Source organism: Drosophila willistoni, assembly GCF_018902025.1.
Source record: "Drosophila willistoni isolate 14030-0811.24 chromosome 2L unlocalized genomic scaffold, UCI_dwil_1.1 Seg168, whole genome shotgun sequence".
NCBI classification, from domain to species: Eukaryota; Metazoa; Arthropoda; class Insecta; order Diptera; family Drosophilidae; genus Drosophila; species Drosophila willistoni.
The window spans coordinates 19208195-19496552 of NW_025814047.1; the positions used below are offsets into that span (position 1 = coordinate 19208195).

Consider the following 288358-nt stretch of genomic DNA (forward strand, 5'->3'; position numbering starts at 1 on the left):
GCTTTATTCCACAGTCGTTGATTGTGTATCCAAGAAAGTTGACCTCTCGTTTTTCAAAATGGCATTTACTAAGGTTGATACTTAGACCATGGTTTTGAAGAATTTGAAAAACCGAGCGAAGATGTTCTTTTTGCTATTCCAAAGAGTTCAAAATGACGTGAATGTCGTCGATATAGCAGAATACAAAGTTAATGCCACGAAAAATGTTGTCCATGAATCTTTGAAAGGTTTGGGTTGCATTTTTTAACCCAAAGGTCATGTACAAAAATTCTAAGAGTCCAAAATGTGTGCAGACAGCTGTATTTGGGACGTCGCAAACTTGGGCTTCTGTTCGGATAGCGTTGCAAAAATACGTTTTTTCATGATCGCGATTTCAACAATCGATCTTGAATTTTTATCTAAAAAGTATTAATAGCATGTTTCAAAAATTTTAATAATTACTTAAATAGTTATTGAACTAGAAGCGTTTAAAAAATTTACTAAATATTGACATTTTTTGAACTTTGATGGAATAAAACTAGCAAGACTCAACGAGTATCAATACCGAACTACATACACTAGGTAGGTCAAATATGTATATAGTCCCAATATGCGGAGACCTGCGACAGCGATGCGTAAGCCATAAAACTAAGGCAACCTCGCCTAAAAAATGCGCTGCAGGTATAAGGAAGAAAAAGAGCGCATGCGTATTGGCCTGTAGCTTCTTCGTATTTAAATGATAACATTGCGTAATGCTGTTTTGAAAATACTACCTGTTTACATATATGCCTTTCTACAATGTAAGATAGCTAATTACCTGCTTTGGAAAAACTGACAAGGCTGATAAATGTTATTTAAGTTGATGAAAAGTTTGTCCTAGTTGCAGGTAGGCCTTTTTTATTTTCGTTTACCTAATTGGATGTAAATATTAAGGTTTTTACCTAATTAATACAAGAAGGGTACTACCGATTTTGCGTTCTACCTAGTTTATTCAAAAATATAAAGTGTTAAATGTTAAATATATATATTAAACTTCATAAGTGGAAACACCTTTAGTCCGGACTGAATAGTATTTGTCAATATATAACAAGACAGTTTTATTTATTAGTGCAAAAATATTGTTAAAGAATGAAAGGATTTTGAAAGTTTTCTACGACTGTGAACACCTAAATTATTTTGAAATGGAATTGCTGAAGGAGATGGGCGTTTGAATTCGAAAACGCTAGTACGGAGCTTAAGGTAAATACCAAATATAATTATATATCTGGTCTTTCCAGATAGGAAAAAAAGATATTGTTTTTGTTGAGTTGAAAGACGGGATTCAATGAATGAATACTTAAAACTAAATTACAAAGGTGTCTTAGAGTAATATTTATAGGCTAAACTTGTGAGCCCTTTAGCGGCGTTATCGATATTGGTGCGATTTGATTGGCCTGAATTTTAATGCTGAATTTTGGCTTTTAGGGGGACAATTATTAGAGAGAGAGCATGCGGCAGTCTAAGAGAAACGGTTGAACAAAGCGGTCGTGTAATTAAACCTAAGATTAACCAAACATTATAAGAATAAACATCGTGTTTATCTGAAGCGGCTTCACCAAATCAAATGCAGCAAACAAAATATAATACAACTGTACTTTGTCACACACAACTATCCTAGCATAGCACTAGAAATACAATCAGCCACACATGTTGTGGAAAAGTTTTGTAATTCTAAACTTAGCCATGGGCGCCGCCGCACCCATAATAGTCATAATTTTCAAACCGCCTAATACGTGGGTTTGTGTCGTACTAGAATAGGATCTTCTAAGATCAATTGTTACCCGTACTCTTGTAAATAAAATCAGTTCATATTTTGAATTTAACGAATGAACATTGGGTTTATTAGGTGTGGTTCTAAACTCCCTATTTAAGCACAAATAGTCGCACAATCTAAATCAATTTCCAATGGACGACATTGACGATACTATGCGCAGTTGAAGTGGCCGCTAAACCTGTTACGCACGAGACCAAGCAGAAAGCTAGCCACCTTCAACCCGACCGACCGATAGGTGCAGCCGTATAGCTCATGGCAAAAAGGTTCATGCAAGACATAGTCTGTAGAACAGCGGGTAAGAGTTAAAAATATAATGATTAAAATATAAGCAACGATGCATCTCTCTAAACCCAAACTGTCACCGACAATATGGTCCCTAACACCTAAGTGAAATTGTATGGCGTCATACAAATATGAATGGAATAACCTAAACTTTGATTATTTTTGGATCGATTTAATTTATTATTTATAGTTTTTATTTAAAGTTTTTTTTTTTTTTAAAGTTAATGTTACTTTATTCGTTTATTTTTAGGTTTCTGTACCACAGACTGGTCAATTAGCTTTGGATCTCATGTGTGGAGTGTATCCTGCATCACGGTGCAGCCCTACGAAATGGTTTAATTATATGGGAGACGCAAATAATCCGTATGTTCCGTTTCAAATAACATATGTTCAGCATAAAACAAATTCTTCCGAAAATGGATTTATTCCTTTGAATTCAAAAACTACACCCTGTAATGAAGCAGTTGCGGTAAGTTAATTTTTTTTCGTACTTTAATTTAACAGGTATGTTACATAAATTCAACACAACTTTCACAAGACCCTAGGTATTCATACGGACGGACGAACATACGGACGGACATTGAATAAAATACATGGCTTACATATAACACTTATTGCTACAACACCACGCCATCGTAAGTGTACGACCACTGTATCTTCGAATTATTTTTTAAGAAAAATTTCCATCACCTATTGAATAGAAATTGCAGTGCTGTGGAGAAGAAAAATAACCCACCCTTCATCCAATATATGAATATATAAATGAACTCTTAGACTCTAGGCGACAATTGTTCTTAAAAATACTTATTCTAATAATGTTGGTTTGTGAAAAGTGTAGAGCTACAACGTTTGGTTGCTTAGATGAGAGTGAGCTCAATTTTATTATACATAAGCTTAACTAGGGTTGCCACATGTACCGGGCTGACAGATACAGCACAGAATTGCCTTATCAACAAATAATCCACGTTTTCGGGGGTTGAAAATTGTTCATATTTCATGCTCAGCGTTGCCTACTTGATACCACTTTTAATCTTAAGTGTTTTCCATAGAGTGTGGATGCATGTTTTATTTGGTTTTAACCAATAATTGTCATATGAATCTTTATGACTTATTTTTGTGTTACGTTTTTGTTTCGTTTTGTATATTTCTTGGTGCATCTGATTTGGTGAAGCCATTTCGGATGAACACGATGTTTAATCTTAAACACCTATAGTTTTATGACATCCAGTGAGTTAAACGCATTCGTTAACATTGAAGCTTACGACAAAGAAGTTAAATAAAGATTACAATGTGCACGAAAAAGAGCTCAGATATTAGAACAAAAATTCATGGTATTTAACCCTACTGCCTTGTTTGAAAACCCCCCTTATTTCCTTGTTACGGTCATAAATGATTTCTTTTTAATTTAATTAATAAAAATTGGTATAGCCTCAGTTTTTAGTTGTGTTTTTATTATGTTTTAGTTATTGCCTTCACAATCAGTGCACAAATTGTAGCGTTTGTGATGATTAGAATAACAAGCCTTCTGGCAAGAACAGCAGAAGTTCCCATACTTATTTCCGTCTGTGTTGTAGGGACGCATCAAGGACTTATTTTCGGGTTGGTCACATTAGGCTCCATTCCTGATCATTTTTGGCTTAATGATGGCAGTTGATTTGGAGTATTCTTGACGAGAACAATAGCATTTCCTTCGTGAGGCGTTTTTGCTCGTCGAAAAAAAAGCGATTTGACCAGCCAAATACTCTTGTCGACACATTACAACTGCGGATGCATACTTTATGTTGATATATGTACATAAATGATAAATGCGCTAATACCGGATACGCCAAGCACACCTATATGAAACCAAACCAATTATCCTCTGATGTTTTCAACTTATTTGTGTCTATTTACTTATCGATTTAAATTGATAGATTCCTATAATTCAGTTGTTTGGAGGTCGGTTCTGTATGCTAATAAACTTTTCCATCTTTGGAGACCAAGTCTGGATTATCCTTACATTCGTGCTCTCGATGTGACTCTTCACAGTCTAAATTGAAGACAACAATGAGCTCCCAATTAGAACCTATGTCTTAAATTGTATTAAAATCGTAAGGTACAAGTTCATTCAAACATAAAGTCTTCAATGTGGACTTATTTCTTACATCTGAATTCCATGAGTCTAATAAGAGATATTAATGATTATCTGCTTTCGCACACAAACACGAATTATTTAAAGACATGTTATCGTGTTATAAAACATCAAACCTTTTTATGTGAACATTTATCATAGGACATGTATCTTTCGTAGCGTATCCGATTGGATTTTCATGTGGGGTCAAATTTGACCCTAACAAGGAACATGTAACTTTTCATTTTTACCCTTCAAGAAAACCTGATATCCAATATAGGTTTATGAAAAGATAAAAAAACAAGATATCTCGAACTAAAACAATATTTATTTGAATCAAGTAATTAATAAAAAAAATATTTAAAAAAAACAAAAAAAAGGGTCAAAAATGATACTGTAAGGAAGTAGGGTTAATAAATATATCTACGATAAGAAAATCTAGTACTTGTAAGGACATAAGCTAGATAGTAGATATAAATGGCCCTATAAAATAGTTAGTAGGAAAACACAAGGCAGTTAATAAAAATGTCTACAAAAGAAAATCTACTACTTGCAAAGACATAAGCTAGATAGTAGATACAAATGGCCCTATAAGATAGCTAGTATATTATATGTATACTATGGCTCTTTTGTCCGCTTTGGATCAAATTTGTTTTTTTCCGGATATGAATATTCAATTAAAGAATGACAAATTTCATTGCATAAAAAAGAGAATTACGGGAGATAATCGAGTTTTTTAAAGTACGGTGTCGGAAACAGGGGTGGCATGTGCACATTAATTACTAAGCAAATATACATCCCAAGTTGTGTCTCTAGTTAGTGTAGTGTTTGAGAAAATCGGTTTTATTTGCAGTAGGTGGCGTGGAAAAAATTAGAAACAAACTCGATAACTGTACATACTACACGATACTACATACCAAATTTGGTGGCTCTAGCTCTTATACACTCCGAGATCTACTGGTTCATACGGACAAGCGGACGGACATGGCTAGATCGTCTGGGCTATTAATGCTGATCCAGAATATATATACTTTATGGGGTCTGTTTTGTAGGGGGGTTGAACTTCCTTCTTAGAGGGGGCAGCTAAATGAATTATCCTCTTTTACTTCTTCCTTCAAGCTCGTTTATTCACTGGTATAATTGAACTAAATCTAGCCTATCTAAGAGCGGGGAATAAGCCACTTGAAACGAAGTGTGGGGAGTTCTTATCGTGGGGAGAGCGGTGGGCATCATCGGTAGAGCGGCGCGAGATGAAAGCTCCCGCCTCCCTTTAAATGTCGGAATTCGGATCATGAAGAACCCACCGCGGAATTCGAATCTGGTCAAGAAAGGAGTAGCTTTTTGTAAAATCCTGCCACCTGTGATGCAGTTCACTGGGCAATTGATCATCCTACCCTAGCTCTTGCAGCCAAAGCTCTTGCATAAACACTTTGGCTTGAATTACAAAGGGAGCCAGCCAGCCAGCGGAATCGAATAACTTGGCAATCTGCCCGAGGACTTCTCGCTTAGTATAAGCTGACTTGATATCTTGGTGTGGGATGGCAAAATAAAACTCATCCGTGGTCGCTTCCATCGGATTCCAAGTGTTTTTGTTGTGCTAGCCTCTTCGATATCGAGGAAATCGGTAATCGGCAAATGACACTTTGGGACTTTGAGGATATCATCGACATACATATAGGACTTGATAATATCGCTAGCCAAAGGAAATTTGGATTGTACATCATTTGCGAGTTGTTGAAGTACTCGGAAGGCTAAGAACGGCGCACAGTTAATGCCAAACGTTACAATATTAAGCTCGTAATCACCAAGTTGCTCTCTTTGTTTTGGAACAGAATCCTCTGAAATGGCGTATGGATTTCATCGACCATAATTTGGCGGAACATATTTGTGATGTCGGCATTGAAAACTACTCGGAGAAAACGCCACTTGAGGACCAGGGTAAAGTATGTCATTGAGACTTACTCCGTTTGTGGACTTGCTAGAGGCGTTAAAGACTACCCGTACCTTTGTCGTGGTACTGTCGGGCTTGAAAACCGCATGGTGTGGCAAATAAAAGTTGTTATTACTGTCGTCAAATGGCACCTGACGCATATGGCCCAATTCCAAATACTCTTGAATGACTGCGTCATACTCAGTATTTGCCGGAATATTATTCAAGAGACGGTTTTTTTTATAAACTGAGCCATTGCCCCTGGTCTGGAGTGACCGAGGTTGATGTTGGTTGGGACTCGAAACGGAAGTGAGACCATGTATCTCCCCGAAACATCTCTTCTTGTGGTCTTCTGGAAATTGAGCTCGCAATAGGAATCAGAACTTTTACCGGTTTGACCGGTAGATTCTCCACCTCCCAAAACCTTGTGAGAAATGTTTCAAGTGCTTCCTCTCTGCTTACAGCGACTCTCGTGATGAACGCGGCACACGAACTAACGGGGACTCCTTGCAACGGGCCTGAAATGACCCAACCGAATCTCGTCTCTTGAGCCATTAAGGATCCGTACACTTCGGTCTGGATGCCGGAAAGGGTCACCGCTGGTATGACATTAATACCCAGAAGCAGATTGATATTCTCCGGTCGGCCATTCTTGTGCAAGACCGTATTGTGACGCCCCTTGCTTGGTAAGCAATTCTGTTGACTCGGGCAATCTCTTACTTGATGCCCTATTGCGAAACAGTTCAGACAAAGGGACTTTTTCTTCATGTATGTCACCCTCTATGGCACCGGCATCTGAAGGAAGCGGTGAAATCGACGCACCAGGTGATTCTCTTTCGGGTGACTGGAAGTGGGTTTCGCGGAGGTTTGGATATGGGAATCGAAATAGCCATTGCAGTTGTAGTAGTTTCTACCGCTTCGAGCGTACGAAACCGCTCGTCTATCGTTTGACACTCTGGAATGGCAGTCTTATCTCCCAGAGATTGTTCCCACAGTGAAAGGGTGTTTTTCGGCAAATTTGATGGAACAGAAAAATACGAACATGCCACCCCACGTGGTGACTGGCAGGCCACAGTGCCCAAAAGCACGAATGGATGCCTGCAGAGCATTCTGGTGTTCTTGTAATGCCTTTCCGGACTCAAGGGAAATTTGAGGCAGGTCAAGAAGTGCTCGGAATTTGGTGTTCACGATAAGTCGTTTATTTTCGAAACGCTGTTTGAGTGCGTTCCATGCCGTTTCAAACCCATCATTTGTAAGCGGAAATTTTGCTACATTGAGGTTAGTTTCAACCCTCGTTTTCGCTAGGAGATGGTACAGCTTTTCAACGGGGGAAATTCGAGAATCGCTTAGGCAGATGTAAACAAGTCGCGGAACGTAGGCCATTTTAGGTAAACTCCCGTAAAGACCTCTGTGACAATGGGTGGAAGTCGTCAGCCTCGTTCTGCTGGTGCAGAGGTAGACCCATGACGGTTCGGAGGAGTAGGAGCAGACGCTTCATGGATCAGCTCGCTTAATCGAGCCGTGCATCGTAAACTTGGTAGCATTTGTCAAATTTAGCTTGGACGGCTAAATCTTCAGAGCTATCGTCTTTGGGAGTGCCTCACATTTCTCATATTCCTGCTCGACTCTCTCCAACAACGCTCGAACTCGATCACGACGGACGTGGAGCGTAATTACGTTGACCTCGGACAATGAAGCGACGTGGGTGTCGACTTCAAACTGAATTAGTTTATCGCCGATCGAGACAAACTTTTGCCAAGGTGGAAGCAACTAAAGCCCTTTTGGATTTGGACCAAGTGACTCTTGGGGCGGTTACCAAAATCTGTGGAGGTGGTACCAGTGGCTTGAACTTTTTCTGGCTTGCTCGTCGTGGCTCTGACGTGGCTTGCTGAGAAGTCGTGCTCAATGGTGCGGACGTGAGAGCTAATGGACTAGAAAGGGTCTGAAGCGCTCGGGAAGGAGGAGTAGTAAGGCTGGTACTCCACTGACGCGGACTTGAAGCAACAATTAAAGATTTGCTCCTGTCCGCAGTGGTCTTTGTCTCTTTCTCCTCTTTTGAAGGGCTCGGGCTCATAACCCCACAGGATGGCGGTTATAATAGTACTGAGCTGGTTTGGCACGGCTTGGAAAAACACAAACTGGAACGTTTGGGAAAACTTGGAACACTACCAAACCAAGGAACAAAGGAACGGCTGTGAAACTTCTTGGAATTGATAAAAAAAAAACCACAAACACGAGTTGGAACGTTTGCAAAAACCCTAGGAACGGCTTTGGGACGACTTGAAATTGCAATATAAAACCCAAAGATACGACTTGGGACGCTTGGATTTCTTTGGAATTCAAATATATAACCAAAGTTACGATTTGGAACGCCTGGAACACCTTGGAATTCAAAAATAAAACTAAAGATAGACTTGGATCACTTTGGAATTTAAAAATACAACCAAATATACGAGTTGGAACGCTTGGAACACTTTGGAATTCAAAAATAAAACCAAAAATACAAACTAAGAACGATTAGAATATTTGGAATTCAAATATAAAAAACCAAAGATACGACCTGGAACGCTTTGGAATCGGAATAAAATCCCCAGTCACGACTTGGAAACGATTGGAACAAGAATTCAGCAAAATTATGAAAAATTAGTTTTCCCGACGCATAGAAATAACCTTTGTCCCTTGAACCGAAACGGAATTTTAACGGAATCGCTAATGTTCAGAATAAAAAAAACCGACCTATCCCTCAAAGTGACCCTTCAGCATATATACACGTATATAGGCTGCAAGGTGTAGCGGGATTTTGTTCGCGGTGATGGAAAATATATATTTATGTGCGAAAATAAAAATTTTGTGGAATATGTATATGGATATGAATATAAATATGTAAAATTTTATAAATATATGGAAATAATGTATATATATATATGTGTGTATGGATATGTAAAATGTTATATGGAATATATGAGTTGAGTGGGCTTACTCAACTAAGTTTATTGATTCATTTAATTTAAAGTAGTTTGAAAAGGTTACAATTATTCTAGTCTTAATCTGCTGCTTCGGTTCTCTGCAACTTCCACACTGCAACTTCCACTGTCTCTCTCTCGTGCTCTTCTCTTCTGCTGTCTGCTGTACTCTCTGTTGTTCTGCTGTTAAGCTCTGCTGTTCATGATCATCTGTCCGCTTGCTGCTGTTATACCTCTTTAACTCTCCATCGTACCTTACATTCGGCCATTCCTGATCATTCATCTGTCCCAGATGATAAATCGTCTTCGTTGTCCTTAATATAGCGCCACATTTTCATATAGTCGCAACTGGTAGAAGTATTTGTAGGACCTTCGACATCCGCTGCTTTCCTTACGTCGTATCTACCATTCCTCTTTACTTGCGTCACCTTATAAGGACCTAAATATTCGCTAGACAGTTTTTTTTCTGCGACGAACTGCGTCTTGCGTATGGCGACTAAGTCTCCAACCTGATATCCGGCCTCTGGCTTTCTTTTACTGTCAAAGTGCTTCTTATAAGACTTCTGCGCTTGTATAATTTCAGCTTTCGCGTTCTTCCTCATTAGTTGGCGTTCTTCATCAGAGCGTTGGTACTGTAGAAATTGGAAAAGATTTGCTTCTTGCATTCGGTGTTGACGGATTCAGAATGAATCGTCTCTCTTTATTTAATAATGGACTTAGCCTAAAGTACATAATGAGGTTTGGAGTTCTGTCGCCCAGTGGCGGCAGTACGGGAGTATATAGCATGCCATATGTATTTGTATATATGCATATATATGTACGGATGGTACATACTTAAGAAGTGCTTACGGTAGCGTTCTCACGCTGCGGCCAGTCCGCATAAGTGGCGGATCCTATTGCTGCACTTATGTATATTTGTTATTGTATAAACATAGCAACAAAGTGTCGTTATGTTATGAGGTGTTACTCTTACTTTATAGTTGGGCATATGACCACTTGTTATGTTGTATACTCTACAATACAGTGGGCATATGCTCATTTGGCATACAACATTCTACACCTCCCTTTTTTTAAAAAAATAACGTAATATATTGAAGTTATTTAATATAAAAATTATTATTATTATTTTTATATATTTTATCTATTATCTATTATGCTGTGTAAGGAAAAAGAAATTATTATTTATTCTGTTTTTTCAATTTTGACAGATATCTATATATTTATATTCTTATTAATTTTTTTTCTATTTCTATTTTAAAATCTAATACTTTCCTATCATTTATTTCTTTTTGCTTAATTTTATTTTTTTCTAAAAGTATTCGAGCTCTCTTACACGCGTATTCTAATCTAAACTTAACTTCTTTAGAATAGTCTTCTATATTATATATTGGATCTATAGTATTAACGCTATTAAATTGTATTGGTAGGTTACTTTGTCTACCAAATACTAGTTTATATGTAGACAAAGTAATTATGTGTTACTGATGGTGTTGTGTCAAAACAATACACGAAATGCTGTAAGTATATGTCCCAATCAGTTTTATCTACTGAAATATATGAACGAATGTACTCATTGAACGTCCTATGACTTCTTTCAACGGTACCTAATGTCTGGTGGTGGTGTGCTGTAGATGTATGTACATATGTTGTCTATTTTTAAATACTTGCACAAATCATTTATAATGGAATTTTTATATTCTGTTCGGTATTTCAAAGATATGTTGACAACATCGAAACCAAAGCATTTGTATCATATTTTAGCTATCATAAGCCACTCGTATTATTTGTTGAAATTGAAAACATTGACGATGAATAATAATAAAATGAAGAAAATAAAACATGACCTTTATAGCAATATTATAATGAACCTATAATTATCCCGCTCCTAATGCTGCTTTCGTCTCATTCTCTCTCAGTTTGTTTTACGGAAGGTTTCACTTCTATCGTGTCTAACCGTTAGACGCCCTCTTTTTTTCACAACTCGTTGGTTTTTTGTTCTTGATTTTTTTTGTTTTTGTTTGTTTGTTGCTGATTTTTTGTATTAGTTATTTTTTACAACTTGTTGATTGTTTTGTTTTTTCCCTGCAAACTCAAATGCCGTAACGACGATGTTGATTTCTTACTCAAGGTGTTTGAGTACTTTTTTTCACAACTAGTTGGACGCCAGTTAATATTGTTCTTTACTTGTGCGATGTCACTAAGTATAGGATAATTATTTTGGATCGACCGATTCTGTTTATTTTTCCTAAAAGACTAAAAACTAAAAGTACAAAATGTTCTTATGCTAAGCTAGGCCTGACCTATAATCGCTGTGTCAGCAATTATGCTGGATGGATAAAGTTCAGACGTCACGACGTCCCCGCGTGGAGCGTTGTCAGCGGAGAAGCGATTGCATGTCACATTCACACACTCTGCTTGCGTATACATATTTTGTAGATCACTTTGAATTTCGTAGATTTGTTTTAATACATACATGTGTTAATATTTTGGAAATTGCGAAAAATATATATTGGAAATAGGCAAATAAATATGGCGCTTTATATACTTGGCATATATATATGCCAAATTGTGAGAAAAAATCTTGAAGTGGGCGAACAAATATGACGCCTTATGCACTGGACACATATATATGTATGAAAAAAATTCGGGACCAAAAATTTCTCTCCTTTGAGGAGGAAAAACGAATTATAATCAGGAAATTTGCGCGAAAGTAATTTTAGTTTGATTTGGAAAATCAAGGGAAACAATTACAGGCATGTACAGTTGCGAACTTAAAAATAGCACCACATGCTGAGGTTATGTGTTCAAAGGATTCTTGGCTTCAATTTAAGGCTCAAGGAACATGTGAATACGTTTTTGAATGTTCCAATATTTACTACTAATGGAAGCAAAAAAAAATTTTAATAATATCCAAAGTATTCAAAGTTTTTCAGGGATTTTATTCAAATAGTCAAAAAATACCCGAAACTAAAAATAGCACCATTTGCAGTATTTACCAAAATACCGTCATATTTCGCAGAATTACATTGTAAAAAACACATGAATAACAGTCCGTGGATCGAAGTCAATTTTAAAAGCAGTAGCACTAAAAAAAATCCAAAACTTTTAAATACAATTATAATAGGTCAGGGAAAACACTGCTCTGTGGAAAATCGAAAACTCATCCAAAACCAGATTTTTGAGAGATAATCGTATCGCTAGGTTTGAAAATTTAATGGCTAATCATAACATATTAATGAATTTTGTTTTTTTCTTTTTATACCATACACCCATAGGGTGAAATGGTATATTAAAGTCGCCAAAATGTATGTAACAGGCAGAAGGAAGCATCTCCGACCCCACAAAGTATATATATTCTTTATCAGGATCAACAACCGAGTCGATCTAGCCATGTCCGTATGTCCGTCCGTCCGTCTGTCCGCCTGTCCGTATGAACACCTAGATCTCAGAGACTGTTAGAGCTAGAGCCACCAAATTTGGTATGTAGACTCGTGTAGTATGTAGAGTGATCAAGTTTATTTCAAATTTTTGCCACGCCCCTTTCCGCCCCCGCAATTTAAAAAAAGCGTTTATCTCAAGAACTATTCCAGCTAGAGACACCATATTTGGTATGTATTTTCGCTTAGTAAATGCACACATTTTGTATGTATTAAAATTTTGCCACGCCATTTTCCGCCCCCGTAATTTGAAAAACTTGATTATCACCCGTATTTTTTTACCTTATGCAATCAAATTTGGCACACTTAAATTTGATACTAATATCTAGCAAAATACCAAATTTGATCAAAATCGGACAAAAAACAGTCGAATTATGCATATACACGTTTTTCCATAAGGCCGGAGTTGGCCGTTGGCTGGTGGGGGCGCTAGGGTTCTCGTATGATTGAGTGAGCGAGATACTAAGATATGCTTGTAAGAAGCATGTGAAAATGAATTTGTTTAATAAAGTTGAAATATTTGCTTTACTGGTGTATGGTATACCTAAGTCGGCGAGACGACTTACTTACTTCATTTTTTTTTTTTTTCATTTTAACATAATTATTTAAAAAGTGGTGCTATTTTTAGTTTCGGGTATTTTTTGAGTATTTGAAGAAAATCCCTGAAAAACTTTGAATACTTTGGATATTATTAACATTTTTTTTTGCTTCCGTTAGTAGTAAATATTGAAACATTCAAAAACGTATTCACATGTTCTTTGAGCCTTAAATTGAAGCCAAGAATCCTTTGAACACATAACCTCAGCAAGTGGTGCTATTTTTAAGTTCGCAGCTGTACATGTACTCATATATACATATATAATTTGGAAAAAATTACTTAGCTTGAAATGTGAAACTCCACCGATGCAAAAAGGTTCGAGAGGATCTTGGTATCCGGCTCGAAGGACCAATGTTTGTGTAGGGGGGTTGAACTTCCTTCTTAGAGGCAGCTAAATGAATTTCTGATTCTCACTTCAAAAAGAATGGGGACACGCAGAAATTTCTCTTCACTTGTTCGTTTATTCACTGGTATAATTAAAATAAATCTAGCTTATCTAAAAGCGGGTAATAAGCCCCGCTTGGAGCGAAGTGTGGGGAGTTCTAATCGTGAGGAGAGCGGTGGGTATCTTTGAGAGAGCGGCGCGAGGTAAAAGCTCCCGCCTCCCTTAACCCTTGTGTTGCCCGTTGGGAATAAACAGGGTCAGAAAAGCTTCCTTCTGCCGGTTACATACATTTTGGCGACTTTAATATACAATTTCACCCTGTGGATGTATGGTATAATAATAACCTAAAAAAAAACAATTTTTATGCCCTTGCAAAGAGGGTATATTAATTTTGGTCAGAAGGGTGCAACGCATAGAAGGAAGCACGATCAGCACGACGAGACGAGTTCAAATAGCAATGTCCCTCCGTCTGTCCGTCCGTCCGTCTGGATCAGCGCAAAGTTGTGTATCTCGGATTCAGCCGGATCGGACCACTATATGATACAGCTCCCATACAAATGCAAAGTCACGAACATTGACTTTTCTTAAAAAATCCATATTTTTTAAGCTATTGTCGTGAAATTTAATATTAATGAGTTTATTAGTGTGTCTATAAAAGACTATGTCAAATTTGATCAAGATCAGGTGACTATATCATATAGCTCGCATAGGAACGATCGGTCGAAAACAGTGACGCGATTGCTTTCAAATTAAACATTTGTTAGTTTAATATATCTGTTAATGACTGTGGCGAATTTGATAAAAATTGGGTGACTATATCATATAGCTCCCATAGGAACAATCGGTGAAAAACAGATCAATATCTTCGTTATTTCCTATGGTAAGATTGCAGGCCGTACTTTCGCAAACATTATCCTTTTTAGCTAAAACGTTTTTCCACTTTGATGGCTATAGGTAAGGAAAGAGTTACCAAAAAAGTTGCAAGGGTATACAAACTTTGACGCGGTCGAAGTTAGCCCCGGCCCACTGGTCCGTTACTGTGGTTGGCTGTAGAAGGGGCCTTTTGGGATATCTGTCGTATTTATATGCTTTGCAGATCTGTTATTCTGACTAAAGTCTGACAAGTTGCCGTAAACGCTTTTATTTTTTTTTTGTCAGTTTTGGGAAATAACATCATTCTAACAGCTGATTTCTGATCTTTTCGGGATTTCTATGGGCTCTGCGATGTTCTTTATCGATTGCTTCGAGAATCTCGTCTTCGCCTACCAAATCAGTTACCAGTCTTTGTGGAATCCTAAGTTTGTAGAACTTAAAGAATCCTAGGTTTGTAAAAGCTGTAAATGGCTTTCGGGTGCTTTTATACCATTGCAGAAAGTATTATAAAATTGGTCAGATGTTTGTAACGCACAGAAGGAGACTTTTCCGACCCACTAAAGTATATATATACTTAATCAGCATGAGAAGCTGAGTCGATATAGCCATGTCCGTCCGTCTGTGCAAATCAACTTCACGCCGCCGATTTAAGAGCTATCGGGATAAAATTTGATTTTTGAGCTACTTATAGCCTAGAATAGATAGAGTATGGAAATTGTCAGGATTGGACCACTATATTAAATAGGTATAGAAGAAACATAGATAAAGAAATTGGAGTATCTCTATAAAATTTACTAATATGATAATTTTGGCTATAAAACCTCAGATCCCGAAATTTCACTCAGATCCGATAATAGAACACAAGTTACAGTCAATATAAATCGACAGCGCTGCAGCCAGCCTAATACGTCATTGCTTGAAATCCACAGTGCAGCTGAGTACGTTTTTTTTTTTTTTTTAACGTTTAATATATATTTGTTGAATCTACTCTTAAATTAGAGCCTAACAACAAGTTTGAGATATTTTTCTTAGTACTTAAGATAAATCCTGGGGAATACTTTAGTTGTTGAGTACGTATTTCAGATTTTACGCTAGGTATATTTAGATCATTTTGAATGTTGTCGTTTCGGGCCCCCGTGATTGATTTTAAAATCTTCGACTGCGCTCTTTGTATAATATCGACATTGCTGGTACTTGCATTTCCCCATAGTACGGCTCCGTAAGTCCAGATGGGTTTCAGTACGGAGTTGTATAGGAGGACTTTATACTCCAGACGTAGAGGGGACCGAGCATTGATGATCCAATGTAGACTACTCGCTTTCAGTTTAAGCTGTGACTTTTTTGCTTCGATGTGCTTGCGCCATGTTAGTCTTCTGTCTGGGTGGATGCCAAGGTAAGTGACATCCACGGCTTGAGGAACTGGTACGTTGTTTAGCATTAGAGCTGGACAGTTTCTTCTGTTAAGCGTAAATGTAACATGTTTGCATTTCTGCTCTTTGACCCGGATACGCCAGGTTGCTAGCCATTCCTCTACCACCTTGAGTCGATTTCACTTGATTCTAGGAATAGTTGCAGATCATTTTTGTGCTTGGAGATGCCGTTAGCATTCCAAAGACATAGACGTAGGGAAGCCATTATTTATTCTGGATAAGCTTCTGGATAAGCAGGTTTTGATTCCGCATCAGTTCGTGCATACAGTTTTGCATGAACGTCATAAAAGTGGTCATGTTTTGATTGAGTGAGATCAATAGGGCCTCTAAACCACTTGGAGTTTGCTGGCCAAGCTCTGGTGCGATAGGTTGCGGATTCTGTAGATGGTGGAGTGACGGGGTCTCTTTCGCGGGCTCAGTATGTCCAGTTCGGAGCACACCAGCGAAAGATACACTAGGACTGGTTGTAGCAGTCATGTTGGATGATCTAACAGCCTTGGCGAAGAATACCTCCGGTGTAGTTTTGGAGGCGTTGAATGTGATTTTTGGTCCAGCTGGGGGTTTACGCCCGTTTAGGTGTGATTTAAGATCCATGAAGACAGGACATCCTCTGTAGTTGGCCGTGTGGTTCCCTCCACAGTTGCTGCATAGTCTTAGTGCGACGTTGTTTCTGTCCTTGGTGCAAATGCCATCTTTATGATGTTCGCCGCAGCCAACACACACTGACCTAAGATTGCAATTGTTAGAGGTGTGGTTGTATTCCTGGCATTTTTTACACTGCGGTGGTTGGTATCTCTTATGGGGCTCCTCTACGGTGATTCTTCTGTGCAATAGGAGCTGTAGGTTGTGGATTGGGTGCACTTCATTTGGCTTCGACCGCTTTGCATGTGGTTGGAGCTCGATTTTAAAGAGCGGCTGTGCGACTTTGTTCCTGTTGATGATGTTGAAAACGTACTTGAGCGCAAACCCCTTTTCGACCAATGCATCTATTTCTTGAGTAGGGAACGATGGCTCAATCCCCTTTAACACAACCTAGAGCCCTTTACTGCTTTTTAGTTGGTAGGTATGGAAGTTGATGTTAGCATTACGGAGGTACTTTTCGATGATGCGGAAATTGTCCTCAGTTTGGGTTTGACATTTAATTTCTTTAATGTTACCCCTATTGAGAGAGGTTACAACAAAGTTATTTGCCCCTACTGTTTCTACTAGCTTCGAAATCAGGGCAGGTCAATACTTCGGCAGACGTTGCAGTAGTTGCTGTCAACGAGCTGACGGTGCTGGTCGGTGCAATCGGTGACCCAGTTATCGATATTGAGGGAGAAGCACACTGCTCTCTCCACGGTAAGTTGCTGTTGATTGCTGAGTGGCTGGCACTTTCGGTGTTATTGCTTACGTTAGCATTCGGTGGGGTCGGCGACACCACCGAAAAGTACGCCTTGTTGCGTTGGACCGAGAGTCGACGCTCACGTTGTTGTACAACTAGTTTTTGTAGCTGTTGCTGGTGGGGATCGAGAGAGCTTGGGCCCGAATTGGTGGACATGGCTTTTGTAAAAATTACCCACTTTGTTGTTGCAACTTAGTATTTATTGCTATTTGATTGTGAATAGGCGTCTCTGAGGCGGCTGAGAGCCCTACACAAATTTTTGCAAACGCAGTCTTTTTTTTTTTACACTCAATTTTTGCGGAGTGCATTAAAAAACACGTCTGTACACGGCGGCAGTTTAATTGACTATCGAGCTGAGTACATGAAAGAAGAACACAAAATAGGAACGATATTTGGAACGTTTTGTCTGTTCATTCATGAATTTGAATGAATTGAATCAGAGAATTTTCCTTGTCTAAACTTGATAACTGCATTTAATTACCATACGAAATTGTTGTTCCCCCTTTGGTTTTGGTTTCTTAGCGACAACCCACACTCGAAGAAAGGTCCATTGAGGAATTGTGAAATTTTGATGGGTCCATTTGCTGATTGTACTTAAAGAGCTTTTGTAGTTGTTTAGCACCCTTCGAAAGATCTAGACTATTGAAGTTTTTGTTTCGATTAAAAACTGTCGCACTTTTTTATCTGCATCGATGTGATGTGCTATGTGCTTCTAATTTTATGGCATGTGTTAAAGGCTCTGGCCTGGAAGGTAACGCATAACGATACGGTATTGGGTTTTGTTGATGAAGATAAAACATGGCATATGTTGCTCTTGGGGGAGGCCGATCCATGGGTCGTGGTCGGTGGTAAGGGGTTTTTTTTTTTTAATTCCTTTATTTATAACATAAAAACAATAACAATACAATAACGCCGCCTTGGTATGTACGTGATTCAGATGTTCCCGAAAGCATAGACGAGTGTCTATCCATACGCCCAGGTAACGTATAGCCCGCTTTGAGACAATCGCAGATCCCTCTACTAGTATCCTCGCAACTTCCACTGTCTTCCTACTACTAATAAGCACCGCCTCCGTTTTGTGCACTGCCAGTGAGAGACCGACTGAGTGAAGCCAGTTCGTAATTTTTTCAATCGCGCAGGATGCAAACGCTTCAGTCGTCGCAAGATCCTTGGCTACGATCACTAACGCCACGTCATCTGCGTATCCGATGGTTTCGCATCCTTGTGGTAGAGGGATCCTCAGAACGCCGTCGTACATTATGTTCCACAGTAGCGCGCCCAATACGGACCCTTGTGGAACCCCGGCAGAAATGTGGCGACTGTCGCAGCCCTCATCTGTGTTGAATCGCAGCACTCTCCCATCAAAATAACTCCGTATGATGGCTTGCAGGTATACCGGGGGTTCCAGCCTACACACCGAGCCCAGGATGCAGCCCCAGTCCGCTGTGTTGAAGGCGTTCTTAACGTCTATTGTGACGACCAGGCAGTATTTTTTAGAGCCGCCCTTCCACCGGGAGCCCTCGATTGCATTTGCAGCAATATTAACTACTTTGCTGATTGCATCTATCGTCGACCTTGCCTTCCGAAAGCCGAATTGGTTTTCCGAGAGGCCATTGCTCCTGCTGATTAGATCGTTTAACCTAGTGTTGATTAGTCCTTCCAGGACTTTGCCGACTGTGTCTATTAGACAAATCGGCCTGTAGGAGGATGCTACGTCAGGTGGCTGCCCCGGCTTTGGCAGCAATTCCAGTTTTTGAACTTTCCACTGCGATGGAAAAACTCCCTCCAATAAGCATTTATTAAAGGTTTCAACAAATGCTTCTGGGCGTAGCGTCATAGCCAGTTTGACTGCACGATTCGGGAATAAATCCGGGCCTGGGACCTTACCGGGCTTAAGGGATTTGGCTGCGACTAAAATTTCTTCTGTGGAGACTGCATCGATGGTAGAAAGCCTTGCAGGTGCGATGGGCGATGCGCTAAAAAGGTTCGATCGGCTTGGAAAGAGAGCGTCGACTATTTTTTTGAGGTCTGCGGCACCTGTTGGCGCGGATTGCCGGTTTGCATGGATACGATTGCCGGTTTGCAGGGGTCGTGCTCAGCTGAGTCACACAGATTGAGGAAAACCTCTTTTTTGGCTGCAAGGATGGCCTTCTTCAGGGATTTTCTCGCTTGGCTAAAAGTGGAGTGCATCTGTGGCCAGTTTACGTCCAGCCGCTTCCTTGCCCTTTGGTAACGCCTTCTTGCGGTTAGGCAAGCCCTTCGTAGCTCTCCAATTTCATCATTCGACCAGAAGACTGGTTGGTGATGTTTATTGAATGGTCTGGAGCGGGCCATACTCGCATCGCAGGCTGATGCCATACTCGCATCGTAAATTGCAGCTGTAAATGCCTGGGTGTTAAGCGTGTCAGCTTTATATGGTAATTCCACTGCCTGGGTACGCGTCTGTTGTGGTCGAGCTGCCTGTCCAAGGGAAAAAATGATGGCCTCATGGTCGCTGGCTGTGTAGTTGTCATCCAGCCGCCATGCAGCAAATCTCGTCAAACTGTTGCTGACGAAGGTAAGGTCGATTATTGATCCTCTGTCGTAGTTTAGAAGTGCGACGTCTAATGAGGCTAGCGACTCTAGAACGGCGCGCCCGCGAGCATTTGTTATGCTGCTGCCCCATTCTTGGTCCCACGCATTGAAGTCTCCAGCTATTACGAACGGGCTGTGCGCTCTCGCGTCCGCCGCTAGTTCGTCCAGCGATTCGCAGAAGTCCAGATAGTCTAGACTAGGCGGGAAATAGCAGCTGTAGATCCACTTGCCGTTTATTAAGGCTCTGACAAAATGCCCGCCTGCTAGCCTCGAACGCAGTTGTACATTGGGATTGCCACATGCCCAAAGCACGGCCTTGCCGGAATTACTGCATATCCTATTCTCAGCAGACATCCTACGAAAAGGCTCACTTATAATTGCCACGTCAGGCTTCGTTTCGCGCACCCGCTGCTTCAGCAGCTCGTGAGCCGCTTCGCAGTGATTCAAGTTTAATTGGATAAAATTAAACATTGCGTTTTCGTGGGGCCGGCTTCTCTTGCCCGCTTGGTGGTAAGGGGTGTTAGTGCGTGTGTGCCAAGGTTCGTTAGTGGCGTATGCTAGGGAGGGCTTCCCAGCTGAAATAACGATTTCCAGTTCTAGGGCTGTAGAATAAGCTTCTTCTAAACTGTTACCAAAGCCGATAATTGTGGTGACAATCCCCTTACAAATGCGCGCAAGGCCCTTTCGCGGTACAAATGAATTAATGACTCATTAGCTTCTCTAGTGTAATTCTCGTTCTTAAGATTCTCTATCATAAGGGAAAGATGTTTTTAGATCTGGGAGTAAAATGCTTCTAGGGTCGAGTTATTATCGCGCTCATTTGGTATTGCAAGGTTCCTAGGTCTCGTTTGTCCTAATAATGGTAGGTTAATGCCGCGCTTATTTCCTCCCAACTATCATTGGGCACGTTGCATATGAAAAGCATCTCATCTGCTTCGTCCCGTATTTCGGAGAACTACTGCCCTATATTTAGGCTTGTCCATGACTACCTGATAATCCTGGATGATTATATCTGCTCTTCGTATCCACGCAGAAAACTGTAAATATTTCGCCTGAAAATATTTTTATCTCCCTTACACAATCGGGGAGGTTTGCTATCTGCATAAGGTCATATTCGTTTATTGTCATAGTGGGTGGCTAACCACTTCGACCACAGTTTCCCTACGCCTGTCTTTTAAGATTGTTCCTTTCTACCTTTTTTATACCATACACCCATAGGGTGAAATGGTATATTAAAGTCGCCAAAATGTAAGTAACAGGCAGAAGGAAGCATCTCCGACCCCACAAAGTATATATATTCTTGATCAGGATCAACAACCGAGTCGATCTAGCCATGTCCGTCTGTCCGTCCGTCTGTCCGTCCGTCCGTCTGTCCGTATGAACACCTAGATCTCGGAGACTGTTAGAGCTAGAGCCACCAAATTTGGTATGTAGACTCGTGTAGTATGTAGAGTGATCAAGTTTATTTCAAATTTTTGCCACGCCCCTTTCCGCCCCCGCAAATAAAAAAAAACGTTTATCTCAAAAACTATTCCAGCTAGAGACACCATATTTGGTATGTATATTCGCTTAGTAAATGCACACATTTTTTATGTATACAAATTTTGCCACGCCCTTTTCCGCCCCCGTAATTTGAAAAACTTGATTATCTCCCGTATGTTTTTACCTTATGCAATCAAATTTGGCAAACTTAAATTTGATACTAATATCTAGCAAAATACCAAATTTGATCAAAATCGGACAAAAAACAGTCGAGTTATGCATATAAACGTTTATCCATAAGGCCGGAGTTGGCCGTTGGCCGGTGGGGTCGCTAGGGTGCTGATATGATTGAGTGAGCGAAATACTAACAAAGGGAACTTCAGGTATGCGAATCACCGATTTGGATGAATTTTGGATATGTTGTAGAATTCCCCGTCATTTGAAGCTGTTGAAATATTTCGGCGCACTATTCTATATTTTCCTAATAAATCGGCTTTAAAGTTATAGCTTTGGTGACTTATAAGTAAAACGCCGAGTAGCCTACAAGCAGCTCGACGGTGTAAGGGGTAGAGGTCCTGCCTAAAATCGACGGAACTCTGGTTCAACCCCCGCCCAAAACTAGTTAGTTTTGGGTTTTCATTTTTTTTTTTTTGCTTTTTCAATAATTATTTTTGTCTAATAGCGAAATAGGTCTTTTGATGATTTTTGATTGGATTCATTTTTTATGCCTTTACAAAAACATATATATAATATAGACGCAAAATAGACTAATTAACTACTGCCTTCACATTTTTTGTTGTGATATAAATCATAAAAACATGATATCCGTATGTATATTTTCTCAAGACTATGAACATGTTTAAATAATGCTTTTGTGCAAAAACATACCAACTTTAAACCAATTTTAAGGAAACAAACGAAATAAAAATTTTGGAAAACCACTTTCTAATCTGAAGCGAACCATGCATACTTGAGCATTCCCTTCAATATCAGAGATGACAAGTGGAATTGCCCCGTCTTTGACGGGGATTTTACTTTAGTGCAGTCTTCTTTTGATGAAATTTCTCGATTTTCTTCTATAAGCGTTAAGGAGTTTTGCATTCTCTTTATCATATTTTAAACTTACCTAAAAAATACAGTACATAATGGCGTGCGTATAGCTGGTATTACCTTAAGCGTACAAGTTAATAATAATAATTTGCATCTACAATAATTGAAATTACATATTACATAAAAAATGTTTCCAATTACAAATCATCAAAAGACCTATTTCGCTATTAGACAAAAATAATTATTGAAAAAGCAAAAAAAAAAAAATGAAAACCCAAAACTAACTAGTTTCGGGCGGGGGTTGAACCAGAGTTCCGTCGATTTTAGGCAGGACCTCTACCTCTTACACCGTAGAACTGCTTGTAGGCCACTCGGCGTTTTACTTATAAGTCACCAAAGCTATAACTTTAAAGCCGATTTATTAGGAAAATATAGAAAAGTGCGCCGAAATATTTCACACAGCTTCAAATGACGGGGAATTCTACAACATATCCAAAATTCATCCAAATCGGTGATTCGCATACCTGAAGTTCCCCTTGTAAGATATGCTTGTAAGAAGCATATGAAAATGCATTTGTTTAACAAAGTTGAAATATTTGCTTTACTGGTGTATGGTATAACTAAGTCGGCGAGACGACTTACTTACTTCATTCATGTTGTACTTATTTCTGCTCCCCAACTTGTTTTTTGGTTTTAAGATTAAAAAAAAAAAATTTTTATTTCAGTTTATTTGAAAACTGTAATTTACTTTTTCTTAGAATAAAATTGGGTATGATTTGTTGTCTTTATCTTTAAAATTTGTTTTCGAGCTTTCTTTATTGCTGGATCAAAACTATTTTTAATTTGGTATGTTTGGGTTTAATTCGCCCTAAAATAAATTCGAATTACAATTTCTTAAAGGCAACTTCCTTACTCACCCGTTATTTAATTATCGCATGCTAATGGTGTAAGTATTTCTTCTTTTTCCAAGTATAATAGTGTAGTTTATAGTCCTTCCTCTTCCAAAGTTTATAAATTTTCAAAGAACTATGAGAAAAGATGAAAAATGGAATAATTGCTTACATGTTTAAATTTTCAAGACGGATTATTTGATTAGTCATGGGACCTATTAGGGAGATCCGTTGGGTGGTATCGCTTTAGTCTTCTCTTCCTTGGTCTGGCAGTGAGACGTCTGGCTAGACTATTTGGGTGACCACGGAGGCGTTGCAGATAGTTTTCTGCATATTGCTTCATAGCATCACCCACCTTAGGGACGCCCAGGTCCCTTTCAATATCCTTGTTTCGTTTATACCAAGGTACATTGGATATACGCCTTAGAATCTTTTATTGCGTAACACTTATTTTCTTCAAATTGGATGCATCTGCAATTCCGTATATTTGTACTCCGTATTTCCATATGGGGCTTAGTATGGCTTTGTAGATTGTAACTTTGTTGTGTAATGACAGTTTATTTGTAGGTGCGAGCAACCAAGCCATTTTCCTTGACCATGGTAATGTGGGATTTGAACTTTAATTTCCTGTCCAAAATGACACCCAGATATGTATAAGAGTTCTTGTGCTGGATTGTAGAACCCATCATTGTGATGCCTCTGCAGGACAAGGGTCTTGTTGTAAAAGTAACGGTTGCACACTTGCTGCTGTTTACGCCTATGTTCCACTTTGAAGCCCAGTCTTCAAAACTGGACACATATTGTTGTAAGGCTTCAGTTGCACAGGTGATGCTTGGGCTTCTGGTCAGAACTGCAGTGTCGTCTGCATACGTAGCTATCAGCACATTATTTTCCCCCAACCTAGTTATTTCTGTACTAGTGTGCATATCAGCTGTATATAACATATATAGCGTAGGGCCAAGAACGCTGCCTTGCGGTACGCCCGCTGAAATTTCAAACTTCTAGGAAACTGCGAACTAGTTGGAAAAGCTGCGGCGTTAATATGCATTTCAGTTTAGATTGGAGGCTATCATGCCACACCCTATCAAAAGCTTGCTGAATATCCTTTAAAATGGCAACTGTATACATTTTATGCTCCATAGCATCCAGGGCGAAATTTACAACACGATGAAGTTGTTCAGGGGTTCCGTGACCTTGCGTAAATCCAAACTGCCACTTTGAAATGGTTTCAGTTACAGGCTTTAAATTCATAATTCGGTTAAGGATCACCCTTTCCGTCATTTTGCCCAACGCTGAGAGCAGACTAATTGGTCTGTATCCATTGACTTCAGAGTGCGACTTTTCATGAAACGGTATTTCCTGACTCATCTGTACAGCCGCTCGCGTCTCTGCAGATGTAAAGTTAAAAGGCTTGAATCTTTCCTCTAAACTGTCTGCAAATACTTCAGCTTTCTGCTGACTGGAGTAACACCATCCTCCTGCTGGATCTTTAATTGGAATTTTCGGGATAACAACTCGCTTAAAACGGCTCGTAAGCTTCCATAGAGTATAGTTTTGCTTCGGATTTTGCTTTCGGGCCTTAGCTTGAGGTTTGTGATGTAATGTTGCTATGATCGTTAGGTGATCCGAAGAGGGCTCATACTTGGTTTCAATCCCGAGCGTATTTAGCGAAACTCCGTTAACTATAAAGAAATCCAGAGCGGATGGTGTAAGCCTTGTATTGTATGAGAAAAAAGTAGGTTCGCCAGTGGCTAAAATTTGGCATGCGGAACTAGCAATGGCTTCTTGCAATCGCTTTCCTCGGCTGCATGTTCTTGTGTTACCCCACCAGGGGTGTTTTGCATTAAAATCACCACCTGCGATAAACTTGTCGCCTAGGCCAAGAAATACTTGCTCAAAGTCAGCTTTATTCCAAGGTTGATTGGGAGGCAGATAAATGGAGGAGATTTTAATGCATCCACCATTGGTCGGCACACTTACGCTTGCAGCTTGAATAGTGGGACTCAACGTAGGTTCATTTTGGAAATGAGAAATATATGCTCGTATGAAAACAGCAGATCCACTTTTGGAATTTCCAGTGGGATGATTAGCATAATATTGGTCAAAACCTGGTAAGTATACTCGTAGTCCTGGGCGCATATGTGTTTCAGTAATCAGCATTACATCTATGTTATTTGCACTTAGAAAAAGTCGAAGTTCTTCGATGTTTCTGACTAGTCCTCGTGCGTTCCACAATCCGATTTGTCTTGGCAACGGCCAGCCCTCGTAGGCTAATGGCCAGCCAACCGGAGGTCAACACTCAGCGGAGAGTAGAAACCAAGCAGCAAGGAACCCCTTGAGGAACTTCTCCGAGTACACTGTACATTTGTGCACAGACCAACGACGTTCTACAGGTGAGCCCCAAGCACGCTGAGCGAAGAAGCGTTATTCACCATGATGAGCCAAACATTAAGGAACAGCAGCACGGACGCGGACACCCAGACCAACCATATGGGCGACATTCTTCATACGCAAACGCTATGGAAACAACAAATGTAACCCAGTACATTGGTGGAATACCAGGATAGCAAATGCCAGGCGGCAATGTCACTTGGCCAGTAACGACAGCGCATGCTTTTCAGATTACAAGCGCAAAAAGGGCCAACATGAGCATGGAAATTAAGCGAAGCAAAACGGACTGTTAGAGGACTGAGGGAGGGAGCGACTGCGTATTAACTGTTTATGGACAAACACAAAGGAGATAAATTAATTTACCCCTGTGTATGCTGGATGTCACTGGATAACTCTTTGAGTTTATGATTTGCAACAGACTGGAGAAGAAACAGGAACAAAGTCATGGATTGTCGGACTGGCAATTCGGATTCAGGAAAAAGCTCGTCTCTATCAACGTCATCTCTATCAAAGCCATCGAGGGACAACGCTGAAAAGGCGGGAGTAAAATAAGGCACATTTCATAATTAAAACGCCATATATTTCAATTATTGGTCTAACGGTACAATTCTCAGTGTCACAATGTTTTTCCAAAGTACTTGTTTGGGGCACAACTACATATTCGAACTTCGGGATTAATGGGAAAAACGGTACTTTTCTATTTACGCAATTTATCAGTTGGTTTTTTTCCTACAAACATCTCATTAAGATGGAAAAACTAAAGCCAACACGTAGCAAGTTAAAGTCTAGCCTCACGCGGCTGCTTACACTTTCGGAGAATCCGCCTGAAAACTGCACAGCCGATGTGGTGGATACTATGATGACCAGACTCGACACCGTGTGGAAGGAGTTTGATCAATCCACTGATGATATGTTTGATTTTCAAGAATCGCAAGGGTGACTACGGAGACTATGAAATGAAGTACTTAAATGCACAACTGCATTTAAAGGAACTAGGAAGATTGGTTAACCTAGTAAACGCAACTAAGGTCCTGGACTCCAATGAGGGAGTCAACGAAGTAGTATCGCAGATACTACACAAGCAGATAGAACTTCAACGGGAGTTTTATTAAAGCATGACAGTAAGTGAAGCTGCCTGTTCGGCGTTAGGGGGTCAGGTACAGCTGCCCAAAGTACACATCAAGCCTTTTGGTGGTGACCGTGTGGAGTGGCCAGCCTTTAAGGATTTATTCGAGAGTACCATTTACAAGAGGGTGAATCTGGATAAAGCTCAGAAGTTTGAGTATCTCAAGTCTTTTCTCTGTGACGAGGCTGCAAGTTTAATTAATCATTTTCCGATAACAGGAGCGGCGTACGAGACGGCTTGGGCAAGCCTAATGGAACGCTTTTGGATACCTTTAGACCTCTGCCATTAACAAGGGTGACAGATGTATCCGTTCTACGAAAGATTGCCGATAGGGCAAGTGAAGTTGTACGTGGCCTGATGCACTGCACTGGCCAAACTGATAGCGAATGCTGGGTGATCTATTTTCCAGCTCATACAATTGGTGCAGAGTTGCAATGCAAATGGGTGTCCATAGCCGTGAGGGGACATCTCCAACCATTAAGGATTTTCTTAGATTTCTCGGAGAACCTTGTGAAGAGTTCGAATTAAGCCGCTGTGAACAAGTTGCACAATCAAACGTTAAGAAATCTACTCGGATATTGATTTCCACAGACTCAAGAGGGTGCCTAAATGTAAGTCTAAGGAGCATACTGTTTACAACTGTGACCAGTTCTTGGCCCTCTGCGTGGAGAGGCGCGTCTTATTTGATAATGAGAAACGTGGAAAAGTATAGATGCAAACATTGTCAGGGCAAGCACTACACGCTGCTACATCGCCAAGCAGAAAAGAAGAGCATTAATCCCACAGTAGCTATGATTGGTGAAACTAAGCAAGTTAAGGAAGTCCAATCTATTGAGTCACAGAGTTATTTAGCACGTTTTGCAGTACATCTAAAGCCTCAACGGAAAATCAAGGAGTGTATTGCCCACAGCTCTAGTTTTTGCATTAAATTCAAAGAGATCATACACCAATTGTCGTGTTCTTTTTGATAGTGGATCAGAACTATAATTTATATCGGAGCATTGCGTACGATCACTGGGCCTCTCACGCTCATGGTGAGTACTCGAATATTTGTCTCAGAAGTTTCAGCAATCAGGGCCGATATTACAAAATGGGTCAGCGCAGTAGAATTGAAATCAAGGTTCTCGAAGCATACACTAAATACTACAGCTCATGTTTTAGGTAAGATAACCACTCTATTGCCAAAGGCTGAAGTCGACCCGGCCATTTTCGATGGGCTAGAACTGGCTAATTCACCGAAAACCAGCGCTATGCATGTGGACATTTTGTTGGGTAGCGACTACGTGTGGTCTGCATTCACAGGAGAGAAAGTATTAGATAAACATGAAACATAATTGCAATATCCACATTATTCGGGTGGGTGGTCACCTCAATTGCAGCTAAACAAGGATCAAATACATCATCTCTGTTATCAACGATCGAAATAAATACATCGCTCCAACGCTTTTGAGAATTGCAGGAATTAAGTGGCAGTTTACCGCCCACTGCTAATGATCTGAAGGTGGAGAATCATTTTGGAAAGGAATGGAAGGTATAGTGTTGAGCTTTCATTTAAGAACTCGGATATTAAATTTGCAGATCATTTTCAGGGAGCAGCATCACGATTTTCTTCAGTAGAACGTCTACTTCAGAAAGATAAAAGGTTAAAGGAAGAATATACCAAGTTCAAGCGCGAATACATCGCTCTGGAATATATGCGCATTCTTGATGAGACAGAGAAGACGAGTGCACCTAAATCATTGTCGACAAGTGTGACTGGAGATGCGTCCTCCGTCAAGGTATTAGATTGGGATTCACCGCTTCCAACTAAACTGGCAGACCGGTGGCATAAGTATCGCGAAGACATTAACAAAATGAAGCAGTGAAGAAGTTAAAACGGATAGAGTTACACGCCTTCTCAGACGCCTCAATAAAAGCATACGCAGCATTCATATACTCTCGGATAGTGAGCCAGGATGGCATCATAGAGGTTTCACTGATTGCGGCGAAAACACGTGTCGTTCTACTTTAGCAGCAATCGCTCCCTCGTTTAAAATTATAGCTTGAAAGGATCAATTTGTGTTGGCATGGCACAATTGTGTTGGCATAGCTGCACCATTTGCCAGCTAGTTTGAAGACGTTCATTGGCAATCGTACTGCCGAAATATTGAAAATAATGGCGCCATGTTAATACCAAGCAGAACCCCGTAGATTGCACTTCCCGAGGAATGCTGTCTGAGGACTAACTCCAGTTTACTCTCTGGTGGAAGGGTCCCAACTGTCTGGCAGAGACACATCTTAACCTATGTAAAAAAAATGATACACAAATCTCTAACTTTATTTCAGATGACGAGTACCAAAAGGAGTCGAAAGCTATAGTATTATTTAATCTCGCGAAAACCATGAAAGAGTCATTTCCACTAGAAGAACTTATTGGTTGTGTTTCTTCCTGGCCAAGACTTGTGCGCATTAAGGAATATTCTTACGATTCATTCGACTCATCATCAAGACGCTTCCTGGTCCAGATGGTTCGAACCCTTAAGTTAAAGACATCTACATGAGAGATGACCCGTCCCATAACCAAGGTGGCTCCCCTGCCTGTTTTAGATACCTTCGGTTGGTGAATTTCCAATTGCTTAATTTAAATTTGAATGTAAACGATCTTTTGTCTTTCATTATTCTTGTCTTTAAGTTGCATGGTCACACCTTTTTTTGGCTGATGCAATATCAAGCGTCTGGTGAAATAAGAATGTATGTTGAGTATAGTTTATTACTTATTGGCCAACAGAAAACATCACATGGAGTAAAATAAATATTATCATCATTGTATTAGTATTAAGTATATCTTACTCTTTCCCCCAGTGTAATATGTTTAGCCTTAAGTATATTTTACTCTTTTCTTTGTTACAAATTAGTTTTAAGTTTTATGCAGTGGTACAGTACGAGAAGTGTGCTGTCTTACTTGTTTGAAAAGAACAAGAACATTCTTAAATAAAAAGAATAAGAGCGGTTCAGTTTTTATGGAGAGCTCACCGAAATTCGACGTGTTTTACTCGCTATAATTTCAGAAGTGGTCATAGTTAACCAAGTGAAAATACAGTGGAAAAGCTATAATTTAGCTAAGAAAAAAAATATTAAAAAACAATAATGGATTCAATAAATCCTGATGATTTTTCAAAGTCCCAGTTACAAATCCAGTGCAAAAATCTAGGTTTATCAGATACTGGCACTAAAAATGTGCTAGCCAAACGTTTAAACCAACTAAACCCTGAACCGGGAGGACAACATCCAAAAGACGGAGCTGCTCCTAACGGAGGACCAGGTAAACGCGCAGATCCCCCTGGAAAAGATTGCTTGGAGTACCTGAAGAGCATTCTGTATACGACAGACGATGGCGCCGATCAGACGCAAAATTTCGAGGCAGACTTGTTCCAAGGTCAACAGCAGCAAGAAGTAATGGCAAACGAACAGAACGAATAAGAAAATGAACAAAACGATGCAGAAAGCGAGACGCAGACAGAAAGAGAAACAGAAAACGAGAGCATTCCGAGTGAACAGCAAGTAATATACAAAGCAACAAATGAGAAGTCAAATGAAAAAAGTAATAACGGAGAGCGCAACGCAACAAATGAGAAGTCAAATGAAAAGAGTAACAACGGAGAGCGCAACGCCACAAATGAGAAGTCGAATGAAGAGCTTAAAAACGGTGAGGATAAAGCAACAACAATGAGAAGCCAAATGAAGAGAACCAAAAAGAAGAAAACATAGTAAAGTACACGTTGGAAAAAAACTGGAACTACTTTGCAAAGAAATCGAACTGGTTCATAGAGTGAACGAGTTTTTGCGCCTTGCTGGCAACCCTAAGTCTGGCAACTCAAGCAGCTGGTTGGCGACGAAGACAGCTGACCAGATCTTGGCCAAAGATGTGAAAGATTTTTTACCCGATTTTGACGGTAATGGAAATGTTTATAGTTGGATATCTTCCGTGCTCCATTTGGAAAGATCATTCAACTTCAACGAAAATAATTTACGTTTGCTTGTCTTCGGCAAACTAACGGGCAAAACCTTGGAATGGATACACTCAAACCCTGAGTGCTTGAGTCAGCCTGTGAAAACCATATTCGATGCCATGGGAAAAGTCTTCGGATCAAAGTAGACCAATGTAATAATACGTCGAGAGTTTGAAGCACGCCAGTGGTGCGTCGGGGAACCGTTTCTGAATTGTTTTAACGACAAAGTTGGCCTGACTTGCGGCTTACGTTTGCCGGAGGACGAGATAGTCGAGTACATTGTTGACGGGATACCAGACCGTCAATTGCGAGAGATGGCTTGTATGCAACGTTTTGGGTCTAAACGTGTTGGCAGCATTTGTCAACATAGTACTGCAGATGGAAAAACCTGTATCTCTGCCAAATGTTTCCGCAAAGAAGAAGCCCACATTCAGGTGCTTCAACTGTAACTGTGTGGGTTACCTAGTAGCCAACTGTAACTAGCCAATAAGAGCAACTTGTGCTTGCTTTGGATGTGGTGAAATGGGTCACCGAGTGGCATATTGCAGTCAAAATAAGAAGCCCGCGGCAATATCAGTAAGTTCGGATTAAATTGGAACACGGTCCAGAACATGCATATTTTGGTTTAAAAGATAATTTCTTTACAAAAAACCCACCTAACTAACTTGCGTCCAGTTTCAACTCCAATTAATTTTTCAATGCACCACACTACCTGCTCCACAGCAAAGGTCGGCGTGGCTATATTCGTGCATAAGTCAGTTCAACACAAACTGATTTCCGTGGGCCAATCATTTGATGCCATCACAGTCGAAATACACTCAGCAAAAAAGTTGTATATTGTTGCCGCCTATATACCCCCTTTCAGCAAAAAGACACATATCACTTGTCTTGTTAGATTTTGCTAAAGCTTTTGATAAAGCTGGCCAATAGGCAAATCAGAGTGTGCGTCAATAAAAATTATTCAAATTGCAAGCCTCTTCAGAACGGTATTCCACAAGGATCACCACTATCGGTCATACTGTTTCTAACAGCGTTTAATAGTCTCTCTGAGTTAATAGCAAGGCACTAAAATATTAACTTTACTGCATACGCAGACGAATACAATATATTAGTTGATCTCAATAAAGAAAAACAAAGCACAATAAAACTAGACAATCTATTTGAAAACATTGACAATTGGTGCAAAACTTCGGGCGCATCGCTGTCTCTCACAAAATGTCACCCTTAAGTGTCGTCCCAATCAGCCACCATAGAAAACGTCAAGGAAATAAAATTGCTGGGACTCTCCTTTAGCGCCAAGTACAAATGGCACTCCCATATAAAAAATTTGCCAAATTCGTTAAATAAATCCCTTAATATTGTAGAATGTCACTCGAGCCCAAAATTTAACTGCCACACTGCCACAGCTATTGACCAAAGTGATTAACCCAATCCTTAATTCGTACGACCCTCCACTTAAAGAAGTAATAAATAAAATAAATAACCAGAGGGCCGGGGCTAACTTCGACCTTTTTTGGTAAGTTTTTCCTTACCTATAGCCATCAAAGTGGAGAAACGTTTAAGCTAAAAGGGCTAAATTTCAGCTCTGTAGCTCTTACGGTCTAGGGGGAGTTTGCGTTGATCCAGATGGACGGACGGACGGACATGGCTATTTGAACTCTCTCGTGCTGATCAAGAATATATATACTTTATATGGTCGGAGATGCTTCCTTCTATGCGTTGCACACTTTTGACCAAAATTAATATACCCTTTTTGCAAGGGTATAAAAATAATAGGAAGCCCTACAGAGATTTGACCTTACAAAAATGTATAAATTCTTGCTTCAATTTGGGTATTACACCAAGCCCAATAGGATAAAACTCCCAAGTCAGACCCACCATGGTTCATTAACATGATTACAATCGACCTACATTTGAATGTTTTTAAGAAAGGGCATACGAACAATAAAATTTACACTAAACAATTTGCAGAAATTATGCTTAAACTTAACGATCACACATTTATATACACCGACGGTTCTCTGAAAAATGGTATAACACGGTATTCAACAACGACAGAAAAAGAGACACTTAAATTGGGGATCGGTATTTTCGGCAGAAATGCCAAGATAAAAGGCAAAGTATGAATTTGTTCTGACTCGTTGTCAGCAATTTAAGCTATTCAAAATATTAACAACAACACATATTACCCAGACATAATTCGAAAAACACTAATAAAACAACAACCTTAAATCATGCTTGTTTAAGATTAAACATCGTGTTCATCTGAAATGGCTTCACCAAATCAGATGCACCAAGAAATATACAAAACGAAACAAAAACATAACACAAAAATAAGTCATAAAGAGTCATATGACAATTATTGCTTAAAACCAAACAAAACATGCATCCACACTCTGTGGAAAACACTTAAGATTGTAACATTGGCGCGGTATCAAGTAGCCAACGCTGAGCATGAAATATAAACAATTTTCAAACCCCGAAAGCGTGGGTCATTAGAATAAGTATTTTTAAGAACAATTGTTGCCTAGAGTCTAAGAATTCATTTATATACACAACAATTCTTTAAATAAAATCAGTTCATATTTTGAATTCAACGAATGAAGATTGGATTATTTTCCTTCTCTCCAGGAATCCCTATTCAATGCTCCAATGGGTCCCTAGCCATGTTGGTATAAAGGGCAACGAATTTGTTGACGATGCAGCAAAAACGGCGACTATATCACCCCTCTTTACGCATTCCAATTATAACAAAACAGACATAAACAGATACATTAAAACCCACTTCTCCACCCTAAATACACTACTAATTCAACAGACATCATGCTGGTATCAAGAGATAAACAGACATAACAAATACAATGTTGATGACTATCTTAAAAAACTAGAAATTTGCCAAATACCTAGAAAAACCCAAAACTTATAAGGCTACGACTAGGAATACGAGACTAACACACGAACACCGATTCCTTCAAAATAATCCCAACAACCACTGAAAATTCTGCAACACACAATCTATTATGAATATAGAACATATTATGAACACATGCACGGTATTTCAAAGCTTTCGAAACCATATCCCAAACCAAAACCTTATCCTACTAATATCCAACCCAACCCCTGAAAATCTAAGAGAAATTATAAAATACCTCAATCTAACCAATATTATGAAACTCTTATAAGATAAGCTAACATACAAAATAATATAATCTAGACTAAGCAAAAACTATATGAATTGTATTAAAAGAATGAATGACTTGGTCTTTATTTTGAAAATATTTCCCCGGAATAAAATTCTATACTTAAAAATTTTATGCTCTTCAAAATATGTGCTACTATTATTTTGCTCGCCTCAATTTGGCACTATTGACACAAAATCTTCATTATTTTCGGAAAATCAAAATGGAATATTTTTTTTTTTTTTTATAATAATATATTATATAATCAAAAAAAGCTTCTGCTCTCTGACGTGACGGTCGTGTTTTTGCATAGCTCCTAAGTTTTTATTAATATTTATCAGTTTTTAATTGTGCTTAGTTTGTTAACGCTTTCACTGGTGTTGTTTGCTTGACACCCTTGTGTTTTATTTCCATAATTCGCCAAATTAAATAGTTTAAACAGTTTTTCTGTTTCGTGATTAGTGTTTGGTGCATTTAATTTTTTTTTTCTTTTTATTTTTTCTCTCGTCATTGCTTCTGCAGTTGCTCCCCTCATCGCCCCCATCATACCATCAGTGCTAGTGGCTTTGTTGTTCTATCTGCTTTGTGCTTGTGCTCAGCTTCTCTCCCGCGTAATCACTTTTGTAAGGCCGCCTCTCAAAGCTCGGCTTATAACTGTTCTTGCACTCTCTCTTGTGCTGTGCACTCTTTGTGCTGTGTATTTAAATTTTTTATTTATTCTGTTAGATTGTGTACCATCGTTTAAAGACTTAGGCGTGGTGTTTGACCCAAAACTTTCATTTAATGTTCATATTTCTTCTATTGTCAATAGAGCATGCAGCCTTGTTGGCTTCATTAAACGTTGGACCAAAGAATTTGATGATCCCTATGTAACAAAGGTTTTATACACTTCGTTAGTTCGCCCTACTCTAGAATATTGCTCGCCAGTGTGGAATCCGCAATATGATGTTCACCAGCGTAGTATTGAATCGGTACAGAAGCAATTCCTTAAGTTTGCGTTACGCGGTCTTAATTGGGACCCGAGTCTTCGCCTACCTTCTTATTCTAGCAGACTTCTTCTTATTAATCTTCCTTCACTTTACAACCGTAGGCTCGTTTTTGGCATTCTCTTTCTCCATAAACTAGTCAACGGCGAAGTCATTTCTACTAATTTACTAGATACGCTATATTTTTGTGTTCCCTCACGTCGGACCAGAAACTTTTTTCCTATTCAACTTAGTATATGTCTGACTAACTACTCTCTTCATGAATATTTTCGTGTTCTTTGCCAATCTTTTAACAACCTTTCTCACCTAATTTCTCCTCATCTTTCTGTCACTTCTCTTCGCGCTATACTTTTTAATCATCTACAGCGAAATCAATAATAATATTCTGGACTTGGATTGGTTGCAACTCATCCCTGACCACATTGGCTGTGAATCGGGGCATAGCTGGCACCTTATGCAAATAAAACACCTCCACCGGGTCGGGGATGTTTGGTTGTTTATAAAGCTAAGCTACCTTCTTCAATTAATTAATATCTGTCTTTTAGCTTAATCTTTTTCGTCGACTGCTGTGTTTGTTGACGTATTATTTCGCCATCCCAACATGGGTTTGTGAAACGTAGATCTACAACCACTAACCTTTTAGAATTTACATCAATAATTATCAAGGGGTTCAAAAATGGTAAACAAACTGATGTCATATACACTGACTTCAGCAAAGCCTTTGATTCCGTTAATCATACCCTATTACTTTCTAAGCTGAGCGACATTGGGTTTCCACCCCTTTTCCTTTCTTGGGTTCGAGAATATTTAACAAATAGAAAACAGAAGGTACTTTTTAAGTCTTCTTTTTCCGTTTCCATTTCTGTGACTTCTGGTGTACCTCAAGGTAGTCATCTTGGCCCTCTGCTCTTCACACTATTTATTAACGATCTTCCATCAGTCATTGTTCATTCGCGTGTGCTTATGTATGCTGACGATGTCAAGCTTTGTCTTACTTATAAAGATACAGATTCATTTAGTCGGCTACAAGCTGATCTTAAAAACTTTCAATCCTGGTGCCAGTTTAATCTACTAAATCTTAACACTACCAAATGTAAGGTAATGACTTTTTTTCGTAACTCTCCTCAACTGGTCACTTATATTCTAAACAACAGCCCTTTAGAACGTCTAAATAATATGAATGATATGGGCGTACTTATGGACCATAAGTTAAATTTTAACACCCATATTTCCACCACGGTCGCAAAGGCCATGAGTGTCCTGGGTTTCATTAAAAGATGGTCAAAAGAATTTGATGACCCCTATACAACTAAAGTTCTTTTTACTTCGCTTGTCCGTCCTATTTTAGAGTATGGATCTTGCATTTGGTCACCTCAATATGAGTCGCACCAGATTAGACTAGAATCCGTTCAAAAGCAGTTCTTGCTATTTGCTCTTCGTGGCTTAAGCTGGGATCGCAATGTCAATTTGCCTTCGTATTCTAGTAGACTTCTCTTGATTAACCTTCCGTCCCTAACTAACCGTAGAATTATGCTTGGTGTCATTTTTATGCACAAGCTCCTAAGTGGTGATATCGACTCGCCTGAGTTATTAGCTCAGGTGAATCTGTCGGTACCATGTAGACGGAGTAGACATCCTTTAATACCTTTATCCCTTAGTCGTTGTTCTTCTAACTATGCTATGCATGAACCTTTTAGGGTCCTCTGCTCTGATCACAATCTCCTATCCCCTGTAATCGGCTCAGAGTTTTCTATTAATATGCTTAAAACATCTATCCTATCCCATTTAGTTAATAGATAGCTATAGTATTATGTGTTTGTCTGTCTTTTCTATTGTGAATTTTGTCCACGCGATTCGTGCCGTGCGTTATACGGCTGCACCCCTCGGTCGGTCGGGTGGGAGGTGGGCAGTTATCTGCTTGGGCTCGCGCGTAACAGGCTTTGTCCTGGTGTCGTAGGGGCCACTTGAACGTACTGCGCATAGTATCGTCAACGTCCGCTAAAATAAATAAAATAAATAAAATAAATAAAATAAATAAAATAAATAAAATAAATAAAATAAATAAAATAAATAAAATAAATAAAATAAATAAAATAAATAAAATAAATAAAATAAATAAAATAAATAAAATAAATAAAATAAATAAAATAAATAAAATAAATAAAATAAATAAAATAAATAAAATAAATAAAATAAATAAAATAAATAAAATAAATAAAATAAATAAAATAAATAAAATAAATAAAATAAATAAAATAAATAAAATAAATAAAATAAATAAAATAAATAAAATAAATAAAATAAATAAAATAAATAAAATAAATAAAATAAATAAAATAAATAAAATAAATAAAATAAATAAAATAAATAAAATAAATAAAATAAATAAAATAAATAAAATAAATAAAATAAATAAAATAAATAAAATAAATAAAATAAATAAAATAAATAAAATAAATAAAATAAATAAAATAAATAAAATAAATAAAATAAATAAAATAAATAAAATAAATAAAATAAATAAAAAAATAAATAAAATAAATAAAATAAATAAAATAAATAAAATAAATAAAATAAATAAAATAAATAAAATAAATAAAATAAATAAAATAAATAAAATAAATAAAATAAATAAAATAAATAAAATAAATAAAATAAATAAAATAAATAAAATAAATAAAATAAATAAAATAAATAAAATAAATAAAATAAATAAAATAAATAAAATAAATAAAATAAATAAAATAAATAAAATAAATAAAATAAATAAAATAAATAAAATAAATAAAATAAATAAAATAAATAAAATAAATAAAATAAATAAAATAAATAAAATAAATAAAATAAATAAAATAAATAAAATAAATAAAAGGTTTGGCTATCACAGAACAGTTTCGAGAGCTGGGTAAGAAGTCCTCTTACATTTTGATAATGAATGCAAAGACTATTTATAAATAAATAAAATAAATAAAAAAAATAAATAAATAAAATAAATAAATAAATAAAAGGTTTGGCTATCACAGAACAGTTTCGAGAGCTTGGTAAGAAGTCCTCTTACATTTTGATAATGAATGCAAAGACTAGACGTTATTAGTTTTTTGAAGCAGAAGATAAATTAAGAAGGTGGCCAGGCAACGGACGGGAGCGCTTATTGGGCGCAAACTCGTGTACAACTAGGCCCTCTGGCCAGAAATTAGTGTCAACCATAGCTGACAAATACTCATTTGGTACTGTAATGTTAAAAGAGGAGATTTCGCGAGCCCTAGAAAACTTAAACTTTTGAATTAAAACCTTAGCAGGGCATATAATGCCAATGTAAGCTGCCACAGACGACTCAGCAGTAAATAATTGTTTGCGATGAGGCACTACAGTTAGTGGAGGCGGAGGAGCCTTGGGATCCACAAGTGATTGAGAGCCAGCATGGTCCTGTAATTGATCAGAGTTCCCGTGAGGGATAGCTTGAGGTACACAAGGGCTTGTAATGGGTTGTTCAATCTGAAAAGAAGAGCATAAAGAGGAACAAGAAGATGGTGTAGGCGAAAGTAAAATGGGAGACGATGTAATAGAGAGTGCTGGCGACTGCTTACGAGGCAACTCAAGGGTACATTTCTTGGGCAACTTCTCAGAAGGTGGAACAAACTTGAATGCCGTCTTTCAACAGCGCAGAGATTTCGTTGTTAAAGAAGATGAGTCAAATCCTTTTTTTTGTCAACAACACACGCAGATCGATGGTTTTATAATGCCGTTAAAGATTTAGTTGTTAACGAAATCGGCTACACCCATAGGATATGGGTAAAGCTTGGAGTACACTTCTTGGTTGTCTATCGTGTGAATTGTGGCAATGACTGAAGTGTTATATGGCAATGCCTCGTTAGAGGTCGAAAATGCACCGATCCTGTGCAGTATTACCTTTTTAAATTCCTCTCTTACGCTGTCAAAAAGTGTTATGTCATTAATGCGTGTGGAATTAACACTATCGCAAGTATGGTGCTGTAATGCTTCTGTCGTATTGCAATAGGTAATACTACCGCTGTTTAGGGTTACCCCTTCCTGCGTTAGCAGATCGAAGCCTATTATGGCATCAAAAGTATCAAGGGTGTCTAAAATGAAAAACGTGGCATTCTTTTCAAAAATTCTCATGAAGCACTTTTCTTTAATTTTACTGGACCCATGTATGGAGTTCACAGTAAATGGGGTATCGACAAGTGGTATGTTTCTTAAATCCTTTACGGGTTTTACATAATTCTTTGCCGCCCCAGTGTCGATTAGGATTTTTAGTGTTCTACCAGCCAACTGTCGCTCGACGAACGGCAGTTGGGAGCGTTCCCTAAAAAATTAAACAAATCATGGTCCGTAATAGAGTCGTTCTCGTCGCTAGCATCTGCGACTGCGGACTCTGTTATACGCGCGTATTGTTGGTCTTTGGGCCGAGTCTTTTTTTAGAAATGTTGTTAACTTTCTGGCGACTCTGCCCGGTCATGCGCTCTGATGCATTCTGTCTTTTTTGAGAAAACTGGTGGATCAACCTCCATCGGTTGTACTTGGCCTAGGGCTCGACTTTATTTGTTATTTGAGGCTGGTCCCTGCTCACCTTGTTGGGGTCTATTTTGTACCTGTTTTCCTGTAAAGAGGGGGTTTTTCTCAAAATGTTTTCCCTGTCTGGGCATTGAGCGATTTTCCTGTCATTTTCCCCTGGGTGGCTAGTATCTTCAACTGCTTTAGCATACGTAGCAGCGAAATTTCTTCTTTCTATGCTATTCTCAGCCTCGCGAGCCAGTGCTAAAGCCGACAGCAAATCTTTGGGTTGTGCTGGTATGACCAGTGCCTTAATAGGCCTTGTCAGGCCTGCAATGAAGCCATGCATAGCACCGCTCCTAATTTCTGTATTAAATGGCCGCTGTAAGAATGGCCGCTGCTTGCTCCTCATGCGTTATGTCAATTTTATTCGTGATAAGAGTGAGTTTGTTCTTAACCTCATCATAGTACTAGTACACTGCATTAAATCCAGGTCTAAATTGAGAACGCGCAGAGACGTTTGTATAGTCTTCCAATCTTGATTGAATTCGGTTCAGTCAATAATAGTGATACGAATCTGACCAATATTCATTTTAGACTGCACGTACAAGCCCACATGCAAAATTTTAACTCTGTAACGGTCCAGACGGACGCGGTCGAACCTTCAAAATTCTGGTTTTGTATTTAGAAGAAAGATTAAGTTAAAAAAAGGATAACAGTTAAAAATAACAGTTAACAGCTGAAAAAATAAGCTTAAACCTTCTACGCAACGAAACTTTCCCGACCCGGAGGAGGTTTTTTTTGCAACAGGTACCACTTATGGCAAAGTAGAAAGCGAAGTGAAGTAACAGAAAGATGGGGAGAGATAAGGTGAGAAAGGCTGTTAAAAGAACACGAAAGGGTTCGTCTGAAGAGTAGTTAGTAAAACATTTACTAAGACTAATGGGAACTAACTTATGGTCCGACGTTAGCAACACAAAAATATACAGTATTTAGTAAATTAGTAGAAATGAATTGTTACGTAGGGGTCATGAAATTCTTTGGATCAACGTTTACATGCTCTATTGACAATTGAATAGTTAGAAAAGACATTTTAAGGTTGTTAAAAAGATTGAAATTTGATTTACGAAAACATCTTCCACGAGAAACTCAGATGTTATTCAATGAATTAGTAACGGAATTGTAGGAAATGATAACTCCAATGGTAGGATAAGGATTTTCAGGATTGATAGTGGGCTGTGTGTTAGAAACAGAAATAGCAGTTGGATCCGAGACAAATTCGTGTGTGCAAATTCGTGTACAACTAGGCCTTCAGGCCAAAAATTGGGGTCTACCGTAGCTGACAAATACTCATCTGGTACAGTAATGTTAAAATAGCATATTTCTCGATACCTAGAAAACATACTTTTGCATTGAGACCTTGGCAGGGCACATATTACCACAGACGTCTCAGAAGTATATGGAGCTGAGGCACTACACTTAGTGGACGCGGAGGACCATTGGTATACACGAGTGATCGGGAACCAGCATGATTCAGTGATTGATCGAAATTCCCGTGAAGGAAAGATTGATGCACACCTGGGGTTGTACAGGGTATTTCAATCTAAAAAGATGAGCATAAAGAGAGATAAGATAATGGTGTAAGGGTACACTTCTTGACAACTTTTAAGTAGGTAAGATGAACTTAATTTGCGCTAATAAATGTACGCGGGAGTCACACTTTTTAGACAGCTGTTTGGTCAGTTTGTTTAAATAAAGAAGCTTTAAACGACGATCCCTATACATACGGCTAAAATCAAGCTGCTGGCTGGCACAATATGGGCAAGTCAAGCATACTCAAGCATACGCTCACTCAAGCATACGAGCACTCTAACGCCCCTACCAGCCAATGGCCAACTCCGGCCTTATAGAAAAACTTTGGTATTTTTAGTCAGATTTTGACTAAATTTGTTATTTTGCTGTATATTAGTATCAAATTTTAGTGTGATAAATTTTATTGCACAAGGTAAAAAACTACGGGAGATAATCGAGTTTTTTCAAATTACGGGGCGGAAAGGGGCGTGGCAAAATTTTTACACTTACAAAATGTGGGCATTCACTAAGCAAATAAACATACCCTAGGTGTCTCTGGTTAGTATAGTGGTTGAGAAAATCGCCTTTATTTAATTTGCGGGGGCGGTAGAGGGCGCGTCGAAAATTTGAAATAAACTCGATAACTGTACATACTACACGAGACTACATACCAAATTTGGTGGCTCTAGCCCTTAAAGTCTCGGAGATCGAGATGTTCATACAGACGGACGGACGGTCATGGCCAGATCGTCTAGGCTGTTGATGCTGAACAAGAATATATATATACTTTATGGGGTCGGAAAAGCTACTTTATACACATACTGTGTATATAAAAAAATAGTTCGGGAGCGGAGAACAATCGTTTTTATACCATTGCAAAAAGGGTATATTAATTTTGGTCAGAAGTGTTCAATGCATAGAAGGAAGCATCTCCGACCATATAAAGTATATATATTCTTCATCAGCATGATGAGACGAGTTCATATTGCCATGCCCGTCCGTCCGTCTGGATCAACACAAACTCCTCCTAAACCGTTGGAGCTACAGAACTGAAATTTTACATGTAGGCTTGAATATACTGCAGGGGTTGTATATCTCGTATTCAGCCGGATCGGACCACTATATCATATAGCTCCCATAGAAATGACAAGCTCGCGAGCAGTGACTTTTCTCAATAACTTTGTTGTTTTATGAGCTATCGTAAAATTTAATATTGATAATTTAACTACACCTATAAACAACTGTGCAAAATTTGATCAAGATCGACTATATCATATAGCTACCATAGGAACAATCGGTGGAAAACAGTGATTTTTATCAATATTTTCGTTTTTTCCTACGCTAAGATTGTAGGCCGTACTTTCGCAAACATTAGACTTTTTAGCTAAAACGTTTTTCGACTTTGATGGCTATAGGTAAGGAAAGAGTTACCAAAAAAGTTGCAAGGGTATACAAACTTTGATGCGGTCGAAGTTAGCCCCGGCCCTCTGGTTGCATTTAACTCAAAAATAACTCTTGTTTTTGATTTTTTGAATAAAACTCAAGAATAACTATTATTTATGATTTTTAAATAAAAATAAAATAAAAATCATAGATAAATTATCAATAGTTTTTACCAAAAATACATGTCCAATCTAAAATTTTTTCTTCAAAATTCCAATTCCAACTCCAATTGCTTAATATATAAACTTAATATTCGTTCAGCAGAGAACAAGTGCTTTCACTTGATGGCTCGACAGAACCACTAGCACAGCTCGATTGAGTCGATAATTGGGAATTTGATCAAGACGGACTATTAGCGCTCAAGTTATCGTTACCCTAAATAGAAAAGTCAAAAATACTTGAATATTTCGAAAATTGTAAAATACCTTGCTGGTTAAAGAATGTAGTTGCTAGTATAATTTTTGGAAATCTGTACGAGCATACAATATTCTTATTGGGTTCGGCAACAGAACTCTCTGTATTCTCGGATCCAAAAAGATAGCTGAGATTATAATTTTGTTTTCCATCAAAGCACTTTCTCATCTTTCAAAATATTCTGCAGTGCTTTAGTGCTTAAATTCAATCCAGAATTTGCAAAAATCAGCCAAATAAAGTTGCTCCAACTGTAATTTTTTGGTTGCCAAGGTCCGAATAGTATTCCACTCTTCATGTGTAAGTGCATCTGCGTTTTGAAAGTGCACTTCAATAAAGACTGTTAGGCTCAAGAGTTTGCTCAACATTGAGTACGTAGAACTCCATCGCGTTGGCACATATAGTTCTAGTACAGCAAGATTCTCAGCTTTTATCAAATAACTACAGAAAAAACAAATAAAATTTGTTGCTATTTTCTCCATTTGTTTAACCTAAATGTTTTTACTGTGCGCGGGTAGGAGCGAAAAACGAAAAAATGCAAAATTTAGCATCGCAACAAGAAAACAAAATGTGAATTTCTTATTGTCTTGCCTTTATTTGAATAAATGTTGGCATTGATTAAATCTCTAAATTAAGCATCCCATTAAAACTTCGCGATGAGTGTAACCTTGACAATTATTTAATGCAACGATATTTGATATTGTTACCTTGTTAACACTATTGGTGTTATCTTAGAAAACGAAAAGACAAAAAAAAAAAAAACGTCGCTCAATTAATGCTCTTAATACTGATTTGAACTATTATTATGAATGGCCAAATTTTTTTCAAAAAGGTATTATTTTAACGAGCGCCTTTTAGCTTGAAACAATGACTGTTTTCAATTAATTTTTAGTTTAGATCCCGCCTTCTCTAAAAAAATTCTGTTCTTGCTGGAGTAAAAAATAGGAAATAAAACCCAATCTATATTTAGTTAATCGAACCGAATTTATTTCCAAGGATTGAGTTTAGTGAGATAGTGAAAATTGTTCTTAGAAACTCATATTCTAGTGAAACTCAAGACCCACGATTTCACGGTTCCTGTTGCTCAGTTTACAAAAAATGAAGTAAGAAAGTCGTCTTACCGACATAGGTATACCGTATACCATACACCAGTAAAACAAATATTTCAAATTTATAATAACAAATGCATTTACAAATTTTTTAAAAAATCTGTTCACATGCTTTTTACAAGCACATCTTAGTATCTCGCTCACTCAAGCATACAAGCACCCTAGCGGCTCCTATCAGCCAACGGCCAACTCCGGCGTTATGGAAAAACTTTTATATGCATAACTTGGCTATTTTTAGTCCGATTTTGATCTAATTTGGTTTTGATCTATTTTGCTGGTGTGACAAACTTGATTGAACAAGGTAGAAAATTGCGGGAGATAATCGAGTTTTTTCAAATTACGGGTGCTGCGGAAAGGGCCGAGGCAAAATCTTTACACATACAAAATGTGCGCATTTACTAAGCAAATATACATACCAAATTTGGTGTATTGGTAGGGGGCGTTGCAAAAATTTGACAAACCCTAGGACAAATCTAGGTGTTCATACGGACGGACATGGCTATATCGTCTCGGCTGTTGATGCTGATTGTATTAACCCGGTATTCCAGCGATTAGAAACAACAACAAGTTTACCATTAACCAATTAGCTATTAATTTATTCATGTGCTGCTTATGCATATATGCTGCGCTTGCCGTCAAGAATCAAAGTGAAGATCGATGGAGAAAGCGATACCCAAAGTTCGTACGTCAAAAGCTCATTCCGTGGCTTGTGCCGCGGGGCTTTCTGTCTGTTGATCGCCGGCCGCCGAAAGCTCCCTTGGCACGGGTCTCCACATCCCTCCAATATTTTTCAGCTTCAGCTTCAATCCTTCGTCCTGAGCGCAGGCTTCATTTTCCGGTGCTTGGGACGTTTGTCTGGGTGTGCTCGGGCCCTGAACACTATCGGTTGTCGTTGCAGCTTCATGGGTACCTGTAACTGGAATTTTTTTTAAATGACTCACATCCCTGGTTAGCGTTTTCCCTCCTCCTTGCACTTGGACTATATTCCCTTTTCTGTTGACTACCACGTACTCGGTTGTATCAAACGTGGGTGTCAGCTTATGTGGGCACAAGACATTCTTCAGCACAATTTTGTCTCCGGGTTGGATATCCGATGCTTTGGCGCCTCTTCCCTTGTCTGCTTTCTTTTTTCCCTTCTGTTTGTTCCAGCAATCCAAGTCTCTTTCCGAGGATTCACCGACATCACCCACAACGTCTCGAACATCCGGTATCTTGTCTCTAATGATCCGGTTAAACATCAATTCCGAAGGAGCTGCTTCTGTGGTTCCATGTGGTGTTACGTTGTACATCATGACAAAGTTTTGGATCTCTCTTTTATAATCTTTCACTTTCGACCACGCAATTTTAAGGCGTTTCACCAAAGACTTGTTCATATTTTCAACTTCGCCATTCGCCTGCGGCCAATATGGTGGTGTCGTTATTTCAGTAATACCGTTGGTCCGACAAAAATCTTGGAGTTCGAGAGAAAACAAACGAGAAAATATCTCATCCATTTGCTCGATCAGCACCTTCGACGAAATGGTTTCATGTATCTGGAAAAATAGTCGATCAACACCAGTACATAGTCGTTGCTCGGCAACGGTCCTAGTAAGTCAGATGCGACACATTGCCAAGGGCCTGCTGGAAACGCATGCCGATCCATATGCGCTGGTTTACTTGCTAGCGATACGGAGATGCAGTCTCTACAGGCCTTAGCAAATCCTTCTGCTTCCCGGTCGATCCTTGGCCACCACACCTTTGAACGTAATCTTCGTTTCATAGCCGATTCACCCGGATGGCCCTCGTGAGCCAGTTCGAGCACTTGCGATCGTAGTATTGTTGGTATAACTATTTTCGTTCCGCGTAAGAGTACATTTTCAACTGTCGATAACTCCCATCGGAACAGATAATATGGACTGGATGAGTTCGCCTCCCATGAGTTGGTGCTAAGATAGGTCATTGCATCAATTATTTCTTCGTCCTGCATACTTTTTTCCATGATTTCCGATATGGTTAGAGACTTTGAGACTCCTTTGGCTACAATTTGAAAGATAATCTGCTCATCCTGCCAGTCGAAAGCTACTGCTTCTGTAAGCTGACAAAGACGCGACACGGAATCTGCGATGTTTTCCTTTCCTGCTTTATAGATGACTCGGAATCGGTAGGACTGTAGGCGTAGTAACCAACGTTCGATACGTGCCGGTGGTTTCGAAGTTGGTTTGAAGATGGACTCCAATGGCTTATGATCCGTTATCAAATCGAATTGCAGTCCAGCTAGGTAGTAGTAAAACTTCTCCACTGCCCATACCAGTGCCAAGCTTTCTTTCTCCGTTTGCGAATATCTCTTCTCAACATCAGTTAGGCTTTTACTGGCGAACGATACTATATGATGGTCGTTGTGATCATCAACCTATACCAGAACAGCTCCCAGTGCCACTGGACTTGCATCGGCTATAAGACATGTACGGAGATTTTTATTGAAGTATGACAGCTTTGTCACCTCGACGACTTGTTTCTTTAACGTATCAAAGGCTTGCTGTTCTTTGTTGGTCCAATCAAATTTGGTATTCGCCTTTATTAATCTTCTCAGTAGCTCCGTCGTGTTGGCGAGATCGGGTATAAATTTCCCCACGTATGTTACGAGGCCCAGGAAACTCCTTGTCTCCTCCTTAGTTTTCGGATCACGAAAGTCTGTGATCACTTTAACTTTCTCCGGATCCGCTTCGATACCATGGTCCGATAGAATATGGCCAAGAAACTTGAGTTTTGTTGTTTTGTACACACCTTTTTGCTTATCCAAAACAACGTTGTGGGTATCAAAGATTTTCAGAACCGCAGTTAGCGCCTTGTCGTGTTCCTCCTCATTTTTGCCGAAGACGATGACATCGTCAATATAGTTCAGAGCATTGGGGCAGCCTGCTAACAATTCTTCCAGCCGCCTCTGGGCAATTTCTGAAGCCGAATTAACTCCGAAAAACAGTCTTTTATATCGAAATAGTCCCTTGTGTGTAATAAATGTGGTAATCTGTCGACTTGACTCATCGAGTTCCAATTGGTGATAAGCATTTTTCAAATCCAGTCTGGAAAAACATCTCGCCTCCCGTAGTTTGGTCATGAACATGTCGAATGTTGGCAGTGGGTAGTTTTCCCTCGAGAGGGCCAAATTCGCCCTTCGCATATCCAGACATAGCCTTATCTCGCCGCTTCCTTTATACGCAATTACAACTGGTGAAATCCATGAACTCGGTCCATGGACTGGCTCTATAATGTCTTGCTGCACAGCCTGGCTTATTCGTTCTGCAATTCGATCTTCTAACGCAGTCGGAAATCTCCGCATTGGCTTCTGCACTGGTCTCACATTGTGGTCTATGGCCAATCTCACAGGTGAAGCTTTCCATTTCGGAAAATGGGCGTACGAATCCACTTTATTTACGCCTAAACCAATTTTTAGGACATTGAGTTGTACGGCTGTGTCCCGTCCTAGTAACGATTGTCTACCATTTTCAATTACATAAAATGTAGCAATCATCTCTGGTCTTTCCTGAATTCTTATCGGAGCTTCAAAAGCGTTAGTCACCCTCAGCACGTCATCCGAAGCATAGGCTCCAAACTGGGTAGACGAGTTGTTACGAACATTGAACACTGTCGCATTTACACTGTTCAGTTGCAGCCAATCGCGAAGGCTTATCAGGTTGTACCGTGATCCGGAGTCAATTATTATTTGCAGCTGGGATCTCCCAACAAGACATGATACGGTTTCTTCTCCTTCTGGTTCACCAGTTATTTTAAAACAGTTCGACCAACTGTTGTCGCTGTGACACTTAGTCTCCTCCTCATCAATGGCGCGCACCTGGAACTGTGAGGTTCGTGGTCGCTTGCGTTGATTATCATATGGTGTTCCAAAACGTCTCTTCAATGCGATCTTACACATCCGAGCATAATGTCCGAACCGGGAACATTTATTACATTTTGAGTTTCTTGCCGGGCATGCCATACTGCGTTCATCATGGTCTGCTGCTCCACACCGGCCACACACATCATTCGTCCTGTCATTTCTTTTTGTTTGGACAGCAATTTTCTTCACAATATCGGCATCCGACGGAATCACCATTGCCTCTGATTGCTGATTCACTTGCTCTTCAACAGTGCAAGTATTTATTATCTCCTCCAGCTTGAGCTCCGCTAATAGCTTCTTTTTCAACGCAGTCTTAGCCCAGGCATCAATTATTTTATCAGCGACGCAGATTTCCTCTATTTCGGTCTTGGAGGCTCCAAAAGAGCATTTACTGGCTTGTTGTCTTAGCCGCAGCAAGAACTCGGCGAAGCAATCACCTTGGCGGGCACCATGCTGCGAAACATGTGCCTTTCGAATACGGCGTTACGTTGTGGTGAAAAATATTCATTTAATTTATCCACCAAAGGAGTAAATTCATCATTTTCCTTTGTCGCATCGTATGCCACTAACGCGCCTGGAAGACTGTACACCACCTCTTGTAGCTGTGGTCCGCCGAGATGCAATAATTTGTTCCGCTTTTTAATTACCGATGAAATTTCTTCTGTGTCCACATAGATATTGAATGACCGAAGCCATTTTTCCAACTCGTTGCGCCACAACGATTTTTCTATGTTGGCGCACAGAAATGGTTTAATTTCAGCCATCTTGCTGATTTGTTTTAGCTTACACTTTATTTCGTGCTCAGCCTCTGATTCTTTTCAGATGATTTTGCTTGGACAGCCATGCTGTGTACAAGTTCTGGCATTTTCCAGATATTTTTCAGCTTGCACGGGCGTTAGTTCTGCCTTGCTCAGCTGTTTGCTTTTTTTTTCTTCTTTTGGCTTGTCTTAGAGTCGCCTTTGCACTCTCTCGACGCGGCCTCTGTCAAATGCAGATAATTAATTTATATTCTGTTTCCATCACCATTGTATACTTACATGTACGCACTTATATGTATGTAAGTTAACAATTAACACTTAACATAGGATATTTTATAAGTTCATAATCTACCCTCGCTATCGCGTGCTCCATAAGTTAAGTAGCAGCCCTCGCAATTGCGACATTGCATATCAGCGCGCTATAGCTGCAATGGTCAGCGACGGTAACCGGACACTTTTGTTTTGCTGCAAGAGTTTCCGTTATCGCCGAAGATTTGCTGAGTCGGCTTGCCGACCATGACATTGTGGCGTGATGCGAATTTTGGCATAACTTAAGTGAAATATTCTATGTATTAAGAAATCAGTTTGAATACAGCGCTCTTCCAGTAAGTCGCTTAAATAAATATTCACTCCGGCACTTAGCCGTAAAATAATTTGTTTTATTGTCTGAGCCCAAGGCCAGCAATAAGAGGCTCAGTTTGCCTCTCAACCTAATCTTCACCCTTAACAGGACTGGAGCTTTGTAATTGGCGCCCAACTAGTGGTCGGACTCCACATCCACTAATAACCAAACAGCAGCACAGGAGCTGCAACAAGCAACAACAAATAAGACAGCAGCGAGGGAGCTGCCAGTGACCAACAAAAAATTAAGACAGCAGCGAGGGAGCTGCGAGTGACCAACATAATAAAGAAACATTTTTTTTTGTGTTAGTGGAATCATGTAAGTGGATACTCTAGCCAAAATTTTTTCTTATACAAAAGTCTTAATTTTTTGTAAAAATTAGTTTAGTACTTGTGAGTGTTTAATATTGCAACAGATCATAATTAATAACAGTATTCTGAACCAGGTTTCTGAAACTCGTGAGAGTGACTGCCTTGAGAATTCTAGTTAAAACAATTTATCATCCAGATCGTTAATGAAATTACTTTGTGTTACTTTCTGTGTCTAAAATTGTGCTATATCAATACATACAGTTCTCGTGGTTCAGAGCTACGACGTAATTCGACCCGTTTTGCTTTTCGCGGCCACTGGCCTGCGCATGTTCAGCCAATACAGAACACCTCGCAAGCACTTTAGCGACTCAGATTCCGACTGTGACATTCGTATCGAAGCCTCGGCTACAAGACCTCTCCCTGCAGTTTCTCCCCATTAGGTAAAATGGATCCAGATCAGCTTAGGGAAATAATAAGGTCAGCGATCAGCGATGCTTTAGCTGAACAGGCCGCTGCAAACGAGCAGAGGGATCGAGCATTGACTCAAAGAATTAATGAGTTGGCTCAACAAATAGCAGCAGCAAACGCTGCCGCCCCACAAATAGCAGCAGCTAACGTTGCCGCCCCACAAGTAGTAGCATATGCTACTATAGGAATTAGAAACGACATTCGCTGTGACGAGCCACTAGATGCCGTCAAATGTTTACCTAAGTTTCCACAGGAAAATATTAAGCAGGTACTCTCGGAGTACTACTTTCCAAAGATGGCAAGAATGGCCAATGAAATAGTACAAAATTGCAAAACATGTGCTAGGGCTAAATATGATAGACACCCCAAAAAACAAGAAAAGATCAGAAACGCTCAGACCATGCTCAGAGCTAGGGAGAACGCAAAGCGGCAGAATAGGGTCTTCGACGTTGGTGACAGAGTTTTGGTCAAGTCCAACCGACGGCTCGGAAACAAACTCACCCCCTTATGATGAGAAGGCAGTGGAAGCAGACCTGGGGACCGAGGTCCTCATTAGAGGGAGGGTGGTCCACAAGGACAACCTAAGGTGACTTGTTTTTCTTTTACACCTTTTTTTAAGCCACTAGGCAAACTCGTATAAGTTAGATATAGTTATTCAACTTACCTCTAGCCACTTGGCATAGTTTAGAGCACGCTAGGTTTACTGAAATGCAATTAATAAATGCCAATAATAAACAGTAGAAATAAACACTAGAGTTCAGGACCAGCTTAACCAATTATCAATCACTGTCAACAGAATTCTCAGGATAGCCAAAAACTCACGAGTTGACACTAGCCATTTATTTGAAACACTACTGTGTAGAAACAGGATGCTATTGATGGAGTTGCAAAATTTAATGCTTGCTATTACTCTGGCAAAGGCCAACATTGTTAGCCCAAACATTTTGGACCACACAGATTTGGAATCAATTTGGCTAGAGGAACCCACCAACACTCCCATAGGAGATCTTATGTCCGTTGCGTCCGTAAAAGTTCTTCAATCCATTAACACGATACACTTTATAATTAAATTCCCCAAGATTAAAAGAGCTTGCAGAAAGATCACGATTTATCCTGTTATCCACAAGAACTTCATAGTGCGATTGTTTGACAACGTCATAGCCGAATGCGATGGAGAAACCCACACACTGCAGAGTTGCGACGCTTCACCTGGAGCCACATTTTGTCGTCTGGCTTTGGAAAGTTCATGTGCCAAAGAGCTCCGTGCAGGTGTCACGGCACACTGCGAGATCCAGCCGAGCAACCTGGAAATAATCACCCAGGTAGATGACGGAATCACAATCCTCAACGACGGGTCCGCAAGGATTCAGGTGGACAACGGCACTGAGATCCAGGTACAAGGCATGCATCTCATCACGTTCGGAGACCGAGTCGCAATTATCGGGACTCTGTTTTATAATCACAACAACGTGCGCAATAGAGTCCCGGGTATTGCCAATTCTCCCTTGCTGAACATCACTGCCACCCAAGATGTCCTCAACCTCCCTTACCTTCATCGTTTGAATGAACGTAATCTGGAGGTTATACAGCAATCCCAAAAAAAAACGCCGGAACTGATCAGGCCTATCGTGTGGCATTCATCATCGGAGCCATATGCTGTGCTTTGATCTGCATTGGCCTCACTCTTTGTCGACTCATCGGTGCAAAGAAGTCTGCAATGCAGTTACGAGAAGTCGTCGCCGGCATTGGGTCGGCCGAGGACGGCCTTACACTTGAAGGGGGAGTAGTTAACAATTAACACTTAACATAGGATATTTTATAAGTTCATAATCTACCCTCGCTATCGCGTGCTCCATAAGTTAAGTAGCAGCCCTCGCAATTGCGACATTGCATATCAGCGCGCTATAGCTGCAATGGTCAGCGACGGTAACCGGACACTTTTGTTTTGCTGCAAGAGTTTCCGTTATCGCCGAAGATTTGCTGAGTCGGCTTGCCGACCATGACATTGTGGCGTGATGCGAATTTTGGCATAACTTAAGTGAAATATTCTATGTATTAAGAAATCAGTTTGAATACAGCGCTCTTCCAGTAAGTCGCTTAAATAAATATTCACTCCGGCACTTAGCCGTAAAATAATTTGTTTTATTGTCTGAGCCCAAGGCCAGCAATAAGAGGCTCAGTTTGCCTCTCAACCTAATCTTCACCCTTAACAGGACTGGAGCTTTGTAATTTGTATATATGTACATATATATATTTTTTCCAAATTTTTTTCCTATGGCCGCGTCTGGCACGCGTCCCTTCGTGTATAACCTCACTTCTCTTTTCTCTTTTTTTTTCTTTTTTTTGTTAGGCCGCATTTTCCTTCTTCTCCTTCGTCGCCAATGTATTAACCCGGTATTCCAGCGATTAGAAACAACAACAAGTTTACCATTAACCAATTAGCTATTAATTTATTCATGTGCTGCTTATACGTTTATATGCTGCGCTTGCCGTCAAGAATCAAAGTGAAGAGCGATGGAGAAAGCGATACCCAAAGTTCGTACGTCAAAAGCTCATTCCGTGGCTTGTGCCGCGGGGCTTTCTGTCTGTTGATCGCCGGCCGCCGAAAGCTCCCTTGGCACGGGTCTCCACACTGATCAAGAATATATATACTTCATGGGGTCGAAAAAGCTTCCTTCTGCCCGTTACATACATTTTGGCGACTTTAATATACCATTTCACCCTATGGGTGTATGGTAGAAAAATATGGAGCGAAAATCAGAGATGCATAAAATATTTAATATAGTGATAGAACCTAAGGGTTTGCTAATGCCATGTCTAACCAGCAACTAGTATAAATGCGAGAAGACTTTTAGCAATCTCACATATAACTCACAACTTTTGTTTGTATCATTACAGAGTGAACTCCCGGCATGCTCATGCAGCGACTGTGCATCTTCCTGCCCGTGGGCTCCAGCGGAGCCAAAGCTACCTCATCAATTAAAAATTTGTGGACTTGATGCTTTTACTGTAATAATGACAGTTGTCTTTTTTGTTGGAGCTGTTATATTTCTAATGGGATCTTTCTTATTTACAAAAAATTCATTAAAAAGTATGTATGAATGTTGTTTCTAGATAAAACAGTTCTTAATTTCGATGAGTATTTTGGATATCTTAGTATTTTTAACGATGCTAAACAAAATTTAAATTTTATGCTCTGATGAATTTAATTTTTACACAATTTTAAAAGTATCTTTAAAATTGATATTTCTTTTGCTCAACCTTAACTAGAGGGCCGGGACTAACTTCGACCGCGTCAAAGTTTTTATACCTTTATATGTAACTGTCAAAGTGAAAAAAAGCTATGTGGGATTTGATTGCAACAACGCACAATGGGGCCTTTTGGCATTCTACATTGCAAAAATCATAGCATCTAAACCAATTAAGCGATTTTAAAAATTTAAAAAGCATATGATATAGAATGCCTTAAGCTTCAAAATGAATGTTTGTCAAAGTGATGGGTGTTCGTGGTGCTGTAATATTCAAGGTCAAAAACAGAAAATGTTTCCAAGCAAATTTCCTTTAAAAATGAAGCGAAACCCGGTTTTTTTCATTCACAAATGGAATTTTTCATTGTTTTAAACGACTATGTAACATTTTTATACCCTTGCAGAGGGTATTATAAAATTGGTTGATAATTGATGTTTGTAAAGCACAGAAGGAGACGTTTCCGACCCCATAAAGTATATATATTCTTGATCAGCATGAGAAGCTGAGTCGATATAGCCATTTTCGTCTGTCCGTCCGTCCGTGCGTATGCGTTTTACTCAGCCATCTTAAGAGCTATCGGGATGAAATTTTTTTGGGGCCTTTGTATTACCCTGGAAAAATAAAGTATGAAAATTGTCAGGATCGGACCACTATATCATGTAGCTCTGGAAGAAACATTTTCAAATAAATTTGAGTATCCCCATGAAATTTACTAATATGATAGTATGGTATATAAAAACTTAGATCCCAAAATTTGAATCTGATCGGATAAATAGAACACAAGTTACAGTCAATATAAATCGGCTCAAGCGCTGCCTACTACGTCATCATCAAATCAACAGAGCTCACGCATACACACAGACGCAACGCTACATGAACTGTATGTGTATGCGTGCCGTGCTTTGCTTAGGGAATGAGGGAAGAAGAAGAAAAAATTGTAATAAAAAGAGAAATAATGTTTTGTTTGTGTATTGATGAATTGAGTTGCAGGGAAAGAAATTTCAAAAAGTAAAACTATTATTGTTAAGGACTGCAAGGGTATATAAACTTCGGCATATCCGAAGTTAGTTTCTTTGATTTTTTAATGCTTTAATTTGATTTTTTAACATAATTACAAAAAGAAAAATAGGAAAATTTTTTGAATTTTTATTTAGGTTAATTTTGATAATTCGCTATTGATGGCTGATTTTCTTCAAAATAATTTTTAATATTTACATCAATATCTAATAAACTCAACATTTCGGGACTATAGTTGCTATTTTCCAAATCCTTTCGTGATCGCACGTGTCTCAGTGATGCAATAAGTGGGTTCATTTTGTCTAACACGAGAAGTTTTTAATGTATTAGTATATCTGAACCTTTTGTAGTCCTTGTTTTTACATTCCTGTGCTTCTTCGGATAGCTCTCCAATTCGTAAACACTGATATTCTATTAAATCCTTTCCGTGAGCTAAAATCATATATACCGTTGGGGTAAGTTTTTTTTGCGGATACAATTCATTCAAAAGTAGTGCAGTCTTTGAAGTATATTCGGAAAATTTTTCGCCATTTACCATTTTCTTGCAATTTATAACATTCAAGATAACAGCCAACCTTTTAATGATCTCTTGACTAACACCTGTTATAAAAGATGTCATTTCATCATTTTCAAAAAATCTCCTTGAAGTATTTCCATCATTCGTGTTTCCGTATCCGTACTTTGGGCAGTCAACTTTCAGTCCCAGCTTCCGAGAGAATTCAGCTTGTATAATCTCCTTCCTGCTCTGAATATCCTCACGAGATGATTTATCCGTTTTTGTTTCTCCAGGCCGAGGAAGTGTGTAAGCTAGCTTCAGAATAAAATCCATACACTTTATTCTGCAATGCAACGGAGAGATTCCATATTCGTTGATGGTTCGTGCTCCGAATTGACGAATGTCGTATACTCCTCAAGCCAAACTTCAACATTTTTTTCACGAAATTTGCCAGATTTCTGCCGCTTGCGATCCATTTTCGCCTTAAGTTACATTGTGTATTTTTGATGTTTACCTTAAGCTCCGTACTAGCGTTTTCGAATGAAACGCCCATCTCCTTCAGCAATCCCATTTCAAAATCATTTAAGTTTTCACACCCGTGAAAAACTTTCAAAATTCTTTCATTCTTTAAAAACATTTTTGCACAAATAAATAAAACTGTCTTGAATTATATTGACAAATACTATCCGGACTTACGGTTATGTTATATTTTTTGAATTAACTACATAGGTAGAACGAAAAATCGGTATTACCCTTTTTGTATTAATTAGGTAAAAAACTTAATATTTACATCCAATTAGGTAAACTGAAATAAAAACGACCAACCTACAACTAGGACAAATTTTTCACTAATTTAAATAACATTTACCTGTCTTGTCAGTTTTTCCAAAGCACGTAATTAGCAATTTAACATTGTAGAAAGGCATATATGTAAACAGGTAGTATTTTCAAAACAGCATTACGCACTGTTATCATTTAAATACGAAGAAGCTACAGGCTAATACGCATGCGCTCTTCTTCCTTATACCTGCAGCACATTTTTTAGGTGAGGTTGCCTTAGTTGTATGGCTTACGCATCGGTGTCGCAGGTCTCCGCATATTGGGACCATATACATAATTTCACCTACCTAGTGTATGTAGTCCGGTAGTGATAATAGGTGATACTCCACCAAAGTTAAAAAAATGCCAATATTTAGTACATTTTTTAAACGCTTCTAGTTCAATAACGATTTAAGTAATTATTAAAATTTATAAAACATGCTATTAATAAAGAACATACTTTGCAAATCGCCCAATATTCAGTTTTAAAGTTGCGATATTTTGTAAAAATTATAATTTTTTCCTATTTACTAAAAATGTCTCAACTTTGCGCGCCTCTAGCACCCATGAATCTCAACCGATTTAAAACATTTTTTGGGTTCATAATCTCTGAAGTATTCCCTATCGATTCCATATATCAATTTTGCCAAACGCGATCATGAAAAAACTGATTTTTGCAACGCTATCCGAGCAGAGACCCAACTGCGCAACGTTTTATATAAAAGTAAACGTTTATGTGGAGAAGAATTTAACAAATAACTATTTAATGATTATTTGCAACGTTTTGGGTCTATCGCATGATAAGTCAAATTTAACTTCCCATCTATTTCGCAATTTGCAAGCTGGAAATCTGCTAGCTGACCTTGACACAGAGAATGATCAAAACGAATATGACGACGATGAGTGCGAAAGAGATGGCGATGTAGGCAATATGTAAGACGAAGACGAAACGTTGTCAATATTGAATTACGAAATGAATTTTAGAACAGCTGCAAAAAACGAAAATATGCGAAACAAAACAAATAGGGCAAACTCAACAATGTTGATACACAAAGTTCAGTAAATGTTAACATGCCACCACCGTGGTTCGCTTTGAATTTTTGGGACGTTGAGGACTCTTTACGACCTTTCCATGGCAATGAAACTTTATCAGTTGAAGTATGGATTGAGGATTTTGAAGACATGGCTGACTTGATGCAATGGGATAGTTTATACAAATTTATTTATGCTAAAAGAGCTATTAAAGGATTTGCTAAAATTATAAGTGAACGCGGAATTAAGAATTCGTCGACATTGAAAGAATAATTTTTAAATGAGTTGAAAACAGTAATAAATAGCGCTGAGTTATATGTATAAGCAATTGTCAGAACGAAAAATAAAGAAAGGTGAAAGTGTTCAAGAATATTTGTTGCAAAAAGAAAGAGATGGCATCACGGAGTAATTCCCATTACCGAACTTATTTCCGTTTCGACGATTTCTACGAAATTACGATTGATTTTTATTTGAGCCTGCCTGCTTACAAAAGCCTTTTCTACTACTAGAAAAACCATATCAAACTGTTCTTGGTGTGTGCACTAGACTTGCTCGATGGATTCTTGGATCCAAGAATTTGATTTTGAAGTTGAGCACCGTTCAGAAATTGTCATGCATGCACATAAGTCGCTACCCCGTTGTGATTATATCGGAAGATTATATACACAGTAAATTGAAGAATGCCCAAGTACAAGACGACCAATTTAAGGTCATATTCGATATCCTAGCTCAGAAAACTTCTCACAAAACTATTTTATGAAAGCTGGCATACTCTATAATTTGGTTAATGACAAAGAACTAATTGTAGTTCCCTCAACTCTGCAACGGGAAATTATAAAACATGCCCATGAAAGAGGTCACTTTTCTGTGAAAAAGACGAATGAAATAATTTTAAAGGAGTATAATACTCCTATTATTTATATTTTGAGACGCTTATAAACTTTATTTGGATTTTTTCTTAATAGTACCTATGTTTTACAATGTTCTTATTGTCGGCGTGGTCTTTTTTTGAGTGTGGCCGTATCTTGTTAAACTGAGAATACATTGAAATAATCGAAACTTAAAATACTAGATATTGATCGAGGCCTCTTACTACGATACAAATAAGCTACGACGTAGCGGCCCCTTGTGCGGAATCCCTTTTTTGAGCACGATCTTTTCATCGTAGCGCTTGACTCCTATTTTGCATAGACGGTTGACAGTGCGGAGATACGTGTTTTTAGCCGTTTTCAATTCGACTACGCGTAAACGTGAAACGTTTCCAGAAAGAGTCGATCTGATACTCCGATACTGGTCTGCCGTTGACCAGGGATTTGCGTTTACTGTTAAAACTGCTTTAATTGCCCGTTTAAAACTACTAGTCGCTCCCAGCAGCCTCTGAAATTTGGTGCGTTTGCTGGAATTAAATCCCAAATTATTTTAATACTTGCCATATATTCTTTCACGGCACACCCATCCAGTTTTGATGATCTCATTTAGTTTTCTCATCCATATGCCTTCTTAAAGTGATGTACTACTACCTGTGTTCCGACATGTTGTGCGTCGACATGAATTTTATTGATCAGCATCCGAGTAAAGGTATGTTTGCCATCGAGAACAACTGGGCTTTTGGTATATGTCGATACCTCTTTTGCACTTTCAATTCTGCTATCCAATCGCATTATGCCGTTGTCATCCAGGTATACACAATATTTGGACAACCTCAATTTTGAAGAAGTCTCCGGTTTTTAGGCTGATTAGAATGAGCGTGAATGAGCCAAGGCCAAAGGCAAATCGTTTATAAACAGTATAAATAACAGGGGGCCCAGATGACTGCCTTGGGGTATACCTGACGTAACTCGAACAGTTTTAGATATCGAGGAACGAAAAGACACCTTTTGGGTTCTGCCAATAAGGTACGACTTTAACCAAGCCAATAGTTTCGGGGAAAACCCCATGATGTTAAGTTTCGCGAGAAGCATAGAATGATCAACCGTATCGAAAGCCTTACTAAAGTCAGTATAAATAACATCAGTTTGACACTTTTTACGGAAGCCATGGTGTACAAGGGTAGTCAATTCTAAAAGGTTAGTAAGCGACGAACGACCTTTCATGAAGTCATGCTGACAAGTAGAAATAGTGGATCTGGATAGGTGTTGAAGGGAAGACGTATTAATTTTCTCAAACAGCTTTGGTATTGCCGAAAGTTTGGCAATGCCACGGTAGTTAGAAACACCCGATTTGCTACCCTTTTTAAAAAGCGGAATAATAAAAGACTCCTTCCCTATATCGGGAAAGCTACAAGTCTCACTCGATATAAAGAATAACCGAGATGAAGGCTTAGATAAGGATATCGAACACATTTTAAGGATGCAACTAGGTATATTATCAGGACCGGGAACGAAGGAAGACGTCATAGATGATAAGCTAGAGATAATACAGTCTTCAGTAATACTAGAAAAAAAATACAATTTAAATGTGGGATTGAAAAGGGATAGGATGTGGGATCCGAAACAGTAGTAGAATAAGTCGACTGAAAGAATTTAGCAAACAGATCTGCAATATCTGAATCATTATTAGCAGTCTGGTCATTAAGTCTGAAGGTGGAGGGTAGTACATTAGAGCGTCTTTTGGAATTAACAAAGTTATAAAATCTTTTGGGGTTCTTATAAAATTCAACCTTATAGCGAACGATATAATTATTGTAGCATTGAGTGTTTAAAAGACAAAACTGAGATTTGGCTATACAGTAATTTGCATAGTCAAGACGCGAACCAGTTTTTTTAAATCTTTTAAAATATCTCGATTTAATGTTACGGAGATTAGAGAGCCTACGTGTGAACCAGACTGGCGCGCTGGAGACGGTAAAGACATTCACATAAGGAACGCATTTATCAATTAGAGAATTAAGTAGAAAAACTTCACTGCACGATCTATATTGCAGCACTCAAATAGAAATGACCAATCAAAAGAGAAAATAAGGCTATTAAGAAGATTGAAATTTGTTTTACGAAAACATCTACGACGAGAATTTGCGATGTTATTAAATGAATTAGTAACGGAATTGTAAGAAATAGTAAGTTCAATGGTAGGGTGATAGGGATCTTCAGGTTTCACTAGGGGCTGTGTTCGGGATACAGCACTAACAGTGGGATCAGAAACAAAAACAAGATCAAGGATTCTTTTAAAAGAGTTAAGGAAAGAATTCAACTGATATAGCGGACATTCAAGTAGGCTATCAAGAAAAACATGTTGAGATGAAGGAATTAAGAAAGATAGATTATCATCAACAAGCCAAGAAATATTAGGCAAGTTGAAATCACCTAAAACTATAAGGAAACCGCAATCTTTAAGACGATTAAAAATAGTTTGCAAAGCATCAGCATGATGCATATAGGTCGTTATATCAGAAGCTGGAGGAATATATGAACAAGAAATATATAAGCTAAAGTTGGAACATGTAATTTCGACGCAAATAAACTCAACACCTAAGGGCAGATCAATCGGCACAACACTTGAACACAGATTCGAGTTGACAGCAATAAGTACTCCACCGCCACGACGACCAACACGATCAAGCCTATAAGAAATAAAGTTATTAAAAAGAATTTCATTATCCAAAACAGAGGAGTTAAGCCAAGTTTCAGAGAAAGCTAATATGTCAGCCGAAAAGGTTTGGCTATCACAGAACAGGTTCGAGAGCTTGGTAAGAAGTCCTCTTACATTTTGATAATGGATGCAAAGACTAGACGTTATTAGTTTTTTGAAGCAGAAGATAAGTTAGGAAGGTGGATAGGCAACGGACGGGAGCGCTTATTGGGCGCAAACTCGTGTACAACTAGGCCCTCTGGCCAGAAATTAGTGTCAACCATAGCTGAGAAATACTCATTAGGTACTGTAATTTTAAAAGAGGAGATTTCGCGAGGCCTAGAAAACTTAAACTTTTGAATTAAAACTTTAGCAGGGCATATATTACTAATGTAAGCTGCCACAGACGACTCAGAAGTATCAGGAGCAAGCCTAGAGATAAATAATTGTTTACGATGAGGCACTACAGTTAGTGGAGGCGGAGGAGCATTGGGATCCGCAAGTGATTGAGAGCTAGCATGATCCTGTGATTGATCAGAGTTCCCGTGAGGGATAGAATGAGGTACACCAGGGCTTGTAATGGGTACTTCAATCTGAAAAGAGGAGCATAAAGAGGGACAAGAAGATGGTGTAGGCGAAAGTAAAATGGGAGACGATGTAATAGAGAGTGCTGGCGACTGCTTACGAGGCAACTCAAGGGTACATTTCTTGGGCGACTTCTCAGAAGGTGGAACAAACTTGAATTGCGACAATAAATGTACGCTAGAGTCACACTCGTTAGGCAGCTGTTTGGCCAGTTTGTTTAAAGAAAGAAACTTTAAACGAATATCCCTATACATACGGCTAAAATCAAGCTGCTGGCTGGCACAAGATGGGCAAGTCCAGCGCATTAAGCCAAGCTCAGGCTTTGACACAGACAAACCAGAAAATTTGTCGTAGTCGCGGCCATTGAGGCCAGCACATTTTAAGTGAATAAGATTATCGCAAAGCCAACAAGATATTGCTCTATACTGATCATCAAAACGATCAGAATGCTTGCAAGTAGGTAGACAACAAGCCATTATAAAGCCAAAAGAAACACAAGGCAAAAAAAAAAAATAAATAAATAAATTATTTATTTATTTATTTATTTATACTGTGATTGGGCAGTGATTGTAAATTAAAGCCAATCTTCTTACTAGCTATAGCTACTAGGCCTTAAGCTAACAAATGGACTAATTGATTTTTGTTTAAATCTACTTAAATATTTATTTACAGTAGTTGTTCTTATATATTAATAATTTTATTACCTTTATTATTTACATATAATTCAAGTCATTTTTTATATCTTTCAAATTTATGGGGGGGTTTTATATTTTGTGGGATATGTTGGTTGCTAAAATAAATAAATAAATAAATTTATATATATAAGAATAAATAGAAAAATTTAAATACACAGCACAAAGATAAATTATCGATAAGAAATCAATAATTACAAATTATACATTTATAAGCCGAGCTTTGAGAGGCGGCCTTACAAAAGTGATTACGCGGGAGAGAAGCTGAGCACAAGCACAAAGCAGATAGAACAACAAAGCCACTAGCACTGATGGTACGATGGGGGCGATGAGGGGAGCAACTCCAGAAGCAATGACAATAGAGAAGAAAAAAAAAAAAAAAGAAAAAAAATTAAATGCACCAAACACTAATCACGAAACAGAAAAACTGTTTAAACTATTTATTTTGGCGAATTATGGAAATAAAACACAAGGGTGTCAAGCGAACAACACCAGTGAAAGCGTAAAAAAACTAAGCACAATTAAAAACTGAGAGAAAACAATAAATATTAATAAAAACTCAGGAGCTATGCAAAAACACGACCGTCACGTCAGAGAGCAGAAGCTTATTACTGTGCTCTGATATGTTGTCACGCGCTATGACATCCGTGATTTAATTTGTTGATAGGCCGCGCCACTCTGATCTTACCGATTTTTCACAAATCTCACCTATTCAATTTGCGACAAAAACGTCCATACGTTTATCGCTGTTAATTGAGGTACAAACAGTGTAACGATCCTTTTTTGTCCTTCGGGATATTTACGATATCTCTTGGGCTAGGCTCGGCACAACAAATTTATTTTGTGCCCCGGTGAAATTAAAACACGTTTGATTTCAGTTGTTAATGCTTAATTGTATGTTTATTCAAATCGTTGGTGGGCTCGGTTGGATATGACGGTTTCTCGATGGTAGTTCTGAGCTTGGGCAGCGTTGGTGAGTCACTTCGAATCCCTCGTCGACCCTTCTCGTCTTCCTCTTGCTCCTATAGCCGTTGCTGGTTACTGTCTCGATCCGTATAGTGTACTTGATTTGCGCTACACACCTCTGCACCCTTTTCGCTGAGTTCGTTGAGTATGCTTTTGCTTTAAAGCTCTGGGATGAATCCCGTAGCTGTTATCACGAAGCAGGATGTTCCTCAGAAATTGGTACTCGTCAGGATATATAGATCCTGGAATTCCGGCAGTAGGATATATCCTCGTGCCTTCCACTGACCTTGGGTACTCCTGGAGATTGCTTGGCTTCTCTCAAATTTACTCTAGCTTGGGTACGGTGTTTATTATCCTTATTTAAGGACTTGTTGCTATCAAGTGGAACTGTACAGGTTACTCGTAAGGCCTGTATAGTTCTTAGTTTTCTGCTGCTCCTTGTGTTTCCTTGCTAAGTTTCTTAAGGTTACTCGTAAGGCCTTAATTACTTGTTGCTTGATCACGTCTTGATGACTTGATGCCGCTGCTTGATGGGCGTTGCCTTTATATAGGCAATTCCCACGGCCTCAGGAATATCTTGGTGTAGTACCGCTATACAGCTGGTACATTTCCATCGGCCCTCTGCTTTCACCCACGCATCCACTTGTTGCTATGCGTGGTGAAAGTCCCGTAAATCCTTTGCGCATATGTCCACTTTCTTTGTGGCTGAGCGCCCATTTATTTCCTTGTCCTTGTCTAGCTCCCTTGTATCTACGTGCTTCCATCACTTTCACGCATTGGCGTCGCCTTTCTATTGGCCACCCTTCATATCCCGTTGACTGTCTCTGCTTTCTCTGCAAGCGCTGCCGTCGCCCGTCACTCCCTTTGATTCACTCGTCATACCCAATTTCACCCATATTTGCTCAATATTGATATTTACATACATATATACTAATTGTATTAACTAAAATTAACATTTGAACATAAATAGCCTGATTAATTTAATATATTGTATTATTTAAATCCCCATGCAAATACACTTTCATATGCATCTCGCATCCATCAGATAGAGGGCTTCCCCATGGCCTCATCCCTCCCCCTTCGGCTTGCATATTCCCCTCACACCTCTCCATAAACCATCATTGCTTATCGCATCTTTGCTTTCCCCCCTACTCCCCGATTCACAAGCATAGCCCTCACTTGGTTTCGTTTCGGTACCAAGCGCCCCCCGCACCCGTCTTTCGGGCTTGCTTGACCCTCACTTTTGTTTTCTCTCGCTCCCGAAATTCTTTTGGCGCTCGCATTCTAACTGCTTTCGCTCTCATGAGCGTGACGTAGGCATCGCGCGGCCCATTGGCCACCGGTATTCTCCCATGCCGTCACTCACGCATAGTGTACGTGTGACGTGCGTGTATGTACGCTAATGCATGCATTTACATTTGCCTCTCCATGCTCTTAATTTATCTAATGAGGCCAATGCCCTATTTTTGCATGCAATTATGCCCTCAAGACCGGTTTCATTTACTCTTATACAGCCACTAATACTCATTATGTTTCCCACGCATCTTCCCGCTTGTACGAAATCGCCAGCGGTTGCGTGGGGTTCGATTGGCCATGTTCGACCGGCCTCTTTCATTGGCTCTTATACGACCGTACTTATCGTATTATGTCTCCCACGCATCTTCCCGCTTGTACGAAAATCGCCAGCGGTTGCGTGGGGTCCGATCGGCCATGTTCGACCGGCCTCTTGCATCGGCTCTTATACGACCGAACTTATCGCATTATGTCTCCCACGCATCTTCCCGCTTGTACGAAAATCGCCAGCGGTTGCGTGGGGTTCGATCGGCAATGTTCGGCTGGCCTTGTTTCTTTGATCATTTACATCCGATTTCACTCTTATACTTTAGTTTGTGTCTTGGCTGCGTTTGTATCTGGCTGTTTGTTGTATCTTATGTATTGTGGTTTTGTATCTTGTTTGTTGTAGCTTGTTTGTTGTGTGGGACGTTATTCTTGTGTATATAATGTTCCTCACACTCCCCCCCTTCTTCGGGAGGGATTTGCCCTCCCCTGTCCCTTGTACCTTGTTTGTTTTCTGCATGTGTTTATTGTGTGTGTTTTCTGCGTGTGTATTTTTCATTTTCGTACTTGTGCATTTTTATGCTTTGCCTTTGTAGTTTTTTTTTTTTATTTTGCATGTGTTTTGCTTGTTTTTGGGGTTTTTTTTTTCTTTTGGACTCAGCTCGCATCTTTTATTGGCCATTTGGCATCTTCTAATGTTGGCGATTACTGAGTATCTTTTCGTTAGATGCTGGAGGATTAGGGCATCTTTTCATTGTTGTTTTTTTTTTCATTTTTGGCCCGTTCCGCATCTTTTCTTACGCCTACTTATTCTACTTATTATGTTCTCCTTTCTCTATATACTCGAACTACCCCCTGAGCTATCCTAATCCTATACCTATTTTGTCCCGCCCATACTATTCTAACTCTCCTCGGCCCTTCCTGTCGCACCATTTGGCCCACGATATCCGCCACCATCTCCGGCCAATCTCTCTCCTCCACCGCCTCATATCTCTCATGCCCGTATGGCACTGGGCATGAGTTTTGCCTGGCCAATATGGGCCGAGCACTGTCATTGTGCCCCGTGGGTGCAGACATTTGTCTACTCAATGCCGGTCTTGGCCACACCCACGGGCACTCTCGGTATTCGAGCTGCAGCTGCTGTTGCTGTTGCTGCCATTGTGGCTGCTGTTGTTGTTGCAGTTGCATTTGTTGCTGCTATTGCTGTTGCTGTTGCTGCAGTTGTTGCTGCTGTTGTTGCAATTGTTGCTGCTGTTGCTGTTGCTGCAATTGTTGCTGCTGTTGCTGCCATTGTTGCTGCTGTTGCTGTTGCTGTTGCATTCGTTGCTGCTGTTGCTGTTGCTGATGCTGCAAATGTTGCTGCTGTTGTTGTTGCAGCATTGCCATCGCCAGCCGTTCTCTTGCCCGTTTCAGCCGCTCCTCCTCCGGTTGGGCCCTTTCCCACCTCAGCAGCTCTCGCTCCGCCTCTTTCTGCTGCCTCATCTGCTCCGACCACCATTCCATCCACTGCTCGTTCTCCGACGTCGATCCTTCTACCTCCCAATCCGTCCCCTCTGGCTCGAGTTGAGGTGGGCTGGCTACTCCATCAGCCGCACCTTCATCAGCCACGGCCATCTTCGCCGTTTCGCTGGCCTCTGACATTGAGTCCACCATACGAAACGGCGTTGGTGGCCGCGCTGGCTCCCACAATCTTGCCGGAGGCTCATATATCTCATTTTGCTCCCACGGCGCATACTCTTCTGGGCTACTCCGGCCGCCGCTCGCCTCTCTCGCCTCTTCGTCGTCCATCATGCGTATCGCCTCGTCTAGTTCCCTCCATATTTCCTCATCACTCTCCTCCTCCTGGTGGCCCTGGTTTATCGCCGACTCGGCTTCGTTCTCCTCAGATCCGTAGCCGCTGTCCTCTACGTCCTCATCGTTCTACTCGTCCGATGAGGCGGCGATTGCCGGATCTATCATATCCGGCTCATCGTCGTCGGACTCCTCATCGGACCCGTGCCAGTCACCGCGTTCCATATTGGCCCGCGGTGCCGCACCTCGTCGAACTACGCCTTCATCCTGGCCAAAATTTACGTTAAACGCATTCATAATTGGGTTTTTTTTTTTTGCTTTACTCGCTGAGTGTTAAACTTTGAGTGACTCTTGCTTAGGATTTCTGCATGCAGGAAACCTCGCATCTTTGATATTTGTCAAATTTTTACCGTTATTCAAAACTTTGGATTCTCTATTTTAACTATCGATGCCGACTATTCTAATGCCCCTGCAATGCTCCACTAATACTAATGTATTAACGCGCGCATGTGTGTGTATGTCGCGATGCACGATTACATGCTCACTCTTTGTTCCCCTCTCTTTCCTTTTATTTTCTCTTTGTGCACTCATACTATTACATGTGTACTATCGTGCGCATGTGTAGGTTTTGGCTCTCTTTGATTGTGTGATCGTTTTTTTTTTTTGTTTATCCTTGTTTTTTTTTTTTTTGCTATTTTCTATTTGCTCATGCATATTTGCCTGACTGTATGTATATGATGTCCGCATATATTTATCTTGTTCCGGTATGCGGTTTGTGACTTTGCTGTTCTGCTTGTTCTTATTTATGCATTTTGTGATTCTTTTGTTTTACGTTGTTTTTTTTTTACGTGATTTTGTACGATTTTGATGCACTTTGAGATTTTTGGCTCTGTGTCATGTTTTTGAGATTTCTGCCCAGCCGGCCGGTCTGTGCAGATTTCTCGCTGCCATGTCATCAGATTCGTCCATACTCATTGTTCATCTATTTTATTGACATCTGTCTGTTCACTTATTTGCTCTTTCATCCGGCTGATATGTGCTTGCCTGGTTTTTCCTGTTTCTTTGTGCCGTAATTTACATATAACTGGAGACAAAAATCCTGTTACTTCATAAGGGCCTCCGAATCTTGGTGCCAATTTTGCTGCAAATCCTTCGGCCGCATTCGAAAGATGGTGTTCTTTTGCCCATACTGTGGTTCCAATTGTTGGTCTCCACTCTCTCCTCCTTAGGTTATAGTGACGTGCCTGATCCTGTGCCGCCGTCTCCAGATTACGTCTTATCAGCTCGAAAAGCTCTTGCACTTGTTTTGCCTTTGCCTCTGGTGGTACGCTTTGTTTTCCTGTGCCTGTCGTGACACTATCGTATATTGCGCCTGGCATTCTAGGTTCGCGTGCTTGTATCACATATGCTGGCGTAGATCCAGTTGACTCTGATTGACTGGTATTTACGGCCAGTGTTATTTCCGGCCAGCTCTCATCCCAATTCCGTTGATTTTCACCGGTAAACTGAGCAATCATCGTTTTCACTGTTCTGTTTGCCCTTTCGGTTGGGTTTTCTTGTGGTGTGTATGGTGCTGTAAATTGGTGTTGGCATCCCCATTCCTCTAGCATTTTCTTAAATGTTCTGCTAGTAAATTGTACCCCATTGTCAGTTATTACCACTTTAGGAACTCCAAATCTCGACAGAATTCTTTCCCTAAAGGCCTTAATTAGATTCTCCGCGGTTGCCTTTCGCATGGGTATTAGTTCTGTCCATTTAGAAAATCGGTCAATGATTACCAGTAACATTGAATTTCCATGTTTCGACCGTGGTAGTGGTCCGACGAAATCAGCACAAACAGTGGCCCATGGTTCATCAGGTATTTGCGTCAGCATTTTCCCTGCTGCTTGCTGTTGGTTGGGTTTGTATTGCTGACACGTTGTGCATTTTCCCACGAATTTCCGGATATCTCGTTGCATTCCTGGCCAATAATATCTTGCCGCAGTTCTGGAAATCGTTCGCCTGCTTCCTGTATGCCCTGCCGTTATGGAAGTGTGGTTTTCTTCCATCACTTGGTTTCGTAGCGTCTTGGGCACACACAATTTCCATGATATTACTTCTTCTTGACCTGCTCTATGTGGAATATTCCTGTACACCTGGCTGTTTTCTACTATGTAATCTGGATATTTCTGTGGTTGTTGTTGTACTTTATTTATTACTTCTTGAATCCACTCACATTCTTTGTTTGCTTGTCGTAATCGGGCGCCATTGTCTACTATTCTTCTGCACCCTTCCATCGGTTGTCTTGATAGTGCATCCGCGACAATGTTTAGTTTGCCCTTTCGATATGCTATTTCGAAATCATATTGTTGTAATTCCAACGCCCATCGAGCTATGCGGCCCGTGGGACTCTCTATGCTATTTAACCACTTCAACGCCATGTGGTCTGTCACCACCTTAAATCGGTATCCCTCGAGATATGGCCTCAGCTTGCGTACTGCCCACACTATTGCTAGGCATTCCTTTTCTGTTGCCGAATAGTTCTTCTCTGCATGATTTAATTCTCTTGACAGATATGAAACCACTCTTTTCCCCTCCTCGGTGTTTTGTATTAGTATGGACCCTAATCCTGTGTTGCTTGCATCTGTCTGGCGTACGAACGTTTTTGTGAAGTCTGGGCATGCCAATACTGGGTCACTCGTGAGTTTTCCTTTCACTGATTCGAATGCTGCTTGATGCTCTTCGCTCCAATGCCATTTGGTTTTTTTCTTGAGCAGCGCGTTTAACGGATGTGTTATCATAGCAAAATTTGGTACGAATCGTCTGTACCACGAGGCCACCCCTAGATATTGCCGTAATTCTTTTGTGCACGTGGGCGGCTTCAGTTGAGCTATTGCTGCCACCTTGTCTGGGTCCGTTGCAATACCGTTTTCTGTTACCAAGTGTCCTAGAAACTTTAGCTCTTTTCTGAAAAATTGGCATTTTTCGGCATTTATTCTGAGGTTTGCTTCTTTCAATCTACTGAACACTTCTTGCAAGTGGACCATGTGTTCTGAGATTGTTTTGCTTACTACCACTATGTCGTCTTGATAGGCGAACGCGTTTGGTATCATTTCTGGGCCGATGACTTGGTCCAGGGCCCGTTGGAACGTTGCTGATGCAGAGTGTAACCCGAATGGCATCACTTTCCATTGGAATAAACCTTTCCCTGGGACTGTGAATGCTGTCATTGGCCTGCTGTTTTCTTCGAGTGGAATTTGCCAATAGCCGTCCTTCAGGTCTAGGCTGCTTATAAATTTCGCTTCACGTAGTTGGTTTAAGATGTAATCGATGCGTGGCATTGGATATGCATCTTTTATAGATTTTGCGTTAATCTGTCTAAAATCTACGCATAATCTCCATTTGCCCGTCTGTTTCTTTCTCACCATCACTATGGGAGAGCTATACGGGCTTTGTGATGGTTCGATGCATCCCATTGTCAACAGTTCATCGACCTTTGTGTTGATTTCTCCCTGTATTTTTGGATTTTTCGGGTAGTACCTTTGTTTTATTGGGATATCATCCTTCATTGTTATGCGATGTATCCCCACCTTTGACAGTCCCTCAACTTTCCCTAATTCCTTCAACTCCTGATTTAGGAAATTTTGTATTTCTTGTTGATCACTATTCTGAGTGACCATGATGGATATTCTTTCTACCAGCCTGCCCTGTATTTGCTTGACTGTCGGTATTAGCACTTTGTGGCCTCCACACGATATCTCTGTGTTCATAATCCGAAGGAAATTCCACCCTAGTATCAGCGCATCTATTCCTTCTGGCATGACCAGGAATGGCATGTGGATTTCCTTATCCCCGGATCTCACGTATCCTGTCCATTGCTCTTCAATGTCTCGCACCTTTCCTTCTGCCATGTATACCTGTTTGTGTGTGTTCTCCCATTTTCCCTTATTCCTCACTGTTTCCAACATCTGCTTGCTGATGAAACTACTCGTGGCTCCGGAGTCAATTGTCGCTTTCATCTGGACTCCTGCTACTTCGATGATTGCCGACAATTGATCCTCTTCCTCTATTAGTTGGCCTATTAGTGGTGAGGAGCTTGTTGGCTGGGTCCCTGCTCGCCCCTGATAGGCTGGAACCGCCTTTCGTTTCCCGAACTCCAACAACATTCTTTTGTTCTCTTCCCAATCCTTCCACACTGCCAACAGAAAATGAGTCTCTGATTGTTGCACTCCCTTGCCCAGTGTCCGGCTGCTCCGCATCTGCGGCATGCCTGGTTTGGGTTCAATACTTTTCCATCTTGGATATTTTTATTTTCATGGCTTGGTCTTGAATTGTTCTCCATGCTGTTGTCTTGGCATCTTCGGCACTCTGTGACTGGTGGCCCGTAATTATTTTCTCCTCTATTGCTTGATTGGTTGTTGTGTGTTCTTTGAGCATTGTTTGGGCGATGGAAATCTGATCGTTCTTGTTCAAGCATCTCATGTTCTTCCGCCAATTGCATCAGCTCATCTAGGTTTCTGACTCTGTGCGGCCGAACGAATATCTTCAAATCTGGAGTGCAATTTTCTAATATAACCTCCAATTGTTCGTACTCTGGTATTTTGAGGGGTCTCATCATTGTTTGCATGTCGATCATATAGTCCTTAAAATACTCGTTTCTGTTTTGTTTGCGATTTTTCACTTGATCCGCCAATTTGTTGAAGAATCCTCTTGGCAGGAAGTATTTCTTGAAGCCCTCCACGAATTCCTTCCATGTTCGCCACTGCTTATTGTTTGCGACGTACCATTTGAGTGCTCTGTCTTTCAAGAGTTCTGGCATTGCTCTCGGGATCATGTCCAGCTCGATGCCATACATGTCTGCTGACCACTCGATCTGTTCTATAAACTCTAGCGGTCTGGAATTGCCATCGAATCTGAATGTCCACTCTCTCACTTGTTTTGCCACTTTGGCGTATTCGGTGGTCCTGTTTGTTGTATGTGTTGCCGTTTTCTTGGGGTCTATTGTTTGTCTCCTTATGTCCCTCTTTGTTTCTGCGCTGTCTAGGGCTCCTTCGCTTCCCCATCTTGGTGGTAAATATGGAGGAATTGCTAGTGTGGCGATGTTTATTTTCTGGAATTCATCGGCCTCCTTGTCTACGCCATTTTCGCATGTTTTTGATTGAACGCGTTTGGTATCATTTCTGGGCCGATGACTTGGTCCAGTGCCCGTTGGAACGTTGCTGATGCAGAGTGTAACCCGAATGGCATCACTTTCCATTGGAATAAACCTTTCCCTGGGACTGTGAATGCTGTCATTGGCCTGCTGTTTTTTTCGAGTGGAATTTGCCAATAGCCGTCCTTCAGGTCTAGGCTGCTTATAAATTTCGCTTCACGTAGTTGGTTTAAGATGTAATCGATGCGTGGCATTGGATATGCATCTTTTATAGATTTTGCGTTAATCTGTCTAAAATCTACGCATAATCTCCATTTGCCCGTCTGTTTCTTTCTCACCATCACTATGGGAGAGCTATACGGGCTTTGTGATGGTTCGATGCATCCCATTGTCAACAGTTCATCGACCTTTGTGTTGATTTCTCCCTGTATTTTTGGATTTTTCGGGTAGTACCTTTGTTTTATTGGGATATCATCCTTCATTGTTATGCGATGTATCCCCACCTTTGACAGTCCCTCAACTTTCCCTAATTCCTTCAACTCCTGATTTAGGAAATTTTGTATTTCTTGTTGATCACTATTCTGAGTGACCATGATGGATATTCTTTCTACCAGCCTGCCCTGTATTCGCTTGACTGTCGGTATTAGCACTTTGTGGCCTCCACACGATATCTCTGTGTTCATAATCCGGAGGAAATTCCACCCTAGTATCAGCGCATCTATTCCTTCTGGCATGACCAGGAATGGCATGTGGATTTCCTTATCCCCGGATCTCACGTATCCTGTCCATTGCTCTTCAATGTCTCGCACCTTTCCGTCTGCCATGTATACCTGTTTGTGTGTGTTCTCCCATTTTCCCTTATTCCTCACTGTTTCCAACATCTGCTTGCTGATGAAACTACTCGTGGCTCCGGAGTCAATTGTCGCTTTCATCTGGACTCCTGCTACTTCGATGATTGCCGACAATTGATCCTCTTCCTCTATTAGTTGGCCTATTAGTGGTGAGGAGCTTGTTGGCTGGGTCCCTGCTCGCCCCTGATAGGCTGGAACCGCCTTTCGTTTCCCGAACTCCAACAACATTCTTTTGTTCTCTTCCCAATCCTTCCACACTGCCAACAGAAAATGAGTCTCTGATTGTTGCACTCCCTTGCCCAGTGTCCGGCTGCTCCGCATCTGCGGCATGCCTGGTTTGGGTTCAATACTTTTTCATCTTGGATATTTTTATTTTCATGGCTTGGTCTTGAATTGTTCTCCATGCTGTTGTCTTGGCATCTTCGGCACTCTGTGACTGGTGGCCCGTAATTATTTTCTCCTCTATTGGTTGATTGGTTGTTGTGTGTTCTTTGAGCATTGTTTGGGCGATGGAAATCTGATCGTTCTTGTTCAAGCATCTCATGTTCTTCCGCCAATTGCATCAGCTCATCTAGGTTTCTGACTCTGTGCGGCCGAACGAATATCTTCAAATCTGGAGTGCAATTTTCTAATATAACCTCCAATTGTTCGTACTCTGGTATTTTGAGGGGTCTCATCATTGTTTGCATGTCGATCATATAGTCCTTAAAATACTCGTTTCTGTTTTGTTTGCGATTTTTCACTTGATCCGCCAATTTGTTGAAGAATCCTCTTGGCAGGAAGTATTTCTTGAAGCCCTCCACGAATTCCTTCCATGTTCGCCACTGCTTATTGTTTGCGACGTACCATTTGAGTGCTCTGTCTTTCAAGAGTTCTGGCATTGCTCTCGGGATCATGTCCAGCTCGATGCCATACATGTCTGCTGACCACTCGATCTGTTCTATAAACTCTAGCGGTCTGGAATTGCCATCGAATCTGAATGTCCACTCTCTCACTTGTTTTGCCACTTTGGCGTATTCGGTGGTCCTGTTTGTTGTATGTGTTGCCGTTTTCTTGGGGTCTATTGTTTGTCTCCTTATGTCCCTCTTTGTTTCTGCGCTGTCTAGGGCTCCTTCGCTTCCCCATCTTGGTGGTAAATATGGAGGAATTGCTAGTGTGGCGATGTTTATTTTCTGGAATTCATCGGCCTCCTTGTCTACGCCATTTTCGCATGTTTTTGATGTGCTTGCTATTGTTTTCATTTTCAGATTTTTCGAGTATTTTGTCTCCAATCTATTTATTTCCTCCTTCCAGTCTGGGTCAGTTTCATTCCTTTCTACCCACTCGCCTAGCTGTTTCCTCATTTCCTCCACTGTGCCGGTCATCTCGATCCCAATTCTTTGGCCTGTCTGTAACAAATCCTCCTTCTTCATGTGGTAAATCCATCCTTTCCCCATTTTGATGTTTTCTTTACAATTTTCAAACTTTTGTTTTGTTAAAATTTCACCAGTATAGCACGTTGGGCGCTAGTTGTAACGATCCTTTTTTGTCCTTCGGGATATTTACGATATCTCTTGGGCTAGGCCCGGCACAACAAATTTATTTTGTGCCCCGGTGAAATTAAAACACGTTTGATTTCAGTTGTTAATGCTTAATTGTATGTTTATTCAAATCGTTGGTGGGCTCGGTTGGATATGACGGTTTCTCGATGGTAGTTCTGAGCTTGGGCAGCGTTGGTGAGTCACTTCGAATCCCTCGTCGACCCTTCTCGTCTTCCTCTTGCTCCTATAGCCGTTGCTGGTTACTGTCTCGATCCGTATAGTGTACTTGATTTGCGCTACACACCTCTGCACCCTTTTCGCTGAGTTCGTTGAGTATGCTTTTGCTTTAAAGCTCTGGGATGAATCCCGTAGCTGTTATCACGAAGCAGGATGTTCCTCAGAAATTGGTACTCGTCAGGATATATAGATCCTGGAATTCCGGCAGTAGGATATATCCTCGTGCCTTCCACTGACCTTGGGTACTCCTGGAGATTGCTTGGCTTCTCTCAAATTTACTCTAGCTTGGGTACGGTGTTTATTATCCTTATTTAAGGACTTGTTGCTATCAAGTGGAACTGTACAGGCTACTCGTAAGGCCTGTATAGTTCTTAGTTTTCTGCTGCTCCTTGTGTTTCCTTGCTAAGTTTCTTAAGGTTACTCGTAAGGCCTTAATTACTTGTTGCTTGATCACGTCTTGATGACTTGATGCCGCTGCTTGATGGGCGTTGCCTTTATATAGGCAATTCCCACGGCCTCAGGAATATCTTGGTGTAGTACCGCTATACAGCTGGTACATTTCCATCGGCCCTCTGCTTTCACCCACGCATCCACTTGTTGCTATGCGTGGTGAAAGTCCCGTAAATCCTTTGCGCATATGTCCACTTTCTTTGTGGCTGAGCGCCCATTTATTTCCTTGTCCTTGTCTAGCTCCCTTGTATCTACGTGCTTCCATCACTTTCACGCATTGGCGTCGCCGTTCTATTGGCCACTTCATATCCCGTTGACTCTCTCTGCTTTCTCTGCCAGCGCTGCCGTCGCCCGTCACTCCCTTTGATTCACTCGTCATACCCAATTTCACCCATATTTGCTCAATATTGATATTTACATACATATATACTAATTGTATTAACTAAAATTATCATTTGAACATAAATAGCCTGATTAATTTAATATATTGTATTATTTAAATCCCCATGCAAATACACTTTCATATGCATCTCGCATCCATCAGATAGAGGGCTTCCCCATGGCCTCATCCCTCCCCCTTCGGCTTGCATATTCCACTCACACCTCCATAAACCATCATTGCTTATCGCATCTTTGCTTTCCCCCCTACTCCCCGATTCACAAGCATAGCCCTCACTTGGTTTCGTTTCGGTACCAAGCGCCACCCGCACCCGTCTTTCGGGCTTGCTTGACCCTCACTTTTGTTTTCTCTCGCTCCCGAAATTCTTTTGGCGCTCGCATTCTAACTGCTTTCGCTCTCATGAGCGTGACGTAGGCATCGCGCGGCCCATTGGCCACCGGTATTCTCCCATGACGTCACTCACGCATAGTGTACGTGTGACGTGCGTGTATGTACGCTAATGCATGCATTTACATTTGCCTCTCCATGCTCTTAATTTATCTAATGAGGCCAATGCCCTATTTTTGCATGCAATTATGCCCTCAAGACCGGTTTCATTTACTCTTATACAGCCACTAATACTCATTATGTTTCCCACGCATCTTCCCGCTTGTACGAAATCGCCAGCGGTTGCGTGGGGTTCGATCGGCCATGTTCGACCGGCCTCTTTCATTGGCTCTTATACGACCGAACTTATCGTATTATGTCTCCCACGCATCTTCCCGCTTGTACGAAAATCGCCAGCGGTTGCGTGGGGTCCGATCGGACATGTTCGACCGGCCTCTTGCATCGGCTCTTATTCGACCGAACTTATCGCATTATGTCTCCCACGCATCTTCCCGCTTGTACGAAAATCGCCAGCGGTTGCGTGGGGTTCGATCGGCAATGTTCGGCTGGCCTTGTTTCTTTGATCATTTACATCCGATTTCACTCTTATACTTTAGTTTGTGTCTTGGCTGCGTTTGTATCTGGCTGTTTGTTGTATCTTATGTATTGTGGTTTTGTATCTTGTTTGTTGTAGCTTGTTTGTTGTGTGGGACATTATTCTTGTGTATATAATGTTCCTCACAACAGTGCAAAAGTACCGTTGATCTATGTTGATTTGTAATTCGTGGCTTATCATTTCAGCCAAACGGCATCCTAATACGGCGGCCATCGTTTCCAGGTTAGGAATAGTGAGATGTTTGATTCGAGAAACCCTAGCTTTAGATGTAATCAGTGACACATTAAATTGACATTTATCCTCCTTAACGTAACTGCATCTGATATAGGCAACTGAAGAATATGCTTTTGCACTTTAGTCATTAAATATATGCGTTTCAACCCAGTCGGCGTTGTTCAGATTAGAGCTATAACACCTTGGAATTTTAGTGCCCTCAATTGATATTAATCCCTTTATCCAATTTCGCCATTTGTATTTTAGATCTCCCTTGATTTGGTCATCCCAGCCGATTCCGTACTTCCATACATCTCGCATAAGGTTTTGTCCTTTAATTGTGAGTGGTGTCATGAGTCCCAAATCATATAGCGAATCAACTACTGACAATACACTCCTTTTTGTTGGTGTAACTTTGTAAGAAAGCAGATCATCTGTAACTTTATGGAGTAGGTAAAGAAGTCGCCTTTGAGTGTATTTTCGTGATTGCTTTAATGATGTTCATGACTTCGTACGCACTAGGTGTGGAATCAAGATAATCATCTACGTAATGATTTTCCAATATAGCTTTTACTGCGTCGGGTTGTTCCTCTTTAAATTTACTGGCATGGTAATTTTTAACAAATTTAGCTAGAAATGGTGAGCAAGTAGTTTCAAAGAACATTGCTTTCATTTGAATAATTGATGGCTCTCTTTTTTGGTCAAATAAATCTAAATTGATTCAACTTTCTAATTTTCAGGAGATAAAAATCTAAATTGATTCAACTTTCTAATTTTCAGGAGATCTAGTTTGTTGGCGTTAAAGTAAATTTAAAATCTTTTAATGCTTTATTAATTACTTGATCTTATATTCCGCTATTGTCAGACATTGTGGTCTATTTCAATTTGTCTCCTCCTAGGTTTCCAGTCAAGACATGCTTGTATGTTTGAGAATTTTTTCAAAACAACTTATTCTTCAGCTGAATATCGAGGAAATAAACTAGTAAAACCTCCGTAGTATCCATCCCAACTGGATGTGTACTTATGTTCTGTGCAAATGCTTGGAAGGAGTCGCACATTATTCCTCTGTATAAAAATGGCAAATAAACAATAATCCTTTAGAAAGTCTAAATAATATGAACGATTTGGGCGTACTTATGAACCATAAGTTAAATTGTAATTGTAAATTGTAAATTGTAAGACTTAAATCTGTTGAAAAGCAGTTCTTGCTATTTGCTCTTCGTGGGTTAAGTGAAGATTGTGATCGCAATGTCAAGTTGCTTTCGTATTCTAGTAGACCGCTTTTGTTTCACCTTTCTTCTTTAATTAAGCGTAAAATTATTTATGTTGTTATTTTTATGCACAAGCTTCTTAATGGTGAAACGGACTCGCCTGAGTTATCGGCTCAAGTTAATCTGTCGGTACAATGTAGACGAAGTATTATAGCTTTAGCTCTTACAAGGGGAACTTCAGGTATGCAAATCACCGATTTGGATGAATTTTGGATATGTTGTAGAACACCCCGTCATTTGAAGCTGTGTGAAATATTTCGACGCACTATTCTATATTTTCCTAATAAATCGGCTTTAAAGTTATAGCTTTGGTGACTTTTAAGTAAAACGCCGAGTGGTCTACAAACAGCTCGACGGTGTAAGGGGTAGAAGTCTTGCCTAAAATCGACGAAAATCTGGTTCAACCCCCGCCCGAAACTAGTTAGTTTTTAGGTTTTCATTTTTTTTGTTTAATAATTATTTTTGTCTAATAGCGTTATAGGTCTTTTAATGATTTGTAATTGGAAACAATTTTTATGTATGTTGAAATTATTGTAGATGCAAATTATTATTATTAACTATTATTAACTTGTACTTAACCAGTTTAAGTAAACATCCCCGACCCGGTGGAGGTGTTTTATTTGCACAAGATGCCAGCTATGTGGTCAGGTATTTAGTTGTAGATTATTGAAAAGAGCGTGGAGAAGTGACAGAAAAATGAGGAGAGATATGGTGAGAAAGGTTGTTAAAATAGATCAGTCTTTATAAAAAATTAGCTAGGAACTGAGACAAACGACTGAATGTCATTAAAGAGCACTTTGAGGCATTAAGGTGTAATTTATTAACGTGGCACCAATCACAGAACGCTTCGAGATCTGATTGCAAGTACTGTTGGAAATAACGATCATTATGGGAATAACAAATATTGACGTCATGCACAAACATGAGCACGCGTGAATGAGCCAAGGCCAAGGACAAATCATTTATAAATAGGGTAAATAACAGTGGAGGACACCTGAGGTAACTCGAATAGTTTAAGATATTGAGGAACGAAAAGACACCTTTTCGGTTCTGCCAATAAGATACGATTTTAACCAAGCCAATAGTTTCTGGGAAAAGCCCATAATGTTAAGTTTCGTACAGACCCGTGAATCAACAGAATGATCAACCGTATCAATAGCTTTACTAAAGCTAGTATAATTAACTTCAGTTTGACAATTTTTACGGAAGCCATGGTGTAAAAGGGTAGCCAATTCTAAAAGGTTAGTAAGCGACGAACGACCTTAGACGTAGTGGATCTGGATTTGTTGCCCTTTTTTTAAAGCAGAATAATAAAAGACTCCTTCCAAACATCAGGAAAGCTACAAGATTCACTCGATAAAACAGATAACCGAAACGAATGCTTAGATAGGGAAATCGAACACATTTTAAGGATGCAACTAGGAATATTATCAGGCACGGTTACGAAGGAAGACGTCATCGATAATAAGCTAGAGATAATACAGTCTTCAGTAATACTAGGAAAAAACATACACTTTAAATAGGGATAGGATGTGGGATGTGAAATAGTAGTAGAATATGTCGACTGAAAGAATTTACCAAACAGATCTGCAATATCTGAATCATTATTAGCTGTCTCGTCATTAAGTCTGAAGATGAAAGGTAGGAAATTAGAGCGTATTTTAGAATTAACAAAGTTGGAAAATTTTTTGGGGTTTTAATAGAATTCAGCCCTACAGCGCACGATATAATTATTGTAGCATTGGAGAGAAAATGAGATTTGGCTATACAACAATTTGCATAATCAAGTCGCGAACCAGATTTTTAAACCATTTAAAATATCTCGATTTAATGTTATGGAGATTAGACAGCCTACGTGTAAACCAGATCGGCGTTCTGGAGTTGGTAGAGACATTAGGAACGGATTTTTAATTAGAGAATTAAAAGCGGAGTAGAAAAAATTCAACGCACAAATCTATATCACAGCATTGAAATGGGAATAACAAATCAAAAGGGGAGATTAAAATTTGTCTTACGAAAACATATACAACGAGAAACTGAGATGTTATTAAATGAATTGTAAAAAATAATAGCTTCAATGGTAGGGTGATAAGGATCTTCAGGGTTCACAAGGTTCGGTGTTTGAGATACACAACTAACAGTGAATTCCGAGACAAAAACAAGATCAAAGATTCTTTAAGAGTTAAGTAAAGAATTCAAATGATACAGCGTACATTCCAATAGGCTATCAAGAAAAATATGTTGAGACGAAGGAATTAAGAAAGAGAGATTAGCATCAATTAACCAAGAAACAGTTAGCTAAATCCTAAGACTATAAGGAAATCACGATCTTTAAGACGACTAAAAATGGGTTGCAAATATTGCATGTATGTAGGTTATGATATCAGAAGCTGGAGGAATATATAAACAAAAAATATATAAGCTAAAGTTGGAACATGTAACTTCGACGCAAATAAACTCAACACCTAAGGACAGATCAATCGGCACAACACTTGATCAAGATGACAGCAATGAGTACTCCACCGCCACGACGACCAGATCAATCCTATAAGAAATAAGGTTATTAGAAAAAATTTCGTTATCCAAAACAGAGGAGTTTAGCCAAAACAGTTTCGAGAGCTTCGTGAGAAGTCAGTCAAATATTTCCAATGTAAGCTGCCATAGACGTCTCAGCAGAAGTATCTGGAGCAAGCCTAAAGATAAATAATTGTTTGCGATGAGGCACTACAGTTAGTGAAGGCGGAGGAGCATTGGAATCCACGAGTGATTGGGAGCCAGCACGATCCTGTAATTGATCAGAGTTCCCGTGAGGAATAGGTTGAGGGCTTGTAAAGGGTACTGCAATCTGAGATAAAAGCATAAGGAGAGACAAGAAGATGGTGTAAGCAAAAGTAAAATGGAAGAAGATGTAGTAGAAAGGGCTGGCGACTGCTTATGAGGCAATTCAAGGGTATGTTTCTTGGGCAACTTCTTAGAAGGTGGATCGAACTTGAATTGCGACAATAAATGTACGCTAGAGTCACACTTATTAAACAGGTTATTGGCCAATTTGTTTAAAGAAAGAAACTTAAAACGATGATCCCTGTACATACGGATTACATCTAGCTGCTGGCTGCCACAATATGGGCAAGTCCAGAACATAAAGCCAGCTCAGGCTTAGGCCATACGAGACACAGACAACCCAGAAAATTTGTCATAGTCACGACCGTTAAGGCCAGCACATTTTAAGTGAATAAGTTTATCGCAGAGCCAACAAGATATTGCTCTATACTGATCATCAAAACGATCAGAATGCTTGCAAGTAGGTAGAAAACAAGCCATTGAAAAGCAATAAGAAACACAGGGCAATATTAAAATATATACAAAATTTAAATACACAGCACTAAGATAATTATCGATAAAAAAACAAATAATTACAAATAAAACAAAGAGCAGGCTACAGTGTACAGCACACGAAAGAGTGCAAGAACAGTTATAAGCCAATCTTCAAGAGGCGGCGTTACAAATTGATTACGCGGGAGAGGATCTGAGTACAAGCACAAAGAAGAGAGAACAACAAAAAGAAAAAAAAAACACTAGCACTGATGGTATGATCGGGGCGATGAGAGGAGCGACTGCAGAAGCAACTACGTAGGTATTCTTATGGACCATCAATTATTTTTTAATCCTCATATTTCTGCTATAGCTAGTAAAGCTATGAATGTTTCTTGGGTTTGTGAAACGATAGTCAAAAGAGTTCGACGATCCGTACACAGCCAAAATTCTGTATATGTACTGTGAGGAACATTATATACACAAGAATAATGTCCCACACAACAAACAAGCTACAACAAACAAGATACAAAGCCACAAAACATAAGATACAAACAGCCAGATACAAACGCAGCCAAGACACAAACTAAAGTATAAGAGTGAAATCGGATGTAAATGATCAAATAAACAAGGCCAGCCGAACATTGCCGATCGAACCCCACGCAACCGCTGGCGATTTTCGTACAAGCGGGAAGATGCGTGGGAGACAAAATGCGATAAGTTCGGTCGTATAAGAGCCAATGCAAGAGGCCGGTCGAACATGGCCGATCGGACCCCACGCAACCGCTGGCGATTTCGTACAAACGGGAAGATGCGTGGGAAACATAATACGATAAGTTCGGTCGTATAAGAGCTAATGGAAGAGGCCGGTCGAACATGGCCGATCGAACCCCACGCAACCGCTGGCGATTTCGTATCGGTTTGTGGATTGGATAGGGGAATATGCGAACCGAAGGGGGGGGGGGATGAACAATGGGGAAGCCCGCTATCTAACAGATACGATATGCGTATGGAAGGGCATTGTATGGGAAATTAAACGATTTCGTATGTTAATTTAATCAATATGATTATCGTTAAACAATAGCTTAAGTTAATATAATTGTCATATATATGTATGTAAATATAATAAGGAGAGAATATGTGCGAAATTGGGTATGACAAGTGGATCAAAGGGAGCGACGGGCAAAGGCAGCGATGAAAGCAGAGAAAGTCAACGGGATACGATGGGCGGCCAATAGAAAGGCGACGCCAGCATAAGAAAGTGATGCAAGTCAATATGTACAAACGAGAAAGACAGGGACAAGGAATAAATGGGCGCGCAGCCACAGAGAAAGTGGACACATGCGCCAAGGATTTGCGGGACTTTCACCACGCATAGCAACAAGTGAATGCGTGGGTGAAAGCAGAGGGCCGATGGAAATGTACCAGCTGTATAGCGGTACCACACCAATGTGTTCCTGAGGCCATGGGAACTGCCTACATAAAGGCAACGTCTGTCAACCAAAGGCATCAAGTCATCAAGTCGTGATCAAGTAACAAGTAATTAAGGCCTTACGAGTAACCTTAAGAACTTATCAAGGAAACAGAAGGAGCAAAGGAAAACCAAGGAACTATACAGGCCTTACGAGTAACCTGTACAGTTCATTTCGACAGCAACAAATCCTTAAATAAGGATAGTAAACACCGTACCCAAGCTAGAGTGAGTTGGAGAGAAGCCAAGCATTTCCAGGAGTATCCAAAGTCAGTGGTAGGCACGAGGATATATCCTACTGCCGGAAATTCCAGGATCTATATATCCTGACGATTACCAATTGCTGAGGAACATCCTGCTTCGTGATAGTAGCTACGGGATTTATCCCAGAACCAAAAAGCGAAAGCCATCTCAACAAGCATAGCGAAAGGGGTGCAGAGGTGTGGAGCACCAACCAAGCACACGATACAGGCCGAGACAACGACCCGCAACGGTTGCAGGAGCAAAAGGAAGGCAAGAAGGGACGACGAGGGATTCGAAGTGATTCGACAACGCTGTCCAAGTCCAGACCTACCGCAGAGAAACTTGTCATAGCCAATCAAGCCCATAAACGATCGCAAATAAACGTATTATAAAAACCAAATCAATAAACAAAGCTGTTCTGATTTCACCGGGGCACAAAATAAATTTTGTTGTGCCGAACCTAGCCCAAGAGATATTATAAATATCCCGAAGGACGAGAAAGGATCGTTACAGTACTTCATTAATCCGTCCTGTCTTAGAGTACGGATCTTGCATATGGTCACCTCAAAATGAAACGCACCAAAGTAAAATTGAATCTGTTCAAAAATAATTTCTTCTTTTTGCTCTTCGCGGTGTAAATTGTGATCACAATGTCAATTTTCCATCATACTCCAGTAGGCTTCTTTTAATCAATCTTCATTCTTTAATTAATCGTAGAGTAATGCTTGGTGCTATTTTTATTCAGAAACTTTTAATAGGTGAAATAGACTCTCCTGAGCTATTGAACCAGTTAAACCTATCTGTACGCCGTTGTAACCAGAAATTGTATTCCTCTATCCTTAAAACATTGTATTTCTAACTATTCTTTGCATGAACCTTTTCGAGTACTATGCTCTGACTACAATCTTTTTTATCCCGTAATCAGATCAGAAGTCTCTCTATTCTGAAAACCTCTATTTTAGCACATTTAGCTCGTAATTAGTTGTAGTTAATCATATTTTCATTGATTATCCGTTTTATTTGTATTTGTCCACGCGATCCATCGGGATCGATACGGCTGCGCCCCACGGTCGTTCGGACTGGAGTTGGACAGCTCTCTGCTTGGGCTCGCGCGCTAAAGAAGGATCATTAATGGAATAACGAAATCTTGACGTCATCCGCAAACATGAGCACACGTGAATGAAATGATAATTAGGAACAAAAAGACATCTTTCGGGTTCTGCAGACAAGAAACGATTTTAAACAAGCCAATAGTTTTGTGGAAAAGCCCTGATCAATAACATCGATGCCTTACTATTATGACGTAAAATGATATTTTAGCCATGGTAGTAAGTGACGAAAGACCTTTCATGAAGCCATGCTGACAAATGGAAATAGTGGATCTAAATGCGTGTAGAAGGGATGACGTAATAATTTTCTCAAAAACTTATGTATTGCGGATAGTTTGGCGATGCCACGGTAGATAAAAATATCCACTTTGTTGCCGCGAAATGAAGGAAAACTTCAACTATCACTTGATATATTTATTTTTTAATTGCAATCTATCCTACATGGACAATAAGCAAATATAGATTTCAACCTTCAACGCACAGAAATACTTGAAACATATGTCCATATGGACCATACGTTAAATTTTAACACCCATATTTCCACCACGGTCTAAAGGGCCATGAGTGTTCTGGGTTTCATCAAAAGAATTTGATGACCCCTATACAACTAAAGTTCTTTTTACTTCGCTTGTCCGTCCTATTTTAGAGTATGGTCACCTCAATATGAGTCGCACCAGATTAGACTTGAATCCGTTCAAAAGCAGTTCTTGCTATGCGCTCTTCGTGGCTTAAGCTGTGATCGCAATGTCAATTTGCCTTCGTATTCTAGTAGACTTCCTAATTGGTAATATTGACTAGCCTGAGTTATTAGCTCAGGTAAGTCTGTCGGTATCATGTAGACGGAGTAGACATCCTTTGATACCTTTATCCCTTAGTCGTTGTTCTTCTAACTATGCCATGCATGAACCTTTTAGGTTCCTTTGCTCTGATTACAACCTTCTATTCCCTGTAATCGGCTCAGAGTCTTCTATTACTATACTTAAAACTTCTATCCTTTCCTATTTAGTTCATAGATATCTATTGTATTATTTGTTTGTCTGTTTTGTGTATTTGTCCACGCAATAACAGGCTTTGTCCTGGTATCGTAGGGGCCACTTGAACGTACTGCGCATTATATCGTCAACGTCCGTTAAATTAAAAAAATATAGTGGGCATTCAAGTAGGCTATCATGTAGGGGTGTCACAGAAATCTCTAGAGATTTTAAGGCAGTTTGTTTTTGAAATCTACTAAATTAAATATTAGTGTCACAGAAATCAAAGTCATTTCATTTTTGGAACTATTTTGGGACTTACTGGTAACGATTGGCACATTAGCAGAAACGATTGCCAATAGCAGTTATTTCGATAGTTGCTGAAGACAAAGGGTTGCGAAATACAAAAATTTGTTTTTGATCTTATTGTTTTATTCGTTTTTGCAAATGGAAAAGCTTGTTCTAGAAAAACAAAAAAAAATTTTGTGAAATTGGTGAACGAATTTTCATTATATTACAAACTCATAAATTTTAAAATATTCCCGCGCAATATAGTCGTTGAGTTGGCAACGATATTGTTTACATTTGAAATTAAATTGACAAAAGTTTAATCCTTCTGTAGAGCGAACCGAACTAACGTTATATTATATATCTACTTATGCTATTTTATGTGTATATGAAAAAAAATTGAGCGGTGGCACGAAACATGTTGTCATATTTGTAACCTTTATATCACAGCGACGATAAATCGACCGATAACTAAAAGATGGTGGAGATAAGTTGCAGCAGAGTACCTTTAATTATAAAATTCAATTTCTATTAGGATCACTATTGAACTTACAAGAAAATTTATTATTATTATTATTTAGCTGTGAAGCCTTAATCTGCACTTTAACCCGTGTGTCAGAACTGGTCAGTATATTCTCGTATATTTTGGAATTTCGAATTTTATTTCTTAAATTGAATTTAATTTCTTTCTAAGCATAGTCGCCACTAATGCGGGTGACTCCCATGATTATATTCTTTGTTGGTTGTAAGACAATGCGGTTCACGTTAAGTGTGCAGGTTACACAGGCAGAATCAAGAAGTCTATTCCTTAAGGCGGTGGCTCAAAATATGGATGTGCTTGCCGGGAGGTCGAGAATGAGATGCGGTCATTCATGAGGCGGAATGGAGATAGCTTTGACACTTTGAGGACTGGTGTAACAAACTCCAAGCGGAGTTTACTGCGGTGGAGACTCAGTTTAGAAGCTTATCGCTTATGATAGAGTCTCCAAAACGGAAAAGTACAAGTCCTTGGGGTGCTGCGGCTGACATATATTAGTTCCTAGGATGGACCCAGTTGTCAAATCTGATGACGTAATGACTCAGTTTAGAAGCTTATCGCTTATGATAGAGTCTTTAAATCGTAAAAGGACCAGCTGCCATATATTTGTTCCTAGGATAGACCCTGTTGTCAAATCTGATGATGTAATGGGCTAAGTACGACCACCGAATATTGCGGTAAAGAAATTGAAATTTTCTTATTCTCGGGACATTTTGTTCTTTTAAATTAGTGTTTCTGCCAATATCTTCGACATTATATATCGAAAAGATATCGTCAACCTGACGTTGCTGATGCATCTGTTTTTTCAACAAATTTTTATATTCAGACGTGATCGAATTTTTCGCGTAGGCGATTGCGTTGATGCTGCTTTATCGTCTGAAATAATTCAATTTTCTAAAACCAGAAGTGAGTTTATCGGTGTTAAAGTAAATTTAATTCCTTTAATGCTTTTATTACTTGTTCCTATCTTCCACCATTGTCAGACATTGTGGTCTATTCAAATCATATAGAGGCAATTCAGATTGTCTCATTTTAGGTGATTTTAAATTAAATTAAATTACTGTGGCACTGGGGTATTGTATTACGAATAAACACAGTCCCGGTTATAGTTTTATATTAGTTTTATTTAATGTTAAGATAAGTATTGATTTTTAGTTAATAGTAGATATAATTATAATTAATTGTTTAATGTCTTTCGCGTTTTCGTCGTGTGTACGTCTTACACTTTGGCTTTTCGTCTTAAAACCTCGTCTTTAACTTCGTCTTTAACTTCGTCTTCTTAATGCGTCTCTGTCTGACCGGCTTGCCAGATTGTCTTCCGCTTTTTCGAGTCAGCTGACTCAACTAGGGCTGGCTGAATAGGATTGCCAGACCATTCCCACATTACCTGTTTAAGCATAACTCTACCATGTTGCTGACCTCTATGTCTTACGACTCTATTGATGGCATTCTAGGCGTATCCTTATCCTAAGTCAATCCTGTCTTAAATTCTAATGGAAAATCGTTAGATCTTATATTTGTATTGGATTCTTCTCATTGTGATGTTCCTAGTATCGAACCATATGTTCTTCCTGAAGACAAATTAGAGTTACCTCTAATTAGGTGCTTTCGTAAGTCCGACTTTACCAGCCGTAATGAAAACAATATTACTACCGATTGGTCTTACTTGTACATTTGTAGAGTTATGAACTCGGCTGTTCGTTTTTTCTATGATACTCTGAATTCACTCTTTGATATTTGTGTGCCTCTTGGTAGGCAGGAGCGGTTTAACAAACCTCCCTAGTTCTCTCGAGAGTTATCCAATTTGAAAAATGTGAAGACTCGATATTATAAGAAGTTTCAAAAAACACGTCGTTCATCAGATTACGCTCTGTATACAGTCGTTCGTTCCAAATTCGTGATGCTTAATACACAATGCTATAAGAATTATCTTCAGCGCTGTAAGCTTCAGTTTTTCTCTGACCCTAAACAATTTTATAATGTCGTCAATTCTAAGCGTAGGATCGATATCTGTGTACCCATTTTTTGTTCTTTCCCATAAAAAAAAGTAACACTGATCAGGCCATTGCCGATATGTTTGCGAGTTTTCTCAAATCAACTTTTTAGTCAACGGAATATCGAGTAAATGCGTATCCTTAACATTTAAAATGAAGTAAGTAAGTCGTCTCGCCGACTTGGGTATACCATACACCAGGTAAAACAAATATTACAAATTTATAATAACAAATCCATTTACGTATTTTTAAAAAATTCTGTTCACATGCTTTTTATAAGCATATCTCACTACCTCGTTCACCCAAGCATATGAACACACTAGCGTCGCCACCAGCCAACGGCCAACTCCTGCCTTATGCAAAAACGTTTATATGCATAACTTGGCTATTTTTAGTCCGATTTGGATCAAATTTTGGTATTTTGGATATTAGATATGGATATGGATATTAGTATCAAATTTAAGTGTGCTAAATTTAATTGCACACGGTAGAACGTTACGGGAGATAATCGAGTTTTCCCAAATTGCGGGGGCGGAAAGGGGCGTAGCAAAATCTTTACACATACAAAATGTGGGTATTTCCTAAGCAAATATAGAAAAATTTAAAATAAACTCGATACTGTACATACTAAACGAGACTACATAAAAAATTTGGTGGCTCTTGCTCTTATAAGTCTCCGAGATCTAGGTGTTCATACGGACGAACGGACATGGCTAGATCGTCTTAGATGCTGATGAAGAATATATATAATTTATTAATTCTATATTTAGTTTAACTAAATCTTTTAACGTACTATTGTATGTATAATATATAGAGTCAATTTATTTGAAACACTTCCACAAGGATGCTTGTAATACACACACTTATAGACATATGTATATGTGTGTATACATGTACATAGGCATACTCGTACAGTTATTGTGGGAATGGTCTGGCAATCCTATTCAGCCAGCCCTAGTTGAGTCAGCTGACTCGAAAAAGCGGAAGACAATCTGGCAAGCCGGTCAGACAGAGACGCATTAAGAAGACGAAGTTAAAGACGAAGTTAAAGACGAGGTTTTAAGACGAAAAGCCAAAGTGTAAGACGTACACACGACGAAAACGCGAAAGACATTAAACAATTAATTATAATTATATCTACTATTAACTAAAAATCAATACTTATCTTAACATTAAATAAAACTAATATAAAACTATAACCGGGATTGTGTTTATTCATAATACAATACCCCAGTCCCACATTATGTATATGTATTATGGCTATTTACCGACTTTAATATAATCGATCTTACTCTGAGCGAGAGATTATTTTCCCATTTTGTTTCAGTTTTTACTTAGGCGTTGTTAATTAATCTTTTTTTTTTGTCGCGTTTAATTTATTAGTTGAATCTTCTCTTAACTTGGAGCCTAAGTATTGAATCCAAATCCACCAGATCAATGTAAACGGCCCCTATCACTGTTTTTATTCGGTTGGAATGTTTTTTTTTTAAACGAGTTCTGTTATTAATGAGCTTCCAGTGTTCCAAAATACTTAAGATGCTGAGTGCCTTTCAGATTTTACGCTAAGTTAATTTAGGTGATTTCGAATTTTCTTGTTCCGTATGTACCACGTAGCCCCAGTGATCGTTATCAGGATCTTTGATTGCGCCATTTGCATGGCTTTGAGAGAAGGAAGCGAGCATTAATTAGCCAATGTAAGCTGCTCGCGTTTAGTTTTAGCTGCTGTCGCAGAAAATATATAATTTTATCGTTCGAATGAGCAGGCTCGAGGTCATTTTCGGGAAAAGAAGAATTGAGCAGTTAATCTGTATAGCGCTATTTCAAGAATTACCAAGTTAGCAACGTCTGCTGATGAGAGAACTTGGTAGTTCTTGAAATAGCTGTATACAGATAACCCGTTTTTTTTCCCGAACATCGAGCCTGCCGATTCGAACGATTGAAATAAATACTCTGCTGATGAGAGAACTTGGTAGTTTGCGCTATACAGACAACCTGCTCATTTTTTGATTTCACGAAAATGACCTCAAGCCTGCTCTTTCGAATGATTAAAATAAATACGTCGCTAAAATAAATGTCATATAACACTTTATTAGTATTTAAGCTAAGTCACTGAAAAATACTATTTTTGTTCTGGAATCTACTGTATAAGTCAATGTATCAAATTTGGCACAGTAAACAACAGATATATTAAACTAACTAATGTTTAATTCGAAACCAATCGCGTTGAAAGTAACGAAGTTATTGACAAAAGTCACTGTTTTCAACCGATCGTTCCTATGGGAGCTATATGATATAGTCACCCGTTTGATCAAATTTGACATAGTCGTTTATATGTGTAACTCACCAATATTAAATTTCACGACAAAAAATCAGAAAATAACGAAGTTATTGAGAAAAGTCACTGTTTGTGACTTTGCCGTTTGTATAGGAGCTATATGATATAGTGGTCCGATCCGGCCGAGATATACAACCCCTGCAGTATATACAAGCCTACATGCAAAATTTCAACTCCGTAGCTCTAACGGTCTAGGAGGAGTTTGCGTTGATCCAGACGGACGGACGGACATATTTGAACTCGTCTCGTCGTGCTGATCAAGAATATGTATACTTTATATGGTAGGAGATGCTTCCTTCTATGCGTTGCACACTTTTGACCAAAATTAATATACCCTTTTTGCAAGGGTATAAAAATAAATAATAAAACCACGGCCAATTCCACAACATAAAATTATACATAATACAGTCCACAAAGGTGCAACGCGTAAGAAGGTTGACATTTTTTGATGTCGGTCAAGTAGCCATCTAAAATTCTAGCCATTTTGGGAACATATAGGGAGCTCCAGAAAATGTGGCGTTATCATATTGTATCATGATATATGTTTCTACAAGAAGATAATTACAATCAATAACGTAGATAATGAAGCACAAAAGGAATCCGGATCACAAATTCAATCACAAAAGGTTACACAAACTCGCCCAACAATGCAATAATCGTGAGCAATGCAAGATCGACAACTGTGAACGATATCATCATCGCTTACTACATAAGGCAAAACAGTCTCATCTACAATCCTTGTTGCAAGCTATTAGCGGATGCATTCAAGAAGTCCAAGATGCAGCAATTCTTAAAATGTTACCAGCTATATTAAGTGGTATTATATTCTATTTCACCAACTGGTGGATAAGAAACTCTAGCTTTTCTAGACGATGGGAGCACAACCACAATGTTGAATATGAATATAGCACATGAGGTCGGTATAATTGGGAAACCTGATCCGTACTGCCTTGGATGGACTGAAGGAATCTCTAGATATGATGAAACTTCAGAAATCGCAGATATTGCTATTACTGGCGATAGCAAAATTCAGAAGCTTCAAAATGTACGTCTTATCAAGGATTAGAATTTACCAACTCAACGAATCGATTACGAAGCTATACAGAAAAAATTTTCATACACAAAAATGGCAAAATTGAATTCGATTCGGAAGTTTCAGCCTCATCATTGGACAACGACAGGCAACACTCCTTACAACTCAAACCATACTAAATGTCGGTCCAAAGGGTCCGATTATGACAAAAACCAAATTCGGATGGGTCATACACGGTCCGATAAAAGCAGAAGTAAGAGAAGCAGATTTCGTATGCTGTCACATCGATGATGAACACCGTGGCCATATGCTTAAAAACCAATTTAGCATAGAAGGATGTGGTGTCTTTAAACCAGCAACGGACAAAACTAAATCGACAGAAGAAAAATTGACCATTAGCAAGATATCCTCTTCTATTATAAGAGTAAATGGACAATATCAGGTAAACTTACCCTGGAAAAGCGACATGGTGAAACTCCCCGATGGTCGCCAAATGACAGAACAAAGACTAAAATGTTTAGAAAGAAAGCTGAACAGAAACCGTGAACTAGCATACCAAATGTAAGTGGAGAAGCTACTGAAGAATGGTTAAAATAGTCACGAATGTCAACCCAAAACTGTGGTCCCTGCCACATTTTGCACTAACTAATCCCAAGAAACCGGGAAAAGTTCGAGTAGTGTTTGACGCAGCAGCTATTTGTAATGGCACTTTCTTGAACGAAAATGGCTCTCATCAATCGTAGGCGTGCTTATAAGATTTAGATTAAACACAATAGCCTTTGCTGCAGATATTAAAGAAATGTTCAACCAGGTAAAAATTGACGAAGTAGATGCAGTGTCACATGCTCTTTATGGAGAAATATGAATACCCAAATACCACCAACAGTCTACCAGATGACGTCAATGACATTCGGAGCAACCTCTTCACCGGTTATACCACAATTTGTAAAAAACCAGAAGCAGCTCAAGCTGCAGTTTACGAAGCTGTTGAGATAATTCATTCAAAAATACCCGAATATATATTTATATTCTCAACAACTACAATGCACAGCATAAGCGAGGATAGACGCCAACAAGGTCCAGCCTTTCTTAGATTGGATAAAAAGATGTGGCCACAGCCATCATTAAAGGCATCAACCGAACTAGGGCTTACGATGCTGATTCGGCAATACGAGCACCCATTTAAAATACTGTAAAATGGAATTTCGAAGTTCACAAAACTGGTGAGAGCCACAGCATGGGTCAAAAGATTTATAGATGACGTGAAAGCGAAACGATATAAGATGAAACTCCGTCAGGGCGATATCGTCGTGGAGGAGTTTAATTGGTCTCTATCAAAATAGTGTCTCCATGTCCAAGCGGAATGTTTTCACAACGACATAATCTATACTAAAACTGGCAAGATCACAGCGGATTTACGCCTCACTAAATATTGTCTTCCCATGTGTGCAGATGAAATTCTACGAATAACTAGCCGAAGGCGTCGTCGCGACAAGTCCTATTGTGTTGGATGCAGATCAAGTACTCACAATGCTGATGGTACAAGATTTTCACAACGGAGTACAGCACACCGGAATACAAGTAGTCGAACATAAATTCAATTCACAGTACTGGATGCCGAAGATGAATACCAAGATCAAAAGAATTATCAACGAATGTATGTGGTGTAGACGACCTAAAGCCAACCCGGTTAAGGCGCAAATGGGTCTATTACCCAAGGAGAGGTTCTCTACATTTCAAAAACTCTTCACATTGGCATGGATTATTTTGACCCATTCTATACGAAATATGGACGGGGCTCTAGCGGCAGGTACAGGCACGTACTGCGAAAGCGATATGGCTCTTTACATGCTTAACATTTAGAGCAATACATGTGGAAATCGCACACTCTCTAGCTACGGACTCGTGCATTTTGGCAATCCGTCGAATGATGGCAAGGCGAGGCGAAATTAAAACACTATGGTCCGATAATGGTACTTATCTTAGAGGCGCTTCAAGAGAATTAACAGAAGCTCTAGAGGAAATAGATATGCAAGCAGCGCGCGGAGAACTAACACTATAAGGTATCGAATGGAAATTTATACCAGCGAACTCACCAAGTTTTGGAGGCTGCTGGGAAAGGCTAATTGGATGCTTTAAAAGAGCAATAGAGGCCGAACTATTCGTCAAAAGTAATCCCAATGACGAAGTGCTGCAAACACTTTTTTGTGAAACGGATCATATGGTAAATAGTCGACCGTATATTCTCGAATCGGATGATCCAGATGACGGCTTAGGATTATGGCCCAATGATATAATCATACAACAAAGTGGATCTATGAAAGTACCATGCAAAATTAACGGAGAAGACATGGAGGGTGACGCAAATGTTAGTGAAACCTGATAGAGGGTGAACTCGTCTTAGTAAAATGCATGACACAAAGAGGTGAAAGGCCAATTGGAATGGTACTCAAAACACATCCAGGACAAGATGGAATAGTGACAGAAGCAGACATAAAAACAACAAAAAACACATCGTCGGCCAGTAAGAAACCTATTCCTAGACTAGCACTGGAATTCCGCGACATAATGTATCGTGCTGAAGACTTGGTTCAACACTAGGGGGCGGAACTATGTCGCAGAAAATATAATTTTATTTGTATTTAAGCTATATTACCGAAAAATACCATTTCTGTTCTTGAATCTAGTATATAAGTCAATTTATCCTTTTGTTCAAAGACAGAGATGGTCACACTCTTAAAAAAACCAATGGCAAACAAAAACGTGCCTAAAATAATAAAATAATAAATAAAAAATAAATAATAAAACCACGGCCAATTCCACAACAATAATCATAGAAGGCCATCAATAAAGTCATGAGACATAGAGGGCAGCATCATGGTAGATTCATCTGTTGGTGACCATGCTAAAGCAGGTAAATTAAAATCACCTAAAACTATGAACATGTCTTGACTGGAAACTAAAAAGGAGACAAACTGAATTGCCTCTAAATGATTTAAATAGACCACGATGTCTGACAATGGTGGAATATAGGAACAAGTAATAAAAGCAATAGAGGATTTCAAATTTACTTAACACCAACAAACTCAATCTCCTGGGTATTAGAAATTTTAATTATTTCAGATGAAAAATCAGCATCAACAGCTATCAGAACGCCACCGCCTACACGAGAAATCTGGTCACGTCTGAATATAGGAAAGTTTTTGGAAGAAACAGATACATCAGCAATGTCATGTTTTAGCCACGTCTCCGTGAAAGCTAGAATCAAAAGAAAGACTATCTACGTAGAGATTAGGAAGTTAAGATTTCAGTCCTCTATCGTTCTGGTACACCAGCAGATGCTGATGTGGCAGGAATAGTGTTAGTTGTTGTTATTGGCAAGCGAATCGGTTTCCGATTTCTCTTTTTTACAGTATATTCCTTAACTATTATATGATTCGGGCAAAAATCTTCTCGAAATATACTGTCGAAGATATTGACAGAAACACTAATTTTAAAGAACGAAATGTCTCGAGAATAAAAAAATTCCGAATAGAGGCTATTGCATCATCAGATGTTACAACAGAGACTAGCCTAGAAACAAATGTTTCTTAGGTGGTACACCAACGAGAGGCCTTAGATTGGATAAAAAGATGTGGCCACAGCCATAATTAAAGGCATCAACCGAACTAGGGCTTACGATGCTGATTCGGCAATACGAGCACCCATTTAAAATACTGTAAAATGGAATTTCGAAGTTCACAAAACTGGTGAGAGCCACAGCATGGGTCAAAAGATTTATAGATGACGTGAAAGCGAAACGATATAAGATGAAACTCCGTCAGGGCGATATCGTCGTGGAGGAGTTTAATTGGTCTCTATCAAAATAGTGTTTCCATGTCCAAGCGGAATGTTTTCACAACGACATAATCTATACTAAAACTGGCAAGATCACAGCGGATTTACGCCTCACTAAATATTGTCTTCCCATGTGTGCAGATGAAATTCTACGAATAACTAGCCGAAGGCGTCGTCGCGACAAGTCCTATTGTGTTGGATGCAGATCAAGTACTCACAATGCTGATGGTACAAGATTTTCACAACGGAGTACAGCACACCGGAATACAAGTAGTCGAACATAAATTCAATTCACAGTACTGGATGCCGAAGATGAATACCAAGATCAAAAGAATTATCAACGAATGTATGTGGTGTAGACGACCTAAAGCCAACCCGGTTAAGGCGCAAATGGGTCTATTACCCAAGGAGAGGTTCTCTACATTTCAAAAACTCTTCACATTGGCATGGATTATTTTGACCCATTCTATACGAAATATGGACGGGGCTCTAGCGGCAGGTACAGGCACGTACTGCGAAAGCGATATGGCTCTTTACATGCTTAACATTTAGAGCAATACATGTGGAAATCGCACACTCTCTAGCTACGGACTCGTGCATTTTGGCAATCCGTCGAATGATGGCAAGGCGAGGCGAAATTAAAACACTATGGTCCGATAATGGTACTTATCTTAGAGGCGCTTCAAGAGAATTAACAGAAGCTCTAGAGGAAATAGATATGCAAGCAGCGCGCGGAGAACTAACACTATAAGGTATCGAATGGAAATTTATACCAGCGAACTCACCAAGTTTTGGAGGCTGCTGGGAAAGGCTAATTGGATGCTTTAAAAGAGCAATAGAGGCCGAACTATTCGTCAAAAGTAATCCCAATGACGAAGTGCTGCAAACACTTTTTTGTGAAACGGAGCATATGGTAAATAGTCGACCGTATATTCTCGAATCGGATGATCCAGATGACGGCTTAGGATTATGGCCCAATGATATAATCATACAACAAAGTGGATCTATGAAAGTACCATGCAAAATTAACGGAGAAGACATGGAGGGTGACGCAAATGTTAGTGAAACCTGATAGAGGGTGAACTCGTCTTAGTAAAATGCATGACACAAAGAGGTGAAAGGCCAATTGGAATGGTACTCAAAACACATCCAGGACAAGATGGAATAGTGACAGAAGCAGACATAAAAACAACAAAAAACACATCGTCGGCCAGTAAGAAACCTATTCCTAGACTAGCACTGGAATTCCGCGACATAATGTATCGTGCTGAAGACTTGGTTCAACACTAGGGGGCGGAACTATGTCGCAGAAAATATAATTTTATTTGTATTTAAGCTATATTACCGAAAAATACCATTTCTGTTCTTGAATCTAGTATATAAGTCAATTTATCCTTTTGTTCAAAGACAGAGATGGTCACACTCTTAAAAAAACCAATGGCAAACAAAAACGTGCCTAAAATAATAAAATAATAAATAAAAAATAAATAATAAAACCACGGCCAATTCCACAACAATAATCATAGAAGGCCATCAATAAAGTCATGAGACATAGAGGGCAGCATCATGGTAGATTCATCTGTTGGTGACCATGCTAAAGCAGGTAAATTAAAATCACCTAAAACTATGAACATGTCTTGACTGGAAACTAAAAAGGAGACAAACTGAATTGCCTCTAAATGATTTAAATAGACCACGATGTCTGACAATGGTGGAATATAGGAACAAGTAATAAAAGCAATAGAGGATTTCAAATTTACTTAACACCAACAAACTCAATCTCCTGGGTATTAGAAATTTTAATTATTTCAGATGAAAAATCAGCATCAACAGCTATCAGAACGCCACCGCCTACACGAGAAATCTGGTCACGTCTGAATATAGGAAAGTTTTTGGAAGAAACAGATACATCAGCAATGTCATGTTTTAGCCACGTCTCCGTGAAAGCTAGAATCAAAAGAAAGACTATCTACGTAGAGATTAGGAAGTTAAGATTTCAGTCCTCTATCGTTCTGGTACACCAGCAGATGCTGATGTGGCAGGAATAGTGTTAGTTGTTGTTATTGGCAAGCGAATCGGTTTCCGATTTCTCTTTTTTACAGTATATTCCTTAACTATTATATGATTCGGGCAAAAATCTTCTCGAAATATACTGTCGAAGATATTGACAGAAACACTAATTTTAAATAACGAAATGTCTCGAGAATAAAAAAATTCCGAATAGAGGCTATTGCATCATCAGATGTTACAACAGAGACTAGCCTAGAAACAAATGTTTCTTAGGTGGTACACCAACGAGAGGCCGCGGTCACTTACCGTCAGCCGGACAAGTCACTCACCGTGTCAACTTGTTCACGGGGTCTTCGATAATTTTAGAGCTATCGGCAATTTCCACTGGAATGGGTAAGTGCCCGGACACATCGAACACTACAATTTGCATCGTTTTTGAGAGATCATTCCTAGGTAATACCGGTAATTCCTTACTAACCGCATTCACCACCGTGCTCTTAAACGATATCAATTGCTGTACATTGGGAGTGGAGAGTGCATAAAACCGGTCGGGGACGATAAGAGACGCTGGCGGATCTACAGATAAAGAAACTCCCCAAATACTGGTTCTTTTAAGTTTTGGAGACTTCTTCATAAGGGATAAGCTTCTAAACTGAGTCTCCACCGCAGTAAACTCCGCTTGGAGTTTGTTAAAACCTGCCCTCAGAGTGTCAAAACTATCTCTAGTCCGCCTCATAAATGTGCGCATCTCATTCTCGACCTCCAGGCAAACATCACATCCATATTTTAAGCCACCACATTTAGCAATAGACTCCTTGATTCTGCCTGTTTAACCTGCACACTGTTAAGTGTGAACCGCATTGTCCCACAACCAATAAAGAATATAATCATGGAAGTCAACCGCATACCCGAAATTTATCAAATTCGGCACAGTCATTAACAGATATATATCCCGTCAAAACTAACGAAGTTATTTCCAAAAGTCACTGTTTTCGAAAGATCGTTCCTATGGGAGCTATACGATGATCACCCGATCTTGATCAAATTTGGCATAGTCATTTATATGTGTAATAAACTCACCAATATTAAAACGTCCGACGGACGGACGGACGGACGGACGGACGGACGAACGGACGAACGGACATGGCTATATGAACTCGTCTCGTTATGCTGATCAAGAATATATATAGTTTATATGGTCGGAGATACTTCCTTCTATGCGTTGCACACTTCTGACCAAAATTAATATACCCCTTTTGCAAGGGTATAAAAAGGAATAAATAAAATTTTTTAGGTAACAACTATGTGTATAAGAACATACTGACTACTTCTGACACAAGGGTTAATGTGCAGAGTTAGTCTTCACAACTATAGAGTAAAAAGTTCAGGTGACAAACACAAAAACAAAAACACGTATCACTGAGTCGTGCGTAGGCAGAAGACGAGAGCGCAATCAAACAAAAATAGGAAAGAGCGAGTGAGCGCGTCAACACCGATTAAGTTTTGTTGTTAGATTAAATTTCTGTTGGAATTGTTCAATTTTATTGTGCAAGTGTACAAATACTAAGGTAAGCAATCGCGAAAAGAACATAAAGTTCGGGTGTAAAATTTTGGTTAAGTAGAAAGTGAGTTTATAAGTTACAAAAAATTATTGATTCGCGAAAAAAAAATAAAATTCGATAAACGCAAAAAAAAACACGTCCGTCCTCTGCAACGAGTGAAAGTATCTGATATTATAAACTACGTTGCTCTTATCCATTGTATCAATCTTGCTTTTTGTCCTGTTGAATTTGCTCCGTAACATGTTGTTGGGCTTGTGTGCTATCTGTATTTGTTCTGTGTCATAGCAATCCGAGTTTGCTAATCTTTCCGACAGTTGTGGGACACATGTGATGGACATAAAGCGTTTTGTCGTGGTTTCTCAATTGGTTTTCTTATTGTGAGATTTCAGTAAAGTCCTTATGGCGTGGTTTGGAAAGTCATTATCCTTTAAAATTCGTCTTATTCCTCCTTTGTTTCTTCATGAAAAATTGGGTCCGATATGTAAAGCATCCCTTGTATACAACCTCTTGCTTTATTCATCATCATCGACTTCGGATGTTTGGAGTTGAAGTGGATGATTCGTCCTGATGCTGTTGGTTTTGTACCATTTTAATTTTAGCTCGTTTCCTCGTCTGTGTACTGATGAGTCTAGATATGTCAATTTGTTGTCAATTTCTAACTCTATTGTAATTCGTATTCGTATTCTTTAATTATGGCAAAAAGTTCATCTACATATTTCCTCATAGTTCTAGGTGGTCATTGTAGTGTTTTCATCGTTTTGTCTAGGAGTTCTTCCATAATTATGTCGGCTATTATTGGTGACGCTATTGATCCCATAGGCATTCCTTTTAGCTGTGTATGTCCTTCACATATGTCCCACGACTGTCTGAAAGATTAGCAAACTCGGATTTCTATTACACAGAACAAATACAGATAGCACAAAAACCCAAAAACACGTTACGGAGTATGTTCAACAGGACAAAAAGCAAGATTGATAAAATTTCATGTATCGGGACCAATGAAGAAAACTGTGATAAAATGTATATAGGGACAACCAAATCGAGGCTAAAAACTAGACACAACATAGATCTGACTACAAACTTCGTCAACACTAAAATGTACAATAAACGGCACTTATGGCCCACTGTGCCGCCAGTGGACATTCACCAAATTTTGGCGCAGCAAACATAATAGACCAAGATCAACATTACAACAAACGTTATACGTTGAAGGTGCTGCACATAACAAATACCCCGACAAATATAAGACTTAGTTATAAAGTAGATACAGGCAACTGCGCGCACTTATACAGGTATTTATTAGGGAAACTGTAAAAAACGTTTATGGGTGAATCAGTTAGTGTCTAACAGCAAAAATGTAAACTTGCAAAGAAATCCAAACAACTGTGTTTCATACACAAAGAGATTATTGAATTGACCGACGGTCTTAAAGGCGCATATATTTCGGATGGTCTTCCAAATGACCAAGCCCTAAAATACACAACCAAAGTTGCAGTAAATGCTATGATAACTCTTACTAAGAGTCAAAGAGTCCAGATATTAATGGTATCAGGAAACTTCGATTCCACAAATGAAGCCATCACAAAATTTACCACTCTTTCGCCAAAAGAGGCAGAAATTATCCACGCCACCAAAGAGGCGGCCGTGGAGGTGGATACGACAATAACAGGCAGATCGAAAATAACGAAAATATTCAAATCATATAAAATCAGTTGTAGCCACCTCACAAGTATCATGCCACAGTAGCTCTTAAAGCCTCAAAGATTCTCAACACGCTCATCGACCCTACAAATGAAATTAAAGTTATTGGAATAGGACAGGGGTTTACACACACTCTAGGACATGTTGATGAAGAATTACAATTAAATCAAGTGTCGTAAGGCAATTATATATAGTCGACGATAACTTTCCAATACCCAGTGTAAGTATTGATATAAAAAAATGCAACTGTATTCTTGACTATCAAACTGACGCAGGTTGGTTAATATTGAGACCAAACGACTGGCACAAGCAAATAATTGTGCCTATGCAAAATGTTGTGAGCCAGAACACGATTTCAATACCCGCAAGTTTATAAGTAATTCGACTAATCCAAAGAGAAAACAATGCATCCGAAATTTAAATACCAAGTCAAGAGTTAGAAACAGGTGTCTTCATTGCCTATACAGCCAATACAAATAGTGAACAAACTTATGTAAGGTTCATTAATACAAACGACAAGGATATTACACTTTTGGATGCAAAAATTAAGTCAGAAAATCTAAACGATTATAAGCTAAGAAATATTTCCAATGATAATAATAACAAGAAACTGTGATTGTTTTAGTGACCATTGTGTTGTTATACTTAGGTTCTATCAGGCTTTAGCGTCAGTATAAACTATTAAAAAAAAAAAAATATATATATATACCTTTGCAAGTTTTTTATTACTTTTTCTATACCTATATATAAGTTAAGACCAGGCGTACTCTATCACTATATTCACACTCATTCCAATGGTGTCGAATTCGGTACACCAGACGGCAGGTAGCCCAATTCCATGAATCAATCCAGCAATAAGCATCAAGTTCGGTGCATCAGACGTCAGGTCGCTTAAATCGATTCCGCAACAAACAGTTCCCACACCAGCGTTGGATCATTGGACTCAGCAAGCGTTGCTGTCACCATCGACGCCCAATATCAGAGGCTTCACTTAAACATAATCGATCTACATAATTTAGTCTTTAACCCGAGTACAACCCGTCAATTTGTTAAAGCTTCGCGATCTTGCTTAGTTCAGTTGTCATAAAAGTCTTCCAGTAAAAAGTTAGAATTTATAAACGTGCAACTTGATAAAGAATATTTTGAATAAAAACTTTATTTTTTTATGCAACTAACCAAGAAAGTGTTTAATCGGTGCCCGAGCATTGACCCTGTGATCAAGTGAAGTGAATAGCAAAATAAAAACGCCTTTAACGGTAACAAAAAAATTATGCTCAAAACTTCAGACAGGTCCAAAAAAGAAAAAACCTTTATCGCTGCAAAAATCCCTATAGTATCCGTTCGGAGAAAGATTGGTATAACAAGTGTCTGTATTCGGAGCGTTAGTACCTCAACGTGGGAAAAGCGAGTACCCCTACCAACCAGCCAATAAGAAGCACCGAAATGAAGATAATATTAATGTAAGTTAAGTTAAAAATAAATTAAACAATAGAAACAAACCAATAATCATTTGAGCAACATCAAAAGAAAAAATCGAAAAACAAAAAACGAAATAATACTTAAGATCAATAAGAAAAAAATCAAAAAACGAAATAATACTTAAGATTAATTAGAAAACTCAAAAAACGAAAAACTAACAACTATTCTGTGAATCAAAAGCCATTTCCATTCAAAAAAATTTTTTTTTGTCTCTAAAACGGTATCTCCTTTTTTTCAAAAAAAGTAATCCCGAATAATTATTCGACGGGATTGCAATACGTACTTGGCTTTTCGAGTGAAATAATTCCCATCTGAAATCGAAAATGCCTGATGATTGTTGGATGAAGGCCGCGGTCCTTCAACCAGGAAATCGCCAAACAGCAGAGCCACAAAATGCGTCAACCTCAGGTTCTACAAACAAAAGCATAGAAGCCATATCCATACAAGGTTTAGACGTAGCCATCGATGGGTTATTAGTAGCTAGAATGGAGACCTATATCGGCTCAACCAGCTAACCCAGTGTACAGAGACTTGACTCTAAATTTACAAAACAACTGGGGTGAACTAGAATAAGGTTCCAGATTTAGTGAAAGGTCTAAAGGAATTCTCAGGCAACCCAGCAGAATTTACAAACTGGTTCCATTCAGTTTCGAGTGTAATGGACGCTTTTGCTCCTTTACAGGAAACACCGAAATATTTCGCGATCTTATTGACAGTCGGGGACAAAATTACCGGCCATGCAAATACAGTGTTAAAAGTGAATGATACCGCTACATTGGGAGGCAATCTCGAAATGCCTTTTGGAAGAGTATTCGGATAGACGAGATTTGGGTACATTGGAATACCAATTGTTTTCCATGAGCCAAAGGAATAGTACGATCCACGAGTTCTATCTCGCAGTTAACCACCAAATGTCCTTAATCATTGGCCGAATTAAGAATATGGGATACGGTCCTGAAGTTAGGATGGTCATGACAAAACAGATAGGGACAGAGCCCTAGATACTTTTATTAGAGGCCTGAATGGTGACCTATCAGACAGGATAAGTTTGGCGCGGCCTCTTAACCTGAAAGAGGCGTTACAAATGATAGAAGACTTGAATAATAAACATACCAAAAATTTGATCGGTTTCGGATACCAGCACCCTCGCCCGAATACAATTCATAAACCAGTACAATATACAAGAATCAACACCCCCCCCACAATGGTCACACCCTCCGGTACTTCCCCCTAAGCCACACAACAACACAAATTGGTACAACCAAAGACAGACAATGGAGGTAGATGGTTCCATGATGACTAAAAGAGTAAATTATATAAACAGGCCAAACATAAATCCACCACAACCAGTTCTACTGAAAAGAGTAAATCCATTTAATACAAACCCCCCAAATAAAATCCAAAGGCAGTTCCACATTGGAGCTGAAACACAAAATGAGCAATTCAGTGCTCCTCCACAAGAAGAGCTTCAAATCAATACAACTGAAGCCCAGTTCGAATACCAATAACAAGAGGACTACTTTCAAACAGTCCCATACTCGCAATTGACAGAGTATCAGCAACAGCAAGAATATTTCACCGCTCAGGGCGACGTGTCCGAATTAATTCCACAAAATAGGGAGGTATCACAAACCATACTACAAGATCCTCAACCACAAATCGAGGACACTGTCAATTTTTTAGGATGAAGTGTTCCTCTTTGCCGTACTTTGTAGTTCGGGCCAAAGACGGAACAGTATACAACTTTCTAATAGACACCGATACACAAGTTCTATGCGAGAACTGTAAGCGGACGCATCCTAATTACGGAACATGTCCACTTGGGTCTTTTCGATGAACCCAATAAACTTAAAATTTTTTTCTTATTACCAAACTTAAAATCGTTTCATGGAATCTTAGGCAATGACACATTAAAAGAACTCAATTCCATTATAGATGTGGGAAAAAACTTATTACATGTCAACAACTCTCATGTTGTTAAAGTGAGACAAATGCAAACTCAGCAAGTCCACACGATCAACTCAGATCAACTATCGGGTCATCAAAAATTAAAGCTAGAAGCACTTCAAGAAGAGTACAAGTCGCTATTTACGAGTCCAGATATGAAGTTGACCTATGCTACTAACGTCCAAGGAGAAATTCGAACGAAGACACTCCAGTCTATACAAAACATTACTCGTACCCAGCTTCTCTGAAAGAGAAGAAACAGATTCAGAAATTACTTGAAGACGGTATAATACGACCCTCACGGTCGCCCTATAACTCCTCGGTATGGATTGTCCCAAAGAATAGGATGGTCATCGATTACCGCAAATTGAATACAGTCACGATTTCGGATAAATATCCTATCCCAGAAATTGGAGAAATGATTGCTCAGTTGGGCAACAATAAATACTTCTCCGTTCTTGACTTAAAAAGCGGATTTCATCAGATTCCTTTAAAAAAATCTGATATCGAAAAAACAGCATTCGCTGTAAACGGAGGGAAATACGAATTTACCAGACTCCTCTTCGGTCTGAAAACTCCCCATCAATATTCCAAAGAGCCCTTGACGATATTTTAAGAGAGGCCGTACTATCCGTCGAAAGTAATCCCACTGACGAAGTACTGCAAACTCTTTCTTGTGAAGCGGAGCATTTGGTAAATAGTCGACCGGCTTAGGATTATGCCCCAATGATATAATCATACAACAAAGTGGATCTATTGAAGCACCATCAAAATTAACGGATCCAGTGAGAAGAAGACATGGAGGATGACGCAAATGTTAGTGGAAGCCTTTTGGAGACGATTCATTAGCGAATTATCCCAAGTTTAGTTAACAGATTCAAATGGGAAAAGAATTGCGACAACCTGAAAGAGGGTGAACTCGTCGTAGTAAATAGAGCACAAGTTACAGTCAATATAAATCGGCTCAAGCGCTGCCTACTACGTCATCATCAAATCAACAGAGCACATGCATACACACACAAACGCAACGCTACATGAACTGTATGTGTATGCGTTTCGTGCTTTGCTTAGGGAATGATGGAAGACGAAGAAAAAATTGTAGTAAAAAGAGCTATATTGTTTTGTTTGTGTATTGATGCATTGAGTTGCAGGGAAAGAAATTTCAAAATGTAAAACTATTATTGTTAAGGACTGCAAGGGTATATAAACTTCGGCAAAGCGGAAGTTAGCTTCTTTAATATTTAAGTTTTTAATAGAGTTAAGGAAGGGGATAATGACTAAAATTCTTTGTTTTTCGTTTTATATATGTGAGTTGAGTGGGCTTACTCAACTAAGTTTATTTATTAATTTAATTTAAAGTAGTTTGGAAAGGTTACAAATATTCAAGTCTTAATCTGCTGCTTCGGTACGCTTGCTTTTTCTCTCACTGCTGTCTGCTGTACCCTGCAACTTCAACTGTCTCTCTCTCTCGTGCTCTTCTCTTCTGCTGTCTGCTGTACTCTCTGTTGCTCTGCTGCTAAACTCTGCTGTTAAAGATCATCTGCCCGCTTGCTGCTGTTAAAGATCATCTGTCCGTTTGCTGCTGTTAAGCCTCTGTAACTCTCCATCGTACCTTACATATATTATTAGTGGATTTTTGTTAAAAATTTGGAATCGATTAATGCATTTTTGTGGGTTTTACAGCCACTCAAAGTCACAATATCAAAACATGTATCCACATGTGCTCGCCACTGTATGTGACGACATCAGTTTAGCGTGAATGTTACATTTTTTCATTTCTGCTCGTTGACGGAGATGCGCCAGGGCATTTGGACTAAGAATCGTCGTGCCATCTGCAAAGGTGGACGTTGTAAGACCTAATTGGTACACCAGCATTAATTTCAAAGTCAGCTGTGACGGAGTCATTGCATCTAACAGAGAATTTCCTAATGTCAATGTATGAGTCCATAACTTTGTGTGTGCGCAGTCTCGTACTGGAAGATGGTGGTGCTTGCCCTGCATACCCGTTCAAGCGTTGATATATTTTAGGTTACATTCTTAATTATTAATTATTCTTTGTAATATTTTTTCCCATTTAAAGCCAATTGTGTGGTCTCAGTAGCAGGTAGATGAAGATTAGGAATTTTCCCAAATAATTTTTGGCTCAATCGATTTGGTTATTATTTGCAGCGGCACATACGATGTAACAAGTAGGAGTCATCCAAGTTATTATTAAAAGCTTTTTGTTTGTATTACAAATGTCCAGTGTAACCGTCAAATCCCCACTTTCCTATTGAAACTAAATTGTTTACTGAATCGTCAGCAATGTTGTCAATAAGCTCGGTTTAATGCTCTACTATTCACGATATGTACAAATGTACATACATACATACATATGTATGATCAAACAAGCTTTGAAAATCAACTTTGGCTTGAGATTCACTTACAGCAATTTAATCTGGTTAACTTTATGCTTTGGCTTTTAAAACATTTTCGTAGCTAGGAAAAATATCACTGAGAGCTTTAGAATTTACGAAGTTCCCAATAATCAGGTATTGATGTTTGGAAAAAAATAACACAAGAATTAAATTACTACTGTGGGCAAAAAGCGAGGTGAATTTGTTTGTAAAACGAAAAATCTTTTTTTATTCTTGTAAATCAATTTCATCCCATTCAAAGTAATCCCATCCCGATAAAATACACTTTTGGCGAAATGGTCACGAAGAACGAGTGCAGTGTGAGAAGGGTGATTATCGTGATTCAAAAACCAAGAGTTGTTGGCTTGAAATTCTGGTCTTTTTAGACGAATTGCTTCACGCAAACGACTCATCACGCTTAAATAATATATCTTATTAACAGTTTGGCAAAGTGGAAGGAATTTATAGTGCACGTGGTGTGGTCACCACGAAAATCGGAAAAAATTGATTTTTCGCCTATGGTTGCAACCACTGTGCAATGTGTTTTTTTTATTTATTTGATACTGTATGACTAATCTCTAACACTTCTAATTTGAACTTGGGAGAGATTAAGTTGGTACTAGTAACAATGGTATTCAGATTAATTCGGGTCTACGTTATTATATTTATTAACTTCCGAACTTGGTTTCGGATTTCTTCCTAATGACTAAGCGGGCCTCTAAAGTTTTTTACGTGCACTGGCTCATCATCTTTAAATCTCAGTTTTTGTTTGCAGAAATTATTAGTCGTGATTGGTTTCGAGTTCGAACACATAACTATAGGTACTTGGTTCACAAATCGGTTTATTGCGGTTCTAATTGTTTTCAAAAATTCTTTTCAAGTCGAGCTACTACTGTTTCACTTCATAAGTTTTGTTTGGTTTGATGATTTCGTGATTCGAACGTGATTCATATTTGAGGTTGTTCATATTAACTTGATGATCAGTACTGGATGTATTCAGTAGGCGGACAAACATGTTATGAGTCTTGACTATTGTATTTGCAATACACATATATACCAGCTGTAATTTCTGTTGGGGTGGTATAATTGGTATACCGTTTATTTACTCAGAGCAATCATTGAATGTTGGTTGACGGTTAACAAAGAACTGAACTCGCTGTTATGTTGCAGTGATCGTTCTGTTCTTTGCAATATGTTAAATAACATTGTAGCTTTCATAAACAGATTACATGTTTTTAGACTTAAATATGTACATATGTATATCAGCATTCCTTTTTAAATTACACTGGCGGTCATGAAAACAGCATCACTTGAAAATTTCATGTTTTTTTGGAATCGTTCAGATAAAAATAAGAGAATAAGGTTTCTTTATTTACAATAAGATAATTTACTAGGAAAAAGACGTTATGGAGTAAAATATTTATTTCTATACTATTGATATCCTTGATTTTTGCCCCAAACAAAAAAACAGCAAAATTGACCAAAATTCAATGGTTAGCGGAAAAAAATTCTTGTGGGCTCATCTCCGATGTAAGATTTATAACTCATTTCATATTTTTTCAAAATAATGTTAAATGAAAATAAAAAAAATACTAATAGGTACAAATGCTCTTCTTTTGCCGGTACCAAAAACTCGTAGAATTAGTATGCAATTTTCAAAGTCGACTCTGCAAAATGCCATCGAGCCAAATGTGCAAGTATTGTTTTTATTTGATGCTGTCACCTTTTCCAAACACGAAATTTCTAAAAAAAAAATATATAAAAAATTTTTGTCTTTTATTAGTTAACAAAAGTGTGTAAGGACATAGGAATTCTCGCTTGACTTGGCCGGGAAATTCGTCCGACTTAAACCCTATTGGCCACTTATGGCACGAAATGAAACGAAAAGTGACAGACCAGAAACCACAAAATAAGTTGCAGCTGATTTCGTCCTTGGAAAATGTTTGGGACAACGTTATTACCGAGGATACTCTGCGAGTCCTTGTTGATTCAATGCCGTCGCGAATAATGGCAGTTATACAGGCTAAAGGGGGCGTGACAACCTATTAGTATTTTTTTTTATTTTCATTTAACATTATTTTGAAAAAAAATGAAATGAGTTATAAATCTTACATCGGAGATGAGCCCACAACCATTCCGCTAACCATTGAATTTTGGTCAATTTTGCTGTTTTTTTGTTTGGGGCAAAAATCAAGGATATCAATAGTATAGAAATAAATATTTTACTCCATAACGTCTTTTTCCTAGTAAATTATCTTATTGTAAATAAAGAAACCTTATTCTCTTATTTTTATCTGAACGATTCCAAAAAAACAAGAAATTTTCAAGTGGTGCGGTTTTCATGACCGCCAGTGTACATAGTACAAAAATGTTTCATTCAATTTTAGTTATTCAAAGAAGGTTACCAAATTAATTACACTGTGATAGTCGAAAAAAAAGACATGGCAAAATTCGATGGTTTCACCCTATTTCGGGTCCTGCGAATCGAACTGCATCATTAGTTTTTTAAGTTATCACGATGGTTTCGTACAAAATTTTTTGCGTAAGTTTTTTATCAAAGTTGCCCTTTTTTCGAAATAGATGTTTTTTTCAGTTGCCTCTAACTTCTAAAATATTCATTTTTTTAGAAACTTTCTTTAGCAAAGTCTTAGTCTTAGAATTTAAAGAGCTACAAATGTTGGGAAGACATCTAGCCTCTAAATCCGTCCATTATTTGTCCGTCCAATTTGATTAAATGGTTATATTATAAATCGTAAATTAGATAGGTCTGATATTTCTGCTGCCATTATGCATAGTAAATTTTCATATTATGATCCAGATTCGAATGGAAAATTTCCAATATTAGCAAAACGCGAGAAAGAAAACATAAAAAAAATTAGGTCAAGATTACATTTTTTTTACATTTTGTCCCAAAGCTCGGGAATGGATTTAGAGGCTTCCAACATTTGTAGCTCTTTAAATTCTAAGAAACTTTGCTAAAGAAAGTTTGTAAAAAAAAAGAATATTTTAGAAGTTAGTGGCAACTGAAAAAAACATCCTTTTCGAAAAAAGGGCAACTTTGATGAAAAACTTCCGCAAAAAATGTTGTATGAAACCTTCGTGATAACTTAAAAAACTAATGATGCAGTTCGATTCGCAGGACCCGAAATAGGGTGAAACCATCGAATTTTGTCATGTCTTTTTTTATTTTTTTTTTTTAAAACTATCACAGTGTTATCAGTCTTAGACAAACATTTTGTTAAAATATCAGCAGCATTTTCGTTAGTTGAAACATTTTAAATCAATTTCATTATTTTTTGTTGCACAAAAATATCATATCGATGTGTTTTGTGCGCTTATGATGAATTGGATTTCGGGCAATTTGTTGCGGACTGATATTATTGCCGTAAATCATGATAGCATGATCTCAGTCAGCAGATCCCATTTCGATGAGCAAAGCTACATATTCCACCTTTGTGCTTTGTTTTGATGTAGTCCAAGAGAATGCACTTCCGTCCAAATAGAGCATAGCCAGAGTAGGACTTCCTATTACCTTTGTCATTTGCCCAATCAGCGTCAACAAAGCCAATTACTGGTTTACCCGTTTATTGGTATGTGACTCCAAGATCGATGGCGCCCGCCAAGTAGCGCAACATATATTTAGCAGCAGTTTTATGTTCTGCGTGCGGGTCTTTATTGCGCTGTGCAATTTACATACTGCATGCAGAAAATCAGGTCGGCTCAACACTGCTAAGTACATAAGCATACCAATAAGTGACTGGTAATTTTTTATATTTACCTTGCCGCAGCCCGCATCACTAAAACAACAGCTCGACAGTTTGCCATACCATGAAAATCAAATAGCTTTCTTACATATGTCCTTTGATGCAAAGAAATATCTCCGTTATTTTCTCTTTGTATTTCCAGTCGGCCTCCATAATTTTGGATATGTCTGTTTCGTCAGGGCATATAAATTTAAGGTCATCTACATAGACGGCTATGTAACTTTTCTTGTTTTCTTTAACATCCAGGCAAAACTCATGTTTGCATTAATGGAATCCGATACCACGTAGAACTTCGTCGAGTGAGTGTATTATTCAAAATTCTTCCAGATTGCTTGAGTCCGTACAGTCCTTTTTGTAACTTGAGAACCTTTTTCGGGAAGCTAATACGTTGACATAACCTTCCGGTTGCTTCATGTAAACATCCTTCTCTAGATTACTTTTCAGGTAAGCATTGGATATATCAACTTGGTGTATATAAAGAGTTTTCCCCGCAAGCAAATATCATTCTAATAGTTTTGTAGCGAATGCCTTGAGAAAAAGTTTCTTGAGAGTTGATTGCTAACTGCTGCCCACAGGTGTTACCTCTGAATCTTTCCATATCACCATGCTTAGTTCATTTGATGCAATATATGTACATATTTGGATCTAATCGTCTTTTGGCCAGGGGATAAATTTACCAAACGCCATGTGTTATTTTCCAACAATGCGTCGTATTCTTGCTTCATCGATTCTTGCCAAAAATTGGCAGGTTGTCCATTTAGTGCATCTGATAAAGATTGAGGTGTTTCCATATCATCCTCAAGTTGAATTTGTTGAAGCATGCTATATTGCTTCTTTGGTCTACGAAGAATTTTCGGTCTATCTGGTCCTTGTTCTCTGGATCAGTTCTGGATCCTGTTGTTGAATGGTAATTTCGTCATCACTCGCAGTGAACAAATCCTTCTTCCTCCTCCTTTTCCTCGAAGTCCGTATCGTCGTTTGGAGGAGTATCTTGGCGACATAGGTTCTTGGAGGTCTTCATTTGGTTCTTCTATTGGGTGGTGCGGCTCAAGTCGAATAATGTTTGTAAAAAAAATTTTTTTTTTTGTGTGAAAAGCCACCTTTTTTAAATTTTGTTCTGGAATTCATGTTCACGTAACGTCGCTCAACAATTATACTCTTTTCTTGATTATGAAGACGATATGTTCAAAATCTTTTGATTTTTTTCCTCTCTCTCTGAATTTCTTGCCAGTCTGATGCACGAATCCCTGTTGTCACAGTAAAAACATTTTCCGTTAAATTTTGACTGTCTTTTTGCTTTTTCCTTGTCCACGGCATTCTTTCTTGGAAACTTTGTAGTGTGTGTACACACGTCCCTTTGTCCATAACTTTTAATTTTACCGTTTCAAGTAATGGTAACTCATCTTATCTCAACTAATTAAATCTAGTCTCGGAATTGTGGAGGCTTGGCAGAATCGATATTACCTATTAAATCATCGTTAATTTCAATGCCTATCTTATTAAATTTTTTTATTGTTTCTGTAAATACTCGCACATATTCTGAAACCTTGTTCCCTTCATGCATGTTTAAAAGCAAGAGTTTTTGGTACAGCTAAACTTTTCTTATTTGTCCAATTTGCAAATGAACTTCTCGAAGTTTCTGCCACGCTTGCGAAGAACACACAACATTCCATAAATCCTGTTTAATTAGTATGCTTTTCATTGACATACTCCAAACGTCTTAAAATGTCTTCACCAAGTTTTTCGATTTGATAAAAGCCCAGCATTTTTTCTGACGATTGTTAAACAAATTCACATGCGAATTTTTAATTTAAGATTTTTAACCAATATTGGGCTTGTTCTGGGCCCATAACCAATGTTGAGGTGGTATAATTACTATACCGTTTATTGCAGTGAATATTGGTTGACGGTGAACTGAACTCGCTGTTATGATACAGTGATCGTTCTGTTCTTTGCAACATGTTAAATAACATTGTAGCTCACACACACAGATTTCATGTTCTTCTTAGACTTAAATATGTACATCAACAATTTCTGGATTTTAAATTAATACTTCACCTTGCTGGTATCAGTATTGAACATAGCTTGCAAATAACTGTTAACCGTTTTTTTCCTTACGCTCTGTTCGCGAGAACAACCGAAAAAAATCATACTTTCTCGCTCTCGCTCTGAGCAAGACCCTTTGGTTGTTTTCGATTCGGTTTTCGGTTGAGCGCTAACAGTTGACCAATTTGCTTATCGGTCTTTGAGTGAACAGCGCGTAAAGAGTGAAACGATTCACGCTCACACAGTGAGGCTCACCAAAAGACCGATTTACTGAAAAACTCAACGCAAACGGTCTTTTCAACTATTTGTCTTCTTTTCGATGCACAGTGGTACGTTGTGTAAAATTGCAACATTAAATTTCACTTTAGATCTTCTTGAAAAAATTGTATGTATTTCAGGCAAATTGACGCATAAAACCCACGAAACTTGACATACACACATACATGCGCAAAAGACTTTTTGAATCGTCGTTCAGAAGCAAACGGTCTCGGAATGAGCAGAGCAAAAGAGAACAGAAAAAAGTGCTCTTCGACTGAGCGCGAGCAAAATTTATTTACGAACAATCCAATCGGTTGCTCTCAGACCTTTTGCTCAAAGTCTCAGTGAAGAACACTTATTTCGCGACAGTGTGAAACGGTTAACAGTTATTTGCGAGCTATGAATTATTACCAGAACTGAGAAAATTTGAATTAACTATATGGAAATTGTGCAGAATAACATATCTATCTGTTAAAAGCTTAAGGGTATACAGGCGTTGGCCTTGATAATTCCTTGTCCAATGCCCTGAATGTTTATTATATTTTTCTTTTCGGTAACACATTATCCATTTCGGTAACTCTTTTGGTTGACACCGTTGTATTAGTAAAATACTGTGCTTGCATTTTCTGGTCTTTCCGTGCTGCAATAGATGTATTTACCCATTTTTTAATTGAAGTTACTAAAATTGATAATTTCTTGTCCTCCCAGTATGTGAGTCATGGCTGCTAGAAATTTAAACTTTTTTTAAAGGGACAAAAAATTTTTTTCTTCGTTGCATTGTTTTAAAAATTATTAAATTTATTTAAAAAGCTTTTTCTGTTTCGATTTCCAATTACATGTTTAAAGGACCAGTGATGTTTTCGTGCTATACCTTATGGATGTGCAACAGAAAATTGGGGCACTGACATTTGTGTTAATTTGCTCTCCCTCCCTTGGTCTTCTTCTTGGTGACTATTTTCTGACGTGCCCTATTATTAGTTCGGAGTGTGCATGGTGCATCGTTGGGATAAGGTCGGAGAGCCTCCTCTAGCGTCGCACAGTGGGGACTTTTGGCATTTTACATTGCAAAAATCATAGCTTCTAAACCAATAAAGCGATTTTCAAGAGTGCTGGGTGTTCGTGGTGCTGTAGTATTCAAGGTCAAAGTCATAAAATATTTCCAAGTATGTTTTTGCTTTAAAAATGGAGCGAAACCCGCTCACAATCACAAACGGAATTGTTTTAATGTTGTAATGTTTTAATTTGATTTTCAAACATAATTAATTAAGCAATAAGTGATTCCGAAGAGGCTGCCAGCATGTTAAAAAGGTCTTCATTGTGTCTAACATGAGTACATTCTTGTGCTCCGTCGGATAGCTCTCCAATTGGTAAACACTGAACTTTCAAAATCCTTTCATTCTTTAACAACATTTTTGCACAAATAAGTAAAACTATCTTGAATTACATTCAGTCCAGATTTAAAGTGTTGAAGTAAAAAATAAAATGTCGCAAACGAGTGGAATAATTTGCACTTTATATTATATTTTTTGAATTAACTAGGTAGAACGCAAAATCGGTATTACCCTTTTTGTATTAATTAGCTAAAAACCTTAATATTTACATTCAATTATAAACAGGTAGTATTTGCAAAACAGTATTTTTATCATATAAATACAAAGAAGCTACAGGCAAATACGCATGCACTCTTCATCTTCCTTATACCTGTTGCGCATTTTAAGGCGAGGTTGCCTTAGTTTTATGGCTTACGCATCGGTGTCGCAGGTCTCTGCATATTGGGACCATATACATCTGATAGGTAAATATTTCACCTACCTAGTGTATGTAGTCCGTCATTGATCCCAGTTGATCCTTGTTAGTTGTATTCCACCAAAGTAAAAAAACGCTATTATTTAGTTATTTTTTAAATGCTTCTAGTTTAATAACGATTTAAGTAATTATTAAAATTTATGAAATATGCTATTAATAAAGAATATACTTTTCAGATAAAACAATATCAAAGATCGATTATTGATTATCGCCCAATATTCAGTTTTAAAGTTGCGATTTTTTGTAAAAATTATTCCCATTTACTAAAAATGTCTCCACTTTGGGCGCCTCTAGCACCCATAAATCTCAACCGATATGAAAAATTTTTTGGATTCATAATCTCTGAAGAATTCACTATCGATTTGATATAATTTTTGCCAAACGCGATCATGAAAAAACTGATTTTTGCAACGCTATCCGAGCAAAGGCTCAACTGTGCGTCGGTGCATCCTTTTGATCCATAGGAGCAGCTTCCACTTGGTAATGTTTTCTTGGGTGGGCTGTTGAGCCATGTATCAAATTATTTCACGCTGCAGGCCAGTCCACATATAAGTGGCTGATAGAGGGGAGCGAGCATTGATGCACCAATTTCTTCAATATAATTGCGCCAAGTTACCTTTCTGTCTAGGTCGATACGAACACTGTGGTATATCTCATAGCTCTCATAGCTCCTGAGTTTTTATTAATATTTATTGTTTTTTCTCAATTTTTAATTGTGCTTAATTTGTTTACACTTCCGCTGGTGTTGTTTGCTTGACTCCCTTGTGTTTTATTTCCATAATTCGCCAAATTAATCAGTTTAAACAGTTTTTTCTTTTTCGTGATTAGTGTTTGGTGCAATTACATATTTTTTTTTCTTTTTTTTTTTTCTCTTTCGTCATTGCTTCTGCAGTTGCTCCCCTCATCGCCCCCATCATACCATCAGTGCTAGTGGCTTTGTTGTTCTCTCTGCTTTGTGCTTGTGCTTAGCTTCTCTCCCGCGTAATCACTTTTGTAAGGCCGCCTCTCAAAGCTCGGCTTATAACTGTTCTTGCACTCTCTGTTGTGCTGTGCACTCTAGCTGTCTCTTTGTTTTATTTGTAATTATTGATTATTTATCAATAATTATCTTTGTGCTGTGAATTTAATTTTTCTATATATTCTTATATATATATAATTTTTTTGCCTTTCTTTCGGCTTTTCAATGGCTTGTTGTCTACCTAATTGCAAACATTCTGATCGTTTTGATGATCAGTATAGAGCAATATCTTGTTGGCTCTGCGATAATCTTATTCACTTAAAATGTGCTGGCCTCAATGGCCGCGACTACGACAAATTTTCTGGTTTGTCTGTGTCTAAGCCTGAGCTTGGCTTAATGCGATGGACTTGCCCATCTTGTGCCAGCCAGCAGCTTGATTTTAGCCGTATGTATAGGGATCTTCGTTTAAGGTTTCTTTCTTTAAACAAACTGGCCAAACAGCTGTCAAACGAGTGTGACTCTAGCGTTCAATTATTGTCGCAATTCAAATTTGTTCCACCTTCTGAGAAATTGCACAAGATATGTACCCTTGAGTTGCCTCGTAAGCAGTCGCCAGCTCTCTCTATTACTTCTTCTCCGATTTTACTTTCGCCTACACCATCTTCTTGTCCCTCTTTATGCTCTTCTTTTCAGATTGAAGTACCCATTACAAGCCCTGGTGTACCTCAATCTATCCCTCACGGGAACTCTGATCAATCACAGGATCATGCCGGCTCTCAATCACTTGCGGATCCCAATGCTCCTCCTCCTCCACTAACTGTAGTGCCCCATCGCAAACAATTATTTATTTCTAGGCTTGCTCCAGATACTTCTGAGTCGTCTGTGGCAGCTTACATTGGTAATATTTGCCCTGCTAAGGTTTTAATTCAAAAGTTTAAGTTTTCTAGGCCTCGCGAAATCTCCTCTTTTAAAATTACAGTACCAAATGAGTACTTCTCAGCTATGGTTGACCCTAATTTTTGGCCAGAGGGCCTAGTTGTACACGAGTTTGCGCCCAATAAGCGCTCTCGTCCGTTGCCTGTCCACCTTCCTACTTTATCTTCTGCTTCAAAAAACTAATAACATCTAGTCTTTGCATTCATTATCAAAATGTAAGAGGACTTCTTACCAAGCTGTCGAACCTTTTCTGTGATAGCCAAACCTTTTCAGCTGACATATTAGCTTTCTCTGAAACTTGGCTTAACTCCTCTGTTCTAGATAATGAAATTCTTTCTAATAATTTTATTTCTTATAGGCTTGATCGTGTTGGTCGTCGTGGCGGTGGAGTACTCATTGCTGTAAACTCGAATCTGTCTTCAAGTGTGGTGCCGATTGATCTCCCCTTAGGTGTTGAGTTTATTTGCGTCGAAGTTACATGTTCTAACTTTAGCCTATATATCTCTTGTTCTTATATTCCTGCAGCTTCTGATACCATGATCTACGTGCACCATGCTGATGCTTTACGAACTATTTTTGGTCGTCTTAAAGATCGGGATGTTCTTATAGTTTTAGGTGATTTTAACTTGCCTAATATTTCTTGGCTTGTTGATGATAATCTATCTTTCTTAATTCCTTCATCTCAACATGTTTTTCTTGATAGCCTACTTGAATGTCCACTATATCAGTTGAATTCTTTCCTTAACTGTTCTAAAAGAATCCTTGATCTTGTTTTTGTCTCTGATCCCACTGTTAGTGCTGTATCGCAAACACAGCCACTAGTGAAACCTGAAGATCCTTATCATCCTACCATTGAAGTTACTATTTCTTACAATTCCGTTACTAATTTATTTAAAAACATCTCAAATTCTCGTCGTAGATGTTTTCGTAAAACAAATTTCAATCTTCTTAACAGCCTTATTTTCTCTTTTGATTGGTCGTTTCTATTTGAGTGCTGCGATATAGATTGTGCAGTGAAGTTTTTCTATTCTGCTCTTAATTCTCTAATTGATAAATGCGTTCCTTATGTTAATGTCTCTACCGTCTCCAGCTCGCCAGTCTGGTTCACACGTAGGCTCTCTAATCTTCGTAACATTAAATCGAGATATTTTAAAAGATTTAAAAAAACTGGTTCGCGACTTGACTATGCAAATTATTGTATAGCCAAATCTCAATTTTGTCTCTTAAATACTCAATGCTACAACAATTATCTCGTTCGCTGTAAGGCTGAATTTTATAATAACCCCAAAAGATTTTACAACTTTGTCAATTCCAAAAGACGCTCTAATGTCCTACCTTCCACCTTCAGACTTAACGACCAGTCTGCTAATAATGATTTAGATATTGCAGATCTGTTTGCTAAATTTTTTCAGTCGACATATTCTACTACTGTTTCGGATCCCACACCCTATCCCTTTTCAATCCCACATTTAAATTGTATGTTTTTTCCCAGTATTACTGAAGACTGTATTCTCTCTAGCTTGTCATCTATGAAGTCTTCCTTCGTTCCCGGGCCTGATGATATACCTAGTTGCATCCTTAAAATGTGTTCTATTTCCCTATCTAAGCCTTTAGCTCGGTTATTCTTTATATCGAGTGAGACTTGTAGATTTCCTGATATTTGGAAGGAGTCATTTATTATTCCGCTTTTTAAAAAGGGTAGCAAATCGGATGTTTCCAACTACCGTGGCATTGCCAAACTTTCGGCAATACCTAAACTGTTTGAGAAAATTATTACGTCTTCTCTTCAACATCTATCCAGATCCACTATTTCTCCTTGTCAGCATGGTTTCATGAAAGGTCGTTCGTCGCTTACCAACCTTTTAGAATTGACTACCCTTGTACACCATGGCTTCCGTAAAAAGTGTCAAACTGATGTTATTTATACTGACTTCAGTAAGGCTTTTGATACGGTTGATCATTCTTTGCTTCTCGCGAAACTTAACATCATGGGTTTTTCACCAAAATTATTGGGTTGGTTAAAGTCGTATCTTATTGGCAGAACCCAAAAGGTGTCTTTTCGTTCCTCGATATCTAAAACTGTTCGAGTTACGTCAGGTGTACCCCAAGGCAGTCATCTGGGCCCACTATTATTTACATTGTTTATAAATGATTTGCCTTTGGCCTTGGCGCATTCACGCGTGCTCATGTTTGCGGATGACGTCAAGATTTGTTATTCCTATAATGATCCTTCTTTCCAACAGTACTTGCAATCAGATCTCGATGCGTTCTGTGATTGGTGCCACGTTAATAAATTACACCTTAATGCCTCTAAGTGTTCTTTTATGACTTTCAGTCGTTTGTCTCCGCTCCTAGCTCATTACTCTATTAAGTCTGTTCTGTTAGATTGTGTTCCATCATTCAAAGACTTAGGCGTTATGTTTGACCCTAAACTTTCATTTAATGTTCATATTTCTTCAATTGTCAACAGAGCAAGCTGCCTTCTCGGCTTCATTAAACGTTGGGCCAAAGAATTTGATGATCCCTATGTAACAAAGGTTTTATACACTTCGTTAGTTCGCCCTACTCTAGAATATTGCTCGCCAGTGTGGAACCCGCAATATGATGTTCACCAGCGTAGTATTGAATCGGTACAGAAGCAATTCCTAAAGTTTGCGCTACGCGGTCTAAATTGGGACCCGGGTCTTCGCCTACCTTCTTATTCTGATAGACTTCTTCTTATTAATCTTCCTTCACTTTATAACCGTAGGCTTGTTTTTGGCATTCTCTTTCTCCATAAACTAGTCAACGGCGAAGTCATTTCTACCAATTTACTAGATACGCTGTATTTTTGTGTTCCCTCACGTCGGACCAGAAACTTTTTTCCTATTCACCTTAGTAGATGTCTGACTAACTACTCTCTTCACGAACCTCTTCGTGTTCTTTGCCAATCTTTTAACAACCTTTCTCACCTTATCTCTCCTCATCTTTCTGTCACTTCTCTTCGCGCTATACTTTTTAATCATCTACAGCGAAACCAATGAAAATATTCTGGACTTGGATTGGCTGCAACTCATCCCTGGCCACATTGGCTGTGAATCGGGGCATAGCTGGCACCTTGTGCAAATAAAACACCTCCACCGGGCCGGGGATGTTTAGTTGTGTATAAAGCTAAGCTACCTTCTTTATTTAATTACTATCTGTCTTTAGCTTAAGCTTTTTCGTCGACTGCTGTGTTAGTTGACGTAAATAAATAAATAAATAAATAAATAAATATCAGCTTCTATTTCGAAGTCAGCTGTGACGGAGATATTGGATCTAACAGAGAATTTTCTTAATGTCAAGATATGACACCATAAGTTTGTGGGTGTACTGTGGGAGTTTTTGGCTGATTTTTAACATCAGCCCATCCAGCTAATTTTTATCGAAAGCCTGGAAGGAAAGGCAAACATACGTACACCATTCTTTTGGTTCGAATGCTGTTCGTAATTTAGATGTGATGCGATTGACTTGTTCAATTGTCCCGTGTTTTTTCGCGGAATCCGAACTGGTGTGAAGGGGTTGCGTTTTGGGATGCCAGATATGACTTTAGTATGATGTTACCTGGGTTTAATCCTTTCCTGGTTTCGGGATCATGATGATAGTAAACCATTGCGAAACCGCAATCGAATCTGATCCTCGCCTTGAATTTCTTTCTCTGCCGCTTGTATGCAAGGAAAGGAAATCCGCATACTCTCTACAGTCTCCAGGCGCAGTCACGTTTACTGGATCTGATCCTCGCCTTCAACTTCATTCTCTGCCGCTTGTATGCAAGCAACGGAAATCCGCATACTCTCTACAGTCTCCAGGCGCAGTCTCCACCAGCGCACTGGAAGATGGTGGTGTTTGCATTGCTTCCTTGTTGTCATGCTTGCCTCGCATTCCCGTTCAAGCGTTGACATAATGTTGTGACCGTTATAGCCAGGCTTTAAGCTTTTAACGGAGCACGACTCATGCTCGATTGCGTCTTGCTTTTCGGCCTCCAGGCTCCACCAGGTCGTTTAAATCCCAAATTATCGCTTTTTTCATTAACTAACCCAGGCTTATGACCGAAGATCTGTAAAACCTTTTTAGGGAGTTGGAAATTGTGCATAATAATAAGCGCAGGACGACAATGCGAACGTTTTTCTTGAATGGTTTTAGTTTATTGGCTCCCACTAGTTGACAGTCGTTTGCTTTGCCTGCCTCGATAGGTTGTCGGTCCCTCCGTGAGCTTCACCGCTAACGCAGTTGCTGGTTTGGCTCTGACTGTCGGGGTTTTCCACTTCCATGCTGACCGGTTTTTTTTGAGAGTTTGTCTTTCGACGTTGGAGACGTTAGGGAACCTATATCTCTTCTTCCTGCAGCTTGAAAATATTTGACTGGCCCGATGGGGCGAAAGAGCACTGCATTTGGGGCAGATGGTTTCATTAAGAATGGAGGCCGGTCATAAGGTTGTAAATCGGCTCGTACAGCTCTTGCACTTTTGCAAGTTTTTCTCTGAAGAGGTATTGACGTTTCGGTTTCCGACGTTTTTGTTTTTTTGTTAGAATGACTATCATTGGCGTCCAGTAGTTGTCCCATTCCACTCCCTAAGATCGGTGTATACTGTAATATATTCATACAAATAATCATTAAAAATACAATGAACTTGTCACACTTTGTTGCACGTATAAACAATTAAACATATACGCATTAAAATATAATTGTGCACTTGAATATGTTTATATATATACATTGATGTATGCACATAAACATAGCCACATAAATATACAGCTAAGCATGATCATATATGTATGTGCATTTGTATATGCACATACATATGTATATTCACATAAGCAATGTATGCACAAGCGTAACATGCGTGTGTACGCTGACCAAGCACTTTGATGCAAGCGCTCTAACAATATGTATGTATGTACTGACACTCTCCCTCTCTTTTGTAGCTGTCGCATAAGTCGCAGCATAAGAATATACAGCTGTGTTCACGAAAATAGCAGTGCAGTAGATGCTAACAAAGATTCAAACATTTTTTACATATTCCTTTTTATACATTCAGTTTTTTGACTTTGGTTTTGTAAAATGGTATGTAGGCATAGGAAAACTGAAAAAATTCCGTTAATTTTACTAATTTTTAAGTTGTTTTTCACATTTTTGTGCTTAACCCCACAAATTTCGCTGTTCACAAAAATAGCAGTGTTTCGTTTAATTGCGAAAAAAGCAAAAAAAAAGTTAACAAATTTGTCAGTAGTAAGTGTAATTAATTAGATAATTATGTTCTACTATTATTTGAGACAAGAAACGCTAAAATTTTCATGGTTGTCGGAAGAGTAACGCATTGCTATGCTGAGAAGACGGAGTGGCTCGAAAACCTTAAAAACCAAGGTAAATCTTTAAAAAAAATATAAATTTTAGTTAGATCTTCTGCAAAGATGGTCTCTGCTGCCCTTGACTACCAAAAAAACTCGAAAAACGTGGCATAAAACGCGTAAAAACGGCTTCAGACGACTGTCACATTAAAAGGTACATCAGATTCAATCAGTTTGCGTCTTATAATTTCGTCAAACATGATCTAAACGTGTCGGTAAGGAGTGTCACTTGTCGGTGTAGAATCCTAGAACAAGAGCTAATACCGCGAAGTCGAAGGAAAGTCCCACTCTTGACTTTGAAGCCTGTAAATCACGTTTGTACTTTGACAAAACTCCATATGAATCTTCATATTGCAAAGTAGCGTAATATTCTCGGGCCACGCGTCCTTAAGATAGTCCTGTTTGGTGGTGCAGGGTCTAAACAGTATGTACGTCGCCCAGAATATACGAAATACCAACCAAACGACACGCTAAAACGGTTAAGCAATCCGGCATGATTTGGACTTGTTTCTCATATAAAGGACTTGCTCCAATACATAAGATTCATGAAAATATGAATCGAAATATCTACGTGGACATCATAAGGAAGGTTTAGCTCTCCTATATCATATGGAATCTGCCCATAAAATGGACATATCACCGGTCTAACGACCCAAAACCTAGGATCAAACTCAAAAAATTTGTGTTCAATTCGAAGGAATCGATGTTATGCCAGGGCCAGCTCAGTCGTCGGATTGGTAACCCATTAAATATGTATGGAGAAACATTCAGAGAAGCGTCACAAAGAAAAAACCGTCCAATAAGGCTTAGCATTGGGAAGTTTTCCATGAAAAATGGCTACAGATCCCAGGTCAGCATTGCTGAAGTCGGTGCGGCGCAGGTGCCAACCGGCTATTGCCAATAATTGGTTCAGAACTAAGTATAAAGTCTTAAGAACCAAAGCTAACCTGAATTTAAAGTTTCAAATAATTTAGAATCGACAGATTTTAATTCTCAGTTGTCACTGCTATTTTAATGAACAGCTCAAATTCCCTTTCTTCAGTATCTTGCTCATTTCTGAAAATGGGGGACTCTTTGTTCAGTCCAAAATAGTACTAATATTATTATATATAAATATAGATTATGAATTTATAAAAGATTGGTGCATTTTTGGTCTTTTTAATATGATTTATCAACTTTAAAGTCAAAGCTTAGGGGCACTGCTATTTTCGTGAACACAGCTGTATATGTAAACTTAGCTTAAGCAAAGGAATAATTTCGAATAAAGGATCAATCTAAAAACTACAATCAACTGACACTGACGTGTCCGCCTTTATTATTTAAAATCTAATGGAACCCGGTCCTTGCTATCTTCACAAGGCGACCGTGACAGAGGTCCTAAAGGACCTACACAAAAAAAATATAATAAATAAATAATAATATTGTGGGCCAGTTCAGATGTCCCTTCGGATTTCTCTATACCAGCAGCGAAATAACAACACTGCAAAGAACATGAAATACTCGAAAAAAGAAGAAAATAAGACCCATTTGTACAAACATATAAAACAGAGACCGACAACGCTGCATAAAGCGTGTTAATCAACGTAAAGCTGATCTTCGACAAAGAGCGAAGAAACGCAAGGGGGCACCAGAAATGCGCAAGCCTTAACTTGGCTTTACCTAATAATTCTAATTATAAGCTTAATAGCAAGTTTAAGCACGAAAGTGCATCTTGCGAACTACTAACCTTTTTTTTATAGGCTTTTACTAACAATGTGGTTGGAAATTTTTTTTTTTAAAAAAACAATAAAACAAATGAAATGTATACCTGAATTGTGAGCCAACCACATTCTCTAATTTTTCCACGTCTCTGGCTCGCTGTGCAAGACACAGTTGATTCTCTTTCTTTTTTTATCTTCCCGAACAATCTTTTGTCTCTATTTTTTCGAATTTTAAAATAGAATCGTTGTATATAGGACCATTTGAAGTCAGTGAGGCCATAATTAGAATTACAAAAAAAAAACTTTTTAATAATTAAAAAAAAAAAATCCCATACGTATGTTTCATAATAGCATAAATAAATTTGATGATATATCCGTTATACCCATTGTTCAATGAAAGAGTTAGTGTTTCTTGAAGTTATTAAATGTTTATTTATTTATATATATATATAGGCAAAGGTTGTCGCAACCAACACATAAATTGGGTGGACCTCGGAGTGAGATTACAAAGGTAGAGATGGGGGCCAAAGACACAGCGATGCACACCCGATGTAGCTACAATTGGTATCTGATCTTACTAAGAATAATGCATTTATTTTATAGTACAAAATAGCGAGCTCACCAGTGCATAGTTCGACATAGTGTTAGGTCAGCAAAGTACGTCTTTATAGATAATAGCTAACCGTAGCAGCTTAATTAACTAGGCCTTTATTGTTTACTGCTAACCATATCAGATCTACTTATGACTGATGAGCCATCGATATCTATAATCGGGTTACATACTTAACATTGACATACATTTCCATTTGTTCTATATTATAATTGGCTTAATGTTATCTTATTTTATATAATCTAAACACCAACACCCATAATGGAGTTAATTGAAGCAACATCAGTGGACTCCACTGCAAATGTTATAAATAAAATTGAATCATCAAATGCTGATATGAGATTAACAAACATAGTACTATTGATAATTGTCATAATATTGTGCGCATATGTATTATATAAAGCTTACCTATTACACAACAAATGTGTAACTAAAAGAGCTCTAAGCCAAGCTAATGATCTAGATAAGGTTTAAAAATACATACGCATACAAGCAATTATGAATCAAAAAAATTTTGAATAAAAAAAAAAAAATTACCACTCTTGACAGGTACTTTAGAAATTTAAACAACAGGCACCCTGGCATAGTCCAAGATTTAATTGAAGTCTCTAGAAGCGAGGAAAATAACTCACCTCAACGCTCTATAAACTTGGTACAAATTAGTTTAGCTTACCTTGACCTAACGGGAGAAGATTTCCCAGTTCAAGGAGGCTCTAGGTTACAGATGAGTTTTATTCTCACAGTACCATATGTATGCTGATCCAACGCAGCAGGCACATATCGTTTCTTCCTAATAGAGGAAAAAACGAAAAAAAAAACAAATTTTTTTTTTTGTATATCAGGTGAAACAACTATTTCAAATTTCTAAAACCAAATGTATATTAAATGTATATTAAATTGTTTTAATATGCCTCATATTCTATTCTGCCCTTATGGAGCGTGTAGCAAAATACGTTCATACGTATATTTTGCATGTGTCTAGTGCGATTTCAATCAAATTTGGTAGTTTGCTAGAAATAGATAAGATTAATTAGTCTGCCAAATTTGATTGCGATGATCAAAAAATTGACAAGAGCCAATCGGTTTTTTCTAAATTATGGAGGCGTAAGTGGGCGTGGCAACATATTAAAATATATATATTCTGCGCGCATACTAAGCCAGTATACATACCAAATTTGGTGACTTTAGCTCTGTTAGTTTTCGAGAAAATCAGTTTTGTTTAATTTGCGGGGGCGGAAATGGGCGTGGCAAAATTTTTAAACAGTCAATATCTGCGCGTCTATTTAGCTAAAAATCTGTTTAATGTAAATTCCGGGGCGGAAAAGGGCGTGGCAAAAAGTTGGAACAATTATTTTCTACGCGCTAGCTAAACGAGTATATAAACCAAATTTGATGTCTCTATCTGTTATACTTTTTAAGAAAAACAGTTTAATGTAAATTCTGGGGGCGTAAGGGGTCGTGGCCAAAATTCCAATTAACTCTATACATTTACAAATTTGGTGGCTCTAGCTCTTATAGTCTCCGAGATCTGCGTGTTCGTACGGACGGACGGACCGACGGACATGGCTAGATCGACTCGGTTGTTGATCCTGATCAAGAATATATATACACCTAGACCTCGCTTTGCGTCGTTTCGTTTTGCGTTTTTTCGAAGTTGCGTCGCTGCTTTATTAGTACTAATTATCACTGTGCGTTGTTATATTCTCGTTGTTGCGTTGATTTGAGTTCGAGTGTTTAACTTTTTTTTCTAAATCAGACATTGTGGCAACGCCAATACCAACTTTTACCAACATTGCCTTTGAATTATTGGCTGTTTTACGTTTTTCAACATTTACATCTAGCTTACCTACTTCTGTTTATAATTGCGTCTTGCTATCAAAACTCGGGGAAGGTTTAGTAGAAATGTTCGTAGAACAGTGTTTAACCTCCAAACAAATTTAAAAAGCGATGGGCTTGATTGACCAAGCAATGGAGAATTTTTATAAAAAACGATCCTGACAATGACAGAAGTTTTAAGGTATCCCAGGCGGTAGCTGCAAACATCAACTGATACAAAGAAATTTATTTAAATTTACAAAAAAAAGCTATTCACCAAACTCTGGACAAATTTTTGGCGAACGAAGCTACTAAAAACTCATAAAGATAAAATAATTGAATAGGTTATTTTGATTTAATGGAAGTAGTTTTTTTTTATGAATGAATGCAATAACATTTTTGTTTTTAAAAGTTTACTTTGTTCAATTTTTCTTTCTAGAAATTAGTATTTTCATAGCCCGGGAACCTATCTTTGATTTTTCCATGGTTGCCTATAGAAAATCTTAATTCACTTTGCGTCGTTTCAGTTTGCGTCGTGTTTTTTTGGAACGTATCCCCAACGCAAAGCGAGGTCTAGGTGTACTTTGTGGGGTCGGAGATGCTTCCTTCTGCCTGTTACATACATTTTGGCGACTTTAATATACCATTTCACCCTATGGGTGTATGGTATAAAAAACGGACGGACTTGTTGGAGTATTCAATTTTTTTCTAACAGTGACAGTTTTTTACAAAGATATTTTCCCGAATATTTTCGTTGAACCTAATTGTTCCCATACTCTATCACGGAAATGATTGGTTTATGGTAACTGAAATATGAAATATATGTTTGTGATTGGATGTGGGTTAAAAAACGTGAAAAAACAGCATCTATGGTTGTGTTATATCTTGTTGTAGATTCTGCAGGATTACTGCTCATTGTTAAATTTAATTCTTCGAAAAGAAAAGTTTTCAGCGGCGCAGACTTTTCATCTGCAAAATTGACATTGAAGTCTCCAGCCAAAATCAGTGGGAGTTTATGAAAATTTGAGTTTCGACTTTAGTAAAAAATCTAGATTCAATCAGCTCCAATTCTTCTCGTTCTAAAATGTCACCGTTGCCTACTTTAGTGAGGATAGAAGCAAAAGCAGCATTGGCCTGTCTCGTGACCTCAGTAAGTTGATAATATTTCAAACTGCGCCACAGATGAGGCCCCACCATACGGGATTTGATAGATTTGTAGATTGGAGTTGCTCTGACTGGTGGTAATTGCCGTAAATCCCCGATTAAAATGAGCCACCAAATTCAGAATTATGGTCTCCAGCAATTTGTTTCAAACGGTTATCGATCTTCGTTAACAATTCTGCACTAATCATGCTAACTTCATGAATGATCAGTACTTTCACATACTTGAAGAGAGATCTATATAATTGGAGATTTTCGGATGACAACGGCAGGAATTTTGAAAGCGTTATCTTGAGAGCTGTATGTACGGTAGTACCACCAATCGCCACATCAGCTTTGCATGTTGAAGCGCATGCTATGTAAGCATTACAATAGCCATCATTGTCAGTAAACCTGTTGTATATCTCCATAATAAGCCTAATCACAAATGTCTTACCACAACCTGCTGGGCCAGTGAAAAATATTTGGAATGGTGACTCATTTGGTGTCTGAGATGATGAATAATATGCATTAATAGCTTCTGTTATCCACTGTTTGCTGATCAGACGGCGCATGAGCAAATCCTGTCGGTAAACGCGGGAGCATAATCATAAATGAAACGCAAAATACATCCCCAGTATTTCTTCTACCCTTTCGTACTCAATACTCAAATCATAATAACAGTCATTCAGTGAAGTAAACAATCAAGCGTGCAGTGTGAAAATTAAACCGTATTAGATGACTCAAAATAAACGATCTTTCAAGGAAGATGATTCCAAACCAAGAAAAAAGTCTAACATACCCGTGAACCAGCCTCCCATTGCGACAACGTAAGTATATTGAAATTTGTCAGCGACTACGTTTTTTTTGCATTGCCGTCAAGTTGGCGCCAATTGCAAAATGAATAGAAAATTATTGGAACGCGCACAGCTGAGAACTGTATTTTTGGGTGTAGGTGGGCGGAGAGGACTTTTCATATTCAAAAAATTTATTTTGAAGGATTCAAAAAATTCACCTTGCAGCCGTCAGCGTCGGTTGTGGCCAATCAAAGCAAAAATAGAGTTTCTCAATAAATTTTTAGTTTTTAATAATCGAATTTGAATTTAAGATTGAACGAGGAATTAATCGACCGCACAACCGCTTACCATAAAAATAAAAATAACATAAAATTAAACATAACTTTAGCTTATTTACATATATAATTTACTCGCACTTTTCTCAGCTGATGTCAGCTGACTAAACAGAGAGACATAGGCGGACCAATCACGGGTGTTTCAATGTCGTCGGTCCTTGTCGCTCACAAACAATGAAGAGAAAGGAAAATCTGAAGCGCTGCAGATCTGACGTCTGACGAATTTAAAAAAAATTTCCTACCGCGACCACCCCAACGCGCCTAAGAGAGCTTCGCTCTAAAAACAATTTTTCTAAGATACACCTTTACTTTACCTTTATTTTACCTTTACTCAATTAGCAATATTCATTATAATAACTCCATAATATTACGTTATTCTAATATGTGTACTAGATTATTTATTTATTATTATTCTGTATGTGCATTTGTATTCGCGTAACATGAGCTAGAGCCAGGCCAGCGTGTGAATGCTGACCAAGCACTTTGATGCAAGCGCTCCAACAATATGTATGTATATACTGACAATCTCCCTCTCTTTTGTAGCTGTCGCATAAGTCGCAGCATAAGAATATATATGTAAACTTAGCTTAAGCAAAAGAATAATTTTGAATAAAGGATCAATCTAAAAACTACAATCAACTGAAACTGACGTGTCCGCCTTTATTATTTCAAATCTAATGAAACCCGGTCCTTGCTATCTTCACAATACCTTAGATATCTTAGGTAAATGTTTTAACTATCCTTCTCTGCTCATAAATCCATATGAATAATAAAAAAAAATTAACAACAGAGACCCTTTTGTTTTATTCTTATAACTCTAATTCTTCTTGTGGCAAGGTTTCATATTGTTTTAATTGTTAACTCCTCTTTTCTTTGCAGATAATGATTTCCATAATAATATAAATGACGTTAATGAAAATTCCGATTTAAGAAACGATACAACATTTCTTGAAAGACTTGGAGCGCGTACCGAATATGTTTTTAAATGTGCGTTTACCAAGTGGGGCAAGTTGCTTGCCACGTATCCATGGGTTACTTTGTTGAATGGAGTTATCATTGTTGCTATCTTGGGATATGGAATCAAATATATAGAAATAACTACAGATCCCGTGCAACTGTGGGCGTCACCGAAATCAAAGTCTCGGATTGAAAGAGATTTTTTCGATACGCAGTTTGAACCTTTTTTTAGAATAGAGCAAGTAAGTATTACAAAAAGTTTAAATGTTATATACAAAGAAGACATTTTTGTTATTGATCGTAATCATTATTATAACGTCAAACATTTCCATCATAGTATACCTATTATTTATCGTATTACAACCAAAATAAAAAGCACTGCTTTAGAGAGTAATTTTTCATTGCGTTTTGTACTTCGTACTACGAGTCATTTGGTTTTTTCTATGGGAATGCTTATTAAACAACAGGAAGTTTTTTCCATAAATATAAGGCTGAGAGCCGGGGCTAACTTCGACTGCGCCAAACCTTGCAAGTTTTTTGTTACTCTTTCCATACTTAAATAGTGGAAAAACGTTTTATCGGAAAAGTCTAATGTTTGCAAACGGATGGCCTACATAGCAAATAACAAAGTTATTGTTCAAATTCACAGTTTACCAACGATTTTTCCTATGAGAGCTATGTGATATAGTCGCCCGATCATGATATATTTTGTCACACTCATAAAGATTTAAACGATTACCTTATGGATTAAAATTTGCACCAAAATTGTTCGATAAAATTAACTAGCTTAACACCTTTTCAAACGTTCCTATATATGGATCACTTAATAGTCATTGGATGCTCTGGGAGTCGAATAATTCAAAAATTGAGAAATGTCTTCGAAACCTGTCGAAAGGACAGTATAAAGTTGCATCCGAAAGAATGCTCTTTCTTAGACATAAAAGTAAGTTTTTAGGACACAAATGTACAAATAAATAAATCCTACCAGATGAAAGCAAGTTTAAAACTATTTACGAAAACCCGACTCCAAAAAGTGGCGACAAAGCCAAACGATTTATAGCTTTCAGTAATTACTACCGCAGATTTATTTCAAATCATGCACAATTTATCAATAAACTATCAAGGAAAAATGTAGAATTTAATTGGGATACAAACTGTCAATCAGTCTTCGAATACTTAAAAACCAATTTTTAAGTCCACAAATACTTCAATACCCTGACTTCAATAAACAATTTTGTATTACAACTGATGCACGCAAGAATATAAAACATTTACGATTTAGAGGTTTTTAGACCATTCAAACAAAATAAGAGCGTATGCGTTAAAGAAACCCTTTAATTTTTTGGAACACTAATATATACCTTTATATGATCGGAGATGCTTCCTTCTATGCGTTGCACACTTCTGACCAAAATTAAAATACCCTTTATGCAAGGGTATAAAAAAACACCAAAATAGCATTCCCCAAGGAACACAAATCATCTATTAAGATACGGATACATCAGCTACCCCAGTAATAGCACCTAACAAACAAACCACACACATTAATAACCCGCACACCAATGAGTAACATCCCTGGAAATAAGAAAATTAATTTATATTTTAAAGAATGATTTTTTTTTTAATAAGAAATCATGTACTTATAGACGACTTAGGAAAGAATAGATTACACCAATATATTTATATCGATACCATTACTTTTTTAAAGATTTTTAAAAATTCAATTTTTATATTTTCTTTAAGAAAGATAATTAATTTGGAGTAATTTAATATAAATTATCCAAAAAAATTCTTTTTTGATCGAAAAAAAAGAAATATCAAATATATAATCAATATCAAAATTATTTTCATTTTTTCGCTCAAAAAAAAACTCACTTTTAAAAAACGGCTTCTGTGTTAAATATTTTTGCACATCCTTAAAAAGGAGTTCATATAATTATATATAGATTTAATACCAATATTTTCATTGTTTTTATTTTTCACACATTTTTCAATAACTAACTAGTGCTGATGATTTTTATTTTTTTCACTCAAAGTAAAACTCACTTTTAAAATCCAGCTCCTGTGCAAAATATTTTTGCACATCCTTAAAAAGAAATTTAAGGACTACCCCTCCATATAATTTTTTTTTTTTTTTAATAAATTTGTTAATAAATTTTTTAAAAATGGTCAGAAACAATTTTTTTTTTATTATTTGCTTTTTAATTTGACAAAAAGCAGTTGTTCCAGTGACTTATAGTCGAATTTACATCTTTGATCCGTCAACCTCATTTTGGGGGCTGAAAACGCTCTTTCGACACTCACTTGTGTTACGGGAACAAAGTGCACCACTTTGGCCAGCTGATAAAGAGTTGGGTATACATACGTATAGCTTTTCTACCCAATACTCCATTAAATTAGAGGACAAACAAATTAGCTTCTGGCTATATTCTTCAATTACCGCATACCCTTTCTTTAAGGGTCAATTTCATCTTCCGAAGCTAGCTCAATGGTTTGCTAACACTCGTTCAAAAGGTTAACATTCGCCAAAACATATTTAGACAAGTCAGAATCGTTTTATGCACAAGTATTATGGACAGACGAAAGCTCTTTTAAGTATCATGGATCGAAAAATAAAGTTTATTGAAGATTGCCCAGAAATATTCGCAAAATAATAAGGCTTGTGTGCGAGCGAGAATCGCATGGCGGAGGATCGGTTATGTTTTAAGATTGCGTGTCCTTTAATGGTGTGGAACAATGAACAATGACAAATATCGTGTCCTAAATGACTACGCTTTTACATCCGATGACCGGCTCTTTGGACATTGATTTGTGCTGCAACAGGACAACGCTCCATGCCAAAAGGTGCATATGATAATAAAGTTTTTCAGCGATGTCGAAGTCAATACATTAAATTGGCCACCTCAAAGCCCTGACTTAAACATAAAAGAGAATGTGTGGTCTTACATTAAAAGAAAACGTAGCGCGAAATATCCTTGTAAACGCTTCAAAAATTGGTCGAATCAGTTCACGTACGCTTACATTCATGCCAAAGGAGGGTTTACTTTTTATTAATATACACCTATTTTTCACCAAAGTTTACTTTAACTCATTTTCTGTTAAGCAACATTAAAATGTCGTTTCGTTTTCGTTTCTTATAAGCTTTGATACCATCTCTCTATTTTTAAGATACCGTTACTCCTCGCAGCTTCCAGAAATACGCGATTTTACACTTTACAACGTGAAGTCAAAATGCTTTTGTCCACGATTGTAATTACATTTTTAATTTTGATGTGAATTTTCCTCTTGGACATAAGGTTACGGACGAAGTTTTTGATTTTTGAGCTCACTTTTATAATTTAGCTGCTCGATAATAGTGTGCACTCCGATTCTGTCGAAAGGCTTTGAAAAGTCGAGGGATATAACTGAGATGTGCTTTTTGAATCTCAACGGCTTGGTTATCAGATGGTCTGCAGGAAGCAAACAGTTGGTTCGTTTGTATTGTTGACATTGTTACAGCGTTGAAACGCCAGTAAAGTTTTGACGTACGGCACGAAGGCAAAGCCTGTTACGCGCGAGCTCAAACAGATCGCTTCTCACTTTCCACCCGACCGACCGAGGGGTGCAGCCCTACATCGCACAAATACACATTAGAGAAAACAGACAAACAAATCATAATACTCTAGCTTTCTATGACCTAAATAGGAAAGGATATATGTTTTACATATAGTAATAGAAGACTCTAAGCAGATAACAGGAAATAGAAGGTTGTACTCAGAGCAGAGGACCCTGAAATGTTAACACAAGGCATAGTTAGTAGAATAACGACTCAGGGTTAAAGGTATTATATGATGTCTACTCCGTCTACATGGTAGCGACAGATTAACCAATAAGCCAATAACTCAGGCGAGTCTATTTCACTATTTAGAAGTTTGTGCATAAAAATAACATAAAAACCAGAGAGCCGGGCCTAACTTCAACAGCGCCAAAGTTTGTATACCCTTCCTATAGCCGTCAAAGTAGAAAAACGTTTTAACCCTTTTGACCCCAAGTTTTTCCCAATGGAATGCACATTTTTTTTCACTCTTAATCTTTTTATATCAGTATAAGAAAAATTTAGGTCGAAATGCTAAGTTGCCATGCCCACCGGTTTGAGGGCTACAGAAAGTTGCTTGTTAGCAACATTTGTAAATAATATATGTTTTAGATATGTAAAGCTGTTAAAAACGCTAATAATTTTCCCATTAAATTTTTCTTCGATGCACGAGTTATGTAGTCGAAGTTCTCTCTCTCTCTCTCTCTCTCTCTTCATCTACATTTAACTAGCTCGATCTAGAAATAAAAGCTCAAAAGCTCTATATTGACTATCAGAAAGCTTTTGAGCTCACTCTTTGGAAAAATGTGAACAAGTGAAGAACTAAACTGAAATAAACAGCTTTATACAATTAAAAAGAAGGACAAAAATATTATTTTATTTAATTAAATGTTAACAGACAACTGTTAACAAAACTGGCGCAGTCGACGGAGTAACCAAAAACATTAAACTCACTTAAGTGCAGTTTGTGCGAATTCGTGCTTGTATGTAATTTCATACATACCAACCTTGTGCAAAGGACACATAACCTGAAAGGCACGTTTTGTCAAAACTTGTGCATTTTCTATGCAGCGTGCCGGCATTTGAAACTGTATTTTCTGTATGTATGTGTGTCTGTGTGTTTAAATCATAAAGTGCACATACATATACACAAGTATCCCGGAGCGAACAACTTGTTCGATGACAAGTTCTTAAGAACGATTGGTATCGATTGGCGACGGAAACTAATAGAACTTATTCTGTTAGTATTTTTCTTTGTAAGTTCTAAAGAACTACAGCGGCTACTATTTCTTTGGTAGCGATGGCAAACGAGTTCACCTTATCTTTTGGAGACATCCTTAAGGATGCCCACCACACTCACGAGTACAGAGGAGACAACTCAAGGGCTCTATCATCATTTATTCGTGAAGTGGAGATGATATTTTCACTATTACCTCCCACATCTACTGCAGGAGTCTACGTCTTTCGCCGTGTCATCCTTAACAACATCCAAGGCGCAGCTCTAGATGTTATGAGAACCATCGAGAATGCCAAGCCGTCGTGGGACGACCTAAAGGAATCTTATAATCAATTTTACCAAGAAGCGTTCATGCTAAGTAACAAAAACGATATTACAGAATATTTTAAATCTTTAAGAAATATAATGTGTAAAATTAATGAAAAATATGAATATGATGGTGCTGAAGAAGCTAAGTTAAGAACATTCTTGAAAAATATCGATGTAAATTTAGCTTCAGTCATAATTAATAGAAATGTTAAAAATTTAAGAGAAGCTTTCAATTTATTAGAAACTGAAGGTCTTGTTAGAACTCAAAATATTAAACAAAAATTTTCACAATGTAACGAAAAATCGAACAAAACGGAAAATCAAAACTATCAATATCAAAATAATAATACAAATAATCAAAGAGACCGATCTCACAAATCAAATTATAATAACCAAGATCAAAATGCTAAACATAATAACAATTACCAAAATGTAAAATCTAATTCAGGAAACTTTCGATCAGGAACACAAAATTTAAATTAAATCAAAACTGTACAAGCCAACAAAGCCATGTGTCAAAAATGAGCATTGATCATTCCATGCAGATAAAGCTGATTGTAGTCAATTCAATAATGATAATCAAAACCGGAACATTACTTCTGAATCAATGTCTGAGCCAAAGAATTTTTCTTGCCATACAAATTTTCATATAACTGCCTCGAAAAATCACTTCCCTTGATTAAGTTAACTGTAAACAATGAAAGCATCACTGCCCTGATTGATACTGATTCAACAACATCCATATTAAACAGGGACAAGTTATTACAATACCCCCGAAGAACTTTGTGTCATCCAATATCATTTTTATCTCTAAATTCAAAATCGCTAATAACGCAAGAAATTATAACTGATCTGCCTTTCGAATTTAAAGAAGATGCCACAATGAGTTGGAAATTGATTTAATAACAAATCGTTTGATGCTATAATAGGGCAAAACATTCTTAAGCCATTAAATGCTATTATTGATTTTTATCAAAATACAATCACAATTAATAATAACACTTTTCAATTTCAAAATAGTTCACCATACTCTAGGAGGTAAATCAAATTGAACCAATTAAAATAGACGATAGAAAACAGAAAATTCTTTTCAATGATTTAAATCAAGAGGAAAACAATGCTCTAACTCAAATTTTAAGTAGATTTAAAACGTTAATATTTCTTGAAGGTCAGTGTCTTAGCAATACAACATCAGATAAAAACAGTAGTGGATAAACCTTTATAGTGCAAGATTTATAGATATCCTCAAATACATGAGCAAGAAATATATAAGCAAATTGAAGAAATGCTACAACAGGGAATAATACGTAAGAGCAATTCTCCATATAATGCACCTTTATGGCTCGTACCCAAAAAAGCTGATAACAGTGGGAAAACAAAATGGCGTATTGTCATTGATTATCGCAAATTGAATGAAAACACAGTAGATGATAAATTTCCTAAATAAAATAAATTTCCTATCCCCTATATAGATATATTAGATAAGTTAGGAAGAGCGCAATATTTTTCTACTATAGATCTCGCGAAAGGCTTTCACCAAATTCTCGTTCAGGAACAAGACAGGGAAAAGACAGCGTTTTCTATCAACCACGGGCACTACGAGTTTAACAGGATGCCATTTGGGCTCAAAAACGCTCCTGCCACATTTTAACGTCTTATAAACACAGTCTTAAAAGAAGAAATAAATAGAATTTGTGTCGTCTATCTTAATGACGTCCTTATTTTTTCCACTAGTTTTTTAGAACATGTTGGCCATATTCACACAATTTTTAAAAAACCTTGTAAAGCAAATCTTAAGATTCAAATCAATAAATGCAATTTCTTCTCCAAAGAAACTCAGTTTTTTGGACATGTTTTAACCCCCGAAGGAATTAAGCCTAACCCAGCGAAAGTTAATAGCATTCTTCAGATTAAAATTTTGAGAAATGTTAAACAAATTAGAGCTTGTCTAGGAATCACTGGTTACTATAGAAAGTTCATAAAGGATTTTTCTCAAGTAGCTTATACATTGATTAAATGCCTTAAAAAGGATGCTAAGATCGATGTTGATGAGCCTAACTTCATGATTGCATTTGACAAATTAGTATCCGGACTTCAAGAAGAAATTCCAGCTTAACATACTATTTGTTATGCAAGTCGTACATTGAATGAACATGAGAAAAATTATTCTTCTATACAGAAGGAATTACTAGCTATAGTGTGGGCAATAGCATATTTCCGTCCATATCTCTATGGGGTTAAATTCGACATTTTGTCCGATCACCAACCACTTAAATGCCTGCTAATTAAATATAACGGAAAAGAACTTAATGAAATACTTTATAGGTGGCTTGTTAAGCTTAGCGAATTTAACATAAACGTATCATACATTACAGGAAAGGATGAAAGCTGATTTTTTAAGTCGAATACGTAAAGACGAAATTTGTGCCGTAAACATATCGTAACAGAGGAAAAAACTATGGAGTTCGAATATAAAAATAGATATAAGAAAATTTTTTTAAATTTAAATGATCTTAAAAATGGAATGGAAAAAATTTTGAAGAATCATATCATAAAAGGCAATGTAGGAATATTCAGTGAATATAATGAAAATCTGTACAACAAATTTCAAAACAAAATCATCCAAATTTTCGAAGGCAATAAAAATGTAAAATTTGTAAAATGCTTATTTCACGCAAAAGATATTGAAAACGAAGAAGATTTGTATAAAGAAATTGATCGATTTCATAAATATGATACTGGTCATTCCGGTATAAATGGAAATTACCAAAGTTTAATAAAGATTATTTACTTTCCAAACCTTCAAAACTACATCCAAAAGTATATTAACAATTGTGAAATTTGTAATCGGTGTAAATATGATAGGAATCCAGTTAAAGAAAAATTTAAATATACAGAAACACCAAATAATACAAAAAAATTGTTCATATGGATATCTATTCAAAATGTAATTTTCTAACTTTTATTGACCGATTTTCAAAGTTTGCTAGTGCTTTCTACCTTGAGGATCGGAATAATCAAACTACATATAATCGAAAAAATGCACTCGTACAAATCCCAAAGAGGAAATTTTAAAAATGAATAACTGATAATGAATTTAATAGTGTAAAAATAAAAGAATATTTAAGGAATGAGAATATAGAAGTTCATTTTATGAAACCGAACAGTCATACTGGCAATGCAGACGTTGAAAGGTTTCATAACACTCTAACGGAAAAGATAAGAATTATATATCTTGAAAACAAAGATCTATCAATCAAAGATAAAGTTAGTAAAGCTATAGAATATTATAATAACAGCTATCACTCTACAATACAAGATACTCCACTGAATATTGAATATGGAAATTGTGACAAAAAATAATACATAACATTCTAAAATATAAGGAACACTACATTACATCTGTAATTCAAACAAGAGAAAACTTTAAAGAAACTAGAAACGAAGGATATATAAAAAATTATAAGTCTCTAAGACACAAAAATGAACCGAAATATAGAAAATTAAATTTAAATAATGTACATAGCTCCAACATAAAAAGAAAGAAGAAATATCAGACTTGAAATGTAACATAATCTACCAGAATTGTATTCCGAACACTAATATATAAATAAACGAATTGTAAAACTCAGGAGAGTCTTAATTTAAGCGATAGGGAAGTTATGTAGTCGAAGTTCTCTCTCTCTCTCTCTTCATCTACATTTAACTAGGTCGATCTATAAATAAAAGCTCAAAATCTCTATCTCGACTATCAGAAAGCTTTTGAGCTCACTCTTTGGATAAATGTGAACAAGTGAAGAACTAAACTGAAATAAATAGCTTTATACAATTAAAAAGAAAGACAAAAATATTATTTTATTTAATTAAATGTTAACAGACAACTGTTAACAAAACTCACGTGCAGCTTTATGAAAATAACTCTGACAAATGAGCTTCAAACGTATTTTTTTCACATATTTTGGGTACATACTTAAAAGCACCGTTATCACTGCGAAAGAGCAGACAAAAACAAAAGAAGGACGGACGGACATGCCTATTTGACCTCGTCTCGTCGTGCTAATCAAGAATATATATACTTTATATGGTCGGAGATGCTTCCTTCTATGCGTCTCACACTTCTGACCAAAATTAATATACCCTTTTTGCAAGGGTATAAAAAGCATAATTCAACGGCTACGTTTCACAAACCCATGTTAGGATTGCGAAATAATAGAGCTTCAAAAATGTTCCGATTGCGAAGTTATAATTTTCTCAAAGGCTTTCGGAATAGCGAACAATTTTGAGATACCCCTATAGTTAGAGGCTTCGGACTTTTTGCCATTTTTATGCAGAGGAATGATATACGACTCCTTCCAAGTAGATGAAAAAGAGGAAGATTCGATAGACAATGAAAACAATTTTAAAATGAGCTCACATAATTCTGTGCGAACGAACCTGAGTACACATCCAGGTAGACCATCTGGCCCCGGTGAATAAACAGGTTTAACTAGTTCAAGTTCAATAAGAAAAGAACTTTCACCAATCACTGGATTAAAAATACAATTATTTAAATGATAAGGATATGAATTTGCTCGATATTCCGTTGAGGAATAAGTTGTTTTGAAAAAACTCGCAAACATATCGGCAATTGTCTGATCAGTGCTAGCTTTTTTATTTCGAAAGGACAAAAAAATGGGTGCACAGAGATCTTACGCTTAGAATTAACAAAGTTATAAAATTATTTAGGGTCAGAAGAAAACTGAAGTCATGAATTTTGAACGAGCGACTGCACATTTTTCAAATTGGGTAACTCTTGAGAGAACCAGGGAGGTTTGTTAAGCCGCTCCTGCCTACCAAGAGGCACACAAATATCAAAGAGTGAATTCAGAGTATCATAAAGGAAGCGAACAGCTGAGTTCATATCCGTACAGTTGTTCAGATAAGACCACTCGGTAGTAGCAATGTTTTCATTATGGCTGGCAAAGTCTGTCTTACGAAAGCACCGAGTTAAAGGTACCTTATTAGAACCAAGTAATGGTGATAGAGAGGGCAGATCGATTTTTAAATTTGATGTAGGATGAAATGTGTCTTAAGGAAGAACAAATGATTCGATCGATTGACATCGACTTCAGATAAAAAAAAGCATAGGCCATGTGACATAGAGGGTAGCAACATAGTTGATTCATCCGTTAGTGACCATGCTAATGCAGGAAAATTAAAATCACCTGAAACTATAAGCATGACTGGACTGGAAACCAAAAAGGAGATAAACTGAATTGCATCTTAATAACTTAATAAATAGAACACAATGTATGTGATTTATAAAGATCGCGGGAGGCAGACAGTGCATTCATAAACAAATAGCTTAGACAACAGAAATTAAAAAAGATCAGAATTTTGCAAGCAACTAAAACTGACTGGTGATTTTAATTTGTCATTTTATAAATTTGTTTGTTTTTTTTTCTTAAATTTTGAAATGGTATATTAAAGTCGCCAAAATGTATGTAACAGGCAGAATGAAGCTTCTCCGACTCCATAAAGTATATACATATATTCTTGATCAGGATCAACAGCCCAGTCGATCTAGCCATGTCCGTCTGTCCGTCCGTACGGACTCGTGTAGTATGTAAATATCTAGAGTTAATTGGAATTTTGGCCCCCTTATGCCTACTGAATTTACATAAAACTGTTTTTCTTAAAAAGGTATAACAGCTAGAGACATCAAATAATAAAATCAAATAGTAATTTACATAAAACAGATTATCTTCAAAACTATGACAGCTACTGATAATTAATTTGGTATTTAAACTAGCTTAATGTCTATTAAGATATTGACTAGTTAAAAATTTTGACACGCCCACTTCCGCCCCCGCAAATGAAATAAAACTGATTTTTTCGAAAACTAACAAAGCTAAAGTCACTAAATTTAATATGTACAGTTGTTTAGTATGCGCGCAGAATATATATATATTAAAATTTTGACTATCGCAATCAAATTCGGCAGACCAATTAATCTTATCTATTTCTACCAAACTACAAAATTGAAATCGGACTAGAAGCATGCAAAATATGCATATGAAAGTATTTTGCTATGCGGTCCATGAGGGCAGAATTGGCCTCTGGCTAGTGGCGGCGGTAGAGTGCTCGTGTCTTTGTAGAGTGAGCGAGATAGCATAATTTAAAAGACAAACATTTGGTTTTCGAAATTTGAAACATTTGTTTTTACCTGGCTCATGGTATACCCAAGTCGGCGAGTCGACTGATATACTTTATTTTTATACCATACACCCATACGGTGAAATGGTATATTAATGTGGGCAAAATGTATGTAACAGGCAGAAGGAAGCTTCTCCGACCCCATAAAGTATATATATTCTTGATCAGCATCTACAGCCGAGTTGATCTAGCCATGTCCGTCTGTCCGTCCGTCCGCCTGTCCGTCTGTCCGTCCGTCTGTCTGTCCGTATGAACGCACGTAAATTTGATACTAATATTGAGCAAAATACCAAATTTGATCAAAATCGGAATAAAAATAGCCAACGTTTTTCCATAGGACCGGCGTTGGCCGTTGTCTGGTGAGGGCGCTTGGGTGCTCGTATGCTTGAGTGAGCGAGTATATAGTGCACAGGTTGTATATTTCGGATTCAGCCGGATCGGATCACTATATCATATAGCTTCCATACAAATGGCAGGCCACGAACAGTGACTTTTCTCAATAACTAGGTTATTTTCTGTGCTATTGTCGTGAGATTAAATATTTTTGAATTTATTACACTACCAAACGACTGTGCCAAATTTGATTAAGATCGGGCGACTATATCATATAGCACCCATACGAACGATCGGTGGTGAACAGTGACGTTAATCAATAACTTCGTTATTTCCTAGGCCGCTCTTTCGCAAACATTAGACCTTTTACACAAAAAATTTGCAAAATTACCGTCCAAGTTTTAGTCACGTCTCCGTAAAAGCTAAAATGTTATTGTTATGTATGTGACCCAACTCTAAGAAGCTGTTATCGTCGCACTGTTAAAAGGTCTGTTAACAGCTGTACTTCTCAGTCGTTCTACTAACTACTTCGGAACAACATCGGACTTCCCTGCTACAACTACGAGGGACTTCTATTACTACAACTTCGAGGGACTTCTACTACTACAACTACGAGGGACTTCTACTACTACAACTATTAGGGACCACAACTACAACTGCTACTTCATTTCCCAGATGGTATCTGGGATTATCTTATTAATAAACAATATAAATAAGTTTGCACATACACAAAATTGGCGACGAGGATGGGATAATTCGTCAAACTTATATATATGTGTATATGTCGTGTACAGTTACAATCGACCAAGCGAAAGCGAACAAAGAGACGCGAAAACCGCATGCGTGCTGGCGCCAAGTTTATTGGAATAAAAAAACGGTATTTTTCCAACAAGCGCATATGTCTACTACTAATGTCTGATTTGGACACATGTGGAAAAGCCCGCCAAAGTGAATATTGCTACAGAACGCAAAACAACAAATAAATCAGTGATAATATCAGGAGTGGGTCAGTTAGAACCATTTGACTTTAATCACCCAAACAAATGGACAACTTACAAGCAGCGTTTTGAGCTGTATCTTTTGGCCAATGGCCAACGGAGGAAGCACGGAAGCTGCATTGCTTACGCTGGCTGGCTCTCTACTGTTCGAGCTTCTAACGTCATTGGCATCCCCTCAGGTGAGTGATTTGAGTTTATCGGAAATATATGAAATACTCAATCAACATTTGTCCCCATGTCAATCGGAAATTACGGCCTACTACCAATTTCACATGCGAAATTAACTAATTGATGAATCGGTTGCAAACTACATGGCTGCACTTAGGACTCTCGCTGTCGACTGCAAATTCGGAGCTGCTTTGGAATGCATGTTGCGCGATCGCTTAGTATGTGGAATGAAGGATGAGGGTCTTCAGAAGAGTCCGCTAGCAGAGGCAGATTTAACGATTCAACGCGCGATGGAACGCGCCACATCTAGTGAGGCCGCTGCTCACAGCGCTTGGGCCATGCGAAATGCAGCTGAGAGCACTGAGTCGATACACGAAGTGCAGACCAACGCGATCCGTCCAAGCCGACCCAATCAGCACCACCAGCCATGCGATGGTTGCGGGGGTGCTCACTTGCGGAAACTGTGCCCACATCGGAACACTGTGTGTGATGCCTGTCACCGAGCAGGCCATCTTCAACGAGTCTGTCGGGCTGTAAGAGACCGGGTCTCTTAGTCGTGAAGCATTCATCGTTACAATAATTATAAATAAACGAAAATGTCGATTCGAAGTGGATTCGGGGTCTGCGATCACAATGATAGACGAAGCTACGTTTCGTTATATCTGGCCAACGGACAGACCGAATATCCAAGATTGTTCTCTAGAGTTTACGGATTACCAGAAAAACCGAATTCCAGTTATTGGCATCGTGGATACATCTGTCTAGTACGATAATAAATACATTCCGAATCTTCCACTGGTTGTTACATCAAGCGGCTGATCGAATTTACATGGTCGCAACTGGTTTATGCCCTTAGGCATCAGCATAAAAGGAATACATGCCATTAACGCCAAACTTAAATTCGAGGCAACTCTGGCGAAGTATAAGGATCTGTTTTCGTCGGAATTAGGTCGTTTTCTGGGGCCACCTGTGTCATTACAAATCAATACTGATGCAGCACCAGTCCGACTGCCAGGGAGACGCATTCCATTTGCGATTCAAGAATTATATGAAGAAGAATTAGACCGTCGTTGCTCCCAAGGAATCCTAGTAGCCATTGAATACTCCGACTGGGCGACTCCTACAGTGTCAGTAATTAAAAAGGATGGTACTATTTGCATATCTGGCGAATACAAGTCTACAATTAATAGAGCGATTAAGCAACACGGCCATCAAATTCCTGCAATGAATGCATTATTAGAATCAGTTGAAGGAGGATCCATATTTGCGAAAATCCATTTGGCTCAGGCGTACCAACAACTAGTGGTAGATGACCAGTCTGCGTTGGTGCAAACCATATGTACACACAAAGGTTATTTCAAAGTAACCAGACTACAAAATGGAATTTCTTCAGCCCCGGGCTGCTTCGAACGTATATTGCAGAACGTTTCTGAGGAAGAACTAGCGGTGCGTCTTAATGAGGTGCTTTCAAGATTTGATAAGGCCGGACAACGACTACGCAGAGACAAGTTTCAATTTGGAGTTCCGTCAGTAGAATTTTTAGGTTTTAAAATCGATGCACTGGGTATAAGACCGTGTGCCAGTAAGGTCGAAGCTATCAAGTGCGCTCCGGCTCCAAAAGGTAAGAAACAATTACAAACATTCTTGGGACTCATCAATTTTTACCACGCATTCCTGCCACATAAGGCGACCGTTGCTGAACCGCTTCACCGTCTGCTGGATAAAAATGCGCCATGGGTGTGGGCCTATAATCACCAAGATGATTTCATGAATCTAAAAAATCTTGTAACTTCACAAAATGTGCTAATGCAGTTCGATGGCAAATTGCCAGTATTGTTAACCTGCGATGTATTTTCGTACGGAATTGGAGTAGTGCTGAACCACAAACTTCAGGATGGATCAGAGAAGCCTATTACCTTTTATTCTAGAACTTTCTCCAAGACAGAAAGAAACTACTCGCAAATCGACAGAGAAGCCGTTTGGCTTATATCAGGCGTTAAAAAATTTCACAATTATTTATATGGCCGTTCGTTTACTCTCGACCATATTCTTGATCAGCACAATGAGAAGAGTTCATATAGACATGTCCGGATCGGATCGGAATAAAACCTCTGGCTTAACGTAAAATTTAGCCACCTATAAAGTTACTCACATATTTTGGCCCCAAAATAGTTAGAAGTTATTTATAAAACTATTGTAAATAATGTTCCAATATAAGTTAAATACGTATTCCGATATTATCTACTGATCTTAAAGGCTTTCGTCATTTTTTCTTTGAAATGAATATATCAGGTGTGCTACAGAAATCACTTCAGCGGTTCTTTTGCATTTTGGAGACTCGTTCATTAGCGATAAGCGTTTGAATTGAGTCTTCCCCACAGTAAACTCCGCTTAAGGTTTATCAAAACCAGCCCTCAAGGTGTCTAAGCTTTCGGTTTAACACAAGGGTTACAGTGCAGATTAGGCCTAAAATGAAAAAGTACGAGAATCACACTTAACATAAACACAAAAAAACGTATCACTTAGTCACAGGTAGGCAAGAGACGAGAGCGTAATCAAACAGAAATAGGAAAGAGCGAGCGATCGCGTCAAATTGAACCAGGAGCGCGAGAGTTAGATACAACGGTGAGATATAAGAACAAAAGAGCAAAACAACAAAAACACCGCTAAAGCAAACTTTTTCGTAGGTTTAATTTATATATTTATTTATTTACGTCAACTAACCAGCAGTTGACGAAAAAGATTAAGCTAAAATACAGATAACAAATTAATTGAAGAAGGTAGCTTAGCTTTATACACAACCAAACATTCCCGACCCGGTGGTGGTGTTTTATTTGCACAAGGTGCCAGCTATGCCCCGATTCACAGCCAATGTGGTCAGGGAGTTGCAGCCAATCCAAGTCCAAAACATATTCAGCGGTTTCGTTGTAGATGATTGAAAAGTATAGCGCGAAGAGAAGTGACAGAAAGATGAGGAGAGATAAAGTGAGAAAGGTTGTTAAAAGATTGGCAAAGAACACGAAAAGGTTCGTGAAGAGAGTAGTTAGTCAGACATCTACTAAGGTGAATAGGAAAAAAGTTTCTGGTCCAATGTGAGGGAACAAAAAAATATAGCGTATATAGTAAATTAGAAGAAATGACTAGCCTACGGTTGTAAAGTGAAGGAAGATTAATAAGAAGAAGTCTGTCAGAATAAGTAGGTAGGCGAACACTCTGGTCCCAATTAAGACCGCGTAACCCGAAATTAAGGAATCGCTTCAGAACCGATTCAATACTACGCTGAATACGCTAGTGTACATCATATTGAGGGTTCCACACTGGCGAGCAATATTCTAGATTAGGGCGAACTAACGAAGTGTATAAAACCTTTGTTACATAGGGATCATCAAATTCTTTGGCCCAACGTTTAATAAAGCCAAGAATATGAAGTCTATTGACAATAGATGAAATATGAACATTAAATGAAAGTTTTGGGTCAAACATCACGCCTAAGTCTTTGAATGATGGTACACAATCTAACAAAACACCTGAGGTAACTCGAACAGTCCTAGATATTGAGGAACGAAAAGAGACCTTTTGGGTTCTGCCAATAAGATACGATTTTAATCAAGCCAACAGTTTCGGGGTAAGCATAGAATGATCAACCGTATCGAATGCCTTACTAAAGTCAGTATAAATAGCATCAGTTTGACCCTTTTTTTCGGAAGCCATGGTGTACAAGGGTAGTCAATTCTAAAAGGTTGGTAAGCGACGAACGACCTTTCATGAAGCCATGCTGACAAGGAGAAATAGTGTATCTGGATAGGTGTTGAAGGGAAGACGTAATAATTTTTTCAAACAGCTTAGGTATTGCGGAAAGTTTGGCAATGACACGGTAGTTAGAAATATCCGATTTGTTGCCGTTTTAAAAAACGGAAGAATAAAAGACTCCTTCCAAAAATCAGGAAAGCTACAAGTCTCACTCGATATAAAGAATAACCGAGATAAAGGCTCAGATAGGGAAATCGAACACATTTTAAGGATGCAACTAGGTATATTATCAGGCCCAGGTAAGAGGGAAGACTTCATAGATGATAAGCTAGATATAATACAGTCTTCAGTAATACTAGGAAAAAACATACAATTTAAATGTGGGATTGAGAAAGGATAGGATGTGGGAAGGAAGTCGACTGAAAGAATTTAGCAAACAGATCTGCAATATCTAAATCATTATTAGCAGTCTGGTCATTAAGTCTGAACGTGGAAGGTAGTAAATTAGAGCGAAATTAACAAAGTTGTAAAATCTGTTGGGGTTCTTATAGAATTCAACCTTACAGCGCACGATTTATTTATTTTAGCATTGAGACAATTAAGAGCAGAGTTGAAAAAATTCACTGCACAATTTATATCGCAGCACTCAAATAAAAATGACCAATCAAAAGAGAAAATAAGGTTGTTAAGAAAATTGAAATTTGTTCTACGACGAGAAACTGAGATGTTGTGAAATGAATTAGTAACGAAATTGTAAGAAATAATAACTTCAATGGTAGGGTGATAAGGATCTTCAGGGTTCACAAGGGACGGTGTTTGAGATACAGAACTCACAGTGAATTCCGAGACAAAAACAAGATCAAGGATTCTTTAAGAGTTCAGTAAAGAATTCAACTGATACAGCGTACATTCCAATAGGCTATCAAGAAAAACATGTTGAGACAAAGGAATATGGAAAGAGAGATTATCATCAACCAACCAAGAAACAGTTAGCTAAATCCTAAGACTATAAGGAAATCACGATCTTTAAGACGACTAAAAATGGGTTGCATATGGTGCATGTATGTAGGTTATGATATGAGAAGCTGGAGGAATATATGAACAAAAAATATATAAGATAAAGTTGGAACATGTAACTTCGACGCAAATAAACTCAACACCTAAGGACAGATCAATCGGTACAACACTTGAACACAGATTTAAGTTGACAGCAATGAGTACTCCACCGCCACCAAGACCAACAATATCAACCCTATAAGAAATAAGGTTATTAGAAAGAATTTCGTTATCCAAAACAGAGTAGTTGAGCCAAGTTTCAGAAAAAGCTAGTATGTCAGCCGAAAAGTTTTGGCTATCACAGAACAGTTGCGAGAGCTTGGTAAGACGTCCTCTTACATTTTGATAATGAATGCAAAGACTAGACATTATGAGTTTTTCAAAGATGAATTAGGAAGGTGGACAGGCAACGGACGGGAGCCATAGCTGAGAAATACTCATTTGGTATTGTAATTTTAAAAGAGGAAATTTCGCGAGGCCTAGAAAACTTTAACTTTTGAATTAAAACCTTATCAGGGCATATATTACCAATGTAAACTGCCACAGACGACTCAGAAGTATCTAGAGCAAGTCTGAAGATAAATAATTCTTTGCTATGAGGTACTTCAGTTAGTGAACATGGCGGACAGACGGACGGACATAAAAATGTGTTCAAATAACACCGTATTAAATTTCGCAAAATGTTGTGTCTTTGTTTTTGGGACATCGCAAATATCGGTAAATTAATTCCAGCTCCTGCATTTTTATTCGCAGGTAAGATTTCTGATAGTTAACAAATCAGCGTAAACAAAACAAAAATAACAGCTGATTTAAAATGTTTTATTTATTATGACACAGTTTTGGAACATTTTTACATTAAATTTTAATTCGTTTTTTTGGCCTATGCACTTTGCAATATATTATTTGATAGATTTGAAAAGCAAAATTGGTAAACTCGGATCGTAGGTTATAATTTTTATGTTTCGTATGTATGTACATATACTCGTGTAGTATACACGCTTTGACTTAAATTATATACAGTATGTACAATCGCTTAGTACGCGTGCAGATTTTGTTTGTTGCTTTATTATTTTAACATACAAAATTTATTCAAAATTGGAGTAAAAATAGCAAAGATATACATTAGCGGACGTTGACGATACTATGCGCAGTACGTTCAAGTGGCCCCTACGAACCAGGACAAAGCCTGTTAAGCGCGAGCCCAAGCAGATCACTGCCCACCTCCCACCCGACCGACCGAGGGGTGCAGCCGTATAACGCACGGCACGAATCGCGTGGACAAAATACACAATAGAAAAAACAGACAAACAAATAATACTACAGCTATCTATTAACTAAATGGGATAGGATAGATGTTTTAAGCATATTAATAGAAAACTCTGAGCCGATTACAGGGAATAGAAGGTTGTAATCAGAGCAGAGGACCCTAAAAGGTTCATGCATAGCATAGTTAGAAGAACAACGACTAAGGGATAAAGGTATCAAACGATGTCTACTCCGTCTACATGGTACCGACAGATTCACCTGAGCTAATAACTCAGGAGAGTCGATATCACCAATTAGGAGCTTGTGCATAAAAATGACACCAAGCCTAATTCTACGGTTAGTTAGGGACGGAAGGTTAATCAAGAGAAGTCTACTAGAATACGAAGGCAAATTGACATTGCGATCCCAGCTTAAGCCACGAAGAGCAAATAGCAAGAACTGCTTTTGAACGGATTCTAGTCTAATCTGGTGCGACTCATATTGAGGTGACCAAATGCAAGATCCATACTCTAAAATAGGACGGTCAAGCGAAGTAAAAAGAACTTTAGTTGTATAGGGGTCATCAAATTCTTTTGACTATCTTTTAATGAAACCCAGGACACTCATGGCCTTTGCGACCGTGGTGGAAATATGGGTGTTAAAATTTAACTTATGGTCCATAAGTACTCCCAAATCATTCATATTATTTAGACGTTCTAAAGGGCTGCTGTTTAGAAAATAAGTGACCAGTTGAGGAGAGTTACGAAAAAAAGTTATTACCTTACATTTGGTAGTGTTAAGATTTAGTCCATTAAACTGGCACCAGGATTGAAAGTTTTTAAGATCAGCTTGTAGCCGACTAAATGAATCTGTATCTTTATAAGTAAGACAAAGCTTGACATCGTCAGCATACATAAGCACACGCGAATGAACAATGACTGATGGAAGATAAAACTTTTATAATTGGTACGCCATTCTAGAGAAATTAGGTCTTATAAATTTTAAAACAGTTATTTCACTTGTGCATTATATACCGAAGCCAGTGCAGCTACTTACTTCTTTATTTCATTTTGTCCAAACAATCGCATACCATATTTACAAACAATAATTTGATGTTTGTCCTTTTTAAAATCTCTACGAGCTACTTTTATTTTCTATTTTAGATAATAATCAAAGCAGTTAATTTGCCTTACATAATTCATAACACTTCTAATGGACCTATTACATTTGGACCAGTGTTCCACAAAAATTTTCTCTCGGAGGTTTTGTATCTTCAAGAACAAATTAAAAATATACAGAGAAATAAAGTGTCATTAAAAGATATTTGCTACGCTCCCCTTGCCAATGATGAAACCGATATCCAGACATCTAATTGTGTTATTCAATCAATTTGGGGGTATTTCAAAGACGATTTAAGCAGACTGGATGACCACGATGAGGATAACGGATTTAATGTAAGTATATTAGTTGTAAAGCATGTAAAATTCTATTCAAAAAGGTTGTTTTCTGCACTCACTGGGAGGAAAAGTATATAAAGTCGAAGAAATTAATGAAACTGAAAGAAACGCGGATTTGGACTTTCTAAAAATTGTATTGTTCATCCGGAACAATAAGGCCAATCTGACTATTTCGAACTGTTTAATCTATTCGCCCATATCAAAAGCTATATTTCAGAAACCGTAAGAAATAGATTTTCGAAGCTTGAACCGTATTTTGCTATATATATGCAATCATTACACTGTTATAGGTTTTCAGAAAAAGCACATGACAAAACTTGGTAGTTTCGCCTTATTTCAGGACCTGTGAATTAGACTGAATCATAATTTCATGCAAAAATTTTTGTGGATGTTTTTCATCAAAGGTGCCAGTTTTTGGAACATTTTTTTTTCATATTTATTATAACCTTGCAGATGGTAATGTAAAATTGGTCAGATGTTTGTAACGCAGAGGAGGAAACTTTTCACACATCACAGTATATTTAGGTATTCTTAATCAGCATGAGAAGCTGAGGCAATAAAGCCATATTCGTGCATCCGTGCGAATTCTGGTTTATGAATCCAAAAGATTTTTCTGTACATTAAAAGACCCAAACTTAGGGCAAACGTTATGGGATATGTCGTCAAAGGCGTAGCTCGATGAGCAAGTCACAGAAAGCAACTTGGTCCCACTGATTATTCTTCTTCAGAAAAAACTCGGAGGCATTTAACAAGTTCGTAACCATGATCAAGCTTAGCAAAGTAGACAAAATTAGACAGGCTGCAAATCTTGAGAAGATATTTATGCCCATTGTGTAACTGTTCAGTAGTTTTAATCTAAAATGTTAAAAAAATATGACCATTTACTCATACTTCATTATAGCATATACCTATTGGGTGAAATGGTATACTAAAGTCGGCAAAATGTTTCTAACAGACAGAAGGAAGCATTTCCGACTCCATAAAGCTGAGTCGATCTAGCAATGGCCGTCCGTCCGTCCGTCTGTGCCTCCGTCCGTCCGTCTGTGCGTCCGTCCGTCCGTCCGTCCGTTCGTATGAACACGCAGATCTCGGAGACTATAAGAGCTAGAGCCACCAAATTTGGTATGTAGACTAGTGTGGTTTGTAAATATATAGAGTTAATTGGAATTTCGGCCACGCCTCCTTACGCCCCCAGAATTTACATAAAACTCTTTTTCTTAAAAAGTATAACAGATAGAGGTTTGGTTAATATACTCGTTTAGTAAGCGCGCAGAAAATAATTGTTCCAACTTTTTGCCACGCCCCTTTCGCCCCTGGAATTTACAAAAAACAGATTTTCTTAAAAACTATGACAGCTACCGACATTAAATTTGGTATGTAAGCTAGCTTAATAGACGCGCAGATATTGACTATTTAAAAATTTTGCCACGCCCATTTCCGCCGCCGCAAATTAAACAAAACTGATTTTTTCGAAAACTAACAAAGCTAAAGTCACCAAATTTGGTATGTATACTGGCTTAGTATGCGCGCAGAATATATGTATTTTAATACGTTGCCACTTCCGCCTCCATAATTTAGAAAAAACCGATTGTCTCTTGCGATTTTTTGACCATCGCGATCAAATTTGGCAGACTAATTAATCTTATCTATTTCTTTCAAACTAATTTGATTGAAATCGGACTAGAAACATGCAAAATATACGTATGTACGTATTTTGCTACGCGATCCATAAGGGCAGAATTGGCCGTTGGCTAGTGGCGGCGCTAGAGTGCTCGTGTGTTTGTAGAGTGAGCGAGATAGCATATGGTATGAGGCATGTTAAGACAATTTAATAGACATACATTTGGTTTTCGAAATTTTAAATATTTGTTTCACCTGGTGTATGGTATACCCAAGTCGGCGAGACGACTTACTTACTTCATTTTATTTTAAAAAGAAATGAATGTAGCACAATATAAAAAAATCTTAAAGTCTTAAATCCTATAGCTCTGATGGTTTTAATTTAATTGACCATTGTCAGTGAGCGTAAAGGGGGCGCTAACCTGATGTCGCGCAGTGTATATACAGCAGCGAGCAAAAAAATAGTAGTGGCATCACCCATTTTATAAATAGCATAGAAAGTTATGTTATCGGGGCTAGACTGAGACTTCTTGGTGTGCAAATTTACTATTTGGCCTGTTAGTAATTATATTATTTATTTATTTATTTATTTATTTACGTCAACTAACACAGCAGTCGACGAAAAAGCTTAAGCTTAAGACAGATAGTAATTAATTGAAAAAGATAGCTTAGCTATATACACAACTAAACATCCCCGACCCGGTGGAGGTGTTTTATTTGCATAAGATGCCAGCTATGCCCCGATTCACAGCCAATGTGGTCAGGGATGAGTTGCAACCAATCCAAGTCCAGAATATTATTATTGGTTTCGCTGTAGATGATTAAAAAGTATAGCGCGAAGAGAAGTGACAGAAAGATGAGGAGAAATTAGGTGAGAAAGGTTGTTAAAAGATTGGCAAAGAACACGAAAAGGTTCGTGAAGAGAGTAGTTAGTCAGACATCTACTAAGGTGATTAGGAAAAAAGTTTCTGGTCCGACGTGGGGGAACACAAAAATATAGCGTATCTAGTAAATTAGTAGAAATGACTTCACCGTTGACTAGTTTATAGAGAAAGGGAATGCCAAAAACGAGCCTACGGTTGTAAAGTGAAGGAAGATTAATAAGAAGAAGTCTGTCAGAATAAGAAGGTAGGCGAAGACTCGGGTCCCAATTAGGACCACATAACGCAAACTTAAGGAATTGCTTCTGTACCGATTCAATACTACGCTGGTGAACATTATTGAGGGTTCCACACTGGCGAGCAATATTCTAGAGTAGGGCGAACTAACGAAGTGTATAAAACCTTTGTTACATAGGGATCATCAAATTCTTTGGCCCAACGTTTAATGAAGCCAAGAATATGAAGTCTATTGACAATAGATGAAATATGAACATTAAATGAAAGTTTTGGGTCAAACATCACGCCTAAGTCTTTGAACGATGGTACACAATCTAACATAACAGACTTAACAGAGTAATGAGCTAGGAACGGAGACAAACGACTGGAAGTCATAAAAGAACACTTACAGCCATTAAGGTGTAATTTATTAACGTGGAACCAATCACAGAACGGAAGCCATGGTGTACAAGGGTAGTCAATTCTAAAAGGTTAGTAAGCGACGAACGACCTTTCATGAATCCATGCTGACAAGGAGAAATAGTGGATCTGGATAGGTGTTGAAGGGAAGACGTAATAATTTTCTCAAACAGCTTTGGTATTGCCGAAAGTTTGGCAATGCCACGGTAGTTAGAAACATCCGAGTTGCTACCCTTTTTAAAAAGCGGAATAATAAAAGACTCTTTCCAAATATCGGGAAAGGTACAAGTCTCACTCGATATAAAAAATAACCGAGATAAAGGCTTAGATAGGGAATTCGAACACATTTTAAGGATGCAACTAGTTATATTATCAGGACCGGGAACGAAGGAAGACGTCATAGATGACAAGCTAGAGATAATACAGTCTTCAGTAATACTAGGAAAAAACATACAATTTAAATGTGGGATTGAAAAGGGATAGGGTGTGGGATCCGAAACAGTAGTAGAATAAGTCGACTGAAAGAATTTAGCAAACAGATCTGCAATATCTGAATCATTATTAGCAGTCTGGTCATTAAGTCTGAAGGTGGAGGGTAGTACATTAGAGCGTCTTTTGGAATTAACAAAGTTATAAAATCTTTTGGGGTTCTTATAAAATTCAACCTTACAGCGAACGATATTATTATTGTAGCATTGAGTGTTTAAAACACAAAATTGAGATTTGGCTATACAGTAATTTGCATAGTCAAGACGCGAACCAGTTTTTTTAAATCTTTTAAAATATCTCGATTTAATGTTACGGAGATTAGAGAGCCTACGTGTAAACCAAACTGGCGCGCTGGAGACGGTAGAGACATTCACATAAGGAACGCATTTATCAATTAGAGAATTGAGTAGAAAAACTTCACTGCACAATCTATATCGCAGCACTCAAATAGAAATGACCAATCAAAATAGAAAATAAGGCTATTAAGAAGATTGAAATTTGTTTTACGAAAACATCTACGACGAGAATTTGCGATATTATTAAATGAATTAGTAACGGAATTGTAAGAAATGGTAAGTTCAATGGTAGGGTGATAGGGATCTTCAGGTTTTACTAGGGGCTGTGTTCGGGATACAGCACTAACAGTGGGATCAGAAACAAAAACAAGATCAAGGATTCTTTTAGAAGAGTTAAGCAAAGAATTCAACTGATATAGCGGACATTCAAGTAGGCTATCAAGAAAAACATGTTGAGATGAAGGAATTAAGAAAGATAGATTATCATCAACAAGCCAAGAAATATTAGGCAAGTTGAAATCACCTAAAACTATAAGGAAATCGCGATCTTTAAGACGATTAAAAATAGTTTGCAAAGCATCAGCATGATGCATATAGGTCGTTATATCAGAAGCTGGAGGAATATATGAACAAGAAATATATAAGCTAAAGTTGGAACATGTAATTTCGACGCAAATAAACTCAACACCTAAGGGCAGATCAATCGGCACAACACTTGAACACAGATTCGAGTTGACAGCAATAATTACTCCACCGCCACGACGACCAACACGACCAAGCCTATAAGAAATAAAGTTATTAGAAAGAATTTCATTATCCAAAACAGAGGAGTTAAGCCAAGTTTCAGAGAAAGCTAATATGTCAGCCGAAAAGGTTTGGCTATCACAGAACAGGTTCGAGAGCTTGGTAAGAAGTCCTCTTACATTTTGATAATGGATGCAAAGACTAGACGTTATTAGTTTTATGAAGCAGAAGGTGGAAGGTGGACAGGCAACGGACGGGAGCGCTTATTGGGCGCAAACTCGTGTACAACTAGGCCCTCTGGCCAGAAATTAGTGTCAACCATAGCAGAGAAATACTCATTAGGTACTGTAATTTTAAAAGAGGAAATTTCGCGAGGCCTAGAAAACTTAAACTTTTGAATTAAAACTTTAGCAGGGCATATATTACTAATGTAAGCTGCCACAGACGACTCAGAAGTATCAGGAGCAAGCCTAGAGATAAATAATTGTAAGTAAAGTAAAATGGGAGACGATGTAATAGAGAGTGCTGGCGACTGCTTACGAGGCAACTCAAGGGTACATTTCTTGGGCGACTTCTCAGAAGGTGGAACAAACTTGAATTGCGACAATAAATGTACGCTAGAGTCACACTCGTTAGACAGTTGTTTGACCAGTTTGTTTAAAGAAAGAAACTTTAAATGAAGATCCCTATACATACGGCTAAAATCAAGCTGCTGGCTGGCACAAGATGGGCAAGTCCAGCGCATTAAGCCAAGCTCAGGCTTAGACACAGACAAACCAGAAAATTTGTCGTAGTCGCGGCCATTGAGGCCAGCACATTTTAAGTGAATAAGATTATCGCAAAGCCAACAAGATATTGCTCTATACTGATCATCAAAACGATCAGAATGCTTGCAAGTAGGTAGACAGCAAGCCATTATAAAGCCAAAAGAAACACAAGGCAAAAAAAAAATAAATAAATTTATATATATAAGAATAAATAGAAAAATTTAAATACACAGCACAAAGATAATTATCGATAAGAAATCAATAATTACAAATAAATCAAAGAGAACAGCTAGAGTGCACAGCACAAGAGAGAGTGCAAGAACAGTTATAAGCCGTGCTTTGAGAGGCGGCCTTACAAAATTGATTACACGGGAGAGAAGCTGAGCACAAGCACAAAGCAGAGAGAACAACAAAGCCACTAGCACTGATGGTATGATGGGGGCGATGAGGGGAGCAACTGCAGAAGCAATGACAATAGAGAAAAAAAATAAAAAGAAAAAAAAAAAAAAATATGTAAATGCACCAAACACTAATCACGAAAAAGAAAAAACTGTTTAAACTGATTAATTTGGCGAATTATGGAAATAAAACACAAGGGAGTCAAGCGAACAACACCAGCGGAAGTGTAAACAAATTAAGCACAATTAAAAATTGAGAAAAAACAATAAATATTAATAAAAACTCAGGAGCTATGCAAAAACACGACCGTCACGTCAGAGAGCAGAAGCTTTTTTTGATTATATAATATATTATTATAAACAAAAAAAAAACATTCCATTTTGATTTTCCGAAAATAATGAAGATTTTGTGTCAATAGTGCCAAATTGAGGCGAGCAAAATAATAGTAGCACATATTTTGAAGAGCATAAAATTTTTAAGTATAGAATTTTATTCCGGGGAAATATTTTCAAAATAAAGACCAAGTCATTCATTCTTTTAATACAATTCATATAGTTTTTGCTTAGTCTAGATTATATTATTTTGTATGTTAGCTTATCTTATAAGAGTTTCATAATATTGGTTAGATTGAGGTATTTTATAATTTCTCTTAGATTTTCAAGGGTTGGGTTGGATATTAGTAGGATAAGGTTTTGGTTTGGGATATAGTTTCGAAAGCTTTGAAATACCGTGCATGTGTTCATAATATGTTCTATATTCATAATAGATTGTGTGTTGCAGAATTTTCAGTGGTTGTTGGGATTATTTTGAAGGAATCGGTGTTCGTGTGTTAGTCTCGTATTCCTAGTCGTAGCCTTATAAGTTTTGGGTTTTTCTAGGTATTTGGCAAATTTCTAGTTTTTTAAGATAGTCATCAACATTGTATTTGTTATGTCTGTTTATTTCTTGATACCAGCATGATGTCTGTTGAATTAGTAGTGTATTTAGGGTGGAGAAGTGGGTTTTAATGTATCTGTTTATGTCTGTTTTGTTATAATTGGAATGCGTAAAGAGGGGTGATATAGTCACCGTTTTTGCTGCATCGTCAACAAATTCGTTGCCCTTTATACCAACATGGCTAGGCACCCATTGGAGCATTGAATAGGGATTCCCGGAGAGAAGGAAAATAACCCAATCTTCATTCGTTGAATTCAAAATATGAACTGATTTTATTTAAAGAATTGTTGTGTATATAAATGAATTCTTAGACTCTAGGCAACAATTGTTCTTCAAAAATACTTATTCTAATGACCCACGCTTTCGGGGTTTGAAAATTGTTTATATTTCATGCTCAGCGTTGGCTACTTGATACCGTTACAATCTTAAGTGTTTTCCACAGAGTGTGGATGCATGTTTTGTTTGGTTTTAAGCAATAATTGTCATATGACTCTTTATGACTTATTTTTGTGTTATGTTTTTGTTTCGTTTTGTATATTTCTTGGTGCATCTGATTTGGTGAAGCCATTTCAGATGAACACGATGTTTAATCTTAAACAAGCATGATTTAAGGCTGTTGTTATACCCTTGCAAAAAGGGTATATTAATTTTGGTCAAAAGTGTGCAACGCATAGAAGGAAGCATCTCCGACCATATAAAGTATATATATTCTTGATCAGCACGACGAGACGAGTTCAAATAGCCATGTCCGTCCGTCCGTCCGTCTGGATCAACGCAAACTCCTCCTAGACCGTTAAAGCTACAGAGCTGAAATTTTGCATGTAGGCTTGTATATACTGCAGGCGTTGTATATCTCGGATTCAGCCGGATCGGATCACTATATCATATAGCTCCCATACAAATGGCAAAGTCACGAACAGTGACTTTTCTTAATAACTTCGTTATTTTCTGAGCTATTGTCGTGAAATTTAATATTGGTGACTTAATTTCACATATAAACGACTACGCCAAATTTTATCAAGATCGGGTGACTATATCATATAGCTCTCATAGGAACGATCTTTCGAAAACAGTGACTTTTGTCAATAACTTCGTTACTTTTGCCGCGATTGCTTTCAAATTAAACATTTGTTAGTTTAATATATCTGTTATTGACTGTGCCAAATTCGATAAGGATCGGGTATCTATATCATATAGCTCCCATAGGAACAATCGGTGGAAAACAGTGACTTTGATCAATATCTTCGTTATTTCCTATGTAGGCCGTTCTTTCGGAAACATTAGCCTTTTTAGCTTAAACGTTTTTCCACTTTGATGACTATAGATAAGGAAAAAGTTACCAAAAAAATTGCAAGGGTATACAAACTTTGACGCGGTCGAAGTTAGTCCCGGCCCTCTGGTTTTATTAGTGTTTTTCGAATTATGTCTGGGTAATATGTGTTGTTGTTAATATTTTGAATAGCTTGAATTGCTGACAACGAGTCAGAACAAATGCATACTTTGCCTTTTATCTTGGCATTTCTGCCGAAAATACCGATCCCCAATTTAAGTGTCTCTTTTTCTGTCGTTGTTGAATACCGTGTTATACCGTTTTTCAGAGAACCGTCGGTGTATATAAATGTGTGATCGTTAAGTTTAAGCTTAATTTCTGCAAATTGTTTAGTGTAAATTTCATTGTTCGTATGCCCTTTCTTAAAAACATTCAAATGTAGGTGGATTGTATTCGTGTTAATGAACCACGGTGGGTCTGACTTGGGAGTTTTATCCTACTGGGCTTGGTGTAATACCCAAATTGAAGCAAGAATTTATACATTTTTGTAAGGTCAAATCTCTGTAGGGCTTCCTATTATTTTTATACCCTTGCAAAAAGGGTATATTAATTTTGGTCAAAAGTGTGCAACGCATAAAAGGAAGCATCTCCGACCATATAAAGTATATATATTCTTGATCAGCACGAGAGAGTTCAAATAGCCATGTCCGTCCGTCCGTCCGTCTGGATCAACGCAAACTCCCCCTAGACCGTAAGAGCTACAGAGCTGAAATTTTGCATGTAGGCTTGTATATACTGCAGGCGTTGTATAACTTGGATTCAGCCGGATCGGATTACTATATCATATAGCTCCCATACAAATGGCAAAGTCACAAACTGTGACTTTTCTCAATAACTTCGTTATTTTCTTAGCTATTGTCGTGAAATTTAATATTGGTGAGTAAATTTCACATATAAACGACTACGCCAAATTTTATCAAGATCTGGTGACTATATCATATAGCTCCCATAGGAACGATCTTTCGAAAACAGTGACTTTTGTCAATAACTTCGTTACTTTTGCCGCGATTGCTTTCAAATTAAACATTTGTTAGTTTAATATATCTGTTATTGACTGTGCCAAATTCGATAAGGATCGGGTATCGTTATCATATAGCTCCCATAGGAACAATCGGTGGAAAACAGTGACTTTGATCAATATCTTCGTTATTTCCTATGTAGGCCGTTCTTTCGGAAACATTAGCCTTTTTAGCTTAAACGTTTTTCCACTTTGATGGCTATAGATAAGGAAAAAGTTACCAAAAAAATTGCAAGGGTATACAAACATTGACGCGGTCGAAGTTAGCCCCGGCCCTCTGGTTTTATTAGTGTTTTTCGAATTATGTCTGGGTAATATGTGTTGTTGTTAATATTTTGAATAGCTTGAATTGCTGACAACGAGTCAGAACAAATGCATACTTTGCCTTTTATCTTGGCATTTCTGCCGAAAATACCGATCCCCAATTTAAGTGTCTCTTTTTCTGTCGTTGTTGAATACCGTGTTATACCGTTTTTCAGAGAACCGTCGGTGTATATAAATGTGTGATCGTTAAGTTTAAGCTTAATTTCTGCAAATTGTTTAGTGTAAATTTCATTGTTCGTATGCCCTTTCTTAAAAACATTCAAATGTAGGTGGATTGTATTCGTGTTAATGAACCACGGTGGGTCTGACTTGGGAGTTTTATCCTATTGGGCTTGGTGTAATACCCAAATTGAAGCAAGAATTTATACATTTTTGTAAGGTCAAATCTCTGTAGGGCTTCCTATTATTTTTATACCCTTGCAAAAAGGGTATATTAATTTTGGTCAAAAGTGTGCAACGCATAGAAGGAAGCATCTCCGACCATATAAAGTATATATATTCTTGATCAGCACGAGAGAGTTCAAATAGCCATGTCCGTCCGTCCGTCCGTCTGGATCAACGCAAACTCCCCCTAGACCGTAAGAGCTACAGAGCTGAAATTTTGCATGTAGGTTTGTATATACTGCAGGCGTTGTATAACTTGGATTCAGCCGGATCGAATCACTATATCATATAGCTCCCATACAAATGGCAAAGTCACAAACTGTGACTTTTCTCAATAACTTCGTTATTTTCTTAGCTATTGTCGTGAAATTTAATATTGGTGAGTTAATTACAGATATAAACGACTATGCCAAGTTTGATCAAGATCGGGTTACTATATCATATAGCTCCCATAGGAACGATCTTTCGAAAACAGTGACTTTTGACAGTAACTTCGTTACTTTTGACGCGATTGCTTTCAAATTAAACATTTGTTAGTTTAATATATCTGTTAATGACTGTGCCAAATTTGATAAAGATCGGGTTACTATATCATGTAGCTCCCATAGGAACGATCGGTGGAAAACAGTGACTTTGATCAATATCTTCGTTATTTCCTATGCTAAGATTGTAGGCCGTTCTTTTGGACACATTAGCCCTTTTAGCTTAAACGTTTCTCCACTTTGATGGCTATAGGTAAGGAAAAACTTACCAAAAAAGTTGCAAGGGTATACAAACTTTGACGCGGTCGAAGTTAGCCCCGGCCCTCTGGTTATTTATTTTATTTATTACTTCTTTAAGTGGAGGGTCGTACGAATTAAGGATTGGGTTAATCACTTTGGTCAATAGCTGTGGCAGTGTGGCAGTTAAATTTTGGGCTCGAGTGACATTCTAGAATATTAAGGGATTTATTTAACGAATTTGGCAAATTTTTTATATGGGAGTGCCATTTGTACTTGGCGCTAAAGGAGAGTCCCAGCAATTTTATTTCCTTGACGTTTTCTATGGTGGCTGATTGGGACGACACTTAAGGGTGACATTTTGTGAGAGACAGCGATGCACCCGAAGTTTTGCACCAATTGTCAATGTTTTCAAATAGATTGTCTAGTTTTATTGTGCTTTTCTTTATTGAGATCAACTAATATATTGTATTCGTCTGCGTATGCAGTAAAGTTAATATTTTAGTGCCTTGCTATTAACTCAGAGAGACTATTAAACGCTGTTAGAAACAGTATGACCGATAGTGGTGATCCTTGTGGAATACCGTTCTGAAGAGGCTTGCAATTTGAATAATTTTTATTGACGCACACTCTGATTTGCCTATTGGCCAGCTTTATCAAAAGCTTTAGCAAAATCTAACGAGGCAAGTGATATGTGTCTTTTTGCTGAAAGGGGGTATATAGGCGGCAACAATATACAACTTTTTTGCTGAGTGTATTTCGACTGTGATGGCATCAAATGATTGGCCCACGGAAATCAGTTTGTGTTGAACTGACTTATGCACGAATATAGCCACGCCGACCTTTGCTGTGGAGCAGGTAGTGTGGTGCATTGAAAAATTAATTGGAGTTGAAACTGGACGCAAGTTAGTTAGGTGGGTTTCTTGTAAAGAAATTATCTTTTAAACCAAAATATGCATGTTCTGGACCGGGTTCCAATTTAATCCGAACTTACTGATATTGCCGCGGGCTTCTTATTTTGACTGCAATATGCCACTCGGTGACCCATTTCACCACATCCAAAGCAAGCACAAGTTGCTCTTATTGGCTAGTTACAGTTGGCTACTAGGTAACCCACACAGTTACAGTTGAAGCACCTGAATGTGGGCTTCTTCTTTGCGGAAACATTTGGCAGAGATACAGGTTTTTCCACCTGCAGTACTATGTTGACAAATGCTGCCAACACGTTTAGACCCAAAACGTTGCATACAAGCCATCTCTCGCAATTGACGGTCTGGTATCCCGTCAACAATGTACTCGACTATCTCGTCCTCCGGCAAACGTAAGCCGCAAGTCAAGCCAACTTTGACGTTAAAACAATTCAGAAACGGTTCCCCGACGCACCACTGGCGTGCTTCAAACTCTCGACGAATTATTACATTGGTCTTCTTTGATCCGAAGACTTTTCCCATGGCATCGAATATGGTTTTCACAGGCTGACTCAAGCACTCAGGGTTTGAGTGTATCCATTCCAAGGTTTTGCCCGTTAGTTTGCCGAAGACAAGCAAACGTAAATTATTTTCGTTGAAGTTGAATGATCTTACCAAATGGAGCACGGAAGATATCCAACTATAAACATTTCCATTACCGTCAAAATCGGGTAAAAAATCTTTCACATCTTTGGCCAAGATCTGGTCAGCTGTCTTCGTCGCCAACCAGCTGCTTAAGTTGCCAGACTTAGGGTTGCCAGCAAGGCGCAAAAACTCGTTCTCTCTATGAACCAGTTCGATTTCTTTGCAAAGTAGTTCCAGTTTTTTTCCAACGTGTACTTTACTATGTTTTCTTCTTTTTGGTTCTCTTCATTTGGCTTCTCATTGTTGTTGCTTTATCCTCACCGTTTTTAAGCTCTTCATTCGACTTCTCATTTGTGGCGTTGCGCTCTCCGTTGTTACTCTTTTCATTTGACTTCTCATTTGTTGCTTTGTATATTACTTGCTGTTCACTCAGAATGCTCTCGTTTTCTGTTTCTCTTTCTGTCTGCGTCTCGCTTTCTGCATCGTTTTGTTCATTTTCTTCTTCGTTCTGTTCGTTTGGCATTACTTCTTGCTGCTGTTGACCTTGGAACAAGTCTGCCTCGAAATTTTGCGTCTGATCGGCGCCATCGTCTGTCGTATACAGAATGCTCTTCAGGTACTCCAAGCAATCTTTTCCAGGGGGATCTGCGCGTTTACCTGGTCCTCCGTTAGGAGCAGCTCCGTCTTTTGGATGTTGTCCTCCCGGTTCAGGGTTTAGTTGGTTTAAACGTTTGGCTAGCACATTTTTAGTGCCAGTATCTGATAAACCTAGGTTTTTGCACTGGATTTGTAACTGGGACTTTGAAAAATCATCAGGATTTATTGAATCCATTATTGTTTTTTAATATTTTTTTTCTTAGCTAAATTATAGCTTTTCCACTGTATTTTCACTGGGTTAACTATGACCACTTCTGAAATTATAGCGAGTAAAACACGTCGAATTTTGGTGAGCTCTCCATAAAAACTGAACCGCTCTTATTCTTTTTATTTAAGAATGTTCTTGTTCTTTTCAAACAAGTGAGACAGCACACTTCTCGTACTGTACCACTGCATAAAACTTAAAACTAATTTGTAACAAAGAAAAGAGTAAAATATACTTAAGGCTAAACATATTGCACTGGGGGAAAGAGTAAGATACACTTAATACTAATACATATTGCTACAATAATGATAATATTTATTTTACTCCATGTGATGTTTTCTGTTGGCCAATAAGTAATTAACTATACTCAACATACATTCTTATTTCACCAGACGCTTGATATTGCATCAGCCAAAAAAAGGTGTGACCATGCAACTTAAAGACAAGAATAATGAAAGACAAAAGATCGTTTACATTCAAATTTAAATTAAGCAATTGGAAATTCACCAACCGAAGGTGTCTAAAACAGGCAGGGGAGCCACCTTGGTTATGGGACGGGTCATCTCTCATGTAGATGTCTTTAACTTAAGGGCTCGAACCATCTGGACCAGGAAGCGTCTTGATGATGAGTCGAATGAATCGTAAGAATATTCCTTAATGCGCACAAGTCTTGGCCAGGAAGAAACACAACCAATAAGTTCTTCTAGTGGAAATGACTCTTTCATGGTTTTCGCGAGATTAAATAATACTATAGCTTTCAACTCCTTTTGATACTCGTCATCTGAAATAAAGTTAGAGATTTGTGTATCATTTTCTTTACATAGGTTAAGATGTGTCTCTGCCAGACAGTTGGGACCCTTCCACCAGAGAGTAAACTGGAGTTAGTCCTCAGACAGCATTCCTCGGGAAGTGCAATCTACGGGGTTCTGCTTGGTATTAACATGGCGCCATTATTTTCAATATTTCGGCAGTACGATTGCCAATGAACGTCTTCAAACTAGCTGGCAAATGGTGCAGCTATGCCAACACAATTGTGCCATGCCAACACAAATTGATCCTTTCAAGCTATAATTTTAAACGAGGGAGCGATTGCTGCTAAAGTAGAACGACACGTGTTTTCGCCGCAATCAGTGAAACCTCTATGATGCCATCCTGGCTCACTATCCGAGAGTATATGAATGCTGCGTATGCTTTTATTGAGGCGTCTGAGAAGGCGTGTAACTCTATCCGTTTTAACTTCTTCACTGCTTCATTTTGTTAATGTCTTCGCGATACTTATGCCACCGGTCTGCCAGTTTAGTTGGAAGCGGTGAATCCCAATCTAATACCTTGACGGAGGACGCATCTCCAGTCACACTTGTCGACAATGATTTAGGTGCACTCGTCTTCTCTGCCTCATAAAGAATGCGCATATATTCCAGAGCGATGTATTCCCGCTTGAACTTGGTATATTCTTCCTTTAACCTTTTATCTTTCTGAAGTGGACGTTCTACTGAAGAAAATCGTGATGCTGCTCCCTGAAAATGATCTGCAAATTTAACATCCGAGTTCTTAAATGAAAGCTCAACACTATACCTTCCATTCCTTTCCAAAATGATTCTCCACCTTCAGATCATTAGCAGTGGGCGGTAAACTGCCACTTAATTCCTGCAATTCTCAAAAGCGTTGGAGCGATGTATTTATTTCGATCGTTGAAAACAGAGATGATGTATTTGATCCTTGTTTAGCTGCAATTGAGGTGACCACCCACCCGAATAATGTGGTTATTGCAATTATGTTTCATGTTTATCTAATACTTTCTCTCCTGTGAATGCAGACCACACGTAGTCGCTACCCAACAAAATGTCCACATGCATAGCGCTGGTTTTCGGTGAATTAGCCAGTTCTAGCCCATCGAAAATGTCCGGGTCGACTTCAGCCCTTGGCAATAGAGTGGTTATCTTACCTAAAACATCAAAAAGAACACGACAATTGGTGTATGATCTCTTTGAATTTAATGCAAAAACTAGAGCTGTGGGCAATACACTCCTTGATTTTCCGTTGAGGCTTTAGATGTACTGCAAAACGTGCTAAATAACTCTGTGACTCAATAGATTGGACTTCCTTTACTTGCTTAGTTTCAGCAATCATAGCTACTGTGGGATTAATGCTCTTCTTTTCTGCTTGGCGATGTAGCAGCGTGTAGTGCTTGCCCTGACAATGTTTGCATCTATACTTTGACTCACATCCGGAAATACCATGCTCAGGCCTTAGGTAACTGAAACATAAACGTTTCTCATTATCAAATAAGACGCGCCTCTCCACGCAGAAGGCCAAGAACTGGTCACAGTTGTTTTATTTTATTTTATTTATTTATTTATTTATTTACGTCAACTAACACAGCAGTCGACGAAAAAGCTTAAGCTAAAGACAGATAGTAATTAAATGAAGAAGGTAGCTTAGCTTTATACACAACTAAACATCCCCGGCCCGGTGGAGGTGTTTTATTTGCACAAGGTGCCAGCTATGCCCCGATTCACAGCCAATGTGGCCAGGGATGAGTTGCAGCCAATCCAAGTCCAGAATATTTTCATTGGTTTCGCTGTAGATGATTAAAAAGTATAGCGCGAAGAGAAGTGACAGAAAGATGAGGAGAGATAAGGTGAGAAAGGTTGTTAAAAGATTGGCAAAGAACACGAAGAGGTTCGTGAAGAGAGTAGTTAGTCAGACATCTACTAAGGTGAATAGGAAAAAAGTTTCTGGTCCGACGTGAGGGAACACAAAAATACAGCGTATCTAGTAAATTGGTAGAAATGACTTCGCCGTTGACTAGTTTATGGAGAAAGAGAATGCCAAAAACAAGCCTACGGTTATAAAGTGAAGGAAGATTAATAAGAAGAAGTCTGTCAGAATAAGAAGGTAGGCGAAGACCCGGGTCCCAATGTAGACCGCGTAGCGCAAACTTAAGGAATTGCTTCTGTACCGATTCAATACTACGCTGGTGAACTTCATATTGCGGGTTCCACACTGGCGAGCAATATTCTAGAGTAGGGCGAACTAACGAAGTGTATAAAACCTTTGTTACATAGGGATCATCAAATTCTTTGGCCCAACGTTTAATGAAGCCGAGAAGGCTGCTTGCTCTGTTGACAATTGAAGAAATATGAACATTAAATGAAAGTTTAGGGTCAAACACGCCTAAGTCTTTGAATGATGGAACACAATCTAACAGAACAGACTTAATAGAGTAATGAGCTAGGAGCGGAGACAAACGACTGAAAGTCATTAAAGAACACTTAGAGGCATTAAGGTGTAATTTATTAACGTGGCACCAATCACAGAACGCATCGAGATCTGATTGCAAGTACTGTTGGAAAGAAGGATCATTATAGGAATAACAAATCTTGACGTCATCCGCAAACATGAGCACGCGTGAATGAGCCAAGGCCAAAGGCAAATCATTTATAAACAATGTAAATAATAGTGGGCCCAGATGACTGCCTTGGGGTACACCTGACGTAACTCGAACAGTTTTAGATATCGAGGAACGAAAACCCTTTTGGGTTCTGCCAATAAGATACGACTTTAACCAACCCAATAATTTTGGTGAAAAACCCATGATGTTAAGTTTCGCGAGAAGCAAAGAATGATCAACCGTATCAAAAGCCTTACTGAAGTCAGTATAAATAACATCAGTTTGACACTTTTTACGGAAGCCATGGTGTACAAGGGTAGTCAATTCTAAAAGGTTGGTAAGCGATGAACGACCTTTCATGAAACCATGCTGACAAGGAGAAATAGTGGATCTGGATAGATGTTGAAGAGAAGACGTAATAATTTTCTCAAACAGTTTAGGTATTGCCGAAAGTTTGGCAATGCCACGGTAGTTGGAAACATCCGATTTGCTACCCTTTTTAAAAAGCGGAATAATAAATGACTCCTTCCAAATATCAGGAAATCTACAAGTCTCACTCGATATAAAGAATAACCGAGCTAAAGGCTTAGATAGGGAAATAGAACACATTTTAAGGATGCAACTAGGTATATCATCAGGCCCGGGAACGAAGGAAGACTTCATAGATGACAAGCTAGAGAGAATACAGTCTTCAGTAATACTGGGAAAAAACATACAATTTAAATGTGGGATTGAAAAGGGATAGGGTGTGGGATCCGAAACAGTAGTAGAATATGTCGACTGAAAAAATTTAGCAAACAGATCTGCAATATCTAAATCATTATTAGCAGACTGGTCGTTAAGTCTGAAGGTGGAAGGTAGGACATTAGAGCGTCTTTTGGAATTGACAAAGTTGTAAAATCTTTTGGGGTTATTATAAAATTCAGCCTTACAGCGAACGAGATAATTGTTGTAGCATTGAGTATTTAAGAGACAAAATTGAGATTTGGCTATACAATAATTTGCATAGTCAAGTCGCGAACCAGTTTTTTTAAATCTTTTAAAATATCTCGATTTAATGTTACGGAGATTAGAGAGCCTACGTGTGAACCAGACTGGCGAGCTGGAGACGGTAGAGACATTCACATAAGGAACGCATTTATCAATTAGAGAATTAAGAGCAGAATAGAAAAACTTCACTGCACAATCTATATCGCAGCACTCAAATAGAAATGACCAATCAAAAGAGAAAATAAGGCTGTTAAGACGATTGAAATTTGTTTTACGAAAACATCTACGACGAGAATTTGAGGTTTTCAGGTTTCACTAGTGGCTGTGTTTGCGATACAGCACTAACAGTGGGATCAGAGACAAAAACAAGATCAAGGATTCTTTTAGAACAGTTAAGGAAAGAATTCAACTGATATAGTGGACATTCAAGTAGGCTATCAAGAAAAACATGTTGAGATGAAGGAATTAAGAAAGATAGATTATCATCAACAAGCCAAGAAATATTAGGCAAGTTAAAATCACCTAAAACTATAAGAACATCACGATCTTTAAGACGACCAAAAATAGTTCGTAAAGCATCAGCATGGTGCACGTAGATCATGATATCAGAAGCTGGAGGAATATAAGAACAAGAGATATATAGGCTAAAGTTAGAACATGTAACTTCGACGCAAATAAACTCAACACCTAAGGGGAGATCAATCGGCACCACACTTGAAGACAGATTCGAGTTTACAGCAATGAGTACTCCACCGCCACGACGACCAACACGATCAAGCCTATAAGAAATAAAATTATTAGAAAGAATTTCATTATCTAGAACAGAGGAGTTAAGCCAAGTTTCAGAGAAAGCTAATATGTCAGCTGAAAAGGTTTGGCTATCACAGAAAAGGTTCGACAGCTTGGTAAGAAGTCCTCTTACATTTTGATAATGAATGCAAAGACTAGACGTTATTAGTTTTTTGAAGCAGAAGATAAAGTAGGAAGGTGGACAGGCAACGGACGAGAGCGCTTATTGGGCGCAAACTCGTGTACAACTAGGCCCTCTGGCCAAAAATTAGGGTCAACCATAGCTGAGAAGTACTCATTTGGTACTGTGATTTTAAAAGAGGAGATTTCGCGAGGCCTAGAAAACTTAAACTTTTGAATTAAAACCTTAGCAGGGCAAATATTACCAATGTAAGCTGCCACAGACGACTCAGAAGTATCTGGAGCAAACCTAGAAATAAATAATTGTTTGCGATGAGGCACTACAGTTAGTGGAGGCGGAGGAGCATTGGGATCCGCAAGTGATTGAGAGCCGGCATGATCCTGTGATTGATCAGAGTTCCCGTGAGGGATAGATTGAGGTACACCAGGGCTTGTAATGGGTACTTCAATCTGAAAAGAAGAGCATAAAGAGGGACAAGAAGATGGTGTAGGCGAAAGTAAAATCGGAGAGGATGTAATAGAGAGAGCTGGCGACTGCTTACGAGGCAACTCAAGGGTACATTTCTTGTGCAATTTCTCAGAAGGTGGAACAAATTTGAATTGCGACAATAATTGAACGCTAGAGTCACACTCGTTTGACAGCTGTTTGGCCAGTTTGTTTAAAGAAAGAAACCTTAAACGAAGATCCCTATACATACGGCTAAAATCAAGCTGCTGGCTGGCACAAGATGGGCAAGTCCAGCGCATTAAGCCAAGCTCAGGCTTAGACACAGACAAACCAGAAAATTTGTCGTAGTCGCGGCCATTGAGGCCAGCACATTTTAAGTGAATAAGATTATCGCAGAGCCAACAAGATATTGCTCTATACTGATCATCAAAACGATCAGAATGTTTGCAATTAGGTAGACAACAAGCCATTGAAAAGCCGAAAGAAAGGCAAAAAAAAATTATATATATATAAGAATATATAGAAAAATTAAATTCACAGCACAAAGATAATTATTGATAAATAATCAATAAATACAAATAAAACAAAGAGACAGCTAGAGTGCACAGCACAACAGAGAGTGCAAGAACAGTTATAAGCCGAGCTTTGAGAGGCGGCCTTACAAAAGTGATTACGCGGGAGAGAAGCTAAGCACAAGCACAAAGCAGAGAGAACAACAAAGCCACTAGCACTGATGGTATGATGGGGGCGATGAGGGGAGCAACTGCAGAAGCAATGACGAGAGAGAAAAAAATAAAAAAAAAAAATATATGTAAATGCACCAAACACTAATCACGAAAAAGAAAAAACTGTTTAAACTGATTAATTTGGCGAATTATGGAAATAAAACACAAGGGAGTCAAGCGAACAACACCAGCGGAAGTGTAAACAAATTAAGCACAATTAAAAATTGAGAAAAAACAATAAATATTAATAAAAACTCAGGAGCTATGCAAAAACACGACCGTCACGTCAGAGAGCAGAAAGCTTTTTTTTAAACAGTATGCTCCTTAGACTTACATTTAGGCACCCTCTTGAGTATGTGGAAATCAATATCCGAGTAGATTTCTTAACGTTTGATTGTGCAACTTGTTCACAGCGGCCTAATTTGAACTCTTCACAACGTTCTCCGAGAAATCTAAGAAAATCCTTAATGGTTGGAGATGTCCCCTCACGGCTATGGACACCCATTTGCATTGCAACTCTGCATCAATTGTATGAACTGGAAAATAGATCACCCAGCATTCGCTATCAGTTTGGCCAGTGCAGTGCATCAGGCCACGTACAACTTCACTTGCCCTATCGGCAATCTTTCGTAGAACGGATACATCTGTCACCCTTGTTAATGGCAGACGTCTAAAGGTATCCAAAAGCGTTCCATTAGGCTTGCCCAAGCCGTCTCGTACGCCGCTCCTGTTATCGGAAAATGATTAATTAAACTTGCAGCCTCGTCACAGAGAAAAGACTTGAGATACTCAAACTTCTGAGCTTTATCCAGATTCACCCTGTTGTAAATGGTACTCTCGAATAAATCCTTAAAGGCTGGCCACTCCACACGGTCACCACCAAAAGGCTTGATGTGTACTTTGGGCAGCTGTACCTGACCCCCTAACGCCGAACAGGCAGCTTCACTTACTGTCATGCTTTAATAAAACTCCCGTTGAAGTTCTATCTGCTTGTGTAGTATCTGCGATACTACTTCGTTGACTCCCTCATTGGAGTCCAGGACCTTAGTTGCGTTTACTAGGTTAACCAATCTTCCTAGTTCCTTTAAATGCAGTTGTGCATTTAAGTACTTCATTTCATAGTCTCCGTAGTCACCCTTGCGATTCTTGAAAATCAAACATATCATCAGTGGATTGATCAAACTCCTTCCACACGGTGTCGAGTCTGGTCATCATAGTATCCACCACATCGGCTGTGCAGTTTTCAGGCGGATTCTCCGAAAGTGTAAGCAGCCGCGTGAGGCTAGACTTTAACTTGGTACGTGTTGGCTTTAGTTTTTCCATCTTAATGAGATGTTTGTAGGAAAAAAAACCAACTGATAAATTGCGTAAATAGAAAAGTACCGTTTTTCCCATTAATCCCGAAGTTCGAATATGTAGTTGTGCCCCAAACAAGTACTTTGGTAAAACATTGTGACACTGAGAATTGTACCGTTAGACCAATAATTGAAATATATGACGTTTTAATTATGAAATGTGCCTTATTTTACTCCCGCCTTTTCACCGTTGTCCCTCGATGGCTTTGATAGAGATGACGTTGATAGAGACGAGCTTTTTCCTGAATCCGAATTGCCAGTCCGACAATCCATGACTTTGTTCCTGTTTCTTCTCCAGTCTGTTGCAAATCATAAACTCAAAGAGTTATCCAGTGACATCCAGCATACACAGGGGTAAATTAGTTGGGTCATCTAATTTATCTCCTTTGTGTTTGTCCATAAACAGTTAATACGCAGTCGCTCCCCCCCTCAGTCCTCTAACAGTCCGTTTTGCTTCGCTTAATTTCCATGCTCATGTTGGCCCTTTTTGCGCTTGTAATCTGAAAAGCATGCGCTGTCGTTACTGGCCAAGTGACATTGCCGCCTGGCATTTGCTATCCTGGTATTCCACCAATGTACTGGGTTACATTTGTTGTTTCCATAGCGTTTGCGTATGAAGAATGTCGCCCATATGGTTGGTCTGGGTGTCCGCGTCCGTGCTGCTGTTCCTTAATGTTTGGCTCATCATGGTGAATAACGCTTCTTCGCTCAGCGTGCTTGGGGCTCACCTGTAGAACGTCGTTGGTCTGTGCACAAATGTACAGCTCTTTGTTGAGCACACTATAGCGAAGTGACCACACTATGCGACTAAAGGTTCGAAACTTTCCATTGCGGTTGCGCGCTTGACATGGGCTACCAAACGTGAGATCGATCACGACAAAGGCGTGTACCAAGGCCCTGCCCCTTCTGTGGGTCCTTTGGCCACACCCCACCTGCGTTTCATTTCTGGTGTCCTCCGCCAGTCCATCCAGTATGCTGCAGAATTCGTCGAATTGTAATGATTTTCCATGTGTGTACTGCTATTACTCCAAATTGCCGAGCCATAATTTGGTTTTGCTTCCAGCTGTGATCCTGTATGTGGGAATATGGTTCGCATAAAATTGAGAAATCCACTCCCACGTCCCTTACGGTTTGCTTTAGAGGGTTCGTGCCGATCTGCAGTGAATTAGGTTGAGCTGTTACAACTTAATTCTATCTCTTATTGCCTGCCTACACGGATAAGCTCTGCTCAGCTTGTATGCCGCCTTGTCCTGGTATCGTATGGGCCACTTACGCGTACTTCTGTGTAGCTCGGGAAGTGTACTCGGAGAAGTTCCTCAAGGGGTTCCTTGCTGCTTGGTTTCTACTCTCCGCTGAGTGTTGACCTCCGGTTGGCTGGCCATTAGCCTACGAGGGCTGGCCGTTGCCAAGACATTTTCCAGGCTCGAACAGAATTTTCGCCAGGATTTTCGTTTTGCTGAGCGTATCTCCTTCTTAAATAGACAAAGAAAAAGAATCAATTTATATTCTCCCCAGACAATGTCATGGTAGGCTGTATTGGTCAACTTAAACATTTCTTGGAGTTGTTTTCGGATTCTTTGAAGTTACGGATTCGAATAGGCTTGGTCGAACTCCTCGGTTTCGTCGACGAAAGGTGAGAGATGTGACTGCTGGCGACACGCTGAGGGGATTCCTCCCCCCGGGCCTACCGCGAGGCACCCCATAACCGTTGTATGGTTTGCGAACCTTCACCCCTTAGCTAAGCCTGTAATCTCCTATGTTCCCCGGTGCATTTTTGCCAGCCAAAACAAGCAATATATTAACAAAAAAAAAAAAATTTAATATTTCAAAATTTCAATACATTATAATTACTATCAATAGATATAGATTGACTTACCTTGCATCACGTTAATGCAATTTTGTAAACATGCATTTGTTATTATAATTTTCTAATAGCTGTGTCAGTTGGTGCGTTGTACACTTAAGTCGCCGAGAACACTAATGCTTTTTAAAAAAGGACTCACCGTATCTGTATATTTGCACATATTTTTTGTAAGTTTGAATCGTTTTTCGATAATTCTGTTGCGTATGTGATTCACATATTACACTGTGATAGTCGAAACAATACATGGCACAACTCGATGGGGTCTTTTTTCACTTGCTTCTTACTTCTAAAATATTCTTTATTTCTACAAACTTTCATCAGCAAAGTTTTTTGGAATTAAACGGCATACAAATGTTGACAAGACATCTAGCCCATATATCCGTCCGTACCCGAGCTTTGGGCCAAAATGTCAAAAAAATCGAATCTTGACCCAATGAAACCATCGCGTTATTTTAAAAATTATGCAGTTGGATCGCAGGATCCGAAATAGGGTAAATGCATAGATTTTTGCCATGTTTTTTTTTTTTTTTTTTAAAACTATCATAGTATGTGTAATAATTTGAGGAAAGTTTATTCTACAGTTTAAATGTTAAAGATACAACTCTGTGCGTCAAAATCTTTTGACGAATTTAAATTCACCAAAAACATTCTACATATATCACTATTTTAAAAACTCGCACTTTTTTTATTTTCAGGTTACTTATTTGGATGAAATCTATCAATGCACCAGTAATCCATATTTATGTTTAGCATCCTATGGGGGTCCTGTAGATCCTGCCATAGCGTTAGGTGGGTTTCTAAAACTTGGAGAGCAGATTACAGGGAGTACAAAATATGAGTTAGCAGATGCTTTGATATTGACGTTTTTGGTGAACAATCACCATAACAAAGAAATGTTAGTCCATGCATTAGATTGGGAGCAACATTTTGTGGAATTTATGCTTAATTATACAAAGAACAACAGGAGTTCAAACATGGATATAGCATTTACAGCAGAAAGATCGATAGAAGATGAGTTAAACCGCGAATCACAGTCAGATGTGCTAACGATTTTGGTATCTTACATAATAATGTTTATGTATATTGCAATTTCGCTAGGGCACGTACAAAAATTAAATAGAACTTTAATAGATAGTAAAATTACATTAGGATTAGGTGGAGTAATAATTGTGTTAGCCTCAGTACTTTCTTCTGTTGGTATATTTGGTTATGCTGGTGTACCTGCTACCTTGATTATCGTTGAAGTTATACCATTCTTAGTATTAGCAGTTGGAGTCGATAACATTTTTATTCTTGTTCAGACGCACCAAAGAGATCAGCGTAAAATAAATGAAACTCATGAGGAACATATTGGACGTATACTTGGTCGTGTTGGACCAAGTATGCTACTGACTTCTGTTAGCGAAAGTTGTTGTTTTTTTCTTGGTGCTTTATCCGACATGCCTGCCGTAAGGGCGTTTGCTTTATATGCTGGCGTGGCACTTTTTATTGATTTTATTTTACAAATAACTTGCTTTGTGGGCTTATTCGCACTAGATATAAAACGAAAAGATGAAAACCGCTTGGACGTATGCTGCTTTATTAAAGGAAAAAAGTCGGATATAATAAATACACGTGAAAGCCTTTTGTATAAATTTTTTAGCATAATTTATGTTCCCTTTTTAATGAAAAGACATACAAGAGTTTCAGTTATGATATTTTTTTTTGCATGGCTATGCGCAAGCATTGCTATTTCTCCACAAATTGATATAGGTCTAGACCAAGAACTAGCTATGCCTGAAGATAGTTATGTTCTGCATTATTTCCAATCCTTAGGCAAGCATTTAAATATTGGTCCACCAGTATATTTTGTTCTAAAGGGAAATTTAAATTATTCGGACAGTTCTATACAAAATTTAATTTGCTCAGGTCGGTATTGTAATGATGATAGTCTCTTAACACAAATTTACTTAGCCAGCAGGCAATCAAATATAACGTACATTGCACGACCTGCATCAAGTTGGATGGACGATTACTTTGATTGGGCCTTGTCATCATCGTGTTGCAAAGTAAATCCTGATAACGGAAAATTTTGTCCACACCAAGGTAATTTAATTTATGTTTCTACATTAATGGATATTTAATAGTTAAATAATAAATATACTACTATCTAGACAAGAGATATTTCAGTAAAATACAAAAATTCATACCATATTCTTAAAAAGTTATGGGCCTGGCGCCGCTTGGGTCTCGCTCCATACGTGTCTAGGTGTATCATATTTAGAAATATATTTCAATTAAGAAATGATCACAGAATTTTATTGTAATATAATTCTATTTTATATATTAACAGCTTGTCAAAGTTGAATGATTTTTAAAAAAAATTTAAAATGAATCCAAAAAAGGTGTTCATATAGCCAACATTGACGTCGAATATGTTTAAATCAATGGGAATTTTGGTGTTAAAACAAAGTTAAGTTTTTTTTTTTATTTTTAAATAAACAGTGCAACACACATCCAAAAAAAAATATACCCTTGCAACTTTTTTTGGAAACTCTTTTCTTACCTATAACCATCAAAGTGGAAAAAGTTTTATCTAAAAGGCTAATATTTGCGAAAGAACAACCTACAATCTTAGCATAGCAAATAACGAAGTTATTGATCAAAGTCACTGTTTTCCACCGACCGTTCCTATGGGAGCTATTCAGCTATTCATATCATTATAGTCACCCGATCTTTATCAAATTTGGCACAGTCATTAACAGATTCATTAACCTAACAAATGTTAAATTTGAAACCAATCAATATAGGAATGAGACACATATAACAAAAAACACACCAAAGAACCACAAAGAACAAGTAACACGAACAAAATAACTCAACGCTTTCTGATACAGATAGTATCAGAATCAGCTGAGCCTAAATAAACACAAAACTATTAATCTCTACCTGCTTCTCCACTTGCTTTTCGCTGTGGTATATAATGATTTTAAGCTTTGAAGTGCACACCTCTTAGCAACAGTATGTGTGAAAGAGAAATTGAAAGAATTTGGAAAATTATATCAAAACAAAAAAGCTCATATTCTGTGTTTTCCAACATTACGATTCTAAATACGTTACAATGAAATATGAATAGTTATAAAGAATAGCACCACAATAAAAATAACAAGGACCACAATCACTACTTTACTCATAACATCTTCACACATGTAGACTTAGCCTTCTGCTGGTCTACATACAAGAATTTTTTCTGGAAGTATCCCTCACCTCATACGCATAAAGCTATTTCCGTCAATACAAAGACACACAAAACACCCAGATGAAAAATTTATTCTGCAAACTTCAGGAAAACTAATTGTAACAAATAACACAAAGCAGTCAGCAGCCAAAAAAGTCAAAATGTAATTCGGTTAAACACGTATTTCGGTAGAATAATATAACATCGAAAATTGTACCGTTACACTACAATAAAGTGGTCTTATTTAAATCCACACCTCCAAACTAAAATTATGAAGTTATTGAACAAATTTTTTTTTTAACATTAGCATCTACATATATGTTAGTAGTAAAATGGATTTCATTTGTAGCACTTGTTTTTTTTTTTGTAATTTAACAGTTTCTGTGTGTTTATTTGAATGTACAAAAATATAATCAGGTGTGTCACAGAAATCTCTAGACATTTTGAGGCAGATTGTTTTTGAAATCACCAAATGAAATGTCGGTGTCACAGAAATAACGGCGATTTCATTTTTGGTCACCCTTTTTGATTCAGTGTTACTGCTAGAAATATCACGATAAACGTTAGTTGCGATTTCGATTGTTGATGAGTCAAGTGGGGTTGTAAATGTGCTTTTTTGAAACTTTATTAAAAATAAATAAATCTAAGAGCTTATAGTTAAAACCAAAAATTTGAAAATAATTACCCCGCGCAATATTGTTGCAGTGTTGACAACCCTAATACGTCAACTGAGAATTGTAACTGCCAAAAACTGTGATTTTTAATTTCTAGCAGGTTCAACTATGGTTGTTGTATCAACCCCGTATTCCAGCGATTAGAAATAACAACAAATTAACCATTAACAAATTAGATATTAATTTATTCATGTGTTGCTTTATACGTTTATATGCTGCGCTTGCCGCCAAGAATCAAAGTGAAGAGTGATGGACGGACGGACATAGCTATATCGACTCAGCTTCTCATGCTGATCAAGAATATATATACTTTATGGGGTCGGAAACGTATCCTTCCAGGCGTTACAAACATCTGACCAATTTTATAATACCCTTTGCAAGGGTATAGAAACGTGTGAAAATAATATAACATGAAACAAAATAAATAAATTTACAAATAGCATAGTTTTAAATAGAAATCAAATACAATTACATATATACAATAAATCTCCAAATAAATCAACTACAAACTATGTTAATTTTGATTTTTATCTGCGCGGTAACTCCCTCTGCTCTGTTATTAAGGGATCGGAACTTAAAAGCAACATGTTTATAAGATCTGTATTTGTAGCTGTGCGTGATATATTTTTGCTGTGCTGACTTCTGAACAGTTTTATGTCTTTGTTCCGATATTCTGCGGCTTCTTCAAATAATTCTCCAATTGAAGAAGTGCGTTGTAGGTGGAAGATAATTCCGGGGATATTTTTGCAAAAGTGCTTTGGCAGTTGTAAGTGCATATTTCTGAAATTTTTCTACGTTTATCCTATATTCAGATTCCATAACTTGCAGTAAGGTACCACATCTGACTATAAGATTTGCACCCAATACGGTATTTGCTAAAGATAGTTCTGCGTTAATGAACAATGTCCTTGCCGTGTTGCCATCATTTAAAGTCCCGCTTCCTCCAGTTCTTGGTTTGTCTACTATTATTTTAAGTTTTGCACAAAGTTCAGTTGGTAATTTGGGTCTTCTTTCCAAAAACCTTTTTTTCACCAGTACTTATTCTCCAAAGCTTTTGATCCAATCTCTCCTTATTATACAAAGGCGATAATCCAAATTTTAAAAATTTTTAATGTGAGTACACTTCTTTCCATACATTTTTCCAAATCATTTATTTCTACTGTTACCAAGGTTAATTGTAACTTATGTTCAATACGATTTTTTCTTCCCGACACTGAACATGTTGTGCATTCTTAATTATTAATTTTTTCTTTGTAATATTTTTCAGTAGCAGGTAGATAAAGATCGGGTATTTTCCCAAATGATTATAGGCTCATTCGACTTGGTTTTTATCTGCAGCGGCATCCAAGTTATTATTATTTATTTATTTATTTATTTATTTATTTATTTATTTATTTATTTATTTATTTATTTATTTATTTATTTATTTATTAATTTATTTCCATCATCTAACACAGCTTAAGCTAAAATACAGATAACAATTAATTGAAGAAGGTAGCTCAGCTTTATACACAACTAAATATCCCCGACCCGGTGGATGTGTTTTATTTGCACAAGGTGCCAGCTATGCCCCGATTCACAGCCAATGTGTTCAGGGATGAGTTGCAAGCAATCAAAGTCCTGATCAGTGGTTTCGTTGTAGATGATTAAAAAGTATTGGCAAGAACATGAAAAGGTTCGTGAAGAGGTTCGTAATTAGTCAGACATCTACTAAGGTGAATAGGAAAAAAGTTTCTGGTCCAACGTGAGGGAACACAAAAATAGAGCGTATCTAGTAAATTAGAAGAAATGACTAGCCTACGGTTGTAAAGTGAAGGAAGATTAATAAGAAGAAGTCTGTCAGAATAAGAAGGTAGGCGAAGACTCGGGTCCCAATTAGGACCACATAACGCGAAATTAAGGAATCGCTTCTGAAACCGATTCAATACTACGCTGGTGAACATCATATTGCGGGTTCCACACTGGCGAGCAATACTCTAGAGTAGGCCGAACTAACGAAGTATATAAAACCTTTGTTACGTAGGGGTAATCAAATTCTTTTGCCCAACGTTTTATTAAGCCAATAAGACTGCATGATCTATTGACAATTGCAGAAATATGAACATTACATGAAAGTTTTGGGTCAAACATAACGCCTAAGTCTTTAAATGATAGTACAAAATCTAACAGAACAGACTTAATAGAGTCATGAGCTAGGAACGGAGACAAACGACTGAATGTCATAAAAGAGCAATTTGAGCCATTAAGGTGTAATTTATTAACGTGGAACCAATCACAGAACGCATCGAGATCTGATTGCAACTACTGTTGGAAAGAAGGATCATTATAGGAATAACAATTCTTGACGTCATCCGCAAACATGAGCACGCGTGAATGAGCCAAGGCCAAAGGCAAATCATTTATAAACACTGTAAATAACAGTGCAGGTTCTGCCAATAAGATACGACTTTAACCAAGCCAATAGTTTCGGGGAAAAACCCATGATGTTAAGTTTCGCGAGAAGCATAGAATGATCAACCGTATCGAAAGCCTTACTGAAGTCAGTATAAATAACATCAGTTTGACACTTTTTTCGGAAGCCGTGGTGTACAAGGGTAGTCAATTCTAAAAGGTTGGTAAGCGACGAACGATTTTTCATGAATCCATGCTGACAAGGAGAAATTGTGGATCTGGATAGGTGTTGAAGGGAAGACGTAATAATTTTCTCAAACAGCTTAGGTATCGCCGAAAGTTTGACAATGCCACGGTAGTTAGAAAGATCCGATTTGCTACCCTTTTTAAAAAGCGGAATAATAAAAGACTCCTTCCAAATATCAGGAAAGCTACAAGTCTCACTCGATATAAAGAATAACCGAGATAAAGGCTTAGATAGGGAAATTGAACACATTTTAAGGATGCAACTAGGTATATTATCAGGACCGGAAACGAAGGCAGGCTTCATATAAGCTAGAGATAATACAGTCTTCAGTAATACTAGGAAAAAACAAACAATTTAAATGTGGGATTGAAAAGGGATAGGGTGTGGGATCCGAAACAGTAGTAGAATAAGTCGACTGAAAGAATTTAGCAAACAGATGTGCAATATCTGAATCATTATGAGCAGTCTGGTCATTAAGTCTGAAGGTGGAAGGTAGTACATTAGAGCGTCTTTTGGAATTAACAAAGTTGTAAAATGTTTTGGGGCTCTTATAAAATTCAACCTTACAGCGAACGATATAATTATTGTAGCATTGAGTGTTTAAAAGAAAAAATTAAGATTTGGCTATAGAGTAATTTGCATAGTCAAGTCGCGAATGTTACGGAGATTAGAGAGCCTACTTGTGAACCAGACTGTCGCGCTGGAGACGGTAGAGACATTCACATAAGGAAGGCATTTATCAATTACAGAATTAAGAGCAGAGTAGAAAAACTTCACTGCACAATCTATATCACAGCACTCAAATAAAAACGTCCAATCAAAATAGAAAATAAGGTTCTTAAGAAAATTGAAAATTTTTTACGAAAACATCTACGACGCGAAACTGAGATGTTATTAAATGAATTAGTAACGGAATTGTAAGAAATAATAACTTCAATGGTAGGGTGATAAGGATCTTCAGGCTTCACAAGGGACGGTGTTTGAGATACAGAACTAACACTATGGAAACTTTACTCTGTCCACCAAACAGAGGTCTGATAATACGATATTGCCAAATTTCGTATTTTGCCGCACTTGCTGTGCTGTTCTGAAATTGACGGCGAATTAGACATCCAAGCTACCACAATGCCTAAAAATAGCATCCACATTGGATAAGGCTGAAGCCGTTGAACGATGTGCTACGTGGGTCACAGAAGACGGCCACAATGCCTAAAAATAGCATCCACATTGGATAAGGCTGAAGCCGTTGAACGATGTGCTACTTGGGTCACAGAAGACTGCCGACCTTTTTTTTCAGTTGGAGGTGCTGGCTTTTTAAAACTGGTCAAGTTTTTCATAAAAATCGGGGCAAAGTATGGCGAAAATGTGAATGTCGAGGACTTACTACCGGATCCCACAACAGTAGCACGTCATGTTGAAAAGTCTGCCCATGAAAAAAAAAATAAAATTAAGGATGAAATAATAGACACTGTGAACAATGATGGTGCATCAGCTACAATTGACATGTGGACGGACAACTATGTGAGGCGAAATTTCTTAGGCGTGACATTCCACTACCAAAAAAATTTTAAGTACATTGACTTCGTTTTGGGAATGAAATCTATGGATTTTGAAAGGTATACAAGTGCAAATGTATTACAAAAACTAAGATGCCTTTTTAATGAATTCGGTGTAGATAACATACAAAAGATTACATTTATTACCGACAGAGAAACAAATATGGTGCAGCAGCCATTTATTTTCGAATGTGTTAGACATGTCGTTTGCAGACCTCATCGATATGTTAGAGATATGCAGAAAGACCGTGAAATATTTTAAAAAGGCTAGTTTGCAGCACCTTCTTCCCACCTCGCTAAAAAGCCAATGCCCAACACGGTGGAACTCTAATTATAGGATGCTGAAGTCTATACTCGATAATTGGGCCGAAATCAATAATATTTTTAAAAACAACGAACGAGAGCAACGTATGTTGCATATTAATATAACAACATTACAAGCCCTCGCATTCTTTTTATATCCACCAGCGATAAATATGCATCTTGAGGATTTAGCCTACATCAAAGTAGGTAGGTATAAGTAGTTGCAGTACCCACATTTTGGATGCAACACCAGAGGGTAACTTTTTGTCTCCAATTGCATCTTCCAGCGCATCGTCAACACAATTTTCTTTAGGGGAGCAAGCTCAGAACGATTCAAACAACCATGTCTCACGATCCAATGCTTTGGCGATTCATTTTTCTTCTCTAATTAGATGAAACCGACAAGAAACCCTTTCGAAACACCTGAAGAAGAAGTCGAAAGATATTGCAAGGAAGTTGTTGAAATGAGCGACAAGTTTAATTTGTTGGAGTGGTGGCAAATGAACCAGAAAAAATATCCTGGTTTATCTAAGTTGGCGTTCCGAATTCACTCCATCCCAGCTAGTAGCGCAGCGGCTGAGCGATCTTTTTCTATGGCTGGCAACATTATTTCCGAAAAGCAGAATAGACTTGGATCGAAAGCGGTCGATAGCTTGCTTTTCCTAAACTAATTTTATAAAAATTTTTAAAACATAAACGTAATCTGCTCCATGTACAATTTTTTTTCTCTAATATCTTATGTTTATTTACTGCTTTCCACATTTTTAGTTTTTTTTTCCCTTTATTTATGTTTGTACATCTTAAATATATACATATACTCACGATGAAAATAATAGGCACAACCCTTTAACTTTATTGAATTTAGATTAGCACCTTTTTTTCTATTACCTTAATCAGCAAAATTTAAATGCAGATTTCTTTATTAAAGTTTTATTTACAAAAATACTTCAATTTAAAAAAGAGAAATAATTTTATTACAACGTTACAACATCAAAAATTGAAATTTCAGAATTTCCAGCTTGAGAAATATTCAATGTATTTATGTACATAGATCATGAGACTGACTGTTCCAAACGAAAACCACTCCATTGGATCCAAAATGGACAATGAAGTATGGAAGTTATAAAATTATAATTTAACAGCAAAATACGTTCATACGCATATTTTGCATGTTTCTAGTCCGATTTCAATAAAATTTTGTAGAACAATTATTTTCTACGCGCTAACTAAACGAGTATATAAACTATAATAATTTGATGTCTCTATCTGGTATACTTTAAAAAAAAAACAGTTTTATGTAAATTCTGAGGGCGTAAGGGGCCTTGGCCAAAATTCCAATTAACTCTACATACGAGTCTACATACCAAATTTGGTGGCTCTAGCTCTTATAGTCTCCGAGATCTGCGTGTTCATACAGACGGACGGACGGACAGACGGACATGGTTAGATTGACTCGGTTGTTGATCCTGATCAAGAATATATATACTTTATGGGGTCGGAGAAGCTTCCTTCTGCCTGTTACATACATTTTGGCGACTTCACCCTATAGGTGTATGGTATAAAAATGTGCTAATCTAAATTTAATAAAGTTAAAGGGTTGTGCCAATTATTTTCATCGTGAGTTTTTTTTTATACCCTTGCAGAGGGTATTATATAATTGGTCAGATGTTTGTAACGCCTGGAAGGAGACGTTTCCGACCCCATAAAGTATATATATTCTTGATCAGCATGAGAAGCTGAGTCGATATAGCTATGTCCGTCCGTCCGTCTGACCGTCTGTCAGTCCGTGCATATGCGTTTTCCTCTGCCATCTTAAGAGCTATCGGCCTGAAATTTTGTTTCTGTGCTTTTTATTATCTGGAGCAGATCAAGTATGAAACTTATCAAGATCTTGACCACTATATCATATAGCTCTAGAAAAGACATCTTCATAAAATTTTATAATAATTGGAGTATCCCCATAAGTTTTAATAATGTAATGTAATAATAACGGATAAATAGAACAGTTACAGTCGATATAAATCGGTTCAAGCGCTGCCGGCAGCGCTCCTTGCTGCCTACTACGTCATCATCAAATCAACAGAGCACATGCATACACACACAGACGCAACGCTACATGAATTGTGTGTGTATGCGTGCCGTCTTTGCTTAGGGAATGATCAAAGAAGAAGAAAAAATTGTAGAAAAAAGAAAAATAATGTTTTCTTTGTGTATTGATGAATTGAGTTGCAGGGAAAGATATTTCAAAATGTAAAAATATTATTGCCAAGGACTGCAAGGGTATATAAACTTCGGCATACCCGAAGTTAGCTTCTTTGATATTTTTTTGTTCACATTGTTCCTTATAACTGTAATAATTATAATTATTAAATAATACAATTTTTAAACACATTGTTTTTTAATTTAATGCATTTCGAAACCGTAGAAGGGGTGCGGTACACAATCATATCGCAATTCATATCTATTTTGAATGTCAAACTCTACCCAAATCATGTGCACGAAATCCGATGTTAGTTCGGGTTTATTCATTTGTCTTGAATCGAATTTTACAAACGATCAATTCGGGTGAGCGTTTTTGCTAAAACAATCAAGGTTGCGACTTGTTCGAGAAGCTAATATTGTAGCAATTGATTCAAACCAATTGGTTGTGATACCCTGAATGATTTTTTCGTTTTAAGTGAGTGAACGGAGTAAACATGTTGCAACATAGGTGTTGAGCGGAATGATTTGATTTTTTGAAGTTTGATTGATCATTCTCAATCATACTCGTTGCAGTTCTCTGGTCGTTACAAACAATCAAAAAATTTATTTGTGATGAAAAAAATGTTTTTATTCAAATTTTAGAGAAAAAACGTATACTAGGAATGAATATTAAAGTACCACCGATACCCAGCACGTTTAGAAAACATTAATTTAAAGCTTAAATTTCATTTTTAAAATTATTCAAATCACTCCATCGCCCACTGGTCCAGATATCAAAAATTTTGGCATAACTACTGCTAGCCCATTGAAATTTCCCAGACAGGTTTGTAAGACTAAAATATAATTTGTTTTTTTTTGAAATGTTACCATTATCAGTGTTTGCATTTGCTGCTACATAGCAGCAATTTCAATAAAAATATTGCTCTGCTCCTGCTACTGCTCTGATTTCGAAGGGCTACGTAGCATAGCAGAGAGCACAAACGGAAAACGATTGCTCTTCTGCTCTGCTCCGTAGTATACATCGTCGGAGCACAGAGCAATAGCAAGAGCAAAAAATTTTCGATACGCTATTCGTAGTTGTAGCAATAGCACAAGCATTAAAAGCGAGATGAGAGCGGAGCAAACAAAATAAATTTTTGTGCTACTGCTACGGAGCATTTCCTTTTCTGTTGCTCTCGTAGCAATTTCGTAGTCGCTCTCGTAGCAACTTCGTAGTCGCTCTCATAGTAGATCTGTACTAGAGGTGGGCATGGGCCGAAATGTTACATCCAACCCAACTCAGCCCATGGGCTTAAAATTTCACCCGCACCCGAAAGCTAAAAAAAATGTGCACATTCAGAGGAAACTGTAATGCCACAAACCGGGAGCACAACAGAGATAAATCCAACATGGAAGTTAAGATGGAGAAGAGGGTATAGCGGACGCATCTGCAATATTAGCAGTGGCCTCGATCGCTGGGTAACATGAGTCAGCCAATGCTTATGGTTCTTGGATTTGGCGCCTACATTCACAGTTGCTTGGTGATAAGCATCAATGTGTTTCGCAAGGTGAAAGTCCAAGGATCAACTCTGGAGTGATGCCACTGTTGTGCTCCTAGTTTGTAGAATTACAGTTTCCTCTGAATGTCCACATTTTTTTTAGCTTTCGGGTGCGGGTGAAATTTTAAGCCCATGGGCTGAGTTGGGTTGGATGTAACATTTCGGCCCATGCCCACCTCTAGTACAGATCTACTATGAGAGCGACTACGAAGTTGCTACGAGAGCGACTACGAAATTGCTACGAGAGCAACAGAAAAGGAAATGCTCCGTAGCAGTAGCACAAAAATTTATTTTGTTTGCTCCGCTCTCATCTCGCTTTTAATGCTTGTGCTATTGCTACAACTACGAATAGCGTATCGAAAATTTTTTGCTCTTGCTATTGCTCTGTGCTCCGACGATGTATACTACGGAGCAGAGCAGAAGAGCAATCGTTTTCCGTTTGTGCTCTCTGCTATGCTACGTAGCCCTTCGAAATCAGAGCAGTAGCGGGAGCAAAAAAAAAAACTCCGACGTAGCATAGCGTTTTCAATCCCTGACCATTATTTCTTAAAATTTGTAGAAACCTTAATTTAACAACAAGAAACACCTACTTATTTTTACACGTCCGCACACTGTGACATGGAGCTACACACTGACTTGTCCCTAATAAATGCCTGTACAAATGCGCGCAGTTGTCTGTATCTACTTTATAATTAAGTCTTATATTTGACGGGGTATTTATTATGTGCAGCATCTCCAAACGATAACGTTTGTTGTAATGTTGTTCTTGGTCTATTATATCTGCTGCATCGAAATTTGGTAAATGTCCACTGGCGGCACAGCGCCCCAGAAGTGTCTGTTTTTGTATATTGGGATTATGTCAAAGTTAGTAGTCAGTCTATATTTTGACAGAGTAATTTTTAGCCGCTTTTTTTTGGTATGTAAACTATGTAACAGACAGACAAATAATTATAATTATAATAATTTTTTTCTTGGAGCATAATTTAAAGAAAATACCCGTCTAGAAAGTATACGATATGTATAAATTACAAAGCTCCTGTCCTGTTAAGGGTGAAGATTAGGTTGAGAGGCAAACTGAGCCTCTTATTGCTGAACTTGGGTTCAGACAATAAAACAAATTATTTTACGGCTAAGTGCCGGAGTGGATATTTATTTAAGCGACTTACTGGAAGAGCGCTGTATTCAAACTGATTTTTTAATACATAGAATATTTCACTTAAGCTAAGCCCAAAATTCGCATCATGCCACAATGTCATGGTCGGCAAGCCGACTCAGCAAATCTTCGGCGATAACGGAAACTCTTGCAGCAAAACAAAAGTGTCCGGTTACCGTCGCTGACCATTGCAGCTATAGCGCGCTGATACAATTTATGCAATGTCGCAATTGCGAGGGCTGCTACTTAACTTATGGAGCACGCGATAGCGAGGGTAGATTATGAACTTATAAAATATCCTATGTTAAGTGTTACTTGTTAACTACTCCCCCTTCAAGTGTAAGGCCGTCCTCGGCCGACCCAATCCCGGCGACGACTTCTCGTAACTGCATTGCAGACTTCTTTGCACCGATGAGTCGACAAAGAGTGAGGCCAATGCAGATCAAAGCACAGCATATGGCTCCGATGATGAATGCCACACGATAGGCCTGATCAGTTCCGGCGTTTTTTTGGAATTGCTGTATCACCTCCAGATTACGTTCATTCAAACGATGAAGGTAAGGGAGGCTGAGGACATCTTGGGTGGCAGTGATGTTCAGCAAGGGAGAATTGGCAATACCCGGGACTCTATTGCGCACGTTGTTGTGATTGTAAAACAGAGTCCCGTTAATTGCGACTCGGTCTCCGAACGTGATGAGATGCGTGCCTTGTACCTGGATCTCAGTGCCGTTGTCCACCTGAATCCTTGCGGACCCGTCGATGAGGATTATGATTCCGTCATCTACATGGGTGATTATTTCCAGGTTGCTCGGCTGGATCTCGCAGTGTGCCGTGACACCTGCATGGAGCTCTTTGGCACATGAACTCTCCAAAGCCAGACGACAAAATGTGGCTCCAGGTGAAGCGGCGCAACTCTGCAGTGTGTGGGTTTCTCCATCGCATTCGGCTATGACGTTGTCAAACAATCGCACTATGAAGTTCTTGTGGATAACAGGATAAATTGTGATCTTTCTGCAAGTTCTTTTAATCTTGGGGAATTTAATTATAAAGTGTATCGTGTTAATGGATTGAAGAACTTTTATGGACGCAACGGACATAAGATCTCCTATGGGAGTGTTGGTGGGTTCCTCTAGCCAAATTGATTTCAAATCTGAATGGTCCAAAATGTTTGGGCTAACAATGTTGGCCTTTGCCAGAGTAATAGCAAGCATTAAATTTTGCAACTCCATCATTAGCATTCTGTTTCTAGACAGAAGTGTTTCATATAAATGGCCAGTGTCAACCTGTGAGTCTTTGGCTATCTTGAGAATTTTGTTGACAGTAATTGTTAACTGATTAAGCTGGTCCTGAACTCTAGTGTTTATTTCTATCTGTCTATTATTGGCGTTTATCAATTGCATTTCAGTTAACCTAGTCTGCTCTAAATCCTCGGCATCGGGTGTACCCGCCACAACCTTTAGTATGGATCCTAGGAACTCTAAGCTCCTGGCGACTCTATGGTGCGTGCCTAACGCCTCCAATAGGTCTTGTAGATGTGCCGTGTCCACAATTAAAAGTTTTTTCATGTGGGATTGCGGGAACATGTCAATTAATTTGACCGTTTCTTCCACCATTCGCGCGTACTCGGAGAGGTTTGCCGAGTGCCTGGCATAGGCGTATTCTTCCCATACCAAGATTTCGCCGTCGACGATGGGAATGTACTTGGCACGCGAGTAGTCGATGACATGTGCCGAAGCCAGGGATAAGGAGAGGAATAGTATGGATCCAAACCTGTGAAATGAGGTTGTTTTCTTATTTTTTCGCAATTCTTCTGTTTTTCTTTTCACGGCCCACCACCAAGTAAGTTTGTAAAAATTATGCCAAGTGGCTAAAAGTAAGTTGAACAACTATATCTAGCTTATACGAGTTTGCCTAGTGGCTTAAAAAAGGTGTACAAAAAAGACAAGGGAGTCACCTTAGGTTGTCCTTGTGGACCACCCTCCCTTTAATGAGGACCTCGGTCCCCAGGTCTGCTTCCACTGTCTTCTCATCACATAAAGGTGTGAGTTTGTTTCCGAGCCGTCGGTTGGACTTGACCAAAACTCTGTCACCAACGTCGAAGACCCTACTCTGACGATTTGCGTTCTCCCTAGCTCTGAGCATCGTCTGAGCGTTTCTGATCTTTTCTTGTATTTTTCCTTGTGGCTCATCTGGGTGAGCCTGAACCACATCGACTGGTCTCTGGTCGGTGACCGAATGGATCGACTTATTGTACTCAGTTGTAGCCAGTAAAATGACTTCTACAGTGTCATTTATGCCTCTATCGATTTTTAGGCATCTGGCTAGCTCTAACAGGGTGCTGTGAAAGCGCTCAACCTGTCCATTCGAGATGCTATGCAATGGCGGTGCATTTGAAATGCTGACCCCATAGCTGTTTGCGAGCATAGTCACTATGGTCTCTGAATTCAATGACGGTTCATTGTCGCAGTAAATGGATCTGGCTTTAGGAAAAAAATTCATGATTTGCATTAGAGCTGGCTTCAGATCCACAATGGTTCTTGAGGGGATCGGTTGGACAATAGCAAACTTAGAGAACTTGTCGATGCAAGTTAGAAAGTATTTCTTGTCAGTGGAGAAAATGTCTATGTGTAACATCTCTCCTACATGTGAGGGGATCGGTGTCTCTCCAAGCTCTTGTTTTTTGGGGTGTCTATCATATTTAGCCCTAGCACATGTTTTGCAATTTTGTACTATTTCATTGGCAATTCTTGCCATCTTTGGAAAGTAGTACTCCGAGAGTACCTGCTTAATATTTTCCTGTGCAGACCTATGGGCCCTATTATGCTCGGCTGTGAGGATTTCCCTTCTATCTCCCACCGCAATTACATCCACTACGCGATTTTTGCAATGCCAGAACTTTGTGGCCGGGTATCTACGAACCAATGAATCTTGTATCATTGCAAGTGTGTGCAAATTACAGTGGAGAGCATTTACGCATTTGGGTGAAATTACATCTTCGAGCTCGTCTAGCAGCGATTCGATGGAAGTATAGCTGATCAAGTAGCGTTTCTTATTTCCAAAGAGAATAAAACTTCGTTTTAAGGGTGAACGCGCTTCTTCTAGCACTATTTGGTTTTGAAAACAATTCAAGGGTTTGTCTGTTGTCTCAATGGTGTTGGTGAGAGATACCTCACTGTGGATCGTTGCTGCGCAGGACTCAATTTCTTGTTCATTCACAGCGTTGAGCTGCTGTCTTGACAAGGCGTCCGCAACCAGATTGTCCTTGCCGGGTTTATAGAAGATACGTGCATTAGACTCATCAATGCGCGCTTTCCACCTTTTGATCTTCGCATTTGGATTGGATTCCGAAACTGCGAAGGTCAAGGGTTGATGGTCAGTAAAGATATTAATGTCTTTTACCCCATACAAGTAATGCCTTAACTTGGCAAGTGACCATACGATGGCCAATAACTCTCTCTCATTTGTCGCATAGTTTACCTCGCTGTCCTTCAATAATCTTGAAATCATTGTTATAGGACGACCCTCTTGAGCCAAGACTGCACCTATGCCGTAAGCCGAAGCATCGGTCGTTAGATCGAATGGCTTCTTAAAATCAGGGTACCTGAGCATTACGTCTTCAGATGACAAAATGTCGCGCAACTTCTGAAACGCCCTTTGCTGCACTTCAGAGAATTGAACCTTTATATTTCTGGACCTATGCTTACTGACTGTTCCATTTTCACCCTTCAAAATATTTGAGATGGGTTTTGCTATTGCGGCAAAGTTCCTAATGAAACATCTATAATAACTTGCGAGGCCAAGAAATGATCTGACTTCGAACAGATTTTTAGGTTCTGGATACTCCTGTATTGCCTTAACCTTTTCAGGATCCGTCGTGGTGCCAGTGCTGGTGACTATGAAACCAAGAAAGTTCACGCTTTTCTTAAAAAATCGTGACTTTTCGATGGAGACCCTCATGTTTGCTTCGTGTAAGCTTTTTAGGACCCAATCTACGTGTTTAATGTGGGAGTCCTCATCTTCTGAAAAGATGATTACGTCATCGACATAAACATAGCAAAATTTGCCAATCTGCTCTCGCAGTATGTCGTCGATGGTTCTTTGGAAGATGCTTGCTGCATTCTTTAATCCAAAGGGGAGCCTTTTGAACTCGTATTTCCCCCCGTTTACAGAGAAAGAGGTTTTTTCGCGGTCGCGTTCAGCGAGTATGATCTGGTGATAACCAGACTTGAGGTCTAATGTTGAAAAGAATTTGGCTCTTCCCAAATTCCCCAATATCATTGATATATTTGGCATAGGGTATTTGTCAGACACGGTTCTTTCGTTAAGTTTACGAAAGTCCATTACCAACCTCATTTTCCTATTGCCCGCTTCATCAGTGCCCTTCTTGTCTACTACCCATATTGGGTTATTGTAGGGAGAGACTGACTTTTGAATTATATCATTTTTTAGCAGATCTTTGATTTCTTTATTAACGAAATCAGCTGCTCCCATTGGATATGGGTAAAGCCTGGCATAGATCGGTTGCTCATCTGTGGTCCTAATGGTGGCCACGACTGATGTGTTATACGGCAACGCTTCGTCTGGGTCTGCGAAGGCCTTTTGTCTGGTCTTTAGCATTTTCAAAAAGGAACTTCTGGCTAATGGGGATGCCTCTGCACAGTCTACATTTGTGAAATTTACATTTTTGCACGTGTGGAAGGTGATTTGTTCGACCTCCGTGCCCCATTTAAGCTGTCCTGAAGCTAGACAAAGCGAAGCAGCTGCCTGCTTTAGCAGGTCAAGGCCTATAATCCCATCGAAAGTTGACAAGTCTGGCAGAATAAAAAAGGTTGCCTTTAACCCAAACATTGCAACAAAGCATTTGTGTGTAATTTGTGTCTCGCCGTGAATGGAATGAATTTTGAAGGGGGACTCTACAGAGTGGACGCCTTTTAACCCTTCATGTGGCCGAATGAAATTCTTGGCCGCGCCCGTGTCTATGAGGAATCGCATGTGAGTCCCTGCTATTCTTCGTCTGATGACGGGTAGCAGGGACTTACTCCTAAAAAATTGAGGGCATCAGAGTCATAACTAGCATCGTCATTGATTTGTGCCGCTGCGCTAGAGGCCGCATCAGCGTACGCCTCTGCTTCCTGTCCCGCGTCTTGCGTGACGTGATTCAATCTTTGCTGATTTCTCTGACCGCCTGTGCGGTCGGATGCGGGGTTCTTCCTATTCGCGTAAACCGGGGCCTGAGTGGGCTGCAAAACCCTTGAGAAGGAAGGATCGACCTCCATGGGCACCGGTGCACCATTATTATTATGCTGCCTACTGCTTCGTTGATCCGTCTGCACTGGGGCCTTATTTTGCTTGCTAAAGTGTGGATTCTTGGTACCGCTAGCTTGTGTTTCGGCTTGTCGCGAATGCCTCTCCTGTTGGTGACCCTGCGCTTTTGCATGCGGCATGCGCTCTTTGTCCTCTAGACTTTTTGCGAAATTAGCCGCAAATGTGTACCTATCATGATTTGACTCAACTTCTTGCGCGAGAGCTAGCGCTGAAGGCAAATCTCTGGGCTTTGCTGCAAAGAGCACATCTGTAACACTGCGCTTGAGACCCGATATGAACACACGCAACGCATCGTCACGGAATTTTTCACATAGGCCCTTTGCTAAAGTTGGCTCATATGACATGTTAACTTTGTTAGTGTGAAGAGTGAGTTTCTTCTCTACCTCGTCATAATACTGGAGCAGGGACAGGCCACCTTGCCTCAAGGTACCTAATTCCTGTTCAATGACGTGAATGGGTCTCTTGTGACTGTATGTGAAATCTAGGCGATTTATTATCGCATCAAAATTCAATACTGTACCAAATGAGGCCAGCACCGCGTCTGCGGGGCCCCTGATCTTGCTTCTTATAATGATAACCGCCTGGTAATGACGAGAACTGCCATTATGTGGTCTAAAGATCTCGTAAGCGGCTAATGCTGCCTGCCTCCAAGATACATAAGCTTCCTGTACTCCTGCAAACTCAGGTAAACATTTGACGGCATCTAGTGGCTCGTCACAGTGAATGTCGTTTCTAATTCCTATAGCAGCATATGCTACTATTTGTGGGGCGGCAACGTTTGCTGCTGCTATTTGTTGAGCCAACTCATTAATTCTTTGGGTCAACGCTCGCTCCCTCTGCTCGTTTGCAGCGGCCTGTTCAGCTAAAGCACTGCTGACAGCCGACCTTATTACTTCCCTAAGCTGATCTGAATCCATTTTACCTAATGGGGGGGAAACTGCAGGGAGAGGTTTTGTAGCCGAGGCTTCGATGCGAATGTCACAGTCGGAATCTGAGTCGCTAAAGTGCTTGCGAGGTGTTCTGTATTGGCTGAACATGCGCAGGCCAGTGGCCGCGAAAAGCAAAACGGGTCGAATTACGTCGTAGCTCTGAACCACGAGAACTGTATGTATTGATATAGCACAATTTTAGACACAGAAAGTAACACAAAGTAATTTCATTAACGATCTGGATGATAAATTGTTTTAACTAGAATTCTCAAGGCAGTCACTCTCACGAGTTTCAGAAACCTGGTTCAGAATACTGTTATTAATTATGATCTGTTGCAATATTAAACACTCACAAGTACTAAACTAATTTTTACAAAAAATTAAGACTTTTGTATAAGAAAAAATTTTGGCTAGAGTATCCACTTACATGATTCAAATAACACAAAAAAAATATTTCTTTATTATGTTGGTCACTCGCAGCTCCCTCGCTGCTGTCTTAATTTTTTGTTGGTCACTGGCAGCTCCCTCGCTGCTGTCTTATTTGTTGTTGCTTGTTGCAGCTACTGTGCTGCTGTTTGGTTATTAGTGGATGTGGAGTCCGACCACTAGTTGGGCGCCAATTACAATACTCCTGTCCTGTTAAGGGTGAAGATTAGGTTGAGAGGCAAACTGAGCCTCTTATTGCTGAACTTGGGTTCAGACAATAAAACAAATTATTTTACGGCTAAGTGCCGGAGTGGATATTTATTTAAGCGACTTACTGGAAGAGCGCTGTATTCAAACTGATTTTTTAATACATAGAATATTTCACTTAAGCTAAACCCAAAATTCGCATCATGCCACAATGTCATGGTCGGCAAGCCGACTCAGCAAATCTTCGGCGATAACGGAAACTCTTGCAGCAAAACAAAAGTGTCCGGTTACCGTCGCTGACCATTGCAGCTATAGCGCGCTGATACAATTTATGCAATGTCGCAATTGCGAGGGCTGCTACTTAACTTATGGAGCACGCGATAGCGAGGGTAGATTATGAACTTATAAAATATCCTATGTTAAGTGTTACTTGTTAACTTATATGTATGCCTTGTGTATTTCTGAAAAAAGGGAAAAAAAGAAAAAAGGGATGGGTTGCTACAACTAAAGAAAATAATGAATTTATTCGGAGTGAACAATAAATAAAAAACTGAAAGTTAAAGATTAAATTTACCACATTTAAGCACTATGTTAATAATTTCCTTTTCTTTTCCAGATACTTCCTGCTCAGTTTGCGCCATAAAAAAAAATGAATTTCAACGACCGGATCAGAATGACTTTGGCAAATATTTACCTTTTTTCTTAAAAGATAATCCCGATGATACTTGTGTTAAAGCTGGTCATGCTGCGTATAGCAATGCTGTTCCGTATAGTTATAATCAGGAGTTGCTAACTCTCAACGCTTCTTTTTTTATGGCTCATCATTCAATATTAAAAAGCTCATCTGACTATTATTTGGCCTTACAATCCGCTAGGCGGATATCTTCTAACATTACACATATGATACAAGGCAAATTAATATCGAGAGGCATGCCTTTGGAGTTAGCACTGAAGGTCGAAGTTTTCCCGTATTCGGTTTTTTACGTGTTTTATGAGCAATATATAACCATGTGGTCAGATACACTAAAAAGCATGGGAGTTTCAGTTTTTTCCATATTTATAGCTACTTTTATGCTAATGGGTTTCGATATTCATTCCGCTATTGTTGTCATCGTTACCATTACTATGATCGTAGTTAATATGGGCGGTCTAATGTTTTATTGGAATATATCGTTAAATGCAGTTTCTCTAGTAAATCTCGTAATGGCTGTAGGAATCTCAGTAGAGTTTTGCTCTCATTTGGTTCATAGTTTCTCAATTTCAAATGAAATATCTCAAATAAGTCGAGCTACCGAGAGTTTAACAAAAATGGGTAGTTCAGTCTTTTCTGGCATTACGCTGACAAAGTTTGCTGGTATTTTAGTATTAGCTTTCGCTAAAAGTCAGATATTCCAGGTTTTCTATTTTCGTATGTATTTAGGAATTGTGATTATTGGTGCAGCACATGGACTCATCTTTCTGCCTGTTCTTCTGAGTTATATTGGTAAGTAAACAAAACAATTAAATTCATTTCTTAAATTTTAATAAAAATCTTCGCATTTAAATGCATTTTAAAAATAAATATTTTTCGATCTAGTCATGTGAATTTGTACCTTAAACGTTAAGTATATCCACGTTAAACAGAATACTTTAATTGATGGAATCAAATCATCCAACGCGGTCGATTTGTTTTTACATCTACGGATGAAACGGAACACATAACAAAACATCCTTATTAGTTTGGCATGTGACGAATAGGACTCGATGATCTCACTAGAGGGTTCTCGTCAACCCTAAGACTCAGCATGACTGTTGATTTTTTCACCTCCAAACTGCGCTCTTTGTCCGAGAGTTGTACACGCTGGTTGGTAGGCCACTCACATTGAGATTTACTAATAAACTCTGGACCTTTTAACCAAATCAACTAATTCATCAACATCACAACCTCGTGATACTATGTCAGCTGGGTTTTCTTTTGTTGGCACATGACGCCAAACTACGTTCTCTGACCACTCTTGAATTTCAGCCACCCTGTTCGAAACGAACGTAGCCAGTGTCGATGGATGTGACTGTATCCAATGTAGAGTTATATCCGAATCGGACCAAAGGAATGCACGCTTAATTGGTACCTTTATGATATTACTGATTCGGTGACAGAGATCTGCTAGAAGGTCAGCGGCACACAGCTCAAGTCTAGGCAATGTTTTTGTCTTGAGGCGCGCTACTTTAGATTTTGACGTTAGCAATGAAGTGCTGAAACCTTCCGCAGTACTGACTCGAACGTAGATACAACAGCCATATGCTCCCATTGAGGCATCAGCAAATCCATGAATCTCTGTCGTTCTGTATGGACGAATCGTGGAATTTTTATTTTTTTTATATTTACTATGGATTTAATTCGTTCCATGCTGTCATGCTAAATTCATTGGAATTGATCCGTGCCATTCAAGTCCCTTGAGCTATACCTCTTGCATTAAGATTTTTCCTCTAATAATTAGGGGACTCAAAAGACCTAACGGATTAAATAAACGAAATGTCACCGAGAGAATGTTCCGTTTTGTCGCTCGGAGGCTCATAAACGAGTCATCGATTTGGGATTGGAATACGTCTTCCCCAGGTGAACAAAAAACAACAAGTGACTTTGTTGAATCTGATTCTGAAATTGTTATCGGCGTTGCTGTGCTAAGGGAAGCGGAGCCTTCAAAACTATTTATAAACCATTTGGTTAACTCAAAATCTGCTTTAAACAATGCCCATGACACTTCAGACTTGATTGTCAGAAGGTCCTCAGCGCAACCAGCACCAGTCAACATGTCATCAACATAAAAACAGCAGCTGATGCGCTGGAGATAGAATTTTGATGGGGCATGGCAAATTTTCAATTGTCCAAAACTTTCTGCAAGGTCTTAACAATTGAGCATAAGACTTCGTTTTGATAGCTCAAATTGACTGGTTTCTTCTGAACTGATCGCACGTCAGAAGAGTACCGCTCGGATACAACCCATCCGAAGATAGTCTTCTGAAAGGTTGGAAGTCCTGGACCTTGTTTTATTTGACCTATTGATAAAAGGTCGTAAAAGGAATCTGCTCCAATGAGCATGTTGAGCAATTTTTGGCGGCTTATAAAACTGCGGGTCAGCTAATTGTAGATTATTAGGTATTTTCCACCCAGTGATATTAATGGTTTGAGGGGGCTGATATGACGAAATGGACTTCAGAATTTCGAAATCCAAGGATACCTCACTTCGATTCACTCGCGACTTCCCCACAGTGTGTAACAATTTCTTGACTTGTACATTGGATTCAGCGATCCCAAGCAAGGCAATTGAACACTCTTCTCTAGAAAACTGTAATCGTTGGGCCATTTCTTCGGTTATCAAGTTGGTCATAGAACAACTATCGAGCAAAGCTCTGGCCAGCACGAAATCACCAGCTTTTGTTCTAACGCCAACGAGTGCAGTAGCGCCAACGAGTGCATTAGCTAATTCTTCGGAGCTCTCACTTGCATAACATGTGAGGTGGATGGTTGTTCGTCTTGTGAAGGTGAGGGTAACGCTCGACCACTGTTGACTGTGTATATGTGCAGCAACGTATGATGCGAATTGTTGCATTCACGGAACTTTTTCGCGTTCCACTTAGCGAAAGTGTGCCCTTTCCGAAAACAAAGCATGGCGGATTTTGCAAAATCAAAACGTTGTTTCACCGACAACGCTGAATACGACGGACAGCTAGTAATACTATGGTCTTTGGAATTGCAAGATAAACATTGGGGACTTATCGTCAACTTTCTTATTTGCCACAAAACACGAAAAGGTGCTACGATTATGCCTCGTGGAAACTGATTGTTTGTAGGGGGGCAGAACTTCCTTCTAAAAGGGGGCAGCTAAATGAATTTTCTCCTCTTGGTTTTTTCAAAAAATGGGGACACTCAGAAATTTCCTTTCACTTGTTTTATTCTTCACTTTCCTCGTAGAACTAAAACTAACTTATCTAAAAGCTGGGAATAAGCCCTGCTTGGAAAGAAGTGTGGGTAGTTCTTTTTGTGGGTAGAGAGGGGGGAGAGCGGTTGGCATCATCGGGAAAGCGTCGCGAGGGTAAAGATCCATCCTCCCTTAACCCTTGGGCTACCCGTTGGGCATAAACATGCTCCCCCCTTGCAGGAGTGCAAGACCAGGAAGTCTAATGGCACGCACCAAACAGGGTCCAGCCGAAGACGGTGCGCATCGCGATATTCCGCCCACCAATTCCTTGTAGACTCGTTTTAAACGTTAATATGTTATTCTAGAACATGATACATCCCCCCTCTTTAGAAAAATAACGTAATTATATGGAGTTATTTTCTAATTTTTATTATGTATATGGAAATTTATTTATGTATTATTGTAAAAAAAATTTTTTTTTTGTTTGAATGTTTGATTGTTCCTTTAATGATATATGTGGTAAAAGTATTTTTGTATATATGTATAGTGTCATTAAATGTAGATAATTTATTTGTTTTGTTTTATTAAAATTTTTTTTTTTTTATATATATTAATTGAATAAAATTTTTAACCTATCTTTATGCACTAATTGTTTCTTATTCTTTGTATCTTCAATTAGAATGTTATCCCTATCTTTTATTTCTTCTATGGTATATGGGCCTAAATACTTAGGTTCTAATTTATGCCCCGAAATGATACGTAATAAAACTTTATCTCCTATTTCTAATTCGATATCTATTACCTTTCTATCATATATTTCCTTATTCTTTGCTTTATGCTGTTCTAACATAATTCTGGCTCTTTTATAAGCCTGTTCTAATCTAAATTTTGATTCCTTAGCATAATCTTCTATGTTATATAGTGGATTTATATTATTAACACTATTAAAATGTTTGGGTAAGTTCGCAGTTTTACTAAATACCAACTCATATGGACAACAATCATGTGCCATAGAGGGTGTTGTATTAAAAGAATATGCGAAGTATCGTATCCATACATCCCAGTCAGTTTTGTCAACTGAAATGTATGATCGTAAATATTCATTGAGTGTTCGGTGGCTTCGCTCCACAGTGCCTACAGTTTGGTGATGATGTGCAGTTGAAGTTATCTTTTTAATTTGCAAGTTTTTGCATAAATCTTCAATTATTGAGTTTCTATATTCTGTTCCCATGTCCGAAATGAACGTCTTCATTGGACCGTACTGCAGAATGAAATCTTCAAATATAGCTTTCGCTACTGTTTTTGCACTTTTGTCTTTTATTGATATTATTACAAGATATTCCGTGTTCTGATTTTGGGAGTGGACCGATCGTATCCACAATTACCCTGTCGAAAGCCAGTTGTGGCGTGTCAGTTATGATTAATGAAGTTTTTGTGTGGTTTGTTATTTTTGCTTGTTGACACTTATTACATTTTTTTATATGTTGAGATATATCTCGTGTCATATTCCTCCAATAGTAATCCCTTTTTATTTTGGCCATAGTTCTTAATATTCCAGTATGACCTCCTTGTATGGGGTCATCGTGGAACGTAAACAGTATTGCTTCTTTTTCTTTATCGTTATTTGATAATAAGGTCACCGGCTTGAGTAGCGCTACTATTAATAAGTGTAAAATCTTATTGCCCATATTTTTGAAAGATTCTATTGAGATAGTTTCAAAGATCTTTTCGCTCGGTGCCACTTTGACTTGACTGATGTTAAGTATAGCGGCTTTTTTTTCGAGCCTTTGAAAAAATTGACCTAAGTCGAGGATTCCATTGGTATACACATCGCAAATGTCAATTCTTGCTATAACTTTCTTGCCATGTTTGAATGTGGTCAAAGAATCAGTTATTCGCAAGGTCACTACTTTTTGTACTTCGTCGTTTACAATGACGTCATACACATTGGGCTTAGAAGCATTAAGAGATTGCTTTTGCAACTCTTTTATATTATTTTCTTTTTCTTTTCCTGCGCAGGAATTTGACTGTTTCCTTTGATTTCTGGTAGTGACTCTCAGAATTTTGTGACTGGTTGGTATATTTTGTATGTCCTGTATAGTTATTCTCGATAGCGCGTCGGCTACGAAATTATCTTTTCCCTTTAGATATTCTACCGTAAAATTATATTCCTCTAATTCAAGTCGCATTCTAGTTAGCTTGGAACTTGGGTTTGCCATTGAAAACAAATAAGTTAATGCTCTGTGATCTGTTTTAAATGTCTACCATAAATGTATGGTCTGAAGTGCGTGATTGCCAAGTGAATTGCAGCTAACTCTTGTTCAGTTGTACTCTTATTACTCTCACCTTTTGTGAAAGATCTAGACGCGTATGCTACTGGAAGCTGTAGTCCATTTTTAATTTGCGTGAGGACTGCTCCACATGCATATTTACTTGCGTCTGTGATTATGCAAAATTCTTTGCTAAAATCTGGGTACTGTAACAGAGTTGGGTTCATTAATGCTGATTTTAAATGCTCGAACGCATTTTGACAATCACTTGTCCATTCGAATTTAACATTTTTCTTACATAATCTTGTTATGTGACGAGAATATTCAGCGAAGTTTTGTATAAATCTTTGATAATAATTGCAAAATGCAATGAATCTTCTAGCGCTGTCCGCATCATGTGGGACTGGATAATTTTGAATGACATCATACTTTGTGTCCTCAGGCAAGATTCCTTTATCTGTGCATTTATGTCCCAAAAAGGTGACTTCATGCATAAAGAATGAACATTTTCAGGATGTAACTTTAGGTTGTGTTGCCTACACTTCTCAAAAACATCTGTTAGATTATTGAGCATATGTTTTTCGGAACAACCTATGACTATTAAGTCATCCATGTAAAGGAATGCTTACGAAGGTTCAAGGCCAGTGAATGCTATAGTCATCATTCTCTGGAACGAATTTGGCGCTATTTTTAAACCGAATAATAATCGCGTGAAGCGATATGAGCCATTACATGTGGAAAAGGATGTTATATCTCTTGACTCTTCTTCGAGTTCAATTTGATGAAAACCTGACATTAGGTCAAGGCATGAAAAATACTTTGCTCTACCTAGTTGATCTAAAATGTCATCAATTCTAGGTAATGGAAATTTACCGGACAACAATTTTTTTATTAATTTGACGATAGGCAATTACTAATCGCCATTTTTTATTTTCGAAATTTGGCAATGATTTTTTCGGTACTAATAAGAGTGGGCTATTGTAAGGTTATACAGAGGGCTCGACTATTTCGTCTTTTAAAGCTTTGTCTTTTGTATTTCGTCTTTCTGACTATGAGGATTTCTATAATTTTTAATATATATTGGTTCATCGCCCACCAGTCTTAATTTTTGTTTATAAAAGTTATTTGTTGTTATTGATTCGGTTTCTAGTCCGAATACATCACTATATTTCTTGCACAACTTCGTAAGTTGGTTGTGAAACTGTGGGGGAAAATTTTTTGATAACGTAGTTAGTACTGCCTTTTCACGCTGTTCTTTATTTGCTTCTATTATTGCGTAGCCGGGAAGTGGTTCATATTTCAAACTTGATATGTTTACCATTGGATCTATATTTGTAGTGTTTAGCAATCTTATGACTGCGTTTTGGGAGTTGGTTATGGTATTTGCTAAATAAATACCATGTTGAATTTCTTGATTTGGAATCAATACACTGTCTTCTTGTGAACTTATTTCAATTTTTCGGACAACTTGGGATCTTGCTGGCAAAACTATTGAATTGTTACCAGAACTGTACGATATTGGTACATATATCGGATATTTTAGGTTGTTTGGTCCAATTATTAACCAGTCTTCGGACGGTTTAAAATCTAATTGACAGTTGTATTTTCTGATGAAATCGATTCCTAGTATTCCATCACATGGAATAGCGAATTGGGAATTAACGATGTGAAAGTCGTGTGGGATTATATATTTTGAAGATTGTATTTCAACAGAAGTAAACCCTATGGATTTAGTTACTTATTTATTTATTTATTTACGTAGACTAACACAGCAGTCGACGAAAAAGCTTAAGCTAAAGACAGATAGTAATTAATTGAAAAAGATAGCTTAGCTATATACACAACTAAACATCCCCGACCCGGTGGAGGTGTTTTATTTGCATAAGGTGCCAGCTATGCCCCAAGTCACAGCCAATGTGGTCAGGGATGAGTTGCAGCCAATCCAAGTCCAGAATATTATTATTGGTTTCGCTGTAGATGATTAAAAAGTATAGCGCGAAGAGAAGTGACAGAAAGATGAGGAGAGATAAGGTGAGAAAGGTTGTTAAAAGATTGGCAAAGAACACGAAGAGGTTCGTGAAGAGAGTAGTTAGTCAGACATCTACTAAGGTGAATAGGAAAAAAGTTTCTGGTCCGACGTGAGGGAACACAAAAATATAGCGTATCTAGTAAATTAGAAGAAATGACTAGCCTACGGTTGTAAAGTGAAGGAAGATTAATAAGAAGAAGTCTGTCAGAATAAGAAGGTAGGCGAAGACTCGGGTCCCAATTAGGACTGCGTAAGGCAAACTTAAGGAATTGCTTCTGTACCGATTCAATACTACGCTGGTGAACATCATATTGCGGATTCCACACTGGCGAGCAATATTCTAGAGTAGGGCGAACTAACGAAGTATATAAAACCTTTGTTACATAGGGATCATCAAATTCTTTGGCCCAACGTTTAATGAAGCCAAGAAGGCTGCATGCTCTAATGACAATAGAAGAAATATGAACATTAAATGAAAGTTTAGGGTCAAACATAACGCCTAAGTCTTTGAACGATGGTACACAATCTAACAGAACGGAGACAAACGACTGAAAGTCATGAAAGAACACTTAGAGGCATTAAGGTGTAATTTATTAACGTGGCACCAATCACAGAACGCATCGAGATCTGATTGCAAGTATAGTTGGAAAGAAGGATCATTATAGGAATAACAAACCTTGACGTCATCCGCAAACATGAGCACGCGTGAATGAGCCAAGGCCAAAGGCAAATCATTTATAAACAGTGTAAATAACAGTGGGCCCAGATGACTGCCTTGGGGTACACCTGACGTAACTCGAACAGTTTTAGACATCGAGGAACGAAAAGACACCTTTTGGGTTCTGCCAATAAGATACGACTTTAACCAGGCCAATAGTTTTGGGGAAAAACCCATTATGTTAAGTTTCGCGAGAAGCATAGAATGATCAACCGTATCGAAAGCCTTACTAAAGTCAGTATAAATAACATCAGTTTGACACTTTTTACGGAAGCCATGGTGTACAAGGGTAGTCAATTGTAAAAGGTTATAAATAAATAAAGGCTTAGATAGGGAATTCGAACACATTTTAAGGATGCAACTAGGTATAATATCAGGACCGGGAACGAAGAAAGACGTCATAGATGACAAGCTAGAGATAATACACTCTTCAGTAATACTAGAAAAAAACATACAATTTAAATGTGGGATTGAAAAGGGATAGGGTGTGGGTTCCGAAACAGTAGTAGAATAAGTCGACTGAAAGAATTTAGCAAACAGATGTGCAATATCTGAATAATAATGAGCAGTCTGGTCATTAAGTCTGAAGGTGGAGGGTAGTACATTAGAGCGTCTTTTGGAATTAACAAAGTTGTAAAATGTTTTGGGGTTCTTATAAAATTCAACCTTACAGCGAACGATATAATTATTGTAGCATTGAGTGTTTAAAAGACAAAATTGAGATTTGGCTATACAGTAATTTGTATTGTCTAGTCGCGAACCAGTTTTTTTAAATCTTTTAAAATATCTCGATTTAATGTTACGGAGATTAGAGAGCCTACGTGTGAACCAGACTGGCCCGCTGGAGGTGGTAGAGACATTCACATAAGGAACGCATTTATCAATTAGAGAATTAAGAGCAGAGTAGAAAAACTTCACTGCACGATCTATATCGCAGCACTCAAATAGAAATGACCAATCAAAAGAGAAAATAAGGCTATTAAGAAGATTGAAATTTGTTTTACGAAAACATCTACGACGAGAATTTGCGATGTTATTAAATGAATTAGTAACGGAATTGTAAGAAATAGTAACTTCAATGGTAGGGTGATAGGGATCTTCAGGTTTCACTAGGGGCTGTGTTCGGGATACAGCACTAACAGTGGGATCAGAAACAATAACAAGATCAAGGATTCTTTTAGAAGAGTTAAGGAAAGAATTCAACTGATATAGCGGACATTCAAGTAGGCTATCAAGAAAAACATGTTGAGATGAAGGAATTAAGAAAGATAGATTATCATCAACAAGCCAAGAAATATTAGGCAAGTTGAAATCACCTAATACTATAAGGAAATCGCGATCTTTAAGACGATTAAAAATAGTTTGCAAAGCATCAGCATGGTGCATATAGGTCGTTATATCAGAAGCTGGAGGAATATATGAACAAGAAATATATAAGTTAAAGTTGGAACATGTAATTTCGACGCAAATAAACTCAATACCTAAGGGCAGATCAATCGGCACAACACTTGAACACAGATTCGAGTTAACAGCAATGAGTACTCCACCGCCACGACGACCAACACGATCAAGCCTATAAGAAATAAAGTTATTAGAAAGAATTTCATTATCCAAAACAGAGGAGTTAAGCCAAGTTTCAGAGAAAGCTAATATGTCAGCCGAAAAGGTTTGGCTATCACAGAACAGGTTCGAGAGCTTGGTAAGAAGTCCTCTTACATTTTGATAATGAATGCAAAGACTAGACGTTATTAGTTTTTTGAAGCAGAAGATAAATTAGGAAGGTGGACAGGCAACGGACGGGAGCGCTTATTGGGCGCAAACTCGTGTACAACTAGGCCCTCTGGCCAGAAATTAGTGTCAACCATAGCTGAGAAATACTCATTGGGTACTGTAATTTTAAAAGAAGAGATTTCGCGAGGCCTAGAAAACTTAAACTTTTGAATTAAAACTTTAGCAGGGCATATATTACCAATGTAAGCTGCCACAGACGACTCAGAAGTATCAGGAGCAAGCCTAGAAATAAATAATTGTTTGCGATGAGGCACTACAGTTAGTGGAGGCGGAGGAGCATTGGGATCCGCAAAGGAATTGAGAGCTAGCATGATCCTGTGATTGATCAGAGTTCCCGTGAGGGATAGATTGAGGTACACCAGGGCTTGTAATGGGTACTTCAATCTGAAAAGAAGAGCATAAAGAGGGACAAGAAGATGGTGTAGGCGAAAGTAAAATGGGAGACGATGTAATAGAGAGTGCTGGCGACTGCTTACGAGGCAACTCAAGGGTACATTTCTTGGGCAACTTCTCAGAAGGTGGAACAAACTTGAATTGCGACAATAAATGTACGCTAGAGTCACACTCGTTAGACAGCTGTTTGACCAGTTTGTTTAAAGAAAGAAACTTTAAATGAAGATCCCTATACATACGGCTAAAATCAAGCTGCTGGCTGGCACAAGATGGGCAAGTCCAGCACATTAAGCCAAGCTCAGGCTTAGACACAGACAAACCAGAAAATTTGTCGTAGTCGCGGCCATTGAGGCCAGCACATTTTAAGTGAATAAGATTATCGCAAAGCCAACAAGATATTGCTCTATACTGATCATCAAAACGATCAGAATGCTTGCAAGTAGGTAGACAACAAGCCATTATAAAGCCAAAAGAAACACAAGGCAAAAAAAAAAAAAATAAATTTATATATATAAGAATAAATAGAAAAATTTAAATACACAGCACAAAGATAATTATCGATAAGAAATCAATAATTACAAATAAATCAAAGAGAACAGCTAGAGTGCACAGCACAAGAGAGAGTGCAAGAACAGTTATAAGCCGTGCTTTGAGAGGCGGCCTTACAAAATTGATTACGCGGGAAAGAAGCTGAGCACAAGCACAAAGCAGAGAGAACAACAAAGCCACTAGCACTGATGGTATGATGGGGGCGATGAGGGGAGCAACTGCAGAAGCAATGACGAGAGAGAAAAAAATAAAAAGAAAAAAAATTAAATGCACCAAACACTAATCACGAAACAGAAAAACTGTTTAAACTATTTAATTTGGCGAATTATGGAAATAAAACACAAGGGTGTCAAGCAAACAACACCAGTGAAAGCGTAAACAAACTAAGTACAATTAAAAACTGAGAGAAAACAATAAATATTAATAAAAACTCAGGAGCTATGCAAAAACACGACCGTCACGTCAGAGAGCAGAAGCTTTATATGATTTGGGTTTCCTTTTATCTCATTACTCTTTTGTAAGAACTTTGCTAGCTTCGTCCATGGTTTTGAAATTGCCGGAGTCAAGTATTACTTTAATTCTACTTTGCTCGCAATTTTCAATCATTGCTTCTATAGCATCGTCTGATCTATTCTTAAGAGCACGTGCCGCTGGCGTACCTTCATCGATATAGGCAGCTTGAAGGATTTTGCGTAAGTTATCTATCTCTGATGTCAATTTGTCAGCGGTTTTACCATTCTGAGTGGTATTCTTCAATTTGGCTTTTATAACTTTGGATGTTTCACCAACTACAATGCCTTGCAATTTTTGTTTTATTGCTTCAATTGAAGTTTCTTGTTGGACTTCATATAGTATTGGGCCAATAGTTTTTGATTTTATTACCTCAACTGCTATACTATCGTAGTCGCCTTTCATTATATCTACCAGCCTCAAAGCTGTTATAAATCTTTGGAGTTGCATTTTCGTTCCATTGAATTCAGGGATGGCCATGTAAATATCCTTCATATATGCCCTTCGGGCATTCAATTCTGCCATTCTGTCGGTTGCGTTTATGACACTTGTATTAATTTCTAAATCTGACTCGTTGTCTTGTTCAGACAATGCTTCTATATCAGGTAGTCTCAATAACGCAGGAATTGTTAGATCGTTTCTATCTTTTTCTTCTATTTCTATTTATCGATTTTGGGTGCTCGAGCTCATAACCCTACAGAATGGCGGTTATAATAGTAGTAAGCTGGTTTGGCACGGCTTGTAAATTGAATAAACGCAATAAACCCACAAACGCAATTTGGATTGTTTGGGATATCTTGGAACACTGCCAAAAACCCAAGGAACGGCTAAGAAACGCTTTGAAATTGAATAAAAATCCACAAACACGAGTTGGAAAGTTTGGGATAGCTTGGAACGTTGCCAAAAATCCAAGGAGCAAGAATTCAGCAAAATAATGAAGAATTAATATTCCCGACGAATATAAATAAGCTTTGCCTTTTGAACCGAATCGGAGTTGGAACGGAATCTCTAATATTCGGATATGAAATAAAAAAACGCGGAACACAAATTTTTAATAATTGAATATGTATCGACTTTTCCCTCAACGTGACCATTTAGCATATATACCCCACAAGGTGTACTTTTGAACGTTTGCTTTGTGCCGGTCTTTTGGCACATGAGCTTGTAGCTGTGTCTGTATACTGCTGTTAAGCGGAACTTATGTGTGCACGTATATAGGCTGTAAGGGGGAGCGGTATTTTTTTTTTTCCAGTGATGGAAAAATATATATTTGTGTGCGAAAATAAAAATTTTGTGGAATATGTTTTTTTTATAGTCATTTATTTATTTATTAAGCAACAAAATAGAACAGAGATGAAAGACGTTATAGGGCTAACAACAAAAGATAGGGTAAAGAATAAATACATATGAGGGAAAAAGGTGGGTAACAGAAAAAGAAAGAAAATGGGGGAGGCACTGCTTTGGCAACTTGGTCGGCCGGGATCCTGCGGTACTTCCTCGAGGGAGTTGCTTCGCAGGATAGCTGCTACCTCCTATGCCACTCCAGGTCCAGCCCTACCACGCTCGGCTAAGCGCAGCTCACGGATTGTTGACGCGCCGAAACTGTTCACCGCCTCCCACATGCTCTTTCTCGCCATCATCAGATCCACAAGGTTTTCGGCGCATATTTCCACGTTTGCCTCCAGTTCAAGCGCCTCCTGCCGTCGTCAAAGCGTCTGCACACGAACAGGGTGTGTTGCGCGTCTTCCACTATTTCGCCGGGGCAGACCGGACAGCATTGAGAGCTATCGTGCCCAAAACGATGAAGGTACTTTCGGAAGCACCCATGGCCGCTAAGGAACTGGGCCAGGTAGAAATTTACCGTACCATGTGTCGTCTCTGTCCACTTCTTTATGTTCGGGATTAATCTGTGGGTCCACCTGCCTTTATCCAACGCCGCTTCTGATACCGTGCGAAACCCCGAGCAGATTCGCAGCGCGCTGTGCGACGATCTGATCCCTCTGCTATAACTATCTACGCTCATGGCGCGTGCCCAGATTGGGGCCGCGTATAAAATGATCGACCTGCAGACTGTCATTAGCAGCTTCCTGGACTCCTGCTATGGCAGAGTTCGCCCCATCTTCGGCCTGTCTGATGCTCTTACTCACCACTATGAAAAAAAAAATTATTCGTTATCCACAATCGTTTCCTTTATCCCCGACGGAACTACTTTTTAGTATTGCTTCATCAGGGGGAAACTCGACCTACGTCGGGGTTCGAACTCGAGAACAACAGAATTGTAGATTTAGTAGGTCTCCACTGAGCCACCGACAGTAGACTACTCACCACTATGAGGGCCACGTCGTCTGCGTATCCTATTAGTTGGCAACCTGCTCTCCGGAGATCGTCTCATTCCAGCAGAAGACCGATGTACTTATTACACCTGATCGTAGCATTGAACGTGGCCGCCCAAAAATTAGTTTCTCCGAGTGTTCAACCCGAACCAAGAGAAGAAGGATTGCCGAGTTTAAGTTTTTGATTTGGATGAGTCCGCTGCTGAATATTTGCGTTCCGCTGCTGTTGATGAAAAAATCTTGCCTGCAAGTGCTAATGAGGTTATTTCGCTTATAAAGGAAGAGAATTTAACAAAGCACCAATACATGCTCATTAGAGAGTTTGTCAATAGCAAAATTTCTTTCGAGCTGTTTTGCAGCTATGATAATGTTTTAAAAGAAACAACTCCACATGCAGAAGTGGAGCTTTAAAGTTTATTGGACCATACAACAAAGCGCATTACCGAGTTGCAAGAAAGTGTTATAAGTGATGTAGTCGCCGATCCTATTTACAACCTAAAACTAATAGGGAAATGGAACATCGACGGCAGCTCTGGGTACAGCGAATACAAGCAGAAAGTGGAGAACAATAATTTGAAAGACAGTCACTTGTTTGTCACGTCATATGTTCCCCTTGCCCTATTAGCAACTGATGCGTCCAAAATTGTATGGAAAAACCCACGACCAGCAACCACACGATATTGTCGACCTGTGCGATTTCAATTTATTAAAGAATCAACTGAGTTAAGTATAGAGGAGGAAAAATATTTCAAGGGCAAAATTAAGAACCTTGTTCCGACGAAAATAGCTGTTGGCAACAAGACATTATTCGTTGAGCATATTTTACAATGGTTGATGGTAAAATTTGTAATGCCTTAACCCAAACATCATCCTCAAAATACTATATATGCAACGCGAAGCCCACAGAGATGAACAATATTCAGAAAAGTTTGCAAAAGGAAAGTTCATCAGGATCGGTTTCAATTCGGGTTGTCACCACTTCATGCATATATAAGATTTTTTGAATATTTCAATCATTTATCCTACAGACTTTTTGTTCAAGTCTGGCAAGTTAGAGGGGACGAAGGAAAACTTAAATTTTTGGAAAGAAAAAGAAAAATTCAAACAGAATTCCGTATAAAAATGGGATTGATTGTTGATAACCCGAAGGTTGGTGGATGTGGAACATCAAATGATGGAAACACTGCCAGAAAATGCTTTAGCAATCCTGGGTTATCCGCCGAAATAACAGGCCTAAATGAAGACCTTATTGAACGGTGTGCAACAATATTGCAAGCACTTTCTTCAGGATACAAAATGAATGTTGAAAAATTTAAGGCATTTGCACTCCAAACAGCGACTGCTCTTACAAGGACATATTCATGGTATTATCTTCCGCCGACTGTTCATAAAAATTTAATTCATGGCCCATCCATAATTGAAAACGCTCTGGTGTCGATTGGGGAGTTGTCAGAGGAAGCTGCTAAGTCGAGAAATAAGGACATTAAGAAATTTCGTCATACGAGAAAAATTTTTCGAGTGGCAACAAATGAAGATCTACTCAATCGATTACTTCTTTCTTCGGATCCATTCATAACGGGACAACGAAAGTTACCCCCTAAAAATAAGTCTGTTTTTAATTAAAATATTTTTCATCTTTTAGAATAATAAAAAAAAATATTAAATAATACCGAACCATGTGTGAAAAAATTCCAAAAAAAAAAAATCATTATTTTTTATTTTTAGATAGGGAGCAGAGTGTATAACTTTAGTAGGGGGCTGAATATGAATGATTTTTTTGAGTTTTTTATTTATTATATTTTTATTAACTTTTAGAAAAAGTATCAGATTTTTAACATCATATAAGTATTTTTGGGCGCTCGCTAAAAACAAGCCCGACCACTGTGCAATGACGTGGTAGGAAGCAATCAGCGCTGCCATGAAAATTATCATACGGCTCATCGTATGAATGATCGATACGACAAGAAAGTTTTTATATTCGGGGAACATATTTCAAGTTTGTTTAACATTGCTAGCCTGAAAAGAGCAGATGATGTGTCGTTTCGCACAATTTTGAATACGGTTTCAGTTCTCCGCGGATCATTGTTGTTTCTTGGGTCTGAAGCTGATGTATTTAACGCAGTACTTATTCATATTCATATTTTCAAAGATCAATCTTAAATTTAAACAAGCATACGATCGGGTTCAAGAATACGATAAATTGCAAGACTGGGCCGAGTCTTATCAAATCCTCAGTCGATTCTGTCAGTATTTGAAAGGGTATTTACGAAACTGACAAGAATAAAGACCCATCAGAGACAAAATTGATAGTGTTTCAAAAGTATTCTTTGCAACCCAGTACAGATGTAGCAATGTCAGTCAACTGATCATTGGTAAGGGTCATCCATCCTTTTAGTGCCGGGTATAACTATGGAAAGGTATGAAACACCTCTAGAAGTATTTTTGGGCGCTCGCTAAAAACAAGCCCGACCACTGTGCAATGACGTAGTAGGAAGCAATCAGCGCTGCCGGCAGCCGATTTATAATGACTGTAACTAATACTATCACATATCATAGCGATACTCCAACTGCTTCACGTACTTTTCGTATAAAACTATATGTTATAGTGGTCCTAAAGATTTTAATACTTGATCTGCCCCAGATAATAAAGAGCACAGGAAAATAAATTCATCTCGATAGCTCTTAAGATGGCTGAGTAAAAACATACTCAGCATCTTATGCTGATCAACAATATATATACTTATGTCGTTACAAACATCTGATCATGTTATAATAACCTCTGCAAGGGTATAAAAATGGGTTAATTACTTAGACATTTGCGTGGCAAGACGAAATATCCTACTAGCAAAATTCCAGGATATATTATGCAGAGGCTCTCTCTTATGCTGCTGGCTTTGTACGCTTTCTCTTGCGGGATTGGCACTGGCAAGATTTCTCTGGAGCCGAGAACGGTCAGTATGGCCTCGTGATCACTGGCGGTGTAGAAATTGTTTACTTCCCAGGTTGCGTTTCGGCACAGAGAGCTACTGACGAACGTCAGATATCACCGAGCCATGGCGGCCTTGCTTGATCCGCTGCACACGCTGTTCCCGCTGGGTTTTATCCTATATGGTTCGCTAACAAGGGCCACATCGCTCTTCTGTTCCTCTAGAGTCTGCAGCAGAAGGTCCTGGGCTGCCTCGCAGTGGTTTAGATTTAGCTGTAGGAATCTAATCATGCTGGGTCCGGGAAAGCAGCACATTTGGTCCGCTCTTGGAAGCCGATAGGTAACGCTGGCTGCCGGCTACATGTGCTCTATTGGCTATGCCTTGGGCCTCGCATCTGTAGGGACACGAAGCGTATCCCTTTGGTAACCGCCGAAGGCCGTGCGCAGGCTTTTGATGTCCTCTTCCGACCTTCAGACCCAGCTGATTTGAAAGAGCCTGTATGATCTCCTCTTTAGTGGTTTCCCCGTCCAGATCCAGGACATCCACTCTTACCATATTCCACAGGGCTCGGGCCTCCACCTGTCCGGCTAGGGCTCAATGTCCTGCATCAAATCGGCTAGCTTTTCTACACCAGCTGAGTTAATTTCTAATAGCAGATCCCCTTTTGCTGTGCGTCTAACAATGCGAACGTTTTCGCCCACTGCTATCAATTTCTCGTTCTGGCTACGTGTGACCAATTTCAACATGTCGCTATAGGACAGATTTCCTCGTCCTTGCACCAAAATAGCAGGTGGGCGTTTCCTTGGCAGCGACTGTTTAACTGTTCTCGCTGTCCTTGGCGGTACAGTCTGCCATGCCGGCTCTGACTGTGGCGCTATCGTCTCGTTTTCATGAGGCAAAAAAGTTGACGGCCGACGGTTCTCCACTGGCAAAGAAGTCTTCGGAGTGCTGGTCACTACCCTTTGTTGGGGCATCCTTGGCTGTTGTAACTTCTCCGTTTGTTGCCCTCTGGTGACGAACGATTTGTGGCATGACACTGCTGGTACCGGGTCGCTATTGTCGTTGCACAGAATGATGCTCAAAGCCTGCTGCAATTCCTTTAATCTGTCAACTTTATCTCTAAGCGCGTTCGTTATGGCTCTCTTGCCCCCCTCCTTTTCTGGCTTGATGCGTTCGGCTATTTCCTCTAGTATTACTCCCATTTCTGCCACCTCGCTCTTGCCACTAGATTGTTGCAACTTTGATTTTTTTGGTTGCACTGCACTGCCTGCTGGTGGACTCATCGAGCCTTCGCGCAGTCTCTTTGGAGTTTCGGTTGCACCAAACAACTCCTTCCTCAATCTCCTTGTGACTGACTGGGCTGCCGTCGCAAACCGATTCCGACCAGGAAGCAGGCGCCACTGATTGACGCCGCCCGCTTGGCCCCGCCATCGAGCCAGCCGATCTCAAGCCGTCCATTGCTTGCAACCAGGTATTTCCCCCTGGGACTTTTGGGAGTTATGCCGCTCCCTGCTCGGCTCCACACACTTGGAAATTTGGGTCTGTGAGTGACTGGTTCCAACAATTCCGAATTAATTGTTAGAAATTTTCTGACAATTAATTTAATTTCTGTGGAAAAAAAAATGCAATTGAAATTTTTTTCTATAGTGCGGATTTGAACCTGGTACTTCTGCCTCCAAGGCACAGCTGGAGGGCTGAAACACCGCTATATACTCTGGGGACCCAAAAAGTATGCCGCGCTTTTCGTGATCACTTTAAAGCTCCGCTTAAAAGCTTTACGCAGATTCGCGGAGTTGGCAGGGGCCAATATCAGGGCTTTTAAGACCAGGTTGGCCTGGCCAGAGCACAGCTGGTACCAGCACCACGAGCTATCCAGCTGTGTATAGAGAAAAAAGAGGTTGGAGAAAAAAACACAGTGTGTATATATATTTATACAAAAACAAAAACAGGGGACTCAAACCAGGAAAAGAGCTTTTTCGTTGGAGTTGTCGAAGATGCTAGGGTGCGACCACCCCACTACTACACTCGCGAGCGCGAGAAAAGGCGGGGAGAGCTACTGGCGCCCCTCACCCCCCTGATCAGACGACCACCGACGGCCCTAGTAGGTTTTAGGCGGAATCACGACCGGGTGACAGGTGATTCAGGACAACCGTGTGTAGGCCTGCGTAGCCAGCACCGTTTCACACCGTTTTCTTTAACTTTACAGAGTAAACACGTCCCGAATCGAGTAAAAAAGCCGGATTTCTATGGAGCGAAGAAACCAGCGTCGTTCAATTCAAGTATGTCTGTCTTTGTGGAATATGTATATGTATGTATGTATATGGATATGACAATATAAAATTTTATATATGGAATATGTGTATATATATATAGGTATATATGTATGGATATGTAAAATGTTATATGGAATATATGTATATGTATATATATGTGTATGGATATGTCAAATGTTATATGTATATGTGTGTATGGATATGCAAATTTTTTTTAAATATGGAATATGGAATGGAAATATGCAGCGGTGTGAATGGATTGAATAAATATATTTTCTATATACAAAATTAATAATTTTTATATATATTTGTTGTCGATGCGCCTGGCTGATGTGCCCCAACTTAATAGGGTGTGGTTTTCTATATACAAAATTAATAATTTTTATATATATTTGTTTTCGATGTGTCTGGCTGATATGCCCCAATTTAATAGGGTGTCGCTGGACAAAAAAAATCGAAGTGTGGCCTTAATACGTTAAAGGGAGGTTCACTTTTAATTTTTGTTTTTTTAAGCGGTCTCAAGTGACAGAGAAACTGATACACCAACGATGTCAACGCCATCAAGAGGCGACGGTTTGTCTGTCCAACAAACGATTCTTAATGGAATGTTCGAGAGTCACGCAGGAAACGGTACGGTAATTAAACGGCCCAGTAAAATTGATCCAGCTCCGTGGTCCGTACCTGCGTTGGCGCAATCGACTATTCAAGGAGTGAGTCCAGCGTTTCTGGCCAATACAGCTAATCTTCATAACGGATTGTGGACCCAAGGACAAATGAGTAACGCGGCTGGAATGCAGCATGGACCTGGAAGCCAACTGCCGGCTACCGGACACTCGACGTTAAGCCCTGGAGTGCACTCTACGGATTTAGGACACAAGAAATCTTTATTGTCATCGGAACAGATAGCGGCCCGCCAAGTACTGAACAAAGACTTACCCTTGTTTTCCGGTAAGCCAGAAGAGTGGTTGTTGTTGATAAGACACTACGAACAATCTACTGAAAGATGTGGAATTAGTAACGAAGAGAATCTTATTCGGCTCCAAAAGTGTTTAAAAGGAGCGGCTTGGGATGCCGTTCGAGGAAAGCTAATGTGTCCAGAGACGGTGCCGTATGCAATCGGTACGTTACGGATGCTTTACGGAAGACCGGAGATTATTCACTCGAGCCTACAAAGGAAACTAAGAGAAGAACCAGCGACACGCTGAAATAATTTGGATTCGGTTATTCAGCTAGCCTTGGCAGTGCAGAACTATTGCGCAACACTGGTCGCAATTGGGCTTAAAGAGTATCTGCACGATCCAGCTTTACTAGGCGAATTTTTCTGCACAACGAGTTGCAAAGTGGATCTAGTCAGGAATCGAAAACGCAGGAAGTAATGTGCAGGGAGTCATAACCTAGCAGACTGTCACCTCTTTCGAGAAATGAGCATAAAGCAGAGAAAGGAGTTCGTGCGGCAAAAGAGGCTCTGCTATTGTTGTTTTGATCAGCACGTGATACGGAATTGCAAAAGTAAAAGAAGTTGTGGTGTCGATGGGTGCAGGCAGATACACCACTCGTTGATCCACGAGACAGCGGACTACAAGAAAAGGAAATTGCAGTGGCAGACGAATGAAAATGATAAACCAGTTCATCCACCAATTTTATTCCATGGAGATATAACAAGCAAGGCTTTATTCAGATATATGCCAATCATGTTATACGGAAGGACGCGAAATTTGGCGACATAAGCCTTACTGAACGAGGGAGCCGCTTGCTCTTTGATTGAAGAAACTCTGGCAGACGAGTTAGGACTAGATGGCCCGGCCGAAGAACTGTGCTTAAAGTGGACCAGTCAAGTCACTCAAACGGAAAGCGCTTCCAAGTATGTGAGTGTCGGAGTGTCGTCGATGTGTCAAGGTGCGACGCGATTTGAACTCAAAAGCTTGCGCACGGTACGTAATCGAGACTTGCCTACGCAAACAGTTACTGACGAACTGGTAACATCGAGAAAGCATCTACAGTATTTACCAAATTTAAGTTACTGTAACGTAAAAGCAAGCTTAATTATTGGTCTGGATAATTTGAAAGTTTGTGTGCCTTTGGAGATACGGGAGTCCGAAGGAGACGACGTGGTCGCGGAGCGCTGTAGATTGGGCTGGTCTGTGTATGGCCGGCACAGCGACGCCGCTCCAGCGTCCTCACACATATTGCACATATGTGAGTGCAATGAAGCGAGCAGCATGCGCGCTTTGGATGCGTCAATGAAAGAATACTTCGCTATGGAGTCTTCGGGAACACGTGTGGCAAGCAAGCCATTAAGATCGAAAGACGACGAGCGCGCGTTGCAGATTATGGAGGCGACCACAAGTTATTGCCCGATTGACAAACGTTGGCAAACTGGACTGTAATGGAGGTTCGACAAAGTAGATCTACCGGATTCATACTCAATGGCTATGAGGCGTCTTCAGTGTTTAGAAGCGAAAATGGCAAAGGACATCGACCTTAAAAGCTTTATGTTGGACACTATAAAAAGCTATGAAGAAAAGGGATACATCCGGAGATTAACACAAAGTAAGCTAAATAAGGGTAAAATTTGGTTAGAGGGCTCGGGGTATATGTTCGACTCGCGAACTTTTTTGGAGCTGTCCCACGTCACAACCTGAACATTTTCTACACTTCACTTTTCTCGTAGAACTAAAAACTAACTTATCTAAGAGCGGGGAATACGCCTCGCTTGGAAAGGTGTGTGGGGAATTCTTATTGTGGGGAGAGCGGTTGGCTCCATGAAAATGAGTATCGCCTTATTGTAATTGTTCTCGGTGCCTTGGAATGCTTTAACAGTTCCTAGAGCTTTACCGGAGAGCTACTAGATCAAATAATTAAATTTCTCTATGTTGAGAATTGACGTGTCATTATGAAGAAGGGTTTCGAACAACGAGATAAAATTTGTAAACTCTGAGTACTTTCGCGTTCTATACTATTTACGCATTGAGCTTCTTTGCATCATCGGAAATGGAGGAGCCATTTTTGCAAGGTGAATAATTTAACGAACTCGAACCGATTTATTTACTTACTCAGAACAAAACAAACTTGCTGAGTAACTATGAGCCGAATCGAAATTTATAGTTAACGAACTGCAATTTTTTGTATTTATATGTATGTATACATACATATGTACATACATATGTGTATTTTCGTTAGGTGTTCTGGCTTTGTTTTTTTGAAGTGAAAACTTCTTTAGAATCGTTGGGAGTGATTTCAGACTCGATGAAACGAAAAAGCGACACTAAACAGAGACACATATAGATCTTATAGTATTTAGCCTGCGAGAGAATGAGATGCAAATATATAAAAAGCATTATAAATAAAAAGCATTATGAAAAACTTCTACCAAGCTGGGAGTCGAACCCCGGCCGCCCGATCGCCAAGCGAGCACACTAACAACAGAGCCACGTCGACACTTTGTAAATTGCCGTCGAGTTCTGTAGTTAGTGTGCTCGCTGCGAGATATTGAGATGCAAATATATAAAAAGCATTATGAATAAAAAGCATTACGAAAAACTTCTACCAAGCTGGGAGTCGAACCCCGGCCGCCCGATCGCCAAGCGAGCACACTAACAACAGAGCCACGTCGACACTTTGTAAATTGTCGTCGAGTTGTGTAGTTAGTGTGCTCGCGTGTCTCTAAAAAGAGACATAACGACAATGCGAAAATGAGATGCGTGCTTAACTACAGAACTCGACGGCAATTTAGAAAGTGTCGACGTGGCTCTGTTATTAGTGTGCTCGCTTGGCGATCGGGCGGCCGGGCTTCGACTCCCAGCTTGGTCGAAGTTTTTTTTATAATGCTTTTTATATATTTATATATTTTTTTGCGATACATTTTTATTTACTTTTTATTTACTTTTTATACCCTTGCAGAGGGTATTGTAAAATTGGTCAGATGTTCGTAACGCACAGAAGGAGGCGTTTACGACCCCATAAAGTATATAAATTCTTGATCAGCATGAGAAGCTGAGTTGATATAGCCATGTCCGCAAAATTTTTTCTTCTAGACCTATATGATATAGTGGTCCGATCCTAAGGATTTTCATACTTTATCTTACCCGGGTAATAAAAAACCCCAAAAAAAGATTTCATCCCGATAGCTCTTAAGACGGCTGAGTAAAACGCATACGCACAGACGGACGGACAGATGGACAGATGGACATGGCTATATCAACTCAGCTTCTCAGGTCGTAAACGCCTCCTTCTGTGCGTTACGAACTTCTGACCAATTTTACAATACCCTCTGCAAGGGTATAAAAAGTAAATAAAAATGTATCACAAAATATATAATGAATGAATGCACAGCAACTAGAATCACTGTCTGTTCAGCTCTCTAAAGTGGGAGAAATATGTGCATGCGAAACCAGATTGAGCAATGGAAAAACAGTTTTAATTGTGGCAATTTAAATTTCACCCAATCAATCAATAAATAGCATCACGGAATTCATTCATGAAAATTTAATAAAGTATACACCAGAAGTATCGCGGATACTTAGAAAAGATTACGATAAAGTTCCAATGATTTTAAGTGGCGATTTTAACGTAAATTTTGCATTGGACACAGCGGTTCCTTTAATTGACTTTCTCAATACAACATTCAGTTTAAAAATGTGTAACAATCGCACTGAATCAACAACACGATCAAAAACAACAATTGACGCGGTATTTCAAAGATATGTTGACAACATCGAAACCAAAGCATTTGTATCATATTTTAGCTATCATAAGCCACTCGTATCATTTGTTGAAATTGAAAACATTGAGGATGAATAATAATAAAATGAAGAAAATAAAACATGACCTTTATAGCAATATTATAATGAACCCATAATTATCCCGCTCCTAATGCTGCTTTCGTCTCATTCTCTCTCAGTTTGTGTTACGGAAGGTTTCACTTCTATCGTGTCTAACCGTTAGACGCACTTTTTTTAAGTTGAGATTTGTTTTCAATTTAAAATTTTTTACAGCTCCTCATCTCCTTGTTCGACATCGAGTTTTTCGTCTTTCGAATTAAACAAGGGTATAATCAGCTCCAAACAAGACAATTAATTTCACGACAGACGCGGGGAATTTGTTTATTTGGTTTTTAATTGCACACCCATGCGACGCACTCAAATAATGAAATTGGCAATAGATTTATTACCAAATTTACTAACAACAGTTATTTATTTCATGTATTAATGTATGTATAACCTTTTTTTTTATAAAGATTTTTTTTATATAGGTATATATGTATCGTTACAACACAAAAAAAAAAAATAAATATTAAAAAAACAAATAATATCGGTTCAGTATTGTATTTGCACTGTTTAAATTTTCACTGTCTATTAATTATTAACTGTTATCACTGTTATTAATTTTAGTATATATGTATAACTGGACCGTTAATTGACGTGAAAAAATAAGACAAAGAATGCGCTCGCTTTCATTTCATTTCGATTATTACTTCTTCATATTTCTTTTAAATAACGAGGCGGAGCAGGCGTTCGCTCCACGCGACTCCCACGCTCTTGGCTCGCCCGCGCTCATCAACAATTTCTTTGGTATTTTTGTGTACGACTTGATTTCACTCCAATTGGATTGTACAACGATACTACATCAAAAGACACCAAACGCTCATTATCATCTAAAAGCGTGTTTTTGACCTTGTCCTTGAACTCAATTGCACTTTTGACATTAAACACAGAATCCTTGGCCAGGTTATGTTGGTTAAGTATTTACGCAGATGATAAGACGGTGAGTTAATCATTAGAACAAATAGGTCTAAGGGGAAAGTCTGGTTTGTGTATCCATACAGCCGAGGAGGTAGGATGGGATCGTTATCAAAAAATGGTCGCCTTATGGCCTAAAGTTTATACCATTCAAGACTTCCTTCCTTTCAAGTTCAATTTTGGAATTTATGTTTTATGCGCTTATCTTTGAAATAACGCTCAATGTCAATTCGCCGTATCAAATTTTCAAATTTCCTTTTTTATTGACATTAACAACTTTCAAATTAATTCTGTACTCTCTACGGGTTTTATAAATATTTATTGTGTTCATACATCTTACCGCTGTAACTAATTCTCGTGCTCTTTTGTACGAATTGTTTTCTTTATTTGACGCGGTCTCTCTCTCATTCCTTTTTTTTATACCATACACCCATAGGGTTAAATGGTATATTAAAGTCGCCAAAATGTATGTAACAGGCAGAAGGAAGCATCTCAGACCCCACAAAGTATATATATTCTTGATCAGGATCAACAACCGAGTCGATCTAGCCATGTCCGTCCGTCCGTCCGTCCGTCCATCTGTCCGTCTGTCCGTATGAACACCTAGATCTCAGAGACTGTAAGAGCTAGAGCCACCAAATTTGGTATGTAGACTCGTGTAGTATGTAGAGTGATCAAGTTTATTTCAAATTTTTGCCACGCCCCTTTCCGCCCCCGCAATTAAAAAAAAGCGTTTATCTCAAAAACTATTCCAGCTAGAGACACCATATTTGGTATGTATATTCGCTTAGTAAATGCACACATTTTGTATGTATAAAAATTTTGCCACGCCCTTTTCCGCCCCCGTAATTTGAAAAACTAGATCTCCCGTATTTTTTTACCTTATGCAATCAAATTTGGCACACTTAAATTTAATATCTAGCAAAATACCAAATTTGATCAAAATCGGACAAAAAACAGTCGAGTTATGCATATAAACGTTTTTCCATAAGGCCGGAATTGGCCGGCTGGTGGGAGCGCTAGGGTGCTCGTATGATTGAGTGAGCAAGATACTAAAATATGCTTGTAAGAAGCATGTGAAAATGCATTTGTTTAATAAAGTTGAAATATTTGCATTACTGGTGTATGGGTATACCTAAGTCGGGGAGACGACTTACTTACTTCATTTTTAATAGCGGTCTTGTCTTTTACCCACCGGTACTTAGTGACACGATTTGTTGTTTTTGTGTTTAAATTAAGGTTGTGAAGGTTTCATCTAGACTTTAACCCTTGTGTCAGAAATAGTTAGTATATTTTCATATATTTTTGTACCTTTTACATTTTATTCCCTTTTTTACTAAAGGGTATAAAAAGGGTATATTAATTTTGGTCAGAAGTGTGCAACTCATAGACGAAAGCATCTCCGAAGCAAGAATATATATTCTTTAACAGCACGACCAGCATAACCATGTCCGTCCGTCCGTCTGGATCAACGCAAACTCCTCCGAAGCCGTAAGAGCTACAGAGTTGAAATTTTGCATGTAGGCTTTATATACTGCTTTTTTTTGGACTTTTCTCAATAACTTTATCGTTATTTTCTGAGCTGTTGTCGTGAAATTAAATATTGGTGAATTTATTACACTAACAAACGACTGTGCCAAATTTGATCAAGATCTGGTGAGTATATCCTATAGGTCCCATAGGAACGAACGGTCGAAAACAGTGACTTTTGTTCATAACTTCGTTACTTTTAAAGCAATTGTCATAAAAGAGCTAAATAATATAGCTCTATAGCGAACAGTGACTTTTGTCAATAACTGCGCAACTTTTGAAGCAATTGGCATAAAAATTTATATTTCTCAGTTTGATGACTGTGCCATTTGATTAAGATCGGGCGACTATATCATATAGCTTCCATAGGAACGATCGGTGGAAAACAGTGACTTTGATCAATACCTTCATTATTTCCTAAGCCGTTATTTCGGAAATGCTATAGGTAAGAAAGAGTAACAAAAAGGGTATACAAACTTTGACGCGGTCGAAGTTAGCCTCGGCCTTCTGGTTTTCAGATTAAATCTAAGTCTTAAAAAATGGTTGTCAATGCAGTGGACTCCCATGATTGTTGATTATGTGACAATGCAGATCACGTTTAGTGTGCAGGTTACACAGGTAAAATTAAGGAGTCTATTGCTAAAGGAGATGGCTTGAAGTATGGATGTGATGCTTTGCGTGAGGTCGAGAATGGGATGCGGACATTTATGAGGCGAACTAGAAATAGCCTTGACACTTTGATGACTGGTTTTAAAAACTGCAAGCGGAGCTTTCTGCGGTAGAGACTCAGTTCATATCATATAGCTAACGAACGAGTCTCCAAAACGCAAAAGGACCGACCCTTGGAGTGTATCTCTTGGTCCGCCGGCGTCTATTTTCCTCCTGTCTCATGCGCCATCTACACCCATCCCCGTGGTGAATCTTCATCTCTGCTCCGAAAGTTCCAATTGTATTGAGGGGGCCCCTTCAACAAGCATACCAGCAAAGAGACGTATATTTGTTTCGAGGCTAGACCGGTTTGATAGCTGTTGATGCTGCTTTATCATCTTAATCAATTAAATTTTTTAAATACAGAAAAAAAATTATTCGTTACCACAAAGTAAATTTTAAATCTTTTAATGCCTACATTACATGTTTTAGTCTATTCAAATCATTTCCTCTTATGCTTAAATTTTTAGATGCTACCTGCTGTAGCATAGACACCAACCGATGGATCTACAATGTTGCTGCCCTCTATGTGTTTGCGAGTTTTTCAAAAAAACCTATTCTTCAGCTGAACCTTTTAGGATCCTTTAGGATCTACGATGTTTCTGCCCTCTATGTGTTTGCGAGTTTTTCAATAGAACTTATTCTTCAGCCGAACATTTTAGGGTCCTTTGTTCAAATTAACCCTCCTTTACCCTGTAATATGCTGAGGGTCCACGCGATTTCTGCCTTGAGTTATAAGGATGGACAATTTGAAATGTAGTCTTGTTTGAGATAAATCAAGAGATATATGTATGTATTCTAAAATCTTCCTTTGCATAAGGTTATAAAAGTGCGAGATAAGCATGTCAGGTCAGTCAATCAGTATTCAGAAAATACCTCACAGATTATGAATTTGATTCTTGAAATCCGTTTCTAATTATGTGTGTTAAAGGAGCTCAAAGTTAAGACTTTTTTAGTAAGTATGAATATTTGATTATTTTTGTTATTTTTGTTTTATCTGAAAGATATTTTCTTTATTATTAGTCAGTTACTTTAATTTGAATAATTACTAAACATGTAGTTCAACTAGAAGCGTTTAAAAATACGCTAAAAAGTATTGAAGTTATTTGAACTTTGGTGGAATAGAACTAACAAGAGCATCAACTAGTATCAACGCAGTACCACATACTTTGGAAGATAAAATATTTACCTTTCATATGTATATGGTCTAAGTGTGCGAAGTAGTGCGTGGCAATATTGAGTGCTATAAAACTAGGGACACCTCGACTGAAAAATACGTAAGTGTATGTAAGAAGAAGAGCCTCAAAAGCACAAAAATGCAAAAAAAAAGTACTAGAAATGGTTCAGATAGACTTAAAGGTTCATGCATGGCATAGTTAGAAGAACAACTACTAAGGGTTAAAGGCAAAATAGGATGTCTACTTTGTCTATAACTCAGGCGAGCTAATATCACCAATTAGGAGGTTGTGCATAAAAAAAAACATCAAGCATCATCTACGGTTAGTTAAGGAAGGAAGGTTAATCAAAAGAAGACTACTAGAATACGAGGACAAATTAAGCCATGAAGTGCAAATAGCAAGAACTGCTATGCTGAGGTGACCAAATTCAAGATCCATACTCTAAAATAAGACGGAAATAGAGCTTTAGTTGTATAGGGGTCGTCAAATTCTTTGAATAATGTGAAAAGCAGCGGGCCAAGATGACTACCTTGAGGTACACTGGATGTCACAGAATTGGAATTGGAAAAAGAAGACTTAAAAAGTACCTTCTGTTTTCTATTTGTTAAATATTCACGAACCCAAGAAAGGAAAAGAGGTGGAAACCCAATGTCGTTAAGTTTAGAAAGTAAAACAGTATTAACAGAATCAAAGGCTTTGCTGAAGTCAGTGTATATGACATCAGTTTGTTAAGCATTTTTGAACTCCTTGATTAATTATCAAGAGGTAAATTCTAAAAGGTAAGTGGTTGTAGATCTACGTTTCACAAACCCATGTTGGGATGGCGAAATAATAGAGCTGCAAAAATGTTAAAGTGGGTTTACATAATGCGTTTACACAGAACATGAGTACACATCCAGGTAGACCATCTGGCCCCGGAGAATAAACAGGCTTAACTAGTTTAAGTTCACTAAGAAGAGAACCATCATCAATCACTGAATTGAAAATGAAATCAGCCTTTTTTAAATGATAAGGATACGGACTTGCTCGATATTCCGTTGAGGAATAAGTTTTTTTGAAAAAACTCGCAAACATATCGGGAATTGTCTGATCAGTGCTCGCTTTTTTATTTTGAAAAGACAAAAAAGGTGGATGCACAGTGGTCTTACGTTAAGAATTAACAAAATTATGCAATTGTTTAGGGTCAGAAGAAAACTAAAGCTTATACCGCTGAAGAAATTTTTTATAGCATTGTGTATTAAGCATCCTGAATTTTGAACGAGCGACTGTATACAGAGCGTAATCTGATGAGCGACAAGTTTTTTGAAACTTATTATAAAATCGTGTCTTCACATTTTTCAAATTGGATAACTCTCAAGATAACCAGGGAGGTTTGCTAAGCCGCTCCAGCCTACCAAGAGGCACACAAATATCAAAGAGTGAATTCAGAGTATGATATATCAAGGAGTGAATTCATAGAGGGCAGTAACATGGTACATTCATCTGTTGGTGACCATGCTAAAGCGGGTAAATTAAAATCACCTACAACTATGAGCATCTCTTGACTGGAAACTAAAGAGGAGACAAACTGAATTGCCTCTAAATGATTTAAATAGAATACCATGTCTGACAATGGTGGAATATAGGAACAAGTTATAAAAGCATTAAAAGATTTAAAATTTACTTTAACAGCGACAAACTCAATCTCCTGGGTACTAGAAAATTGAATCATTTCAGATGATAAAGCAGCATCAACAGCTATAGGAACGCCACCGCCTATGCGAGAAATCCGGTCACGTCTGAATATAGAAAAGTTTTTGGAAAAAACCGATGCATCAGCAATATCAGGTTTTAGCCACGTCTCTGTGAAAGCTCGAATGTTATGCTCAAAAGAAATATAGAGATTAGGAAGTTTATATTTCAGTCCTCTAACGTTCTGGTAACCCAGGTTAAGGGACGAAGTTAGTTTTTTGTGCAGATGCTGATGTGGCAGGAATAGTATTAGTTGTTGTTAATGGCAGGCGAATCGGTTGCCGATTTTTCTTTTTTACAGTATATTCCTTAACTATTATATGTTTCGGCCAAAAATCTTCTCGACATATAATGTCGAAGATATTGGCAGAGACACTTTCTTCCGAATATAGGCCATTACATCATCAGATGTGACAACAGCGTCTAGCCTAGAAACAAATATATGTTACGAGAGGCCGCGGTCCCGAAGAAGTCAACTTGTTTACGGGGTCCTCGATACTTTTAGAACTATCGGCAACTTCCATTGGAATGGGTAATTGCCCGGACACTTCGGACACTACAATAGGCATCGTTTTTATGATATCATTCCCAGGTAATACCGGTAATTCCTTACTAATAGCATTCACAACCGGGCTCTTAAACGATATCAATTGCTGTACATTAGGAGTGGACGGTGCATGAGACCGGTCGGGGAAGATAAGAGACGCTGGCGGATCTACAGATACAGAAACACCCCAAGAACTGGTCCTTTTACGTTTCGGAGACTCATTCATAAGCGATAAACTTCTGAACTGATTCTCCACCGCAGTAAACTCCGCTTGGAGTTTGTTAAAACCTGCCCACAATGTGTCAAAACTATCTCTAGTCCGCCTCATAAATCAGCGCATCTCATTTCGACCTCCCAGCAAGCATCACATCCATATTTTAAGCCACCACCTTTAGCAATAGACTCTGTTCAATGAAAGACATTAGTATTTCTTGAATTAAGTTATTCTTTATTTGTTTATATAAAAATAGGCACTAGCACATAAACCAGTGACTAAAAGTTGTCGCAACCAATACATAAATTGGGTGGACCTGGGAGTGAGATTACAAAGGTAGAGATGGGGGCCAAAGACACAGCGATGCACACCCGATGTAGCTACAGTGGTATCTGATCTTACTAAGAATAATGCATTTCTTTTATAGTAAAAATAGAGAGCTCACCAGTGCATAGTTCGACATAGTGTTAGGTCAGCAAAATACGTCTTTATTGATAATAGCTAACCATAGCAGCTTAATTAACTAGGTCTTTATTGTTAACTGCTGACCATATCGGATCTACTTATGACTGATGAGCCATCGATATCTATAATCGGGTTACATACTTAATTGACATACATTTCCATTTGTTCTATATTATAATTCTCTTAATGTTATCTTATTTTATATATTCTAAACGCAAACATACTCCCTGCCGTTGAACACCTGTTCAACGTTATCCAACGTTGACTGCGAAATTGCTGGGGGCTGGGTTTGCTGCAGTGGGAGCCGAAATAGGATTGACGATCCTCACGGTTGTCTGCTCTGGACCATTGTGCTTTGGAGGTTGGGAGCATCTTCTTATTCCATATAACATCACAAGAACCAATGGTATTGTTAGCGCTACGTAGGAGTCGATAACATGGTGTGGCGGCTGGCTGGGGTCTTCTGGTAACTTCCAGTTTTGCTTAGTTTCTAGTTTTCCTTGAATGTTGCTTAGTTCGTCGTCGCTTAGCTGCATCTTCGTGAATTGTGTTGTTGTTGGCGCTACTTTTGTTGGGCCAATGCTGAAGTTGCCAAATCGGAGATATGACAATTTTATTGTGTCTGTCGTAGCTATACGGTGACCTGTTATTCGGATAGCAGAACTCCTCGCTGTACACGTCGGGTCTAGAGTTAACAATCCAGGCTTCTTGATAGTGACCGTTGATACTGGTGCTTGTTGTAGCCTAGTTGCTACTCGTATGATTGAATGTATTAGTGGCAATGTTGCTTTTGCGATCTAGCGGTTGATCAGATCGTTTCTTCATTTGCCGTAATTTATATGCAATTCTTGAATTCGTTTAATGATTATTCTTCGTGCTTGATTTAATTCTTCGAACTCTAACTGAGTCGTTGGTTTCCTGTTCTGCTTGTGATAAAACCGTAGCACATACGCCACTGTACGCTGTAGCCGGTAAAATGAATTTCTGTGATTTACCGTATGTATCCATTCACTCTTGTTTTTCGCAGTGGCAGTCACCATGCTGAATACCTTGCTTTTCTTCTCTGCGGTATCCACCGTGTGCTCTGTAGGCTTAAATGGTGCTGGCCAGCCACGTTGTGGTCCATGCAAAAATAGTGGTCCATACAAACATAAAGTATGTGTGCTAAGCTGAACTGCTGATATGCCTCGAGACAGAACATCAGATGCGTTGAGCGCTGATGACACATGACGCCATTGCCTTGGATGTGATACTGCGTGTATTTTTGTCAACCGATTATCCACAAACGTGTGGAAATGTGATGCCCGTGAATTAATCCACGAGAGTACTACTGTTGAGTCTGACCAGAGAAATGATTCCACACTTTCTGATCCTAATTGGAGATCCTGTCGAACTCTATCCGTGAGTTCAGCTCCAAGTACACCTGCACATAGTTCCAGCCGGGGCAGTGTCTGTTTTTCCAGGGAAGCCACTCTCGACTTGGCGCACAACAATCTGACCGAAATTTGGCCATGTTTATAGGTTGATCGGACATAAACTGCCGCACCATGCGCCTTTTCTGATGTATCAACAAATGTATGCAGTTCCTTTGTAGTGGGGACCTTGCCATCAAAAATATGCACTGGAATTTTCATTTTTGTTTAATGCCTGTACATCCTCTCGGTAGGCTTCCCATTGTTTCTCCAAATACGGCGGTGGGTCACCATCCATCTCAATTTGTTCGGTAGCAACATGTTGAAGAAACATTTTCACTCTTACCACTACCGGTGCGAACAGCCCTAGAGGATCCAATATTTGACCGACTTCAGATAGCACAACTCGTCTGGCTATTCCTTTTGTATGCCTTTGAGGCTTTCTACATAATTAATCTTCCTTGGATGCCCATATGATTCCCAATGTTTTGACACTTGTTTGTTCCAGTGTGTCACCGAGATTAATGTCAGTAATCGTATCTTCCTTTGGAATTTCCTTTAGAAGTTGACTGCTATTTGAACACCAGCAGTCCTCGGTAGATGAGTTGTCTAAGTGGCCCAGTCATTTAGTTAACTGAACAACGAGGATCCGGGTTCGAATCCCAGGCTAGTGTATGGATGTAGTTTTCGTCTAAGCCGAAGGCCTTAGTTGCCAGTGCTTGTAAAATATAGTTAGGTTGATAGTTTATAACTATATCCTATACTTTAATAATAATAATAATAATAATAATAATATTTGAACACCATTTTCGTAAGTTGAAACCTTTAGGTCTCAAGATTTCTAGAAGCTCTTGTCTTATTTGGAGGGCTTCTGGTAAACTGTCTGCTCCTGTGAGACAATCATCAACATAAAAGTCATTTTTTAATGCTAATGCTCCAGACGACTATTTTTCCATGTTTTTCAGAGCCAAATATTCCAGACACTTCGTCGCTAAATAAGGCGGCTGATGTGGTTCCATAAGTTACCGTTTTTAAACGATAAAACTTTAGTTCTTGAATTGGATCCTCTCTCCACACAATCATCTGATTGAATTGATCGGCAGGGTTTATCCAAACTTGACGATACATTTTTTCAATATCCGCAGTGAACACACATTTGTGTGTCCTGAACCGCAGAGGAATTGAGAAGAGTTGACTCTGTACAACTGGTCCAGGATATAAAATATCGTTCAGTGATTTTCCTGATGACGTTTTGCATGATGCATCAAATACCACTCTTAGCTTGGTGGTGGTACTTTCTGGTTTTAGTACACAATGATGCGGTATAAAGTAATGGTTCTTGGGAATTTGTTCTACCATTACTTGCTTCATATGTCCAAGCTGTTCATATTCTGACATAAATTTTACATACTCCTTTTTTATGTCAGGGTTCATTCGCCTCTCTAACGACATGAATCTTCTTATGGCTACTTCCCGAGATTCTCCAAGAGATGACGCCTCTTCAGCAAATGGAAGCTTTACAATTAGTCGATTGTCCGCCGCCGTGTGTAGGTTATCTAGGAAGAATATTTTTTAATACTCTTCCTCCGGACTCCTGTATCTTTTCATTGGCTCTAGTGTGTCTAGCTGCCAGAATCTTTCTAGAGATTTCTCTGAATTCGTCATGCCTATCATACAGTTGATTGAAGCTAACGTTGACATATTAATTCGGCCAGCAATAATACATCCAAACTCTGAATTTTGTAATGTTGGACGGTTTCGATTGCCCCGTCTTCTTTCTGGTAGCAGTATAGCATAGTGATCATCAGCTCCCAACAGCATATAAATTTTTCCTGGTTTATCAAATGTTGTGTCCGCTAATTGAATGTTGTCTGGTAATGTGACTTTCTGCGTTATTTGTTCTGTGGGTTGATCACCTATTATGTGTGGCAATACAAATGCTTCAACTAGCATTTGACCTTACAACCAAGCTTACTCGCGCCTTGCTTATTTGTGATTGACCACCCACTCCATTTATGTGCAAATGAGTCTCGTTAATTGTTATACCCTTGCAGAGGGTATTATAAAATTGGTCAGATGTTTGTAACGCACAGAAGGAGACGTTTACGACCCAATAAAGTATATATATTCTTGATTGAGTCGATATAGCCATGTCCGTCTGTCCGTCTGACCGTCTGTCAGTCCGTGCATATGCGTTTTGCTCTGCCATCTTAAGAGCTATCGGCGTGAAATTTTGTTTCTGTGCTTTTTATTATCTGGAGCAGATCAAGTATGAAACCTATCAAGATCTCGACCACTATATCATATAGCTCTAGAAGAGACATCTTCATAAAATTTTATAAAAATTAGAGTATCCCCATAAGTTTTAATAATGTAATAGTATTGGATATAAAATATCAGATCGCAAAATTTGAATCTGATCGGATAAATAGAACACAAGTTACAGTCGATATAAATCGGTTCAAGCGCTGCCGGCATCGCTGCTTGCTGCCTACTACGTCATCATCAAATCAGCAGAGCACATGCATACACACACAGACGCAAGGCTACATGAACTGTGTGTGTATGCGTGCCGTCTTTGCTTAGGGAATGATGAAAGAAGAAGAAAAAATTGTAGAAAAAAGAAAAATTATGTTTTGTTTGTGTATTAATGAATTGAGTTGCAGGGAAAGAAATTTCAAAATGTAAAAATATTATTGCCAAGGACTGCAAGGGTATATAAACTTCGGCATTGCCGAAGTTAGCTTCTTTGATATTTAAAAATAACTTCTTTAACAGCCTCTCTGAGACGACATTTGCTTATGAGCCGCTATCCAGGAGTGCTCGAATGCACGAATTTCAATGCTGCGATTTTCGTTTCTTGGTTTCTCATTCGCCTCTAATGTTAGAATGCATTGTTCCAAGAATGATAGGAATGATAGGTTGGAAAGAGATTGTTTATATAGTGCGTGGTTAAATCTGTCCAATTTCCTCGTGATATGAAACATTATGACAGCATCTGACCATTCCATATTGACGCCCACATTTTTTTAAAGCTTGCAGTGTTGTAATTGGCTTCTGTTAATTCCAGGTGCCTTTTCAATCTCTCTGCTTTTCCAGAAAGGTTTGATTTTAAGTACCAAATTTTCTCTAATGTGGATAGATTTGACTCATGAACGATCCATGAAATTGTTGCCATTTGAGAAACTCCCCATCAAATTTTGGAATGGGAATTTTAGGCAGTTGCAATGATAGTATCTATTACAATACAGGCGGTGCGGCCACAAACGTAGTTATATTATATCCGGCTAGATTAGTTATAGTTATATTATTTTCTGTTTATACATAAAAATAATTTGGGTCTTACCGTATACCTCATATTAATATATCTTACCATTTATATATTTTAAGGTGCCCCTGCTAATTTGGCAAAGGTTGCCCATTTTAATCCGCCATATGGTGATCCCGGAACTGCACTGGAACAATCTGAAATAAGATAATTTTTAGTCATCAGATTAAAAAATACATTATTTAAGTAAATGTTTATATGTACATGGTATATGGTAAAGGTGTGATTACATTATGTTTTTTTTATAATTTTAAGTTGTGTAACTAATAAAGTATCAATGAACAAGCTATTTCCGTTTTTTATATTATTAAGTGCGTGATATACCGTTAAAGGTTGTTTATGTAGTTATTTACGTCAACTAACACAGCAGTGGACGAAAAAGCTTAAGCTAAAAGACAGATAACAATTAATTGAAGAAGGTAGCTTAGCTTTGTACACAACTAAACATCCCCGACCCGGTGGACGTGTTTTATTTGCACAAGGTACCAGCTATGCTCCGTTTCACAGCCAATGTGATCAAGGTTGAGCTGCAAGCAATCCAAGTCCAAAATATATTCAGCGGTTTTATTGTAGATGATTGAAAAGTATAGCGCGAAGAGAAGTGACAGAAAGATGAGGAGATATAAGGTGAGAACGATTGTTAAAAGATTGGCAAAGAACACAAAAAGGTTCGTGAAGAGAGTAATTAGTCAGACATCTACTAAGGTGAATAGGAAAAAAGTTTCTGGTTCAACGTGAGGGAACACAAAAATGCAGCGTATCTAGTAAATTTGATGAAATGATTTCACCGTTGACTAGTTTATGGAGAAAGATAGTGAAGGACAATTAATAAGAAGAAGACTGTCCAAAGTAACGAAGGTTTTGACAAAAGTCACTGTTTTCGAAAGATCATTTCTATGGGAGCCATATGATATAGTCACCCGATCTTGATCAAATTTGGCATAGTCATTTATATGTGTAATAAACTAACCTAAACTAACCTAACCAAACTAATATTAAATTTCACTACAATATCTCAAAAAATAACGAAGTTATTGAGAAAAGTCACTGTTCGTGGCTTTGCTGTTTGTATGGGAGCTATATGATATAGTGGTCCGATCCGGCTGAATCTGAGATATATAACCCCTGCAGTATATACAAGCCTATATGCAAATTTCAACTCTGTAGCTCTTACGGTCTAGGAGGAGTTTGCGTTGATCCAGACGGACGGACAGACGGACGGACGGACGGACATGGCTATGTGAACTCGTCTCGTCATGCTGATCAAGAATATATATAAATATATGGAAATGCTTCCTTCTATGCGTTGCACACTTCTGACCAAAATTAATATACCCTTTTTGCAAGGGTATAAAAAGACATAACTTTACATTTAGAGCCGTTGAGGTTTAAGAGGTTGGTTTCACACCAACTGTGAAGGTCATTAAGATCGGATTGAAGCAGGCAAGAAGACGATATGTCTTCAATACTGAGGTAAAGCATAACATCATCCGCGTACATAAGCATACGAGAATGTGTAACTAACAATGGAAGATCATTTATAAGAAGAGTGAATAGTAATGGACCCAAATGACTATCCAGAGGTCACTTGGAAAGATTTGCGTACGCTTAGAAAGATATTGAAGAATCCAAACTAGCAAAAGGCTGGGGTTGCCAAGTGCGTTCAACTTATATAAAAGCAGAGTATGATTAACAGAGTCAAAGGCCTTGCTGAAGTCAGTATAAATGACGTCAGTTTGCACGGCACTCTTGAACCCTTTCATTGAGCGAGATGTAAATTCTTATAGGTAAGTAGTTGTCGATCTACGTTTTTTAAACCCATGTTGGGATGACGAAATAATTGTAATAAGGTACAAAAATGCTGCAATTGAGCAGTTATTATTTTCTCAAATGCTTTGGGTATGGCAGAATATTTAGAAATACCCCTATAATTGGAGGCTTCGGACTTCTTCCCCTTATTATGAAGAGGAATAATATATGATTCCTTCCAGGTAGACGGGATGGCGGAAGTGTAAACAACTTAAGTATTGGCTTACATAGGGCCTCTGCGCAAAACCTTAATACGCAGCCTGGTATTCCATCAGGGCCAGGAGCATATATTGGTTTGACGGAACTGAGCACGCTAAGAACCGAACTTTCATTAAACACAGGGTCTAAAATGCAATTAGACGACTGCAAGTGATGAGGATAAGAAGGATTTGCTTTATAAATCGAAGAGGAATAAGTTGTTTTGAAAAAATCAGCAAACATATCGGCAATTGCCTGATCATTATCAGCTTTATTGTTTTCGAAAGACAAGTAAGACGGGTGCACTGATGTCTTACGTTTAACAATGACAAATTTATAAAATTGCTTACGATCGCGAGAAAAAGAAAGTTTACATGGCTGAAGATAATCCTTATAGCAATGTGAATATTTATAGAAGACAAAAATGGCAGAGTCCATATCCGTGCACGTATACAGATATTTTCAATCATTAGTTAACAAGAGTTTTTTAAATTTAGTAAAGTTCGTATTGCGAGCCATCGAGCTATTATGTCGAGACATAACCCCAAATGGAAGGACAATGGTTACATCCAGAGTTGGATGAAATTGTCTTCAGGGACTAAGGGATCAGTCCTGGAAACATCGCAGTTGAAAGAATCCAACACAAATACCAGATCTAGTGATCTGTTACGACTATTCCGGACAGGATTTATTTGAGTTAGGGACAACTCAAGCAGACCATCTATGAAACAATGTGACAAGGAGGGCAACAGTAATAAAAAATCATATGAGAGGGTCCAGGCAATCTCAGGTAAATTAAAATCTCCCAGAACAACGAGCAAGTCTTTGTCAGAGGGATATGAGGAAATCAGTTGAATAGCTTCCAAATGGTGAGTGTATTCTGCCAAATCGGACTGTGGTGGAATATACGAACAAGTAATATAGACAGAAAAAGAATTAAACGAAATTTTAACACAAACAAATTCAATCTCCTGATGTGAAGACTGGACAATTTTAGACGAGAACGCCGAGTCAACAGCGATGAAAACACCACCACCATTACGGATACAGTCCGATCATGTCTATATATTAAATATTTTGAGGGGAAAATTGATATATCAATATCAGGCTTCAGCCAAGTCTCAGTAAAGGCAAGAATATGAATCTCAAAAGCTAAACTATCTACATAGAGTCTAGAGAGTTTAGGCTTTTGTCCCCGTACGTTCTGATAGGCCAGAGTTAGGGACGAAATTAGTTTTTTGACTTGCCAACAGGTGCAGACGAGCCGGAAAGAACGTTATTCACAGAGGCAGGTAGCAATCTAGGCGGAGGCCGATTCTTTTTTTTTATTGTATACTCTTTTACAACAAGGTGTTCCGGCCAAAAATCTTACTGACATATTTGACCAAAAAGATCTGGGGAGACACTTATTTTAAAGGACGAAATGTGCAGAGTATATGAAAAACGGAACTTTTCCACAGCACATGAACTTTGGCCTGGATATAGGCTATGACTTCTTCAGAAGTAGTATTGGGATCAAGCATCGAAATAAAAATTTGCTTTTTGGGTGGAACTACAACAAGGGATCTAGGAATACTAGGCACAGCAGTAGCGGCTACCGCAGACGCAGCAGCAGCTGAAGCAGCCAGCACTTTACTAACTCCTCTTGTAACTACTTTATTGGCAATATTCCTGGAAACGGATGTTTGCCCGGACGGTTTGGAAACTACAACCGATATCGTGTTAGTAGGTGGGATACTGTCTCCAGGGGAAATGGGAAGAGACTCCACACCTGCCAAAGCCGGACTCCTAAATGATATCAGCTGCTGTACATTTGGTAACATAGGGTCATTGTCGGAAGCCGGAACTGGTAGAGAACGATGTGCCGACGGACTGATGGATGTCTCCAGCTTCTGATATTATGATCCATATGAACCATGCTGATGCTTTGCAAACTATTTTTAATCATCTTAAAGATCCCGATTTCCTTATAGTTTTAGGTGATTTCAACTTGCCTAATATTTCTTGGCTTGTTGATGATAATCTATCTTTCTTAATTCCTTCATCTCAACATGTTTTTCTTGATAGCCTACTTGAATGTCCGCTATATCAGTTGAATTCTTTCCTTAACTCTTCTAAAAGAATCCTTGATCTTGTTTTTGTCTCTGATCCCACTGTTAGTGCTGTATCCCGAACACAGCCCCTAGTGAAACCTGAAGATCCTTATCACCCTACTATTGAAGTTGCTATTTCTTACAATTCCGTTACTAATTCATTTAATAACATCGCAAATTCTCGTCGTAGATGTTTTCGTAAAACAAATTTCAATCTTCTTAATAGCCTTATTTTCTCTTTTGATGGGTCATTTCTATTTGGCAGTGAAGTTTTTCTACTCTGCTCTTAATTCTCTAATTGATAAATGCCTTCCTTATGTGAATGTCTCTACCGTCTCCAGTGCGCCAGTCTGGTTCACACGTAGGCTCTCTAATCTCCGTAACATTAAATCGAGATATTTTAAAAGATTTAAAAAAACTGGTTCGCGACTTGACTATGCAAATTTCTGTATAGGCAAATCTCAATTTTGTCTTTTAAACACTCAATGCTACAATAATTATATCGTTCGCTGTAAAGTTGAATTTTACAAGAACCCCAAAAGATTTTACAACTTTGTTAATTCCAAAAGACGCTCTAATGTACTACCCTCCACCTTCAGACCTAATGACCAGACTGCTAATAAGGATTCAGATATTGCAGATCTGTTTGCTAAATTCTTTCAGTCGACATATTCTACTACTGTTTCGGATCCCACACCCTATCCCTTTTCAATCCCACATTTAAATTGTTTGTTTTTTCCTAGTATTACTGAAGACTGTATTATCTCTAGCTTATATGAAGCCTGCCTTCGTTTCCGGTCCTGATAATATACCTAGTTGCATCCTTAAAATGTGTTCAATTTCCTATCTAAGCCTTTATCTCGGTTATTCTTTATATCGAGTGAGACTTGTACCTTTCCCGATATTTGGAAAGAGTCTTTTATTATTCCGCTTTTTAAAAAGGGTAGCAACTCGGATGTTTCTAACTACCGTGGCATTGTCAAACTTTCGGCAATACCAAAGCTGTTTGAGAAAATTATTACGTCTTCCCTTCAACACCTATCCAGATCCACTATTTCTCCTTGTCAGAATAGATTCATGACTAGAATTGACTACCCTTGTACACCATGGCTTCCGTAAAAAGTGTCAAACTGATGTTATTTATACTGACTTTAGTAAGGCTTTCGATACGGTTGATCATTCTATGCTTCTCGCGAAACTTAACATCATGGGGTTTGCTCTTGTTTGCGGATGACGTCAAGATTTGTTATTCCTATAATGATCCTTCTTTCCAACAGTACTTGCAATCAGATCTCGATGCGTTCTGTGATTGGTGCCACGTTAATAAATAACACCCTAATGCCTCTAAGTGTTCTATTATGACTTTCAGTCGTTTGTCTCCGTTCCTAGCTCATTACTCTATTAAGTTTGTTCTGTTAGATTGTGTACCATCGTTCAAAGACTTAGGCGTTATGTTTGACCCAAAACTTTCATGTAATGTTCATATTTCTTCAATTGTCAATAGATCATGCAGCATTTTTGGCTTCATTAAACGTTGGGCCAAAGAATTTTATGATCCCTATGTAACAAAGGTTTTATACACTTCGTTAGTTCGCCCTACTCTAGAATATTGCTCGCCAGTGTGGAACCCTCAATATGATGTTCACCAGCTTAGTATTGAATCCGTACAGAAGCAATTCCTTATGTTTGCGTTACACGGTCTTAATTGGGACCCGAGTCTTCGCCTACCTTCTTATTCTGACAGACTTCTTCTTATTAATCTTCCTTCACTTTACAACCGTAGGCTCGTTTTTGGCATTCCCTTTCTCCATAAACTAGTCAACGGCGAAGTCATATCTACTAATATACTAGATACGCTATATTTTTGTGTTCCTTCACGTCGGACCAGAAACTTTTTTCGTATTCACCTTAGTAGATGTCTGACTAACTACTCTCTTCACGAACCTTTTCGTGTTCTTTGCCAATCTTTTAACAACCTTTCTCACCTAATTTCTCCTCATCTTTCTGTCACTTCTCTTCGCGCTATACTTTTTAATCATCTACAGCGAAACCAATAATAATATTCTGGACTTGGATTGGTTGCAACTCATCCCTGACCACATTGGCTGTGAATCGGGGCATAGCTGGCACCTTATGCAAATAAAACACCTCCACCGGGTCGGGGATGTTTAGTTGTGTATATAGCTAAGCTATCTTTTTCAATTAATTACTATTTGTCTTTAGCTTAAGCTTTTTCGTCGACTGCTGCGTTAGTTGACCTAAATAAATAAATAAATTAATAAATGTGCCCTGGAAAATGACCCTCTTTCGCGTCGGAGATTCCATCAAAAATTTAGAACTTCTGTATTGAACATCCATCGCCAAAAGCTCTTCTTGGAGCTTATGAACGCCAGCTGACAGGGTTTTAAACGCATCCCCAGTCCGTGTCATAAAACTTCGTATCTCCAGCTCCAAGCCACGACAAGAATCACAGCCCCATTTAATTCCGCCACCCTGTGCAATACTATCCCGCACCTTGACTGTGTAACCAGCACATTTAAAGTGCATTACATTGTCACACAGCCAACAGTAAAGAAAGTCTTCATTGGTCTTGCTGGGATTATTGCAATTATATTTGCAACAGACAGACATTATTAAATAATTGATTTATCAAAAACAAATTGTAAATCAATATGTAAATAAAAAGGGAAAAATGTATATATATGTTAAGAGAGATGTATACAAACCAAGGCAAAAGCTAACTTCAATATGCAAATTAGAAAGAGAAAAAAAAAAGAGAGAATATTTGTATTTTTTCTGTATTAAAACACACAACAACAAAAACTTGTCACCAGCGCGAAGTTAACGGCCGCGAGCGCGATCAAAAGAGAAAACAAAAGAATAGAGAGCACCAACACCACACAAACAAAAACAAACTATGAACTATAAATTGAGAGCGCGGGTGGGAGCAAAAAATAGAACAAAATCAAAAACTAAGCAGGGCAATAACAAAATTATATTTGCGTTTGTTTAAGTTTTGATATTAATATATATAAATGCTAGTAAATTTAACCCAAACTTCGCGATGAGTATAGCGAATTATTAAAAATTGGTAAAGCAATGAATTTAAATTGAATATTGTAAATTAACTTCACGAAAGAACGAAAGGCAGTAATCAGGCAGAAGCGCAAAAAAAAACACGACCGACTTCGATGAGTGACAATATGAGATAAACGACACTTTGAGGCATTAAGATGTAATTTATTAACGTGGCACCAATCACAGAACGCATCGAGATCTGATTGCAAGTACTGTTGGAAAGAAGGATCATTATAGGAATAACAAATCTTGACGTCATCCGCAAACATGAGCACGCGTGAATGAGCCAAGGCCAAGTGCATATCATTAATAAACAGGGTAAATAGCAGTGGGCCCAGATGACTGCCTTGGGGGACACCTGAGGTAACTCGAACAGTTTTAGATATCGAGGGACGAAAAGACACCGTTTGGGTTCTGTCAATAAGATACGATTTTAACCAAGCCAACAGTTTCGGGGAAAAGCCCATAATGTTAACTTTCGTAAAAGGGATAGAATGATCAACCGTATCGAAAGCCTTACTAAAGTCAGTATAAATAACATCAGTTTGATACTTTTTACGGAAGCCGTGGTGAGCAAGGGTGGTAAATTCTAAAAGGTTCGTAAAGGACGAATGAGCTTTTATGAAGCCATGCTGACAAAGAGAAGTTGTGGAAATGGATAGGTGTTGAAGGGAAGACGTAATAATTTTATAATTTCAAACAGCTTAGGTATCGCGGAAAGTTTGGCAATGCCACGGACTCCTTCCAAATATCAGGAAAGCTACAAGTCTTACTCGATATAAAGAATAACCGAGATAAAGGCTCAGATAGGGAAATCGAACACATTTTAAAAATGCAACTAGGTATATTATCAGGACCGGGAACGAAGGAAGACGTCATAGATGACAAGCTAGAGATAATACAGTCTTTAGTAATACTAGGAAAAAACATACAATTTAAATGTGGGATTGAGAAAGTATAGGATGTGGGAAGGAAGTCGACTGAAAGAATTTAGCAAACTGATCTGCAATATCTGAATCATTATCAACGCTCTCGAGGAAGACGGACGTGTTTTTTTTAAGCTCCCGCGTTTTAACTGATTTTATAATTTTTTTTTTTTATTTTGTGTTATCGGCATCGCGATCGAAAATTTATAATTATAATATTAAATCTAACTTGCACCATATCACTCGTTTGCGTTTTTGTGTGTTTGTGTTAATAATTTTTAACAATCTTAATTCTGTTAAAACCTTTGTTGGTTTTTTTCTTTTCTTTCTCTCTTTCCCACCTTTTTTTCTTTCTTGTAAATCACAAGCAACGCTCATTTGTTGTTGTCTTGAAATTTCTGTGAGTTCTTGTTGCAGTGTTTTTGTTTTTGTGATTTCTAGCTCCCGCGCTCGCGCTCTTTAACTTTTTTTTTTTTCTCTCTCGCTTTCGTTTCACTTGTCGCCGTTATTTGCGCTCATACTGCAGTCTGTTGTGTGTCTGTAATTTAGACTCTATAGTGCTCTCTTTATCTTTTAACCCTTGTGCACCCCCAATATCTCGCTTTCTTATTATTTCTGGACCTCAGAGTGAGTTATATATTTTAATACCAATACATATCTCATTTTTATTTGTTTGGTTACTAATTCATCTAATTAACTCATAATGCCTGTCTGTTCGGTTAAAAATTGTTTGCAGCCCGCCCCACCCCTGAATAGTTTTATTTACTGTTGGTTGTGTAAAACTACAGTACATGTTAAGTGCGCCGGCTTTACATGCAGGGTAAAGGATCTTTTAGATCAAAAAAAGGGTCTCAAATGGGGATGTGAGTCATGCCGTATCGTGGAAGATGAAATGGAACTTTTCATGCGGCAAACAAAGGATAACCTGATGAGTCTGTCCGCCAGTTTTCTTAAACTCTCGCAAGAGTTTAAAGCTGTCGAGTCTCAGTTTAGTAGTTTAACGCTACTGACTGAGTCTCGAAAGCGTAAGAAGGCAGGAGAACAGACTTCTGATTTGTCCTTGTGTTTGCCGGTCTCCACATCTATATCGGTTCCGACGCCTTCTCAACCAATGCAAACTCCAATTCCGGAGACGATGTCTGTAGTGTCCGTTTTGTCTGGGCAAGAATCTACACCCATGGATTTTGCCGATAGGGATTCTAGTGATAGTAGTGCCGGAATGCCACTTGTTGCAACTGATGCTACAATTAATGCGGTAGCTGATGCAATACCTGCAATGCCGAAACCATTGGTGGGAGTGCCACCTAAAAAACACATTTTTGTTTCGAGACTTCTCCCTGATGCTACATCGGATGATGTCATGGCCCACATTCGGGCTAAACTGAATGTCTCCAATATATCAATAGAAAAGTTCAAATTTTCATATTCTAGAGAAATTTCATCTTTTAAAATCAGTGTTCCAATTGAGTTCTTTGACTGTATCTGCAGTTCTAGCTTCTGGCCGAAAAGCTTAATTGTGAAGGAGTTTACATCCAGAAAAAAGAAGACACGGGGCCAAACAAGGATTCCTTCACCATCTATTCCTCTTTCTTCCTCATCTATTCCCACTCCTTCCTTATCTATTCCTTCTTCTACTCTATCAAAAAACTAACAACTTCCTTCTCTGTCGGCTATCAGAATGTCAGAGGCCTTAATACTAAACTTACTAAACTCTTTGTAGATAGTCTGTCTTTTGATTTTGACCTAATTGTCTTTACTGAGACTTGGTTAAAACCTGACGTTTTTGACGCCACAGTTCTACCCTCTAATTTCAATATTTTTAGACGTGATCGTACTGATCGTAGGGGTGGTGGAGTTCTTATTGCTGTAGATTCCGCCCTATCATCGGGTCTGATAACAATACCTGTCTCAAGTACTATCGAATTTATATGCGTTAAGGTATCTTTTAGTCGTTTTTCCATTTTTGTTACCTGTTCTTACATTCCACCCCAATCGGAATGGCCAACCTATTTACTACACTTAGATTCTATTAAATTTATAGTTGAACTACTTTCTGACAGAGACTTATTAATTGTCCTAGGGGACTTTAACCTGCCCACTATGACTTGGTCAACAGTTAATGGTAGCAAAACGTTGCTGCCCTCTGGGTGTCATGATTTTATTGATGGTCTGCTTGAGCTTTCGTTGGCCCAGCTGAATTCGATTTCTAATACGTCTGGCAGATTTCTGGATCTGATTTTTACTTCTGATCCTAGCTTTTGTGAAGTATCTAGAACTAGTCCAATGGTGTTACCAGAGGATAGTTATCATCCAACTTTAGAGTTATCTATTGAGTTTCCCAGCCGCGAGCCCATCTCCGAGTGTGATCCTACGGTAAGCACCCGATGTTTTCGGAAGACTGACTTTGTCGCACTAAACAATGCCTTTCTTAATACCGATTGGACTAATTTATACACTTGTACGGATATGAATTCCGCCATTTCTTTATTTTATACCACTGTTGACTCGATCTTTAATGACTGTGTACCCCTAGTGTCTCCTGTGGTGACGCAAAAATCACCATGGTTTACGCGGGGGCTGTCAAAACTGAAGAATCTTAAGTCTAGGTATTACAAAAAATATAAAGTCACGGGTCTATCATCGGATCTGTCTCGTTACTTGGTTGCTAAATCGAATTTTATTGTTTCTAATTCTAAATGCTATAATAATTACTTACAACGTTGCAAGTTGCAATTCTCCGAAAATCCTAAAGAGTTCTATAGTTTCGTTAACTCAAAGCGAAATTCTGTCTCCCTTCCATCGTTTGTAGTTTTTAATAATGATTCGGCCTCTTCTGATCAATCTATTTCTAATTTATTTGCTAACTTCTTCTCGACTACGTACATATCTACTAAGTACAACTCTAGCCAGATATATCCATATCCTATAACGAAATCCAACTGTATTCTTAATCCTATTATAACGCAAAGTTCGGTAGCTAAGGAACTAATGACGATTAAGCCGGTATACTCACCGGGCCCAGACGGTATTCCCGCTTGTGTCCTGAGGTTCTGTGCGGAGTCATTGTGCTCGCCTTTACTTAAGCTTTTTGAGTTGTCCGTTACACTGTCCGAGTTTCCAACTATATGGAAGGATTCGTTCATTTTACCTCTTCACAAATGTGGCAATAAATCCGACGTCACTAATTACAGAGGAATTTCTAAATTGTCAGCGATACCTAAACTGTTTGAGAAAATTATGACGTCTCAAATACAGCATTTCTGTAAATCTATTTTTTCGCCATACCAGCATGGGTTTGTCAAGAATAGGTCTACCACAACTAACCTTTTACAGTTTACATCTTTTGTAATCCAAGGTTTTAAGAAACAAAAGCAAACTGATGTTATATATACGGATTTCAGTAAGGCTTTCGATTCGGTAAACCATGCCTTACTATTACATAAGCTGAATTTAGTTGGCTTTCCGGATGCTCTGCTTGCTTGGATTTTACAATATCTAAGCAATAGGAGGCAGAGGGTTCTTTTTAGGTCCTCTCTTTCTAAGATCATTTGTGTTGAATCGGGAGTCCCACAGGGCAGTCACCTTGGCCCATTATTATTTACCATTTTTATTAATGATCTCCCCACCGTTCTTTTAAATTCCAGAGTTCTTATGTATGCCGATGATGTAAAAATCGCTAATCGCATCGTAGACTCTCTCTCATGTCATACCTTGCAAGCTGACCTGAATGCTTTTCAGGGGTGGTGTAGGACTAACTTGTTATCTCTAAACTGTTCTAAGTGCAAAGTTATGTCTTTTTATAGAGGTTCTCCCCAATTAACGAGTTACTTTTTAAATAATTTCCCGTTAGAAAAAATTAATAATACTTCCTTGGTTGTAAAAGATTTGGGGATCTTAATCGACCACAAACTTAGTTTTAATCAGCATATATCGACTACTGTTAGTAGGGCTAAGAGTGTTCTTGGCTTTATGAAACGCTGGTCGAAGGAGTTCAAGGATCCATATATTACCAAAATACTTTTTACTTCTTTAGTCCGCCCCATATTAGAATATGGATCTTGTGTTTGGTCTCCTCAATATGAGTTTTATCAAAACAAATTAGAATCTGTACAAAAACAGTTTTTACTCTTTGCCCTTCGTGATTTGCGCTGGGATCCAACTGTACAACTTCCATCTTATTCTAGTCGACTTCAGTTAATTAACCTTCCTTCTTTAACTAATCGTAGAACAATGCTTGGTGTAACTTTTCTTTACAAACTTTTGAATGGTGAGATTGACTCTTCCGAGCTGTTGAGCCAAATTAACATTTCTGTTCCATCTAGAAGGACCCGCAATTTCACACCGCTTATACTTCCCACTTGCACAACTAACTATTCTCTGCATGAACCTTTTCGTATACTATGTAGTGACTACAACAGACTTTGGCACGTTATCGGTTCCGAAACATCGCTTCCGGGTATTAAAACTGCGATCTTGTCATTCCTCGCTCGTAATTAGTTGTAATCATCTTTATTTATACCTATCCTGTTTTCTTTTTATATGTAACCTATTATCTCATTACATTTAATATTTTCTATTTCTTTAGTTTAATTTATGTTTATATATGTAATACGCCTATGCCCTTAGGTCGGAGTGGGTAGAGGTTGTAACATTAACTTTACTTAGGGTCATTCGTAACAGGCCCGGGCCTGGTGTCATATGGGCCACTTGTTCGTACTGAGCGTTGTACGACTACGTCTATATAAAAAAAAAAAAAAAAAAAAAAAATTATTAGCAGTCTGGTCATTAAGTCTGAACATGGAAGGTAGTAAATTAGAGCGAAATTAACAATGTTGTAAAATCTTTTGGGGTTCTTATAGAATTCAACCTTACAGCGCACGATTTATTTATTGTAAGCATTGAGACAATTAAGAGCAGAGTAGAAAAAATTCACTGCACAATTTATATCGTAGCACTCAAATAAAAATGACCAATCAAAAGAGAAAATAAGGTTGTTAAGAAGATTGAAATTTGTTTTACGAAAACATCTACGACGAGAAACTGAGATGTTGTGAAATGAATTAGTAACGGAATTGTAAGAAATAATAACTTCAATGGTAGGGTGATAAGGATCTTCAGGAAACACAACACGAACATGGGTTCTTCTTCCGAGCTCCCCTCTCGGTTTACCTCAACTGTACCAGCAACTACATATTCAGCAGGCACTTCTGCCTTCTCATCTCAAAAAAAATCACCAGTCTCAAAATTACCTGGCGCAAACAACAACAACAAATTCTACAGACATCTCTCCCACTAACGAAATTTCAAACCAAAAATCTTAATCAAAAAGTACAGCTGACCCCTTCGAGTCACACTCTCTAACAAATAAATATAAACTAAACGACTCACTAAGTCCACACGACTCCAGTGAGTCTATGGATGAAGCCTGACTTTTTCAAGCTTTCTCATCATTTCATCCAATTTTTTTAAACATGCAATATCTGGTCTTATTGCACCTTTTTAATAATTAAGATTATTCAATGGAATATTAACAGAATAATTAACAACTACAATGAACTATTGCTACTTATAAGGGAACATAATCCAGATATTTTATGTTTACAAGAAACGTATTTACCGTATAATTATAGAAACTTCATCTGTCCTGAGCCCTATGTGGGCTATTTCTCCAATCACTCCCACAATCTAACCGCCAACCAAGGCATAGGCACACTGATCAAGCGACATATCCCCCACGAATGCACTTTTCCTTCCAGTAATCTACTCTTCTCATCCTTTTTACTAAAGCTTAATAATCACGTCACAATCATTAATATCTATATACCCCCCTGCCAAAGCTTTTTAAGTAATGAGATTTTAAACATAATCAACCCTGTTTCAAGCCCACTTCTATTACTTGGTGATTTAAACTCTTGGAGCCCTTTGTGGGGATCCCAACAGGTCAACTTGCTTCTGTTAAATGATGGCTCTCCTACTTATTTCTCCTTTCACTCACGTAGATCTTTCTCTTGCTTCAGACGATATCCTACACAAATGTAAATGGTCCATAGCAGATAACCTGCACGGCAGCGACCATTGCCCTATTTTTGTATCGGTTTCCTTGAGTTTTCGGACTGACAAAACTCTACCCCTACCTAAATACAAAACGGACTCCGCCAACTAGGCTTACTTTCAAGGTTACTGCTGCGAAATCGCTAAAAACTGGGTGCCCCGCTCGCTAAACCATCAGGTTGCATACCTAACTAAAGAAGTTAGAGCAGCGGCTAATTGTAGTATTCCCCAAACTAAGAGAGTTCTTCACAGAACCATAGTTCCATGGTGGACTAAAGAGTTACAGAACTACGTAATAATAAACAACAGCTCCGGCATAATTTTAGAAGAAAAATGTCCCAGAACAACTTAATAGCATATAAAAAAGCTAAGGCTATTTTTAAAAAGAGCTTACTTGTATCTAAACGCAGCACGCTTCAATCCTTTACTTCAAAAATCTGTCCATCAACTGGAGTTCTGGGGAGTTGGTTAAAAGCTTTACTCGCTTGTAAAGGCCTTTATAACTCACCGCACTTTCAGGACGAGAGTTAATAATATCACTTCTGACTCCCACACCCTTGCCAACGGTATTCCACAAGGCTCCCCACTGTCGGTCGTTCTATTCATAATAGCTTTTGACAAAATTAACCGCATTATCTGCAAACATAAAAATGTACTCACATCAGTCTACGCAGACGACGCAATAATTTTTACGAAAACAAAAAACTTAAATGCTGTTATAGAGACTTTTTCCTGAAATTTACAAGAACTGGACAAGTGGGGTTCTTCGTCAGGAGCAACTCTTTCTATTGCGAAGTGCAAACTACTTCATATATGTCGCAAGCATTAATGTAACTTGCCATCTTAACAATTTAAGAACTTTAATATAACAACTGCTAACAAGTTAAAAAAAATTAGGCATCACCTTCGACACTAGGTACACTTTTAAAGAACACTGCATTACTTTAAGAAAACAACTCGAATCCAGATATAATTTGATGAAGTTTCTCAGCTCGAAGTTCTCATTCATACATACGTCCACGCTAATACTCATAACAGAAGCCTTAATTTTTTCCACACAACGCCTACAAGATGTATCCTCGCAGAAGCTGGGTTACCGAGTATCGGCGAAAGGACCGTGGCTACAACCATGCAACTTGTGGCTAAACTGTATAGCACACCCAACCGTTTACTCTTTAAAGACTTCGTCTCCGTTTTTAAGCAAAGGAAACACTACAAATTTGAATCTACAATTCGCCGGTGTGCCTTGTATAGTCAACAGCTCGATTAACCTCCTCCGAAACTTGCTAATGTGGTAGAGACCTGTCCGTCGTGGGCCAAGGCCCCTTGCATAAACACTACGCTTAACAATACCACAAAAAATGTAACTAGCAGGGAAGACTATCTTCAACGCTTCCATGCTGCAAAAGAAGGATTGACCAATAGGACCTGGCTTTATACCGACGGCTCAAAGACAAACAATAAAACATCATTCGCAGTCGTGGACATCAACAATACCATCGTTAAGTGTGGACTACTACCCAATTTGGAGTTTGCGTTGATCCAGACGGACGGACGGACGGACGGACGGACGGACGGACGGACGGACGGACGTGGCTGTATGAACTCGTCTCGTCATGCTGATCAAGAATATATATACTTTATATGGTCGGAGATGCTTCCTTCTATGCGTTGAACACTTCTGACCAAAACTAATATACCCTTTTTGCAAGGGTATGAAAACGGCAAACTCTACCCATTGGCGGACAAGCAGCAGCAAACAGGATCATCAGATAAGAGATAAATTAAAATAGTTATAAGTACATACATCAATCTACATATTTTATTATTATCATTTAATATTGGTGAGTTTATTACACATATAAACGACTATGCCAAATTTGATCAAGATCGGGTGACTATATTATATAGCTCCCATAGAAACGATCTTTCGAAAACAGTGACTTTTGTCAATAACTTCGTTACTTTTGACGCGATTGCTTTCAAATTAAACATTTGTTAGTTTAATATATCTGTTAATGACTGTGCCGAATTTGATAAAGATCGGGTGACTATAGCATATAGCTCCCATAGGAACGATCGGTGGAAAACAGTGACTTTGATCAATATCTTAGTTATTTCCTATGCGAAAATTGTTGGCCGTTCTTTCGCAAACTTTATCCTTTTTAGAAAAAACGTTTTTCCATTTTGATGGCTATAGGTAAGGAAAGAGTTACCAAAAAAGTTGCAAGGGTATACAAACTTTGACGCGGTCGAAGTTAGCCCCGGCCCTCTGGTTATATTTCTTTTTAACATAGAACTCCGCTATATAACCATCAAAGTGGTCGAGTTGGCATAACCGACCGTGTGTCTCGCCACATTCTTTCGATGTTTTGGGTATGTGTTTTTGTTTCGGGATCAACAAAGTTTGATGCACGATGCAGATAGTTGTATGCCCTCCAACAATCCGACATAATGGTCGTGTTTGGCTTTATGTAGGAAGCATCGCTGTGTTCCCCTTTCAACCCCACCGAAAACCCAATGGGGTTGGGTTCAACAACTTTACCTGTTGTACTTCCGCTTCTCGAATTTCGCCTCGTCGATTTTAACGATTTGACCTTCACTCCCCAGTGTTTCCTTCATATCGTCTTCTACCATTTTTTGGTATACCTTCCGAATAAATTTCCATTCCATGCTCATCGTCATTAAACTTCTGCTCCATATTAGCCGTTACCAAAAGTGCTATAAGGTAGCAGATCTTAACCAGACTTAATTTAGATTGCTCAAAAATCATGTCTTTCCTGACACTTTCGAAAAATTTACACCTATCTATCATTTGCCGACGATTCTTAACGAATCGGTATTGACGTTGACATCGGAAATTAAATTCCTTGCTCAATTTCGCTGGTTTACAACAGGAGGAACAATTTACTGTCCTCCTTAGTACTCCATGAGCAAACAATAATTCAATCAACTCATTGTGACGAAGTTAAAAAGCGTCAGCTCACATCCGTTGCATGTCATGATTAAATTGTAAGTGATTAAAAAATGGGGTCATGAACATAGTGTTGGAGGAGAACTCCTGAATTTAAACTCATTAATTTACTTATTCTGAAATATTAACCTTTACATTTTACTTTGAATAACTCTCTCTCGTAGCACATAGCTTAAAGAATTCACAGTACTAAGAGAACTCGAATGCGACGGACGCAAATAAATGTAAAAACTACATAACGTCGTCTAATCTGTTTCGGGAAGATTGTGGAACTACATATGCAAAGAAAGTTTTGAAACATCGAATCCAAACGAGGAAGCAGTTTATTATATGGCCGAGAAATTGGCCAACATTTTGGCGACCATGACAGGACCAGAAACTTGCTGTATAATAAGTTTTGGTTCAATTGCAACTACGTTGGACTCGTCGTTTCATAATTTCTTAAGCCACCACAAGTTTCCGAAAAGGTATTGCAAGAGGCAATTAATCATCAAACACCCGTTGAGACATCTAGGAAGAAAAGTCGACATCATTAATGCATATGATACCACGTTTAAACTCTCCACATACTGCAGTAAAGTCATTGGAATAATAGAATGTGCAATAATAGAAAACCGAACACTCATATTTTCTTCGTTTGTCATTCCACTCTTTACATATCCAAACACACGAGCGTGCGCCAACTGTAGATCAAAAAACAGTTAAGTTTGTGTTTAAGATTGAACATCGTGGTCAGCTGAAATGGCTTCACCATTTCAGATTGACCAAAGAAATATACAAAACGAAGCGAAATTCATATGGCAAGTATTGCTTAAAATCAAACAAACATGCATCCGCACTCTGTGGAGAAGCTTAAGACCAAAACGGCGCAATATCAAGTCTCTAACGCTGAGCATGAAATATAAACAATTTTTAAATAATAAGCAGTTTTAAGAACAATTGTAGCCTTGAGTCTCGAGTATAGAGTCTAAGAATTCATTTATATACACAACATTTCTTTAAATAAAATCAGTTCATATTTTGAATTCAACAATTGAAGATTGGGTTATTTTTCCTTCTCTCCGGGAATTCCTATTCATTTTGGTCCTTCGAGTAAAAGGAACTCTGTAGTTTTCCCTCACCAGTGGTAAGAGACTCAGAGATTGAATCAGCTCCATAAAGTCTGGATTCTTATGCAAGTGTAAATGCTAAGATCAGCTATAGGTAGCAAAATAAAATAACTCTTGTGTTCCCCCATCAGTGGTAAGAGACAGAGTATAAAATAAAAGCAAAATATTAATGCTTAATAAATAAAAAGTGCGTGCGTCCGAGTTAAATAAAGGCAGTTTGGCTAGTCGAGCAACTGCAATAATTTCGGCGGCGGTAAAAAAAACCAGAGGGCCGAGGCTAACTTCGATCGCGTCAAAGTTTGTATACCCTTGCAACATTTTTGGTAACTCTTTCCTTACCTATAGCAATCAAAGTGGAAAAACGTTTAAGCTAAAAAGACTAATGTTTCCGAAAGAACGGCCTACAATCTTAGCATAAGAAATAACGAAGATATTGTTCAAAGTCACTGTTTTCCACCGATCGTTCCTATGGGAGCTATATGATATAGTTACCCGTTCCTTATCAAATTTGGCGCAGTCATTAACAGATAAATTAAACTAACAAATGTTTAATTTGAAAGCAATCGCGTCAAAAGTAACGAAGTTATTGACAAAAGTCACTGTTTTCGAAAGATCGTTCCTATGGAAGCTATATGATATAGTCACGCGATATAGTCACGCGATCAAATTTGGCATAGTAATTTATATGTGTAATAAACTTACCAATATTAAATTTTACGACCATAGCTCAGAAAATAACGAAGTTATTGAGAAAAGTCACTGTTCGTGACTTTGCGGTTTGTATGGGAGCTATATGACATAGTAGTCCGATCCGGCTGAATACGAGATATACAACCCCTGCAGTATATACAAGCCTACATACAAAATTTCAGCTCTGTAGCTCTAACGGTCTAGGAGGACAGACGGACGAACGGACCAGGCTATATGAACTCGTCTCGTCATGCTGATCAAGAATATATATACTTTATATGGTCGGAGATGCTTCCTTCTATGCGTTGCACACTTCTGACCAAAACTAATATACCCTTTTTGCAAGGGTATGAAAACGGCGAACTCTACCCATTGGCGGACAAGCAGCAGCGAACAGGATCTTCAGATAAGAGAAAAATTAAAATAGTTGTAAGTACATACATCAATCTACATATTTTATTATTATCATTATATAATTATATCGATTTCCTATAAGACAAAAATGTTCAGTAATAAGGCTGCAAAATTGTTAGAGAAAGAGGTAGCGTTGCATAACAGGTTAAGGCAGTTAGAAGCACTATATCCCAGAAATATAACTTGCAAGGTGATCGAGGAAGTAAAGGAGATTAGTAGTCGATGGATGCCGAACTATGACAAATTGCTACAGCAGGGGATCGATCATCAGTATTTCAGTGATAAAATACATAAAGAAGTGTTAAAGATAGTTGCCAAAATAATAGCTACAAGAGAGTCAGAAAAACAGTTGATGCGAATATGTCAGAAATGTGTGATGATAGCAATAGTGAGTCGCGCGGGAATGCGACCTCCAGTAATCAGAACGCTAAGGTAAGCCAGGAAAAATTTGAAGAAAAGGTCCGTCAGCTCCAGCAATATTAAAGGAGTGATTGACATAGTTAATGAGTCAGTGCTCTAAATCAAAATAAAAGCAGATTTGTCCGAAGAAGTTGACGTCATAATCGCACAACTCTTACTAAGGAAATTTGACAGAGAGGCTCTACAATTGTATGAGAGCCAGATTAGAAAAACAAAGCAAATTCAAAAGCTATCTGATATCATGGAATACTTGGAGCAAAGATATTGCTCGCTAAGTGCCATGAGCAAAGAAGAGAAAAAACCTCTACGAACTGTTTTAAACTATGCGAAATTCGAAGATAAATGTCCGATTTGCAAAATTGCCGGGCATAAAGCGTATAAGTGCTTTAAGTTTAAAGGATTGACACCTACGGAATGGTATGAAACAGACAAAAAAGTACAGCTGTGCACAAGATGCTTGAACCATTCAAGCAATAAAGTATGCACTAATGAAATGGTCTGTTCATTGTGCAGTAAGAAACACCATACCTTACTCTATTTTGAAAAAAAACAGGAGAGAGTTAATACTTGTGTAACGGCAAAACCAACACTGTTGGCCACAGCTGTAATACAAGTAAAAAATGTAAATGGGGGATATAAGACTCTAAGAGCCCTTATTGATTGTGGTTCACAGAGCACAATTTTGTCCGAAGAGGCCGCTCAAGTATTAAAATTACCTAAAATTAAACAAAATACAGAAATAAGTGGCGTGTCCTCAATAAAAGCCAAAATATCGAAATATAAGGTAAAAATAGATGTAGAGACGCGAAATCCCTGGAAAAGACATTTTAAGGTGAAGGCAATTGTGTTGCCAAAGTTAATGAAAGCTCTTCCATTGAAAATAGCAAACGTGGATATGTCGAAATGGCAAAATTACGTGCTAGCTGATCCTACCTTCAATAAACCGGGTAAGGTTGATATAATAATGGAGGTAAACGAATATACCCAAATCTTAAAAGGGGGTGTTCACGCCACCGGGTGAACAGCAGAGAGTGAGGGGTAGGGTTTTTTTCCAAAACCGAATTCGGTCATACTGAGGAGGGTGACGAAGGGTTCTCCTGTAAATCGCCATATTCAATCCAGTACGAACATCTAACCCGAACACCCGTTCTTTCATTGCTTTCGATAATATACCTGTTTTCAACCCGAAACATTCTCGTGTGTGTCGGGACATCTAACATGTAACATAAATAGAAATAAACCAGAATTAATCTTAAACGAAGTTCTCGCGCGTTTTAATTGCATTACTCACTCACCAGACCCCTGCAGAAATTGGCACCCATCAATCACTTCAGGCTTATTCGGGTCCTTCCGCCCCTCCACAAACATTGGTCCTTCGAGCTGGATATCCTTCCGCTATTCCAGCTTGCATCGGCGGAATTCCTGATAAGTACAACATTTCTTATTATATCCCATTACAAACTTACAAAAGTGTGAGGTTTCCCGCTCTTCCATAGAGACCTACACACTTCTGTATACTTGTATGTACATACCTGACCTGTTCCAAGGGTTACATGGTATTTCTCGATCATTTTTGTGTTTAGGAAGTGCATTTTATTTTCATTCTTCGAAATTCTGATTGTCCAAAAGTCCAATTGCATAGCAATACATATGTATGTATATACACACATATACATACATACATACATACCCTGCAAGTAAAGGTGTTTAATAATCGAAAATGAATTTATAAAGTACCACTTACCTTTACTTAAAGTGTAAAGTACACTTCACGGGCTGATCATTAGTCCATCGGCATAAATTATTTATGTCAAATAATTTTTACATCCATACATACATATGTACATACAATTTAATTTTTGCCGCGGTAACCACTCTCATATGTACATACATACATACATATGTCCACATACAATTTGAATTCACCCACACAAAATTAATTGCAGCCACTCCGATTGGCTTTCCGCAATTTAATAATTCGAAACCTACATAATTAAAGCAGGAAATCGTGATTTTCGTTAAACAATTTACAATTAATTAAATTCACAAAACATAAAACACGGCAGAACAGCTGACTCCCGATCAGTGCTGACACTCAAGTCTCATCAGTGCTGACCCTTGAGCCAAGCCGTGACTCGGTCACGACATCCATATTTTCCTTCGTGATTTTCGTATTGTGCAAAAATATTTCAATCGACTGATTGAATTTAATTCGCAAACTATTTTCTAAAGAAAAATAAAAACCTTTTATTTATATGAAATTAATATTTTTGCTTGTCTTGGTGCATTTTGATCTTTTCCTCACAGATCCATGAAATTGATCTTGTCCGTTTAATGAATTAATTCCAAGTTTTTTTTTTTTCTTTCCTTCGTTGAAAAGTTATCGGCACTCCCAATCCTACTGATCTCAATTTTTCCATATTTTTAAATACTCTTATAAATTTTAACATTTTTCCACATTGTATAAATTTTAATATCCAAGTGATTATATATCCTTATAATTATTCCCACAACTGCGAGGAAAATTATAAATCCTTCTAATTTCATTTATGCGATCTTTGCTTATTCATTGTGGTCATTAAAAAGAGGAGACATTTCTCCTTCTCACTCCTCCTCTATCCTTAAATTATACAGTCCACTTACAGCTTCGTTTCGATCTCCTCGCTTGAGAGCTCTAAGTCCACGTTTGTTGCCATTCGATTCGTAGTAGCCCAGAGGACACTCTACGATGTCTCTTTCCGACTTTGTTGCCGTGTGCGAGGCATTAACGGCGTTCGAGGCTCGCGAGGCCCAGGCTTTAGCCGACGATGTGCCACTCGTCTCTATTAAAATACACTTAGACCAGCTTAAGTCACTTTGGGCAAAAGTCGAGGCAGAGTTTTCACGATGCTATAAAGCCTTGACGGCTCAAAAGAACGACGATATCCGAAGCACATAGCTACAATTAAAGCTAAACATGATTATTGTTATATGGTATATGTGCGAGGCGGGACTTTGTTTGGAGAGCGAATCGAGCAGTTGTCCACAAAAATGGCTCCCCCACCAGTCAGGCTCTCCGTCGATTCCACCCATCAAAGCCACACAGTTCCCCCGTGCGAAGTCGAAATCTTTAACGGAGACAGCCTGGCTTGGCCTTCATTCCGTGATTTGTTTACCGCGATTTTTATCCATAATCCAAGCCTAACACAAGTGGAGAAACTTTACCACTTAAGTTGCAAAACTCGCGGTGAAGCCAGAGCCATTGTTTCTAGGTCACCCTTGACCAATGAAGGGTTCCAGTCCGCGTGGGATAACCTCACTGCGCGATACGAAAATAATCGATTATTGATTATGAGCCAAGCCAAGCAGCTTCTACAGATCCCAGGTGTAACACAAGAGTCTGGCAAAGCGTTGAGAGAATTGCAGACCTCAATTCAAGGTTGCTTAACCGGTCTTGAGCTTTCCGGAGCTCGTACAGACAATTGGGATATCCTTCTTATAGCAATCTGTACGAGCAAAATGCCCAAATCCACCCTTCTGTTGTGGGAACAGTCCGTTCCAAATAAGACCGCCGTCTCATCCTGGGACGACCTTAATCGATTCCTAACTGAACGCCACCGTGTACTAGAGGCCACAGATCTCCTTCAACCAAGCTCTAGCGGTCAGACCTTTCCATCCGTAAGCCGAAAACCTACGGCACGAGCTCAGGCCTTTTCCGCTCAAGTACAAGAGAGCTCAGCACCGGATGCTTGTATAATTTCGAATCCTGCGTCCTCCGATTCTTCCAGCAGCCCTCATGTAAACGTGGGAAGTTACTTCGCCTCCACTCGCAACACTGGCCTCCTGGGTACTGCAAGGGTAACTATTCATCATCGTGGCCAGCAGTTTCAAATCCGCGCTTTGATTGATATGGGATCCGAAGCGTCCTTTATTTCCCAAAGAATGTTTGAATTGATTAATCCTCCAAGCTGCAAAGTATCAACTAGCATTCGCGGCATTGGGCAATGCGATGCTGGTAGCGGCGTCAAAGTGTGCCGCTTACAGATTTCTCCTCCTGACGAACCGCTGCGACGGTTCCAAGCAGTCGCCGTGGTGCTGCCTAGTGTAGCTGAAGCACTTCCGTCCCGCGCCGTCCCGAATAAGGTGAAGCAGGATTCGCTTGACCTTCCGCTCGCTGATCCGCAATTTCACCAAAGAGCTCCTGTGGATTTGGTGCTTGGAGCCGAGCTCCTTCCCACTATCCTTGGGGAACGAATCATCAAGAATGTTGGTGATTCCTTCGTGGGGATCGAGACGATGTTCGGATGGGTTCTCTGTGGATCCGTTACTGGAAAATCCAGAAGGTCTCGGTCCACCTCCTCCAGCAGGCCGAAGATGCCTCTAAGGACAGCAGCACCATCCGATTTAGAACGCAGTTCTAATTGCTTCAGGTGCCGCGTTTGTCAAGGGGCACACGCGCTCCGTCAGTGCCGACAGTTTCGAGGACTACGAGCTGACGACAGGGTACGGGTAGTCTTGAGCAACGGATACTGCCCGAACTGTTTGGCTCATGAGCATTTCAATGGTTCCTGCAGGAGCACAGCAGGATGCCATCGATGTGGCAAGCAACACCACACGCTCTTGCACATCGTCAGCTCTGTCGCCTACATCCAACCCAAAGAGCAAAGACCCGAAAGGCACCCGCCTTTCATTCGGACTTCTATCCAGAGGTCATCAGCCATCGTGCCGCCTACTCCATCTGCATCCAAGGTTCCCCCTCCATCTCCACCCGTGTCTTGGCGATCCAGAACGCTGCCATCCCCAGCGAGGCAATTGCAACTTGTTGCAAGGGGGGCGGTATGTTCACGCCACCGGGTGAACAGCAGAGAGTGAGGGGTAGGGTTTTTTTCCAAAACCGAATTCGGTCATACTGAGGAGGGTGACGAAGGGTTCTCCTGTAAATCGCCATATTCAATCCAGTACGAACATCTAACCCGAACACCCGTTCTTTCATTGCTTTCGATAATATACCTGTTTTCAACCCGAAACATTCTCGTGTGTGTCGGGACATCTAACATGTAACATAAATAGAAATAAACCAGAATTAATCTTAAACGAAGTTTTCGCGCGTTTTAATTGCATTACTCACTCACCAGACCCCTGCAGAAATTGGCACCCATCAATCACTTCAGGCTTATTCGGGTCCTTCCGCCCCTCCACAAACAGGGGGAATTACAAAGATTGATGGCCTGCTATGCCAAAATACTCAATTTGGTTAGATCGTCTCGGAATGCACCAAATCAAATCAGAATAAATCTGTGTGGCAACAACAATAGATGTCACAGGTTTTAAACAACGTTGGGAGAACAAGAAAGGTAAATGTCAAGAAATAAATTTATGGCCCCCGGCAGGTCCTCACAGTGGAGGTAAAGTGAAAACTCGGGAAGAAAAAGTATATATCCCAGAGCCAGTACAAAATAAAAATATTCAGATGGCAATGGTTCAATTAAATGATAATGAGAATTTAAAAAATAATGTTAAAATAGATTCCGTTAAAAAATTGTCTGAGCCTGTATTAGAAAAAGGGCAGGTATTGCAAAATAAAGGTACAACATTAAATCAGAATAACCGCTCAAATTTCAGCTATCAGCGAAATGTCAAAACAGTGGAGCAAAAACCACATTGGCTTAAACCGAAAGGTAGAAGTAGTTCGTCCTTAAAGTTTACACCATTTAAAAAGGGTAGAAGAATTCAACACAGTAATACACTGTGGGTAGTGGGTAGATATCCCGAAACGGAAATTGTTAAGCATTGGGCGATATTAGTAATTTGCCAAATATAATATAAAATCCAGTAGAAGCTAATTTAAAAAACCATACGGCAGAATAGGAAAGAATAGGAAGTCAGTCCAACATGTAGCTGGTTATGCTCCTTTAACAATAGTTTTCCTACTAATGGTAATATTAATAATAATAATTTGTTTAAGACAACTTAATGAAAATAAACGAATCCAAATCGTCGCATTTGGCGGCCCTTGGCAGAATGTTTAAGATTAAACATCGTGGTCAGCTGAAATGGCTTCAACAAATCAGATTGACCAAAGAAATATACAAACCGAAACATAAACAAAATAAGTCATAAAAATTCATATGGCAAGTATTGCTTAAAATCAAACAACCATGCACCCGTACTCTGTGGAGAAGCTTAAGACCAAAACGGCGCAATATCAAGTCGCCAACGCTGAGCATGAAATATAAACAATTTTTAAATAATAAGTAGTTTTAAGAACAATTGTTGCCTCTAATCTAGAGTCTAAGAATTCATTTATGTACACAAAATTTCTTTAAATAAAATCAGTTCATATTTTGAATTCAACGAATGAAGATTGGGTTATTTTTCCTTATCTCCGGGAATTCCTATTCAGTTTGCGAACGTATACATATAGCTTTTATTGAAGCATTATGGGCAAAGACAGTTCAAATACTCCCGTAAGCTCAAAGAGAACAGACAAACTAACAAATCTTAGATTCCAGCGGACTCAGTTTGAAAATCATATTCGAAATTTTCATGAAAAGATCATTGCTACTAGCGACCAAGAAGATGCCGATACACTAGACTGCAGAGTTCAAATACTTGAATCTCATTATAGGAAAATTACTCATATGCAAACATAAATTGAAAATTTGCACGTAATTGATAAAGAGCGCAGTAATTTAGATGAAATGTGCATAAAGGTCATGGTACATTTATTGTCTCTTTTACAAAGAAAACGTTCAACGGGACCAGTAAACGCATCGGATATGAGTTTTATGAGTTCTTCAATGTCTCCTAAAGTGGTTGACAGTTAACGATTGCCTAAACTGAAATTTCCCAGTTTCGATGGCAAATATTCAGCGTTTAAGAGATTCAAATCGTCTTTCGTGAAACCATATGCCGACAATTGATAAGTTCAATTATCTTCTCGAATGTTTATCAGGACCTGCACTTGAGACCTCAAGTGCCACGACCGTGGAGTCGTTCCAAGTCACCGAACAAAACTACATTCAAGCTTGGTCAAGATTAGAAGCTCGCTACGACAACGACGTTCTAATCTTCCATGATTGTATATCGAGTCTGTTCAATTTACGCAACCTGCCATTTGAAGGCGCTGTAAGTAAATGAAAATCATTTGGAGAGTTATCGCTACAACAAAAGTTCGAAACAATCAAACTGACCAATGCATGTCTTAACTGCCTGCCTGTCACTGGACATCGCGTCAAGCATTGTCCCTCACTCTCCCGGTGCAAAGTGTGCCAATCGGCTTATCACACGTTATTGCATCAATTCGCCTCCACCTCGATAAAAACCCTATCATCATCGGTTCATTCTGTCAATCCAATAACTAATTCACAAAGCACTTCGTTATTAACAAACACTGATAAAAAGGGGATGCTTCCTACAGCATTGATTCACATAATGGATAAGTCTGGCTAATTACATACTGTACAGGCACTATGTGCTCAGTAACTACACGAGCATATCGATACATCAAATTGGACCATACCTACGGATATCAATCTAGCCGATCCGTATTTCAACAAGCCCCACAAGATACACATTTTAATAAACACGAATGGGCTGTTTGCAGCAATCCTCGATGGTCAGCAAAGCTTGGGCGAAAACATACCATATTTAATCAACACCGAATATGGATGGATAGTGTGTTGAAATTTGGAAACCACACACGAAAGGACTCGAATGATTTCATCGACGAGTATATACAACTTGGCCATATGTCTCTCAAACCTGTTGCAAGCCAGAACGAACCGCATTATTACATTACTCATCATTGCGTGTTGCGTTCGCACAGCGTTACTACGAAACTTAGAGTTGTGTTTGATGCTTCGGGAAAATCATTAAATTAATGATTGGCCCCACAATTCAACAAGGCCTATTTATAACATTTCTATCATTTCGTCGGAACAGGTATGCACTTACAGGCGACATAGCCAAGATGTATCGCCATTTGTCATAGATCCAAGAGACCGAAGATTTCAGCGCATTGTATGGCGACCAACAAAATCGGAAGAATTAAACACTTACGAGCTCAACACTTACCGTGACATATGGCATGTCAGCACCCTTCTTAGCTACCAGAAGTGTTCACCATATTGCCGGTTTGTACTCACATGATCATCCTATAGGTGCTAAAACATTACGCAACGACTTATATGTGGATGACTTGCTAACCGGAGCTGATAGCGTAACCGAGCTTCAACACATTAAAAATGATACAGTGGGAATGACGTGGATGCCCAGCATTGACATCTTTACATTTCGATACATTTGCGACCACCAAGAACCATTTACTAAACGATAAATTTTTTCAGTAGTAGCAAGAATGTTTGACTTGCTGGGATTCATAAGTCCGGTCATTGTTCGGTGCAAAATTCTTATGCAAGACTTGACACTCAAAGCCTAGATTGACATGAGCCTGTCGATGGTCAAATTAAGGAAAGATGGGAAGAACTTTTACAGGATCTTGAAGACTTGTCAAATCTACAAATACCAAGATATGTGAACATATCAAACAAGTATCGATGCAAAATACACGGATTCGCTGACCCATCCGAAAGAGCGTACGGATGTTGTCTTTATGTTCGATCAGAACTCCCGAGTGGAGTCAAAGTCACTTTACTCGTTGCGAAATCAAAGAAAGCACCTACCTAGACACAGTCATTGCCAAAGTTAGAACTGTGCGGAGCATTGTTGCTCAGTCGGACTTCGCGCAAATTCGAAAGGATATTAAAATTATACATCGACAAGGTATACTTTTGGACCGATTCAAAAATTGTTTTGCAATGGCTGAAACTTCATGCATCAACCCTAAATTGTTTTGTAGCAAATAGAGTATCAGAGTTACAACAACACACGGAAGAAATAATATGGAAGCACGTCCCTTCTACCAAGAATCCAGCAGACATTGTTTCGCGTGGTTGTCGGATATCAGAGCTGCATTCAAGCATGTGGATAACAGGGCCAACATTCTTAAAATTGTCTAAGATCGAATGGCCAATTCTTAGGGAACCACTTCCGCCGCCTATCGAAGTAAGCACCAAGTCAGCACTTCTTTGTAGCAGAGCAGATTATAAATAATTCTTCATCGTATATTCGAATCGTTCGAATTGTTTCATACCTCTGTTGCATAGTGAACAGAGTGAAGCCTGATCGCACTCTGAGTTCATCATCAATAACCGATATTGATAAGAATGAAAACGAATGTTATGCTGATGAAATATCTTTACTAAAAAACAAACAAACCTTAATACCGTGTCTACAGCGTTTGAGACCATTCATACACACAATGACACTTGAACAAACTGCAGTATGAGTGATGAGAGTCGGAGGACGTCTCGCAAACGGAGATCTTCCATACAACGCCAAGCACCACTTAAACCTTGCCTCATGACTCAACTGATGGGCAATCTACCTGGTGATCCACTACGAGCTGAAATACCATTCCTAGTAACAGAAGTAGATTTTTGCGGCCCATTTTGCACGTCTTACAGGATTTGCGGAAAGCCGCCGTACAAAACATATGCGGCAAATTTTGTATGTTTCGCTTCAAAGGCGATTCATATTGAATTCGTCTCAGAATTGTCAACCAATGCATTTCCGTTCTGTATACCTTAATTCGTAGCGCGCCGTGGTGTACCATTGCGCATGGTTTGCGACAACGCTACAAACTTTGTTGGCGCTGCTACAAGGCTAGCTAAGTTTAAGTCAAAATTGTTTAACTCAGACGTCATGGATCACATAAAAACATATAGTTCAATTAAAGGATTTAACTTTTGCTTTATTTCCCCTAGAGCTCCACACTTTGGCGGCCTCTGGGAAGCGTCAGTAAAATCAGCGAAGACACTGGCTCTGAAGAATATTTCAAACGCATCTCTTACTTTCGAGGAACTACTTACTGTGTTTTCGGATGTGGAAGCTATCCTTAATTAAAGGCCAATAGCACCCCACTTCAGATGACCCCAACGTTTTTTATGCTCTCACTCCTGGGCACTTGCTGTTTGGAACCGAATTAACGTCAGTACCAGAATCATTACTCTACCATTCCACGGACTCTCACGGAACGAAACTTCGGTATCTGGATAGATGGCAGCGAGTGACCGTAAATGTGTAAATGCCGGACCTGATGACAAAATTCGAGTAGTCGAACTTAGGACTGCAAAAGGAACCTTCAAAAGGCCAATTCACAAAATTGCTCCGCTTCCAGAATCATTTATTTGAAAGTTGGTTCTTTCAACAGGGGGAGCATGTTGGAGGAGAACTCCTGAATTTAAACTCATTAATTTAATTATTCTGAAATATTAACCATTGGGTTAATTAGTTAAACTATCGATATATCGCAAGCTCAAAGAGAGTTCAATCTAGCATCACTGTTGGCTCTCTTCTTGCGTTTCCCTTTACATTTTACTTTGAATTACTCTCTCTCGTAGCACATAGCTTTGAGAATTCACTGTACCAAGAGAACTCGAATGCGACGGACGCAAATAAATGTAAAAACTACATAACGTCGTCTAATCTGTTTCGGGAAGATTGTGGAACTACATATGCAAAGAAAGTTTTGAAACATCGAATCCAAACGAGGAAGCAGTTTATTATATGGCCGAGAAATTGGCCAACATTTTGGCGACCATGACAGGACCAGAAACTTGCTGTATAATAAGTTTTGGTTCAATTGCAACTACGTTGGACTCGTCGTTTCATAATTTCTTAAGCCACCACAAGTTTCCGAAAAGGTATTGCAAGAGGCAATTAATCATCAAACACCCGTTGAGACATCTAGGAAGAAACATCATTAATGCATATGATACCACGTTTAAACTCTCCACATACTGCAGTAAAGTCATTGGAATAATAGAATGTGCAATAATAGAAAACCGAACACTCATATTTTCTTCGTTTGTCATTCCACTCTTTACATATCCAAACACACGAGCGTGCGCCAACTGTAGATCAAAAAACAGTTAAGTTTGTGTTTAAGATTGAACATCGTGGTCACCTGAAATGGCTTCACCAATTCAGATTGACCAAAGAAATATACAAAACGAAGCGAAATTCATATGGCAAGTATTGCTTAAAATCAAACAAACATGCATCCGCACTCTGTGGAGAAGCTTAAGACCAAAACGGCGCAATATCAAGTCTCTAACGCTGAGCATGAAATATAAACAATTTTTAAATAATAAGCAGTTTTAAGAACAATTGTAGCCTTGAGTCTCGAGTATAGAGTCTAAGAATTCATTTATATACACAACATTTCTTTAAATAAAATCAGTTCATATTTTGAATTCAACAATTGAAGATTGGGTTATTTTTCCTTCTCTCCGGGAATTCCTATTCATTTTGGTCCTTCGAGTAAAAGGAACTCTGTAGTTTTCCCCCACCAGTGGTAAGAGACTCAGAGATTGAATCAGCTCCATAAAGTCTGGATTCTTATGCAAGTGTAAATGCTAAGATCAGCTATAGGTAGCAAAATAAAATAACTCTTGTGTTCCCCCATCAGTGGTAAGAGACAGAGTATAAAATAAAAGCAAAATATTAATGCTTAATAAATAAAAAGTGCGTGCGTCCGAGTTAAATAAAGGCAGTTTGGCTAGTCGAGCAACTGCAATAATTTCGGCGGCGGTAAAAAAAACCAGAGGGCCGAGGCTAACTTCGATAGCGTCAAAGTTTGTATACCCTTGCAACATTTTTGGTAACTCTTTCCTTACCTATAGCAATCAAAGTGGAAAAACGTTTAAGCTAAAAAGACTAATGTTTCCGAAAGAACGGCCTACAATCTTAGCATAAGAAATAACGAAGATATTGTTCAAAGTCACTGTTTTCCACCGATCGTTCCTATGGGAGCTATATGATATAGTTACCCGTTCCTTATCAAATTTGGCACAGTCATTAACAGATAAATTAAACTAACAAATGTTTAATTTGAAAGCAATCGCGTTAAAAGTAACGAAGTTATTGACAAAAGTCACTGTTTTCGAAAGATCGTTCCTATGGAAGCTATATGATATAGTCACGCGATATAGTCACGCGATCAAATTTGGCATAGTAATTTATATGTGTAATAAACTCACCAATATTAAATTTTACGACCATAGCTCAGAAAATAACGAAGTTATTGAGAAAAGTCACTGTTCGTGACTTTGCGGTTTGTATGGGAGCTATATGACATAGTAGTCCGATCCGGCTGAATACGAGATATACAACCCCTGCAGTATATACAAGCCTACATACAAAATTTCAGCTCTGTAGCTCTAACGGTCTAGGAGGACAGACGGACGAACGGACCAGGCTATATGAACTCGTCTCGTCATGCTGATCAAGAATATATATACTTTATATGGTCGGAGATGCTTCCTTCTATGCGTTGCACACTTCTGACCAAAACTAATATACCCTTTTTGCAAGGGTATGAAAACGGCGAACTCTACCCATTGGCGGACAAGCAGCAGCGAACAGGATCTTCAGATAAGAGATAAATTAAAATAGTTATAAGTACATACATCAATCTACATATTTTATTATTATCATTATATAATTATATCGATTTCCTATAAGACAAAAATGTTCAGTAATAAGGCTGCAAAATTGTTAGAGAAAGAGGTAGCGTTGCATAACAGGTTAAGGCAGTTAGAAGCACTATATCCCAGAAATATAACTTGCAAGGTGATCGAGGAAGTAAAGGAGATTAGTAGTCGATGGATGCCGAACTATGACAAATTGCTACAGCAGGGGATCGATCATCAGTATTTCAGTGATAAAATACATAAAGAAGTGTTAAAGATAGTTGCCAAAATAATAGCTACAAGAGAGTCAGAAAAACAGTTGATGCGAATATGTCAGAAATGTGTGATGATAGCAATAGTGAGTCGCGCGGGAATGCGACCTCCAGTAATCAGAACGCTAAGGTAAGCCAGGAAAAATTTGAAGAAAAGGTCCGTCAGCTCCAGCAATATTAAAGGAGTGATTGACATAGTTAATGAGTCAGTGCTCTAAATCAAAATAAAAGCAAATTTGTCCGAAGAAGTTGACGTCATAATCGCACAACTCTTACTAAGGAAATTTGACAGAGAGGCTCTACAATTGTATGAGAGCCAGATTAGAAAAACAAAGCAAATTCAAAAGCTATCTGATATCATGGAATACTTGGAGCAAAGATATTGCTCGCTAAGTGCCATGAGCAAAGAAGAGAAAAAACCTCTACGAACTGTTTTAAACTGTGCGGAATTCGAAGATAAATGTCCGATTTGCAAAATTGCCGGGCATAAAGCGTATAAGTGCTTTAAGTTTAAAGGATTGACACCTACGGAATGGTATGAAACAGACAAAAAAGTACAGCTGTGCACAAGATGCTTGAACCATTCAAGCAATAAAGTATGCACTAATGAAATGGTCTGTTCATTGTGCAGTAATAAACACCATACCTTACTCTATTTTGAAAAAAAACAGGAGAGAGTTAATACTTGTGTAACGGCAAAACCAACACTGTTGGCCACAGCTGTAATACAAGTAAAAAATGTAAATGGGGGATATAAGACTCTAAGAGCCCTTATTGATTGTGGTTCACAGAGCACAATTTTGTCCGAAGAGGCCGCTCAAGTATTAAAATTACCTAAAATTAAACAAAATACAGAAATAAGTGGCGTGTCCTCAATAAAAGCCAAAATATCGAAATATAAGGTAAAAATAGATGTAGAGACGCGAAATCCCTGGAAAAGACATTTTAAGGTGAAGGCAATTGTGTTGCCAAAGTTAATGAAAGCTCTTCCATTGAAAATAGCAAACGTGGATATGTCGAAATGGCAAAATTACGTGCTAGCTGATCCTACCTTCAATAAACCGGGTAAGGTTGATATAATAATGGAGGTAAACGAATATACCCAAATCTTAAAGGGGGAATTACAAAGATTGATGGCCTGCTAGGCCAAAATACTCAATTTGGTTAGATCGTCTCGGAATGCACCAAATCAAATCAGAATAAATCTGTAGTGGCAACAACAATAGATGTCACAGGTTTTAAACAACGTTGGGAGAACAAGAAAGGTAAATGTCAAGAAATAAATTTATGGCCCCCGGCAGGACCTCACAGTGGAGGTAAAGTGAAAACTCGGGAAGAAAAAGTATATATCCCAGAGCCAGTACAAAATAAGAATATTCAGATGGCAATGGTTCAATTAAATGATAATGAGAATTTAAAAAATAATGTTAAAATAGATTCCGTTAAAAAATTGTCTGAGCCTGTATTAGAAAAAGGGCAGGTATTGCAAAATAAAGGTACAACATTAAATCAGAATAACCGCTCAAATTTCAGCTATCAGCGAAATGTCAAAACAGTGGAGCAAAAACCACATTGGCTTAAACCGAAAGGTAGAAGTAGTTCGTCCTTAAAGTTTACACCATTTAAAAAGGGTAGAAGAATTCAACACAGTAATACACTGTGGGTAGTGGGTAGATATCCCGAAACGGAAATTGTTAAGCATTGGGCGATATTAGTAATTTGCCAAATATAATATAAAATCCAGTAGAAGCTAATTTAAAAAACCATACGGCAGAATAGGAAAGAATAGGAAGTCAGTCCAACATGTAGCTGGTTATGCTCCTTTAACAATAGTTTTCCTACTAATGGTAATATTAATAATAATAATTTGTTTAAGACAACTTAATGAAAATAAACGAATCCAAATCGTCGCATTTGGCGGCCCTTGGCAGAATGTTTAAGATTAAACATCGTGGTCAGCTGAAATGGCTTCAACAAATCAGATTGACCAAAGAAATATACAAACCGAAACATAAACAAAATAAGTCATAAAAATTCATATGGCAAGTATTGCTTAAAATCAAACAACCATGCATCCGTACTCTGTGGAGAAGCTTAAGACCAAAACGGCGCAATATCAAGTCGCCAACGCTGAGCATGAAATATAAACAATTTTTAAATAATAAGTAGTTTTAAGAACAATTGTTGCCTCTAATCTAGAGTCTAAGAATTCATTTATGTACACAAAATTTCTTTAAATAAAATCAGTTCATATTTTGAATTCAACGAATGAAGATTGGGTTAGTTTTCCTTATCTCCGGGAATTCCTATTCAGTTTGCGAACGTATACATATAGCTTTTATTGAAGCATTATGGGCAAAGACAGTTCAAATACTCCCGTAAGCTCAAAGAGAACAGACAAACTAACAAATCTTAGATTCCAGCGGACTCAGTTTGAAAATCATATTCGAAATTTTCATGAAAAGATCATTGCTAATAGCGACCAAGAAGATGCCGATACACTAGACTGCAGAGTTCAAATACTTGAATCTCATTATAGGAAAATTACTCATATGCAAACATAAATTGAAAATTTGCACGTAATTGATAAAGAGCGCAGTAATTTAGATGAAATGTGCATAAAGGTCATGGTACATTTATTGTCTCTTTTACAAAGAAAACGTTCAACGGGACCAGTAAACGCATCGGATATGAGTTTTATGAGTTCTTCAATGTCTCCTAAAGTGGTTGACAGTTAACGATTGCCTAAACTGAAATTTCCCAGTTTCGATGGCAAATATTCAGCGTTTAAGAGATTCAAATCGTCTTTCGTGAAACCATATGCCGACAATTGATAAGTTCAATTATCTTCTCGAATATTTATCAGGACCTGCACTTGAGACCTCAAGTGCCACGACCGTGGAGTCGTTCCAAGTCACCGAACAAAACTACATTCAAGCTTGGTCAAGATTAGAAGCTCGCTACGACAACGACGTTCTAATCTTCCATGATTGTATATCGAGTCTGTTCAATTTACGCAACCTGCCATTCGAAGGCGCTGTAAGTAAATGAAAATCATTTGGAGAGTTATCGCTACAACAAAAGTTCGAAACAATCAAACTGACCAATGCATGTCTTAACTGCCTGCCTGTCACTGGACATCGCGTCAAGCATTGTCCCTCACTCTCCCGGTGCAAAGTGTGCCAATCGGCTTATCACACGTTATTGCATCAATTCGCCTCCACCTCGATAAAAACCCTATCATCATCGGTTCATTCTGTCAATCCAATAACTAATTCACAAAGCACTTCGTTATTAACAAACACTGATAAAAAGGGGATGCTTCCTACAGCATTGATTCACATAATGGATAAGTCTGGCTAATTACATACTGTACAGGCACTATGTGCTCAGTAACCACACGAGCATATCGATACATCAAATTGGACCATACCTACGGATATCAATCTAGCCGATCCGTATTTCAACAAGCCCCACAAGATACACATTTTAATAAACACGAATGGGCTGTTTGCAGCAATCCTCGATGGTCAGCAAAGCTTGGGCGAAAACATACCATATTTAATCAACACCGAATATGGATGGATAGTGTGTTGAAATTTGGAAACCACACACGAAAGGACTCGAATGATTTCATCGACGAGTATATACAACTTGGCCATATGTCTCTCAAACCTGTTGCAAGCCAGAACGAACCGCATTATTACATTACTCATCATTGCGTGTTGCGTTCGCACAGCGTTACTACGAAACTTAGAGTTGTGTTTGATGCTTCGGGAAAATCATTAAATTATTGATTGGCCCCACAATTCAACAAGGCCTATTTATAACATTTCTATCATTTCGTCGGAACAGGTATGCACTTACAGGCGACATAGCCAAGATGTATCGCCATTTGTCATAGATCCAAGAGACCGAAGATTTCAGCGCATTGTATGGCGACCAACAAAATCGGAAGAATTAAACACTTACGAGCTCAACACTTACCGTGACATATGGCATGTCAGCACCCTTCTTAGCTACCAGAAGTGTTCACCATATTGCCGGTTTGTACTCACATGATCATCCTATAGGTGCTAAAACATTACGCAACGACTTATATGTGGATGACTTGCTAACCGGAGCTGATAGCGTAACCGAGCTTCAACACATTAAAAATGATACAGTGGGAATGACGTGGATGCCCAGCATTGACATCTTTACATTTCGATACATTTGCGACCACCAAGAACCATTTACTAAACGATAAATTTTTTCAGTAGTAGCAAGAATGTTTGACTTGCTGGGATTCATAAGTCCGGTCATTGTTCGGTGCAAAATTCTTATGCAAGACTTGACACTCAAAGCCTAGATTGACATGAGCCTGTCGATGGTCAAATTAAGGAAAGATGGGAAGAACTTTTACAGGATCTTGAAGACTTGTCAAATCTACAAATACCAAGATATGTGAACATATCAAACAAGTATCGATGCAAAATACACGGATTCGCTGACCCATCCGAAAGAGCGCACGGATGTTGTCTTTATGTTCGATCAGAACTCCCGAGTGGAGTCAAAGTCACTTTACTCGTTGCGAAATCAAAGAAAGCACCTACCTAGACACAGTCATTGCCAAAGTTAGAACTGTGCGGAGCATTGTTGCTCAGTCGGACTTCGCGCAAATTCGAAAGGATATTAAAATTATACATCGACAAGGTATACTTTTGGACCGATTCAAAAATTGTTTTGCAATGGCTGAAACTTCATGCATCAACCCTAAATTGTTTTGTAGCAAATAGAGTATCAGAGTTACAACAACACACGGAAGAAATAATATGGAAGCACGTCCCTTCTACCAAGAATCCAGCAGACATTGTTTCGCGTGGTTGTCGGATATCAGAGCTGCATTCAAGCATGTGGATAACAGGGCCAACATTCTTAAAATTGTCTAAGATCGAATGGCCAATTCTTAGGGAACCACTTCCGCCGCCTATCGAAGTAAGAACCAAGTCAGCACTTCTTTGTAGCAGAGCAGATTATAAATAATTCTTCATCGTATATTCGAATCGTTCGAATTGTTTCATACCTCTGTTGCATAGTGAACAGAGTGAAGCCTGATCGCACTCTGAGTTCATCATCAATAACCGATATTGATAAGAATGAAAACGAATGTTATGCTGATGAAATATCTTTACTAAAAAACAAACAAACCTTAATACCGTGTCTACAGCGTTTGAGACCATTCATACACACAATGACACTTGAACAAACTGCAGTATGTGTGATGAGAGTCGGAGGACGTCTCGCAAACGGAGATCTTCCATACAACGCCAAGCACCACTTAAACCTTGCCTCATGACTCAACTGATGGGCAATCTACCTGGTGATCCACTACGAGCTGAAATACCATTCCTAGTAACAGAAGTAGATTTTTGCGGCCCATTTTGCACGTCTTACAGGATTTGCGGAAAGCCGCCGTACAAAACATATGCGGCAAATTTTGTATGTTTCGCTTCAAAGGCGATTCATATTGAATTCGTCTCAGAATTGTCAACCAATGCATTTCCGTTCTGTATACCTTAATTCGTAGCGCGCCGTGGTGTACCATTGCGCATGGTTTGCGACAACGCTACAAACTTTGTTGGCGCTGCTACAAGGCTAGCTAAGTTTAAGTCAAAATTGTTTAACTCAGACGTCATGGATCACATAAAAACATATAGTTCAATTAAAGGATTTAACTTTTGCTTTATTTCCCCTAGAGCTCCACACTTTGGCGGCCTCTGGGAAGCGTCAGTAAAATCAGCGAAGACACTGGCTCTGAAGAATATTTCAAACGCATCTCTTACTTTCGAGGAACTACTTACTGTGTTTTCGGATGTGGAAGCTATCCTTAATTAAAGGCCAATAGCACCCCACTTCAGATGACCCCAACGTTTTTTATGCTCTCACTCCTGGGCACTTGCTGTTTGGAACCGAATTAACGTCAGTACCAGAATCATTACTCTACCATTCCACGGACTCTCACGGAACGAAACTTCGGTATCTGGATAGATGGCAGCGAGTGACCGTAAATGTGTAAATGCCGGACCTGATGACAAAATTCGAGTAGTCGAACTTAGGACTGCAAAAGGAACCTTCAAAAGGCCAATTCACAAAATTGCTCCGCTTCCAGAATCATTTATTTGAAAGTTGGTTCTTTCAACAGGGGGAGCATGTTGGAGGAGAACTCCTGAATTTAAACTCATTAATTTAATTATTCTGAAATATTAACCATTGGGTTAATTAGTTAAACTATCGATATATCGCAAGCTCAAAGAGAGTTCAATCTAGCATCACTGTTGGCTCTCTTCTTGCGTTTCCCTTTACATTTTACTTTGAATTACTCTCTCTCGTAGCACATAGCTTTGAGAATTCACTGTACCAAGATAACTCGAATGCGACGGACGCAAATAAATGTAAAAACTACATAACGTCGTCTAATCTGTTTCGGGAAGATTGTGGAACTACATATGCAAAGAAAGTTTTGAAACATCGAATCCAAACGAGGAAGCAGTTTATTATATGGCCCAGAAATTGGCCAACATTTTGGCGACCGTGACAGGACGAGAAACTTGCTGTTATAGTATATTCATACTGTTCACGCCACCGGGTGAACAGCAGTGAGCGGCGAAGAGCAGTGAGCAGTGAGAAGTGAGGAGGGTTTTTTGATCCTCGGCATCTACGGTCACACCAGGAGGGGTGACTGGGTTTTTCCAATGGGCATCGCCATGATTACGAATCGAGATTTTCACCCGAACACCCGTTCATCTCCTGTATATTTTTCTCGAATTGTCAATCTGTTTTAAACCGAACCATTTCGTGTGTGTGTCGGTATACCTAGTGAATTCAATAAATCATCATTAATTTAAACGAAGTTTTTCGCGCGTTTTAATCACTCACGTACGAGACCCTGAAGATATTGGCACCCGCTAACCATTTCAGGCTTAGTCGGGTCCTTCCGCCCCTCCACAAACATTGGTCCTTCGAGCCGGATCTCCTTCCGCTCCTCCAGCTTGCATCGGCGGAATTCCTGATAAGTACAAAAATTTCATTATTCATTTCATTTGCCCCTACATACTAATAAAAGTGTGAGGTTTCCCGCTTCTCCATAGCGACCTACACACTTTTACATATTGTATGTACATACCTGACCTGTTCCAAGGTTCCATGGTAATCCTTAGCGTGTTTGTCCAACGTTCTCGTTTTACATTACATTTCCATTTTTATTTATATTTTTTCCCCACACTTGTCCAAATCCACCTTTGTTACATATGCATTCACATGTACATGTAATTTCCACAGCTGTTTGCCAAGTCCGCGTAAAAGTTTAAAAAACAAAAAAAAAAAATATTAAAGTGTTATAAAAAAATAGGAAAAAAAATAATAATCAAAGTGTTCACCGCGTTTTCTTATGTGTTGAAATAATTATTTTTAATGCCAAACTAATTTCCGCACGCGCGTATCTACGTACATACACACATCGTCATCTGTTGATGTACGCGCATATGTACATATCCATGTACATATAATCCCTTCACACATTTACCACAACACAAAAGGCCAAAAAAATATTGTTTTTTTTTTAGCACTTAACGTATGCACCGCGATTTCTTGCGCGTTCGAATTAGGTGCGAAATTAATTCCTCACGGGCGTCTTTGGAAACCGGTGCATATGCTTACATATGTACATACATACTTACATAGTCATACATTGCACATACATATGTACCTATCCACAACACATAATCCATTTCGGTGTCGCGCATTGATTTAACACCACCCCACCTCCAATTAAATGACAATTACTTACGTTATTTTTGTTGTGAACAACGCGTGTGCACACATATCTATATACTCACCTGTGTACCTATGCATGTACGTACATACATAGATCACAGCATTTGTCCATATGCATTGATCGTTTGTTTTGTTTGCCTTCGCGCACAACACTCGCGGTGTGTAAAAGCGTTCTTTTGTTCTTGGTTTTTTTTCCGCACAACCACAAAAAAAATTATTAACATAATTAAACGACAAAATCAAAATATAAACAACGGCCGACAGCTGTTTTCGGAGGAGTGGTGACACCTGAGTCGAGTCGTGATATCGATAGGCGGCTGAAGCGCGCCAAATTCAAATCACATTATTTCCGATTCCCTTTTTTTCGCCTAATTATATATACGCCCATATTTATAAATAAATACATATATATTTTTTCCAGCACTATCGTGCCCACATTTATATATCCGTCCATATTTATAAATCATTTATATAATTTTTCCGGACAACTTTTTGCGCTCATATATGTATCCGCCCATATTTATAAATAAATACATATATATTTTTTCCAGCACTATCGGGCCCATATTTATATATCCGTCCATATTTATAAATTATATATATATAATTTTTTCCGGCCAGTATTTTACGCACATATATATATCCGCCCATATTTATAAATAAATACATATATATTTTTTCCAGCACTATCGGGCCCATATTTATATATCCATTCATATTCAAAAATTATAAATATATTTTTTCCGGCCAGCCTTTTGCGCTCATATATATATCCGCCCATATTTATAAATAAATACATATATATTTTTTCCAGCACTATCGGGCCCATATTTATATATCCATTCCTATTTAAAAATTATAAATATATTTTTTCCGGCCAGCCTTTTGCGCTCATATATATATCCGCCCATATTTATAAATAAATACATATATATTTTTTCCAGCACTATCGGGCCCATATTTATATATCCGTCCATATTTATAAATTATATATATTTATTTTTTCCGGCCAGTATTGTGCGCACATACATATATCCAGATCCAGATTTATACAAAAACGTATTTTCTTTTATCCTATACAACTTTATTTATATATTTCCTCCGTGTTTTGTTTTATACGTACTCCCAGCGTTCCTTACGAATCCATACAAACTTGTTTTGTAATCATTTTGCTTTGTCTACGTGCAAGTTTTGATCCGCACTCGTGCGTTCGTATATTGTTCCGCATCTATCCCCATAAAAAGGGCTCCGTTTCCGAGCCACACGCGAGATAATTCTCCCGCAATCCTGCGGTGCACAGTGAGAAAGCTCTTGCGTCCTCATACAGTCCACTTCTCATTTCCTGTGGTTTTTTTTCCAAAACAAAAAAAAAAAAAAAAACCCACAAACTCGGTGCTCGACGGTAAGGTCGTCCCCTGAGTATGTCCACGGAACCGTCCAAGACTGCGCCGAAGTCTAACGGTCTTTCGTCTCCCTCTGCAACTCCGGAGAAGGTTCGGCCTCCGATAACTCCGGCGACCGTGAAGCGTACGGATATTTCGCGCAAGTTCTCGTCTGTTCGCAGCCGCAGCGAATCCCCAAGATCCCGTCCGTCTTCGTCCAGCCTCCCTCAGGGTCGCAGATTCTCGGTTAAAGACTCGAGTGAACACAAAGGTCGTTCCAAGCTTTCAACCCAGGCCCAGATCCCGCACGTTGTTGTGACGAACTGTTCTGACGCTCCCGTCACCCGATCCGTATCACAACAGCGCAGAGAACACTCCAGAATGTCCCTCTCCGTTTTCATTCTGGCGTGCGACGCATTGACTCTGTTCGAAGCTCGGGAGAGTGAAGCTCTAACTTCTGAAGTGCCCTTGTTTTCCATTAAAATGCACTTAGAGCAGCTCAAATCCCTTTGGTCAACTGTCGAGATGGAACACTCCCGTTGTCACAAGGCCTTGACAGCGCAAACCGACGAGGAAAGCTTGGCAAACATAAGCCGCATCAAGGCGAAGCACGAATACGCTTATGCAGCGCATATGCGATGCGGGACGTTGTTTGGAGAACGCATCGAACAGCTCTCGGCACAGATGACGAGTCTTCTGCGTCAGCCAATCGCTCCGTCGAGGCCGGCGGGGCATAGAGTTCCTCCGTGTGAGGTGGAGACTTTTGATGGCGACAGCCTAGCATGGCCCACATTCCGCGATTTGTTCGCCGCCATTTATATCGCCAACCCGTACTTGTCACAAGTGGAGAAGCTCTATCACTTGAACACCAAGACGCGAGGGGAAGCGAAAACCATCGTGGCTAAGTCCCCCCTGACGAATGAGGGTTTCCAGGCCGCGTGGGAGAACCTCACCGCACGGTACGAAAATAGCCGTCTGCTTGTCATGACTCAAGCCAGACAACTCCTTCAGATTCCCGCGGTGGCACAAGAGTCGGGCAAATCCTTGCGAGAGCTGCAGACTGCGTTTCAAGGGTGTCTTACCGCGCTTGAGCGTTCGGGTGTTAGTACGGAGAATTGGGATGTCTTACTTATCGCCATCTGCACTAGCAAATTGCCGAAGGCCACAATCCTCCTGTGGGAGCAATCAGTGCCAAATAAGACTGTCGTCTTACCGATCGGTATCGTGTCCTGGATGCCACCGAAGAACATAAGTCGGCCCCAAGTGTGCAAGCCATCCCCTTTGGCCCCCGCAAATCCTCTGCAACGATGAAGGTCCAAGCGTTCCCCGCGAAAGCCCAGCTCAAACCGGCTTCTTGTAAGCTGTGCCATCGGGAGAATCACCCAATTCGACCTTGACCAAGTTTTCTTGATATGCCTGTTCAGAGGCGGCTGGAAACCATTAGACAGCAGGGACTTTATCTGAACTGTTTTGCTCGCGGTCATCAAGTGAAGGGCTGCTCCAGTGCGCATAATTGCCATACCTGCCAGGAACGTCATCATACGCTGTTGCATCCTAGTGATGTGTCCGTGCCCTCGCCGTCCGCTGCGCAAGTCCCACCATCCAGCGCCACAGAGCGTCCGTCCACGAGCAACCAGCTCACAAATGCTCAAAGTTATTTTGCATCTACCCCAGGCAGAGGCCTTTTAGGCACTGCGATTGTCACTCTGCACCATCGTGGTGTGGATCACCATATTCGGGCATTGATCGACTCTGGGGCCGATTCAACTTTTCTCTCCGAGCGTGTCTTCAGCATGGTCCAGCCCCCCTTCTACCCAGTAGACGCCGCGGTTACTGGCATGGGCCAGAGTGATGGAGGCTGTGCCGACAAGGTGTGTCTGCTAATGCTGTCTCCCCCGTGTGACAGACTGAACAAGATTGAGGTCTCCGCCCTGGTCGTATCCAAATTGTCAGGGGCCATTCCAACAGCTCCATTCCTTAATACGGTTCCGACGCAGTGCCTCGATCGCCCCCTGGCTGACCCGTACTACAACGAGCCCGCGCCTATTGACATGATTATCGGTGTAGACCTGTTTCCCCACATCCTCGGAGAACGGATAAAAAAGAATATTGGTGAGTTCGTCGAGCTAGAAACCATCTTTTGATGGGTTCTGTGTGGGGCTATCATGCCTGACCCTCCGGTGTCTCGATCAGTTTTCGCGGCACAGACGCGAGTTAGTCCAGACGCAAAACTTGATGTACTCCTCACCAAGTTTTGGGAGGTGGAAGATCTTCCCGCAAAGCCGGAAAAGGAGGATGACGTATTCTGCGAGCGGAACTTCCAGGAGACCACCCAAAGAGGAAAGGACGGCCGATATGTTGTGTCCCTACCGTTCAAAGGTCCGAAAAGCGTTGACTTGGGCCACTCAAGACCGATCGCGCTGGCTCAATTCCTGCGGAATGAAACACGCCTTCTCAAGGATCCCGTCCTAAAAACGCAGTACGATGCCATTATTCAAGAGTACGAGGAATTGGGTCATATGATTCGGGTGACGCCGCCTCAAGATGGGAAAAACTTCTATATCCCCCATCATGCGGTGTTTAAGCCCGATAGCACCACCACTAAGGTACGCGTGGTATTTAACGCGTCGAGCCCCTCCACACGAGGCGTCAGCCTCAATGATGTCTTGCACACCGGCCCCACTCTTCAGGCCGACCTCACGCTTCAGGTACTGAAATGGCGGTTCTTTCAATTCGTTTTCAACGCCGACATAACGCAGATGTATCGACAAATCCGAGTCGACCCCAGGCATACCCCCTTTCAGCGGATCCTCTACCGAGACCGCTGCGGCAATATTCAGGATTATGAGTTACAAACTGTCACGTTTGGGGTTAACTGCGCGCCATTCTTGGCGATCCGAGTCCTTTTACAACTGGCACAAGACGTGCAAGCGATGTATCCTCAGGCGAGCGAAATCCTTCGGAACTACATGTATGTGGATGATGTCCTTGCCGGCGCTCACACTGAAGCCGACGCCCGTCTCGCCATACGAGAGCTTCAAGCGGCCCTCCAATCTGCAGGCTTCCCGCTTCGGAAGTGGACTTCCAATAAGAAGGAAGTACTTCAAGCCATTCCGAGAGAGCACCTGCTGCGAGAGGACTTTCTCGAGCTGGAAGACGCGAGCACTGCAGAAACCTTGGGCATCCGCTGGCAAGCTGCCGAGGACGTCTTCTTCTTCACCGTAGCGGACCCCCCCTTGAAGGAGTCGATCACCAAGAGGCAGGTTCTGTACCATATCGCTAAACTTTTCGACCCCGCTGGCTGGCTAGCCCCATTTGTCATCCGAGCGAAGATATTCATGCAACAAATCTGGCTTACCGAACTGGGCTGGGATGATGTTCTGCCGCCTCTCCTGCTGCAGCAATGGCACGAATTCCTGCAGGATTACCCAGGCCTCAGTCGACTCCGCATTCCCCGTTGGCTAAACACCAGCGAGAAGCTCTCGTGGAAGCTTCATGGCTTCTGTGACGCGTCACAGAAAGCGTATGGAGCAGCCCTATATGTGCGGTTTCGGTACGGCGATCAAGTAGACGTCCATTTATTAACGGCTAAGACCCGTGTAGCTCCAGTCAAAACAGTCTCGCTGCCTCGGCTGGAGTTGTGTGGAGCGGTTTTGCTAGCCGATCTCTGGGCGTCGATCGTTTCTGAACTCCCAATCCCACCTGCAACCTCCCAGTTTTGGACCGACTCTACCATCGTGTTGGCTTGGCTCAATAAACACCCGTGCAGTTGGTCCACCTTCGTGGACAATCGGGTATCCAGCATCTCCAAAAGCACCAGTGGCCAAAGCTGGACAACCCCCCTGTCTGGCAAGCCGTGGAGTCTCCGCGGCCGAGTTATCGGCCAGCAGACTCTGGTGGCATGGGCCGGACTGGCTCCAGCGAGCCCCCGAGTATTGGCCAACTCCCCATAACGAACTCCCGGACACCCAGCTGGAGCAACGAGTCCAGTGCCACACCACCGCGACCACCCTACTCGAGGACGTCAGCGAACGTTTCTCGGAGTATGGTATGGCATTACGAGTCATCGCGCACATCCTACGCTTCGCCACCAAAAGGATTTCGACGCCTTCCACAGTTCACCTTACCAATGACGAACTTCTCTCCGCCGAGCGCGCCTTGATTCGGACCTCTCAGCGTCGGGAATACCTCGCGGAGATACGGGCCCTGGGGGAAGGGCGACCCCTGCCATCATCCAGCACGCTACTCAATCTGAATCCATTTCTCGACCAGCATGGGTTACTCCGCTCCTGCGGACGACTCCGGGCCGCTGAGTCCCTCCGATATGATGAACGTCACCCTATTCTCCTCCCCTATAGTACTCATTTCACACGCCTGCTTGTCGAATTCTCCCACCGCATCACGTTGCATGTCGGCAATCAACTGATGGTGCGGTATCTGCGCACCAAATTCTGGATCCCACGGATCAAGAACATGGTGAAGTCCCACATCAAGGGGTGCAAAGTCTGCATCGTTCATCGTCGACGACTACAGACCCAGATGATGGGTGATCTCCCTCGAGAACGCATCACGTACTCCAGGCCCTTCACCGACACGGGCATTGACTTCGCAGGGCCGTTCGAGATCAAAAATTACACCGGGCGTGCGTGTCTCATAACTAAGGGTTATGTCTGCGTCTTTGTGTGTTTCAGCACGAAGGCAATCCATCTCGAGGCTACCTCCGACCTCACCACTGAAAGATTTCTTGCAGCCTTCTCTCGGTTTGTCGCACGGAGACAATGCCCACAGCGCATTTACTCCGACAATGGCAAAACCTTCGTAGGGGCCTCAAAGGCGCTCGAACAAGATTTCCTGAACGCCACCAAGCTTGATATAATGAAGGCATTTCCCCAGCACATTTTATCCTGGCAGTTCATTCCGCCAAGCGCGCCCCATATGGGAGGACTGTGGGAAGCAGGGGTCAAAAGTTTTAAGACCCTGTTTTACAAGTCCTCGTCCAATGTCAAAAACACCTTCGAGGAACTTTCCACTCTCCTGTGAAGGATCGAAGCGTGCCTAAACTCCAGGCCAATCTCTCCCATGAGCGAGGATCCAGAGGATCTGCTGTCCCTAAGCCCGGGACATTTCCTGATTGGAGGACCGCTCTTATCCATTGCGGAACCGGAAATTCTGGTCGAGCCTATGTCACTGATCAACCGATGGCAGCGACTGAAGGCAATCCAGCAGGCTTTCTGCCGCCGCTGGAAGAGTGAGTACCTCAAGGAGCTTCACAAACGGAACAAGTGGAAATCACCGACTCGCAGCATCCAGACCGGCGACCTCGTGATCGTGTCCGAAGATCATCTCCCCTCCAACGAGTGGCGCTTAGGGCGAATTGAGCGCACTCTGCCCGGGCTGACGGTCTCGTCCGAGTGGCTGATGTCACCACCGCGCGTGGGTCTATCCGAAGACCCGTAGCGAAGCTCATTCTGTTGCAAGACAGCCGGAGTCCTGAGCCTAAAACCTTATCGTGACTCCCAATCCCTCTATGTTCCCTCCGAATGTCCTCGTCTCCGTGCATGTTGTTCGTTCCCGTGCATAGACTAATCCACTCCCCCCTACGTAATTTCTTTCGTTACAGTTCGTTCAGCTCGCCCCTTCATAGCGACATGGCCCCCACGCGTCTGCCGCACCACGGCAGCAAACGAGCTGCTCCGCAGAGCACGAACGTGTACCGATGCCGGGTCTGTCGGGGGGTTCACGCACTCCGGCAGTGTCAGCGCTTCCTGAACCTCCGAGGGGAAAAGCGGCTCCGGGCGGTGCTTATCAATAAGTATTGTCCCAATTGCTTGGCACACGAGCATTCATCCGACGCGTGCCGGACTCGCCATGGTTCCCGACGATGCGGGCAAAGGCACCATACCCTGCTCCACATGGCCGACCAACCGCCGAGACAACGTGCCTCCGCCCGGCGTCGCAGCCAATCACCCCCCTCCGGGCGTGCTGCACCCCCGCTACAACCCTGTTCCCGATCATCGTCCGACCGCTCCGCTTCCCCAGAAGGCGCACCCGAAATCTCTCTATCCTCCCTGCTCCACGCCAGGACGACGACTGTCCTGCCAACCGCAGTCCTCCGGTTGGGCAATGGCTCGAAATCCTTCGAGACCCGCGTCCTTCTCGATCCGTTTGCGGCTGAGAGCCGCATCAATCTCTCCTTTGCCCGGTCCCTGGGGTTAGCTGTGACCAAGGTCGGGGCCGACCAAGCCTGTACGGCCGTCCTCGAGTCGAGGTCCGACAAGACGTTCCGACGTAACGTTATTTTCCGGGTCGAAGAGGACTTGCTCATCCGCACTCCCATCCGGGAAGTGGCGGCGCCGGTCCGGGAGAAATTCGCCACCCTGATCCTGGCCGACCCCTATTTCTATCGGCCGGCGTCGGTGTCCGTGGTGCTCGGGGCAGACCTCTATCCTGAGGTCATCCAACCAGGCTGTGTGCCCGGTCATAGCGGTACTCCCGCAGCCCAGAGCACCGTGTTCGGATGGGTCGTCTCCGGCTCCTGTGGGATCTAGGCGCTCCAGGACGTTGCTGTCCCCCATCCTTTATATGCCCAGGGTGGCAATTGCAACATGTTGCAAGGGGGGCGGTATGTTCACGCCACCGGGTGAACAGCAGTGAGCGGCGAAGAGCAGTGAGCAGTGAGGAGTGCGGAGGGTTTTTTGATCTTCGGCATCTACGGTCACACCAGGAGGGGTGACTGGGTTTTTCCAATGGGCATCGCCATGATTACTAATCGAGATTTTCACCCGAACACCCGTTCATCTCCTGTATATTTTTCTCGAATTGTCAATCTGTTTTAAACCGAACCATTTCGTGTGTGTGTCGGTATACCTAGTGAATTCAATAAATCATCATTAATTAAAACGAAGTTTTTCGCGCGTTTTAATCACTCACGTACGAGACCCTGAAGATACTGGCACCCGCCAACCATTTCAGGCTTAGTCGGGTCCTTCCGCCCCTCCACAAACACATACAAATAATCATTTAATACAAATAGCTCAACTTGTAACACTTTGTTGCAAGTATAAACGATTAAACATATACGCATTAAAATATAATTGTGCACTTGAATATGTTTATATGTATACATTGATGTATGCACATAAACATATTCACATAAATATACAGCTAAGCATGATCGTATAAGTGAGATGAGATAAGGTAGTTGCAGCGTGGTGGCAACTCCCTTATGCAGGTTGGCAACGAAGCAGTAGTCGTGAGGTGTCGTGAGAAGTCAGCAGTCAATGTTCAGCAGTCAATAGTCGATGCAATCTTAGGTCAGTGTGTGTTGGCTGCGGCGAACATCATGAAGATGAAATTTGCACCAAGGACAGAAACAACGTCGCACTAAGACCATGCAGCAACTGTGGAGGGAACCACACGGCCAACTACAGAGGATGTCCTGTCTTTAAGGATCTTAAATCACACCTAAACGGGCGCAAACCCCCAGCTGGACCAAAAATCATCTTCAACGCCTCCAAAACTACACCGGAGGTTTTCTTCGCCAAGGCTGTTAGATCATCCAACATGACTGCTACAACCAGTCCTAGTGTATCCTTAGCTAGTGTGCTCCGAACTGGACAGACGGAGCCCGCGAAAGAGACCCCGTCACTCCGCCATCTACAGAATCCGCAACCTAGCGCACCAGAGCTTGGCCAGCAAACTCCAAGTGGTCTAGAGGCCCTATTGATCTCACTCAATCAAAACATGACCACTTTTATGACGTTCATGCAAAACTGTATGCACGAACTGATGCGGAATCAAAACCTGCTTATCCAGAAGCTTATCGAGAATAAATAATGGCTTCCCTACGTCTATGTCTTTGGAATGCTAACGGCATCTCCAAGCACAAAAATGAACTGCAACTATTCCTAGACTCAAGTGAAATCGACGTTTTGCTGATTTCGGAAACACATTTAACATCAAAAAATAATTTTCAAATACCAAAATATACCTTCTGTTTTGAAACACAGCACCTACAAGCAACTGCTATAACCGTCCAAACCAGCTGCGGCAACACTACATTGGTCGCCCTGTACTGCCCACCATGCTTCTCAATCTCTGAAAAGGAATTTACCGATTTCTTTAACACACTCGGAGATCGCTTCATTGCAGCAGGGGACTATAACGCCAAACATACGCACTGGGGATCTCGCCTGGTAAATCCTAAAGGAAAGCAGTTGTACAACACAATAGTCAACCCTCTCAATAAGATGGATTGCGTCTCACCGGGTAGGCCTACTTATTGGCCCACAGATCCACAGAAAGTGCCTGACTTGATTGATTTCGCAGTAACCAAGAGGATTCCACGTAATCGGATCACTGCGGAAACACTGCTAGATTTAACTTCCGATCACTCTCCAGTGCTATTCACATTATTAACAAGACCTCAAGTACTTGATCGCCCATATAGGCTTACAAACAACAAAACAAATTGGCTTAAATTTAAAATGTACATGAGTGCCCACATTGACTGTTCGCCGAAACTGGATGCTGCAGAGGACATTGATATGTGCGTCTCTGCACTTGAGTCGATGATGGGAGCTGCAGCAAGAGTATCTACTCCACATGCCTCTTCTTACACCAAACCTGTTGACAGGCCTACGAACCGGCGGATAGAACAATTAGTAACGGAAAAACGACGTCTAAGAAGAGAATGGCAGATTACTCGATCACCAGCAGCAAAACTTCGCCTAAGGCAAGCTCATCGGAACCTCTCCAAGGCGTTAAGACAAGAGAAAAGCTGGGCTCAAAGGAAATACATAGAAAAGCTCAGTCCAACCAGCACTAAACATCCTCTGTGGAAAGCCCACCCAACTTTAAGCGCTCCTACAGAGACAATTTCACCGATAAGGAGTCCAACCGGTGGATGGGCCCGCAGTGACGAAGAGAGGGCATCCGTATTTGCCACACATCTTAAAATGGTTTTCCAGCCAAATCCAACATCAAACTCATCTGTACTTCCCCCTTCGAACACATTAACGGATAGTGAGTACTCGGAACTCCAATCGAACGAGATCACTGCAGTTATTAAAAACCACATAAAGCCGAAAAAAGCCCCTGGCCATGACCTAATCACATCGAAAATGATCCTAGAACTCCCTATCATTGCAATACAATATATCTGCAAACTGTTCAACGCTATAATAAAAATTGGCTACTTCCCAAGAACATGGAAAAAGTCCACTATCATCATGATTCCTAAAGTGGGAAAGGACAAAACCCAGCCATCATCCTATAGGCCAATTAGTTTGCTGCCATGTCTTTCGAAGCTTTTTGAAAAGGTCCTGCAGATCCGCCTAAACTCATTTCTGGCATCGGAGAACACAATCCCTTCACACCAGTTTGGCTTCCGCGAAAAACATGGTACAATTGAACAAGTCAATCGCATAACATCCGAAATACGAACAGCATTCGAACTAAAAGAATACTGTGCGGCTGTCTTTCTCGACGTTGCCCAGGCTTTCGATAGAGTTTGGCTGGAGGGTCTGATGTTCAAAGTCCGGCAAAAACTGCCACAGTACACACACAAACTCATGGAATCTTACCTTTACAATAGGAAATTCGCTGTAAGATGTAATGGCTCCGTCTCCGCTGATTTTGAAATCAAAGCTGGTGTACCGCAAGGCAGTGAACTCGGCCCATTGCTCTACCTGCTGTACACTGCAGACCTACCAACGAGTTTAGGACTTACAACGTCCACTTTTGCCGATGACACGGCAATCCTTAGCAGATCCAAATGCCCAATACAAGCCTCTGTAAAACTAGAGGAACACCTTAAGGTGGTAGAGGAATGGCTAGCAACCTGGCGTGTCCGGGTCAACGAGCAGAAATGCAAACATGTTACATTTACGCCTAGCAGAAGAAACTGCCCAGCTCTAATGCTAAACAACGTACCAGTTCCTCAAGCCGTGGATGTCACTTACCTTGGCATCCACCTAGACAGAAGACTAACTTGGCGCAAGCACATCGAAGCAAAAAGGTCACAGCTTAAACTGAAAGCGAGTAGCCTACATTGGATTATCAATGCTCGGTCCCCTCTACGTCTGGAGTATAAAGTCCTCCTATACAACTCCGTACTGAAACCCATCTGGACTTACGCAGCCGTACTATGGGGAAATGCAAGTACCAGCAATGTCGATATTATACAAAGAGCGCAGTCGAAGATTTTAAGATCAATCACGGGGGCCCCGTGGTATATACGAAACGACAACATTCAAAATGATCTAAATATACCTAGCGTAAAATCTGAAATAGGTACTCAACAACTAAAGTATTCTGCGAAACTGGATGCACACCCAAATGTTCTTGCCAATTCCCTTACGCGAACTAATAATAGAACTCGTCTTAAAAGAAATGACAGACCAACCCAATAACAAGTGATTAGGGCCGCCTGCAATATCCCCAGGATTTATCTTAAGTACTAGTCTAAGAAAAATATCTCAAACTTGTTGTTAGGCTCTAATTTAAGAGTAGATTCAACAAATATATATTAAACGTTAAAAAAAAAAAAAAAAAAATAGTCGATGTTCAGCAGTCAGCAGTCGGTGTTTTAGTTGCATATTGTAATCATTATTCTCCTAATACATTTGGAGACTCACTTGAGGACTCCATCTTACATTTGGGTGCTCAACCGATCGCGGACTTTGGAAATACATGATTGGAAAGCTGACAGTGGAAAGAGTGAGACAGCGAAAGTTTTGGACAGCAGAAAAAACGAGAGAGCGAATACACTTAGACGAAAAAACGAATTCCAATTTCGCAAGAAGACGCGATGCCCTGGCGCCACACGAAATAAGCAAAACGAAGAAAAAGACAGCAAGCAGACGCGAAATTCTGGCGGCAAACAAAACGAAAAAAGACGAATACAGCAAGCAAAAAACGAAGAGGAAAAATTACCAGCATGATTCCAATAAGAGAGGATATGCGTCCAATAAGAGTGTTACGAAATCGCATCATTATGTCGGACCAAGAGGACCAATTAGCCCCGATGTCGCACCCAGGTGAAATGATTAATGAATTAGAGGCAATTGAGAATAACCATGGAAATGATGAAAAGGCCGGAATAAATGCAGCAATGCTGGTTGAGAACACCGCGACTCTTCAACAGCTGGTTCAAATATTTTCTCTGAAAGTGCATGCCGACGAAATAGACAAAAAAAATGACACTAAGTTGCTGGTGGAGAACTTTGCCAAAATCATCCCAGAATTCTGCGGGGAAGGAATGTCTGTACAACAGTGGTTTCAAAACTTCGAACTCAACGCCGATGCATATGGATTGAACAATAAACAAAAGCAGTCTACGAATATGAACAACTTCGCCAGCAAGTCCTGGAGGAATTTGATTGCGATCAGCCATGCAGTGCCTAAATTCATAACCAATTATCTCTACGTACGAAGTCCGATGGTGAAAGTTTTCATGAGTACATTTTACAAATGAAACGGATCGCTGCCCGTGGATTATTGATATGGAGTCAGTTATCAAACACATCGTTAATGGATTGAACCTAAAGAGTGACTACAAATACACGTTGTACGGCTGCAAGTCACTGAAGGAGCTGAAAGACAAATATGACATTTACGAAAAAATCGCCAGTACCAAGGTTAAGCCTGAAGCAGCAAAACGAGCCCCGCAGCAGTTTACGCCGAAATCAAACTTCAATAGGAATGACAGGAAGCAACATTGCTTTAAATGCGGATCAATGGCGCATCTGCGCAAGGACTGTAAGGAGGAAGTCAAGGAGGAAGTTTCCGCTGCAAACTGGACACATGTCCAAAAATTGTCCTGCTTCCTACTCTGTAAACATTGTGTATGAAGAAAACCGACTCAAATCATTGCAGATAGGCGAGATGAAGGTAAAGGGATTGATAGACACCGGAGCTGACGTGTCTCTACTTAGAAAGTCTGTGTTCAGCCGAATGCGAGGAGCCCAGCTGCTAGCAAGTACGTTTTGTCTGAGAGGCTATTCGCACAGCTATTTGAGGAAGAAGCTGCCAACGAAAATCAGATAAGTATTTACAATGTAGTCGTATTACAGTATACTCATGTTCTTCAATCGACGATTGAGGATTTTGGCAAAAGAAAGAAGACAGCTGACCGCCCGATCATGTTGAAGATCGTGCCTGACGATAACATCAAGCCGTTTAGGCACGCACCAAGCCGAATAGCCATCACCGAAGCGTATGTGGTCAAGCAGCAGATCGACGAATGGCTGAAGGATGACACAATACGACATCTAACTTCGCCAGTCGTACAGTTATCGTAAAAAAAAAGGATGGCAATAATCGAGTGTGCATTGACTACCAGCAGTTAAATAAGATGGTATTGAGGTATTGTTTCCCTGTGCCTATCGTCGAAGATGTTTTGGAAAAATTGGGCAATGCAAAAGTTTTCACCATCATGGACCTTGAAAATGGATTCTTTCACATTCGAGTTGAGGAAAGCAGCAAGAAATACACCGCATTCATTACGAAAGAGGGCCTGTTTGAGTTTAACCGCGCGCCCTTTGGCTTTTGCAACTCCCCAGCCGTTTTTATCTGTTTTGTTAATGATGTATTTCAAAACCTCATTAATGATAACGTTCTCGATCTTTACATGGACGATATCATAATACATGCCGAAACAGACAACGAATGTCTTACGAAATTTCAAAAGGTTCTGGATGTAGCAGCTGAGTACGGGCTAAAAATAAAATGTAGGAAATGCCGATTCCTGCAGACTGAAATTGAATTGTTCGGTCACCAAATTGGAAACGGAAACATAAAACCGGGAGCAGAAAAGACCAAAGCCATTAGAAAGTTTCCAATGCCAAAAAACATCAAGGCTGTTCAGGCTTTTCTCGGATTAACTGGCTTTTTCCGCAAATTTATAAGAGACTACTCATTGATCGCCAAGCCGCTGACAGATCTATTGCGAAAAGATATCGAATTTAAAATGGGCCCGAAGGCACAAAACGCTGTTGAAGTCTTGAAAGATGCCTTAATAAAAGAGCCTGTTTTGGAGTTGTATCGAAGGGATGCCAGAACCGAAATACATACCGACGCATCTAAAGCTATAGTTCTAGCTTGCAAAAAATTTCGGCAGTATATTCTTGGAAATAATTTTAAGCTTGTAACTGATTGCGCTGCGTTCAAACAAACATTGAATAAAAAAGACGTTCCTCGGGAGATTGCCCAATGGCTTTTATACTTGCAAGACTTTGATTTTGAGGCAGTACACAGACCAGGAGAGCGGTTAAAACACGTGGATTACCTAAGCCGATACACAAGTCAAGTAATGTTAGTATCGTCAGTAGTCACAGCGAAGATTAGAAAAGCTCAGCAAGATGATACGATGATTAAAGCAATTTCCGAAATTCTTAGAAGCAAGCCATATGACAACTTTAAGCTTAAAGGAGGTTTGGTGTACAAGGTGGTACAATCAACAGATTTGCTCGCTATACCAAAATCCCTAGAAAGAGAAATAATTACAGAAGCTCACAACGCAGGACACTTTGCAGTGCAGAAAACTATGCACGCAGTACAACAAAGTTTTTGGATACCACATCTGGAAGGCAAAGTGATGCAGATAATAAACAATTGTGTTAAATGCATTATCTACAACAAGAAACTTGGCAAAAAAGAAGGGTTTCTTTATCAAATCGACAAAGGATCCGAGCCGCTGCACACTTTACAAGTGGATCACCTCGGACCGATGGATGCCATATCAAAGCTGTATAAATACATATTTGCAATGGTCGATAGTTTCAGCAAATTTGTATGGATGTACCCCACAAAAACCACTAATGCCGACGAGGTCATCAAAAAGTTACAGGAATGGTCAGATATATTCGGACATCCAGCTCGCATCATAAGTGATCGTGGATCTGCATTTAGATCGTCTAGTTTTGAAGAATATACAAAGCAGAATGGAATTGAACATGTTTGAAGCACCACTGGAGTGCCAAGAGGAAATAGACAAATTGAACGTGTCAACCGATCGATCCTTAACATTATATCCAAGTTATCATCGGAGGAGCCTGAGAGATGGTATAAGTTCGTACCGAGAGTTCAAAAAGCGATTAATTCTTCTGTACATAAGTCCACAAAGCGGTCTCCATTTGAGTTGATGCTCGGCGTGAAAATGAGGAGCGGAACCGAAAGCGATATCTTACAGTTGCTCGAGGAAGAAATGCTTGACACCTTTGACTCAGAAAGGCAAGAGATGCGTGACAAAGCAAAAGAAAATATACGGATGGCTCAGAAACGTTATAAAGAACAGTTTGATAAAAACCGAAAGAACCAGATCGGATACAATGTTGGAGATCTGGTGGCCATTCGTAGAACCCAATTTATAGCAGGCAAAAAGTTGGCAAGCGAATTTTTAGGACCGTACGAGATAGTGAAGTTGAAACGTGCAGGACGCTATGATGTTTGAAAAGCAGCAACAGACACCGAGGGACCAAAATATACGATTACTAGCAATGACAACATGAAATTGTGGAGTTTTGTAGCATAGAACGAAGATGCTGATGACTAATCAGGAAGGCCGAATGTGAGATGGGATAAGGTAGTTGCAGCGTGGTAGCAACTCCCTTATGCAGATTGGCATCGCAGCAGCTGTCGTGAGGTGTCGTGAGAAGTCAGCAGTCAATAGTCGATGTTCAGCAGTCAGCAGTCGGTGTTCACCAGTCAGAGGTATCAGCAGTCGGAAGTATCAGCAGTCAGCAGTAAGAAGCCGATAAATCAACAGTACACAGAACCCGAGATATAAGTTGCATATTGTAATCATTATTCGCCCGTCCACGATTTATAATACTAATAAACTATAATATAATACATTTGGGGACTCAATTGAGGACTCCATCTTACATATATGTATGTACATTTGTATATGCACATACATATATTCACGAAAGCAATGTATGCACAAGCTTAACATGAGCTAGAGCCAGGCCAGCGTGTGAACGCTGACCAAGCACTTTGATGCAAACGCTCCAACCATATGTATGTATGTACCGACACTCTCCCTCTCTTTTTATAGCTGCCGCATAAGTCGCAGCATAAGAATACACATGTAAACTTAGCTTAAGCAAAAGAATAATAATTGGAATAAAGAATCAATCCAGAAAATACAATCGACTGACACTGACGTGTCCACCTTTAATATTTTCTACCTAATGGAACCCGGTCCTTTGCCTCCTTCCACATGGCGACCGTGACAGGAATCTACAATTTATTGACAGTGTAACCTAAACAAAGGACAACAAAGTTCTAGAAAATTGCGGCATTCAAAATTGCAACAGCAGTAGCAGCACCAGCCACAACACAACAACAACAATAAATAAAAGAAGAGAAAGACCAACACTACACCACAAGAAACAGCATACTTAACGAAGTCACCGTTTAAACAACCAAACAAATTATGATATAAAACAAAAAAAAAGGAAACTTTGGCGGGAGGCGGGAGCTTTCACCTCGCGCCGCTCTCCCGATGATGCCCATCGCTCTCCCCACAAAAGAACTCCCCACACTTCGCTCCAAGCGGGGCTTGGTGCCCTGCTCTTAATTAAGCTAGTTTTAGTTGAAAACTTACAGTGAATAAAATACAACATAAAAGAGGAATTGCTGCGTTACCCCATTTCTTTGGCGAAGGAAGATATTTTAGAAAATTCATTTAGCTGCCTACCAAGGAGATTCAACACCCCTATAGAAACATTGGTCCTTCGAGCCGGATACCAAGATCCTCTCGAACCATTTGCATCGGTGGAATTTCTAAATTTTTTCCAAATTTTATGTACATATATGAGTACATGTACATGCTTCCAGCATCCAGCATACTAATTCTACTACAAATGCTCTTCTATTGCCGGTACCAAAAACTCGTAGAATTAGTATGCAATTTTCAAAGTCGACTCTGCAAAATGCCATCGAGCCAAATGTGCAAGTATTCTTATACCATACACCCATAGGGTGAAATGGTATATTAAAGTCGCCAAAATGTATGTAACAGGCAGAAGGAAGCATCTCCGACCCCACAAATTATATATATTCTTGATCAGGATCAACAACCGAGTCGATCTAGCCATGTCCGTCTGTCCGTCCGTCCGTCCGTCCGTCTGTCCGTCTGTCCGACTGTCCGACTGTCCGACTGTCCGTCTGTCCGTATGAACACCTAGATCTCGGAGACTATAAGAGATAGAGCCACCAAATTTTTTATCTAGACTCGTGTAGTATGTAGAGTGATCAAGTTTATTTCAAATTTTTGCCACGCCCCTTTCCGCCCCCGCAATTTAAAAAAAAACGTTTATCTCAAAAACTATTCTAGCTAGAGACACCATATTTGGTATGTATATTCGCTTAGCAAATGCACACATTTTGTATGTATAAAAATTTTGCCACGCCCTTTTCCGCCCCCGTAATTTGAAAAACTTGATTATCTCCCGTATTTTTTTACCACATGCAATCAAGTTTGGCACACTTAAATTTAATACTAATATCTATCAAAATACCAAATTTGATCAAAATCGGATAAAAAACAGTCGAGTTATGCATATAAACGTTTTTCCATAAGGCCTGAGTTGGCCGTTGGCTGGTGGGGGCGCTAGGGTGCTCGTATGATTGAGTGAGCGAGATACTAAGATATGCTTGTAAGAAGCATGTGAAAATGCTTGAAATATTTGCTTTAATGGTATATGGTATACCAAAGTCGGCGAGACGACTTACTTACTTCATTTTTATTTGATGCTGTCACCTTTTCCAAACAAGAAATTTCTAAAAAAAATATATAAAAAATTTTTGTCTTTTTTTAGTTAACAAAAGTGTGTAAGGACATAGGAATTCTCGCTTGACTTGGCCGGGAAATTCGTCCGACTTAAACCCTATTGGCCACTTATGGCACGAAATGAAACGAAAAGTGACAGACCAGAAACCACAAAATAAGTTGCAGCTGATAGCGTCCTTGGAAAATGTTTGGGACAACGTTATTACCGAGGATACTCTGCGAGTCCTTGTTGATTCAATGCCGTCGCGAATAATGACAGTTATACAGGCTAAAGGGGGCGTGACAACCTATTAGTATTTTTTTTTATTTTCATTTAACATTACTTTTAAAAAAATGAAATGAGTTATAAATCTTACATCGGAGCCCACAAGAAATTTTTTCCGCTAACCATTGAATTTTGGTCAATTTTGCGGTTTTATTTTGTTTGGGGCAAAAATCAAGGATATCAATAGTATAGAAATAAATATTTTACTCCATAACGTCTTTTTCCTAGTAAATTATCTTATTGTAAATAAAGAAACCTTATTCTCTTATTTTTATCTGAACGATTCCAACAAAACATGAAATTTTCAAGTGGTGCGGTTTTCATGACCGCCAGTGTATATGCAAGCAGAGTGTGTGAATGTGACATAAAAAAAAAAAATTACAAAATTTATCCAGTGCTAAATTAAATCCTAAAATAAAAGTTTTTGTGCAAATACAGTCCACTCCTGGGAAAAGTGTGCGCGAAGTGAAAGGTGGTTCCAACGAAGAGAAAAAAATTTTCAATTCAAATTAATAAAGATTTTTGAGCAATAAAAGATAGTGAACCACCCTTTCACATATAAAGGCCACACTCAGACATTTCTTGTGTCCCGCGACACCCTATAAAGTTGGGGCATATAAGTTAGACACATCAAAAGAATATATAAAAAAAAAAAAATGAATTTCTATAAAGAAATCCGATCCATTCACAGCTCTGCATACTTCCATTCCATATTTTCATATTTAAAAAAAAAAAATTAAATACATACATATATACATATCAATACACATATACATATACATATATACATATCTATACATATTCTCCAACATTTTACATATCCATACACATACATATACCTATATACATATTTTTCCATACATAAAATTTACATATTGATATTCATATCCATATACATACATATATTCCACAAAAAATTTTTAATTTTTTCGCACACAAATATATTTTCCATCACCGCGAACAAAATCACGCTACCCTTGCATCCTATATACATACATACGTGCATACAAAAGTCCCGCTTAACTGCAGTATACCAGCACAGCTGCAAGCTCATGTGCCAAAGACCGGCACAAAGCAAACGATCAAAAGTAGCTGTGCTGTATACCCTAGGTTGGCAGGCACAAGGGCACTACTTATCCTTCACGGGCGTTATTAGACCCGGCTTCGGAAGCCAATTTTATATCCGAAAGAATGTTCCGGCTCATGAAGTTACCATTCCAAACTGTCAGGGCCGAAGTGACAGGCATTAACGGAAAGGTCAATAGAACCTTGAAGGTCGTTCACATAAGCATTCGGTCATCGCATGGACCTCCAGTCCAGATAGAGATAGAAGCTTTTGTCGTGTCCCAAGTTGCTGATGATTTGCCGTCATGTACGATAGCCCAAGCCACACTGGAAGGAATGCCCAATATTCCGCTAGCCAACCCCTCCTTCAGATTAAAGGCAAAGATCGATCTACTTCTTGGCATTGATGTCATACCAGCGGTGACCCTTTCCGGCATCCAGACCGAAGTGTGCGGATCCTTAATGGCTCAAGAGACGAGATTCGGTTGGGTCATTTCAGGCCCGTTGCAAGGAGTCCCCGTTAGTTCGTGTGCCGCGTTCACCACGAGAGTCGCTGTAAGCAGAGAGGAAGCACTTGAAACATTTCTCACAAGGTTTTGGGAGCTGAAGAATCTACCGGTCAAACCGGTAAAAGATTCTGATTCCTATTGCGAGCTCAATTTCCAGAAGACCACAATAAGAGATGTTTCGGGGAGATACATGGTCTCACTTCCGTTTCGAGAACCAAACAACATCAACCTCGTTCACTCCAAACCGGGGGCATTGGCTCAGTTCCTAAAAAACGAAAGCCGTCTCCTAAAAAATATTCCGGCAAAAACTAAGTATGACGCCGTCATCCAAGAGTATTTGGAGTTGGGCCATATGCGTCAGGTGCCATTTGATGGCAGTAATAACAATTTTTATTTGCACACCATGCTGTTTTCAAGCCCGACAGTACCACAACAAAAGTACGGGTACGGTACTTCAGTCTGATCTTACTACTCAGATTCTCATAACGCGTATTTTCCGAGTAGTTTTCAATGCCGATATCACTAAAATGTACCGCCAAATTATGGTCGATCCAATCCATAGTCCATTTCAGAGGATCCTGTTCCGAAACAAAGAGGGACAACTTGTTGATTACGAGCTTAATACCGTCACATTTGGCATTAACTGTGCTCCGTTCTTAGCCATCCGAATACTTCAGCAACTCGCAAGTGATGTACAATCCAAATTTCCTTTGGCTAGCGATATTATGATGTCCCATATTCATGTCAATGATGTCCTGGCAGGGGCTCACAATGAAGTAACGGCAATCGCAATGGTCAATGAAA

General features: G+C 39.1%; 3 protein-coding genes across 3 annotated transcripts in view; 2 read left to right on the forward strand and 1 right to left on the reverse strand.

Moving 5' to 3' along the window:
- The window catches only part of LOC26530226 (NPC intracellular cholesterol transporter 1), a 165382-nt gene extending 131854 nt beyond the window's left edge, over nt 1-33528 (forward strand). The window contains exons 5-6 of the mRNA XM_047009564.1: nt 2325-2543; nt 33318-33528. Coding sequence (XP_046865520.1) covers nt 2325-2543; nt 33318-33350 — 252 coding nt within the window. The 3' untranslated portion in view covers nt 33351-33528. The remainder of the gene's footprint in view (nt 1-2324; nt 2544-33317) is intronic.
- Nucleotides 33529-44596: 11068 nt separating this feature from the next.
- Nucleotides 44597-48539, reverse strand: LOC124459908. The gene is made up of 4 exons (XM_047009690.1): nt 48297-48539; nt 46297-48243; nt 45558-46224; nt 44597-45351 (listed from the first exon to the last, which is right to left on the reverse strand). Exons 1-4 carry the CDS (start codon nt 48537-48539, stop codon nt 44597-44599), a joined length of 3612 nt encoding a protein of 1203 aa, XP_046865646.1.
- A 24835-nt stretch (nt 48540-73374) lies between these two features.
- On the forward strand, nt 73375-227460 carry LOC26528861 (NPC intracellular cholesterol transporter 1 homolog 1b). The gene is made up of 5 exons (XM_047009691.1): nt 73375-73402; nt 127397-127716; nt 147503-147793; nt 171156-171249; nt 227234-227460. The coding sequence occupies exons 1-5, from the start codon at nt 73375-73377 to the stop codon at nt 227320-227322; spliced, it is 822 nt and encodes a 273-aa protein (XP_046865647.1). The 3' UTR covers nt 227323-227460.
- Nucleotides 227461-288358: the final 60898 nt, after the last annotated feature.

What these genes read in the sequence shown, in the direction of transcription:
- LOC124459908 (XM_047009690.1), bottom strand. Translation starts at nt 48,539, where the DNA reads ATGGCTGAAATTAAACCATTTCTGTGCGCCAACATAGAAAAATCGTTG. An exon ending in ATGATGAATTTACTCCTTTG is followed by an intron (nt 48,244 to 48,296) that starts GTGGATAAATTA and finishes CGTATTCGAAAG; the next exon opens with GCACATGTTTCGCAGCATGG. An exon ending in TGGCACTGGGAGCTGTTCTG is followed by an intron (nt 46,225 to 46,296) that starts GTATAGGTTGAT and finishes GATGTTGAGAAG; the next exon opens with AGATATTCGCAAACGGAGAA.
- LOC26528861 (XM_047009691.1), top strand. Translation starts at nt 73,375, where the DNA reads ATGGTAGTTCTGAGCTTGGGCAGCGTTG. An exon ending in TCTGAGCTTGGGCAGCGTTG is followed by an intron (nt 73,403 to 127,396) that starts GTGAGTCACTTC and finishes TTTTCTTTGCAG; the next exon opens with ATAATGATTTCCATAATAAT. An exon ending in AGATCCTGCCATAGCGTTAG is followed by an intron (nt 171,250 to 227,233) that starts GTGGGTTTCTAA and finishes ATATATTTTAAG; the next exon opens with GTGCCCCTGCTAATTTGGCA.